Source organism: Cryptomeria japonica, chromosome 6 (assembly GCF_030272615.1).
Source record: "Cryptomeria japonica chromosome 6, Sugi_1.0, whole genome shotgun sequence".
Classification (NCBI taxonomy): Eukaryota; Viridiplantae; Streptophyta; class Pinopsida; order Cupressales; family Cupressaceae; genus Cryptomeria; species Cryptomeria japonica.
In genome coordinates, this window is record NC_081410.1 from 625,292,539 (window position 1) to 625,555,252 (window position 262,714).

Here is a 262,714-nt window from a genome sequence, read left to right on the forward strand (position 1 = left end):
GCTTACTGAGATGCTACTCAATAAGGAGGATTCGTTTGTTGCCGAAGATCCGGACTTTATGGAAGTGATGTTATAGAGGAAAGATCAGTCTAGCAAGCATGAACATGGAATAGATAACTTTGTTTATAACTTAGATACCTTGTCTTTGGTAAGGGGTGATGAAGGATCTACAATGCAAAGACTGGGTAGTATGGAGTGGGAATCGAAGGAGATTGATAGTATTCAGGAAATAGTGGATTCGCAGGGATGTTTTAGGATTCCAATGGTGGAGGAATTGAAAAGCCCCTCTAAGGGTATAACTATGGAGGGTGAGACAAACCAGAAAGGCGGTATGCTAAATTCCAAAGATAGTTAAGGAAATGAGTAAAATGGATCTTCCTCGAGGGATAAATCACTGGAATCGGCTTCGAGGGGGGAGAAACTTGGAGAAACTGATATGGACAATCACGTATACATAGGGAATCCGGGTTTAGAACCAACCCCTACATTTGAAACTGTTGATGACTCAGAACTTCTTTTTAAAGACATACAAATTTCCCCAATAAGAAATCTTGAGAGTTCTCTTGAAGAAGCGAAGGAAGATGACAATTCTTTTGAGGAGTTAAATTCAGATTCTCATTCTGAGGATGAAGCAGAAGATGGGGATGATCTAGGACTTTCAGCAGTTATGGGCATTATGGAAAAGAGATCCTTGGTTCAAACAATAACAAAAAAATTGAAACCATCAGTAGGGGCAAAGAAGAAGAGGGGTCCAAAATCTGCCAGAGTAAAGTTTGAAACGACAGGGAGTGCAACAGGCCAAAAAAAATTGAGTAGCCTTTTCCCGGGAGCCATGAGGGTCCTATCGTGGAATGTCAGGGGCTACAATGCCCCTAACAAGATTCGTTTGATCAAGCATTGTTTTGATCAAACGAGAACTGAAATAGTTATTTTACAAGAGTTGAAGTTAGATGGTGAAGATGTAGAGAGATTTACTATAAGTTTTAAAGGTTGGAAGTGCATGATTTTTGAATCGGTTGGAGCTTCAGGTGGTTTGGGTATTCTGTCGAAGGATATAGTGGTAGAAATTTGAAGGATTAGAGCTGAGAGATCTTGGCAATGGGTAGAAGTGTGGTCGAAACAAATGCATTTTAGTTTCTACTTGATAAATGTGTATGGGCCCAATAATATTCGGGAGTTGAGATGTGTCTGGGAGGCTCTCTCTGAGGTTTTGGTTAGTCAAGGTGACAAACTCTTTCCTTTTAGGGGGCAATTTCAATGCTATTTTGCGGCCTTCAGATAAAAGTGGCGGTATAGGTTGGAACAATCAGAAGCAGAGAGACTTTAGTGACTTTGTATGTAACAATGGATTAATGGATATTCCCTTCAAAAGTTGAGAATTCACCTGGAACAATAGGCGGAGTGGATTCTCTTATATTGCGGAAAAGTTGGACATATTTTTGTTAGGGGGGGATTGGGAGAAATACCAATGGATCTTGCAAGCGGAAATTCTCCCTATAACAGGATCAAATCATTACCCAATCCGTGTAAGGATCCGAGAGGATCATGCTCCGGAAAGATGTCCCTTTCAATTTGAAAAGATGTGGTTGAGAGAAGAGGGTTTCCTGGATCGGGTGGTTGAGTGATGGTCTAAAGCCCCGCAAAGGTATGGTAAAAAAGCCTTTAAATAATACTCGGAGGTGTTAGCGAGAGAGGAAGTCTTTTGGAGGCAGAAATCTAGAGAAACATGGTTGAAGGAAGGGGATCACAATACAAAGTTCTTTCATAGTTTAGTCAAGGTAAGGAGAGCAAGCAACAAAAAAATTCCATTCAAAATGCTAATGGTTTTGTCCTCACGGAGAAGGAGGATATATGTTCTTAAGCTATTTGCTTCTTTTCTAACCCCTTTGCCAATTCCTTTCAAGACCCTCAGAGTGTTGATATCTTAAATGTGATCCCATCTACAATTACAGAGGCTCAGAATGCTTCTCTTATGAGAAAAGTTTCGCTGGAAAAAGTGAAAGTAGCTTTGTTTAGCATGGGAGCTGAGAAGGCTCTAGGGCCAAATGGCTTTCCGACTCTCTTTTATCAGCGAATGTGGGAGGTTCTTGCAAATGACCTCCTAGAGGTAGTGGAAGAATCTAGGATGGGAGGTTTTGTGTTGAAAGACTTCAACAATACCTTCATTGCCCTCATACCTAAGAAGGAAGATGTGCAGTTTTTTAATGATTTTAGACCTATTTCACTTTGTAATACGATATATAAGATTATTTCTAAAGTTATGGAGAATAAGCTGAAAGTGGCCTTGGATTTGGTTATTTCTGTGGAGCAGAGCGGCTTCTCACCCAATCGCTCTATTTATAAGGAGTGATAGTAGCTCATGAGGCAATTCATTCGATCAGAACCTTAAGAACAGATAGAATGCTGGTAAAATTAGATATTAGAAAGGCTTATGATGAAGTGAAGAGAGATTTCCTTCTTGATTTACTTAGAAATTTTGGCTTTTGTTCAAAGTGGGTGAATTGGGTGGAGAGCTGCATAAAGACCCCTCGATTCTCGGTCCTAGTTAATGGCAGCCCACAAGGTTTCTTTGAGACTGAGAAAGGTTTAAGATAGGGTGATCCCATATCTCCATTCCTCTTTATTATAATGGTCAAGGTCCTTGGAAGATTGATCACAAGAAATAGGAGAGATGGAAGTTGGAGGGGTGTTAAGGTGGCGGAAGGTTTAGAAAGTATTTCACATCTGCAGTTTGTGGATGACACTTTACTGTTAGGAGAAGCTTCTTTTAGGGAGGCAAGATTAATGAAGGATGTGTTGGACAGATATAGTCAAGCTTCGGGTCAATGCATAAATTGGAGAAAATCTGAGATTTTCTTTTTTAATACTAGTAGCCAAAAACAAAGGGAAATTTGCTCTATTCTGGGTATGAAATATGACACTTTACCTGGAAAGTATTTAGGTATCCCGCTTTTTGGGGGTGCTTAGTAAATTTGTTGTGTGGAAGGATTTAGTCGAGAGTTGTCTCCATAGAATGGATGGCTAGAAGAGCAAATGGCTAACCTCAACAGGAAGGATTCTGATGCTAAAATCAGCGGTATCAACAATTCCGGTTTTTTCAATGATGTGCCTTAGAATTCCTATGAAGATTGTTAAGACTATAGCGCAAAGGATGCGAAAGTTTTTCTGGAATGGGGCGAATGATCAAGATAAAATTCCTCTGCTGGCATGGGACAAAATTTGTTTGGCGAAGAATAAAGGGGGTACGGGTCTTAAGGATTAGAACCTAATTAATGAAGCATTAGGGGCAAAACTTGTCTGGAGCATTTATTCTCAGCCATCTTAGTTGTGGGTAAAGATCCTAAAAGCAAAATATTTGGACTCTATGGATAGTAGCAAGACTTTTACTATAATTAATCCTCCAAAAGGCTCTACAATTTGGAACTTTATCATTTCATGTTGAAGTCATTGTTGAACATATTACTTGGCAAGATAGTTCTGGTAGGAAAGCCAAGTTTTGGGAAAATTCTTGGAACGGTTACCCAATCTTAAAGGATAATCCTGAATATGAGGAATTAAGGGAGTGGTTTCTACAACATTGGGGGGAGAAGGTCAGTGATTACCTTTTTTTTGAGGATGGACCCTTGGGTGGTCCTTGGCAGTGGAATTTGTTCAGGATCTAGAGATTCTAAATCATTTGAAAGATCTTATGTAGGGGATTTTTAGATCCATAAATATTCAGAGGGTGAATTACGATGACAAAGTAGTGTGGTGTGGGGATGCCAATGGAAAATACTTAGTGACGTTGGGTTATCAATTTTTGGAAATAGGTGTTGTTGGGGATAATCGGCCAGTAGATTTATTATGGGGGAAGGAAGTTCTACCTAAAGTAGGAGCGTTTGCATGGTTGGCATATAGAGGGCATATTCTTACTGGTGACGTCAGAAAGGATTTGGGTTTATGTGGACCATCAAAGTGTGTTATGTGTGGTGAAGCTGAAGAAACATTAGACCACCTACTAGTAAATTGCAAAATGGCCATCTCTTGTTGGGAAGTTAAGGGGCCTATTGGGATGGCAGAGCCCTATGCAAGCAACACTGAAACAGGTTTTTGAGAGCTGGCTGAGGAGGTGGCAGAAATCGACCTTTTCTTGTATCTGGAAGGTTAGTCCTTCTTTAGTCATTTGAGAGGTGTGGAAAGAGAGGAACAACTGTATTTTCATGGATAAAACTAAATCTTTGGAAAGGTTAAAAACTAGAATCAACAATGCTATTGAGGAAATGGTAGGTGCAACAACATCCCAATTTTTTAATCTGAGGGTCTTGTTCACTGTAGAAGATCGATGGGTTCAATCCCAGTGGTCAAGTATTCGCTTCAGGCCCGTTTAAAGGGGCTAGGTTCAAACTAGCAATGTTTGTTTGACTAGTGAGGAGTGGGAGAGACCCTTGGAGGGATGGTGGAAATTTAATTTTGATGGTGCGTCTAAGGACCATCTGGGGTAAGGGTTATTGTCCAGGATTGGAAGGGTGAGGTGATAGCTTTAGGTGCTCAAAAGCTTGAAGAAGGCACAAATAATATAGAAAAAGCGTCAATAACATTGTTAGCAGTTAGAATTGGTAAGCTATTGGGTGCTAGGAAACTACATCTAGAGGGGGATTCCTTGATTGTCATTGAAGCTATTGTGAAGGGTAGTATAGAGGCATGGCACTTGCAGAATCGAATTAATCGTATAATTAAAGAACTTAGATGTTTTGATGATTACCAAGTTAGTCATGTAAGGCGAATAGGGAATGTGGAAGTGGACATCCTTTCTAAATGGACGTTGTCCTTTAATGCGAGTGGAGATTTAAAAATTGAAGACTTTCGATAGGCTTTGTTTGACGAGGAGTAAGGACTCTGTATTTAATGATGGTGCACGTAGGATATGTACGGAGTGCAGAGTTGAGGTGGTTAAAGCGGCGAGCATTAAAATCATGGAGTTGCATTTATTTCAGCTACTGAGAGGATAAAATATGTTATTAAGTGAATGTCCCATCATTCATCGAAGCTTGAGGGTGAAGAATGCCAAGCTTTGACAAGGGGTTTTAGCAAGGTAGTTTCAAGCAAAATTGAGTGCAGTGGTGTTGTGATGTAGGGTGCAAAATGGAAGCTAATTTCACTTTGAAGAGCAAGAAACAACTCTATCCTTTTTATGGAGACTTAACAATCAGAAGGCTCTACGATATGTTCAAGTTTTCAAACGAATTGTTGCCACAATGTGCGACTATCAATATTGGAAATGCATTCAACCTGGTTAAGCATAAGTATAAAACTCAAATGGATATTTACTCGTTGATAATGGTGTGGGGATTGGAAGTGGGGGAGAACACAGGAACGGTGAGGCGGGTCATCTAGATGATAATTCACGGGGATTTCTTAGTTGGGATGGAAATGTTTCTAGAGTGAGTTGTGCCAGATGTGGGGTTTGATGTGTGAGAAGGTTTGATGGAGGATGAGCGTGGTTGATAGATAGGCTTGATTCCTTTTCTAAGGTGGTTGAGAGGTCTGTGCAAGGTGTGCCGCAAGTTAGAGGCGAAGCATGGATGGGATGCATTAAAACTGATGGTGGAAATCAAAGAACTGGACACTGTAATTGAGATTAACAAAGATGAAGCGAAGGGTTCTACAAGGCAAGTGCTACGTCTGAGAAAGTGCAAGCAAGCAAAAGAGAAAAAAATCTAAGGATTCTGGCCTGAAGCGAAGACGAAGATAGTGAGTTGATGACATTGTAGTTAATTGGGGTTTTTTTTGTCTATAGTGAGTTGTCTTTTTCTGTTAAATTTCTAGATTGGTAGGTTAGAGAGGGATTCAGGTAGTTTCTTTTGATAGCATAGTTGTCATTTCTATATGGAAGCTTTTTGTAGTGATTCTTTTTGAGCTGGGTGTTGTCGTTTTTGGATTATTTGTGAACTTTGAAGGAAGACTTTATAATGTTGTTGTAAGACCTTTAATGATTATTAATAAAATATAAATTATTACCGAGCAAAAAAAAAAAATACTAAGTCATTGCTAGATAAATCTTTCTTTGGCAGCAATAAGTTGTCTAATTCACAATCACAAAACAAGCAAACATTGGAAAAAGTTTAACCATAATATGAAATATAATTAGAAGACGATGTAGCACAAGTGCAGTCATTCAAATGTGAATTTAGATTTGAATGCTTAGCACACATAAAAAGATCTCCAACTTTCCCTATGACTAAGAATTTAGAATCATTGAGAAGTTTAACCAGGCACTTAAATCTTTTAAAAAAGAAATTAGAATAATCATCCGCATAAGGAGCTTCCCCAATTTGTAAATATTTTCTGTGTTTAATAAATTTGCTAATATCATTTCATGTTTGATTATGAACATAAATTGATTTGTGACAACGAATTCTTTAGCCAGATGTATTCACAATCTTTTGGAATTGTGCATCCCTAACCCACACACAATCACTCAAACTCATCCAGGGATACATGTTGATGTTCCGATTGATTTATCAGTTCAGAAAGCAACTAAGTGAAGATTCATATCATATATTGATTGTCGAATGTGAAGTATATGTGAATATTCAAAAAAAATTAAATGATAAAATTGGTATGTTTGGAATGGTTTTAAGATTTTGAGCACGACAGTTTTCACCACATGATGCATCTTAAATCTGTTTGATTCTCAACAATTAGGAACAATCATGCTTCTTGCATGACCTCTAAAGGGTCTCACACATCCTCTTCTATGGTGCCATTTTGACATCTGTACAAAAGGTGGAGTTGGCGTTGTAAGTGCAACACCTGTATGAAATATAAACTTCTTTAGTACACACAAGCACACAGTAATTTTGGCCATAAAAGGAATGGAAACAATGTTAGAAATTAAAACCCTCATGCAAAACATGTTTTAAAACTTTGTCTCCTCATTTTTTAGAACCGTCTTGAAGAGATAAGATAAATCTTTCGAAAGTCAAAGCTGCTAGCAACACTCCTTATAGACGACAAAACAAAAATTAATTTAGGTTCCTTATAAAGACAGCATGTTTACCTCCTCCTTCAAGCCATTGGAAAGGTTGTTTGTGGAAATAAGGTGATAAATTTCTTCCCTTAGTTCCTTTTTCTGAATCTCTTGCCATGTATCTCGAGGTAATGCTAGAAGTAGTATAGTAAGTAAATCTTTGCTAGCTGGGTATGTCTGAAGCCAATTTGTAGGTGAGTTCTCTCCATTCATACAATGTGGTGGCTGTTTCAGTGAGTTCTCTCCATTCATACAACATGGTGGGTGTTTCAGTTGTGCAGTACTGGGGATAAGGACATCGACACCCTGTTCAGTTCCATTTGCAACTACAGTTCCAGAGACAATTGCTGCAGACATGTCATCAGTGCTTATATTTCTTATGCAATACTGTCTACACAAACACTCATTTGCTGTGCCAACATTGCCATTAATGGTTGATGCTCCTTGGCAACAAACATGGTTAGCTATCTCAGATAAATTATCTTCAAAAGACCATGATAAACGGCAGCATGAAGTGGTAGATGATGACCAATCATCAACAACCTTGTAGATGTCTGTTGTTCGTAGTTGTTGCAATATTTCTGCCTGAAATAGAAAGAATTAGCAGTGCAATCCTTTTATTTTCAGCATCAATAAATTGCATCAAGGATTTATAAACATGATATTAAAAAATTTGTCAAAAAGAGACAACAGCCAACCTTGATGGCAAGTCGATCAGCTTCTTCCTTGTCTAACATTTTCTCTTTGTTTTCCCATCTTCTGACTTCTGCAATCCATTTGATGAAGTCTGTAAGCTTTGCAGGTAATGAGACAAAAATGGCCGACATAACCTTTTGCACATTGATTATATCTTCTGATTTAAGCAGTTGTGGAACCTCCTCCATAAAATACTTTGAAATGCCTTTCCAGCTTTCATGTTTGCATGACTAATCAAGGCAGAAGATCTCAAAGTCAACAGCTGTGCTCAATAAATTAGACATAGAAATCACAAATAAATTGTCCTTATTTTTTAATGGATGAAACCATAATTAAACATGCAATGGAATTATTTAGTTAGTACAATGATTTTTTTTACCATAAGATGCATTATCCACACATTCACTCCTAGACCAACATAACAAATAAATGCATTGCTATTTTTCGCAAATAATGAGGAAATTATGCAGTCGCTAGAATAAATTTTTTTACTTAGATTCATCTCTTCACCCTTGTGCTTCTACATGAACATGACAAATAAATAAATCGCTACTTTTCACAAGTATTGAGCTTATTTGTATGGTATTCTGATATCCTTGTGTGTGAGAGAGATGTCACTTAACATCTTTTAGGCCAAACTGATTTAAAAGCTATGTCCACCAAGTTTCCAGGATGTGAGGATGCGGGGAAGTGTTTTGGATTTTTTGAAGCCATTTTTGGAGACTAGGGATGGCAAAGGGGACGTGTGTGTGTATATGATGACATTGATAAAGCATTCATCATATTGACATATACATTATAAAATCCGTAAAACACAATAATAGAGTTTATATGAGAGTCGAATTAATTAATATTTAATTGCTTCCATAATTCATGTCAATGTGCATATGATATAAAATTGAAGAATAGTAACACTCCATACACCAAAATGCTCAAAGACTACAAGTTTGCATGTAATATCCCCACTCTAGTCAGTATTAGTGACCGATGGGTTAGCCTATTATTTGGACTCTCGTAAGCTAACATGTTTGGATAGAGAGTCTCAGTGGCAATTCCACTTCTTTAGTTCAATCTTGGGTTTAGTTCCAGGCCTTTGCAGTTAGTCAATCTGGCAGTGGTGCTATTTTTAGTTAGGGCATCTAGACACATGGGGGTTATACAGTGTTGACCTCAGCTTCAGACGACACGTCAAAAGACTGAATATTGAGGGAGATATTAATATTTTAGTGGTTAAGTTATTTAATTAACTTATATGAATACTAAAGTCATAAAGTAACTTTATAAAAATTAAAAAACCACTTAAATGTTGTAAAGTGATTTTAAATCACTTAAATCATAAAGTGCATCCAAGTTGATTTATAACTATGGCCTACTTTCTTGGAATTTGTGCCTTTTGGGGGATATTAGGCAAAGCAAGTCAAAATCATGAATTTTATTGATTATTTGACATTGCTTGGTTTTTGCTCTGTGGATTCTCTGAAACAACGGTTTCAAAGGGTTTGCTATTGAAGAACGATAATTCTTCATGGATCTATGATTTTGAGGCTGTGAAAGATCAGCTGAATTATTGCAACTGAGAGGGCTTTATTCAGGAGTCTTACTGTGCTTCATCAAAGGTTTATTCATTCAGTTATTTGTAGATTTTTCAATAAGGAAAGGGATTTCTGGTTTAGATGCCCTTATTAGCAGCAATTTTCATTCAATAAAGCAGCCGAACTATTTCTCCTTGCTGGTCGTACAACCTTTGCCTGACATGTGTGGACCTGAAGAAGGCCGTTTGACCTGGAGGGCTGAAACGCCTTCCCATTTTGCATTCTGGTTCCCCATCTTCAACGCCTAGTATATTCAGGCTATTTCATCTCTTTTCTGGCTTGGAGAATTAGCATTCTGGACTTGTACGCCTTGTTTGGTTAGTTTCCCAGTTTTGGCTAGAGAATTCATTATTTAAAATAAGTTGAGGACCTCCGAGTATGTTATTTGTATTAGATTTATTTACAACAGTTACCAGACTCTTAATATAGTTGCACTTGATCCATACTTCTTATCAATTCAGTTTAATGTGCATTTCTTGCCTGGCATACTTGTTATTTTTTATTTAAAATTATTCAAAACCTTTGGAAAACACAAAAAACAAATCAGTAATAGCATCACAGGAGAGTAAGAACCAGTAGGGTTCTTACATTGCACTACAAATGCCAAAAACTGTAAAACATAATGATGGAAAGTATGATGGCTGCCTCTAATCTCTGCTGGTTTTTCCAACAGCACCTTCAAACATGGTTGGCTGAAATTTTTTTTTAATGTAAAAATGAAGTCAAATGATACTCGTGGAGTGTTATGTTTAGTCAGCAAGGCGTCTCCCGTCCTTGGAGTGGGTATAGGGGCTAAAACCCCTAGGGACGCATCCTCGTCTACCCTTGTTTAAAAAAACTATTGAAATGTATATACATGTTTACAAATTTGTGTCTACATGTGTCCAATTTTCTTCTTTTTCATTTAAACCAAGATTAATAAATAAAAATTCAGAATTTTCAAGAAATTCATAAACATTTGAAAATACAGGCAAATGCATACCAATACCAAAGTACACAACATGTAAGGGCAGGAGATGTCAAAAAACAAACTTATTGTAGAGCTCTCAACAAGATCCAAACATGAACCATTAGCTTCCATATGGTTCCTAGAGAAATAAGTCTACTACGCAATGTTAGATAGCATTTACTTGGAAATGACCCACATAATTACTGCTCATGCACTTCATTATATGCGAGTCTATTTGCAGAATAATCTTTAAGGTATTTGTAATTTACTAAAACCGATATTTTTGGATTTTTACAAATATTTGATCACCCAATTCTTGATATGGGTAAGGTGAGAGATATAGTGATTGGAACACTAACTAATTGGTGGCAAGCCACATATGATTACAATTTGATTGATTAAACAATAAAATACTCATCTAATTCGATTCCAGGAATTTGGTCAAACTGTTGGCCAACAATTTGAAGATACACATTTTGTCAAATAGTGGACAAGCAATATGCACAAAATGTTAAATAACTAGAATAAGAGCTAATAAGATAGAGAGTTGTTGGCATTGAGTTGTCATTGATGTCAACCGGTATTGCAGGCTACCGGCAGAGGTATGTCAACCCGGTATGAAGAAGATTGAACAAACATAAGGAAGATTAACATGAAGGCTTGTCAACCAGTATGATGGATGACAAGCAGGTATTGAGACTATCAGTGACTTCATCGGTATGAGGTGAGATGCATGTGTGTGTTAGCATGTTGAGTGATAACCGGTAGAGCATAAACCGGTTTGAAGGTTGACTGCCTATTTATGATGAAGAGGCAGAATGTTAAAATGATCACAAACCACTGGAGGTGAAGATGTGCTACCGGTGTAGTGTGCACTACCAGTTAGCAGAAGGAGAAGGTCTCACCGGTAAGGGCTTGTGCCAGTATGAGTTTGTTAAATGTTCAAGTGTAAACCAATCTTGTGTCGGTGAGCTGAGTGTATGCCGATGTGATGTCATGTGGAGCTGAGGTGGCAAGCATGCAGAGGTCGGTGAAGTTTCCATCAACATGGTTGTTGGAACAGATAGTCGACATCAATGAAACAACCACAAATCATGGGTCAATAACAGATTGATGCGGCTCGAGGAAGAATGAATGACAAAGAAAGATCAGGGAGTCGTTGGCACTTGGATCGAAGCAAAGAAATCAGATTGCAAGAGGACCTCGAGAAGGAAACAGCTGAGTCATAAATGGGTCGGCAGATTTCAAGGCCGAAAATCATGGTCGGGATTGCTATCTTTAGCAAATATACATTGGATGATGGAAAATGCATACAGATGCATTCCTCCAATGCAGGTGATTGATCCAAGGCAGATTGGATCGGATCTGATGAAGATTTGATTGATGGAAGAAACCCTAACCGCCCTTAGTTTGAATTGATTTTTGGTGGGAAAGCTCAAGATTAAATATGATGACTTGAGACTGCGATAGGTGCTGCTGAAGAGTGAAGGTAAGTGTGAAATTGTTGTCTGAAAACCGAAGAGAAAAACACTTGAAGTGTTTATGAGAGAAGACTATACCGGTAAGGAGAAGCAGGGTAAACCGGTGTAAGGAACAAACCGACAGAGTTAGCATAGGATGCACAGATGAAAATTTGAAGGAAGCAACATCTAATAAAGAGTGATCCTTGTGAGTTGAATTGTGAAGATATTGTGAGAGAAGACTATACCGGTAAGGAGAAGCAGGGTAAACCGGTGTAAGGAACAAACCAACAGAGTTAGCATAGGATGCAGAGGTGAAAATTTGAAGGAAGCAACATCTGATAAAGAGTGATCCGTGAGTTGCATTGTGAAGATATTGTGAGAGAAGACTTAGAAAAGTTAGAATCAGCAGCAAAGCAAAGTTGCAGAGTGTGTGGAGGAAACACAGACCAGTAAGGTTGAAACCGGCAGAGCAGAATATTGTAAGGTTGCAAAACTTCTTTTGCAATAGGGATCTCATTTGTATAACTGAATTTTATATTGTTTTCACTGAGTTGGTGCTTAGTGCAAGGGTTGTAGCTCCTTTAAGTTGTAGCCTATAAATTGTACAGGGGTTGGTGCTCCTTGGGTTGGTGCCCTAAAATTGTAATCAGATCTTTTACATTGTGAGGCTGGATTGGAGCAGAAGATCTCCAACAGCTATTCTCACCGAAGTTTTTCCAACATTGGGTTTTCCTCGTATATCTGGTGTTGTGTGCTGCATTCTTGTGTATGAGTTATGTTGATGTTATAGCAAATCATTTCACACACTTAGTTTGCACTATTTGAGCTACCAGTTAGCACTCAGTTTGTTTTATATATTACCGGTATATCCCTGTTGAAGAAAAAGTGTTTAAACCACTGATTCACCCCCCTCTCAGTGATCCATTGTGTCCAACAAGAGTATGATGAAAGATGAACAAGTGATGCAATCTGATACAATATTAGTTGTATATTCACTACAAGAAACTCTAGAAAAGCATACACAAAAAGATGTGAATAAACAAGATAACTTAGAACTTTGATAGCAACATTTGGGTCTGATATTCTACTGCTGATTCCAGAAATGGCTGTTCAAAATTGAAGTGTAGCTTATAATTAAAGAGGTATACCCAAAGTAAATTGCTATACATGTTATAGTATTGGAATAACTAAGATACTCGTGTTTTATTCACAAAATGCAATGACTGCCAAATTGAAGTAATAAAAAAAAAACATTGTTAACTATTGAAGTTCAATCCTCAACCCTACAACTCCCAAAGATCATCTGCAATCAACCAACTCTCACTGAAGAAGAGAAGAAGAAATATAATTGTTATGAAGGCCAAAGGAACTATTGATGCAAAAAAGCATGAAGCATAATGAATGTGCATTAATTGTCTCTTTGGCCTCCATATCAATTCTAATGCTTTTTCTATTTTTCAGTGATAGGTGTTTGATTGCAAATGATCTTTGGAGCTATAGGGTTGAGGATCCAAATCTAACATGGTATTAGATCTTTAGAATTGCAATTCCCTATCCATATTTTGAGATATTTGGAGTTCCAAAAAAATTGTATAATTGGTTTTGTATGATTGCATACAACTACTGCCATTAATTCAAAGCAGTTGTCGATATGAAAATCTGCATGGCAATGGGGAAGTTTTGTAGTTCTAGTAATTTAACTTTTCTAGCAATTTTGATAGTTTTAAGGCAATTTTCACAATTTACAACATCGAATTTAAGTTTTCTAGGCAATGCCCAGTTCACTAATGACCTCCTTTGGCATTGATTTCCTATCGATAGAATTTGCAACTGTAATGGTGAAAAATTAGGATTTCCACCTATTGTGACCATTTCACAACATTGCCCCATCAAAATGGGGACCCCCTCTTTTTTTTTGGGTCCTGTTTTCTCTTTGCTTGGCTTTTCTCTGCTTGTCAGGTGTTTCGAGTGAGTCAGTGATGGCCTAGGTTAGGTAAATTGGGGTTTCCTTTGAGGAGCCTGTCTCATAATTGTCCCTAGGGTTCGTTTTAGGGCCAGGTCTGGCCTAAGAATAGGGAAGTCATAGTTCTATAGTTTTGATGTGAGTTTTAGCTAGACTTTGCCTTTGAGGGTTGAGGAATGTATATTTTGTAAAGGAAGTCTTGAGGTTTTAGAGTCAATCAAAATGCGTATCAGGTTGTAAGTTGCTAGACCAGAGTGTTGTCAAGGGTCTCTTGTGGAGTTTGAGTTGATAAGACGAAGCAAAGATTGAATACATTCACAAAGGATGAAGAAAAATGAAGGCAATTCGATTGAAAACACCAAATTCGCTCCTGACCCTTCCAAAGGTACATGAGCGAATTCCTCAAGAAAGAGATCATTGCCTTAATTTGAATAAATTCTTGCGCTTTAAGACCGTGTTTGATGTAAACTTTACTCATTTTCCCTTTGGATGAGTGTAATTATGAGTTTTAGACTTGAAAACTTGTCAAAGAGTGGAGAATTTGAGCTATATTGTCAAATTCGCTCCTGACCCTTCCAAGGGTATAGGAGCGAGTTCTTCTAAAGCTCCCTCTTGGCTCCTATTTGGTATGAAATTCTCACCCTAAGGTTTGGTTTGGAGAGAAATTCACTTGAACTTGCCCTTAAAGGTGAATTTGAACACTCTTGAACTTGAAGATTTGATGAGGAAGAGGGGAATTTGAGCTAAAAGATCAAATTCGCTCATATCCCTCTCAAGGGTACAAGAGCGAATTTCCCTAAGACCCCTTTCTTGCCTCTTATTTGGATCCAAACTCACGCTTCTAGGCCTTGATTGCATGAAAAATGATCTATCCATGCCTTTGAAAGTGAGTTGTCATAAAGTTGAGCGAGGAAATGTGAGGAATTTGAGCCCTAAAGCCAAATTCGCTCCTGACCCTTCCAAAGGTATAGGAGCGAATTCTCTTGAGGCCTCCTTTTTGCTCCTAAATTGCATCAAGCCTAGGCTCCAAAGCATTGATTGAGGTTGATTGAACATAGAGGCACCCTTAGACATGCATTTGAGTGGATTGTGATCACAAAATGTTTAGAATTTGAGCAATTAAGCCAAATTCGGTCCTGACCCTTCCAAAGGTACAGGAGCGAATTTTCTTAAAACACCTATTTGCTCCTTGTTTGGGTCAAAATCTTTGTTCCTATGGCGTGATTGAGAGAGAATCAATTTTTACATGCCCTTGAAGTAAGTGAATTCAAAATTGAGTGATGAAATATGAAGAATTTGTGCGAACTTGACAAATTCGCTCCTGACCCTTCCAAACGTACATGAGTGAATTTTCTTAGAGGGTCGTGTACCTTCCAAAAGTACCAAAGCGAAATTCTTGAGAAGACCTAATTCTTCACCTAGAACATTGAATGGGTCCCACCTGGAGCAGATTTGAGGGCAAATTAGCATGATCTTGATGAGAGAAGGATTGGAAAGACAAGCATAAGGTGGAATGAAGGAAATGAGAGCTGAATTGAGTAAAGGAAGAAATTCGCTCTTAACCCTTCCAAAGGTACATGAGTGAAATTCCTAGGAGGTCTTGAATCTTGCCTTAGCTAGTGACCGAAACCTATTCCTAAATAATTTTGGAGGCAAATGACTTAAATGTTGATAAAGGTAAGGTTGAGAGATGAAGTTTTAAGTAAGTTGAAGGAAGAATTGAGAAAAGCCAAAGTCGCTCCTGACCCTTCCAAAGGTACAAGAGCGAATTTCTCTAAACCACATGAATAGCTCCTAAGTTAGATGGATTCTTCCTCTCAAGCTCCTTTCTAGGGTTAAAATGACTTATCTATGCCTTAAGGGAACACAATTATGAAGTCTAAAGCCTTGGAGAATGAGTGATGATGAGAGAATTAAGTGAAATTGCCTAGTTCGCTCCTGACCCTTCCAAAGGTACAGGAGCGACTTTGTGCTAAGGGTCCCGTACCTTCCAAGGATACACAAGCAATTTTGATGTTAAAGGCATGTACCTCTCGAAGGTACAAGGGCGAAAGTGTATTGCATTGTGGTAAAAACTGAATGGAGAGGAGGCTAGATGCAAGTCGGCCTAGAAGCAAACAAGGCGGTTTGAGTCATTACTAAACCAATCTCATCTTTGGCGCCAAGAGCAAATTTGAATTTCCAATGAAGAAGTCGGCCAGCTTGGGGAAGATACAATTAATTTATTCAAACAAAGTCAGCTTTTCAAGAGAGAGGTGAAGGCGCCTATATAAGAAAGAACATATCTTAGTCATTCATCATTCATTCAAACACATTCTTCTCTAGAGCGAATTTAAGAAGCAGATTTAGGAAGCGAATTTCATCAGCAGATTTCATCAAGTATTAAAGAAGCCAATTTCAGATTTTAAGAAGGAAGGTTAATAATTTTCATGAGCCGAATTCTACAAAGAACAAACTGGAAAGAGCAAACTGCAGCAGCTGATTTGGAGGTGAATTTCAAAACTTAGGCAGGTCAAGACAAATTCAACAATCTTCAAACCTAGACCTGATTTTACAAAGTGCGAATTTAAGGAGCCATGAATGTAATTGATGATTGAGGCAAAATTTAGTTACAAGCTCCGTGTTTGTGATTCATATTGGGGGATAACTCAGTTTGAGAAAATTGCCAATTGCTTGAGGACAAGCAATTTTGAGAAGGGCGGACTATCATGTCCCCTCCCGGGTCGTTATACATATGGAGAGAAAGAGAGAGAGACCCTAAATGAAGAAGTTATTATTATTAATTATAATGACCAACGAATAAATATTAATTAAATAAGGTTAATAAATAATTAAAATATTAAAGGAAAAGTATTATCAAACAAATGATTAAATTGGTAATACATTTGATATATTAAATAATAATCTAAGTATTCTATGAAAAGTAAAGGAAATGATATTTTATATATGTTTAAATGGAAAGATATTTAAATATATCTTAATATGTGATATTTAATATATTTAAATGAAATGATATTTAAAAATTAATATATTTAAAAGAAATGTTATATTTAATATATATTTAAAATGAAATGATATTTAATAATTAATATATTAAATGAAATGTTATATTTAAAATGGAATTAAAGGTAATATAAACCATGCATTAAGACGTAGACTACTAGATAAAGGGTTACTCCCGCACGAAGTGGTGCGTGGGTAACCGTATTACTTGTTAATTCTTATATTCTATATTACTTACCTCTTTGTTCACAGCCGTACTGGTTCCTCCAACCGCAGTCCCTCTTTTCCTTCCCTCCTTTTTCCCCAGCCTTTGTCGCATGCGGAAGGGGACCGTGGAGGGGCACAACCCCTCACGGTTTACATAAGGAGCAGCGACAAAGGCTGGGGAAAAAGGAGGGAAGGAAAAGAGGGACTGCTGTTGGAGGAACCAGTACGGCTGTGAACAAAGAGGTAAGTAATATAGAATATAAGAATTAACAAGTAATAAATTAATTTGTTATATATATGTTACGGGTCACTTGTTGTAGGTAATATAGAATATAAGAATTAACATTCTAATCCATACAGTAAGGACTTAATGTCTTAATATATATGTAATGAATGAAATTATACATATTTAATATATATGTTAACAAATGTAATTAATGTATATGTAATGTTTATGATAATGAATACTTTAATGAACATATTAATGAATGGTTTTCAGATATTATGGAATAAGTATAAACCGTATGTTAATGAATTTGTACTAACATACGTTAACGAATATACGTATCAATGAATAGTAGGGATATAAATTAATAAATGTAATGTTCATTAATATTAATTAATGTGTAATGTTCATACATATTGGTAATGTGTAATGTTCATTAATATGTTGATATTAATCGTAGTCTAGTGAATGCATATATATTAATTAATGTGTAGTATTCACTAGTCACTAAACATAGGTAAAAGATATAATTTGTTAATTGTTGTATACATAAGTTTGCATATTAAGAAAGATTAGGAATACAAAGGTATGTTAAGAGATGTAATGCATATGTAAAAGATGGAAGATTATATATATCTATGTTAATTAAGAATACATTAAGAATTCATGTTAACACAAGGGATAGTTTATGAACTGAAACTATTATGCAAATGTATGGCTTCGTTGACTAAAACTCAATCAAGAAGAGAAGGATCTGGTCAATTCCCCTTGAGGACTTGGATGATGGAGGCATCACCCAAGACAAAGTAAGGCAAGGGTCTTCCTTGGCTGGCTTGGGTATAAGAGGTTATACCCAAGACAGGACTCAAGGTCGGGCTGATTCCCTTTGAGGACTTGGATGATGAAGGCATCACCCAAGGCAAGGAATAGACAAGGGTCTTCCTTGGAGGGCTTGGGTGTAAGAGGTTACACCCAAGACAGGATTCGAACTCATCTTCAATTTCCTGGAGGGCTTGGAACCAAGGGGTTCCAAGAAGGCTAGCTTCATGGCCGCCTAAGGACATACTTTGTATGGCATTCGTATCCTTTTTATTAGATAAAAATTATGATTATGTTATTTAAGCATTGAAGTTAGATTATAATTTAGATTACTTATATATACATATATGTTTGTCATGTTCTAACAATCTGTTTTGCAGGTTAATGATCTCTAAATAGTAGGGACATTACACCTCCAAAGGTGAATTTGGTATATTTAAGGTGCGGACCTGAATCTTTTAGGGGAGCGAACTTCTTAGAACATCATTTAAAGAAGTAAATTCAATAGCAAGACATTATTTACCCCTCTTTTCAGGTTCATTTCTTTCAAAGTTCAAGATCAAGTTTGAGGTATGTGCAATGTCTAAATTCTGATGAAGATCTGATTTAGTTAAATAAAGATTATTTTTGTAAAGTTAGGTCTTCTTATTTAGATTGATTCATTTGTAATTTCAATTTGAAAATTTGCAATTTCAAAGCTTATTCATTTATTTTCAAATTGGAGTTCAATTGTTCTTTTTAAGGTCTTGAATCACCTATATTTGTGACTATACCTAAAACCCTAACTTAAACCTTCCCATAGGTGACAAATGGCGGCCCCCAAGGCGAGTGGATCCACTATTCGACAAGCCCTAATCAAAGAAGGTCAAAGGAGTGAAGACTTGGAGACGAAGATCACCTCCAAGTGGAGCAACGTCGAAGACACCAACCAAGGAAACTTCAATGTGAAGAAGTTTCGTGAAGCACCCTACATTGGCAAGCCATCACCCATAGCCCAGAGGATAATTGAGAGTGGAATCATCAAAGCAGCAGGTTTCCCTTCCGCAGTCAAATGACATGAGCTAATGATCGAATGTGCCAAGCACTATGATTCACATTCAAGGACAATTGTGGCCAAGGATGGGACTGTCTCGCCTATCTCTCAGAGGGAGCTATAAGTGAAGCTTTTCATCTTCCTAAGCAGAGGGATATGATCTACAAGAGCCTAGAAGGAGCAAAGTCTATCTATGAAGATGATCCTGATACTTGTCTGAATTTCATCAATAAGAATCGGTTGCTCAAGAGTAGGCCTCGCTTGAATAAGATACCCGATGTACCTCACAGAATTGATTTCCAAGAAGAATTCAGAGACTTGATAACCATGCTTGATCGAGTTGTAGGTGCCTCTCAAGCCTTCTTTTTCGACAAGTGGATGTTTTTCTTTATACAAGTGATCATACAAGGGAAAGGTATGTTCAACTGGGCCAGAATTATTAGTGACAACCTAGATGTGCAGTTGAGGAGGTTAGTCCCTACTAAGTCATTCCACATGAGCTCATATGTTATATATTCTTTAGCCAAATGCTATGAGTATGTGGGACTACCACACATAGGCATTGTTGGGAGAGGGCCTAGAGAGATAAGAGTATGTGATTCCTATGCCCAATTACATCATCCACCTAAGAAGTACTACAAGATAGTCAACGATACTTTCACAATGTATATCACCAAGACACTACAAGGAGGAATTCATCAATGACTGTCTCTAGAAGCACAAGAGCTTGTGAAGAAACATGGTGTGTGGTTCATTCAAATTCCTAAATTCACCTACATCAGAATTCATGGATGTCCTTCACCTCCCTATATGTTGCCAAGGTATCCTACGGATAGGATAGTACTAGTTGAGTTGACTCGACAGTTGGCAACGTGTGCTAAGGCATCGAGGCATAAGCATGGGAATGGTATCCCTATACCTATTTCACTTGGAAATTCAATTGAAGTTTGTCCTAACTTTCAAGCGCTGAAGATGTAGAAAAGGAGCTATCTCTCTATTCATTCACATCTTTTGCTTCGAGAGATAATTTTGATCCTTATGGTTATGTGGAGGAAACTGTCAGGAAAAAGTACAAGCATGTATTTCAAGTAGAAGACTTTTTGATGAATGTTCAAGATGATGTAGAGGTAAAGAAAAAGATGCACTCTCGATTATCCCTTGATCTCATCAAGAAATGTAAGATCTACAGAGTGGCAGATCAGGCACAAGACAGCAGCAAATATCTTCAATCTTCCTATGAAAAAGAAGACAAAGAAGTGAAGATCGATTGGGATGAACGAGAGTTCGCGGACTTGAGAGCATTGATGGATCCAGTTTTGAGTTGTACTCGCAGATGGGTGGATGTCTAGCATCAAAAGTTGAAGGAACAAAACATAGCTATGACATTCAGCTTGGAAACAAGAATGGAAGAAGGAGAGGCGACTGCAAGTGAGAACACTTCTCATTCCAAGGGGTCGAAGAGAAAGGAGGGACCTGAAAAGAGAGAGTTATCCAAGAAGAAGCAAAGAGTAAATCCGGATCATCCTCCTAGTGCTTCTTCCAAACATGAAAAAGAGATAGGTCAAGGAGAGGATCAAAGGGAGAAGGTATATGAGATAGATGAATCCATGGAGTCCACAGTTGAGAATGATAGACAGGACAAAAGGAAGACACCTCAACAATCATCAAGTCAATCTCTTCCTTTCCAAGTTTGTGATAATGAACAACAACAAGAAAGAAATGATGATGAAACAACATCTCCTTTTAGAGGTGAGCAGCCATTGCCCAAGGAAATGCTAGTAAAAGAAGGAAAATCTTCCATTCCAGATTGGCTCAGAGAGAGACTTACAAGAGAAGTTGTAGTTGAAGAAGAGGAGCAGTATTTGATTTGGAAAGTCTTCTAAGCCAGTCTCAAGAGGGGATTGAAAAGAGGAAAGCTACAAAGATATCTAAGGTGATAAGGGATGATACAGGCTCCAGCAAGATACAGATAGCTACACCAACGGTGGACAAATATGATGATGAGATCATGGCAGAAGAATATAATTTGGAGACTTTTGATCTTGGTCCACTTACCTCCAAGCAAGCCATGGAAGCTGCGATTGATTCAGTGAGGGCAGTCAATGATAAGCTAAAGGAAGAAATAGAAAAGAATACAAGGTTGGAAAAGGAGATTAAAGCTTGGAGAAATTATTTTAGCCAACTTAATGAGCCATTGAGGCGACAAGATCCAGTAGTCTCACCTCTGCAGGCACTCCCTCTTGAGTCAATAAATCAGGTGGAAAAGATGAAGAACTCGGCCCAACTCATGCATACCTGGATTGATAAATCCTACACGATAGCCAAGGAATTTGTAGGAGATATGATGAAGATACTACACAAAGCCATCCGAGTTCTTGAGATAGTTCATGATCTTGGTGTAACAGTCGATGCATTCACTCATACTAGGGACGTCACTATCCCAATACTACAAGTAGTAAGAAGGACATCAAGACAAGTTTTGGCATGAGAAAGAATAGCTGATGGTGGAACTCATAATTTCCTACAATGGTCAACTTTGCTCCAAATGAAGGAGGTTCTATTCAAGGACATCAATAGTAGGTGCAGCCAAGTCGAGGACACTATCCATCCTATTTAGAACAAGGTGTTTGATTGAGACAGATGTGGATATCCAAGAGTTGGAGGACGGAATCAAGGTCATCTTTTGTAGAGAGGACAACATGATCACAAAAGAGCAGCGAGATCAAATGTATGCTACTATGTTCCCAATTGATAGAACAAAAGAGTTGGAGCATGGATGGGAGATGACTCTTCTTGCCGCCTTTGATGAGGTCCTTCACTTGGAGGAACGAATGAAGAATCTGCCTGAGATTCCCATTGCAGAGATTGAAGGGATTACATCCAGATTCATTGAATATGCCAAAAAGGAACAAGGAAAAGGGAACAAAATTCTAGATGAAAAGTTCTTATGAAATGATGTGGCAATTCAATCCCTATCGGAGGATGTTTCCTCGTTATTCGTGCCAATTTCTATTGGCTATGTTATGATAATGTTTATCCAAATAGGGTTATTTTTGTAACAAACCCTAATTAGGGTTTAGGTGTCAAAATCTGAGCCCTTGATCTTCTTTAAATTTGGGCCATTCATTGTAATTGAGAATGCTATATAAGCTCCCACTCATTTCATTTGGCAAGTTAATTTTTTTTAGCAGAGAAGAAGAATAGTTATTCATAGAAAGTACAAATTTGGTGAAGAGAGAAAGTTGAGCAATTGTTGTTATATTTTGTTATGAGATTAATAAAACATTGAAGTTATGGTGTTTTATTGCAATCTTTGTGGCTTCTTGCATGGTTGTTCATCTTCTTGAATCAGTTTATTGAAGATAGTATTTAGATGTTAAAGTTAGATTGAATGATGAAATGTTGTGTATGAACTATTGTGAAGCTCATAGTCCAAACCACTAGCCTCTTACTGATTGTAAGTGTGCCCTATGTGGTCAACTGGAGATATTGAAATTGTTTAAAGTTCATTCACTACATGAGTGTTGATATGCACCCTATTCATGGTATCTATGTTCATGAATGATTTGAAAATCTTTGAATTCCCTTAGAAGATCGCACCGATTCCAGTAGAGTTGTTCTATGACAATACTGAAATTGGTAGAGTTTCACTAAGATTGCCCTCCATTTAGTTATTCATAGGCCTAGTTTAGCATAGTCCTCGCTAATCCCTTATCTTTTGTCCTCTTTTTGAAACATCGATTAGTATTGGGAAAATCTTGTTCCTTATTGGTCAAGTAGTTGCAAGAACCAGCTTTCATGGAAAGTACATTAGGCCCCTTGATGAAACAATAATCACATCACACCAACAGAGCTTATCCACACGTAGAGACCCTACATATAAGAACCTTGGAGTTATTTCGATTGATCCTTAGGCAAATCTTCAGCATTCGAATAACTTTGTTCAAGAGAGGATAAGATACTTATGGTATTTTATTCTGTGTTCGCATGTGCATGAAAAACACATCAACACCACCCCAAAAAGGATGAAAACTGCTAATTTTGTTACTTTGGGACCATTCCATTCAAAAGAGGGATGAGATCCAATAGATTTAGTCTCAAACCAGCAAGGATAAGGACTGAATACTGATTGGATGAAAGGGGTGGATTTGTTTACCCTCTTTCATGAGTTGAATTGCTGAAATTAGGGTAAAGTACTGAAAATGAAGGTAAAAACATGAAAACAGTAAGCTATAGTCGTCGGATTGAGGCACACACCTCGATCTAAGAAATATAAGTAGATTTGGACCTGATCCTTGAAAAAGCTCCAAAAATGTTAGGATTGGAGCGAAATTCGCCTTGGTCCTCTAAACTTTTCACACACCAAAAGGGATTGATTCGTCTCTGCAAATAATGTCGATTTTGAAGATCGCAACTCCGTACCTGTTTCCTGCACACAAAAAGAAAGGGAAATAGGTTGGAAATAGGGGCTTGCCTAAGTCAAACCCCGGTTTAGAAATTAACTTTGATTGAAATATTGCAAATACTGAAATAAATAATGGAAGGATATACCTCAGATCTACAATGACTGATAATGATGCTTTTCTTCTTGAATGTAATCACATATGTTGTATAAAATGGCATGCACATGACAAAACCCTAATCACACACATTCTTGCATATGATTGATGTAATATTGCTCCACAATTGATGAATGAAGAATGCAACCTTGAAGACCTCTAGAGATGCCTGATGATGTATACTTCAATGCTTGAACACTTGAATGCTTGATGATTATAATTTTGCCCTTCTATCCTTGTTGTTGTATATCCAAATGAAAGGGGAAAGCCTCTTTATATACTTGCTCGTCGAAAAACATGCTAATTTTCCAACATAGACCAATGCAGAGAGGGATTTTCTGCTCAAATTTAAAAATGCAAGAGGGGTTCAAAATGGGGCCCAAATAAGGAGGACCAAGGTGTGGCGCTCTGGTCCCAATGAGGACCAAAGCGCATTGCGACGAGAGCGCCACGCCCTGGTCCTACCCTATTTTAGGGCTAGGCTAAGCAGCCATGTGGTGTGTGAAGTGAAAATAAGGCCATTTTTGCATGATGCAAGCATAATCAAGTATTAATTAATCATTGAGGGACAAACACTAATGTGAGAGCCCAAAATGTGGACTAAATTGTAAGGGAGTACAATTTAGGATGCTACATTTAGCCCCCACTTTAATGGGAGTATGAGCTTACGCAAATACTCAAAGTAAAGTAGACGAAAGAGAGATGAAGAAGAGGAGCAATGAGGAACAAAATCACAAGGAGTATAAGACGTCACTAATTTCGAGGAACCAAGCCCCCAATCTTAGGATCTTAACTCACTCAATCATATGCAAGGGCACACAAAACAAGACAAAGAGACAAACAAAGACAAAAGACATACAACACACAAAAGCTAAAAACCAAAAACAAAACCTCAAGTCAACTAGCCGAAGAGACCTCAATATCAAAATGTCTCAACCACTAATATCATTCTTGAAAAATGCCATCTCAAGAACGCAAGCGATCACATAAAAGAGCAAAGCACACATCATCCATGAACTATCAATAGCAAAGCTACGAGTTCATGAGAAGAAGGAAAGAGAGAGCACAAATACACGATAGATGTGTTTTTCTAGATGATCCATGAGAAGAATGATGAAAAAGGACATGGATACCTTGCCCCTAGATTTGTTTTTCTAGGTGATCCATGTTGGGGAGTAAAGTAGGAATAGTCTAGCTATTTTTAGCTAGTTACAATTGTTAGACACAATGCACCACTGAGAGGGGGGTGAATCAATGGTTCTCAAACTTTTCCCTTTAATTATCCTTATGAAAGTATACCAATTAACAGATCTAGCTGAATGCAGACTTACCAGTTAGTGAGGAGACTAAACACAAATGCATTCACACAAAAGGACAACACATAACACCAATATGTACGAGGAAAACCCAAGATGGGAAAAGCCTCGGTGAGCAATGCTGCTAGAGTCTATTGCTCCAATCCAGCCTCACAATGAATCTTTGTTACAATGTTTAGGGCACCAACCCAAGGAGCACCGACCCCTAACTGATTTATGGGCTACAACCCAAAGGAGCTACAACCCCTGCTAGTTTATGGGCACCAACCCAAAGGAGCTACAACCCCTGCACCGAGCTACAACTCAGTGATCACAATGAACATTCAAATACAAAAGTAATACCCTAGTTACAAACGAGTTTTGCAACCTCTGACATGACTTCCTTCTACCAGTGAGACACCTTCTTTGCTACACCGGTTCACTCATTTTGCTACTCTCATCTGTTGCTGCATTGCCGGTAAACTCTACCGACTCACCTCTACTCTTCTTCTGCTCTGTTGGATCTCCTCACTGCTCTGCTCTTCAGTCCTCTCAACTGTCTTCCTGCCGATACAAGCACCTACAAGTTATCTCCTCAGATGCACTCTAGCTGCTATATCGATTGCTCAAACCATACCGGTTAACCCTCTATTAAACCCTATCAGCGGTTTAAACTTCACTCCCTCGGTCACTATCCTCTTCTGCTATTTTCACTGACTGATCTAACTCTCTCATGCAGCACTCAATCACTTAGCAGCAGCTCACTCTTCTCCTTTTCAGCAACACTTGACAATATCTTTGGCTTCCTTATTTATAACCTGGTTTTCCCGCCAAAAGCCAATTCAAATCTTAGGCGGTTAGGGTTTCCTCATCAGCCTTGAGGCAAACCAAATCCAATCAGATCTTATCCGATCTGATCCTCCAGATAGTTGTTTGCACATCACCGCCATTAATGCACCTTCCAGTACACGTTTTTTAAACTTAGCAACCACGACCCTGTATCTCGACCTGCATCTGTCAAAACGCCATTAATATTTCTACTGTTTCCATCTTGAGGTCTTCTCACAATCTGATTTCCTTGCTTCGATTCAAGTGCCAACTAGTCCCTGATTTTTCTCTGTCATTCATTCTTCCTCGAGCTGCACTCCTCTGATCCGATCCACAAATCACGGGATCCATATTAAATGCACACTTGTAGAAACACCTATCCCTACACGACACTTCACCAACCTTTGCGAGCTTGCAACTTCATCTCTACGTGGCATCCATGTCAGCATCCACCTCTGCTCGAACAACTGTGTCGGTATGGATTGGATCACCGACCAACTCCATTATCGGGTTCATTACCGGCTTACTAACCAACCTTATGCACATCTTCATCAGATGGGAGTCTTCTACATCTACACCTTGTCTGTATTACCGGTAAACGCTCTTGATGATACTATGTCATCAACCTTCACCAGACTCCATCTTCATTCCGACCATTTTCCTCTACCTGCATCTGCTCACCCTTGCCTTCTCCCTGATCAACTCGGACCATATCTCAACCAGTTTGTTAGAGTGACAAACCCATCACTCTTCAACTGCACCAACATCCCAACATGCCTTCTCTTTCGGTCCAGTGCATAACCCTGATTTCATGCACTTGAGGCATTCCTTTGATTCACCGGTAGATCCGGTGTGAGCCTTCAAACACCTGCCTTTGCCTCATCTACCTTATCTCATGGAACTATGATGCACACTTTGCATGATAGGAGATAAGCTCCACTTACTGGTGGAGTGACACCTTGTCATCTGCATCTTGCAATGTACTCATGTGGCTTCCCTGTTTGTGCAACATATCTTCAAACAGGGACATGTGATCCGGAGTGGGCACATTCACTATCAGTCATTACTTCACATGGTGACTGCATCTTCATTTGGTGGGAATCCTGTTGTTTTGCATCCACACAGCATATCGATGACTTGTTCATCCTTCTCCTTCTATGTTGGTGTGATTTAGGTAACATTTTGCCTCTTCATCACAAACAACAGTTCAAGCATCCTGCTCATTGTCAACACTTCACTTACCAGTTGATATACTCTCCTTATTGGCGATACACTGTACCAGTACCGGTAACCTTACCATTTCATCCACACAAGTTAGGCACTAACTTGTGTACTGGTGACACCAATGGTCATTCATCTGATGACATTCTCTTCCTTACCTTACCGGTGTTCTGCAACACAAGGTGATATCAAAGATATCTCATCCTGTACTCCTCCATGACAGTGTTGCACATACATCTCTCATACCGGGAGTTATCCTATACCGGTTGACATCAATGACAACACAATGCCAACACCAATCATCCTCATGCGTGTGTGCAAGTGATGTCTGGTTTCAAGTATATAGAACCCCATATTGAGTGTGCATCAACCTGTTTAAGACATATAAAGTAAATGCAAATGCTCCTCATATTGGGTGTGTATCAACCTATTTAAGACATGTAATGTAAATGCAAATGCCAAGTGGTGACATTGATAGACGTGGGAGTGGGCTTGGATACTACATTGCTACATGCTACTTACCAAGTGCTCTTATACCTTCAATCACCTTATTAAATTATCTAGATCAATTTGATGTCTTTCATTTGCATTTGTTTATGCATTTGACCAAGATGCTTACAATCCTCTCCCCTTCGTTTATTCAATTTTTGTAAGTTTACTTTAATGCTACTGCTTTCCAACAAATAAAACTTGATGTTGAAACTGTTTTGATAATTAATTAATCATCTTTCATCAATTTACATTAATTTAAATATTCAATGAATTAAAATTGTTGTGCAAAAAAATGACTTATCCATGGTTCTTATTTTGTCTCCATCCTTCCTATGGATAATGGTTCTTATTCTATTTCCATCCTTCATATGCATAGAGATAGTTTATTTTTGAGAATTTTTATCTCATATGATTTGAATCGTGATACACCTATTATTTTTGAGAATTTTTATCTCATATGATTTGAATCGTGATACACCTATTGTGTTTAATATTCATGATATATAGATTTACTTTCTATTGTTATACCTATGGATTAAACATCATCATGTGATGACAGTATATTCAAACAATTTGATTTGACAACTCAAAAATAAGTCAATTTTTTATAATAAGATATAACTATTTTTATTTTTATTTTTTGTAAAGTGGGGTAAAAATTTATTAATAAACTAAGAAAATTACAAAGCAACAAAACCAACAGTGCCAAAAACAGTCTAGCCAACCAAAGAAAAGTACCCAAACAGGGCACACCCCAGACTCCCAAATATCCTCTCATATTCCACTCAACAAGCTCCTCTAGAACTTGTTGATAGCGAGGTTTGCACTTCCATCAACGCTGAATAAAATACACAAAGTATATCCTAATCTCTCTTGAATAAGGAAATCTTGTACGCCCTCCGACTATCCAAACAAGATAACCTCAAGGTTTCTAGTGAGTGATAATGTGATTTGTTGGTAATCACAGGGGGACCTATGCATTTGACAAGCTGATTTGCATCTCATATGGCAACCTAATTGATGCTTCACTTCTAAAACTGATTAAAATAAAGGGGCAAAAGGATAGGGTTTGGAGAATCTAAGGACAATGATAGTAATGGTTGGTGCTGCAGGTAGACATACTTCGCATAAAACTGATTCCTACTTAGCTAGAGATAAACTCACAACACCACAGAGAGTGTAATCTCCAAAGGAAAATAAAAAAATTTTAGATCATGAACATACATTGAAAACCCAATTCTGACACAACTCAAACATACATTCGCAACTGAAATACCAGTAGTAATTGGCTTAGACTAACCATGCACAAGAATTAACAATCAGATAATCCCTAATGGTATGAACAAGAAATCGATCATATACCCTCACACTTCACCATTAAAATCACTGAGCTTCAACTAAGGTGATGAAAGAAACCATGCAAACAGGTGAAGGCAAGTGGCAAAACACCATACTTCAATGCTTTATTCATTTGCTTCAACTACTATTACAACAATTCCTACTCTACTCCTAATTCCAAATTCTACTTGCTAGCTGCTGCTACTTGTAATTTCTAACTCTATTATCTAACGTCTAAACCCAACCAAATGAGAGAGGCACTGGCATTTTATAGATTTTACATTTTGAATCAATGGCCCAGATTTACCCTCTAAAAACCTTAACAACTTTTAGTTAATGATCTCAACTACTTTTCAACTTCTTTCTGACCACTCCCACTACAAGACAAAATGACAGCCTGACAAAATAAAAACTTTTGTCACAAAAGACAAAATTGGCGGCTAGATGAATAACTAACTTTTGGCTTCTTGAATTGTATTAAATTGGGCCCAAAAGTTGTCATTTTACAACAAATTAATTGCCATTACAATAAATCATACTCTAGCCATCTCTAGTTGTTCCCTCTCTATCCTTGGATGTTTCTGTAGCGCCTTTGTAGTTTGTTGCTCTCTTCCAAAATTTTGGAAATGCCATCATTTGGCTTTCTGCACTATGGTAGTGATGTTTCATCTTCATACCCTGTCATTGGCTCTGCAGCACGTTCTTCACTGAAATCTTTAGGATTTTGACCTCAATTTTCTCCTCATTTCATCTTGGTAACATTCTGGCGCAGTTGGGAAACGCTATTTGAATTGCTTGGATCCTTGGCTCCTCCAGGTGGTATCTATCTCTTCAATCTCTCTGATTCCCTCTGGTGTCAATAATCCTGCATAGACAAGTTCGTTCAAAGATCAATCACATTTTCATGATACTTGATCATCCACCTCCCTTACTTGACTACCACTGCATTCACTTCCACTTGAACATGCATCATCACTCATTCCTTCACTCATTCTTAGATGGAAATCAAATTGCTAGGCCCACTCAAGAACCTTGTATTCTATACAAGTCTAGTGCAGCATTTTACCTTATTGAATATCATTTTGAAACCATGCCACACAAGCTAGGGTCTAGGTAAGTCGTTTAGCAAAGGAAACCAGACCTTGGATGATGCAATGAAGGACTGTGATTTGGAACCTGCCTTCCCAAGTTCAGGGCTTGGAAGGATTTTGGGATGAAAGAATAAAGCTCGGACGTAGGAATGTTTTTGCGATTAATACTCAATCCTGATTTGGCTGCCACCACCAATTTTGGGAATGAAAACTTGAGTTTGGGGTAAAAATCGGTAATTGGAATCCTTTTAGGAATAAGGATAAAATTTGGTACTAGGATAACTTTTGGGAATAAGACCTATTCCTACTTTGGCTGCAATCACTGAATTTTGGGAGTTTGGTCAGAAATTTGGTGCTAGGAAGGTTTTAGGGATTAAGGGCCTGATTCTATAGTGAGTTTAAAACACTGAATTTCTAGGTTGCAATACTTGTTTGTACTAATGGATTTCTTCCAAACACCACTTCAAATCAAGTTTATCATTGTTCTGCTCTGCTTATTTGTGCATTAGGTCTGAATTAAAAGTCTAAATTTATATCTCCCAGAGTTTGATTTCATCTTTTGCAAGTCTGACCTGATGCCCTAGGTCTGATTTTAGGCTTGCTTAGGTCTGAACTCTAAGCTTTAGCTCCTCCAAGGTCTGATTTTGGTGCTAATACAGATTTTGAAATAAAACTTTAGTTTTGGGAGCAAACCTGGCTGGGAGAAGAGTTTTGGGAATAAAAGCAATTCCCACTTTTAATGTAAACACCGAATTTGCAGAGAGAAAAACTTTAATTCCAGGCAGAAACTCGGGTTGAGGAAAGGTTTTAGGATTAAAGGCATAATCCTATTTTGTGTGCTATCACCAAGTTTGGAGAGAATTTAAAGCTGTGGGAGCAAACTCAGCCTTGGGAAGGGTTTTGGGATTAAGGCTTAATCCTATTTTAAGTGCAAAATCCAAGCTTTGGAAGGGAAACTTCAGAACCTATGAGCTGGTCCACACTTTTGGGCTTTTACCTTGCATTCTATGCTGAAGTCTGATTTATTTTTCTAGCTTGGACTTCCTAACTCTATTCCCAATGCCCCTATGGCTCAATATGCCCAACTCTGATAATGACTCCCTCAGAGTCATTCTAACTGAAGCCCTATTCCTACATTCTGATTCTCTATATTTGAGGATGCATTTTGGCCTGGGCTTTATACTTCTCTTCATCCCTAGGAGATTGATTTGATGCAAGACCTCTCTATCTCACGTCAAAAGGGCAAAATTGCTACAATAACCAACGAAGCCAACAAAAACAGAGGGAGTACCTATCAAAGACGGGGTGTGTGTGCAACAAAATAGAACCCAAGAAAACTCAATGGAAAAATGTCCCCAGTCATTGACATTCCACATCCCCATCTGCTTAGAAGCCCATTTTGCTAAACAATCGGATACCTTATTCCATTCCCGAGGAATGTGGCAAAAGGTAATAGAATCCAAATACCTACAGAGTCTCACAATCTGATTAACTACTAAGGCCAAATGCCAATTTGATCCCTCAACCTGGTGCTTATTCAACATATCAATCACTATTTAGGAATCAGATTCACAGATGATCTTCCCCCACCCAAGGGCACAGCTTCTCTCTAAAGCATAGAGAATAGCCAAAACTTCTGTAAGGTTATTTGAATGTTTCCCTTTTATACACAGAGAAAAGGAACTAAACCACCCCAAAATTGTCTCTACCAACTCCACCAACCCCAACATGCCCAAGATTACCTTTGGATGACCCATCAGTATTTATTTTCAAAATACCATGAGGAGGAGGGCCCCTTACTGCCACCATCCAAGCCCAACCTTTGAAGGACAATCAAATTACCTGGATCTATCTGAGCAAACAAATCACATTTAGCTAATAAGGTTTCCTATAATCCATTTATAATCTGCATCCAAAGCTCGTGGCTCATTATTTTCTTATCCTGAAAAATACTTTGGTTCCTTTCCAACCATATTGCCAGAGAATAAAAGACAGGCCTATGCTCCAAGCAATGTGCAAGAAAAGAGTCTTAGCTAGGGAGTGTTGGAATACCCCAAACCACTAAGAGGGAGGGGTGAATCAGTGGTCTACGAAACTTCAATGCATTTAAAACTTAACGATCAATGAACCACATGCATTTCCATCTTCATAGTAGAAAGATAGACATCATAAAAGCATAAACCAAACCATAAGAAAGTAGAACAATATATGCACATCATAGAACACATATATGAGTGGAAAACCCTTGGTAAAAAACCACTCTGAAGATAAACTCCATTAAACCTCACTGGTTACATTCAAAGCACCAACTCTAGGAGCACCAACCCATTTACTAGAACTCAAAACGGATACAGAGGGTTACTACAATTCATACATCACTGGTTACAGATGAATTATATAACTCACAATTACATCTCTCACTTCTCCCTCCAAATACGAAAGATACAATGACATAAAAAAAACATAAATAACCATTGCAATTCACAATCATATTCTCACCGTTCTGTCAAAATAATATGTTACATTCTCTTGGCAGAATTACCTTTTCTTTCTGTGATACCATCAATCAAATGCATTCACCAAATCTGCAAACATATTGACACATCTTTGCGATTCAAACTTACTCTTACTCTATGCATCTTCGCAATTCATAACAGGTTACAAACCCTTTGCATATTAACAACATCTTTGTTCTCTCTTGCACTACACGCACATGACCATTTCTTACAGTCACTTCACCCTCACCACAGACCAATTCAGAATTTATTGTTTTCTCTATACAAATTGGCCAACAACAGTGAAAAACTTATATGTCCACCACTCTTCTTTATCCACGCATTGATTTCTCTTGAATCTGCTCTGTTATTCATATTATCATGTCTTCCACATTTTGGTGTCTCTTCCCAATTTCTGCAATGTTCTCTCTTTTAGCACACATTCCATAACATTATACATTGCTATCTCGATATACATCTGTCATTCCAACTTTTTAATCTGCACACTTTAGCATAACAAGTATTATCTTTTACTTCACACAATTGTCTTGTTTTAAACTCTTGTCAATACATCTGTGCAGATACACATACCAACATCAAACTCACACAAAGACATGAAAAGGTATAAATACGTTACTTTATCAGAAATTGTTATCCAAGAAACAATTTCCAACGGTCTCTCTATAACTATCACATGAATACCTCTAAATGCACCGGTGATAATCTTTTTGTTATTTGCTGTTGTATCGAACATATTACTTTTGATTAATCAACACAACCCTTCGACTTTCAGCTCCTCATAGTCATGACACTAAAAAAATCACGTGAATGATCAAAAAGATTAACAACTGATGTAATGATGGTCGCAAATTTGATAGAAATCAAGACTTTCACTGCAGATCCAGGTTCCTGTTGCTGTGGATTATGTTCCTGTCACTTTGGTGACAGGATTAAACATTTACATAGTAAAATTTCAAGCATCAAACCCTGACCATCTTTTCTGCATTAAGTCTTTGTTGTGACCATTTCACACATCGCCCCATTAGAATGGGGACCCCCTCTTCTTTTTGCCTTAGGTTTTGCTTTCTCTTTGCTCGTTTTTCTCTCTGCTTTTAGGGTTTTGAGTGAGTGAGTGGTCTGCCTGGGTTGGCTAGATTAGGGCTAAACTTTGGAAGCTTGTTTTAGGCTAAGTCTAGTCTGGTTTAGGAGGTTGTTAGTCGTCTGCCTGAAGCCTCAAGTTTGCCAGAATGAAGCATGCCTTTCAGGAGATTCAAGTTGGTTAGATCAGGGGGTAGGGTGAATAGGTCTTATCTCAGGTCAGGGTCATGTTTGTTTCCCGGGCTGAGTAAGTTGAGCAGAGTCGGTAATTAAAGGCAAGATCTCGATGGAAATGCGTGAAGGAGAATCTGTGTTTGCCTTTCAAGGAAAATTGGAGTTTAAAACGTACAGAATCAAGCTGAGAGAGGATTTTTGCTCCTGACCCTTCCAGAGGGTCCAAGGCGAATTTCATCCTAAACACTATTTCTTGCCTTGGATAGCCTTGCAATTTTGTTCCTGGCTTAGAAAAAGACCTAACTTTGCCTTATGAGGTGGTTTAAAACTTGAAAACTGAGCAATTTGGCCTGAAAAGAGGGAAATTCGCTCCTGACCCTTCCAGAGGGTCTAGGGCGAAAATTCCTCAATCACCTATTTTCTTGCAAAGTCAAGTCAAGTTTTGGTTTTTATGGCATGGATGAGAGAGGAATAGTGTTTTCTTCCTTTGAGAGGTGAATTCAACTTGAAAGGATGATGGAATGAGCCTAGAACATAATTTTCACTCCTGACCCTTCCAGAGGGTCCAGGGCGAAAAACTTTATAGGAGGCATTTCTTGCTTGGTTTGGTTGAATTGAAGTGTCAAAAGCATGTTGAAAAAAGGAATGGACATGATCTTGCTTTGAGAAGTGCTTAGTAGCATTAAGGGATGGAGATTTTAGCCAAAAAAGGCAATTTCGCTCCTGACCCTTCCAAAGGGTTCAGAGCGAAATTCCTTGTAAACCCATTTTTAACCTTTCTTGGACATGAAAGCCCTGTTCCTAGGGCAATAAAAGATGAAATCCCACTAAGCAAAGAAGTTTTAAGGTGAAAAAATGAAGATTTTTGGTCAAGATTGCAAAAATCGCTCCTGACCCTTCCAGAGGGTCCAGAGCGAATTTCCTCAAAATCACCTTTTGCTATCAAATTTTGTTAAGCCAAGTATGGGATAAGGTCAAAAACTGAAAGAATTGCCCCTAGGAGTGAATTGAGATTGCAAGAAATCATCAAAAAGTGAAGGAATTGAGCCAAATGGTGAATTTCGCTCTTGACCCTTCTAGAGGGTCCAGAGCGAATTTCCTAAAAGCACCTATTTCCTTGCAAGGTCAAAACAACTTTTTGGTTTTTATGGCTTGAATGGGTATGAGGAAGTATGCTTTTGCCTTTTGAAGATGATTGAGGTTGAAAAGATGAAGCAATTGAGCCTAGAAGAGATTTTTGCTCCTGACCCTTCCAAAGGGTCCAGAGCGAAAATCCTAAAACCTATCTTTTCTTCCAAAGATTGGACTAGACCAAGCTTAGACATGGGTTTAAGAGGACTTTTGAATTGCCTTGAAGTGGAATTGGATTGCTAAGAATGCCAGTTTTGAAGCCAGGAGAGAAATTTGCTCCTGACCCTTCCAAAGGATCCAGAGCGAAATTTCCAAATCCTCCTATTTTCCTTGCAGTTCAAGATTAGATTTTGGTTTTCAGGACTCAAAGAAGAGTAAGACATGATGTTCTATCACTTGGAAATGATTTGAAGATGAAAGGACGAAGGAATTGCCCTGAAACCTAAAAATCGCTCCTGACCCTCCCAAAGGGTCTAGAGCAAAAAATCCAAAACCAGTGCATTCCTTTCAAGTTTGTGCTAAGACAAGGCTAAACCAAGCTAGAAAAGGCCTTTGAGACCACTTGTGAGTAGATGTTTGTTTCAAAATTTGATGATTCTAGGTCAGAGAAGGAAAATTGCTCCTGACCCTTCCAAAGGGTCCAGGGCGAAAATCCTTCAAACACCTATTTTGCCTTGCAATAACAAACCAAGCATGCATGAAGTGAATGAAGAGGATCATTGCCTAACCTTGTGAGGTGGATTGGAGTTAAAATGATGGAGGAGTAAGCCTAAGCAAGAAAAATCGCTCCTGACCCTTCCAGAGGGTCCAAGGTGAAAAGCCCTGAATTCACCTTTTTCTCCAAGATTTGAGTGAGACTAAGCCTGGACCTCAGTGAAAGAACCCTTTTGAAATGCATTGGAGAGGTTTTGGACCTTAAAAAATTAGAATTTTGAGCTCAGGAGAGAATTTCGCTCCTGACCCTTCCAGAGGGTCCAGGGCGAAATTCCCAAAAATGCAATATTTCCTTCAAAGTTTTGATGAGCTAACCCAGTGATGGAGAGAAATAAACCCTGGAGATTGCCTTGGAGGAGGTCAATGATCAAATTAAGGTGAATTTTGACCTAATAAGCAAAAATCGCTCCTGACCCTTCCAGAGGGTCCAGGGCGAAATTTACATTTTCACCTAATTACTCATGAGAAATGATAAAAAATTGAAATGCAAGACCTTGATTAGGCCAAAACAAACATAAGCTTGCCTTCCGGAAGATTTTGGAGTGAAGGGAATGAGGTATTCAAGTCTTAAATTGAAAAATCGCTCCTGACCCTTCCAAAGGGTCCAAGGCGAAATCATCAAAAAAACCTATCATTCAACCTTGGTTGATTAAGTCTAAGGCAAATTGCAAAATTGTGAAGACAAAGTCATGGAAATTTGCAAAAATGTAGGTTGAGAAAATTTCAATTTGATCAAGTGAACAAGCCTGGATGGGTTCAAACAGGTCTTGAAGTGAACCTAGACCTTCATCACTATTGAATATTTCAAAGCCTAAGGAGAAAGGAAGCTCCATTAAGCCTCAACCAAACCTCCGTATTCCCAAATTTTCACCAAATTTGCTAAAATTAAGACATTTGGGGAGGTTAAATTAAGTTCTCATAATTTGAGGCCTTTGTAATTGAATTGATTAATTTTCAAGCCTTAAAATAAATATAAAAATCCACCCTTAAAGCTTTGAAATTAATTCAAAAATTAAAAAAATAAAGGTGAGCGCTCAAACACATTTATTGGCTTTTACAAGCAAGTCGGCCTCCTTTTAGGTGGATTTTATCTTATTTTAAAGCTTATTTCCTAGGTCGGCCTTATGCTTGATTAGGGTGAGCGCCCTATATAAAGGAGAAGTATTGTTTCAAAATTCAAATCATTCATTCATTACTTCTTATGCGAATTTTGAGGAGCGAATCCCAGCAGATTGGAGGCGAATTTTTGCTAAGTGTTGGAGGCTAGAGAGGGTGAAGCTCTTTTGAAGGTTAATCAAGACATAATTCATCATAGGAGGACCAGCAATTCAATCCTTATCCAGCAAAGTCTGATCTTCGTTCTTCATTTTTCAAGGTTCATAGTTAGGCTTTCAAAGGAGAAGGTATGAGGAATCAAATTATTTGAAGCTCTTATTCAAGACTTGTTTTGATTTTCATAGCATTTTTTTTTAAAGTTTAAGTCTTGAAAATCCAATTTTCATGCATAATTAATTTGAGGAATCATGTCCTTTTCAAATTAATGTTTTGAATTATTCCCTTGGAAGTTCTTAAATGCTATGCTTTAAGGTATGATGCTTAAAGACTAATCTTAAATTTTTTGTGTAGGCATTAAATGACGACCCACAAAGCCGGAGGATCTACTAGTCGGCAGGCTCTCATCAAGGAAGATCAGAGGAGCAACGAATTGGAGACCAGGATCGTGTCCAAGTGGAATAATGTCGGAGACACCAACTTAGGAAACTTCAATGTGAAGAAGTTTCGAGAGGTCCCTTATATTGGCAAGCCATCACCTGTTGCAAGGAGGATAATTGAGAGTGGCATCATCAAGGCGGCAGGTTTCCCTCCCGCAGTCAAGTGTCATGAGTTGATGATCGAGTGTGCCCGCCACTATGACTCACAATCAAGGACGATCGTAACCAAAGATGGGAACATCTCAGCCTACCTTTCAGAGGAAGCTATAAGCGAAGCTCTTCATCTTCCAGACCATAAAGATATGATTTACAAAAGCTTAGAAGGAGCCAGGTCGATCTATGAAGATGATCCTGAGTCTTGTTTGAACTTCATCAATAAGAATTGGTTGCTCAAAAGTCGGCCTCGCCTAAACAAGATTCCCAATACACCACATAGGATCGACTTCCAGGAGGAACACAAAGACTTGATAACTTTGCTCAATCGAGTTACAGGTGCTTCTCAAGCCTTCTTCTTCGAAAAGTGGATGTTCTTCTTCATACAAGTGATAGTCCAAGGAAAAGGAATGCTTCATTGGGCCAGAATCATTAGCAATTGTCTGGACGTGCAGTTGAGAAGACTAAGACCCACCAAATCATTCCACATGAGCTCATATGTTATATATGCCTTGATCAGGAGTTTCGAGTATGCAGGGCTACCTCACAGAGGAGTGATTGGAAGAGGACCCGGAGAAATAAGGGTTTGTGATTCTTATGTTCATCTGCATCATCCGCCTAGAAGTGACTACAAGTTAGTCAATGACACCTTCACAATGAACATTACTAGTATATTGCAAGGGGGAATTCACAATCGACTATCTCTGGATGCACAAGACCCTGTGAAGAAGTATGGCGCATGGTTCATCCAGTTTCAAAAGTTCACATACATCAAAGTTCATGGGTGTCCTTCACCTCCTTACATGTTGCCAAGATATCCAACAGACAGGATAGTGCTACTTGAGGTGACTAGACAGTTGGCAGCTTATGCGAAGCCATCCAGACACAAGCATGGAAATGGGATTCCCGTGCCCGTCATACTAGGGAACTCAGTTGAGGTGTGTCCTAATACTCAAGCCACGGAAGATGCAGAGAAGGAATTATCTTTATACTCATTCACATCCTTTGCCTCGCAAGAGAACTTTGACCCTCATGGTTATATGGAGGAGACAGTCGGTAGAAAGTACAAGCATGAGTTTTAGGTGGAGGACTTTTGGATGAATCTCCCAAGTGATTTAGAGGTTAAAAGAAAGATGCATTCCAAGCTACCCTTAGATCTCATTAGGAAATGCAAAGTTTATAGAGTAGCCGATCAAGCCCAAGATAATGGTAGATACCTCTAGTCATCCTATGAGAAAGAGGACAAAGAAGTGAAGATAGATTGGAATGAACCCGAGGTTTTAGACTTGAGGGCTTTGATGGCTCCCGTTTTATCCTGCACTCGCAGATGGGTGGATGTACAGCATCAAAAGTTGAAGGAGCAGAATGTATCAATGACATTTACTTTGGAGGCAAGGCCAGAAGAAGGAGAAGCAAGTGTGAGTGAGAATACTTCTCATTCCAAAGGCTCAAAGAGGAAAGAAGGACCTGAGAAGAAAGAACCTTCCAAGAAGAAGCAAAAAACAAACCCTGATCACCCACCAAGCACATCTTCAAGGCATGAAAAGGAGGCGAGTCAAGGGGAAGATCAGAGGCAGATACTATATGAAGTTGATGAGTCTATGGAGTCCATGGTACAGAATGATAAACAAGAGAAAGGACAGACACCTCAGCATTCATCAAGTCAATCTCCCCAAGTTGATGCTAATGAGCAACACGAAGAAAAGAATGATGATGAAGCAACATCTCCTTTCCGGGAAGATAGGCCACTACCTAAAGAAATACAAGTGAGGGAAAGAAGATCTGCCATTCCCGATTGGCTGAAAGAAAGACTGACAAAGGTAGTTGTGGTTGAAGAGGAAGAAGATGTGTTTGACTTGGAAAGCCTTACAGGAAATTCTCATGAGGTAATGGAGAAGAAAAAGGCCACAAAGATGTCCAAGGTAATTAGAGATGAGACAGGATCCAGGAAAGTGCAGGTAGCTACACCAGTGGTGGACAAATATGAGGATGAGATTCTTGCAGAAGAGTATGACTTAGAAACATTTGAGCTTGGTCCACTTACCTCTGAGCAAGCGATGGAAGAAGCAACTGATTCATTTGAAGCACTTAAGGACAAACTTAAAGAAGAAATGGAAAAGAATAAGAAGCTTGAAAGGGAGGTCAGTGCTTGGAGGAACTATTTTAGTCACCTTAATCAGCCCTTGAGACGTCAGGATCCAGCAATATCTCCTTTACAAGCACTCCCTCTTGAATCAGTAGGTGAGGCAGAAAGGGTGAAGAGCTTGGTTCAACTTATAAGTTCTTGGATTGATAAATCCCACACGGTAGCCGTTGAATTTACAACAAGAATGATGAAGACAGTTCATCGAGCTATCCAGGTCCTTGAGATTATCCATAATCTAATGATAATTGTAGCTGCATTCGCTCACACTAGAGATGTTATCATTCCTGTCTTACAAGTGATAAGACAAACACCAAGACGGATTCTGGCTCAAGAAAAGATAATGGATGGAGGAACCCATAACCTCCTACAGTGGTCAACTCTGCTCCAGATGAAAGAGGTCCTTTTTGAAGACATCAACACCAGATGCAGTCGAGTTGAAGGGATCATTCATCCAATTCAAGATAAGGTGTTTGAGGTGTTGTGTACCATTCTTGACAGGCGGATCGAGATCGAGACAGATGTGGACATCCAAGAATTGGACGATAGAATCAAGGTCATTTTTTGCAAAGAGGAGAACATCATCACAGATAAGCAACGAGATCAGATGTACACTACTATGTTCCTGATTGAGAAGACCAAAGAACTTGAACCTGGATGGGAGACAACTCTTCTCACTGCTTTTGATCAAGTCCTTCACTTGGAAGAACGAATGAAGAATCTTCCTGAGATTCCCATTGCTGAGATTGAAGGAATTGTGTCCAGATTCATTGAATATGCTAAGAAAGAGCATAGGAAAGGGAACAACATTCTAGATGAAAAGTTGTTATAGGATGATGTGGCAGCTTAATTCCTATTGGTCTATGTCTCCTCGGTTTTTGTGCCAATTCTTTATTGGCTATGGATTGGTGATGTTTATCTAAATGGGGACTTTTTTGTAACAAACCCTAATTAGGGTTTAAGTGTCAAAATCTCAGCCGTTGATCTTCTTTTGATCTGGGCCATTCATTGTATTTGAGGATGCTATATATACCCTCACTCATTTCATTTCAAGGGTTACAGAGAGAAAAAGTTAGAGAAGAGAGAGAGCTTAGAGAGAAGAAAGTTAGAAAGTTATTGTTGTAGCAAGATTGAGTAGTGAAGAAAGAATTTTGAACAATTGTTGTCCATTTGGCTATGAGATCAATAAAATATTGAAGTTATGGTGTTTTATTGCAATACTTGTGGCTATCTTCATGATTGTTTATTTTCTTGAATCACTCTCAGTTAAAGTAGCATTTAAGTTTTAAGTTTGAAAGACGAAGTGTTGTGCTTGATCTTTGATAAGATTCATATTCCAAACCACTAGCTTCTTACTAATTGTAAGGACGCCTTGTGTGGTCAACTGGAAACCTTGAGATTGATTAAGAATTCAATCATTCTTGGAAGTATTGATATGTATCTCTATGATAGTATCTATATCCTTGATGATTTGAAAAACTATTGAATCCCCTTAGAAGATCGCATCAATTCCAGTAGAGTTGTAATTTCTTGGCCAAATTGAAATTGGTAGAATCTTATCAAGTCTAGTCTTCATTGAGTCATTCTTAGGATCAATTCAAGTTTTCCTTCTTTAAAACCCTTATCTTTTGACATTTTTTGAAAATCTGTTAGTATTAGGAAAATCCTGTTCCTGCATTTGGAAAGAAAGTAACGTGGACAAGCTTTCTCTGAAAGTACGTAAGGCCCCTTGAAGAAACAGCATATACAACGACCACTGGTGCTTATCTACACGTAGAGATCCTACAACAAAGAACCTTGAAGTCATCCCGATTGATCCTTTTCACGACATCTTCAGCATTCAGAGACTTTAATCAAGAGAGGATAAGGTACCTTTTAGGTATTTTATTCTGTTTTTGGTCGTGTATAAAATACACATCAACAGTCTTCAAGAAAACAAACCATTAACATAAGGAATGCACTTTGAGATCCATCAACTAATTCTTTCAGACCAACTTTCAATTCAACTTGTCATTCCGTTAAGAACACACCATGTCACTATTTCATGTCACTACACAATCAATCTCTGCCAGACAACACCTCTGTTGTTATATAAACATATCAACTTCTGCTAACATACATGAATAACATCAAAGCTAAAATGTCTTGAATCATAACTCTCCATGACTCTCTTTGATGATGAACACACACTAACATGGTCCATATGTTGAATACATCAACTCACATACTAACATTGTCCATTCCATGAATGTGCATGAACATCTAACTCCTCCATTGGCAATGCACTTGACCTAGTTCACATCAATGCCAACACCAACCCTTCTTCTATTGCCGATTATGCTAACAGGGAGTTCCCCAAAAGACCCAAGAACCCAGTCAAGGAAGTGACATGGAAGCAAACCTTGTTCCAACCCCCCCACCAACAATGCCAAATTTCCTTAGAAAAGGGATAAAGGCAAAAAAATAAGTTACCGGTTCGGGTTTGGGAGCGGGTTCGAGGACGTGACACTAGTTCATGAAACTTCATCATTGATTAATGCGAAATGCCAAAATTCAATTGATAGTTCAGAATTTCAATATATCATATTATGTCATATACTCATATGCCATATAATATATATCAATGTATCATAGATTCATATAACAAGGGGCAGATTAGGGTTTTTTGCTTCAAAAAGGCAAAAAAAAATCAATTTTTTAATGTTTAAAAGTCACTTAAAATGACTTAACCCAACCGACAAACCTGGGTTCACCCAGGTTTGCACCTGGGTTTGCCCAAGTCCGGACAGGATTCACCACAGGGGCGTTCACGAACCCACACAAACCCACAGGGAACCCAGGGCCCTGTTGTGACGTTTTCACACATCGCCCCATTGCAAATGGGGACCCTTGCTTTTTTGCTTTTTAAGGTTTGTTTTTTGGTCTTTTAGGGTTTTGTTAGTTAGCCTTTGCATTTTGAGTGCTGTCGGGGAGATCAATAGGATAGTGGGTCCTGCTGGAGTGAAGTCCTGATCCTGAAATTTGGCTAAGTCTGGAAATCGAAAAACCTCCAAAAACTAGATTTTGCAATATAACTCCTAGAGGTCTGAAACCACTCTCAAACATCTTGAAAGTATATATGGAATATAACTTAAAGTATAAGTTCTTATACTTAAATGTTATATTCCATAAAAATTATCCTGATAGAGAGTTCAAAAAGTCAAATTTCGCTCCTGTCCTTCATTGAGGATCCAGAGCGAAATTCGCTCCTGTCCCTCTCCCAGGGACCAAGGCCAAGCGCTCTTGTCCCTTACCAAGGGTCCAGGGCGAAAAGATTTATTTGAGTCATTCCTGGCCTTGTTTGGTCAAATTGGAACATCAAAGACACAATGAAGGACGAAATGAGCATGATAGAGCATCCAGACTTGACAATGAAATGATGAAGTTTTTTTTGCCTAGAAGGTCAAATCCGCTCCTGTCCCTCACTGAAGGACCAGAGCGCTTTTCTTTATATGCACAATTTTAGACCTTTTTTGGACATTAACTTTTATTCATAGCATGAAGTAAGGTGAAATCTTCCCTAGCAAAGGAAATTTGAGATGAAAATTGTAGTGATTTGGCCTTGAGGACAAAAATCGCTCCTGTCCCTCACTGAAGGACCGGAGCTTGAATTCCGAATTTGCATTATCCTCGCAAGATTTAAGTGATTTCGCGATTTGAAGAGGTCAAAAGAAGTATGTTTTGCCCGTTGAATATAACTTGAATAGGCCACAAAGGAGAGAATCAACCCAAGTTGCACTAGGCGCTCCTGTCCCTCTCCAAGGGACCAGAGCGATTTTCTCACAAGACAAACTTCGGGCAAAGGCAAAGCAAGTTTTATGTTTGAAATGAATGAAAAGGGGCGTGATTGGTACAATGAAGATAATTTCGAAGGCTAGCAAAACACAAGTAAGCTCATAGTTGCAAAATCGCTCATGTCCCTCACCCAGGGACTAGGGCGAAAAATACATTATCATGTCTTCCTTCCCAAATTGGGATGAATCTAGGTCAAGGCACAAGATGGCGATGATATTTAAAGTGCTTCAAGGAAGAACAAAGTTGCAAAGACCACAAAACTGGATGAAAAATGGCTAAGGCGCTCCTGTCCCTCTCCAAGGGACCAGAGCGAAGTTATCAAAATTCATTATTTTTTTGCCTTATTTTAGCAAATCGCACTAGATGCCAAGTTCGCCAAAAAACTTCAAAATATTTTTAAAAATTCTAATTAAATTGGCATTTAATGAAAATCGCATAGCATTTAATAATTAATTTTGAGCCTTGGAAAATCATTTTTTTTAATTAATTGAGGCATTTCGAAATTAATTATTATTAAATTAAAATTCAAAGCGCTTAAGGTGTCTTTTTAATGTTTTTGCCAAAGTCGGCCTCTCCTTTTATTTAAATTTTATTTATTCTTTGGCCTATTTTCCAAGTCGGCCTATGGGGAGGTGAAATGGTGAGCGCTCTATATATTTGGGGTGTGTTTTTCATTATTCAAATCATTCACTCATTGTTTCAAGTGCGATTTGGAGAAGCAAGGAAGGAGGTGCGAAATCTAGCTTGTGTGGAGCGAATTTCTACCAAGTGTGGAGACTAAGGAAGGCGAAATTCATCTTGAAGGCTATTGGAGAGGCATATTTCTTGCTAGATTGGAGGATAAATTCCGGATGTTTTGAAGGTGTTGAAGGCTAGAGGTGGTGGAGTTGATGCTTGTGAAGACTAAAGGGGGCGCATTTTGCTAAAGGGAGTCTTGATCTACATTTTGCCTAGCGAATTCTCCTATTTTTGCATCATTTTTTTTAAGAATTAATTCCCAAGTGGAGGTATGGCATAATCACCTTGGCACCATTTTTTTTTTTTTTTGAAGATTTAAATTTTGCTTTGAAAATCCTAAATTAGGAAATGATAACTCAAGATTTATCATGAAGTTTCCTAATTAAAATCTTGAATCTTCCTTTTAAAGTTTAATTTTTAGATTTCAAGATATATTATTAATTGTGAAATGTTGTGTAGGTATCAAGATGGCGACTCCAAGCTCGAAAGATCTAAAAGTCGGAAGACTCTCCTCAAGGAAAATCAAGCCAGATCAAGGACGATCAAGCAAGGACAAGGACGACCTTCTTCGATCCAGCCTAGCATCGACAAGGAATGCATTCTTTGGACTTACGTCATCAAGGGCGACTTCTCCAATCCAGTATTCCAAGGCGAGGTACAACAATCATCCTGCACATCAAGGACACAAGAAGTTAGAACAAGGGTTCGTTGAAGAAGCAGATAGTTCCAGATGAATTAATTAAAGCTAGCTTCTCAACAACATCAAGTCGAATATCTACCAAGTTACAAGTGTCAGACGAGGTGGCATCCTAGTCATCACTTCTCCAATCAGTGTGGTCCACCTCAGCATTTCCAGATTCAATGTACCTAACTCATGGAAGGTGGCACAAACTCCGATGTACCTACCCCAGCTATCCATTGGTGGAATTTTCTAGAGAGGACATGTGTCCAAGCAATACAATTTTATCATTGGTCAAGCATTAAATGTTATGTAATGGTTGTAACAAACCCTAATTAGGGTTTTCATTGTTGAATCTTAGCCATTGATCTCGAATTGATCTAAGCCATCGAATTGTATTGAGGGCACTATATAAGCCCTGGCATTTCATTTTGTAAATAGTTAGAATATAGTTGGAAGCAGTTAGAAAATAGTTAGAATAGTTAGGAATAGTTGGAAGCAATTAGAGTAGAGTAGAGAGAGAAGGCAAAGATTGTTGCCAAGATGTTGTTGTAAAAGACTTGTAACTTCATTGAAGAAATGGTGAAATTTATGGGTCGATTCGACAATTTGCATGGTCTTTATACTTCTCATATTTGATTTCACGTTATTAGATGAGTGGAAGAAATGTGCTTGATTGATGGTGGAATTCGTATATCCATACTACTAGCAGTTTGTTGATTGCAGACTTGCCTTGTGTAGTCAATTGGAATCATTCAGCTTAAGCTTAACTTCAATTGTCGCTTCTTCATTGACATGCATCAACCTGATGGTGTCTATGCCTGCACTGATGATTTGAACATCATAAAGCTTTCCTTCGAAGATCGCACTAACCTTGTGGAGATGGTCCTGGGATGTCAAAACAAAACTTAGTTAGAATTTCATCAAAGATCATTCATTGCTCCTACATTCTTAGTATTAGAATTAGATCCTTTCCTCGCCCTCATCTTTTTTTCCTTTTTTTTCAAATCAAAGCTAGTAAGAGCCTGTGTTCCAGCAATATTCAAAGCAAATCAGACGTTCAATCATCAAATGTAAGTCCCCTTGTGATTCCAGCAAATCACATCATACCACAGAGGGCTTATCCACACGTAGAGATCCTACAACGAAGAACCTTGGAGTCATCCTGATTGATCCTTTTTCGCGATATCTTCAGCAATCAGAGGCTTTACTCAAGAGAGGATAAGGTACCTTTAGGTATTTTATTCTGTGTTTGATAGTGTACAAAATACACGTCAACAGGCCCCTAGGGTGAACCCTCTCCAAACCAATCACGAACCCAACGCAACCTAGGACCCATGTGGACCCGATCTATGTTAGGGGTTCTAGACAGGCGAACCCGGTAACTTGGGAAAAAAATTTCAAAGAGCACTCCTCCCCATTATTGCACAAAACACATATTGAAGGACCCCGAAATCCTCTCTTTCTTATATTTTCCCAAGTGAAACACCTATTTTGAACAACTAGCCACAAGAAAAAAATGCACTTGGGCCATTAGAATTTGCTCCATATATGTTTCTACCATGGAACCCAGCTTTCCCATGAATCTGTCTATCCAACTCTTGATAGCCTGAAGCAACTGAGAATTTTCCTTTCGAATTAGGGCCCCAAGCAAGAATATCTTTCTCCTCCAAAGAATTACACGCTCTGCTAGCCAAAATCCTACTAAGGTCCTAACAATCCTCCTCAAAGCCTCCTTGGGGCCACTCATGCTGTTCTTTCCATCTAAAAACCTCAACTTGACCCAAAGTCACAGATTTTTTATAATTTTCCACCTTTCTCCATCCCGCCTCAAGAAAAGCAATACACAAAACTTGTAGATGTGGATGCACGAGCATGATGGGAGGAGACCCATCCCAGGAGTCGTGCCAGGTAAAAGCCTCTGACCCTTTATTACAAATCCAAAAAAGCCCTTGCTTAATTAATTTAGCGCCCCTTTTAAGGGTACTCCAAATCATAAAACCTTTGCCCTCAAGGTTGCAACGAGGAACATCTTGACCCTCCACTTCCCCCAGGTACTTAGAAGTAAGGATCCTTGCCCAATCTTGATCCTCGGGATAGCACCATTTCCAATAGAGTTTAGCAACCAAGGCTTGACCATTGAGGCTAGTCTAACGAAGGCCAAGACCACCTTCTTGCTTCAATCTACCCACAGAATCCCACTTAACCAAACTCCATTTCTTTGTATACAAATTACCAACACATAAGAATTGGCAAGATAGGGCATCAAACCAGTGTTCCAGGGGGACGCGTCCCCCCCCCTTTTTGGGCGCGTCCCCCCGTCAGAAGCGTCTCAGGGACAGGGACGTGACGCCCCCCACCGTCCCGCCACCGCCACCCAAGCGCCGCCAGGATGAGGAGACGTCTCCGTGTCTCCCAGGGAGACGTGGAGACGTCTCCCGGGAGACGTCTAGGCGTCTCCCTGTCTCTCAAGGGACGGGGAGATGCCCAGGCGTCTCCCACGTTCCCACGTCAAAGCTAACCAAAAAAAGCAGTTTTTAAAAAACATGTGACTTTTGGGGGGGTTAAGGGGTAACCCTAATTGGACGTGGGCCAATAGAAAAATAACACCTGATGCCTTTAGAAAATAATAGAAGTATTTTTGGCCTCGGGAACGCGCAAGGGGCGCTGCCCCTTAACCCCAACTTGGGGGTGCTGCCCCCAAACCCCCGTTGAAAAATATAGGGGGAAACTGCGCCGATAGAAGTAGGGAAAATTTAACCTCTGAGTCTAATTAGGCTCCATATAACAACACAATTAGCATTGAAGAAATCTTGGTATTTAGATTTAGTATTTCAAATTTCCTATAGTCTCATTTGAAATGTAATTCTTATACTATAATACTGTCATGCATCTTTTCAAAACTAGTTTTTCAAGTACTATATGTATATGTATAACTATATCAGCACCACCACCCCGCCACCCCCCCGCCGTCCCCAAACTTAGGCCCTTGGTCCCCCCCGTCCCGGAAACACGTCCCCCCGTCCCCAACGCCTGTGGAACACTGCATCAAACTCTTGAATGAAGCTAGAAGGAGCCACCTACACAAAACACTTGTATAAAGGAAGAGCCTAAATCACTGACTTAAGAAGAATCCTCCTTCCAGCAAAGGAAAGCCACCTACAAGTCCAATGAGTGACCTTTCTACAAAATTTATCTAAAACTTCTTACAAAAACCTTCTCGACAAAGTGCCTATAGAAATGGCGATACCAAGATACACCAAAGGAAGAGTACCAATTTGGAATCTAAGAATATGAGCAATCCTAGTTTGGATAGCCTTAGGAGTGTTAAAGAAGAAAATGGATGATTTGTTCTCATTAATTTTTTGCCCAAAGGCTACCAAATAAACATCCAACAACTTTCTAAGATTCATTGCTGCATTCACCCAAGCAAGTCCCATCAAAGTTGTATCATCCATAAAATGTAAATGAAAGTGGGGAGGCAATGTGTCACCCCAATTCCACCCTTGAGTCAACCCATTCCTCACACGGGACTTTAAAAACCTTCCCAAGCCCTTCTCCACTAATATGAATAAGTAAGGTGAAAGTGGGTCACCTTGGCGAAGACCACGAGAAGCACCAAAAAGTTCAGAGGGTTCATTGTTAAAGAGAGCAGAGAAGGAGGAAGAGGTCAGGAAGCTCATGATCCATTTGACCCACTCACTACCAAACCCAAACGCCACCAAAACCTTATTCAAAAAATTTCAGTTGACCCGATCATAAGCTTTGGCCATGTCAAGCTTAATAAATATAGTCTTGTCTTTGGATGTTGCCATAGAGTGAATAGCCTCAGTTGCAACCACAACCCCATCCAAGATTTGCCTACCAGCAACAAAACCCCCTTGCTCCTCTAAGATAAGAGTACTAAGCCACGGCTTGAGTCTCTCAACCAACTTCATGAAAATTTTATAAACAACATTACACAAGGCTATAGGTCTAAAAAGATCCAAAGAATCAGCTCCCTCTCTTTTAAGGATAAGACCAAGGAATGTAGCATTCATGGCTTTCAACATTTGTTTATTCCTCTAAGATTCCAAAACAACCTCTAGAAGGTCTAGTTTGACAACATCCCAAAACTCCTAGTACAACTCATTAGGAAAACAGTCTAGACCAGGGGCTTTCCCTTTCTTCATTTGAAACACAATCATTTCTAATTCATCCAGAGTAATGGGTTTGTTTAAAAACTTATTCATCTCATGAGACACCAAAGAAGGAATACATTCCAAAATAAGATCTTCTTCCTCCTGAGCCTTGGTTCCCTTTAAAAGACCTAAGAGAGGAAGTGAGGTTTCCTTGCCTCCCATCCTTAACAGAGTAATGGAAGAAAGCAATGTTCTATCCCCTTCTTCTAACCAATCAATACGAGACTTTTGCTTCCAGAAGATTTCTTCGTGCACTTCCCATTCCTCCAAACCTTTTACAGTTGTAGCATCTAATTTGAAGGATTCTTCTGTTAAGCCATGATCCTGAATCTAACGACTAATAACATCCAAACGAGCTTGGGCCTCAACTTAGCCTTAAAAACATTGCCAAAGCATTGTCTGATCCATCTTTTTTAGCCTGTACTTAACATATTAAAGTCTCTTAGTGAAGGAAAACATGGCTGTCCCAAAAGCAGGCTTCCCCTCAGACCGCCAATTTGCAATGGCTTCCTGTAAAGAGGAATCACAAAGCAACATATTTGAAATTTGAAAGAAGAATTTTTTGAAATTCTGAAGAGTAGCAGAAAGTTTGATCGACCAATGATCCGAACCTTTCCAACCAGGAATCTCAAAGCTAGTAATCCAATTGTCCCTGACCCAAAAATTAGACACCAGGAATGTGTCTAGCCTCTCAGAGATAGCATCAACACCCCTCCTCCTATTATTCCAGGTGAATATACTATTAGATGGCTTTATGTCAATCAAATTCAAAAGTTCTATATCATCCTTCAAGATCTTAGAAGAATGCTCCAGCTTGATAATACTTCCTTGCTTTTTATTCAAACTTAAAATAGCATTAAAGTCTCCTGCAAAAATACAATGCAAATGAGGGACAAGGGATTTAATCATCCTAATATGAAATCAAAGCAAAGACTTCTCTCTTAAAGTCTCCTATAAGAATCCAAGGCAAATGAAGGACAAGGGATCTAATCATCCTAATATGAAACCAAAGCAAAGACTTCCTTGAGAGATTAGTTGGAGCATAAACATTGGTGAAAAGATTAACTTCGCCCGATTCCAAACTTGAGGCAACCATAGTCAATGAAGATTTGCTAGAAACCCACCACAAAGGAATAACCTTTCTTGGGTCTCAAAAGCAAGCCACTCCACCTAAATTACCCTGCGCCCAAATGCACTAGCATTGGCCTCTAGTCCAAATTTTGGAAGGCAAGCTCGACATACTCTCAACAGACAACTTAGTCTCCTGAATGAATACAATATATGGAGGATGAGAACGTATCAAATCTCGAACAACCTTTTGTCTAGGGATGCTATTGAGACCCCTTACATTCCATGAGAACTATCATTTAAATGGATGGGGAGAAATGGGAATCAATGGATTTCACCGAGCCAAACTCAACCAATGTCTCACCAATAAGTTTCACTTTTTCTTGATCTTTCTTCCTACCCACCTTAGAAGACTTCTTAGGAGCCCCCTTTTTGAGAGTTTTTTGTTGTAATCCCAAAGCAGTTGAGGTTCCCTTACTTTTACCGACCTCATTAGGAATTTTTTCTATATTGTCTACCAAGGTAGTACCACCTAGACAATCATTCACCTCTTTATTCCCATTTGTTTCCAACTCTCCTAGAATCAACAAGGGAATCTTTGTATCCATATGAGCATCTATCTCTCCAACCTGTAAAACAACAAGAAGAGTATTACCCTTCTCAAAAACTGTTTGATCTATACCCATCGATTCTTGATCAATACACATCCTCGCAATAACCTCATCCACCTGGTCTAATTCTTCTAGAGCATCAAATCTATTAAACACCTCATCAGGCTGTCTATCCTTCAGAGTTCTCTTCTGCCCTCTAACCTTGTTTCAGGTTTTGACTGGGATAAAACCTTATTTGTCTTTTACCATATGGACAAGAAGCCCCATTACTTGTAGGCCTTGCAGAGTTAGATTTAGGACACATCCACTGCAAATGGCCATATTCACGGCAAACTCGATAGTAAAAAAGGAGGGTTTCATAATCAATCTGTTAGATCCAAGAGGTAGATCCCATACAAATCTCTGTTGGATCCCAGAGGTGGATTACCTTTTTATCTGTGGATCCCAGAGGTGGATTTCCTTTAGACAATGGAAAACAAGGCAACTCATTCATAACCTTCAAAATGTTTTTTATGACATTGTAATTCATTTCTAGAAATTCAATTCACTGTCTGCAAGTAAAGCAATAAATGCCTATTAGGACTTGTTAACAAAGTCAATAGACCCTCATAAATGTTCAGTCATTTTTTTCTGATTTTGTCAACAAACAAATATTCTAGTTGATGCAGCATACTTTAACAATAAAACAATCACCACAACTAGTACAGCAGGCATAATAGCCAGTGCAGCAGTCTCTGTCGTCTGGTGCAGTTAAATAGCACACATCTTAAGCAATTCGATCAAACAACAATTCTCTTGATTCGATGCAACAGACATGACAGTCAATGAGGATCAACACAGGGTTTATGATCCATCCAACAGCTTTGAGTAGTTAATATCAGCAACATCAGCTACATACTACCTATAATATCCTTTTTCTAGATTCAGCACATGACAAATGACACCATCTATGAGGGTAATTCATGGTATTCATTAGTCAGATTAAATGCTACCATTATTGCCAGATCAGCCAAAGAAGTACAAGCATATATTCAAAAATTTAGAAATTTCATCATAGGGATGATGCAATAATGATGTGACAATTGGCAACTGATAATATCATCCTCTTTTCTTGGGGTGACCCATGACTTGTCTCTGACTATTCTACAATAGTTCAAATATACAGTTAGCTACTTCTTTATGGATTGAACTCCAAGTTGGGGCCATAACAGCTATAGACTGGGCCTTTCTCCAGAGGACATTCTCAAAGACTCCTTTTCCAACATAATCTCTCTGATTTTTTCATTTCTTCCATATTTTAAGCATTTAAAGGTTATATCAGTCTTTTCTATATGATCCTTTGAGGAAAGAATTTCTTTTCAACTACTGTTTTTAATAAAAGGCCTTGTATTTTGAGTCTCACTGAACCATTTTGGTCATTCCTGAGTATTAATAAGATTCATCATCTTTCTCATTCCAGTCTCCAATATAGATTTTTCTTGACTGAATCTAGAATGAATTCAAGAAAACAACAAGGAATGGTACCTTTTAGCTTTATTTATCAATTAGTCTTGACAAATTGTGACTCTTATGTGTTAGTTACCCAAACATTTTAACCTCTACACATTATTGAAGCTTATAGAAAAAAAAAGTTATCTTAGTAAAGTATTTATAGTTCACAAAATGCAAAAGAAAGGAAAGTAACAAACCAAGTATCTAATGTTAAAACCATTGTAAAATCTTTATGATTATATTTGGTCTCCTCTTATTACCAGGGTATAAAGTAATGATGGAGCTTGTTCGCGCTTTGAAATTAGCATGAACCTGATACACAATATGGTAAACCCGTGTTAGTAGTCTCCAAGTAGAACCATCAAAAGAAGAATCGTAAGGCTAGATAATATAACAGGCAGAGCAATCTCTTGTACAAAAAATAACTGAGAAATCCAGATGTCAAACATGATTACATCCAAAACTATTTTTCATTCATAAATTAGACATAGAAGCAGATATACTTCAAAGTAAAGCAAAAGAAAACTTGCTTGCACGGTGCAATACTACAAAGGATAAACTGCATGCTTGGAAATCAAGGACAATGACAACCTTTTAATTATCAATAGATACCATGCTAGATCATATATTTCAACCACAACTAAAATGCTTGAATGGTAATTATTAATAAATAATGATATATAGGCTTTTTTTTTATAATATAGTTGTGAGCTATATAGGGAACCACACCCTAAGTAAAATTTGATTACAAAAGGGCTAAAAAGCCAACATATCTATATAAAACTTCTTACTATATAGTGACATAAATATTTATAAAATGGACAAAACAAAAGCTTTCCCAACAGATGAACTGCAAACTAGAGAGGTGAAAGGACTACTGCAGCCCCATCAGCTCTATCTACTATCATCACCCCAAGTACAATATAATTCTCTTAAACCACTCTTACAATCCCCTTCTTGGAAATTGACTAGATTTCCATTTCTCAGAATACCTGTTATCAACATAAAGATCCAAATCGATGCAGAATACTTATAAATCCAACATTTCCTTAACTTTCTCCATGTAACCCCCAAGAACTGAGCACTTCAAAACATGACCAGAAACTGCATCTATTTGTTCCACTTCCAACTATCTCTACAAAATATACTAGGAGAAAAAGAAAGGTGTCCACAAAACCCTGGAGTTCTCCAGTCTGTCAGGTCCCAAAAGTTCTTCACAAAGACTATCACAACATAATCCTTGACAGTGGAGGTGCACTTCAGCCACTTGTTTGATACAACACCCATCTCTACAACATTGTGCCTTAGCTTACCTATTTTCATCCCACAGCACTCTGCAGCCCAAAGAAAAACTACTGACCAACACCACAAACCAAAATGAAATTCAAGCCTTGAAAGATCCCTGATGGATCCCTTCGCTGATCTGCTGTAAGTCTTTTAATTATTTTTAATTGAATTTCCTGTTTATTACTATAATCTTCCAGAGATAGACAGAAGTTACAGAAAGTTGAATTCTTTTTATGTTTTGATAGTTTTTCAGCAAGTAATAATTGAAGAACAAGTACATGAAAAGAGTACTGGAAATAACTGTTCATACACAGCCAAATCAGAATCGTACCAAGCAGATTTCTAATTATTTAAATCAAATAATTATCCAGATAGTGATTCCAAACAATTCCAGGAAGATTACAATAAGCAATGAGTCCAACCTGGATGAAGGGTGAATACTGTAATAAATAAGGAGGCTGCCGCAAACGTCCAAAGCTCTTACATAGCTCCAGGTGGGAAGAGAAATGGCTGCAAAGTACAGCTGTACGGCTGTTAGGTGATGCCAAGCTGGAAACCCCAATCTCCACGCTGAACCCTAACTCTGTCCACTGAATCCTCCAAAAAAGATGTCGTACCAACTCTAAGGCACTGAAAACTGAATAACCACTGTGCTGGGGGCTACGTCCCAGACAGGCAAGACCCTGGGGTTTTCGTCTCAGATGTTGAATCGCTCTCCAGAGCAAATTCTCCAAATCAAAGATGAAAATGTGTAAAAGATACTTGATAATTAGGTTACCATCTCCTTATAACTCCTTCCCTCTAGCTCGAACCCTAAAAGTGTATGAAAAGTGCGCTTAGGCTTATAAAGTCTTATTTCTCATTTTTAGTCGCCAAGTATAGAGAAAACACCACTTTTTTAATATAAAAGAATTCCGTTCATCAAAAGGGTCCCTGACAAATGGAAAACATTTAGAAAAGTTCAAGACCTTTCCAACGAGCTATAACACATGGGCATATGCATCCAGATGAAGCCAAAAACCCCTTATTACTCCAAAATGGCTATAAACATAGCCTTATTTAATTAATTAAAAATTAAACGCTAACTTAGGAAATATTTAAATATATTAAAAATATAACCCAAATAGCTGCAGAAGGCTCAAATGACTCCAAAAGTCTGAAACGGAATGTGTCACCTGTCTGTGACTGATGTCGGAAATCATGGATCAACTAGCAGTCTCATCCCTAAAATCTAGGGACGCTCCTAGAAACTAGGAAACACACCCAAATCTCCTGAAACTGAAACCAAGGAATGGTCTCATGGAACCCCAACCCTGGACGCTGTCATAACCTCCTAAAAAGTAGGAACTGCCTCCTAAAATCAAGGAACTACTCCAAACTGGTCTACTATTGCCAGAAACACCAAATCCAAACACTGAATATCCTGACTGAGTCTCTATCCACCATTGCCAACCTACAAGACTCCATAATAGGCTAACACACATGTCTCTGCCAGACTGAGCTAAAGAGGGGACATGACAAGCCTTGCCAAAAAACAGTCTCATCCAAGATATAAAGAACCATGCACATCTCTCACACAAGGAAAGATGGAAGCTACCTCTGCAAACAATAACATCACATGCAATGATACAAGATTTGTACAAAATGGTGGCCATTATAATAATGCATAACAAAGCTGCAACACCCCCATTATTGAGTTGCAAAACGGAAATTGGGGAGGGTGGCAGATTACAAATTACCTTTTCACATTTTATTGCATGATCAATTTGCCACCCTTTAAAATCAAGGCTTACTTAGCAGAAAATGGAAATCGAGCAACATCCACATTCACAATTTATCCACTATCCTATTGGTTTCTCATCCTTGAAAATTGGTAACTTGAAAACTTTGCCCTATCTTCTCTATCTTCATCCCAAATAGTTGCACAGCCCAACAAAACCCAGTGAACAACACCACAAACCAAAATCGAACTCAAGCCCTACCACCAATTCACCCACGATATATAAAAATCTGTTCATCTTTCACATAGCCAAAAAGATAAAAACTCTCCCTGTAATAAACAACATCCCATGTGATGAGTCAAGATTTTATACAAGATGGCAACCATTATAATAATGCATAAGCAAGACACAAGACCCCTATTAATGAGTTAAGGATTGGAAACTAGGGGAGGTGGAAAATTACAAATTACCATTTTCACATTCTATTGCATCATCACTTTGTCACTCTTTGTGATCAAGATGATTAATACAAGAAAAGATTACTTGGGCATAGAAAAAGCATGCCTCTTTAGTATTTGACTGTTGGAAGGAGATTTGGATGGAATTAGTCATTGGCTTAACCATCTAAAATGTGTCCCAGCAAAGATCACTTATGGTTTTGGGAGGAGATTTGGATGGAATTAGTCATTGGCTTAACCATCTAAAATGTGTCCCAGCAAAGATCACTTATGGTTTTGCCATCTTAAGCATGTGCCATTAGTGGCTTTGCAAAGGAAAAAGTGAGCTAAGGCTCCTTCAACTTCTCTCAAGTTTTCACACCTTTGTCATTTCATCACAACCACTATCAATTAGGATCCTCATCAATAGTTATCTTGGAATAGTGCAAACTCAAACATCTTGCAAGAGAAGTTAGTTGAAACACAAGACAGTGACATGATGACTTTGCAACCTGCTAGGAAAATCCTCTGACTTTGATTAATACAAAAAAAGATGATTGATTGACGACAAAACAAGCAAGGTATGAAAGTCAAATTTTATATGTATACTAACATGGTATTAATTGGGTTTTAACAAAAATTCAAAAAAATAACTGAGTATGCAATCTACCTCTTTTTTAAAATATCTCCTATTGGTGATGAGATCATAAGTGAACAAGCAATGATCTACCTATGTGAGAACTTAATAAGCCATACCCTCTATGATGTTGAGTTGATTCATCTATGGTGTTCATTGCCTCCCAAAGAAGTGGAATTGGAACCCAATGAGGAGGATACTTAAAGCGCGCAACATCCAAAATAAGGGCCATGTCTTTTTCACAATGATATCCACCAATAGGAGAAAAATGACCAGATCCTGTCTGTCAACAATATAAATTTAAAATGTTTATAAATAACTATATATTCTAATCCATGCAACATCGATAGTAATAAAGTGGAGGCCAACAATAAGAAAAATAAGTAACAAAGACACTTTGCAATGAAAACTACAAAATACATTTGCCTTTAAAGTAAAAATTTAAAAACATATCAACATGAAGGCTAAATCAAGTTTTTTCCCAAACTACTATAGCATTTCATTTCTTACTCTTGATTTGGAGAGCAACTTCCTAGTTCCTACATACCACATAAATCATTAGTATTACAACTTAGTTTGATATTAACAACCTATTTCAATTGTTTGCCCCAATGTAATGCCTTATTTTGAAATTTTTATCAATTTGAGGCATGTTGATAGTTTGTAGTTTTTCCTTGTCACATCAATTGTCGTTAAGTTTGTTGTACCAATACAAGAATTTTCATATAGTCATTTTCTAGGTCAAACATAAGCTATTTCTCATCTAGTTAGTCATTATGAAATTCTTGTCTCCCATGTTTATAAACGTTGTACTTTTGACCTCTAATCAATATCACTATGTAGCCAATAGAAGATGCTTTCCAATGAATCAAATGGGATACAAATTGGTGTTGAGCATGCTCAATTCCTATAATGTTGGCTTTTGACTAAGCATCTTGCAAAGTATATGCAAGGATAAGTATCTGAATGAAAATGCATATCTACTAGGGACTTTTAAGAAGAATTGAATAAATGACCAAGGATAATGTTTACTATTATATCTAATAAATTAAGTACAAGAAATAATAATACAATTGATAATGCATACCAAACATAGCAGTAAAACGTATCTTTATTCGCACATGATATTATTTTAGAGAAGAAGACCAAAGATGGTCGTCCAAGGATTAAGATTAATCCGACTATACCATACTACCTTCGTTGGCGGTACACAACATATTGAAAGGACCCAACGGTTGTCGAGAGGAACACAACCGTCAACCAACTAACACATTAACTACCCAAGAGTGACAACCCACTTAATACAAACAATTAATACATTGTCAGATAATAGATATATTCAAACATAACAATAAGCATTTTATGCCGACTACATCATCCCCTCCCCAAAAAAAATGTCATCTTCTAGACGACAAGTAAACATCAAGTAATATTCGGGAAGACTAATGACAGACAATGACTTGGACTGGACAACCCCAACTTGTAGTGTACCTGCCAAAACAAATGGGAGTCTAGGGGCAATGCCCCTCGCGGGGTCCTGTTGTGACCTATTTCACACATCGCCCCATTGCAAATGGGGACCCCCCTTTTTTTTTGCTTTTTAGGGTTCTGTTTTGGCATCGCATCTGCTAATCACCAGTCTTTTTACAATGAGTTAGAGTTTTTGAGAATTCATCCCAAGCCAGATTGAGAATTTATGCTCAAAATTGAATTTGAATGCTGCCAAAGAGTTCAGAAGGTCTGAAGGACGAAAATCGCAATTGCTTTGAGCCATTTCTGACAACCTACTATTTTTAGAAATTTTTGCTTTTTTTTGCTTTTTTAAAATAGACATCTGGGTTTTGTTCTTTGAGCTATTTTATTACTACCCATTTTGTCGGAATTTGAAAATCTCGCCTCAAGTGTAAAAAGCAAGGCTTTGAAAATTTTGCTTTTTTCTGAGATTAGGGTTTTGTTCTTTAGGTTCTTCTAATCCTACCCATGTCTTCAGATTCGAAAAATTTTGCTTCTAAGTGTAAAAAGCAAGGGTTCGAAAATTTTGCTTTTTTTCTAAGATTAGTGTTTTGATCCTCATGCCGAATTATTCCTACCCATGTTCTCAGATTTCAAAATGAGGTCTCCAAGAGCAAAAAGCAAAATGGAAATCCACATTAGGGTTTTTGTCCAGATGAACCAGCAAGGTATGAACATGGCATGAACACTATTGACCAAGTCAAAAGAAGGCAAGTGGAATGGCATATCGAAAATTTCGTCCAGGTTGAAGAAATAAAAATGGCAAACAAGTTCAACAAGGTTCAAGGGTAGAATGGCAGACGATTAGTTAAAATGTGGAAGAAATTTGAGCAGGATCAATTTAAAAATTGTCCAAGAAAAAGTGTCCGACAAATATTAAACTCCTACCGAGGGTTAACTAACTCATGGCAAGGATTACTTAACTCTTGCCTAAGGTTAAGCTTATTCATGTACCAAAGACAATTTTTAAAGTGCACCTCATGTCCAAGCTAGAAATTCTTTCCAAGTCCACTTTAAAAACATGGCACAAGCAAGAAATTCTTTCCATGCCCACTTTAAAAACATGGCATAAGGAAGATGTGCAAAATTCGCCAAAGCTTGAGAAAGAATGTAGGGCCCACTTGAAGATGGCATAGAATAAAAAAAATATAAATTTCCTAGTTGGCAATAAAAGATGACTTCGCAATAAAAGATGATATGGCATTCCAAGAGAATTAAAAATGGAAAGTAAGATGACTTGGCAATTAAAGTCACATAATAATATAATAAAATAAATTTAAAAAAAAATAGCAGAAAAAAAAATTAAAAAAATAAAAATTCTGGCATGCCTTCTTCAAATTCGAATTTCTAGAAGAAGATTTAAAACAAATAAAACTTTCTAAAACATGATGGAAGCTTCTAAGGATAAATTCCAACTTCTTAGAGAGGATAAAACAATAAAACTTTCTAATTTTTGAGAATCTTCCAAGCTTCCTTCTAGAAGAAGGCAAAGGGTTTCAATTTTCTAAAGATAGAATAAAACACAAAGCTTCTAGAAATTGCTAAGAAGCTATAAAGACATGATGCCAATTCATTAATACTTTGTTTGCCAAGAAGAAGTTTGTATAGCAAAGAAGGAAGCATCAAAACTTTGCTGAGTAGCTTCAATGCATGATCAAATTATCCAACTTCAAAATCTGCCATGTCTACAGGTTTGGAAATCAAAGTGAACTGCTCTCAAGCATAAAGATTATTAGATTCATGCCAAAATCTGATCATATTATCAGATTACCTTTGCAGAAGTAAAATAAATTCAAGGGTTTGAAGAAAAAAAATTCAAATTCTTCAAAGGAAGCAGCTCCAAAATCCAACTAGATTATCAAATTTTCAGAAGAATTTGGATGAGAAATAAAGCAAAATCAAGGGTTTGGATAAAATAAGTTCGATATTCTCCTTAAATTCGCCATTGATAACAGTTTGAAAGAGAAAATTCTACCTTGAACATCTCCAAAAGGAAGAATAAAGCAGGTCCAAGGGTTTGAAAGGGACATTCAAAGGTTCAAGTTCGCCATCACCAAGGTTTGCTGATAAAATTCTAAGTTCACCATTGATCATCCTTGAATCTACCTTGGGAAAAGAATTCAAATCTGCACATAGATTTCTCAAAAATCTTTCAAATCTGCCAAAAAATAAAATTCATCCAAGATCGTCCAAGACAGCAAATTGAAAGTGGCCTTGCCCGAGGAAGAATAAATTCTGCCCTGTCAAAAAAAAGTAATCTAAATTCACATTGTCAAACTGATGCTATCATGGTCAGCAAGGAAGTTTTAATCATTTCCAAACCCTCCTTGGAAGAGGAAGATTGTTTATATCCGATATACATGTGATAACCTTCCAAGTTTGAAGTGAAGCATCAACCAAAATCTGTCCAAAGATGTGGAAAGTTTGCCCTTTCATATCCAAGGAAGAAAGTCATCCAAAATTTGTTGAGGAATAAGACATGTCCAAAGATTTTGTCCAAAGAAAAAACTAAGCACAAAATTTGAGCAAATAAAAAATTGTCCAAGGATATGTGAACTTCGCCCTGCCAAGAGGAAAGCCTTCGAGCATGCCAAACAATCCAAAGCATGAAATTTTTCTTTCCAAGAACAAGATGGCCTGACAGATTGGAAGACAATTTGTCCGATCATACTTCCGAAGCCTACCAAGATGACATGACAAAGAGCAAGACAAATTGTCTGATTATAATTCCGAAATGTGCCAAAGACAAGAGGACATGTGACTGTCCGAACTTTTCTGATCCATAAAAAAATGAAGGATGATTGTCCAAGAATATTCCAAGTCCGAGGACAAGCCAATTGACATGAAGCATGCCAAGACATAAAGACTGACACAAATTTGTTCCAAGACACAAACCTTAATATGTCAGACACATTCAAGTTCCTGGTTTAAGACAACCTAAGAGGAGAAAAATAAATTGGCACATTCACAGTCAGGACATAAGACAGGACTGAAAATTGTCCAAGCAGGTTGATCAAACTCAGAAACGAATTTTTGTCCAAGGCATAAATGAAATATGTGAAGATGTTGAATCAGGTACCTCAAATTTGATCCATTAGACAAGAAGACCATCAAGCTGGCATGCCATGAGGAAAGACAAATTTTGACAAATTCACATGAAATCAGACCAGCAATCGAACAGGAAAATAAATTTGACAAGCACATGAAATCAAGGGTCAATCAAACGAACGGGTGGATAAAGGTTTGATACATGAAAAATGGCTAAGTGTGGAATTTCGCACAACCAAAAGAATCAAATTTTGACTAAATGTTGGACAGGAAACAGGAAGAAAGAAGAAGAACAAAGAAGAAAATAAAGAGGAGATGAATCGAGTTCTTCTCCAAATTCAAGGCACCTGAAAGAGTCTCCGGGCATCAAGAAAGAAAAGTCTTTAGACTCGGCGAAAGTATGGAAAGAAATTCCAAATTTCTTGAAGGATTTCACTTTTGAAGAATCAAAGACAAGCTCCCACGTGCAACATAAATTGGCAGCAAGAAGAGTATTCTAGACAAATTTCCATACAGGCAAATTTTTCGACACAAATTGGGGAATTCAAGTCAACATGTCCAGGTTCATTGAACACACTACCTCTCAGCAGAAGAAGGTGGTGCAATCCTAAAAGATAGCATCTTGTGCCACTTGTCTCTCATCCGACGGATATTTGATCTATTTTGAGAAACTCTAATTAGGGTTAGGTTGTTTTAATCTCGGTCGTTGATTAGAAATCAATCCTGGCTATTTAATTGTAATTGAGGAGCCTATAAATTGAACTCACCCCTCATTTGTAAATCATGGGAGCATGTTGCAAAACATGTTGAGATAAGCAATTGTTGCATACAATTGCCAAAGTAATAAGTAATGCATTGTTCGAATTGATGGTGATTACCTCTTTTATTTTGGAGTTGGCATGGTTCTTATCCCTCATCATAGTTTAGATTTTATTTCATGTATGTTAGAAGAATGAAGGATTTGATAGTTTAGATTGGTGAAACTTTTTGCTCATACTTTTGTTGGATGGATGATTTTCATTCGATATGTAAAGTTAGCCTGAGCTTTTGATGTGGATGCTTAACTTCTACTTTGAGTAACATTGTTCAATTGTTGGTGTTATTCGTAAGTGTGAAAATCTTGAGCACAACCTTAGAAGATTGAACATGCTTTGCGTAGTTGTCCTAAGTGTGGTGAAACAAAGTGTTGCTATTAGTTTCACCTAGTCTTTACCGTCTCCTGAATTCTTAGGAATAGATTAGAATTTCTAAACCATATCTCCTTTTCAGTTTTCTTGAAGTCCACAATCCAAAACCCACAAACGATAAACCTCCATTGTGAATTGAACGAGCCAAGCGTAAGTCCCTTTGTGTATTACCAGCATATCACAACACCCATTGAGCTTATCCACATGTCAAGACCTGACCAAAGAAACCTTGGAATCGCCATATAGTCTTCTTGCAACCTTAGCATAAGTGGTGGTTTTTCAAGAGAGGATAGAGTATCCTTGGGTATTTTATTCTAATGTTCGGTATATGATAAAACGTACACCAACAGGTCCCCAGGCCCAAAAAAGACCTTTAGAACCACACAAAACTCCATGGCGCACATCATTTTTCTGATTTCCTAAGACGCCAAAAGCAATATTGATGAAGCTAGAGAAGAGCTTTAACCAACGTATGCAACATGTTGTGAAGAAACCACTTTGTCGTACGACTAAGAAAAAATGTTGTCGAGTGGTGAAGGAGTTCAGCATTAGCCAATGATTGCGTACGGTAACCCAAGGAAGTCGCACGAGCTCCTGAAAGTTCCTATCAAGCCATGTGATGGGAAAGACTGACAATCCGTACAATGTGAAAGATTGAATACTTTCATACCATGTCACAATTAGACCTCCATACGATGCCATAATGGCAATGTCATACGCTATTGATGTGGCGGACTCCAAAAGCCGAGTGTAAAACCCACTTTACGATGTGAATATTGAAATGTCGTACGTTGTGTCGGGGTGAGTATCATACAGTAGCAGCAAAAGTTGTACAAGGGAAGAGATTTTGCCAAACCGTATGGTATGCCAAAGGAAATACTGTTATACGATGTAACAAGGAATATTTCATACGTTGAAAATGCAACATGTACGGTGTGAATTGTTGGAGACCGTACAAGGTGAATGTGAAAAGGCTGTACGAATAATTGAAGCCGTACTCCCATCGTATAGGCCAACAAGGTGAATGTGAAAAGGCTGTACGAATAATTGAAGCCGTACTCCCATCGTATAGGAATTCTATACGGGAGAATGAAACAGTCTTGATGACACTGTTGTACAAAAAATGTCGTACAATAGAATTGGGGATGTGTTGTGACGTTTTCACACATACCCGATTGCGAATGGGGGCCCCCACTTTTTACTTTCTAGGTTAGTTGTAGTAACCTTTAAGTGAAAGGAAGTAGGTTGGATGAGCAAAAATTGGCTAAGTGTTGGGTCTTTTTCTTTGACCCCCAAGATCCACGATCTGCCTTGAGACATTTTCTTTGGGGTCTCAAATCAGCGAACTTCCTTTGCTGGGTCAAAACCACAACCAACCTAGAGTGTATTTCCATTGGTTTCTTGATACCCGATCTAGATGGACAATCATTGAGTTGCCGATTGTGGGTGATTGATTGATGTTTTTACAGAATGTTAGAATTGAGCCAGCAAGCTGGATAGGTTTGGAATCATTTCCTTTGGGGAGTTAGAACCCCAATCTTCCTAACTTCCCTTTCTACCCTTCCACCCTCTACCCACCTACCTTTCTATCCTCCATCTACCTTTCCCTCCCCAACATCTCCTACCATTTCCTTCACTTGCCTTCATCTTTCTTCCTTTACCACCTCCTAACCGTAGCATCCATCCCCTCATACCTCCCTCTCTCAACATATCCTAAGCCACTTCCTTTAGCCCTTATACCTCCCTCTCCACTTCACCTCCCAACATTCTTCTAACCTTCCTCTTCATTACCTCCCACATCCTTCATCTTCCTTACCCCCACGGCATGTGCTTCCCTTCCCTACATCCTCCATCTTCCATCCCTTATACCTCCTAACTTCCCTTCCTTACATCCTTTTCTCCCCTTCCTCACATGGCACCTTTCCTTACCACATCAGCACCTTTCTTCATTTCCCTCCCCCACTTCCTTTGCCTTGTGAAATCCACAACCTTCCCTTCGACCATTTCGTTTGACCTATCTAATCCCCGATCGACCACTTCTTATGCCTCCCAAAAAACACGATCACTTTTGTGATCCTCATTATCCACAATAAAAGCAAAGAACATGAGTGATAGTGCCAGCAAGGATAGAGGGGCCCACTCATAAGAGGAGATATTACACTTAAAAAATGAGATTTTTGAAACACATGCTCGGAACCCCCAAAATCAGCTGGGAGTGAAAAGGTTCTAACTTCCTTTGCTCGTTGAAAACCACGAACTACTTTTGACTCATTTCCTTTGATCTGTCCAAACCCCAACCTACCCAGGAGTACTTCCTTTGCCTATTTAGATCCCCAGTCCATCACTTCCTTTGCCCCTGCAAATCCACGACCTAGCAGTTGCTCACTTCCTTTCCTTTGACCCCCAAAATCTCCAACCAGCCTATGATACATTTTCTTTGCCCTATCAGAAGCCCGATCTGCTCCTACACACTGTCAATGACCCCTAAAAAGCCTGACCCTGCATATGTTTAGAGAGGAATCAGACCAAAGCTCAGAAATCAGACCTGAGAATGATTAAATCTGACATGAAAGTTGAGTCTGAAAGTATGACAAAATCAGACATAAAATCAGATGTTGGAGATGATAATCAGAAATTGAACAAAAGAAATCCATTTCAGATTTTAAGATTGATATTGTTCTTGATCAAGGTTTGTGTGTTTTTCAGGTTATAGAAGAAGGAACTCCATCAGTCGAGGGAGATGAAGACTCGCACATCAACGTCAGCATGTTCAAATCAAAGACAAATAGGACAGGAGTTCAACATCAATATTAGCAACATGAGAGACAGAGCAAACACAACATGAGAATGATGAAAGTTCAACACTTATAGAGCTCGACTTAGAGAGAAGAAGGTCACTTTAGCATGGCAGGAAATATGATCAATGCATTCATGGCACCGAGGAAAGACACTACAAAGCAAGTGCAGGGCGTGGCATCAAAGGAAATCAACACATATGCTTCGCTCTTTCAACATTATACTTCAGGCTAAGGAAGTATATGCAAAGTGAGGATGCAAGCTTGCTTCATGAAGAGAGAGATTTCACCACATAGAAGAGATCAAGGACAAGTTCAAGACATCATAAGGGACAAATTTTACAAGTATCTTGAATTTCCTCCAGAAATCCAAGAAGTTATTAAACACTCTGTCACTGACTGACTACTTGGCTTTATCCTTAAAGTCATGTTTGTCACTCTCTACACAGGGGTCATTCACAATTTGAGATTGATGGAAACTAGCTAAGATAGTTTTTATTTTTAGTTTCTCTTCCTGCTGTCATACATCTAAGAAGGGGATTACCAGATTTGAATGAGAAATATTTGATTGCGGTAAGTCTTTCAAGACCAACTGCTCCATAAATGGCAAAGGTAGTTTATTGGATATGATAGGGTAAGACCTATGGCTGAGAGATCCATATCACTCTTCCTACATCCTTTTCGAAATGCAGAGAATATAGTATCAGCTTAAGCCATATTTGGCACTGAAGCCAAATGCATGATAACAAAGACTAGGGTAGCGATTCCTGGCCAGGTAACAAAAATATTGATAATCATACTGAAATCCAAAACTTAGGATGTCCATTAATGATTATGTCAACTCATCAATTAAGCAGACTATAAGACGGATGGAGGATCATCCCTTACAAAAGTCCAGATTCAGTGAATTAAAGAACAGGCATCACAAGAAGTCACTATTATCCATGTAATGAAACTCTCCAAGTATTGTGACAGACTTTATAATGGATGATTCCAAACCGCCTTCTTAAGAAAATCTGATCCTTACTTTTAGTCTGCATTTTACATAGTGTTGATTTTCTACTTTGCTTCAATTCTTAGATTTTGTTGAAAGTAGGATAGATAAGAAAAGCCTCAAAGATTTTATTCCATACTTTCATTTTTTTTATTAGAATTATCTTGCCTCTATTCATGTTTTGTAGCCACTCAAAAACAGTCATATTTTCTAGTCTTATGCTTCGCATCAAACTAAATGCTAAATGATGAGTAGTAAACTTGAAACTTCTTATATAACTTATAAATGTTGAATAAAAGACTTTGTTGTCAGCAGTCAACAAAAAATGGCATTTTCAATTTGATTTCCAACTCCAACATCAAATCACTAGTCATCCACGTATTCACATAATAACAGTGAAGAGAGCACAACAAAGCAACAGAACTTACTCAACAATTTTTAAATACCATAAATGACACATAAAACTAACCTGCTTGAATGTGCCTCTATGATAAGATGCAATTAGATGGCAATCGTCAGATGAAGCACACTTTGCTACAAGTTTTCGGAAGTCATTAAGAGAACTTTGATTAGTTCGAAAAGCTTCAACATTAGCTCCAGAGCAGTTAGCTAGACATGCAACTTTTCCAAATGAAATGCCATCAATTTTGACTTTGTCTAAAGGTTCACAGCAGTCAAGCATTGACTCATCAAACCAGCGCCATGGACCTGAAGACCAAAAGCATCCAAGACAATTAGCTCATAAGACTAGTAAGCAAGAATTTGACTCAATGACAATTAGAAAGAAACAAAGAAATTATATTGATGTCCACCTATGACCAAAGTAGGTCAAAGGCAATAAATGGAATGCTAAAGCAATCCTCCCTAAAGTAAAAACAAAAAGGCAACTTATGTAAGTTTCTCAAAGTTCATCAACATGTACTAATAATTGGCAAAAAATAATGCAATCCCTGTTAATCAGTCACACAGAGGTGTAAGTGACTTTAGGGTGTTCAAAATTCTTAAAATATATTAACTCCATAATGTTCGTTCACATCAAGGTATGGAGTCATTTGATGTAAACACATAATTCTTTAGTATCCTAGATTAAACCCAGAATCATTAATACATATAGTTGTAAAGATCTGCCATTAATCACCTGGAGAGTCTGCCTGTCTCACTGCTTTGCATATCTGATTGTTGCATGCCCCACAACATTTTCTTTCTTGCCTCTTCTTAGTTTGATTACGTTAATTACTTTATAGTTGAATCAGTGTTAAAAGCATTTGACAATTTGGATATCCTTTCATTGCAACAGTTGCAGCATGGACTTAGACTTGAGGATAAAAATAGCATTTATCCTTGTTGCATGCCCCACAACACCTTTCTTGCCTGTTCTTAGTCTGATTACATCAATTACTTTATAGTTGAATTGGTGATTAAAGCATTTGAGGATTTGGATATCCTTTCATTGCAACAGTTGTAGCATGGATCAATGACCTAGACAACAAAATTGGATTACTTTCCAAGGCATACATAATGGCTACAAGCATGTACCATAAAAGGAACTGTATACACCCACACACCTATGCCCATGCTGCACATCTCTGAGACAAGGGCATTATCTAAGATGGGAAAAAGACTAAAAGATGCCCAAAGACACCACAAGACATCTCCTGGTACATCTCCAAATCTCCTCCTTTTAAAAACAAACGAGTGTCACTAGCTTCCAGGACAGTCTTTATGCTACTTCTGTAATTTGTAGCAACCATAGCAGCCAAAAGGTTCTCAGGAACAGATTGGAAAATAAAAAGATTATTAAAAAAATCAACAAATCAAAAATATTTAATGGGGAAAAATTTGGGCTAAAGTTAGAGTTTGGTTTGGGGTTCTCAAGAAAACAGAAAAAAACAAAAAGGATTTGAGATTTTGGCAAAAAAATTGAAAACACACAATAAAGCACAACCAAGTCAATTTTTGACAACTTAATCAGTTTAAAAGTGCAAAAAATGAGGAAAACTACAGAAAAAAACCTCTGAGGGTGAACTTTACCAGAAATAGCAATTTTCTGAATGGAAAACCCACAAAAATGGCTAAGCAGCAAGAAACAGTGATTTTCTTGCAATTTCTGCTTCTGAAGTCTCTATTGCTGATCGTAAGTGACAATTAGAGTCAACAATATGAAATTTTAAGTTTTGTTAAAACCTTTCCATATGTACATTTGTTAGAAAATAAATCTCTCCTCAGTAAGTCCAAAATTTTCGACTTGGCAAACACTCAACAAAGTCTCAGCAAAAACCAAGGTTTATCGGAGGAGCAAATGCAGGGTTTTAAACTTTCATAGAAAAAATCCTTGTGAAATATGCATTTTAACCCGAGCTTTAACTTGCCTCAACACCTTTTAACCCATGTTGGCACATTTCAATCCCACGTCATGATTTTTTACCTCAGAATCACATGAAACCTGACGAGTTCTCATCTTAAATACGCCAATTTTTTCCTCTGCAACTCATCTGCAAAGACTCATGAGTTAAACTTGAGAATACACACCCAACTAACAAAATCTGCAAGTAGTCGGCGAGAGCTTGCAGGATTTTCTAGCCAAGGTCTCAACATTTTTAAGAAAAACACCTTCAACAAGACAACTTATATTGACATTTTTTTAAATCCATTCTCCTGGTAACCATGAGATGTACTCATCAGTGCAAACTATCAGACATTTTTGCATTGACAAATCAAATAATGTAAACGAAAGCAATTATAACTAAAACCAAAGCTACATGTCAGTCTAATTGAGTTGTGAGCTGTAATCCCTAATGTTGGGCACTAACCTACCAGATTCTCCTATTTTGCGTCTTACCATTGAACCAAATGGGAGTAAAAGCTAGAGCAAAGTGTATACAGGGGCAGCCAAGGCATGGCCTAGTTGAATCTCATGGGATTCTTTTCCAAAAGCTGCCAAAACAAAGAAAAAATACATTAATCCTCTCGGCTTGTTTAGCAGCTGGAACTATTCAAAGTACAGGCTACTTTTTTGCCACATATTTCTTAGTGTTTTATGTAATGTCCCCTTCTCAAGCATAATCAGTTGGTGAACTACTAGCCTATTTTCAAGTTTTCCCATAAACTAATTGGTGACTAAGTGACAACTCCAAAGTTCTCAAAGAGCACAAGTTCAATTTAGCAAGGTTGTTATTCATGGCAATGAGCTCAGTTGTTGGTGTGCATCCTCATGAAAATATCACAATTGATTTCCAACCTTTGTTGAGCTCTCCAAACTTCTTGGAGGAGCATACTATTTTTAGTAATTCACCCAGTTGCTTCTGATCATCATCCTAAATATTCAGTATCATGTTGGTATGGTCAAAATTCTATTTCTATGATGTTCTGGTGCTTTCTGCAACTTGGGTAAATTAATTTAACTATTCACTTAAGTTGTCTAATCTTCAATTATTAAAAAGACAACTTAGTGTAATAAATCAGTAAAAATTTGTTGAAAGTGAGCTCCAAGGTTGGACACCTAAGGGAAAGATTCTTTTACACAATATAAATCATTATCATATTTCAAAATTGGTTATTTCCCTCCAAGAAAGTTATAAAAGGAGGCTGTGAGCTCATTTGCAAGGTTAGACTAGAAAAACATATTTCCTTTTGTTGTGGAGAGAAGTTGAGTTCTTCCAAAATTTTCTGAGGATGAAAAACCCTCTTGAGATTGTTAGTTTAGGAGACAGAAACCCCCTTAGATAGTTTGATTTCATCCAAGAATCACCATTGACCTACAGATTGAATCTTTAGTTTTGGATTGCAATTATGGATGGTTTTGGTGTCTTTTGAAGTTGCAAATTTTGATATTGTTTGTGAACATTTGTTAGAGTTTTTTGAAGCGAAAACTAAAGGATTTCTTTGATGGTCATACCAATCATTCCAGAGAAGTTGTACCCCCTCTCCTAGCCGTACCATCTAGGAAACTCTTCATTGCTGGTAATGAAACTCATTTCTCTATCATTTTGAGATCATAATGATAATAAAAATGAAGGTTGTACAGTTTAAGGTTTGCAAACTTGATCATTTATTAGGTCCTACCATACACTAGAGGTGCCTAGAGATTAGCATGGGAATCCTAGGCTGAAGCGCTTAGTCTTTGAAGCATTTATCACCCTGGATGGAGGCATCTAGGGTCTGTAAACAAATATCAAGCATCATACAGGTAAACTTTTGGGTTTGTGATGGGTTTTGATGTCATTTGGAGGTGCTGTACTTGTTGTAACAACACCATACCAGACCTACGCATGTCTGAAATCAATTTATAGATTTATATATCCTTCTTCAAATGAGATTTGGTGAGTTGGAACTATTTTGAGGAGTTGTATCACCCTATGTGTGTTTGAGGTGTGTTTGGGACGAATTGGTTAAGTTGGACCTGCAAGCTATCTTGTTATCACTTATTTGAGGTACTCTACTAGTTGGTTTTATGTTTACATTGATTATCTATGTTTTGTGAAGTATTGCAGAAGTTTATTATATTTGATGAGTTATTGTAAACATTGGATGGTAGTACCGCTAGTGTGTTTGATTTACTAGAGTGTTTGATCATTTCTCATTGATGATTGTACTCACCCCACTGAATAAGTGGATGATTTGGTTGTCTCTCAACCCACTGAATAAGTGGTAGCTTTGTATTGATTCCCACTGAATAAATGGATGATTTGGTTGTTACTCACCCCATTGAACAAGTGGTTACATATGTATTTCACTTTGCTACTAAATAAGTGGACGTGCCCTTTTGCTTCCCCAATGCTTAAGTGGAAGTGCCTTTATTTGCCCACTAAATGAGTGAATTTGTAATCACACCCTGCTGAACAAGTGGTTATGAGCTTTATTTTAGTATTGCATAAGCACTCCACTGAATAAGTGGTATTGGTTAGCTTGTCGTCTCGTGCATTTCCTACAAGTTATTGCATTTAAGTTCAATTGATAATCTTGAACACCATATACTCTCATCCTGCCCACCTCGGGAACTGGGTGATCAGATAGTGCATTGCATATTATTTTCAAAATTAGGCATGTATATTACATTTTAACACATCAACTTCGTGACGACACAAAAAAACAATGCATAAGCAATCAAGGAAGCTCCCTAATTTAATTTACTCTAAAATCTAAAACAAAAACAACCCTACTAATATGAGCAATGTACAATCTATTCGTTAGGATTTTATTAAAAGGATATGAAAATTTGACCTATCTACTTTGATCTTAGAGGTTAAAGCATGAGACTTTGAAGAACTGCTACTCTCTCACCATAGAATTTTCTACATTCATGATTAGATTAAACAAAAACAAGAATACCATCCAAGGTTCAAAACAAAGATCCTTGGAGAAGTATCAAGAATTGATTTGATCTTGAAGAAAACATAACATGGGGAAATAACATGTAATATGTAACCCTGATTTTTTTATTTTTTTTTATTTGTTGAATTGTTTTTGACACATGATGCTTGTGAACACAATGTAAACGTTTTTTTGCAAATATCTGATCTGATTTGTTTCGTTCATTCATAGCAATGCATGTCTATGGAAAGTAACATTGACATCATCTTAAACTGAAGTACCATACACACTGCTGCTCACAAAATCATGTTGTGTTGACATTAAACTTGCATATTATAATCTAATATGAACTTGGCAAATTAACTAAACATGAGTACCTTAAAAAATAATGAGTCTTCTTCCTGCTATAGGTCTGAAATGGCTTCAAAATCACTATCAAATGCTCATACAAAGAATACTATAGGTCTGCCATAATATTTCAGTCATACCACAATACACATTCAACATAACCAAGCCTTTTTATACTCAGAAAATGAACTCAGAAGTCTGCTCCAGCAACTGAGTGCAGGGAAACCACAAGGACAATTCACATAAGAAATTCCAATCACTTCTTTTAACCTCCAAAGTGATCCAGATCTCTTAGGAACCGTTAGATGCCTCCAAAGGATGATATTCAGCCTTCAAACACAAGAAAACTCACAAATTCCCACATGCCAATGCCCAAGTTGGCGACTGCCTACAAGGGGCGACTTCAGCTACAAAAATAAATGTCAGACTAAAACTCACATATTATATATGCATCCTCATCACCTAGCCATAAGAAAACCTTTGAGACAATACTCTCAATAATATATGTCTTATTTTCAGATATATGAGCAAAAATGTGAATCTTGGGGTAGCTGGAATGGTACAGCCAGCACTGGAAAATGTCTCCAAAAACTCTTGAAGCTTGAACAACACTCAGAAAAAAACATAAATCACACCAAAGCATGAAACCCCAATCAAGCACTTCATAAATATTCAGTTTCATCAAACCTTGTCACCAAACTTCAAGCAAAAACACTGAAAACTCAAACTAAAAACAACAACCAGCTAGGATGGATCTTGCACCACCTAAACCAGGCTAATTGAAAAGGGTTTTCATTCTCAACAATCCAAAGGAGAACTCTCTAGGCTCATCCCAACAGCATCTTGTTATGTGTGCACAAGCAAAATGAAAAATGAGAGCCCAAACTCTAATTTGTACAGTTGGAAGGAAAAGTTAGGGCAACATAAATTTGAAATATAATATTTTACCCCAAAAGTCTCTCCAAGTAACTTCTAAATTAAAAGTCACTTTTTGGTCACTTAAGTGAAAACTATAAAATATTATTCTCATCACCTTAGAAACGTCGCCAAGGCACTGAAATTGAAAACACTTCACACAAAAGTGAAGAGGGAACTAAGACTAAAACAAAGTGCCCAAATAGCACTTACTGAAAATAGCATATGCCAAAAATAGAAGAAACTCACTAAAACTGCAAGCTCGAGATCTCCATAGAACATTGAAACCCCTAACCAACTCATAATAGCCTATGAGAACCTAGGAATAGGCTAACAAGAAGAACAACTGATTAGGAGCAAAAGGGGACATTACATAGCAACACCAAGAAGAAGAAAGGATGAAGACAATTAATAATCACAAAACATTCAAAGTTGCTTCATGGATTCAAACATTGATTTCACACAAATCTTCTTATTAGCTAGGTTTTTTGTTGAACAATTACAACACTTGGGATTAGACTTGAACAAAATATTGACAACATAAGAAAGCTTCAACTTCACATTCTTTACACAAACAATATAATTTGAGTTTGAACTTAAATGACAATTTCGTAATATTGCCTCATCCCTAATTGCATTATATTTGTGAATGACACATTTATAATTTTCTAGCTATAGGCTCTTGGAGTGTCAAAAATAATAAAAAGAATTTCTTCGAAAGAAATTATATCCTCATCCTTGAAAATAAATTGAAAATTATTTTATTTCCATTTCTTTTTCTCATCTTGAGCATACATCTAAATCAAGGGCTCGTGATCTTCTAATTTTCTCTTTAATCTGCTTTAACTTATTTTCAATCTTGACTTCAATATCAGAGTAATGTCCCTTTCTAAAGTTTTCATAAAGTATGCAAATTTTTTAATTACCAATTTATGCAAACTAGAATAAATATGAACTACAAATTAGCACCTTGGAACATCAACAATAATCAATTGTTTGTCAGGACAAAATTTGATATCACATACAAATTGATATATGGTACTGAAATCCATCAACTATTATTTTCCAGCAAAAATTATCATCAATGTTAATATATTTCAAAACCAGCTTCTAACTTATGACCAGAATTTCAACAATAAGCAAATATACAACCCCAAAGACAAGGTATAGTAGCCAACACAATTCATTTTTAAGAATGGTGCGGCACCTTCACATAATACCTATTCTAAATCGTGTGACTTGGCAATACTAATGCTCATACAGTAACCATCACATGCAGTCAATATGCATGTCCTTATTATGTTTTGTTGATAGGATTATAAATTTTTGTGTTCCACGGGGATGCAAATCTCCAAAAGAACTCGCGTCCCCCCTAAGGGCACGCATCAGCCGCCCTTATTTTGGAGACTTGGGGACTTCGGGGAAATGTCCCCACACAACACCACCACTTTCGACACCTCTATCGGGGATACCATCAAGTTGCTTGCTATATGGCACATGCTATTACATGCTAATTGCAACCTTTAACATTGTGAAACTAGTTGGCCTTTCATGGGCCACTCACAAAGATGTTATATTACAGATTTTGCCTTGAAGATTTCAATTCACCTCCTTTTTTATATCAGCACCGCTCCACCGCCGTTCCCCCCCTCATCCCCTCACCGTCCCCAAATTTAGGCCCTTGGTCCCCCAGTCCCCGAAACCCATTACCCCATCAAGAAACTCCATGAAACATCGGATTATATTCAACTATGCATTAATTGATTGTTGGCTTTTAGGTAGTTATAAGAGTTGATTGATAGGCCCTCGTTAATGGGATTCGGAAGGCTACTCTTCCCAACAATCCGACAAAGTGGGTGCAGTGGATTGCCCCAAACAATGGATGGATAAAGGTCAATTTTGATGGAGCTTCCAAAGGAAATCCAGGACCAAGTGGGATTGGATGTGTGGCTCGAGATCATACCAAAAAAATACTTGCAAAGAAGTCAATACATATTGGAGAGGCAACAAACAAAATTGCAGAATTTAGGGCAGCATTGATACGGCTGCAAATGGGGATGGAACTGGATGCTAGGCAAATACACCTTGAAGGGGATTCATTAATAACTGTTAACGCCATTAGACAAATCTACACGCCCAATAGGAAGTTGGCTCATTGGCTTCGGCCAATCAAGGAGGTGTTGATGTGTATTTTGTACACGACCAAACACAGAATAAAATACCCAGAGGTATCTTATCCTCTCTTGAATAAAGTCTCTGAATGCTGAAGATGTCGCAAAAAGGATCAATCGAGATCACTTCAAAGTTCTGCTTTGTAGGATCTTTACTTGTGGATAAGCACCAGTGGTCGTTGTATATGTTGTTTCTTCAAGGGGCCTTACGTACTTTCAGAGAAAGCTTGTTCGTGTTACTCTCTTTCCAAATGAAGGAACAGGATTTTCCTAACACTAACAGATTTTCAAAAAATGTCAAAAGATAAGGGTTTCGGGGAATAGAGACTTAAACTGATCCTAAGAATGACTCAATGAAGGCTAGACTTAATAAGATTCTACCAATTTCAGTATCGCCAAGAAATTACAACTCTACTGGAATTGATGCGATCTTCTAAGGGGATTCAATAGCTTTCAAATCATCAAGGATATAGATACTATCATAGAGATACATATCAATACTTCCAATAATGATTGAATTCTTAATCAATCTTAATGTTTCCAGTTGACCACACAAGGCGTCCTCACAATCAGTAAGAAGCTAGTGGTTTGGAATGTGAATCTTATCAAAGATCAAGCACAACAATTCGTCCTTCAAACTTAAAATTTAAATGCTATTTCAACTGAGAGTGATTCAAGAAGATAAACAATCATGAAGATAGCCACAAGTATTGCAATAAAACACCATAACTTCAATATTTTATTGATCTCATAGCCAAATGGACAACAATTGTTCAAAATTCTTTCTTCACTACTCAATCTTGCTACAAACAATGACTAATTTCTCTCCAACTTTCTAACTTTCTAAACTTCTAAACTCTTTTTCTAACTCTTAAAAAATGAAATGAGTGAGGGCATATATAGCATCCTCAAATACAATGAACGGCTTGGATCAATTCAAGATCAATGGCGGCCAAGATTTTACAATGAAACCCTAATTAGGGTTTGTTACAACAAACTTAATTCTGACCAATGAAATAATTGCATTATTTGGACACATGTCTTCTCTAGAATATTCGACCAATGGATAGCCGAGGTAGGTACATCGAAGTTTGTGCCATCTTTAATGAGTCAGGTACATTGAATCTGAACATGCTGAGGTTGACCAACCCGACTGGAGGAGTGATAACTGGGATGCCACCTTGTCTAACACTTGGTTGATGCTCAATTTGGTGATGCTTTTCTTCAAATGCTGGACTGGAAGATAGATGGAGAAGGTCGTCCTTAATGAAACTAAACTGGGAGGAGATCGTCCTTGTCCTGGCTTGATCTTGTTTGATGAAAGTCTGCCAAGTAGTTGATCCTCCAGCTTTGGGGGTCGTCATTTGATGCCTACACAAAAGATTAAAGTTAGTCTTTGAGCATAATATCTTAAAGCATAGGATCTAAGACCTTTCAAGGGAATAATTTAGACATTAATTTGAAAATGACATGATAAATCCAAGAATTATAAACTTTCAAATTAATTATGAGCTTGAAATCAGATTTTACAAGACTTGAATTTTAAAAGATTGCTATGAAATCAAAATAAGTCTTGAATAAGAACTTCAAAAAAATTGATTCTTCATACCTTTTCTTTGAATGCTTAACTATCAACCTTGGAAAAATGAAGAAAGAAGATCAGATTTAGCTGGATAAGGATTGGATTTTGGTCTCCCTTTGGATGAATTATGCCTCAATTGACCTTCAAAAGAACTTCGCCTTCCACTAGCCTCCAACCACTTAGCAAATGCTGGAAATTAGCCTCCAATCTGGTATAATTCGCTCCTCCAATCTGCTCTTGAAATTTGCATGAGAAGAATAATGAATGAATGATTTGAAAATGCTACAACACTCCTCTCTTATATAGGGCGCTCACCCTAATTAACCATGAGGCCGACCTAGGTTTTTAGCAATAAAACAAATAAAATCCCCTTTAGAAGGAGGCTGACTTGCTTATAAAAGCAAAGAAATGGATTTTGAGCACTCCCCTTCATTTTTTAAATTTTAAAATTAATTTCAAGGCTTCCAAGGTGGATTTTGTATTTATATTAAAGCTTAAAAATTAATTAATTAAAGGGTAAAGGCCTTAATTCATGCGAATTTGATCTAGCTTCCCCAAATGTCTTAATTTTGGCAAATTTAGTGAAGATTGAGGAATATTGAGGTTTGATTGAGGCTTAATGAAGTTTCCTTTCTCCCTTGGGCATTGAAATATCCAAGATGATGAAGGTCTAAACCACTTCAAGGCTTGTTCATTTCATAAATTGAAATTTTCACAACCTATATTTGCAAGTTTCCATGTCTTTGTCTTCACAATCTTGCAATTTGTCCTCGACTCACTCTTAACAAAATTGAATAATAGGCCTTTTGATAATTTCGCCCTGGACCCTTTGGAAGGGTCAGGAGCGATTTTTTCAATTAGGTCCTGAATACCTTGTTTTCTTGACTCCAGTGTCTTCCAGAAGGCGAGCTCATGTTTGACCTGACAAAGTCTTGCATTCCAAATTTTAGCATTTCTCATGAGCGAATTAGATGAAAATGTGATTTTCACCTTGGACCCTTTGGAAGGGTCAGGAGCGATTTTTAATTTTTAGGTCAAAATTCACCTTAGTTTGATCATTAACCTCCTCCAAGGCAATCTCCAGGGTCTATTCATCTCAATCACTGAGTTGGCTTATCAAATTTTGAAGGAAATATTGTTCTTTTGGGAATTTCGCTCTGGACCCTTTGGAAGGGTCAGGAGCGAAATTCTCTCCTAAGCTCAAAATTCTCATTTGTTGAAAATCCAAATCTTTCCAAGGCATTCTAAATGGATTCTATCACTGTAGTCCAAGCCTAGCTTTACTTAAATTTTGGAGGAAAAGGTGTATTTGATGTTTTTCGCCCTGGACCCTTTGGAAGGGTTAGGAGCAATTTTCCTTGCTTGGGCTTACTCCTCCATCGTTTTAACTTCAATCCACCTCACAAGGTTAGGCAATAGTCTTCTTCATTCACTCCACCCAAGCTTGGTTTGTTCTTGCAAGGCAAAATGGGGTATTTAGGAATTTTCGCCCTGGACCCTTTGGAAGGGTCAGGAGCAAAAATCCTTCTCTGACCTAGAATCATCATTTTTTGAAACAAACACCCACTCAAAGGTGGTCTCAAGGGCAATTTCTACCTTGGTCTAGTCTTGTCTTAGCACAAACTTGAAAGGAACATATTGGTTTTAGGATTTTCGCTCTGGACCCTTTGGAAGGGTCAAGAGCGAAAATTAGGTTTTAGGGCAATTTTCCAATCCTTTCATCTTCAAATCACTTCCAAGGCATAAAACATCTTGCCTCACTCCTCTCCAAGTCATGAAAACCAAAATCTTGTCTAAATTTGTAAGGAAGAAGGAGGATCTAGAAATTTCGCTCTGGACCCTTTGGAAGGGTCAGGAGCGAAATTTTCATTTGTCTTCAAAACTTGCATTTTTAGCAACCCAATTCCACTCTAAGGCAATCCAAATACCTTCTCACACCCTTGTCTAAGCTTAGTTTTGCCCAAAATTTGAAAGAAAGGATAGTTTTTAGGATTTTCGCTCTGGACCCTTTGGAAGGCTCAGGAGCGAAAATCTCTCTTAGGCTCAATTCCTTCATCTTTTCAACCTCAATTATCTTCAAAAGGCAAAAACACACCTCCTCACACCCATTCAAGCCATAAAAACCAAAAAGTTGTCCTAACCTTGCAAGGAAAATAGGTGTTTTTAGGAATTTCGCTCTGGACCCTTTGGAAGGGTCAGGAGCGAAATTCACTATTTGGCTCAATTCCTTCACTTTTCAATGATTTCTTAGCACTTCAAGTCACTCCCAGGGGCAATTCCCTCTTGATTTTACCTCATCCCATACTTGTCCTAGCAACACTTGATAGCCAAAAGGAGTTTTGATAAAATTCGCTCTGGACCCTTTGGAAGGGTCAGGAGCGAAATTCTCAATCTTGACCAAAAATCTTCATTTTTTTTTACCTTGAAACTTCTTTGCTATGTGGGATTTCATCTTTATTGTCTTAGGAACAAGGTTTCATGTCCAAGAAAGGCTGAAAAAATAGGTTTACAAGGAATTTAACTCTAGACCCTTTGGAAGGGTCAGGAGCAAAATTTACTTTTCTGGCCAGAATCCTTCATTTTCACAATTTTTAAACATGCCCAAGGGTTTCAATATGCTCATTCTTCCTTTCATCATGTCTTGGACACCTCAATTTGACCAAACAAAGCCAAAAATGCCTCCTATAGAGATTTTCGCTCTGGACCCTTTGGAAGGGTCAAGAGCGAAATTCACTATTTAGGCTTATTCCACCATCATTTCAAGTTGAATTCACCTCTCAAAGGAAGAAGACACTACTCTCTCATCCATGCCAAAAACTTGACCTTCTTCACTGCACAATAAGAGCTTTTTGAAATTTCGCTCTGGACCCTCTGGAAGGGTCAGGAGCGAAATTTCCCTTCTTGTCCAAAATTCTTCATTTTGCACGCTTCCAAATCTTCAAAGGTGACAAGAATGTTTAATCCTCCCTCCAAGATACCCTGCACATCAAAATTTAGCCAAAGTTAGGAAGAAATAAGCTTCAAGATGATTTTCGCTCTGGACCCTTTGGGAGGGTCAGGAGCGAAATCTCCATTCTAGGCCAGATTGCTCAATTTCATGTTTCATGTTTCAAACCACCTCACAAGGCAAAGTTAGGTCATTTTCCAAGCTAGGAACAAGATTGCAAATCTATCCACAGCAAGAAATAGGGTTTAGGATGAAATTCGCTCTGGACCCTTTGGAAGGGTCAGGAGCGAAATTCTCCTTCAGGTATCATCTTGCTCTTCAAAAATCAATCAAGTCCCTCTCCAGGCAAGAACATATCAATCTACCCTCAAACATGCCCTAGAAAGCATCATTCAGTCAAAAATGAGAATAAAAAAGAGGTTTACAATGATTTTCGCCCTAGACCCTTTGGAAGGGTCAGGAGCGAAAATCCTATTTTAGGCTTGATTCTAGACATTTTGAACTCCAATTTTCCTTAAAAGGCAAACATAGACTTTCCTCATGTATCTCCATCAAGATCCTGCTTTTCACTAGGCAAAAATGAGAGCTTTTCAAAATTTCGCTCTAGACCCTTTGGAAGGGTCAGGAGCAAAATTTCCCTTTCCAGGCTAGATGTTACCTTGATTCGCTTCATCTTCCATCAAACTTGATCTAACCAACTCCTTTTCTTCACTGGCTCTGCTCAACTAACTTAGACAAGGAAACAAACAGGACTCTGACAAGAAAACCCTCAAATCTAGTCCTGACTTGACCTGAGGCCTATTCACCCTGTTCCTTGATCAAACCAACTTGACTCCCCTGAAAGGCATGCTTCATTATAGCAATCTTGAGGTTTCAGGCAGACGACTAACAACTCTAAAAAGCAAGGCTAGACTCAACTTGAAAGAAACCCTAAAAACGAGCTTCAAAGATTAGCCCTAATCTAGCCAGCCCAGGCAAACCATTCACTCACTAAAAAACCTAGAAAGCAGAGAGAAAAACAAGCAAAGAGAAAGCAAAACCTAAGGCAAAAAGAGGGGGTCCCCATTCTAATGGGGCGATGTGTGAAATGGTCACAACAGGAGGCAATTGCAAAACTAGGAGAATTCAAAAGATCACATATTTACAGAGAGGGCAATGCTGAGGCAAACAAACTTGCCAAGTTGGCAGCCAATGCAAATGGTGGAATCGACACCCTAGAAGGGGATCCGCAAACCTAAGGGGAATAATCAATGATAGAAGTGGATCTACACCCTCCTTGAGGAATAATCATGTAGAGCCAATATAGGGCTCGAAGCACGAGTCAATCTAAGGAGGGACTGGAGGTGGCAGAGGGACAGATGTCCCCAAGTGGATGGTTCGCAGAAAGGGTACGGCTCACATCAACGAAACGAGGTATGGATACCATCATCAAAAAACATGAGAAAGGAATGTATTCGTGGGAGCGAAGGTGTGAGGACACTTGGCAACAGATAAAGAAGGGGGAAAGAGTTTGACGCATAATGGGCGGCTGATGCATGCCCTTATGCGTTGGCAGGATTTGATATGGAGGCAAGTGGCAATACCAAACTCCATGAGCTGTACGCAGAAGTGTGTGAACCATTAATTAGAATTAAGAAATATCTAGGAGATGGATTTAGTAATGTCTAATAGCATCATAGTTAATTAGAAGTGCCTTGATAGCAATGATGAGGACAAATGGTGGGTGAGTAGATATAGGCTTTGGTTGCATGGTGTGACTTATTCTGTTATGCCATGACGCTATTGATAACGAAGGTTGTGATGGACATGCAACTTCTACTTGAATCCACGAAAAGGCAAATGTCATTTTTTGGTGAAGTCACAGACAAGTGAATGGCGGTCGTACTTGCAGTGGGTCATCCTCTAGTCACTCATGCTAACAAGGTTGTGCTAGGACGAGAATTTCTCATGGTGTACCACCAATATAGGGTAAACACAAATATAACGGCAATGTTTCTGGCTATGTTGTTGTGTGTGGGGGTGTCGAAGGCCAGAGCTAAAGAGATTTGCCAAATGTTATTCAAGCACTCATTCTTGGGGGAGATTGATGTGGCTTTGGACAATGTCGATAAAATCTACTTGTTCCTCTGCCGCAATGCTATTACATGTCAAGGAGTCGAGAGGGAGAAGTTAGGAAATTTTCTATCATGCGAACCCTGGAAGTGGAAATGTTTAAGGGAAGGTGGAATGACATTGAGCAGAGCATTGCATTTCTACAACATTTGACTAGGATAGAGGAACCCTCGGGTGAAGGAGTATATGCAAGAGGAAGGATTGTTGGAAGAAGAGGGTGCAGAGGACAAAGTTGAGTCGGCAACTTGGGTTTGGGAACCTTTGCGCAAGAGAAGAGTGGATTAATGACAATGGATGGGACATAGAAGAATTGCAAGGAGCTCTACCCATGATGCTTGCGGCCCGAAATACCCAATAGTGGCAAAGGCCCTAGAAATTAAAAGGCTACAAAGGATGGAGAAGGATGGGATAGAGGATGAAGAAGAAGTTGGTGCCACAGGCTACAAAGAGGGACCAATTGTGGAGGATGTTGTGAAGGATGACGATGGTGCTACAAACCTGAACTGTAGTCTTGGCCACCCCGTGGGCAAAAAGGCAAAACATTTTAGTTTTTCAGTTATGTTAATATTTTGTCTATATAAGTCATGGCTCCACACTGAACCAATAGGAATGACAATGGTCAGATAAAGGATGATAGGTTAGAAGGTCGGATATAATGCTTTGATGTATGTTTTGTTAGCTATTAGGGTCTGTTTGGTGTATGAAGCCACCAATTTTGGGTTTTGGGGGCACATTTTGATGTATATGAGTAGATAGGTCTAGGTGTGCACCATCTTCTCTTTTGATTTCGGTTACAGTACAGACTGGTTAAATTTGACTATGTAAAAACACATTTTGAGATCAATACAATGGGTGATAACCCTACCAGCTATTAAATTACCAAAAAAAGAAAAGAATTGGTTGATAGGCGGTTGTCTTCTCGTGGCAATTGTCAAGTCCTTTATGTTAAATCCCTCTTTCAACAATGGTTTCATTTTTAATGATGCAATTGTGTGTATGGCCAAACATTGATATTTTATTACTTCCATATGTGGATGAGTAATCTTAAGAATAAATTTGGTAGTTAGACATGAATGATTATTTTGGCAATGTCTATTTTTCTTTATATACAAATGATTAATGAGAAGATAAGTTTAGTCTACCATTTTCATGTAACCAAGTGGATGCAAAATAAGCAACGCTCTCATGAGGGAGGGAGAGTATCATCAAGGAGAGGTTTGCAGACTTCGAAAGAGACCAAACTCGCCATCGAGCCCTGAGTCTTAGGATAAGTTGTTAGAAGTTGGTCGTCACCTTGGCCTTTTATGTGCTAGCCTCCCCTTGTCCATCAATAGACGGTCAGTTTTATCCTTTTATTGTCTTTGTGAGTTGTGTGTGTTGTTTTTCTTAAGCTTAATAATTTTAATAATATATCATTGAGTTGTTATTGATTATCTATTGGATAGCCATATTAATTATATGTTTATTTATATATATAAATGTCTATCCATATATGAGAATATGTAGCATACATACATACTTATACATATATGCATATATGTATACATACATTCAAATTATTATGAAGTGATGTATGTATAAAATATGTAAGTATGAAATATAACTCATATGTGAATGTATATCTACATATATAATTTCATTGTGTTTTAAGCATTTATGGAAATATGTTTTTCATTGTGTTTTAAGCATTTATGGAAATATGTTATCGGCTAAGTTAGCTAAAGCCCTGCTTATTAAATCAATGAGAAGTGGGGTGGAGATGTGTTGATGTGTCTTTTATGCACATGCAAACACAGAATAAAATACCAAGGTATCTTATCCTCTCTTGAACAAAGTTATTCGTATGCTGAAGATTTGCCTAAGAATCAATCGAAATAACTCCAAGGTTCTGGTATGTAGGGTCTCTATGTGTGGATAAGCTCTTGTGGTATGATGTGATTAAACTGGAATCACAAGGGGACTTACATTTGACTGCTTGAGCGTTTAATTTGTTGGAAATTGAATCCTATCTGCTAGCTGGAAGATAAAGAAATGGCAAAAGATACAGGGTTTGGAGAATTTAATCTAAGACCTAGAATGCAAGAAGATGGATGAACGACTAGGTGGAGTCCTACTGGGCTAGGTCTTACCATCAAACTAAACAATTCAACACCAGCTCAGTGCGATCTTCTAGGGTAGTTCTGAAGATGTTCAAATAGTTACTGTCAAACACTAATCATCAGTCAAGTTAATGCATGAATAATAGACGCGTAACGACTTGAGATTAAGCTCATTCTATGCCAGTTGACCACGCAGGGCGCACTTACAATCAGCAAGAGGCTATTGGTTTGGACTAGGCGGATTCCACGCAAGTGCATTCAACAATTTTTCTCCATTCAATCTAATTATCTACTATCTAAAATTGAAGCTTCAACAAGAAACCATGCATATTGCAAGAAAGAACACATTTCACCTTAACTTCAATGAAAATGGAGTTCATTTACAATTTAGGCAACAATTTCTTGCCTTCTCCTCCTAATCTACTCTAATTGCTATTCTATTTGCTATTAATCATCAGCTATTCTAACCTCTATGAACTAACTATTAACCTTTACAAATGAAGAGCCAGAGCTCTATATAGAGAGTGTAATATCCGAGTAATTTTTTTTTTGTTTTTTAGGCCAATAACAATTCATCCACAACAAATAACCCGTTAAGGTTAGAGGAATAATCCAAACAACTGAAAGGGAAACCTTCCACCTTTTGTTCACCGAGAGCCCAGACTGGGAGGGTGAGAGCACACGGTGTTTCGGGGATCGTTAGCAACAATAATCAAACTAAAAATTACAATGCATGGGCGGCAAGCCAGCCCCTTTTGCTTATCCAGCAAGGTAGAAACCAAACTCTTGGCGGTAAATCGACCAAGGGAAAAATTACAAGAAATTGAAGTTCAATCACTCTACCGCGTATTTCAGCGGGAGGACATTACATTAAGCTATCCAAAGAAACGAGACTCGCCCGAAATCGCCCAAATTTGGCGACTCCGAGTCCAAGTCAGGCCAAACGAGTCCCAGGGGCTCGGACTCGGACTCAACCGAGTTTGGAGAGTAAACTCGCCAAACTCGCCGAGTTGGCGATTTTGGCCCAAAATCGCCAAACTCGGCGAGTCCTGAGCCCTGGACTCGGCCGGCGTTGGCACAACTAAAAAGTCAAAAAAAAAATAGTTTGGAAAGTTTTTTTAAATCCATTTTTTAATGTTAATTGTCTTCTAGCCCTAAAAGTGACTTTCATTTCATTCACTTGCAAAAAAAGGAAGAGTAAAGTGAGTTGGGAAGAAAAACAAGGGTGCATAGAAGAAAAACCAGCAAGGAGGAAGCTCAAGTTTTCTTCAATTTGTCACATTGGAGCTACATTGTGTTTCGATTTGGTGCATCAAGAGTTGGATAGGAAGAGTTTGCAACTCATTTCAAGCTTGTTGTAAGAGGTAAGATTGTTTTTTTTAACATTATTTTGTTTCTTATATGCAAAAATTCCATTTTCTATTCATTTATTTTGAAAGTTTTACATTTTCTTGTATGCAAGATCTTTTGTATGTTTGTAATTTGTATGTAGCATGTAGTATGTAGTTGTACTATGTAGGGTTGTATGTAGGGTTTGTAAATTTTATTTTTTTTAAATTGTAGGGTTTGACAAACCCTACAATTTTTAAAAAAAAAAATTTACAAACCCTACTTTAGTTTTTTTGAATGTATGTATTAATTTTATTTTGTATTTGTAATGTTTTATTGCAGCAAACTTCACTTTATTATTTGCCTCAACTTCAACTTTCACAAAACTATCCTAAAATGTCTACTTCAGCTTCTAGACCCCCCATGAGAAATGACCCTGCTTGGAAATATCATGAGGATTTTCCAAGGCAAGGAAAGGGGCAAACAAAATGTATGTTTTGCAAAACAATATTCCATGGAGGTATATATAGGCTGAAATACCATATTGCTGGTGTGCGTGGACATGATGCCGAACCATGCCTAAAAGCAGTCTCTAAGGCCATACGTGATTGTTATGTAATGGTTGAGGAGATTGAAAGAAAAAAGAAACAAAAGGAGGATCAAGCGGCCATTGGGAGAGAGACAGTTTTAGGAAGAGGGACACAGTTAGGTTGTGTTGGAGGCCCTTCTTCCTTACCTTCGTATCGTCCCACTCAGTTTGCTACTGTTGGTGCTTCCGTTTCTGCTTCTACTTCTATAAGTGGCAGTGCCACCGCCACTTCTCATGCTCCTACCACTAGTAGTTGTAGTGGGAATGTTACCATTGGACCTAGGATTCGTAAATCTAGGTTGGATTCCTTCTTTGTGCCTCGCACTATTCCTGGGTCCCAACCGTCGCTTGAGGGCATGGGTTGGAACAAGGAGGTCCATGATGCTGCTAAAATGGCAATTGGCAGGTTTTGGAGCTACAGCTGTATTCCATTCTTTGTAGCCAAGTGAATGTTTTACTAACTTTTATGTTTGATAACTTTGATTGTTTTAATTTTTATACTTAACTTATCTCATTGAGTTTCTTTGCGACAAGTCTCCTTATTGGCAACAAATGGTTGATGCCATTACCATATGCGGGGCGGGGTTCAAAGCCCCTAGTGAGGGTGATTTGAGGGGACCCATTTTGTCTCAAATGGTGGATGATGTGAAAAAGGATTTAGATGAACAACGCCACATATGGAGCACTAAAGGTTGCACCATCATGACTGATGGTTGGACGGATAGGAGAAATAGAACTCTCCTTAATTTTCTTGTTTCTTCCGCAGGTGATTGATTAATTTTAGTTTCATATAGTCTTTAATTTTTTATTTTTTATCTAATGGTTTATTGAATGATCATTGACCTAGCTTTATTTTTTTATTTCAGGGGGCACCGTTTTCATCAAGTCCATTGATGCCTCCGCCCATTGCAAGAATGCCACCTACCTATGTGAGCAGATAGAGGAGGTGATTGAAGATGTGGGTGAGGAGAACGTGGTACAGGTGGTGACCAACAATGCAGCAAATTATGTTGCTGCGGGTAAACTTTTGATTACAAACTAATTTTGTTTGCAAATTAATTACTATCTTGTAGTTTGTACCTCCATTAATTACAATTTACAATGCAACAAATTATGTTGCTGCAGGTAGACTATTGATAGAGAGGCACCCATCTATAGTTTGGACTCCATGTGCTGCTCATTGCATTGACCTCATGTTGGAGGATATTGGAAAAATCCCATGGGTCAAGAGAGGTGTAGAAAGGGCAAGAAATGTCTGCAAATTTGTATATAATCATTCATGGGTGTTGGCTCTTATGAGACAATACACAGAGCAGAAGGAGTTGCATCATCCAGGAATCACAAGATTTGCCACAAACTTCCTCACATTGCAGTCCATGCTTAGGTCTAAGCCTGCCTTGAGATGTATGATTGTTGGTGAGGAGTGGTCTTCCTCATCCTATGCTACCACCCCTGCGGGGATAGAGATGGCAGACTGCATTTTTGATGAGCAAGGCTTTTGGGTCCCTTGTGATGAGATAGTGAAGGTAATTTTTTTATAAATTCTACAATTTAGCTTCATGTTTTATAACTTATTATATGTATTCTCTTATTTGCTCATTTTTCTAAATTACACAATATTTTCAATTTTGCAGTTTGTTAAGCCCTTGGTGGTTTTGTTGCGAGTTGCGGATGGAGATAAGCCCGCAATGGGCTATATATATGAGGGCATGGATAGGGCAAAGGAGGCCATCAGATTCGTCTATGGAGCAGATGAGAGCAAGTATGGTCCCATTTGGGAGATCATTGATAGGAGATGGCATCATCAGCTACATAGGCCCATCCATGCGGCAGCCTATTATCTGAATCCGGCATTCCGTTTTATCCCTTCTTTCAAGGCTGATGCGGAGGTCCTTAATGGGCTATATGCAATCATGGAGAAGATGGGACCTGCTGGTACTTCTCAGATAGACCTTTTTCGAGAGCTATAGATGTTCTCAAATGCACAAGGGGAGACCTTCTCTCGTCCTGTCGCCAAAGACGGTAGGACAACTATGATGCCAGGTAAAAATAAATTGTTAGGCTTAATTTTAGTTTTATTCAATACTATATTGTAACTTGTTAAATGAGTTGATGAGTGAGACTGATTTTATTTATTTTTCTCATTTCAAACTCAGATCATTGGTGGAACTTTTTTGGCCCAGAGACACCAAATGTTCAGAAGTTGGCCATTCGTATCTTGAGCCAACCATGCAGCACATCAGGTTGTGAGCGCAATTGGAGTATGTTTGAGCACATACACTCCAAGAGGCGCAATAGATTATCTGTGGAGAAGATGAATGATCTCGTCTTTGTTCACTACAACCTCCGCCTGAGAATGAGAAAGAATGCAACAGTTGACATGTCTCCTATCATTCTAGATGAAGTTGATCTTGAAGCAAAGTGGGCCAATGAGAATCAGACAACTCCTGGGACTCCTACAGCTGTATTTAGTGATGATGACATTGATTGGATCAACCAGGTAGATATAGAGGCTGAGGCTGTAGCCATGGCAGAGGAGGAGCAGAGAGCATGAGCAGAGACAGGAAATACTGAGACTCAGAGTGACACCTATCCCTGATGTTGGTGAGCATGGCATGGTGTCACGGGGAGCTACTATGGCTGCTGAATCATCCAGGACCTACTTTAAATGCCTTCGCAGGGGGCCAGGGCGAGAGGGTGCACGGCCCTCTCAGCCATAGGCTTGTACACTTATAGTTGTATTTAGTATTTACTATTTACCTTTGGTATTTGTATGAAACATTTGATGATGATCATATGATGACATGGATTTTTTATTCCATGAGTTTTGTAATATTGTATACATTTGACAATATTTATATATCTATGTTTCTTATTTTCTTCAGCTACAATTTGCGTTTATGCTTATGTGATTGATGTATACTTGTGTATGTAATCAAATGAGTCGAGTTTAATGATGTTTTTGTGTCTTTAAGGTGTATTCAATAAAGGGTGTCTGAAACAAGTTTTAAATCTTTAAAATCTCTAAATTTCTTGAGTTTTTCACTTTCCCGAGTCCAGCCGAGTCTGGAGCCGAGTCTGACGCCGAGTCCCGAGTCTGAGTCCGAGTCGGCCTTGCCGAGTCCGAGCCGAGTCCAAGTCTCGTTTCTTTGAAGTTATCACTCTACCGCATATTTCAGCGAGAGGACCATTATATTGAACTTGTCACTTGACCACTTATTCAGCGGGAGGACAGAGTACAAAAACTGAATTACAAAACTTAAAAGGCGGCAAGCCAGCCTCTTCCACTTATGCAGTGGGTAATTACAAAAGAAAGCAGAAAGAAGGGGATGATCAGTACTACTGAAACAACCTTACAATATAGAGATGAGATGAGATGAATAATTGCAGATTTCTACAACGTGAGTGTAATTTTCTGTTACACTGATCTACAGGCTGAAAGTACAGTTTCAGTAGCCTATGGAAACATCAAAACACACATAACTCACTCATTTTTTGCCCGAATCAACTCAAATCAATCCCAATCCCACCATACATCAAATGCAATGACAACCAATCAAAGCCACATCCCAAACAAACTTATTTTTATTTTGCACGCATCCCAATGCAAAACAGAAAACCCACGCCTAGCCTAGGAATTTCGATTTTATCTATTAAATTCATTGCTCAATCAAAACAGATAAAAACTCACACATTGTATCGCCATGGCATGGAAGGAAGGATGAGCCGGTACCCAGATGGATGGAGTCGCCTGGTTAAGAGATATGAGCAAATTTCACTTTCAGCAGTCCCGCGACCAGCAACCAGAAGCAATCAAATCCAACATCGAACACTCCATAATCTGCAACTCATTAACCAATTTGCAATGGGAACACAAGGGCACAGCTAGGTACTATATTGCAAGTACGAAACTGAGACTCAGCTAGGAAGCCAACTTCGAAGCTTAGATTTTCAGTAGCCAAACCGACAACATAACGATGCGATTTTCAAATATGTGGAAATGGGAGCCCAAGTCTCATATTTATAACTCCACACACCTCAAACCCAAATGCCATTTCCTTCAATTTCAACGCTTCCTCATTTGCATTTCGCTCCACTACATGTGGACCCCAAGAGTGGCGCCATTTCCTACAAGTCAACTTCTCACGCCTAAGGCAAGGACCCAAGTGACACTTAGGCAAATATTAGAGATAAGTTATAAAAAATATAATATCTTTCTCAATATTTCGATATCTCATAATAAACATGAAATTCGCCAGAACTTAGGAAAAATAGGCATTAATCCCACATTTTAATAAATCGGTCGTCAATAATCAGATTAATTAAATATTAAACCTTAGGATAAGGAATTAATATTCAATTATTTCGCATATGACTCTGGTACTGATTATTAAAATTGCTAGGAAGAAATTGAGTTAGGATGACCACCAAAACTGCTGCAGAATCAGAACCCTGTCTACTGCCAAAAATAGAATTGTGCCACACTGCCACTTACTAAAAATAGTAAGTCAAGAACTAATGCTCAGAAAAACACGATCATCACGTCCAGAGGCAAAACAAGGAGAACTCAGTAGTACAGTAACACCAGAATGACCATTCCCTGACTTACTAAAAATAGTAAGTTCTCGTTTCATCAATGCTAGACCCTCATTCTTCATTCCACCTAGCCTACGGGTCTAAGGAATAGGCTAATGGACCACTGAGAGAGCGTCAATGAGAAGGGGACATTACAGAGAGCTCCTTACATTTCAATGGCTCTGATTGATTTACAATCAATGGCTAGGATTACAAGATAGAAACCCTAATTAGGGTTTGATATAACAAACTCCTTTAGCCAATGAGAAAATTACATTCAATATTAGAGAACCAATAGGAAATAGGGGTAGGTGCCTCAAAGTTTGTGTCATCACTGGCGAGTCAGGTACATTGAATCTGGACATGCTGAGGTGGACCTATCTGACTAGAGGAATAGTGACTGGGATGCCACCTTGTCTGGCGTTTGTGCCTTGGTTGATCCTCCTCTGTCTTTGATGCGATGAATGATGTACCTCTCCTTGACCCTCCTGTGTTTGATGAAGCCTCCTTACTGTCAAGTTTTCTTTCTTTGGTAGCTCATATTGCTTTGAAGTGCTTGTAAGGTCCTTCTCTGTCATCCTATGGTTTCTTCATGTGGCAGAATGGAGTCTTTGAGGATAGCTTGGAACTCCTTGAACACTTGAAATCTCCCAATGCTTTTCTCGAACACTTGAAGTCCTCCTCCATGCATTTGAAGTGTCCTTGATGATGATGGTACTAGAATAGGTCATCCTTGTCCTGGCTTGATCCTCCTCTATCTGCAAAACAAACCAAAAGATGATTAAGTACACATGATATATTTATCCCAACATAGCATTTCTTACCTTAAATCATTAACAAGAAGGCATCAAAATGGAATTTGCTTAGGATCCTCCCTAGGGACATGCCCTATAAGAATTTCGCTCTGGACCCTTTGGAAGGGTCAGGAGCGAAATTTGAGTTTTAGCTCAATCAGACATCATTTTCAATATTTCACAATCTTGGACTTAACTTCAAACCTCCTCCCATAATGATCTCACAACTAGCCCTTTGCCCAACTCAAACAAGGTGAAAAATAGGGATTTCAAAGGATTTCGCTCTGGACCCTTTAGAAGGGTCAGAAGCGATTTTCATGATTAAGACTCCATCCACCACTTCCTTGCTCCAAATTGCATCCCAAGGTAAAAATATATTAGTTTTCTCTCCACCAATGCCTAGGAATCCATATCTTGAACTCATACATGAGCGAATTAGATGTTTTTTTTGAGAATTTCGCTCTAGACCCTTTGGAAGGGTCGGGAGCGAAATTCATACTTTCTTTGTTTTCCCTCACTTAGCTCTATCCTTCTTACTTCAATTCCCCTTGATTCTCACCTTTGGATCCCTCTCTCATGAAGGCAATACTTGTTTAACCCCCAGGAGGGCCTGAAAAGAGGATTTCGCTCTAGACCATGGCCAAGGACAGTGTAAGAACCCTTACTAACTTTGCCCTTAAATCATTGATTTCTACCCTTGGGAATTTTGTCAAACACTTGTCTTGCAAAGTCTGTACTTGCTGTTATGAGTTTTCTGTTTGTATTGTTTGGGTCTTGTACACTGCAATTAATGTTTTGAATGCCTCTAACCATGAAAGATTGACTAACAATGTCATAGAAATGATATGCCAATTGATTTTGATGCATATAAGTAACTAAAAATAACAACTACAGCTGCTTGACAAATCATCAAACACTTGGCATGCAAACTAGAAATTATGTGGCAGCAGCATAATGAAGTTTTTATTAGTTATTCTCACACCAAATAGTTACAAAGGTATAACATGTAATTTCCAAAACTTATGACAGCAAAATTAGAGAACCTGATATGTAAAATGCTTGCTGCAAATGATGGTCTCCACTCTTCAATGGACTGCCAATTAAACACGTTCCTGCTGTAGCTACGAATAATTTGCCAATTAAATGCCTGATTTCTTAGTACTGTAGCACATCACTATTCACGCCACTGTAGCGTTTCACTATTCACGGATTACTGTAGCGCGACTACTGTAGCGTCTACTGTAGCGCGGTTACTGTAGCGTCTACTGTAGCGCGGGTACTGTGGCAGCAATTGTATCTTGAAATGATTGCTTCAATTCTGATTTTTAATAGCTGCCAAATGAAACTGTAGGTCTGCAATTGATATATATTCGAAAATCTGCATACCCTAGATGTCTTCCCTTCTTTTTAAAGCCCAAATAGAACTCCAGAATGAAGCTCTCCTGAAATGCCAAATTCAGTGGATATTTCACCACCTCAAATGGTTGCAACATTGAAGAATTGTCGCTCTCCAATGGCTGACTGAATCAGAAACCCTTGGCTTCTTCTCCCAAGTTCATAACAAACAAATATCAATTCTCTGGATGGATGATATAAAATGAGCTCTTAAGTCCCTTTTTATTCTTTCTTATGAGAGCTCGAACACTTTCTTGGCCAATGTGGGATTAAAGACATATTCACACATTATAATATTAAAGTGACTTTATTATTATAAAGTTACTTTATAACTTTATAATAACATTAAAATATTTAAATAAATCACTTAAGTCACTTTTAATTAAATTAATTAAATATAAAGTCACCTTTTTTTATTTTATTTTATTTAACGACTTAATAAGAAATTAATTTAATCAATTTCTCCTTATTTCTCCACTTAGCCTTCGGAGAATGTAAACGCTAAGAACTCCACTGAGATGCTAAAAAAGTGGGGACATTACAGACAGGACCTACAAAGAATTTCACTCTGGACCCTTTGGAAGGGTCAGGAGCGAAATTAATGCTCTAGCTTAGAATCTTCACTTCTAGTGATCACAACTCATCCAAATGCATGCTTAGGGAGATCTTCAAGCTCAATTCACCCTGGTCAACATTTGGCTTAACACAAAATTGGAAGAAAAAGGAGATTTTGAGAATTTCACTCTGGACCCTTTGGAAGGGGTCAGGAGCGAAATTCAAGATTTAGGCTTGATTCTTCATTTCTTTAACTCCAATCTTCATTGCAAGGCAAATACACATCACTCCATGTCCATCTATGCCATAGGAACCAAGGCTTTGACCTCATCCAAGGAGAAAATAGGTGCCTTGAAGAATTTCGCTTTGGACCCTTTGGAAGGGTCAGGGGCGAAATTCATGCTTTTGGACAAAATCCTTCATCTCCTTCACTTTCAATCACTTCTTAAGGCAAGAGTATATCAATCCACCCCCACTATGTCCAAGGAACAAGGATGTTGTTCTAAACAAGGAAGAAAATAGTATCTATGGAGAATTTCGCTCTAGACCCTTTGGAAGGGCAGGAGCGAAATTCACACTTTGGGTTAATTTCACACTTCTTCCTCTCAACTCACCTTCAAACTTGATCAAACCCATCTCTCCTCACCACAATCAAGTCAATTTGCCATCCACTTAGCTCAAAACAAGGTCTTTCTAATGCATTAGGCAAAATAGAGGGTCAAGTTGAGGATTTCACTCTAGACACTTTGCAAGGGTCAAGAGCGAAATTCTTGTTTTAGGTTGATTTTCACCACTCCATTGCCTCAAACTACCTTTCAAAGGCAAGTACACATCAAAATCTTCCCAACCATGCCTTAGAAGTCAAAGTCTTGATCATAACAAGGAGCAAATAGGGTTTATGGAAAATTTCGCTCTGGAACCTTTGGAAGGGTCAGGAGCGAAATTCATCCTTGAGCTCATTTCACACCTCCTTCCTCCTTTCCTTGCCTTGGATATAACTTCTCAAGACTTCTCCTATTATCATCAAGTCAACTTGCTCTCAAAGTGGCGTTTATTTCAAGGTCTTAGTGAGGAAATAAGGTCATTCAAGAATTTCGCTCTGGACCCTTTGGAAGGGTCACGAGCAAAATTCACATTTAGGCTCAAATCTTGACTACATTTCCCACATTTCCTTATCCAAACAAGTGCTTTGCTCTCAAAAATGCATGGGACAAGTATTAGTTCATAGGTTTGGGCAAGGTAGAATGCCTTATGAAGGAATTCACTCTGGACCCTTTGGAAGGGTCAAGAGCGAACTTGCTCTTTTAGGCTCAAATTGACTTCTCTTCCACTTGGCTTTGCCTTAGACTTTCCTTGCCATGTATGTCCATTGTTTGATGTCCTTAGTGAAGAAATAGGTATTTTGGGGAATTTCACTCTGGACCCTTTTGAAGGGTCAGGAGCGAAATTTGCAATTATGCTCAAATTCCTTACTTTTCATCACTTCACTTTGTTTCACACCTCAATACTCTCTCAACTACGCCATAAGGACAAGGTTTATGAGGCAAATTAAGACCAGGAAGGGAGATATTAGGAAATTCGCTCTAGACCCTTTGGAAGTGTCAGGAGCGAAATTTGTCTTTAGTCTCTCTGTCAGGATCCATATATGGAATATAACATTTAAGTATAAGAACTTATACTTTAAGTTATATTCCATATATATTGTCAAGATGTTTGAGAGTGGTTTCGGACCTCCAGGAGTTATAATGCAAAATCTAGTTTTTGGAGGATTCTTCAATTTTCCAGACAGTCAATTTCAGGATCAGGATGACATTCCAGACAGCCAAATTTCAGGACATTTGAGGATCGGGATGACATTCTAGACTCCTTAAGGAGAATTCGCTCTGTCGTTGATGTAAGGGATGGGACCTAAGAGGACATTATGCATTCAACCAAGGTTTGATTTAGCAACTTGAAGTGCGACCAGATAGTACACAAAAAACACCCTAGGAATGATCTAAATAGCCCCTAATCACTAAATTGACCTGACCTCTTGAGGAGATCCACCTGACTCAATCCCTTTTACTTAAGCAGAGCCTGCTATCCTAATGATCTCTCTGACAACTCTCCAATGCAAAGGCTAAAAGCCAAGACCAGACAACCAAGCAAAGAAAACTAACCCTAGAAAGCAAAAAGTAGGGGTCCCCATTTGCAACGGGGCGATGTGTGAATACGTCACAACAAGATGTTACTCCCTCTCTCTCCGCCACCTCTCAGGTTTTCCTTACTAGTAATTATCGATCAAGATAGTAGACGTTTTGCATGGGCGGTTTCTTTTGTGGACTTCGTGTTGGTTGAAAATTTTGTACACTTGGGAAAATATACAAAATTGTGGTTTCAACCACAGTGTGCGAGTAAAACTCTCCTAATTAAGGGAAGGCTCCTCCTATCTAACTATAACTTTGAAAATAAAATAGGATGGGACAGCAGTCTTTCTTCTTCTTTCAAGAAAGACAATATCCTTTTCTCTTCACAGAAAAGTGATAGCGATTTGATATAAAACAACAGTAACAACTTTCAAAATGAAATGAGAGGAAGGAAATGAAGTTTCTTGAAAGCTCAAAGACTTCCGTCACTTCCTTCGGGATGGGACAACAATATCAAGCTCAAAGTCTTGACTATGTGAAGTCCTATCTACCCTTTTCTATACTAACTCTATTAAGAACAAATTATAATAGCTCAAAGACTGAAATATCTTATTTTTTCTACGCAAAACAGCAAGAACAAGTGTGAGCTCAAAGACTCACAGCTTTTTCTTATAAAAATCTAATTACTTCTAAACTCTATTTAAGAACAAGTGTAAGCACAAAGTCTTACAACTCTTTCCCAATAGAACTTATACTTTAACTAAGTTAATCTCCAATATTTGCAGCTCAAAGACTGCGCATCAAATTTGATTAAGTTCTCAAAGAAACACTTGCAAGAAAGGAAATATGGAACACAAACTCAAGAATGTAGTGAAAGATCCCTGATGGATCTCTTTTACTAATCTGCTGTAATTTTTATTATTTTAAATTGATTTTTCCTGCTTATTAATATTTTCTTTCAGAAATAGACAGAAGTTGCAGAAGGGTTGGATTCTTCTTGTATTTTGATGATTTTTCAACAAGTAAATAATGAAGTACAAGTACATGAACAAAGTACTGAAAATGAAGTTCATATACAACCAAGACAAATTCGATTCAAGGCAGATTTTTGAATATAAAATCAAATATTCGACCAGATGAAGATTTCCAATAATTTCAGGAAGATTACAATCAGGAATAATCCCAACCTGGATGCTGAAAGAGTAACATAACCAGGAATGAAGCTGCGGCAAGATTCCAGCCCTCCAAGTGCTGCACGTGGGAAGAAAAGTGGCTGCCAGGTACAACCGTACTAAATCTCCAAGATGCTAATAGCTGCAAATAAATCCAAACCACTGTATTGGGGGCTACGTCCCAAACAAGCAAGGCATTGGGGTTGGCGTCCCAGATGCTGAAAAGCTCTTCCAGAGCCAAATCTCAAATCCAAGATGTAAAATATGTAAAAGATAATCATAGAATGAAGCTCCTATCCCCTTATAACCCCTCTCAATTGCAAATCGAACCCTAATTGTCTCCAAGTGGCGTGGTCTAGTGGAAATGTTATAATTTCTTATTTTAAAGTGGTCATGTTACTAGAAAATGACCTTTTTCCCCATAGACAGAAATCCGCTCACTGAATTGCCCTGAGACCAAAGAGAAAGATTTAAAGAATTTCAAGATCTTTCCAACGAGCTATCACACAATAGGATGCGCATCCAGATGAGACCAAAAATCCCCAAAATGGCTAACAACTTAGCCTTATTTAATTATTAAACGCTAACTTAGGAAATATTAAAAATATAACCCAAATAGCCACAAAATGCCCAACTGACATTACAAACCCTAAAATCATCCTGTCACCTGTCTGTGACTGAAGTCGGAAATCAAGGATTCACTGGTAGTCTCATCCCTAAAATCTAGGGATGTTCCTAAAATTTAGGAAACAAGCCCAATCTCTTTGAAACTGAAACCATCTAAAAGGTCATGAATAACCTCACGACTGGCAACTGTCACGACCTCCTAAAATTTAGGGATACCCCCTAAAATCTAGGAACTGCTCCAAACTGGCTCCAAACTGCCTGTAAAGCCAAAATCCAATCACTATATGCACTGAATGAGTCCCAATCAACCTCTGCTAGCCTACGAGACTCCAATGATAGGCCAACTCCTCTGTCTCCGATGTCCACTCTAGAAAGGGGACATGACATGTAGCACAAAGACTCAAAGCTTGAGCAATTTTCTTCTATTCCTTTAAATTCTTTAATTTACACATAAAAGCTCAAAGACTTCTTTGCTGTAAATTTAGCAGAGTTTTTGTTTGCTTTCTAAAAGATAAAAATTACAATAGACCCCTCAAATATTTATAGGAGAGGACTCATGAGAAAATGGTGGGAGGATCCCAACTAACTTGAGAAATTCTCTCAACCACCAAGACTTATTTAATAACTAACTATGACTTATTCCAACTACAGTCCTAATTGAACACAACATGTAGTTGCTTTACATGTAATTACAGAAGTGCAAGTAAAGACTTGACTTACAAAAAGATTTTTACATGTAACTTGTCAAAAGAAAAACTACAACTAAGAGATTACAATTCTTGAAAAATACAACTCAATGTTGAAAAACACTTAAGCTGCAAAGTGTGAAAACATGAATCCTTCGAACTTCTGGATGATCATTTGCAACTCATCAAGATCTGGTTCATTGGTATTTTTGGCCACGATCAGGGTTTTCACGATAACATCGCTGCAACAAAGGATTGTGGCATTATTTCTCTCAAAGGAAGACTGAATTTCCCGTAAGTAAACTTGATAAGTCACTAAGGCTTGAATGGATGCTGCTGAAAATGGTTCACTTTTTCACTCTTGATGGATCTTCAACTGCAAATCAAAAAAAACCTTTTCTTCTACCAACAATTCCCCATCATGACCCATGATGGTGCAAGAAGCTTTCTGACAATGAGAGATCATATCCTGAAAAACTTCCATTCGCAACATCATAGCATCATCAAGGTCTTCAATAGGTGACTTAAGAACAAGGGCTTTGTTCTCCAAGAGCTCCTGATATTCCAAGTACACAACTCTTGAAGGAATTACCTGACGTTCTAGAAGAATGCTTAACTTTTGTTGAGGAATTTTAAGCCAAAAAGTCAAGCTATCTTCTACCTTTTCCAAGTTCCGTTTGAAAGTATCAGAAACTTGGTTCAATTGTTCTTCAATGGTTTTCAACTTGGCCATCATTTGGAAAACCTCCTTCAAGACTTGTGTAGATAGATTATAAAGCTGATCAACCCAAGATTCCAGTGCTTGTACCTTTTGAGCAGCCCTCTCAACTCTTTGGATTGATTCTCGTGCCTCGAAAGAACTTGTAGGATTACTCACTTCACTAGTCTGTCTTGTGATTTTACGAACAGCTGCAACAAGTTGCCGGTTGTCCTCTTCTAGCTTATCTTTCTTAGCTATAAGTTCATCATATCGTTGCACTAGTGAGGCTACAGAATACTGGGCATCATGTTTAACCATTTCATGCGTTTGCTTACCCAATTCCACCCTTGTGACCTTGTAATCAGTAGCTGACATCTCTTCAAGTGGCTTATCTGCTAAAGGTTCAACAATTTCAGCTACCTTCATCTTGTTGCTATCAAGAGTTACTCTTGAGATAGTCTTGGCCTTTTTTGCAACCTTGGGCCTAGACTGTTTTAGTTGCTGATAATCAAAGGCATCCGGTGAGATTTCTTGCTTCTTCCTTTTTGGGGTAAAAGAACTAAGCCACGGAGGTAAAGCCATCAACTCTCCATCAGTAACAGCTGCAAGCAGAGGAGAAGCAGTTTATGTTTGCATAACTGTGGTCACCCTGGGGGAAGTATTCATCTGAATAGCAACCATGGTTTGCTCAATAACCGAAGGACATGAAGTCTACTTCATGAACTCCTCAAAGTTGGAAGTAGAAGTATCAATCTCCGATAGATGAATGTATGCAGGAGTATCCTCGAGGATTTCCAGCAAACTCTCTTGTTGATGATCAATAGAGGGCTCAACTACTGAAATAGGGACGGCATTCTGAGGAGACTCCTCCACCACTATGTCAGGAGGAGATAGAGGCAACTCCATAGAGGCTGAAGAGGGAATCTCACGAGGTGATTCCGAGGCTAGAGATCTAGGAGCATCGTCTGATTGTTGTCCTTCTTCTGGAACTACAGGATCAATCACATGAATGTGAAGCCGAAACTTCTCTTTCCCACGAACCGTTGCCTCTGTAGGAGGAAGTACTGTTGCTCGACTAACCCGCAATTTGATCCTTGTGCCTAAAGATGATGCACCTTCCTTGTTGTCGACCTGAATCTCAGACTTCCAAGAGGTCCCGTAGAGTCATCTTCTTTTCCAACCTTGATTTTAATGAGTCTAACACCATTACTTTTCAGCCAAGCGTTGGTGTTAGCCAAGATAGGCTGAAATCTCTCAAGAATGGATGTGGACTCCTTGTGTGACCATTGGATTAAAAGAAGTGGAGCTTCCTCAACCCTTCAGGAAATATATTCAGGATCAAGCACATGCCCATCATCAATCATCCCTTGTGGAATATCCACCAAGTTCAAATCAATAACTTGCTCAACAGTAAGCCTGCAGTAGTCCATCTTGAGAACCTCTACTTCTATTCGGAGATCTACCCAAATATCCTCAATACGATGAACATGCACGAAGGATTTTTTGATCTTTTCCTTCATCCCCCAGTAATCAAAATCAGCCCTGGACTTAAACCTTTTGAGTTTAATTTCCTGCATTTCAGTCTCCATGGCCTTGGCTTTGACGGATGTGACAAGAGAATACCGGCCAATTTTCAATGGGTTTGTTGTAGAAATCCCCATTCCAACCTTATGTCTGACAGACTGATGAGCATGCACAGCCATGATCTATCTTCCCAACTCGATAAGAATGATCTTATCAGACGGGTATCTAGGAAACATGTACGGCTGCCCACTATAGCAGCCGACTCTCATATAGGTAAAGGTCGGGAATTGAAGAAACAAGCACCCATACTCATTCACTCTTTCCCATGCCTCATCTGAATGCCTTCCGTTCTTTAGAGTCTTGTCAAATTGGCACATGAAGTAACCAAAGAATGCATCTTGAACTCTTCTGAAATGCAGCCTACTGGGTCTCAGAGGCAACTGATCATAATATTCCCATACCGGTATAAGCGAGTGATCACCTTTGGTAGAAAGACCAAGAAAATGTCTAAGTGACGCTGCCAAGAACACCAAGTATGAGTTCATGTAGAAAGTCATGGTGGACGGGACTGCTGAAAGTTGCTCACACAAGGTATCACTAATGACTTCTCCCCATGATATGTGATGGGACTGCCTTATGAACATGATGAACTAGTACATCCAGGGCTCAAAAACATTAGAATGTTCAAGACCCATCATTCTGCTGAAGAGAGTTATGATGTCCCCAATCTCCCATTTGAAGTCACAATGGTACAACTTGGCCCACCTTGAGAAAGCAGCTCGTGGCTCATGGATCCACCTGTTAATATGACGTTTGCAATCCTTCTCCCTTTTCACATAGTACTCAGCTACACTACCTTTGGAAATCTCCATATAAACAGGTGCTAGTGGTATTCTGAAGACTTCTCAATCATGTCTGCGTCAAGACGGATTATTGCTTCACCATTATCATTTTTAATGGTTCTCGTCTCCTTGTCAAAGCAATGGGTGCAAGCGAGAACAAATTCAGGTTTTAGGGCAGCCACTGGAAACGAAGATGCGTGATGGATATGGCTGTCCAACAGCCGCTGCATATTACTATCCTACGGATCCTCCACCCTCTTGACAAATTATGACATGTCTACATGCCCGATCTCTGTATCTTTTATGCGATCCAAAGGAGAAGAGACTTGCGAAGGTGAAACTTCATTCTGATACTTGTCATATTTGTACTTCATCTTTTTCGGATTTGGGGATGAAGGCAAATCTGACATTGAAAGACAACCTGGTATACTGCGATGAAGACTTAGAAGTGTTAAGGCAACATCATAATCAGCTGCAACAAACATTTTTCCTTTTTCAAATGGGAAGAACTTCAACCCTTGCACTTCACAATTTTGTGAGAGAAAAATGGGAAATAAATGGGAATGCTGGGAATCTTGACTTTGACCAATTTCGGATCTTGGGGGAATTTTTGCAAGTATATAAGTTGGGAAGAGCATACATGTAATCAGATTTTTAAAACCTGAATGCAAGTATACTTGCAAAACGGTAAATGGAGAAATGAGTGAAAAATGAGAATTAGACTTGCGGGAAATGACGTGAACGGAAAGTACGGATATAGGCAATATGCATGGATAAAAATGGGAAGATTTTGGGAATGTCATTTTCATAAAAATGGGAAGATCTTTGGACATGCAATCCGGTTCTAAAAACCTGATTTTGGAAGGATGGGTATTTTCATTTTTGAACTTGGAATTTCAACCAAAAATGGTTAAACTTTTTTAACCGTAAGGGAAGAACAATGATTTTCATCCAACTTGTAATCAGGATTTAAAATCTCGAATACAAGTATAGAGGCAAAATGGGGAAGAACAATGCAATTCAAAAATTGCTTTTCAAAGGGGAAAATCTCTCTCACAAAACCGATTTTTTGGGCAAAATCCACATATATACAAATCTACAACTAGAAAGGAAAATAAGAAAACAAGAAAAGAAAAGAAATCATACCTTGTTTCAATCTGAAAATGCTTCTTCAAAAGATGATCAATCTTTGAAGGGAGGGAGAATAGCTCTTAAATAGAGATAAACCGCAATCCAAAACCCTAGCCACGTTTTTACTAAAACGCCATAAGCTGAAAAATGTGGCACCAAATGCAAATAAAATGGCCCAAGAAAGGTTCGAATCTTCTTCCAACTTCAACGCCGCAAGCAAAAATGACTTAGGAGATTGAAGATCCGTGGCAACTTGGGAGAGAAAATCGCGGTTTTTGGAAAAAACGTGTTTGCTTATTCAACACCCAAAAACCAGCAATCATACACTTCAAATGGCGTGATATGTGTTTGCAAATGCATGAGAATAGGGAAGAATCCCAAACGCCTTCTATCTCCCAAAAATTCTCCACAAAAAATGCTTCAAATTTCCAATAAAATCGCCTTCCTTTGGCTGGTCGGGTTTTTGAAAAAGGAATGCAAGTATAATTTTACATGCAATAGAGAAAATCCTATCAAGAGGGGACATCCTTTATCAACTTCGCCACAACTTAGGCATGTTAAATTCCTTTTAGTCTAAGATGAATATGATAGTATCGATTCTGTTCTAGCATTTTGTTAATAATGATTTGAATTTTTGAATATGTATAATCATGAATAGTGCAATGTTTAGAGATTAATCAATCTTCTTAAAAGAAGTTCTAAGAGCAGAACAAAGATCTGTCTACATACCATGTTAATGGTATAACAAAGCAATGAATTCAAAGTCTCTATGTTAATTAAAACTTAATCAAAGAGAATATGTAGATAACTACTATGCAGATTATCTTTGTTGCATTAATATCATTACGTATTGTACAATTGAATGCTTGAGTGAATCTTTAGTAAAACATTGAACTAAGTATTTGATCAAGCTCTGAATCAAGACCTATGAGGGATCTAATCATTAAGTAGGTACAAGTCTTAAGGTATAAAGTTGAAGTTGCCTAATCTGACTATTAATGAATTGTTCTTTTGTTTAAAAGTAACCCAGTGGGAACCGATTCTCTGTTTCAATTTGAGATGTATTTACCAAAACCTTTGTTGACCATGGGTTAGTATGAGTCACATTTACAGCAGACGCTGAACTAATGTGTCACTTTTCCTTAAAGGTCATATGGACTGTTAATTAATTACAACTGTCAAGAAACTAAAGGTTTTATTGTTGGTAATACTGTGGGTCACTTGTACACTATCGTTGAGACCTATATGTGGAAATGAACTCCAGTGTAAACAAGTCGAGTAAAGGTGGTGAAATCTGACAACACTTGCATGCATGTTAAATGAAACCTTGGCCAAGGTGGTGCTGCTTAAAGGATGTGACCGTCAGTTCACAAGAACCAAATACAACTACTAGTCAAATGGTCATACTAGTTAGTGTGTGACCAACTAGATTCATGTAGGTTCTAAACACCAAGCTTAGATGGCAAGATGGAAACTAGGTCTAGTCCTTAGTCTGCTACCCTTACGAAGGGTAGGGCACTTCCAGTTGGAAGGTGTGCGAGAGACTGCCAGGTCCATGGTTGGGTGGAAAAGCCCTTGATGATGCTCTCCCTCTTCTAGACTATGTTGAGGCTTGTTACAAAGAAATTAGGAGAGATTAATGATTGTAATCTCTAAACTTTTATTTTTTCCTTCAAAAAAAGAAAAGTATTTATTGAGTTCTCTTTCTTGTTCCTTTTAATTGCTCAATTAAAGTTCAACTACTTTTCAATTGAATTAGTTAGTTTCATATTTTGATGAAAAGCAATTAGATAGTTAGTTAATTTCCTTTTTAGTTGAAGTTGTAAGTTTGTTGCAAACTCATATTTTAATTGATGAGATAGTTCGTTGTTTTCTTATATATAGAGTAGTGGTTGTTACACTTTATAAATGGTCTTAGCATAGTCAAGGAAAGGAGTTGGATCCTTGGCTGACCATCTCTAGTCTCCTTTTGTAATAACTTCTTGTGTGAATAAAGATATTATTTTACTCATCGGTCTGGTATGCATTGTTATTTCTATCATCAATTCAAGTATTGTTTTTATCAGATTAATAAGAAAACATTTGACATTATTGACTTAAAAGAAGTCAAATATAATTTAAGATATTCATGTTTGTAGACCCCAAAATAAAAGCAGGGAGAGACCACAACATAGTCAGGATCAAGAGATCAAACGAACCTTACGAATTGGAGAACAAAGAGAACAAAGAAGACAATTAAGAGAAGAAACTAAAAAAATGCTAGCCATAGAAATCCTACATCAAAATCCATCTCAAGAAAGAAGTAGAGGTCGAAGCATGGGTTGATTTGTCAAACCAAGTAGAAAAACCAAGACAACTTCCTTTGGATGAGAGAAGTTGGGAGATACAATCTAAGGATCCCTTCATAGATGGTTAAAGAGACATACAATAACAACTTCTAAGGGTGTATAGAAGAGAACTTTAAGGCAATATGAATGTGTGAAACACTAAAGCTGTAAAACAAGTTGTTGATTCTCACTTGTTTGAGAGTGTGAGAGAAGCATACAAACGTCCAAGTCAACACTCTTTGGTGAGCAGGTTCCACTTTCAAAATGATTAACTAACAACTTCCAATTTCTTTTAAGTTTATTCCGGTTTTTCATTTTTTAACACTAACACCATAAAACCATTGACTTCAATGAATTTTCCATCATTTTATTGCCTTTTGAAACCATTTTTTGATAAAGCTTGAATTTGTATAATTTAACTTTGACCATTGCTATCTACAACTATATAAAAATAGAAACTTGTAACTTTTGTTCTTATCTACTCAATCTGAGATAAGAAAAAACAAAAACCAAATTTTTAAAAATAGGAATTTTCAAAAAATTTAAAGTTTGGTCTTTAAATTTCAATATAACTGCCAATCTTGAATATTGGACCTTATTTTTTAGTACATTGGTGTGTTACATTGTTCTTTCTTTCCTAGAATTGTTCCAGCTTCATAAAATAAATAAATAAATCATATAATGGTCATCACATGGTTTTTAAGCGACCATGCTTCTCATATATTCAAACCTCAAACTTCTAACCTTCTAATGTCAATCCTAAAGATCCCCCACCTTGAATTCTAATACCAAAAAGAATAAAATAGAACATAAGAAAATAGAGAGAGAAGTGGAAGCAATTATCCATGCATTAATGCTCAAGTCTGCACTACATGATAAGAATGAATCAACAGATTTTGGAACTCTCAACTATCTCTTAACTGTCAAATAACCTATCACTATCATCTAACTCATAACTACAAACCAGCTAATACCTACCAATTTTAAACTGTTATGACCATAACATATTTTCTAATAATGCCCACCAAAATGGAAAATCATAACCAACTGTTTACATTGGAATAGTGAAGGAAGACAATCTGTATTTGAGAGAAAAGGTGCAAGTCCCATACGTAGTACAAACTATTGATAAGAAACAAATCAAATCAACACACTTGAATCCTTAACACAGTTTTATTTATGCTTTCTATAGTGAGTTTATTTCACATATAGGCGTACCCTTCCATTTTCTTCCTGGATCAATTGCAAGTGCATTGAGAACAACTGAAAGGCTGGCCAAACCACAATAAGCAGGTTCAGATTGTGTCTGGAAGTATGAAATAAGTTTAAAGAACCCCTCCATGGTTCCACTTTGAAGAGCCTCACGGAAAAGCGCCTATAAAAGAAAAATTGAACATCAACGCAAAATACAAGCAATAATAAAATGGAAACACTTATAGTTCCTTTGACAAAAAACCTAGCAAGGACAAAGAGTGGAAAAATCATTACCCATTAACATTTCATGTTTCCTAATTCCATTTTTCAACATTATATATAATATACAACAGAGATAAATACATTTTTTTCAGGACTTTACAAGCATAGTATAATCATTTTGAAGATACTCCAAGGGTCAAAACAGAAAAGAAACAAAGACGTCTTGCACAAATGACAAATATAAGAAATGCAGCATGAAAAAGAAATAGACTATTGTTGACGTGTATTTTGTACACAATCAAACACAAAATAAAATACCCAAGGGTACCTTATCCTCTCTTGAATAAAGCCTCTGATTGCTGAAGATATCGCGAAAAAGGATCAATCAGGATGACTCCAAGGTTCTCCGATGTAGGGTCTCTACGTGTGGATAAGCACCAGTGGTCGTTGTGAATGCTGTTTCATCAAGGGGGCCTTACGTTTCCGAATTGTAGGAACAGAATTTCCTAAAACTAACAAGTTCTCAAAAAGATCAAAAGGTGGAGTTTGCAAGAGATGGATTCTAATCTAATCCTAAGGATGACTCAATGTAGGCTAGACTTGGTAAGATTCTACCAATTTCAGTATTGCCAAGGAATAACAACTCTACTGAAATTGATGCGATCTTCTACGGTGACTAATGATTTCTTCAATTCATCAAGAATCATAGACACTACCATGAAGGTACATATCAATAGTTCCATAATGATTGAAGGTTTAAGCAATCCAAATATCTCCAGTTGACCACACAAGGCATCCTTACAATCAGTAAGAAGCTAGTGGTTTGGAACGTGAATCTCACCAAAGATCAAGCCCAACACTTAGTCCTTCAAACTTAAATACTACTTCGACTGAGAATGATTCAAGAAAGTAAACAACCATGAAGATAGCCACAAGAATTGCAATAAAACACCATAACTTCAATATTTTATTGATCTCAAAGCCAAAATAGACAACAATTGCTTGAAATTCTCTCTTCAATGCTCAATCTTGCTACAAAATAACTTTCGGACTATCCAAAAGCTCTAATCTTCTAACTTCTAACTATCTGACTATATCAAAATGAAAAGGAGTGAGGGTATATATAGCATCCTCAATTACAATGAATGGCCCAGATCAAAAGAAGATCAATGGCTGAGATTTTGACACCTAAACCCTAATTAGGGTTTGTTACAAAAAGTCCCCTTTTTATTGAACAATATTAAATGCATAGCCAAATATTTAATTGGCACAAAAATCTAGGAAACATAGACCAATGATAATTAAGGTGCCACATCATCTACAACAACCTCTCTTCTAGAACCTTATTCCCTTTCCAATGCTCTTTCTTAGCATATGCAATGAATCTAGACACAATTCCTTCAATCTCAGCAATAGGAATCTCGAGAAGATTCCTCATTCGTTCCTCCAAGTGAATAACCTGATCAAAGGCCTTGAGAAGAGCCGCATCCCATCCAGGTTCGAGTTCTTTGATTTTCTCAATCAGGAGCATAGTAGCGAACATTTGATCCCTTTGCTCATCTGTGATAACATTCTCATCTTTGCAAAAGATGACCTTGACCTTTTCTTCCAACTCTTGAAGATCCACATCTGTCTCAACTTCAATCCTCCTGCCAAGAATAGTACATAACACCTCAAACACCTTGTCCTGAATTGGATGGATGACTTCTTCAACTTGATTGCATTTGGTGCTGATGTCTTCGAAAAGAACTTCCTTCATCTGGAGTAGAGTTGACCACTGGAGTAAATTATGAGCTCCTCCATCCATTATCTTTTCTTGTGCTAGGATCTTCCTTCGTGTTTGCCTGATTACTTGTAGAACAGGAATGATAACATCTCTAATGTGGGCAAAGGCGGCCACTGTTATCATTAGGTTGTGGATGATCTCAAGGACCTGGATAGCTCGATGGATTGTCTGCATCATTCTTGTTGCAAATTCAACGGCAACTGTGTGGGATTTGTCAATCCAAGAGCTCATAAGCTGAACCAAGCTCTTGACTCTTTCTGCCTCGCCAACTGATTCAAGGGGAAGTGCTTGTATAGGAGACACTGCTGGATCCTGACGTCCCAAAGGCTGATTGAGATGGCTAAAGTAGCCTCTCCAAGCACCGACCTCTCTCTCAAGCTTTCTATTATTTTCCATTTCTTCCTTAAGCTTGTCTTTAAGTACTTCAAATGAATCGGTTGCCTCATCCAGTGCCTGCTCAGCGGTGAGTGGACCAAGCTCAAATGTTTCTACATCATATTCTTCTGCAAGGATCTCACCTTCATACTTGTCCGCTGCTGGTGTAGCTATCTGCAACTTCCTGGATCCTGTCTCATCTCTGATCATCTTGGTCATCTTAGTGGCCTTCTTTTTCTCCGTTCCTTCCTGAGAATTTCGTACAAGGCTTTCTAAGTCAATCACGTTATCTTCATCCTCGATCACAATCACCCTTGTTAGTCTCTCCTTCAACCAATCTGGAATGGCAGATCTTGTCTCTCTAACTTGTATCTCTTTAGGCAATGGTTCTTCTTCTCGGAGAGGAGATGTCACTTCATCATCATTCTTGTCTTCATGTAGCTCATTGACTTGGGGAGATTGACTTGATGAACGTTGAGATGCCTGCCCTTCTTCGTGTTTATCATTTTGTACCATTGATTCCATAGATTCCTCGACTTCAGGTACCCTCTTCTCTTGTCCTACAACTTGACTCGTCCTTTTTTCATGTCGAGAAGATGTACCGGATGAGCGATCTCGATTGGCCTCTTGCTTCTTCTTGGAGGGTTCCCTTTTCTCAGGTCTTTCTTTCCTCTTCGTGCCTCTAGGATGAGGATTGCCTTCACTTGCGCTTCTGGGATGAGGATTGCCTTCACTTGCGCTTCTAGGATGAGGATTGCCTTCACTTGCACTTGCTCCTCCTTCTCCTGGCCTTTCCTCCAAAGTAAAAGTCATTGGTATGTTCTGTTCTCTCAACTTTTGATGTTGTACATCTACCCATCTGTGAGTACATGACAAAACTGGAGCCATCAAAGCTTTTAAGTCCAAAACCTCAGGCTCGTTCCAATCTATCCTCACTGCTTTGTCTTCTCGGTCATAAGATGATTGGAGATGTCTGCCACTGTCCTAAGCTTGATCGGCCACTCTGTAAACTTTGCATCTCCTGATGAAATCTAAAGGCAATCTGGAATGCATCTTTCTTTTTACTTCTAGATCACTTGAGAGATTCATCCAAAAGTCCTCTACCTGAACTTCATGCCTGTACTTTCTACCATCTCTTCTATATACCCATAAGGATCAAAATTCTCCCTCAAGGCAAAGAATGAAAATGAATATAAGGCCAACTCCCTTCTGCATCATCCAAGGCTAGAGCATTAGGACATACCTCAACTGAATTCCCTAGTATGATAGGCACAAGAATTCCATTTCCATGCCTGTGTCTGAATGCCTTCGCATAAGTCGCCAACTGCCTAGTCACCTCAAGTAGCACTATCCTGTCTGTCGAATATCTTGGCAACATATAGGGAGGTGAAGGACACCCATGAACTCTAATATATGTAAACTTTTGGAATTGGATGAACCAAGCACCATACCTCTTTACAAGCTCTTGTGCATCTTGAGATAGCCGATTGTGAATCCCGCCTTGCAATATGCTGGTGATGTTCATCGTGAAGGTATCATTGACTAACTTGTAGTCACTTCCAGGTGGATGATGCAAATGAACATAAGAGTCACAAACTCTGACTTCCCCGGGTCCTCTTCCGATCACTCCTCTGTGAGGTAGTCCTGCATATTCGAAACTCCTGATCAAGGCATATATGATGTACGAGCTCATGTGGAATGACTTGGTAGGCTTTAGTCTCCTTAACTGTACGTCCAAGCAATGGCTAATAATTCTAGCCCAATGAATTGTTCCTTTTCCTTGAACTATTACCTAGATGAAGTAGAACATCCACTTCTCAAAATAGAAGGCTTGAGGAGCACCTGTAACTCGATTGAGTAAAGTTATCAAATCTCTGTATTCCTCCTGGAAGTCGATCCTATGTGGTGTGTTGGGAATCTTGCTCAGGCGAGGACAACTTTTGAGTAACCAATTCTTATTGATGATGCTCAAGCAAGTGTCTGGATCATCTTCATACATGGACTTGGCTCCTTCTAAGCTTTTGTAAATCATATCTTTATGTTCTGGAAGATGGAGAGCCTCACTTATAGCCTCTTCTGAAAGGTAAGCCAAAGTGTTCCCTTCCTTGGACACGATTGATCTTGATTGTGGGTCATAATGGCGAGCACACTCGATCATCAGCTCATGGCACTGGACCGCTGGAGGGAAACCGGCCGCCTTGATGATGCCACTTTCAATTATTCTCTTTGCGACAGGTGATGGTTTTCCAATGTAAGGGACCTCTCGAAACTTCTTCACACTGAAGTTTCCCAAGTTGGTATCTCCAATGTTGCTCCACTTTGACACGATCTTGGTCTCCAATTCTTCATTCCTCTGATCTTCCTTCATGAGAGTTGGATGACTAGTGGATGTTCCTGCCTTTGGGGTCGCCATCTTGACACCTACACAACATTTCATAATGAGCAATATATTTTACAACGTAGAAATATAGAGTAGAAAGGAAGATTTAAGCTTTTAATTAGGAAACTTCATGATAAATCTTTGAGTTATCATTTCCTAATTAACTATGCAATTTCAAAAAAACTTGAAGTTCAAAATTCAAAATTTCAACATTGGGACAAGGATGATCACGCCATACCTCCACTTGAGAATTAATTCTAAGAAATGATGCAAAAATAGGAGAATTTGCTAGACGAAAGATAGATCGAAGTCCTCCCTTTAGCAAAATGTACTTCCTCTAGTCTTCACAAGCATCAATTCCACCACCTCTAGCCTCCAACAAAATTCGCTCCAACTAGACCAGTTTTCGCACTTCTTTCTTGCTCTTCCAAATCGCACTCGAAGTAATGAATGAATGATTGATTAAAATTGCTCAAAACACCCCTACTATATAGGCTCTTACCACTTCATTTTCCATTGGCCGACTTGCTAAAATAGAACCCAAAATAAACAAAAATTAATAAAAGAAGAAGGCCGACTTGACAAAATATTAAAATGATACCTCAAGCGCTCTATCTTTTAATTTTAATTTAATAATAATTAATTTCAAATGCCTCAATTAATTAAAAAAATCAATTTTCTAAGGCTCAAATTAATTATTAAATACCCATGCACCTTTATTAAATGCCAATTTAATTAAAAATTTTAAAATATTTCGAAGTTTTTAGCGAACTTGGCATCTAATGCGATCTAGAGGATATTAACGCCCAAGCATGGTAAAAAAATAACGAATGTCAATAACCTCGCTCTAGTCCCTTGGAGAGGGACAGGAGCGCTCTTGCATTTTAAACCTTGTATTCCTTGCCTTCACGTTCAAAACCTCATCCTTGGCGTCCAAAATGGCATGTTATTTGGAACTTTGAGTTTAATTCACTTGATCTTTAGAAGGAGTGTGCCTTAGGACATTTTCGCCCTGGTCCCTTGGTGAGGGACAGGAGCGATTTTCTACTTTTGTCCTTGATCTTTATCTTTTAAATTGCCAATTCATGTTGTGGGGGTAAGCAATGATCCCCATTGTTCATTCTATACATGCTTAACTCGTTTCCTCAAGGCAAAATAGGCTCTCCCAAGATTTTCGCCCTGGTCCTCCAGTGAAGGACAGGAGCGATTTTTGCATTTGAGCCTAGGATTGTCAATTTGGAAGCAATTCCTTGTTCACCATTTTTAAAAAAGGCATTTCTCATCTTGCATCACCTTGCCTTGACGTGATTTTGGAGGGAAATTGTTGATTTTATAAAAATCGCCCTAGTCCTTTGGTGAAGGACAGGAGCGTTCTTTAATTCATTGTACAAACTCTTGATCACATCAACCTCCAATTACCTTCAAAGAATAAAACATCATTCCCCACTCCTCCTTGAGTCTTGGAAACAAAAAATAGCATTTCAAAATGTTAGGCAAATAGGCATATGTGGGGATTTCGCCCTGGTCCCTTGGTGAGGGACAAGAGCGCTTTAGCCAATTGTCATCGAAATTTGTGGTCCTTGCAACTCCATTCCACCCTGAAGCACTTTAAGTATCATTCCAAACTTGTACCTTGGCCTAGCTTCGTCCCAATTTGGAGAAAAGAGATAGTCTTTTAGGTTTTTCGCCCTGGTCCCCTGGAGAGGGATAGGAGCGATTTTGCAATTATGAGCTTACCTGTGCTTTGCTAGCCTTCGAAATTACCTTCAATGGACCAACCACGCCCTCTTTCATTCATTTCAAACACGAAACTTGCCTTACCTTTGCAAGAAATTTGCCTTTTTAGAAAATCGTTGTGGTCCCTTGGAGAGGGACAGGAGCGATTATTGTCTTTTGGGTTGATTCCCTCCTTTGTGGTCCACTCAAGTTATATTCAACGGACAAAACACGCCTCCCTTGACCTCTTCAAATCATAAAATCACTTTAATCTTGCAAGGATAATGCAAATTTTGAAATTCAAGCTCCGGTCCTTCAGTGAGGGACAGGAGCGAATTTTGCCCTCTAGGCCAAATCTTTTCACTTTTCATCTCGAAATTCCTTTGCTAGGGAAGATATCATCCTGTTACAAGTTATGAACAAGAGTTCAAGTCCGAGAAAGGTCTTAAAAGGTGTGTATAAAGAAAATCGCTCTGGTCATTCAGGGAGGGACAAGGGCGAATTTATCTTTTTTAGACAAAAGCTCCATCATTTCATTGCCTTTAATTAAGCCTGGATGCTCTAACATGTGTAATTCATCTTTCACCATGCCCTTGACGTTTCAATTTGACCAATCAAGGCCAAGAATGACTCAAATAAGCCTTTTCGCCTTGGTCCTTCAGGGAGGGACAAGAGCGAATTTATCTTAATCCTTCAAATTTCATCATTTTCAAACCTTCAAAATCCTTAAAATCATCAAGTCACGTCCAATTATCTCCCCTGGAGACCCTGCACAAAACAATTTTAAAAAAGTCAGAGACAAATATGCACTAAATAACATTTTCGCCTTGGTCCCTGGGAGAGGGACAGGAGCGATTTCACCTTTCTAAGCTAAAATATCCACAATTTAGGTCTTCAATCATTTCACAAGGCATAATTAGGTCATCTTCAAGGCCAGGAATCAGTTATCTTGAAAAAGTGGCATGGTCCTTTAGGGAGGGACAAGAGCACTTTCTCTGTTTCAGGCATCATCTTGCCTCCAAAATTTGATCAAAATTTACCTAGGCAAAAATGTACAATTTTATCTTCAAAATGCTAACACTTAGACAAAAGTTGAATCTTCCCAAAAGAACCCTGACTAGACCTAACCTGAAACATATCCGACTTCGTGACAGACTCACCTTACTTGAAAAAATCTCAATCTTTGGGAGGATGCGTAATAACTTTCAAAATTTGACTGGACTCGGCTTGAAAATATCCAAAAGAAACCCCTAAGGCTTAGCCCTAGCCCAGACAACTCACTCACTCAAAATCCTAGAAGCAGAGAGAAGAACACGCAAAACAAAAGCAAAAAAAGGGGGTCCCCATTTTAATGGGGCGATGTGTGAAATGGTCACAACAACTATACCTTTCCATAGATATTATCTTGCCTTGAAAATATAATAAAATAAATCATATGAATATAATACAAAATATTTGAATTGATTTTACCTACGTCTACAAGACCAAAACAGTCTAAGGGACCAAAAAAATGTAAATTCATTTCAACCCACCAATCATTGTGAAGAATTCATTTAACAAGCTTAAAAATAGTAACATGCATTTTACTTTTAAATTTCAATGTTTTGTTGTTGACATCAAGTAATTGTCTCCCCATTTACTTTAATCTAGTTTCTTCATATCTATGAAACATAGAGTTTAACTTCAATTTGACAGTACATCTATATCAGATGTCACCATATGCTAGGCATTCCATGATAAAGTGTCTCTCTATCTCCACTGCCCCTTCGATGCAGAATAATCATGTCCTCTCCCCCCACTCATCTCTAGGTATCATCCATCTAGAACTTTAAACCCCAAATTGGTGTGAAGTTGGCCTTTATCTAGCTATAAATAGTATTCCACAATCTCAAAATGTGGGGGCCACAAGAACAAAGACAAGTTTTGAGGATGGAATTTTTTTTTCCAAAATATGGGAATGGCAAGGGAACAACAGCTAAATAATATATAACATTTGTAAAATAAATTGTTAATAATAGAAATGGTTGATGTAAACAACTTGACCATCAAGGTATCAATTGAACCAAAATTCTAAACATATTTAATATCACCATTTATCATTTCATCAAGTTTGCAAAAGAACAAAGTTACAAGCAAATGGAGCAATGGCTTATCAAAATCATTTTCCAACACAAATTCCACAATTTACTCATCACTAAAACTACTAGATTCATCTATCACCTACAACTAGAAACCAACCAACCTTGTATGTGCAACCTAACCCTCATCGATCTACATTTCCTCCTCTAGGATTACACTTGTCACAACCCCCGTAGGGCATTAGCTCAAATCCCAATAAGAATTTTGCAATCAACTCAATTCTACTCTTTTTAATCACCCAGTTCACAAAATGGGCAAGGTGAGAGCATATGGAGTAAAAATTTATTTAATTACCAACTCACAGTATTAGCAGTTGCTAAAACCCAAAGCAGTGGAAACAACATAGGTAAGAGGCCTATACGATGATTGTATGGCATGACAAGTGTACAACAGCAAGAAGTGTGGCACAACAAAGAGGTACATCAGTCTTTGAACCATACAGAAACAACAAAGAATAGTATTTCAATACAACAATTTCACAAACACTTAAAAATTTTCTCTAGTAACCCTCCAAGGTACTTCTCTTCTAGCTTAACACCAAAACAAAATGCAACTTATTAGTAACAAAATGTTCCTTATCACCTAAAACTGAAATTAAACTGAAATATTCAGCACCTATGTGATACTTGGATGGAATCACCTCAAATGGACGAGAGTTTTCATCCTCCAACTCTAACTGAAAACCAAGAAAGTTTTCATCTTGCAAATTCCAACAATTTTTGTCTTCAAGCTCTTAAAAAAAGTATGGTTTCAATAAACAATTGATATGTCATGTCCCCACCATGTCACTAGATTGAAACAAGTAAACCTATATGACATACCCATGAGAAAGCTCCTTGTATTATATTAATAACCAATACAACGAAGACGAGAGATTCAATGTGTCCTTCTCATAATCAAGGAATGAAGATGTAAGGGCATATAATCTACTAAGTTACATAATGAATAGGTAATTATAATAAATAGCTCTTACATCAATCTATAATATCTATCATACAAGAGAAAAACGATAAGAGACATATCGATCAAAGAGACATAACCAACTAGTGAGGGTCATCGACCAATAACAGATCAATTAATCTACTAAATAAAGATTAAGTAATCAAGGATCCATATCGACATTCAAGAGAGGAGAAGACAAAACACAATATTGCTGGATATAATTGATAGCAGAATTAATTGGTGATGGTTAGTGTCAGTCATCAACATTCCAAGGTTTGCCCATCATCATGACCGGCTAAGTCAGGGAAGATAATGTTTGGATTGATATCTAAATAGCATTATTCATCTACTATCAATATCGACATGGAATAAACGATGATCAAAATGCATAACAGGATTACCGTATGGATCAAGCTTGAAAAACTCGGATTTTGCAATAACTCGGCAAGGCCAAAAAATTTAAAAAACTCGGGACTCGCCAAAACTCGGCGAAAAACTCGGCAACTTTATCGAACATTTGAAAATACATTTTTTTTATATATATAATTCAAAAACACACATTTACACCAAATTTGTATAACATATATGATTTCCATGATATATAAATCAAATTTTTTTGGTAATACATAGCAACAAATGCAAGTATCATAGCATAAACCAAAAACCAAGTGCAACATATGAATAAGAGTTCAATACATATCAACGTATCATAGTGACAGACTCATAGAGTTATAGAGTCATAGACCACAAAACAAGAACCTCTGAAATTCTGATTACATATCAAGTTCAAAGTTTGGTATCAATGAAAATAAGAAATCATAAATTGCGTCTACGACTAAAGCTCAAAACAGATTGTGGCCGCTGGGTGGGTGGTGCTGAAGTAGTGGCAACATCCTCAACACTAACAGGTGCCTCTGCTGCATGATCAACCTCCTGCTCCTCCTCACGTGCTGCCACTTCCGCATCCCATTCCTCTCCTGCCCTCTCCAACTCACTCAGCTGCTCATTAGTAAGGAATGGATCCAAATCATTATCAACATCATCAGGAGAAGCAACCCATTCTGCTGCATATGGATCAATGTCATCCAAGTCAAGTGCTTCATGTGAATCTTGCCCTAGCACCTTCTTCTCATGTAATCGAATGTTGTACCGCACATAGACAAGATCATTCAAGTGTTGTTGAGTCAACCTATTGCGCTTTTTTGTGTGGATGTTCTCAAAAACACTCTAGTTGCGCTCACAACCAGAAGCACTACAAGGCTGTGATAATATGCGGATGGCAAGCTTTTGAAGATTAGGCGTTGTGGCACCATAATCTTCCCACCACAAATCTGCAAGGATACAAAATGTGATTTATAACTTGTAAAGATTTCAATAATCTTAAAGAGAGAAATAAATGGTAAAAATTAAACATATGTTTTTTTTTACCTGGTCGTAAGGTGGCTCTCCTACGTTTGCAATCAGGTGAAGAAAACAATTCTCCTAAGGCCTTCTTATAACTCTGCAACTCATCAAGTATCAGGTCTCGAAGGATCTCATCATCAACTAATCTCCGAATGCATGTGTCAAGGCCAATTCTAACCTTTGCATCTGCTCTAAAACTCGGAGAGTAAAAAAACTTGGGATTCAAGAAGTAGGCAGCAGCATGAATATGTTGGTGGAGTTGATGGTTCCATCTCCGATCAATTATGCGCCATATGGGTTCATACTTGGTCTTGTTTGACCCATACAAGTGTCGAATCGCCTCTTTGGCCTTATCCATGGCCTCATATAGATACCCCATGGAGTTATGATCCCCATCCACTATTCGTAGCACCCTCACCAACGGTTCCGACACCTAGATATAAAAAATCTAACAAAATCAGCAGATTGAAATATTAGAAAATTAAATAATAAATCATCAATTAAAGTTTCAAAACTTACATTGATGATCTCCTCCACTATCTTGGCAAAATTAGTATCAAAAATGGCAATCACAACCTTCTCTACTTCAGGCTTTGTAGCATAAGGACTCCCCAACCATCTTTCACTCACGAACATCCGCTTCAGGTTGGGCAATGTAGCAAGTATGCTCTGCAAGGTGAGGAAATTGGTAGCAAAGCGTGTGACCCCCGACCGCACAAGATCCTTACCTTCAGTGTGCTCTCTCATAAGATTCAGGACCCATGTGTGATTGTAGATGTATTTGGTGATATTCCTTCCATCTTCAACCACTTTCTTTACCCAACTTAGTTTCCCTATGTCCTCAAGGAGCAAGTCAAGACAATGGGCAGCACAAGGGCTCCAAAATAATGTCGGATGTCTAGCCATTAGAAGTCTGCCGACTGCCACATATGCAGCTGCATTATCAGTCACAACTTGGATGACATTCTGCACTCCCACATCCATCACCACCTCATCCAACATGTTACACAAGGTCTCCGCATTCTTCACTTCATTGGAGGCATCAATTGATTTTAAAAATACTAACTGTCCTCCTGAAGCAACTAGAAAGTTGATGAGTGTCCTATTCCTACCATCTGTCCATCCATCAGAAAGAATGGTGCAGCCATTCTTTTCCCAAATAGTCCTTTGCTTTTCCACTAATGCATGAGTGTTTTGGACCTCATCCTGCAATAACGGTCCACTTACCTCGTAACGGCTTGGGGACTTGAACCCCTTACCTGCCACAGTCAACGCGGTGACCAATTGGTCCCAAGATGGACTAGAAATAGCATTGAACGGAACATCGTTGTAGATAAAAAATCTAGCACACGCCACCCTGGCTTGTTGGTGAGCCTCTTTATTCCATGCAGTGCCAAGCAATCCAGGTTGTGCACCAAGAGTGTTACGTGGAATAAAGAAGTTTTCCATGTTGCTGTCCAAAGTTCCCTTTGCTCGTATCCGTGGCCCAAGGGAAGAACCAGATGTCCCCACATCTGTATGTGACCCTATGGAACTCAAATCTGCCCTTGGGGCTGCCATTGCCTCTGTTGTTCTCTTTTTTGTTGCCTTCCTTTAATCATATGCTTCAAGCGCTGCTATTGCATCTCTCGTAGCCTCTTCAGTACATTCCGTACAGCTTGTGGTATCTCGGCATTGAATTTTTGCAAGGTGATATTTGAACCTATTAATGCCACCTTTTACAATTTTTTTGCAATGGTTGCAAAAAACATCTCCTCGTTTTGGACCTGGTCTCCCATGTTTCCAACAAGGGTCTCTCTTTTTGCCACCAACTTTAATTGTAGAAGCTGAATCCATTTTCTTTCAAAAAGATGTGGAAAAGAACCTAGCAAAAGAGAGACAACATTTAGAGATAAATAACATTGTTACCAAAAAAAATCACGAACATCCAAAAATAACAATGACTGTATAACTGTATTTTATTTATAGTCATCTATTAATAGATGACTATCTAAAATTAAAATTTTTAATTGGTTGTGTATTTTTTTAAGTTTTTAACTTCAAATTTAAATTTAAATGAAATACTTTAATACACATTGACATTACACAGTTGACAATCATTTCAAATGACTATGAGTATGTATTACACAATCATTTCACAATTGACTGTGTAATACACAGTCATTAATTACAATGTACATTAATGATTAATGTATTACACAGTCATCAGTCATTTGAAAATGACTATGTATTACACAGTCATTTCAAATGACCGTGTATTACACAGTCATCAGTCATTTGAAAATGACTGTGTATTACACAGTCATCAGTCATTTGAAATGACTGTAATGACTGTGTATTACACAGTCATTTGAAAATGACTGTGTAATACACAGTCATTTCTCATTTGAAATGACTGTAATGACTGTGTATTACACAGTCATTTGAAATGACTGTGACTGTGTAATGATGACTGTGTAATACACAGTCATTTGAAATGACTGTGACTATGTAATGATGACTGTGTAATACACAGTCATTTGAAAATTTGAAATGACTGTGTATTACACAGTCATTTGAAATGACTGTGACTGTGTATTACACAGTCATTTTCAAATGACTGTGACTGTGTATTACACAGTCATTTGAAATGACTGATGACTGTGTAATACACAGTCATTTGAAATGACTGTAATTACTAATGATTGTGTATTACACAGTCATTTGAAATGACTGTGACTGTGTAATACACAGTCATTTTCAAATGACTGTGACTATGTAATGAATCTAATGATGATTGTGTAATACACAGTCAAAATGACTGTGTATTACACAGTCATTTGAAAATGACTGTGTAATACACAGTCTTGGTCATTTCAAATGATTGTGTATTACACAGTCATTCGATTAAAATTTAAAATGACTGTGAATTCGAAATAAAACAATACAAAAAGATCACGAATAAACAAGTAAAAACCTGGTCGCGCGTGCAAATGCAAACCCTACTGGAAATCGCGTGGCGTTTTTTGCGTGCGTTTTTTGCCTTCTGGAGTCGCGCGAAATGGAATAAAGACTTAGGTTTTTTTTTTGCCTGCAACTTAAGTCGCATTTTTCTCGCGTTTTGTGCCGCGTTTTCGGGCGGGTTTTGGCGATTAACGGCGAGTATTTGTCAAAAAAATCGCGACGACTATATGGAAAAATCGCGCCAAGTATTTCCGCGATTAACTCGCGCGCCATTAGGGATCACAATTACTCGCGAGTTTTCTAATGGCTCGCCGAGTTTTGCAAGCCTAGTATGGATGACTAGATAATCTAATAGATGATTATGATTAAGTTACACAATAATCAGCAGTTACAAGTCAGGGACTAATCTCAATTAAGAGACACGATGATAACCTAGTTATCATCAGTAAGAGATTAATAATAATGAAAGGGTTCAATCCTTTATCATGTTAAGGAGGTGATTATCATAGGAAGAATCCGATTAAGGGTACAAAGTCAATTGATAACTAAATGGTGCGATTACTAAGTATTATGAAGGAAGATGACCACCAAGAGATATGAGACATGTCTCGTCATCCCAAGCGCAGGATATAAAGGGTATTCACAATCTCTCGATTCAGGGTGGAACGATGAAGACAAGAAAGAATATTAAAAAGGAACCCAGATCTGCTCTTGGCATTAAGATCAGGCACTAAGGAGTGATAGAGGAATATAATTTAAACGGCAGAAATTATCCTCAATCAAAAAAGACCCACACAGCAAATACCATACAAGTCTGTCTTCTATTCACCACAGACAGGTAAGATATTCAGTCATTGTTATTATACGTTCAAATTAAGAACAGCACCTATAATATCAAGGGTGCTGTTAAATATGTAAGAATTGATGTTTTACTGGGAAAGTCTATAATTCTTACAGTCAATAATTATGCAATCAGTACAAGTATGAAATTAGAAACTGTTCATTAAATCCACCATGTGTGAGACGGATGGGGAGAGTATCCAATGGTGACGAGGGGCTTCCATGTGGTCATAAGGTATCATGGAGTCAAGGAACCAGTTACCCTCTCCATGCCAGTCTCAGCAAGATGGAAAGTATTTTAAGGTATAAAGTTCGGAAGGGCAGCAAACAGGACCACCAAGTCTAGCAACGGGGTTAGAAGCAACCATCCCTTGGGCTTGGGAGACAGTGGACCCAAGTTGTCCCTTCAAGCCTCTTACACTATCTCTCTTACTATGTCACAAATAGAATGGATTATACTAATCGGAAATGATTATGCTTGTAGGTGTGTGTGCTTCATTGTGGTTGCAGGTTTCTCTAATCAAGTGATCTACTCTTCCAGTATAAGGTAAGATCCAAGTCCTATCTTGGGTTCATAGAATTATGAGTTGAATGTTAGAATAATTAATTGAGTAATATGATAATATTTGATTCAGACTCACTGGAGATGAGTTTAGATAGAGATCATCTCCTAAATAAGAAAATATTTTTTGGGTTACAAGTCTATTGAGTTAGATAATTATTGTTAAACAGGCTTATATCTAGTAGGGGACTACATGATACTTTCCTTTGACCAATTCTGTTATTTTTATAAGTTCCTTTTTAGCCTCTTTACTTTGAATTTCCTTTTCCTATTGAGATTTCCATACAAAGTGTTCAAAAACATTTTTTTAAATAAAAGATTACATCAAGCCTTATAATGTCACATTTAGACAGCCACTTTATTAAAAAATAATATTTAAATTGTCTTTTTACAATAATTTAAATTATTTTACTAGGACCACCTTAAAATATTATTAAATTATTCCCCTAACTTTATTTCTTAGTCTACGAGACATAAAGAAATAGGCTACCAATCTCCCAATTATTTTAATATTAAAAAGGGGACATCACAAATCAACACCTAGCTAATTAGTAGTACTAGTTTTTGTGCATTAAAAGGATTCTATTACATCTCACATATACAGCAATAGCTAGTATCTTGTGACTCTAGATTCTTTAATAATGAAATTGCTGATTTGTTATCACAATTTATTGGTGTGGGATCTTTATGTTCAGACATAAAATCTACCAATAATTTATGCATAAAAACTGCTTGACATGCTACTAATGTTGTTGCCACATACTCTGCTTCAGCTGATCAAATAGTCAGAATATGCTGTTTCATTGATGCCCATGAGACTACACCAAGCTCCCATGTTTCATTCATCTCTTATCCATAATCTTAATTCAATGTTCTTCCTTGATTGCTTTCTCAAAATATACATGATCATGAGAGTATAAAGCAAAATTTGAATGCAAATCTAAATTTTCTTCTTCTTGATCATAAATATCTTTCAAACTTTGTTTTCTTGCATCTACATAATGATCTTGGTGAGGTAAGTGTGGGACCAGATTCATCACTTGTGAGTTGGAATTAGGATGGCTTGATGATTCACCTTGTACAAAATTCCTAGGTGAGGTACTTATATTCTTGGTACTGCTACTTGTGGACTTGGTTGACAACTTTTGTTTTCTAATTCTTCTTCATTTTGAGAAATTAATATTGCAATTGTAATTGATCTATCAACACTTACATCACATGCTTCTACTTCCTTGAGTTCAACACCTATACTAATGATTACCTTCTTGGTAAACTTTTGATTGGTCATGTAATGTCCCCTTTTCTAGGTGACATGAGATGAGCAGGGGTTGACCTACCATTCGAGTTCTCGTAGGTCAATGACATGGTTAGGGGACTCATTCTGAGGGTCATGGAGCTTTGCAGGGGCTCTATGAGCCGTTTTGGACCATCAGACGACAGTTCCTACATTTTAGGGGGGTCTCCTATTTTTTAGTGAGAATTGGCAGTTGACCGAAAGACCACCTAGGGGACCAAGGAGTAGAGCAAGATCCTTTTGAGCAGTTACAGGTGTTTGGAGAGAGGCTCCTACTTTTTAAGGCGATTCCCTACTTTTTAGGAGGTTGTGGCAGTTTCCATATTTCAGGTTCCACGGGACCATACCATGGTTTCAGTTTCAGGAAGATTGGGTGTGTTTCCTAGTTTCTAGGAGTATCCCTAGATTTTAGGGATGGGACTGTCAGTTGGCCCATCTTGTCCGGCATCAGGCACAGACAAGTGACGAAGTCAGATTCATGTTTGGTTGGTTATTTTGGGCTATTATTGGATCTATGGAAATATTTTAATATATTTAAATATTTCCTAAGTTAGCGATTAAATAAATTAAAATAAGGCTATGTATATAGCCATTTCGGAGTAATAAGGGGTTTTTGGCTTCATCTGGTTTGATATGCCTATGTGTTATAGCTCGTTGGAAAGGTCTTGAACTTTGCTACATGATTCTCACCTCCCGGAGTCTTTTTGGATGCTTGAAGCTATTTATTCGCAATAAAGTGATATTTTTCTATAGTTTGACGCCATAATTGGAAAAGTGTCACTTTAATTATAAAGCGCAAGCTTTATTATTCTTTAGGGTTCGACTTGCAAAGGGAAAGGAGTTATAAGGAGATGAAAACCTAATTGATAGCATCTTTGATCATTTTGAAACTTGCGAATTTGGGAATTGCTCTGGAAGAGTGATTTTGGTCTGAAACGCAAACCCCAGGTCTGAGCTTGCTGGGACGTAGCCCTCAACAGGAGTTGACAGTGGATTTATCCAGGATTGCACAGAGATTGTTAGAGGTAGAAGACACATCTTGTCCTGAAGATTCAGCGTGCATATTGGGGGTTTCAACAGAGCGGCTGGTCTATTTCAGCTGGCATGTGATTTGCAGTAGCTTCCACGCCTCCTTTGCGACCACGCCCTTTTTGTATGTTGGCTTGAAGGGTTGTATTCAGCTTATTTGGTCTTCCTTGTTCGTTGCCAGTAATATTCCTCCATCTGGCATCAATCCAGATTGAGAACAACTCCAAATAAATTTATGGATTCTTACTTAATACAAAACTAGGTTATTTGCCTGGTATGATTTGCAGTATTTTCAGATTGCTTAAGTGTTCTTACATATGAACATTGTTTACTGTTTTATTTCATAGTTGTTGCTATTTATCAATTACTTTACTTATAACATCAAAACCCAAAAAGAAACAATCCCTTTCTGCAACTTCTATCTATTCTATAAGATCACCGGAAAATTACAAAAATATAGTATGTTTAATTAAGAATTTACAGCAGCAACAACAAAAGGATGCATTTGGGATCTTTCAGGTCACTAGTACTACAACCAATAAAAATACATCTTTTGCCTCTATCATCCAGTTTTCTTCTCTTTTATTCTTAGACATGTGCATATTCAACACATCCATAAATCCTTAAATGAAATACACTATGATTGAGACCATTCCATAATCCCTATGGAATTCTATCTTAGACACCCTTTATAGAACATTTGTTTAAAATATGCATTGTACAAGTATTGATTTTGCCCACCATACATCAAGTGCGTGCTTAGCCTTGAACATGCTCCTAGCCATATTCATTATTGTTTTATTCTTCCTCTCTACAATTGTAAGTTATGGTGTGTATCTTGTAGTAAATTGCTTAATTCCATGATATTTGCAAAATTCTAAAAAACTCATGACTTGTATTCTCCACCTCTATCCACCCTAAGTACCTTGTTCTGGTGGCCATTGTGTTCTTCAACCACTACATTGAAATACTTGAATATTCTAAAGGCTTTAGACTTCTTGAGAAAATATATCTATCTTTTCCTCCTAAAATCATCAATTAAATGTTAGGAAAGAAATGCTTCCTCCTAATGATGGAGTCTACATTCATTCATCTTTCAAATATCTGAAAATTATTTTTACCACCACAACATGTGATTCTTTTGGTTCTTGCTGAAATCTAGCCGCCAAACAAACTACATACAATCCTCCAATCATTGATTTGTACTGACTTTCATCAGCTTTAGGAGATTCATCTTCTTTAGTCAACTTGCATCAAGTGGTCATAAGTGTACACACCAGTTTGGAGTTCTCCAACCCAAACTTCTTCAACAATTCCTTAATGTATTTAGACTGTGAAATGAAAAATTCCTTTGCTATTCTAATTTACTTGCAAACCAAGGAAGAAATTTAGCTCACCGATCATGGACATCTCAAATTCCTTATGCATCTCATTAGCAAATTTTCTGCACATGCCTTCATTTCCTCCAAATATTATGTCATCAACATATACTACAACAATCAAGATTTTACATGAATCGGTTTTGAAATATAAATTACTGTCAACGGATCCCTTCTGAAAACCTTGATCCACCAAATACTTATCTAGCCTTCCATACCAATCTCTATGAGCTTGTTTCAATCCATACAGGGCCTTCTTCAATTTGCAAACAATATTCGGATCATCTTTCAACTTAAATCCTTCCGATTGTTCAATGTAGACTTCTTCTTTCAGTTCTCTATTCAAAAATGTTGACTTAACATCCATTTGATAAACCTCAAAATCCTTGAAGGCTGCAAAAGTCAAAAACATCCTGATAGCCTCCATCCGAGCAACAGGTGCATATGTCTCCTCAAAATCAATGCTTTCAACCTATGTGTAACCTTTGCAAACCAACCTTGCTTTATTTCTCACAACTTTTCCATCCTCATCCAACTTGATTCGGAATACCGACTTTGTTCCAATTACATTTTTATATGTCGGTCTGTGAACTAGTTCCCATGTCTAATTCTTCTCAATCTAATACAGCTCTTCTCTCATTGCCTTTATCCAACTTTGATGATTGCAAGCTTCTTCTACAGATTTCAGTTCAATCTCAAATAGTAAACATAACAGAACTTGTTCTTTAGCTGCTTTGCTTCTTGTGATAATTCATTTGTTCTTGTCTCCAATAATCTAATCTACTAAATGATTCTTTTGTACATGCCTTGGGGTTCTAGATATAGATATCGGAGCATCCTGAGTTTCCTTTTCTTTCTCTCTTTCTTTGATTTTCTCTTCCCTTTTTCTGTCAACATATTCATAACCTGCCAATTTGTCAGTCTTTAGAAATGCCTTCATCAACCTTCACATTTCACACTTTCAACAATCTTGTTAAGTCTTTTGTTGTAACACCAATACATCTGTTCTACAATCTTGAATAACCTAGGAATATGCCTTAATCTTGTTCTACACTTTCAACAATCTTGAATAACCTAGGAATATGCCTTCATCTGTTCTACTGTCAAATTTTCCAAGATTGCCTTCATCTCTCTGGATATAACACTTACTTCCAAATACCTTAAAATATTTCCCTGTTGGAGTTCTACCATGCCAAAGTTCATATGATGCCTTTCCATGTCTCTTCCGATATAGAATTTTGTTAAGAGTGTAGATTGTTGTGTGAATTGCTTCTCTCCAATAGACTTATGGGAGTTCTGCTCCTTTGATCATTGTTCTGGCTATCTCTTGTATAATTCAATTCATCCTTTCCACTACACCATTCTACTATGGTGTTCTCGAGGCAGATAACTATCTTCTAATACCATGTTTCTCACAGAAATTGCTAAACTCATCAGAAGTAAATTCTCCTCCTCTGTCAGACCTCAAACACTTAATCCTTTTATCAACTTCATTTTCAACTCTACCCTTAAATATCTTGAATTTTTCTATTGCTTCTGACTTCTCTCTTAAAAATGCAACCCATGACATTCTAGAATAATCATCAATCAACAACATGAAATACTTCTCACCTTAAATGCTTCTTGTTCTAGTAGGACCACATAAGTCTGTGTGCACTAGATCCAACAATCCAGTGGACGACTGCTCCTTTATATGTTCCTTTTGTCTGCTTTCGAGCTTGACATTCTTTGCAAATATTGTTATCCAGTTTAGTCAACCTTGGTAATTCTCTTATTGCACTTGATGAACTGATCTTTACCAAATTATCAAAGTTGATATGACACATCCTCCGATGCCAAAGCTAGCTATCATTGATCTGCGGTAACAAACAATGTCTTGTAGCTCCTTCTAGCAAATACATGTTTCCACCAGTCCTTTTCTTTGCTGCAATAACAATTTCAGACCCCTTCCGGATCTCACTATCATCATCCTGGAAAACAACATTGTAACCATTTTTGCACATTTGCCCAACACTCAAGAGATTATGATGCAAACCCTTCATGTAGTAAACATTGTCAGTATTATGTTTTCCATCAAAAGAAATAGAACCAATTCCCACAATTTATGTTGTTTGATCATCTCCGAACCTAACAGAGCTACCATCATACTCTTCAAGTTTTACAAATTTACTTTTATCACCAATCATATGATTTGAGCATCCACTACCAATCAGCCATTCATTTCTATCTCTCCTAGCATGTAAGGCAATAGCAACAGTCTTAGGCATATCCATCTTAGGTACATCTTTTTCTACCAAAAACAAACAATCACCATCTTCGTAATCTGATTTATCATCTGAAATAGCAACATCATCTTTAACATAGTAGGCTCTCTTATTAAACTTCCCTTTACCTTCTCTAAACTTTTGTCTTGATCCTTTTTCCGGACATCTAGTAGCTATGTAACCAATCTTTCCATATCTAAAGCATTTAAAGGAAAAAATACATTTATATTTGCCAATGCCTTTCTTTAGTTTCTTTACAAAGTTCGCTTCCAACTCATCCGAGCTTTCATCTTCTGGATCTTCCTCAAAGGCTTGAAAGGCAAACTCAAATTTAGCTGTCTTTTCTAAACTTTCTTATCTCAAATGTAGACAAGGTGCCATACAACTGCTCCCTAGTAAACTTCTTCAGATCATAAGTTTCTTCAATAGCAGAGATCTTATCATTGTAGCTTTTCGATAGAGACATCATAATCTTCTCAATTATGTCTTCATCTATCAAGGAGCCGCCAAGTTCTCTGATTTCATTTACTGCATTGTCAACCTTCTGAAAATAGCTAGTTATATCTTCTCCTTCCATTTTACAAGTTCTCATATCTGCGCTTAGCTGTTAGCTTCTTTGATAATTTAACTCTGTCATTTCCTTCATAGATATCTCTCAACTTTTCTCAAACCTCATAAACAGTATTCAATGAAATAACCTTTGTTAATTTGGTCTTTGATAGAGCACTAAAAATAGCATACCTCACCTTTTCATTCTCTTCATAAGCTTGAATCTCATCTGGAGTAGTAAGACCATTTGTCGGTTGTACATACTTGTTTTCCACAGCTTTCCAAGTGTTGTAGCCCAAGGAGATTAGGTAACCTCTCATCTTCACTTTTCAGAAGCTATAGTCAGATCCTTCAAAGATAGGAATGGTTAGTTTGTGTGCCATTGGATCAAGATCTACCTCAAGCGGTTAAGCTCTTCTCCAACGAACCAAGGGTCTGATACCAATTGTTAAATATCTGGGCAACTGAGAGGGGGGGTGAATTAGTTGACAACTTAAACTTTTTCTTCAATACATTCACACATCCGGAATAACCAATAGAATTAATCTAAGCAGATATAACATGAAAGCACATACACAAAACAGATCACACAATGAGCACCAGATATGACGTGGAAAACCCAAGAAGGGAAAAACCACGAAGAATGTTAGTTCTCAATAACACCGATTAAGGTGACACCGGTTAAGGTGATTTTTACAAAGGGTGGCTCACTGCATGAATGCTCACTGTCGAAGGAAGAAGAAAGAAAAAAGAGAATCCACCATTGTTACACAATCTACAATACTGGAACTACTTCAAGTGCTTTCTCAGCAACAACACACTTCACACATCATCGGCAATCGGATTTTTCTTTTTCAGTCTTGCACATCCTCCATATCTTCATCATTCAATTCATCCTCTTATTTATACTCTCCAAGAAACGTAATTTTCTAAGTCGGCCAAGACAGAGATTTGAAATAGGTCAACACTAAACATTCCGATGGTGGGAAGGAATGAGAAATAGACCATACCACAACACACATCATAGGTCAGATCAACACATTACATTCATCGCAAAGTCCAGACCTAAAACATGACTCGCGCTACACAAATGCCGATACTCATCCTCGAATTCCGGACCTAGTCCACACCCAAAATAGCACTACCCAACTTAACAAAAATAAGAATGAAACCAAGATACTCATGAATATAAACAATCAACACCATATCCAAATTCGGATCACCATCAACTGCACTAAATATTAACTGAAACACATCTTCCGAAGCACCAAAGATTAACTAAAACACATCTTCTGAAGCACCAAAGATTCTGGGAACGCAACTTCCAGATCACCAATATCAAAACCATATGTTGACATCAATGACAACCATTAATGACAACCATCAACATTACATTTGCAACAAAGCTATCCAACACTCATCGGATTATACTTCAATCTTGTTACATCCCTCTTTCTTAACTTTGGAAATTTGAATATTATTGTCATTATGATTGGATAAACAAGGTTAATATTTATTTTATCAAATGGATGGAAAACTCTTAATGAGTAGGAAATGATTGAAGAAATAATTTTGATAATTGATATTTCATTTCTAAAAGTTATTATTGGTTAAGATATGTCTAACCGATTTCCTTTCATGCAAACAAGTGGATGCAGGATGCGCACTACCCTCAAAATGGAGGGAGAGTATCATTAAGGAGAGGGTCGCAGATACTAGAAATGAGCATTGCCAATGAGTCCTAAGTCCAATCAATTAGATGTACATCTTGAGCATCTCGGCCTTGGTAGAGTAAGGTCCATATCACCCTTCTAATGTCAACCCTGAGTCAATTTGTTACCTTGTTTCGTCAACTAGTCGAATATCCTAAGCCTACGTTTATCCTCTTGATGAGATGGATATTTTATTATGTCTCTCTCTCTCTCTTTTACTTGGGATCTTTGAAGGCATTATTTTGATTCTATAGTTTATGAATATATTAATACCCACACACGTACGTTGAAACCGTACGTGTATTGATATTAATATATCCATTTTGTTATATGTTTTATGGAAGGGTTGCATTATGTATCTTATTAGAATAATATCTTTCTATTTGTTTAGTTAATGGTCATCTTAGGTAGTTTCTATTTTCGTCTCCTGTTTAACGTTTGTTTCTTTTGGAAACAATGTCTTTGTAATTTCCATTTAAGCTTTCGCTTCTTGTTTAATAGATTATCCGTTATTTGAACATGGTATCAGAGTCGGTCTGAGCTTGTCTCCCTCATGGGAGGGCTCAGGGTTTTGGGATCAATTTTAAAATTTCAAAAAGAAATTTTCAATAAATTTTTTGAAAGAAAATTTTACTGTTTTTTGAAAAATGATTCAAAGATTTCGATTTTTTTTTCATGATGGTTTTGGCGCTCTGAAATTCGCATGAAAACTGCATGTTCTTGACTGCGTTATTCCGCCTGTTACTTTCACGACAGAAGGTCTTTGTGACGGGATTCCTTTCTAGGCATCGTTTTATCCCTTTGCGACTGTCTTTTCGCGGATTTGTTTTCCTGTGAAGCTCACATCAAGATTTTTTTTTCGCCTCTGCACATGACCTTCTGAACGCGTGGTTTTTTTTGTTCACTAGAAACTCTGTCTTTGTTCGCGTTTTTTAGACACCTTTTTTTTTCTGCTTGCGTTAGGTCGTGCTCTTTCGTCCGCAATCTCTGTATCAAGCGCAACCTGTGATTATTCGTCTAACGGCTCCTATTTTCTACAACCCACGACCTAGTCTTCTTTGTTATCCGCAGCCAAGCGCATGAAAAACGCACGGCTTCTCTGCCCCTATGTATCTGTGTTTTCCTTGAGTACTCGCGCAACATCTGTGCCCTTGCCAGCAACGGGATTTGTTTGTTTCATTTTTCTAACGACCTGAGCCAGACCTCTCTGCGAACAAAGGACTTTGTAACCACAACAGGTTTTTGTGCCTGTGAGGACCGTGACGAGTGTTTTGTGTCTCGAGCAACAAGGTTTTTTTGTCTTGTTTGCGATGGGTTACCTACCTTCTGTTGATCGCAATGGATCTACCCGCGACCTCTGCAAGATGACGCCCATGCTTTTGTTTGTCTCTACCCCCATGGAGATTGGCTCGTGACAACAACGTCGCCTAGGGTTTTTGGTTCTTTGACCATACGGTTCCTCTCAGGTTTTCGCAGTCCAAGAGGGCTCTTTGTGTTCTGGCATGGTTTTATCGTTTTGTCCTTAAAAATGATGTTATGTATGCCGATCCATGTTTCGGATTTTGTTCCAGCTACTTGTTTGGTTTTTTCGATTTTCTCCTCAAAAATCGTTTCTGGGCTTCTGTAATTTGCAAAGTTGCGTGGGATTCTTTTGTGGTTTTTTTACCATTTTTACAGAAAAAAAATGATGCTTTGTAATCTTCAGTTTCAAGGTTTCTCGATTTTTTCCTCAAAATCATGGTTTCGGTTTGAGAAACTGAACTCGATATCTCTAGCTACAAAGAGATTTGTTATCCAACATTAGGTTGGATGTTTTGTGATCAGTTTTGGTGATTTCCAGAAGATCTGCAGTTTTTGGGAGGGTTGGTGGCAGACTCATCTGAAGTGGCAGTCAGTGGTAGGCTCTTGTCTTTTGTTGCAGCAGCGTTCAAAGAAGATGGGGGTAGACTTCTTTGGGTAGTTAGAACAATGACCATTAAGGGAGGGTATTAGAATAATATCTTTCTATTTGTTTAGTTAATGGTCATCTTAGGTAGTTTCTATTTTCATCTCCTGTTTAACGTTTGTTTCTTTTAGAAACAATGTCTTTGTAATTTCTATTTAAGCTTTCGCTTCTTGTTTAATAGATTATCCATTATTTGAACATATCTTGCTTCATGTTTAGACCACCAACGGTTGGACGTTTTATTCAAAGATGTCGATGCTAGGCTAGTGCTTGATAGCAAGTTCAATGTTATTAATATGGCATTCGATGATGTAGTGGGTGTTGCCATCCTCATCTTGGGAAGTAATGTGTTGTTACTCTGCGTAAATCTTGAGCATTCAGCTCTGTAATACTGTTCTTTGGGAGACATTCATGGTGGTCGTATTGCTCTTGCGATACTGTTATTTCTCTGATTTGTGAAGTCCTCAAGGCTGTTGGTTTCACGTAGACTTGGGATCTTTGTAAGCCACAGTTTTGTTCCTATGTGGATTGCTTGTTGTTTGTGAAGGAAAGTCAAACCGGTTACCTCAAGTTGTGGGAAGTTTCGAGGCGTCTCCCTTCTGCCATTTCACAAGCAAGAGATGATGCTCTACTTTGTTTTAAATGTCATTATGTTTCATTTGATGATTGCTTATTTTTAAAAAGAACATGTTCGAATACGCAAGTTGTTGTTATTTTGTTGATCAATACTATTGTTATGTATATTTGAATCGTATAATCAGTGATAAGGAGGCATGGATTTCAGGCTTCCTTTAGCATAGTAATTCATAGTATGTTTGGAGGGAACTCTGGAAACTCCATTATAGCCATGATTCAGACGGATGTGTTATTGTGGATAAATTGAATGTATTATGTATAGAATGAATACTCTTCTCTAGAATTGTTATTTCGGTTTAAGCAGACATATTCATGTGAGCTACTTGATTTCTTTTATCTGATTAAGGGTTGAGTCAGACCGTCTTCTTGGGATATGTAGTTTAGTTGATTATTGCATGAGTCCACTCCAAGGTGAATATGAGTTAAATATGTTTTGTATCTATTATTAAGGATTTGGAAGGAAGCCAAACTTGAACAGTGTGAAGAACCTGAAATAGCCATTTAACTTGATATGAAACCATGCTTGAATGATTAAGACAATCCTTGCCTAGGAGAGTATATGGTAGTCTTTCCTTGAACATTGCCTAAACAATAACTCTCCGATTGAGTCTATTGCAAAGAATGGATCAGATTTTCAGATTTGAGCTTGTTGATTGGTTACAGGTCAATCACTTTACATCATGGTTTGCTCTCATTCAGGGGAGTTGGCACACTATTCTTTGTCAAGGTAGTGAGGATTTTCAATTGATGATTGCTTGGAGGTGTTTCCAAGCAATTCTAAGTTGATTTGGATCAGTCCTGTTTTTTTTAGGCATGCTTATTCTCAAGGAATTCATTGGTATTGTTGTTGTCCTCTGTGTAGGGCACTTACTTCAGATTGTACTTCGTTGATCTCAGTCATGAACAGCAATAGTTATTGTTTATTTTAGGCCTTCCGAACTCATGGAGTTCATTTTATGAAGGTTTGTGTTGTAAGCTTTGATAGTTTACCCTCAAAGTTGGTTTGGGATAGCAAACTTTCAAATGCCATGGTTCATCTTTCAAAGGCCCTTGGAACTATAATAGTGAGTGTTAGCACCACTGTCCACTTTCCGATCAGCATATACATGACTTCAATCCTTGACCTTGTAGATGAGTTGGATTGCTTCTTCTGATCAGCAATTGAGTGTTTTATGGATGTGGTTGATTAGTAGAGGTGTTTTGCTCATAGAAGGTGACTCTTTAGCTACTTTCATACTCACGTCTCTTATGTTTTCAGTGAGGATTCAGATTCTCTACCGCTACCCTTGCTTTTCTTCATTGTTTATGGTGGCTTCAATCTTTGGGCAAATAGATTTTGAGCTCTTGCAGGCTCCAGTACAACCGGTTGAGGGGGACCCTTTTGGGTAGAGTTCACTTATTCTCAACTTCCACTTGGGAGATTTTGGGTCACTTCTTGGCATACTCATGTTTCTTCCTTTGACACTTGGAGATTTAAGTGTCAGTGATATTATTCCAATTGTTGACCATAGTGCACCACTTGGTTAGCTGATTTTAGGGTTGATTATGCTAACATCTTCCTTACTATTCCCTTGATAGTGATAGATTTGTATCTTGATTGGGGCTCCATGAAGAGATATATTGAGGATTAAGTTTTGGGGCTGAGTAGATATTTCTTTTACTTGTCCAAGATCATGTTAGTTTCTGGAATTCTAGTAATGGATCTTGTTGTCACAAAAGTTTGCACCCTTGTTGAGATATCAACTCAAAAACCTTATGAAACATGGAAACAACCCCAAAGTGTGGGATCTTGCGCAATGGGGATGGACCTCCAGAGAAGGCTGGCTTCCTTCTCAATCCAAGTGCAGGTGTCGAACCAGCTCGACACTCCATTCTACTTCTCAACCTATCCTAACAGCTTGCAAAGGAAAAAGGAAGAAGGAAATGCTAAAATGAAAGGAGGTTGTGCATCAAGATAAGAGATGTTTCACTCCCCACACAAAACGACACAAAGAATCAACTGAAATACCCTGGTATTGCACAAACTTCAATTGCATGTATGGAGGTTAGGAATTATTGAATATCAAAGGGGAGAAGGTTTCCCACAAGTCACACTCAGAAACAAGTTAACATAGCATATACATGAGAAAAAAGACAAATAATGAAGGTAAGAAAACATACACAACATGTATAAGTTGAAGGAAGGCAAGAATGATAATTTCAATTCATTCAGAGGCCAATGGCCAAACTTACAGTTGCAAAAATACAAGAAATATAGAAGTCTTCAAGAGAAGTGAAAGAGCATGAGAATAGCTCAAGCCAGCAAGGAGATAACCCTTTACAATGAGGCTTAAAAGCCTATATATAGCAAACTAGTCGTAGAGGAGAGACCAATGATCAAGGAGAGGACCCCTTGACCTTGGCATGCACAGAGGAATGTCAGTCAGGGAAGGCTAGAAAATGCACAAACCTGACATGGTGTACATGCAAGCAACCCAGCCATACCTTGACAAGGCAATCCTAGAAGAAAAGTACTTCTAGAAGGTGGATTGCCTAACATTCCAAAGTCAGAGCATGCAGGCCTGACATGAAGGCCATCAAGTAACCATAAATAAGCATGGCCATAGACTCCACTTGATGGCAATCCTACAAAAACATTAAATGTGCCCCTGTAGCTCCATAAATAAAAGTGTACAAGTCGCAAGAGTCAATGGAGCATTAAGAGATTTGAGTGTTAATCACACCATCTCGAAGTGTCACAAGTCGGAAGTCAAAAACCTTGGGAATCTGGGTTTCCAAATCATGAAGGGGAAGACTTGGGAAACCCAGGATTCTGGGAGACAACACTTAACACTTCATGACCATTGGCCCTATCCTTGATCAACTAGGGCAGCGCTGGTCCATGGAACATATCGCTGATCGATTCTCACTGCTAGACCAAGGATGTCATAAAAATGACAACAGATCTTACTGGGACGCCATAGCAAGAGATGTTTCATGTTGTGATCAAAGTGGCACAGGGTCAGCACGGCGGTTCCTTTCTAAGATTGATTTGGAACCCTAGGACCACTTGGGTTTGGAGTTCAACAAATGAGGCTGAGGAAGCCAATGTTGGCTTACTGGAGTTCTTTCGGAGAGCATTTTCTTAAGGAATTGACAAAGTTGGTGCAATATTTAATTGCTCTTCTTTTAGGAGGTTTTCAGGAGGCCACTTGTTTGGGTACCTTGCAAGACAGTGTTTTCAAAAGATGGTACTATGGATCTCCTGTGATGACTTGGGACCATATGATCATTCTTGGTTACACTCTAGATCAATCTGATGATTGTGGAGTTGCTTTGGCATTGCTTGAGGACAAGCAATCTTTGGCAAGGGCAGATTGTAATGTCCCTATTTTTTGGTTCTCATGTATTGCAACTGGTGTTGGCTTTTTGGGTTGGTGTCAATAAGATCAGAGGCGTATTTCAATGTCGCCAATGTGTTCAGACGGATTAATGGAGATGAACAAGACTTTCTGGTGTGATTTTAGACTTGTCTATGATTTTAGTTAAGTGTTAGTTTGGACACTAATTGGTTAATTGAAATTTTTCGCTGACTTACTATTTTTAGCAGTTACTATTTATAGTAACCACTATTTTCGACAGCTAGTCACGACTTCAATCTCCTCTCAACTACAATGTGCAACATCTTTAGTTTCAAGGTTTGGGCAGTTCTTTCTATTTTTGGAACATGTCATTGTTAGCACTTGGTATTGGCTTCCATTCTCTCTCATCTCAATGCAATCCTTTCCAGTTTTGGCCTCAATTCTAATGTTTTCAGATAATATTCGATTTTTATTACTTAAGTCTATTATAAAATTATTTTACGACTTACGAAAGGGTTATGGGTTCATGCAAAACCCCCTTGATCATCACCTAGTAGAGTGGTGAATTTAAGTTGTTTTAAAAGGCAAGAATAGACTTCATTAAGGGGACTCCAAAGTATGAAGCTATTTTAATATTATGAAAGACTATTTTATTACCTCCAAAGCGGACGCCAATATTGAAGGTAAATAAAGTAAAGCTTAATGTTATATTTTGTGAGCTCTAGGAAAAGCAGTTTTGGAGGGAAATGAATTCAATTTGAAAGAAGGTTGCCCTAATTCTTCCCTCACTCTTTATATTCTCATTCCAACTCTCATTTGGTTATGCTTGTTGATGAAAACTTAAAGTTATGCTGCTGGAATACTTATAGAATTAATCTTTGTTGGTTGGTGAATGAATTCCCTCTACTAGATAGCTGGTTTTCGAGGTGAAAGAACCACCCTACCTAGTTGGTGTTCAAGTTTCCAAATTAATCAGTGATTTTGGCTTCATGGGTGATTTGGGTTTGAGGTAGATGAAGATATTTACAATATTTTGATGTGGGTATTGTGTTTTTGGCATGTGGTTTGACTTCTTAAAGTGTTGTTCAATTTTGTTCAATTTCAGAGCTTTTTTTGAGAGCTAGTGTGCTTTTTCAAAATAGCTAGATATCATAGTTTTGATCATATTTCATAAAGGAAGACTTCTTAGCTTATGGGTAAAGCATTCTATCCTCTCTTGAACAAAGAAACCTCATATGCTAATCAATGTGATCAAATGAGATGACTCCAAGGTTTACAATGCTAACAATCAACTTGATGCTCAAAATAGACTCAATGATGTATGATGTGATGTAATGTCCCCTTCTCATTAGTCCTCAGATATTCACGGGTTGGCCTATCATCTAACCCTTGTAGGCCAAGAGGATTGATTAGGGGGTCAGTTTGCAGTGATTCACGGCTTCACATTTCATGTCTATTGGGTTTTATGGCGAAATAAGGAGATTACACGTATTGCGAGCGTGTGCACTTTGATTATAATATAATAATATTTTATAAAGTGCAATTAAATTAATGTGTAATAAAATAATAATAAAGTGTACCTACCCGATAAGAAGAGATCTTCTAGAAGGAATCATATGATTGGATAAGAAAGAAATAAATAGAGGGAGGTGATTCATTGTTTGGCATCAGTTGTTGAGTATCTCTTCTTGTATAAGACTCGTGGAGCCGAAGGGTTTTCTGCAGATAATCATTTGGGAACGAAAACTCCCGATGGTTGGCATAACTGAGGAAGTGAGAGATCTTCCGAGGGGTTGCTATTGTGAGAGGGAGACACCTCAATCTTCCTAATTGTGCTTACTGAGTTTGTTGTAGCTTTCATGGTGAATGGGGTTTTTCACGGCATCTTCAGAAATTCAGATCGACTGATTGGCAGATCTAATATCAAATTCAACTTCATCTGGTCTACCATCGACTTGCTCATAACATCTTCAATGGAGCATACAAGGATCAATTAGAGGGGTTATTCATCTTTGGAAGCATAAGGCAATCCCTTGTGGTGATTGAAGGAGAAATAATCAGAGTTCGGCATCCTTTTCAGGTCTGAATCAAATCAGTAGAAACCCACGATTTCACTCATTATTCAACATTGAAGCATCGTATTCCATTATAGAGGTCAGTCAAATATTTGGAGGTGTAAGGCGATTCTTATTAATGACATTTTGAGAGAGATTTGGTGGACAAACCAGTGATAAACCAATCTGATCAGCATTGAACCAGTCAGCTTCTAAGATTATCGATTTTGCTCATCTCTCTCTCATTCGGCATCCAAATTCAACTAGATAGACAGCACTACACTTATCAAGGAAGGGCGATCATTTTTGGTAGTTGTATGATGGTCTTGCAGCTGTCATTTACTGATGTTCCAGACCTCTATCCAGCAGCAGCAAGGGCGAATTTATGAGAGGATCAAACTGGCAATTTGGAGGCTCCTTAACATGTGATATTGCTTGCTTCTTCACTGTGCTTCACCCCAGGTTCATTTACAAGTTAGACTTCATTGTAATTTTCTGTATTGAATGCCAAGTTTAGGACTGTCATTTTGTCTTCAGACTGTCTGAAAAAGGTCCATAATAACAGTCTTATATTTGATCATTTTGTTGCCTATGTAATGATTTAGAATGGCCAAATGAAATAAGGAGAAAGTGGTTTGGATTTGCATCTACATTTCCATTTGTCTGAGGATGTATGCCAGGTGTTTGTCATAATGTCAGTCTGGTGTAGGACATGGTTTTGATGACTTAGACTCGTAAATATCATCCATAGATTGTTGCTTAAGCGTCTCTAGTCATCTATCGATTTAGAAGAGTCATATAGAATTGATTTTATAATGAAATGTTCATTTAAGATGGTCTTCATTACAATCTGAAAACTCTGTCAGCATAACACACAAACTTCAGAACTGCATAACACGCAACTTGGACAGCAAATATTCCTTGTTTTCAATCATAATTAGGACGGGATATTTCATGTGATATTGCTGGAATCACAAGAGGACTTACATTTATGAACACAATTGAAACGTGGAATCTATACTAACTCGCTAGGAAAATAAAAGGCAAAAGGAGATAAGGGTTAAGAAATCTAATCTAATCCTAAGAACAATGATGATAAAGGATGATGCTTTGATAGACAAATTCCTTGATAACAACAACTACACAAAATTGAAGCAATTTTCTAAGGAAATGGAAGATTTTCACACTATGAATACATCATCCAAATACCCAATGTTGGCGTAACATGAACAAGTATCCACAAACAAGTTTAGCACAATGATTAGGCTCAAGCTAACTTTACATCGTAGCTTACAATCAGCAAACCACAAAAAGTATGAACCAAAGGGATTCATCACATATCATTGCATTTCTCCACTAAGATCAATGAACTTTAACTTACTAAGAAGTAACAAGAAACCGTGCAAAATGTAGAGCACAACACAAAGAACCACCATAATTTCAATGAAACTCATGTCTTTATGTCGACATAGTCTTGGCAACAATTTCTTCTTTCCTCCTACTCTACTTCTACTTTCTAAGACTACCCACTATTAACTATTGTCTATTGATCAACTATTAACCTTTACAAATGAGAAGGCTTTGCCTTTTATAGCTCTTCCATTACAAATGAATGGCTTTGATTGATACTCAAATCAACAGCCAAGATTTAACAATAAAACCCTAAAATTAGGGTTAATTACAACTAACTCTTTCTTGACCAATGAGATCATTACAACATTTAGGATACATGTCCTTCTTTGAATTCAAACCATTGAGAAATGAGGTTAGGTACATTAAACTTAGTGCCTTCCACATGTGTAGTTGTAGAGAGTCGGGTACATTGAACTCGAACATATTGACTTGGAATTACTTGATTGGTTGAGTATGAATTGTCGCCACCTCGGCTACTTGCACACCTTGTAGACTGGATATCCCATTGGAAGCAATATCTCTTGATACTCAACATTATCCAATCCTTTGATGAATGCGATGGATCATATTCCCAAATCGTATCATCTTAGTGATCAAGTTTCTTTGTTTAACTCTTCTAAAACTATCATAATGTCACCCCTGATCACTCTTGCATTTCATTCTCATGTTTGGGAGTTTTCCTTCTTGTGATGCATTTCCTCTTTCAACCTTCGATTCTTAAAATATTTCCTTCCTTGACGCTCTTTGATCTTGAAATTCCTTACCTTGGACCTGAATTCCCTAGTGCAATGTCCTTTTCATCCTTAGAATTCCTCTTCTTGAATATCATCTTGCTTTGAGTATGTGGATCTTGACCTTGATCTTGCAATCATCTTCCTTCAAATACCTCAAACATACAGGACCTTGATCTTGGATTTTCGAAGGAAATTCAAGATTGTTGTAGCTTCTTCCTTTTGCAATGCAACTCTCGTTGTAATGTCTTGAACTTTCTTTCGAATCTTTCATGTTGTAGAGCAAGCTCGTATTGTTGAATCTTCCATTTTGTGATTATGAAGTCCTCCTCCATTCCCATCATTATTGAGCTTGTCCTTGCAAATGTTATTATTGATAAAAATTTAAAAAGATACAAACCTAAGTCTGCAAAAAAACTTATACACGAAGTAATAAGTTATTTTCTTCAATATCTCACATTTAGTTCAATACATATTTATAGGATTTTTTAGATCCTATTTTATACGGAACAACTCAAAATATATGAGTTGTTTTAACAACTCATATTACAATCCCAACTAATTAGTTTCGCACCTAGAATAGCTACGTGAGTTTTTATTATAACTCACTTTTATTTTATCATTAAACTATACTAATAAATTTAATGATGCAATATTCCTAACAACCCCCCATATTGCATCATTCTCCAAATGGGGATAGTGGACCAACAATACTTGATAACCACATTCAATAGTTCATCCTAAGGTATAAGTAGGGACATACACATCTACTCGTGACAAGCAATAGTGGAACTCGCCTCACTATGCTTACTATGCTTTTATCCAAGGATAGGGACAAACACATCTACCCATGGAACCAAGGATAGGGACTAACACATCTATCCAAGGTATTACATCAAGTTTGTATAGAGACAAACACATCTATCCAACATCAAGGTTATGAACAAAGACACACACATCTGCTCACAACAATTATGATTAGGGACAAACACATCCAATCATAATCACCAACCCTCGTGATTGGGGACAAACACCTCCAATCTCTTACATCATCTCATAAACGGGGACAAACACCCATTCACAAACAACCAAGAAAAGTGATTGGGGACATACACATTCAACCACAACATAAAAAACTTGAACACCAAGCACTCGTTGCCATGTATGCAGCCACCATTATAGATCATTGTCACTCTGATCACAAATGGTATGAGACGATTGTCGATGCCACTTGAAAACCGATCCTGGCTTAGTCATGTTGGCACAAATAGTTTTGTCACTAATGCAATTTCACGGCCCCATTGCTAGTGACTGACAAGAGGTCACTGAATTTCCTCCAGCCTCCTGTCCCTCTATCCTCCATTGAGTTTGCTACTTATTCAGCAAATTTGGCTTTTGAGGCTCATTTTGTCAATTGTGAGGAAAGAACATATTCCCCCCCCCCCACAAGATGGATGTCCCATACAAACGATAATGCACCCGATTTGAGACTGCCCCCCCTTGATATGAACTTCTCTCCTGCAAACCATGGGTGTGTCACGTACCACTAATCATGCACTCCAAATACAATTGAAGCAATTTTATTTTTTATTTTTTATTTTTTTACACTTATTACATTTTGATAGAGATAATTCTTAAAACTAAACTAAATGACGTGATGAATCAATGTTAGGTGACTTAACTTTAAATTCTAATATAACTAAATCAACTAAAACACAAATTTATAGCTATGTGGTGATAGAGGAGAATTTGATCCCAAACCAAAACTCAAACTACTTGGTGAACAATAATTTCCAACAATAATCAACCAGCCTAGACAAACATATGCGATGCCCTCTTTCGATCATACTCTTGGGGGTGTCTGGCAAAGCCAATGACCCCACGGTCATTATAGCAGGAACTGCCACTAGAGCCAAAGATACCCGCCAACCCCATCCGCCATGGATATTCTATGTGTCGTTATTTATCAGATTGGATGACAGTATACGGATCATGATCATCAACTAGAAGCACATGTTTAGCCCTCCTCTCAGTCTAGGAGGCACCATTTTAGACAAATACAGGGAACCAACTGTTTAGCAAAATAAATTCCAACATCCAACAAGGATCGGCCTATGATAAGCATGACCAAATTTTTTGCAGAACCATTAATGGAAGGTCCAACCAAGAAAGAAACTCCCCCAAAGAGCATAGACGGCTTCCACCCAAACAATTGACTAACAATCGAAGCAAAAAAAATTATGCCATCAAACTAGCTATATACAAGGACAAAGTGAAAGTTGTCAACAACTAACTGTTGAATTTCCAATAGTCATTCTAGTGGGCCCACTTCATCTTCATTGATTGCATCAAACATCTATTTACTGAGCTTGTTATCTAGCACATAATCACCCTCCACCTCACCATTATCGTTAAAAACGATTATGTTTAAGCTTATCCACTATTGAAATTTATCCAACACTAAGGAATCTTCAAGGTGGAATTATGCTAGAAATCAAACTTGTCCCAACTAAGATATCTCAAACCATTTGCCTCGATTCTTGATCGAAATCCACCACTAGTCAAAGGATGACCAAGCAGCATCATTTGCCTTACAATCCTGAGCATTTGTATAAATTTTATGGCATGAACATCAACATTCTTTTCCACCACTTTCTCGTGGTTGAATCCATGCTCAAAGGCATCCTCCTTAGCATCAACTTGAAACTTGGATTCTTCAGCAACTACTTGATTAATTTCCATTTCGTGCTAAGGACCCAAGGTATCAATACTCGTTTGCAAGAAGCTAAACATCTTAAATTCTATAAACTGATATGTGAACCACCTCCACAATCCTCTACTTTACCTCTATCAATTAAACAAAAAAGAAATTAGAGACAAACTTTTAACAAAAGATAGAAATCTTTGCACACCTACGCTACTCTACATCTACAACTAGAAGGATTACAATCAACTCATATTTCAGCCTCTCTCGTGAGAGAGTCAAGGGTGTCCTTATAGGGAACAACTCTAAAAATATATGAGTTGTTTTAACAATTCATATTACAATCCGAACTAATTAGTTTCACACCTAGAATAGCTAAGTGAGTTTTTATTATAACTCACTTTTATTTTATCATTAAACTATTCTAATAAACTTAATGATGCAATATTCCTAACAATTATTTCTTCGTTTTGATGAATCCTCCATCATAGAGCAAGCTTGTAAATCTCGACCTCTTCCTTGCCTTGTGAAGCCTTGATGTTTATCTAGCATATTTCCTTGAATATTCACCCTTAGCAATGATTCCTTGAAAGGAGCAGATTTGCAAGATATAGGTGGATTAGCACCCTTACTTGGTGAGATGGGCGGGATTGCAAGATGTAGAAGGAATAGCACCCATGCTTAGTTAATTTACTACACCTTGTTGAAGCACACTTTCTACCTTGTCAAGAATTTTATTTTTGGCGGGATTGCAACATCCTTGTGCAATAGCGCTCGTCTTAAAAGTCTTCCCTTGTCATATTTTGAATGTTTTCACTTTGTTCTTTTGCACTTTCATCCTTCGCTATCCTCTTCATGATGTGAATTTAATGTATATGTAAGGCAATGCCTCATTTCATTTGCTTTCATTGTTGTTCTGCTTCTCGAACAGATTACACCAAATGCTATAAACCATTACTTTTCTGGGTGCTTTGTAATGTCCGTTCAGTTCAGTTAAGGAATAATTGGATGGAAAAGGTCAAAGAAGGAAGAAAGAGTCAATGTCTTCTGCATATATGAGATACTAAAAATTTCTAATTATTTTGAAATGTAAAGCTTGAAATGACATCCGCATTAAGGACAAGCAATTTAGCAGCAGTTTTTTTTCATCTCAAAATCTATTCAGACAGAAGATGGTTAAAAAATGAGTTTTTCAAACTAAATAGTAGAAGATCTAGCACTTCAGAAAATAAAAATGACAGATCTACTGTACCATAAATTCATTTTCAACCTGACAGACGTTAAAAATCTTATATCATATTCTATTACTTGCATTGAACTCGAAGGTCTCAAAGCAATCAGTAGTAATTTCAGCCATGGATCTGGGAATTGAGGGGTTAAAGAATGGGTGTACCTTGCCTTCGGAGGAGGAGAAATCTACAGCGGGAGGGCAAGGAAGCCGCCGCTTGTATAGCCCTGCAACTGCCATTCGCTTTCGTCTTACGCCGCCTGTTTGAATTTCAAAACTAATCGCGCAAATTGAAACAAAAACATTTGAGAAGAAGAGTCTATTTATAGATCGACCAAACTAACGGGAATATTTTCTGCAGTCGAGAGCGATGGCTATTTTAAACCATTATCATGCTTTGTCCCGACAGACCCTTCCGCGTCTCGGATTTTGTCGTTCTCTACATTATTATTAAAGTATTTCAATTAGAAACACAACTTAAGCGTGTTATTAATTGTTGACCGGTACAAATTATTATAATGAGATTTTATTTTTTTATTGAAATAAAGTAAGATTATAAAGAATAACAGTTAAAAAGAAAGTAGTTGAAAGAGATAAAGAGAAACTAATAATAGTTATAATAATTATAATAGGTCAGAAATTGGCATAATGTTAAAGAAATATGACAATTATGTTCATAAACTAGTAATAATTACAAAGGGGCATTACATTGAAGAAACATGACGAAACGCTTTGTCTAGGTCTATATGACAATTAATCTGAAGTTGATTCACTTGATCATGAATTTGCTAAAGCTGAGCTAGAGCTTTTCTCTTGGATAAGTTTGAAATTGTGATATGTCTCTTTTAAGAATTATTTATATGGTGTTTACATAATTCTAATAATATATTTTTAATTTTTGTTTAGTTCTGATTAATTAGAAAAACAAGGTTTAAGGACCCGAAACCTTTTACAAAAAGATCAAAAGAAAGATCAGCAAAGATGAACTAAACTAGCATAAAGACAACATACAAAAGGCTGGCAAGAAAGCCAGCATCCATGTACTTCGTTAGCCCGCCCTTCTACAAGATACTCCAGATTTCTTCATTTTGTTTCCATTCTTTACAATTACTGGGCTCGTAGCGACGCCTGTTACCTCCCATGATTTCACAGCTCAAACCAGAAACTCAAGAGTTGCAGATAGCTAATGAAAAGAAATCTTTAGATGCGGCCCCAAAAACCCAGAAAGCATGGGAGAAGGTGGCATTCGTCTTATCATTATTGGTACTGACACAATAATAATTAATATTAGTCCTCAAGTCATGTCATTAATCATTATATAATCCATTTAAAATCTTTGAGGTGCAGTTATATCGATCCATGAAAATGATCGATCTGGCATCATTAAGAAGATCCTCTTCACCTTTCCAGGTAATCATGTTGTCATGAGTGACCACCACGTTAGCTGCCCAATCAGCAGGGCCATTTGCTTCCCGATAAATGTGACAGATAAAACATTTATCAAAGGTTTCAATAAGATCCCTAATAGCCTTAATAATATTGTTAATAGTCCACGAGGGCTTGGTAATTCCTTTAAGGCAGTTAATGATATTATTAGAGTCCCCCTCGATCCAGAGATAAGGGCAGTTCCACCTTTTAGCCAGAAGGATGCCTTGGAAAGCAGTCGTAGCTTCCGCCATATGGTTAGTTTGGCACCCTATAGGAACAGCAACAATTTCCTTACAAATTCATTTTCATCTCTGAGAATTGCACCACACCCCGCTGGTCCAGGATTGCCTTTAGTAGCACCGTCAAAGTTGATTTTGAACCATCCAGGAGGGGGAGAGTACCACTTAGCTTCTAGTCTCTTACTTTGTTTAGTATCAATCCTAACGGCACTCTTAAGGTTCCAGGAGTTGAGGATGTGAGCTTCCAGGCAATTGACAGGAGTGCAAGGTTCTCCAATGGTCCTAAGGTTCTCCACTATAGCCCTTTGAATTTTCTGAAAAACAACAGCCTGGGGGAGAGAAGTGTCCCTGAAGATGCGGTTGTTCCTTTCTTTCCAAATCCCCCACAAGATGTGATGAAGAGAGAGCTGCCACAAAGCTCTCAAAGAGGGATTAGACCAATGGTAGCTCCAAGAATGGGACAAGTGAAATAGGGAACACCCATACCATACAAAAATTCTTAAGAAAGTTTTCCCAGATAAAGACAGTGAAAGAACAGTGAATAGCCAAGTGGTCCACAGACTCTTCCTCCTCATGACACAAAACACAACTATTGGGGAGATTAAAACCTCTTATCTTCAGGTTATCTAGAGTCAAAATTTTGTTTTGGAGGATTGTCCAGTAGAAGATATTGATCTTCGGAATAAGACCCTTGATCCAAGCTTTAGACCAGAAGGGGTTCTCTGAGGGGGCTAGAGTCAGCACTCCATACATGGAAGAAACAGTAAGGTTGCCTTTGGGCTCAAGTTAATTTTTGTTTAGTTATGTTAACTTAATTACACTTTTTAATTGTTGTAATTTTTTATAAATAATTTTAGATTTATTTTTTATAATATTTTAAAATGAAATAAGATTTGTTTGTTTGTTTGTTTATTTGTTTGTTTTGTTTTTTTCATTTATTATAACATTTTATAGGTTGTCACATATGCGGGCATTTCCTACCCTTTATAAATGGTTTTGAGCTTCTATAATTTTGTAATTGATACTTGAGTTGAAAGTTTGGTGATGCACAACATTGGCTCCTCCACTCAAGCATCAGAAGAAGTTTGTACCTAGGGTGTTTGATGGGTTATGTCATCTAAAACACCTTTGAATGTGATTCTTCTTATTTTAAGTTTAATGGCACATGTCGATTACTTGAAAGTTTTACTTTGATAAGGTATTTTGTGGGAAGGGTGCCTCTTAAAAGCACTTAAAGAATGGGTGGCCAAGACTTGGATATTGTGTGGGATTCACCTTGATATCATTCATGTAAAACCTTATCAATAAATTTTTTTAGCTAAAACTAACCATACTGAAGCTATCCTCAAGCATAATGCCTAATGTGTTTGTGCACCTTTGTTAGTCTCCACAACCTCAACTAAAGATTTACTTGTTTCCAATGAGAGATCTTTGTGTCCCTATGTTGGTAGAGTTTCCTAGGTTGCATTTACCATGTTGAAATTTCCTATCCAAGATAGCCTCCATTAGGCAATGTCATATATGTTGAACCTAACAAGTTCTTTTCAACTCAAACCCAAAATAGGCTTTGAGTTGAAGTTGACCTCTTCAAAAATAGAAAGAAGATACAAACTGACCAAATTAGACACATTAATATGTCCTCTATCTAAAACTACCCAATACTTACTATCATCAAGCCAATCCTCTAATCATGATATTTGGGAGTGCCCTCTAATTACCCCCCATAACAAACACACCACTCAACCAGTTGTTGATAACCCACCTCCTAGAAAAGAGAAAGGGTGGTCAATTGTAGTTAGTTGCAAAGCCAAGAATAATAGTATTGATGGGGTTCCACCTAAGTCCTCTACTAGCAATAGTGTTGACCATTGAAAACTTTAGGAGGTACAATTTCAAGACCTTGGATCCTAAGAAAAAAATTTGTTCATTCTCAAGTGGATATGTTTGGGGAGGAAAAAAGGCCAAAATTTCACTTGAGCATTATTATATCGGAGTATTAATTTTATCTTTCCAAATGGATAGAAAATTATCATCTCCCCTTAACCACTAAAGGTGGTCAAGCAAAGATTTCATGGCCCACATGGGCATTTGGAAGAAGGTGAATATGTGCCAAAGGAATTTTGCAACAACTAATCTTTTATTTGTAAAGGTAACTTCAATGTAGAAGGAGATTTTGTGCATATTAGTTGTTTAGCTCTTTATGAGATGGATAATGAGGATTGGCCCTTGATACTTGTGCAAAAAATTTATCTTTGAATGTTTGAGATCTAATAGACCTCCTAAGAAATTATAATAGACCTCCTAAGAAATTATTTTGTGTCTGTCAATAAAGATTTTCAATTTGAACACTTTGTGTTCACAAAGAAGTTAAAATTATGGTTTCTCGCTTTTTAATCCATGTCATGCCATGTTGTCTATCCTCTCAATCATTTTTTGTTTAGAAATCATGAAATGATTTGTGATCAAGTTGTCATCTTTTCTCCATCCTGCATGGCTTCAATATTTAGCTGACCAAGAATTTGACCCTACCAACTAAGCATCGTGGGCTCTCTTCAATAGTAATGTTCATTCCTTTAGAGTTAACAACTCAAGCGATAAATCCATGTTTTGATCCTAATATTTTTTTCATTAGCTAAGAACCTTTGTCAGATATTTCCATTTAATAACACTGTTTAATCAAAAATTGCATTAAATGGCAACTTGACAAATCCAAGCCTATGAAGATAGATTCTATAAACATGTCAATGTCATCCCACAATGCCATGTTAAACATATTTGGAATCTAGGGTCATATCCCTTGTATTAGATATGTTGGATTACTTGGTGGAATTATGTTATCTTTATCCTCAACTTCTATGGATGCCAACTAGCCCATTTCTACTATCAATTATATGGCACCCCCATCTTGGAGCTCTACCAAGCTACAACCACTCTAGGTATGCAATTATTTAATCTAACTGCATTGATGTGTGTTGCCAAACTTTTTCATCAAAAGTAGATTGTAAATATTCATTCAACCCATCGTGTCCAAATTAAAGCTTGACTTCACTTTCGTAAAATTGGAGACAAAGTCTCTAAAGAATTATTTTACACCTTATGGTTTTGTCACAAATCTTGAACCATTAAAAAATTAATGATAAGCAATAACTTTTAATATATTTATTGCATCCTCAAAAAAATTTAGCACTATGAGCAAGTTTTTATTATCTAAGAAGATACCTTAAATCAAAATATTGCTCTATGATGATGCCTAAAAGTGGTGCCTTGTTAATTTTTTAACTATCAATGCATTCTTTATGACCAGTTGATCACAAAGGAGGATATGCATGAGATTGTATTCATTATGTCAAACAAAATATCTCTTAGCTTCAATGTATTCTTTATGAATTTTATATGACTCTTTAGGATATTATGGATGAGGATCTTCAAAAACTATATTTAGAAGCATTTTATTATGATTCCCTAGAAAGCTTGATTAATAAGGGTAATATTGAGTTCATACCTAAATCTATTACTAGAAATTATATCTATAACTACCAATCCATCACATTAATGAATATCTCCTATGAAACCACTACCAAATTATGTGCCTTAAATTTGCAACCTTTTCTTCTTTAATTAGTGCACACAAAGAAAATTGCTTTCATTAAGTCACAATACATCGTTGATAATATTATTCTTGTCTAGGAAGGGATGGAAAGGCTCAACAGTCCTAGCAACTTGAAATATTTATAAAATATTTAATTGTATGAAGTCTTATAACCATTGTAGACACCTAAAATTGTCCTGTCTAATTAAATAAATAATTTATTTATTTAATTACTTTAGCCTAATTCTTCTATGAATTAAATAAATCTTTATTTATTTAATTAATTCATTTATCCTTTTCTAGCCTTATTTCTCATTTAAATAAATACCTTTATTTATTTAAATTATCTTTTTTCCTAAATTAAATAAATATCTTATTTATTTAATTGATCCCACTTCCTCCATTAATTAAATAAATATTTATTTATTTAATTAATTCACTAGCCTTTTCCACCTATGACACATGTCATTCATCTCTTAATTCATCCACTACCTACCCTCTCATTATTTTTTTATTTCCTCTACCTACCCTCTAATCATAGCCGACCATTTATCTTTTACACCTCTCAATCTTATCCCTCCATTTCTTATAGTGTCTTCTATATAAGGAGACGCTTCCTTCATTATCAAACCCCTTGCTAACTACCCGACTACTCTAGCATTCAAACATTCATATGCGATCAAGCCTACTTGCAACCATATTTTCGTTCTTTGTTGAACTATTGTGCACACATAAAATCTGAGAGCAAATATATCAAGCAAGATCAATGGAGATAGGAAGAATGAAGATCCAAACCCTATTGGACATGTGATGGTATAATCTTTGTAATTTCATTTGATTTGCATTGTCCTAGGTAATCTTCATATGTTATGGTGGATCTTTGTTGTTGTTAGGCTAGGGTTTTGTGGTTGAATTAATTTAGTCTTTCAACATTGTTGTTATCCATTTTCACCAGAAACATTTTGGCATGCTCGGTGGGACTCTTGTCCCTTTTGCATTTAACATCTTTTGTTGCAGATTTTGTGTTTTTAAAGTTGCAGATCTGACATTTCTAACAACATTTCGATATTTTCGCGTTTGTGCATTTTGAGATCGTGTTTTTGATTTTCTACCGCATCTGTGACATTTGGGATCGCGTTTGCATCTTCAATAGTTATTTTACTTTATTTTTATGATTACAGTGCCACATCTGTGTTCCCTAATCACGTTTGTGAAGCATTTAGTCGCGTATGTGTTCCCCAGGCGCGCCTATGTCCAGAAGACACGTCTGTGTCGAATCTAGGCGCGTTTGCGTATTTTTGTAGTGTTTGTGTTAGTGATAACCACGTTTGTGATTCAACTTTTTCATTTTTGTGATTCAGTTTTTGGTCATTCGAATTTTAGATCTGGTCTATATTGAGCTAACATCTTCTGATCTAACTAACGAAATTGGTGCAGCTTGTCTTGAAAGCAAAATCATTTTGTCGAAGGCCCCTATTTCACAAAGTCTTTTGGATCTAAAATTTACCTAACTTGTGTGCTTGCAGGAAGGGGTGATCATTTGAAACAATCCAAACTACTAACAGATCTTTGTTGCAGGACCTTGGCAAGGGTTTTTTATCTTTATTGTGTGCCTTGTTTTCATAGACTAGCAAACACTTCAATTGGTGCACTAAAATTGAACTAGTGTTTTTTGTGTCTTGGGCAATAGACTCTTTTTGTTTCATATTTAGAGGGCTTGTCTCCCCATGTGGTCATTAAGACCACTAGTGAGGAGAGAATGACCCAAGTGGTAGCGAGGAAAACTCACCTCTTCCAAACCACTATAAACAATTGTATTCATGGTGAAAACCATGGATAACGTGCGTTGATTAGTTCATACCGACACTATGTCTCCCCATATACCCGTTTGATCAAATTTATTTGATCAGTTGTAGGGTGTAAACTCTACCAGTTGGGAGTCTTCTGTATTTATAGAGTTGAAAGTATCGCATGTATGGCCACACGAGGGGATGCCCTTACTAGCACCTTTTTGTTTTAGAAACCAAAATCCTTCTAGTTGTTAGGGCAGGAGGTTAGACCTCTAGAGCGGCCCACACACATACGGTTCTTAGTAGAGATACAAAGTTCACCACGGGGAGTTTTCATGGGGACTGATGATTGGCTATCCCGAGAAGTGAGTGCCGAGAGTGGAGCCAATGGGGTCAAGCATCTAAGCATCTACTTTGAATAGCGTAGCCTTATGTGGGATCAACAACTATTGTCCTGGCCAACCATAAGAATTGTGCTTGTCTTATTTTGAACAATCAAACATTCAAGATCAAACATCAAAACATTGTGTCTTTTGTGTCTTTAAGTGTATGCAAAACAATTTTACATCAAACAACACACTTTTCCTTAAAGTCATTTTTGAGTCTAAACACTTGCAAACATTGAGTCCTCATCAACATTGTGTCCTCTTGTTACGAAAAACAGTCAAAAATTCAGATTGGGTCACTACAAAACAACTTCACAAATTGGAAAATTGCACTAAGTCTTCAAAAAAGTGTCTGTGTCTGCCAGAATAGTGTTTGTGTCATTTAATTGCGTTTGTGAAGGGCAGAAACGCGTCTATGTTCTTTTGAGCAACTTTCATTTGCAAAACCTCAGAAACGCGTTTGTGTCTGACACAACCGCGTCTGTGTCATCTAAACGCGTTTGTGAAGGGCAGAAATGTGTCTGTGTTCTCTTGAGCAACATTGCATTTACAAAATCTCAGAAACGCGTATGTGTCTCACAGAACCACGTCTGTCATTAAATCTCATCTATGAAGTATACAGGCACGTCTGTGTTCAGAATTGAAAAACTTTTACAATCCAACAAACAAGAGCAGTCAGTTTCAGACTTATTGAGCTTTCTAGGTTATCTCTCTAGGTTTTCATCTAGCATTCAGCCTATTTCTGGGTCTCACAAAGTCCATCGTTGCTTTACATCTTGCATTACATTCACATTTGTCTAAACTTGAGTCAAAAGGTCACTTGCTTGTCCTCATCTTGCTTTGTCAACACATTACACACAACAACATTTTGCTAAGTGGTCCCTCATCAAGGTCTATCACCTTTGGGTCTCATTTGGTCTTACTTAGAGTCAAGGGTCAAGGTCAACTTACCTCATCAAGAGAAACTATCATCTCTTTGGAAGCCACACCTACTCTACTACATACATACTTGGACTTACACTTTGGACATTGTAAGTACACCTCGGATTCATTTACATTCCATCCAACTCTTGGTCTTCCATACTCTTTCCATTTTCATCTAGTCTCACACAACTTGGTCAATACCCAGTTCATGGTTGAAACCCGTTCCCAAAAATATAGGGGAGAAGCTAAAGAGGCTCAAGAGTCCGCAAACACGAGTTCCTATGAGTATGACAATGATATCTTTTTCAATTCTGATCATACTACATTACTTGACATGGATGATTATAGAAACATTCCAAATGTTGAGAACATGGACACTACAAACAACAATGATACACACAATGACAATATGGACAACATTTCAGTTCATTCAGCAGAAGTGGAAGACTCCATTATGGATCCCCGTTTTAACCGATTGGTGGAAGAAATAATGATGAGAGATAGACCATACTTCTTACAAGTGATGGCACAAAGTGGAGCCAAGATACCTCATGATTTTGACATGTCTCAAATAATGGAACATCAACTTTTGCAACAACCTCACCTCAACATGGATCAAAGGAGGCCTAATAGTGGAGGCAATACAGGACCACATATGGTGCCTGAATCACCATCATCTTTGTTTCAAAAACCTGAGGTCCCATACACACATGGTCAAGCATATGATACTCACCTTCGCAGACCATTATGGAAGTCTTATGCAGAAAAATATACTCAATCACATACCAATGCTAAGGACCAACCACCAAAGCAATTGGATATCCAAAGGCATGATCAAAATTTGGACACAAGGAAACCCCGTGTCAAATTTGGAGGCAACACATTAGAACAAACTCATGACATGCCTGTAGAGTATGGTATACATGGACAAAGCAGATATTCCATTCCTCACCATGACTCTATACCAAGTGGTCCATGTACGCAACATCGTTATAGACCTCCTCCATATGAACATGTGTATGATCAATATCATCCATATATGCAACATGCTCCTCCTCCACCCGACACCTCAGGCATGGGGTATGGTCCAAGAAGTCAGTCTCCACCTAAGAACAATTTGGAACAACAAATCAAAGACTTACAAAAGAAAATTGAGGACATAAATACACCGAAGCCAACTTACACAATGAGAGACATATGTCCCTATCCATTTGACAAAAGCATTTCAATGCCTCCATTTCCTACACACTTTGTGACACCTAAGCTCAATAAGTACAAAGGAAAAGGGGATCCTAAGGCACATATAAGACAATTTTTCACAGCTTGCATTGAGGTAGCAGCAGAAGAGACATATTTGATAAGATTATTCCCACAAAGCTTAGGTGATCAAGCTATGGAATGGTTCTCCCAACTCCCACCTGGAATTAAGTCATGGGGTGACTTAGAAGAGACATTTATCCAACATAGAGACAGACATATCAATCACTACCTTGTGCAATACCAAGAAAAAGGATGGAGCATCTTTTTCATCATTTTTACAAAGATGGAGAAATCTAGCCAGCAGATGCTCTTGTAAAATTCCACAAAAACAAATGGTAGAGATGTTCACCCAGAATGTCAACAAAGATATTAGTTATGACTTAAGAAAAGCTTGTTTGTCCACCTTCAAGGACTTCATTGAAAAAGGCTTAGCAACAGAGAAGATCCTAATTGAACAAGGAGTCATTAAAATATAAAAGGAAAACAAAGAGGACTATAAAGGAAAAGACAAGCCAATATTTTGGAATAAAAACAAGAACATAGTCAATGATGGTGTTGTGGATGCCAATACAGTGTGACCCAAAATCGTTTTTTTCTGGATCAAGCTCTACAAACAATCAAGTGAATACTTAAACAACTTCCAAGTCATGAAGGAAGTACACCCCATTGGGAGAACCACTTGAGTTAGCTTTCAAGAAACTAGTGGCAAACAAAATAATAACAATTCTAGATCTGCCTCCATATAAGCCAAACGTTAAACCAAATTGGTGCAATGATGATGAATATTGTGAATTTCATAAAAGCAAGGGACATAAAATAGGAAACTGTCAACGGCTGAAGAATATCATACAAGATCTTATTGATAGAGGAGACATTGAGATCGAGGGACACTCATCCAATCAAGAACATGAAATGTTTAAACAACCATTCCCAAAACACGACAAGGGAAAAGCTAAAGCCACAGATGAGTAGACCAACTATACCAGAGCATCCTATAACTATGATTCAATTGTTAATCACATTTCAATGGACAATTATATCTCTACCATTATCATCAAGGACAAAACCCCTAAAAATTCTACCCAAAGACCTAAAATTGTCCTAAAAGAAATTGGATCTTCTTCCGAACCTACCTCTGAATGTAATGTTAGAACTCGTCAAGGTAAATTCACTTTGCAAGGTGCTCTAGCTAAAAACATCACTTCCTCATCAACCAAACCTGAGTATGACCTAGTATAACAGTTAGGGAAGACACCTGCACTTATCTCAATCCTAGAATTGTTGTGTATCTCTCCTTCGCATAAAGCCATACTTGACAAAGTCCTGAGAGAAACCTTCGTCCCCACTAATCTGAATGTGGACCGGTTTCAAGCCATGGTGGGATACCTTTCCATTCCACACTCCCTTACATTCACAAAAGCTGACGATGCCTCTGTGAGCCAACCACATAATGAACCATTGCACATTGAAGCCTTCCTACACAAACATCGAATAAAATGAGTCCTAATAGATGGAGGAGCGGGTATAAACATTTGTACATTGAGCACTATTAAACAATTGGGATATTCTAAAAAAGTTGTGAATGCTATAAACAAAATTACCATCAAGGCATATGATGACGAAGAGCGCTCATCCAAGGGCACAGTCACCTTACCTCTCAGAGTTCGGCCAGTTACAAAAGATGTGGTTTGTCAAGTCCTTGATCTAGAGCTCACATACAACTTATTGCTAGGACGTCCATGGATTCAAGAAATGAGCGCAGTCCCATCTACATATCATCGATGTATCAAGTTTCCACATAATGGAATTGAAGTGACTGTCAAAGATGACCCAAATCCATTCATATATTGCAATAATCTGTGACCTAGATCTGAAATAACAATTCCAGCCAATCGAGAAGTTGTTCCTTCATCAACATATGTTAATCTAGAATCCTTGAAACCTTCTACATCAAAGCAAGCAGAGCTCAAAGAAAAGTTCAAGTTTAAAGACATGGGATGTGGTGAGTATATCTTTCATGTTGACCAACTCCCTCTATCTCCTAACACATTTAGTCAACAAGAACAACCTACAAACAATTTTCAATGCCAAGGAATTGGGTACGAAGCACCTAGTATTGTGGCTACTAAATCTGAATGCAAATCTCCTCTAGTGGTGCAAGCAACTCTTGATATCAATAGTCCTAAGAGTGGTTCCAGTGAAGAATTTGATGCTCTGCAAAAAGGGAAGGTTAGTCAATGATATCAAGACACAAACAAGAAGAAAAGGGAAATCGTTAGTGTCAGAAATCACAAACAAAATACTTTCCTACACAAGCATATCAAAAGAGATATCAAAAGCATGATAAAATATCTAACTAAGAAGGTAAATATGATGAGGTATCTCCAAATGCCTCCTAACATGCTCTTGGTTTCTTCTCCCTTGTTCCTCTCCTCTCCAAGTTCCAAAATAGTGTAGCTCTCAGCAGCTTTTTGCACTATGGATGCTTATGGAGGTTTGAGATTGAAATATTGCTCTAAATGTAAATAAAGAAGCTAATACTAATCTATTGATACTAAAATGATTTATTTTAACCAAAATGAAAATATATGAGTTGATTATGCTAAAATGCTCTCTCAAAATGCCTATAGCTTAAATGCATACAAGTTTTTCAGGATCTGGATTATGAAGAAATGGGCTCTATTTATAGGAAAAATGGAGCAATGGATGGTTGAGATTGAGCAATCTCAACAAGGGTCAGGATTGAATGATTTGAGATCCATGTGAGGGCTTTCAACCCAATCCCAAGATGACAAGTGTCAATGTGAGATAGGTTGAGAGGAGAGGGAATAAGCATTAAATGCTTGACATGACTTTGGGTGTTAAGATTTAAGGTTAGTTGAATGAATAAACTCCTTATTCAAAGAATAAAGCTTTTATCCAATGGATAAACTCTTGTGCAAAGGCAAGAGGGATAAATATGGTCAAACCAATAAATGCTTGAGGAGACACATGAGTGCAAGCTGAAATAACCATAAATGGTTATGTAAGAGCCATTAATGGTCATGTAAGAGCCATTAGTGGTTTTGGAAGACTTTGGAGGTTAAATTGTTGAACACACAAAGCATTTAATGCTTTTCAAAGACTTTGGAGTCTTTGAGAAGTGACTTAAAGTTGCTTAGGAATGTGACAATAATTAGGGAATGGATTAGGCTAATTAGGAAGGGGTTAGAAGAATCTAGAAGGGGGTTTAGGATTGCAAGTGGATTCGGTGGTTGAGGGAAAATAGGATTTTAATTAAAATAAAATTAATTTATTTCAATAAATGTGTGCAAGTTGCATTTGTAGGAAAATGCAAGTGGGGGGAGATAAATGATTTAAATAAATGTTTTATTTAATTTATTTAAAAGAGGAAAAGGGGGATTTAATTAAATAAATAGATTTTATTTATTTAATTGATTTGAATTTGGTTTAATGAATTAATTAAAATAAATTGAATAATTTATTTAATTAATAGGAGAATGTTTGAAGATGAATTAATTAAATGTTAATTTAATTAACTGATGGCTAGTGGATTTTTAATCAAATAAATAGGAAATATTTATTTAATTAAATTGGACAAATTTATGTGACTACAGAATCTATTGAGCGTATCGCCAGCCCTCTCGATAACTTTTATAGCCTTACCATTTCATCCACTCATTCCATTTCCACTCCTCTCCTCGACTTGGATCAACAAGAATCAGAAAAGCCCTTACTAATTGGGGATCACAAATTAAGCTTTGAAAAGAAAAATCTAAAAATAAAAAATAAAGAGAAGTCCTTCAGTCCAAACCAAAATCAAAAGCTATTGGACTCTGCAAAAATCAAAGTCAAGGATAAAAATCTTATGAAAGAAAAAGAACAAGAGTTGATCTCCCCTAATATCAAAATAACAGGGGGCAAAAGTTCTACAATTGCAAGTAAAAAAGAATACTTGTTGATTCTAAGTCTCCATCATGCTATCCCACTTTCACTTCTTTTCACAATCATAAGCCTTCATAACTCATCCACTTGTTCCACACATCATTTCCCTTCTAGTGATACATCATGGACCTTTAATGGAGCTTCCTCAAAGGACTTTGTTATCAAGGATGCCCAAACTTCTTTAGGTGACACGCATATGGGCCTACGTAGTTCACACACTAGTAATTCTATCTCAATTCCTTTATCAAGGAAGATAGTCACTCAAGCTACACACCATTTAGTCAAGGAATGTTGCAGTTACAATCACAGGGTTAAGCCTCCTACATTTGAGGTGGGTGACTTAGTTCTCAGAGAAAATCCTAAAAACTAGCAAGACAAAGAGAAGGGAAAGTTCGAACCAAATTGGCTTGGTCCTTACATCATTATAGCAACCTATGGATCTGGTGCATATCAACTTTCAACTCTAGATGGCGAACCTTTGGAGGATCCTATCAATAGCATGCACTTTCGTAGTTTTTACACATAGCTCTTCGGAGTATCCTAATTCAAAAATACAAAAAAATAAAAAATACAAAAAAATACAAAAATACAAAAAAAAAAAAAATCGTTACTTGGTGAAAACTTGGCAAACAAGTGCCTTGTGACACAAATTTTTTTTGAAAAATCAAAAAGTAAACAGAAAATCATTTCGTCCAATGATGAAAATCACTTTGGTGGCACCTTGGGCAAGTACCATGGTGAAAACCGGGTCACCGACGCTATGTGTAGAGACACTACTCCTCCCTCCTTTAGGATTCAACCTCATCCTTTCACTTTGCACACACTCACAACCTCTTCATCCATAATAAACTTACCCATTCCCATCATGGCTTGTTATTGATCTACCAAAGATTGGTTTTCCATTCATAATAAACATTCCTTTTCACCCCTTTCCATCCATAATAAATCAGCTCCTATCTGTGGCTAAGGCAAATCCTAAGTCTAGTGATGGGTGTGGAACTATGAGCATCACATGTTTTGAGGAGTACAGTTTCTTCCAGTTTTCTTCAGTCTATCCGCGCACAATCCACAATAAAGCAACATTTGCATCACAGATCCGCAATAAAATTCCGTCTTCTCCGCAATAAAGTATCAGTTTCATGGATACAGTCAATTTCAGATAGGACACAGCAACAACAATGGGCTTCAACAAATCAAATCTTTCAACAGACTCAGACAACATATGGTTCAGTGCTATCTATCCTTTTGTGAATGAAAAAATTGTGACCACAATCAAATAAGACTTATATAAGTGACAAGAGACACTAAACTTGAGGACTATAGTGGATGTTGGTGTCGAGTCTTGGTTTTCTTTTGATTTTATCTTTTGATGACATGTTTTTTAGCTTTTCTGGGATGTCTCTGACTAGAGATTCTATCTCCAGGATGTCGTTGACTAGAAAGGCGAGGATGGGGTATCGTCGCCTATTTTTCTTTTGTTGTCTGTGGATTGTCTCTTAGTAATGCTATGACTTGTCCAAGGATATGAGGACACTGTGATTCTAGTGTGAACTGGGGCATTCTTTGTTTGCAATTGTCTGATCTCCATGCAAATGGGTACAATGACTTTCTAGGTCGAACATATGCCTCGATTGTCATAACCTATTTGCCATAATAAAGCTCAATGATGATAACGCACAAGAAGCTCTTTCACTTTCACACCTTCTATCTTCCATCCCCCTTTCTTGATTGACCTCCATCATCTTTCTTGAGTCCGTGTAGACTGCTATCACACGACTGAGTATAATGACATGCCAAAAATATTTGCATTTCATGTAGTTGCTCTTGCATTACCACATATAAGCATTTCATACATACATATAGATATCACAATTGCATCACATCCTACACACAACACATGTTAGCACATCTTACATTTTTATCATGTAAATAGTTATTTGTATTATCATATTCATCTGCATCTCATACATTCACATTTGCATTGGCATAACATATAAAAACATAAAAAATCAAAAATATTGCATTTCATTATGTACATATTTGCCTCCATATCATAACCATCACATAGAAACATACATCTTGAAACATATCATCACATAGAAACATACATCATGAAACATCTCATCACATAGGTACACATGCATATAGCTGCCACAAGGATGAATCATCTCATATATATATCAAAATCACAAGTGTCATGATACAATGATGTCAAAATCATATGGCTACAATCACCAGAAGGTGTCATCATACAAAATGGTGCAAAACTGATACATAAGGAGCCCTCTAAGGCTATGATGAACTCCCTCCCTCGGAGCCGCTTGGCCTCGATGAAGTTTGAACCCTGGAAGGACCCGCCCCAGGATTGTCTCTCATGTCCCCTCTATCTTCTGGTGGTGGAGGACCCATGACCCCACCGCTAGATGCCTATCTCATGTCTCTCCCTCCAGTGGTCGTCGTAGTCCGCGATGGTTTTCGAAAGTTCCTAGCCCGCTGCTCTGGTGGCACTGATCCATAGTATAGGTCTCTCCAGTAGCCTATCTCCTCCCCGGCCCGCAAAACATAGGCGTATCCAGCTCCTGTGTCCTCTGCTCCCTATCTCCCTACCCTCAGTGTTTTCCCAACCTCTGTATAACGCTGGATAGCCTGATCTCTCTCCCGCTCTATATCCCTTAGCTGTCTCCTAAGCCTATCCCTCTCCCGTTCAAGGTACTGGATCTCATATGCCTGTCCCTGGCAGATCTCCCTCAACTCCAGCAACTCATCCTCCTCCTCTCCCCCCTCACCCTGTGGCTGCTCCTATGGCTACCCCTATCCATGTACCTGTGGTTGCTCCTGTGGCTAACCTTGTCCCTATCCCTGTCCCTGTCTGGGAACCTGTGCTGCTGGCACCTGTAAAGGCAATCCGCCTCTACCCCTCACCATGTGAATCTACTGAGCCTGCCTCTCCTCTCCACCCTCTCTCCTCTCTCCTACCATACCCCACCTCCTTCATCGGCCTCTACCTCCCCCATCTCCATCATCATCCCCATTACCTCCGCCATCTCCATCTATCAGCTCCCCTGGATCCATTAACCGTGGAAACAGATGCTCAGCCCAATATGCAGTATACTCTGCATCCATCCCTGCATCCTCTATCTCTGGCCACATATCCCAAGGCAAGGGAATCATCTCTACTAGTTGCATCATTGTTTGATCATATGATAACAATGGCCCGAAGTGCGCCTGATCTCTCACTATCTGAGCATACATCTCAGAACCCCACGACATCCGCTGTATCCTGCCAAACTATCTACCCACCCTGTCCACCAGCTGCCTCTCCAGCACATATGGCATCCGCCCAATCAGATACCTGCTCTGAAATGTATATGGCAGTTCCACTGTGTCATCCTCCCACTTCTCACACTCTCAATACGACCTCCATACTACAGTGTCAATCTCATCAATGACCCTGCACCAGTACTCTTGTCTCCCAATCTATGGCTGAGACATAATCATATCATACAGATGTATAAAACTGCGCCCATGGCCCCTACCTCTGAAATGAATCGGTCGTGTCATCAGTAGATGCTCATATGCCCATACCTGCAACAGTGTAACTCCGCAGCCCAATCTTGTCGATCCATGGTATATAAACTAATGTAGCTCATAATACAAATGTGCCAACATACATGGTCCCCATACAAATTTGGTGTGTTGTGTCACCAATGTCTCCAGTGTACCACCCCAGCCCACAGCCAATACTTATGTCACCCTATCCGGATAGAGGAACCCACTGATCACACCTGCTAGCACTGTCGGTAGCACTAATCCTGTCCATGTCATGGTATCCCAAGCCACGTATCTAGCCCTCATCTCCAGTCTTGGATCCTGGAACACTCATCTTAGTGCATCCTTGTCTCTGTTTGGATCGTAGGGAATCAACTCCCCATCGATCGGTATCCTCAGAATCCTGTAAACATCTTCTAAGGTGACTTTCATCTCACCCATTGGCAAATGAAACGTACAAGTCTCTGAGTGCCATCTCTCAGCTAGCGCAATCAGCAACCCCATGTTCGCTTGAAACTCAGGCACATACAAAATATGTCGCAAGCCCATAACCTCAATCGCTGCCCTATCCTCAAATGTTAGCTCAAGTCGTAAACTCTGAGTCGATGGGAATCTCTCCCGTGACTCCAACATAGGTAGGTACTCCTGCAGTCAAACAAATCAACTATGTCAGTTAAAGTGGTATTCCCCGTTCATCACAAAATGTTGCTTTTTATCTAAGTGCTTATGGTATTCTATCCTAGTGACACTCATTGTTCATCACAAAGTGTTACTTTTATCTTAGTAACACTCCCTATTCATCACAAAGTGTTGTTGTTTATCCTAGTGGTACTCACTGTTCATCACAAAGTACTACGTGTTTTTGCACTCCCTGTTCATCACAAAGTGCTGCTCTTTTTAGTACTCCCCGTTCATCACAAAGTACTATGTCTTGGTACTCCCTGTTCATCACAAAGTACTATGTCTTGGTACTCCCTGTTCATCACAAAGTGCCTTGATCTATCTTATCTTAGGGCCTCTGCTTGAGTGTATCCTCTTGAGTAGTTTCCTAATTGGCAACATATGTTCTATCACATAATTGTCAATCCTGGCCCTATTTACTATTCTAGTCTTCCCTAGAGGACCTTCTTGAGTGTATCCTCTTAGCAGCTTATCCAATCGACAACATATGTTCATCACAAAACTGCCGATTCGACCTAGAAGACATAAACGCACCTTTATGACATAAACACGCTTACATACTGCACATACACGTCTTCTCTACACAGACGCACTTGACATACATAGACGTGCCTCTGCTCTGCACAGACACACCCATACAACATAAACGCTCCTGCACAACGTAGACGCGCTCGCATTTGACATAGACGTGCCTCTGCTCTAATTAAATAAATATTTTATTTATTTAATTACTTTAGCCTAATTCTTCTATTAATTAAATAAATCTTTATTTATTTAATTAATTCATTTATCCTCTTCTAGCCTTATTTCTCATTTAAATAAATACCTTTATTTATTTAAATTATCCTTTTTCCTAAATTAAATAAATATCTTATTTATTTAATTGATCCCACTTCCTCCATTAATTAAATAAATCTTTATTTATTTAATTAATTCATTAGCCTTTTTCACCTATGACATATGTCATTCATCTCTTAATTCATACACTACCTACCCTCTCATTATTTTCTTATTTCCTCTACCTACCCTCTAATCATAGCCGACCATTTATCTTTTACACCTCTCAATCTTATCTCTCCATTTCTTATAGTGTCTTCTATATAAGAGACACTTCCTTCATTATCAAACCCCCTGTTGACTACTCGACTGCTATAGCATTCGAACATTCATATGTGATCAAGCATACTTGCAACCACATTTCCGTTCTTTGTTGAGCTCTTGTGCACACATAAAATCTGAGAGCAAATATATCAAGCAAGATCAATGGAGATAGGATGAATGGAGATCCAAACCCTATTGGACATGTGATGGTATAATCTTTGTGATTTCATTTGATTTGCATTGTCTTAGGCAATCTTCATATGTTATGGTGGATCTTTGTTGTTGTTAGGCTAGGGTTTTGTGGTTGAATTAATTTAGTCTTTCAACATTGTTGTTATCCATTTTCACCATAAACAACTATATTTAATAACTTTTCAATCTTATCATGCTTTGGATATTAGGTTTTCGACACAATTTTGTGCATTCACTTAATATGCTTATACAAATGCATGTGCTTACATTGCCATTAATGGATACTAATCCAAAAAAAAAGACTTTTCTAGTATATTTTACATGCTTATTTTTTAATAATTTATCTATATTTTGACCCATGAATCTCCCAAAAGTTATCCAAGGTCATTGTCTTACCTAGTTTATCAAACTAACTCATCAATAGCTACTTTACAAATTATGAAATATGTGGTCAACAATAAAAAGAGTTTTATATTCTTATTATTAATTTTGATTGTTAGTTAAAGTCATTAATGTTGACCACTAGGACCTAGATGGACATCTATTTGCATATGCGAAAATATCAATGTAAACGTCATATATGCATTTCCCTAATATTGGTCATCTCTCTAACATTGCCTATCAGATACCTATTTATCGTTAATTGAATAAATTATTGTGATTTACCTAATTATTTATCCCATTGTCCTAATTTCTAATTTAATTTTCCAAAGTCTTAATTCTAATTCCCCAAGTCCTAATAACATATTCCTCTTCCCCCTTCCACATGATTTAATAAATCTTTATTTTTCCACTTAATCGCCCAAAATCAATAAAGAGAATTTTAGAATAATTTTATTGAAGATGATAATATAAAATAAGCCTTTCATTCCCTTTTATTCATGGCTTCAAGGTCAAGAACTCAATGCTACAAGTAGTCTTTTTTTCTTAAGGCTAGTTAATTAAATTGATTTGGGTGGAAATGAATTGATCATCTTCATATTTCTTGAAATCCCCTTTTCCTTTCATTTGTCTCTTTTTACCTCATGACAAGTTGTTATATCCTAAATTGATAAATGTTAGAGCATTTTAACAACTAATTATGCTTTTTTTACTTAAGTTCACCTAATTGTTTTTTTATGCTTCTAGTTGTTTTAGTTGTGTATCTAGTTTAGCTTTTGTGCATCTATTTTAGTTGGAGTTGAGCTTTTTTTAGCTACTCATGCTTGCACTTTAGTTCTCCTAAATTTAGCTTAGAGTATCGTTGTGCTCTATATATGAGCACATCATTATGCATTGTAATTTAATCTTATAATCTTCTCTTTTGAGGCATGTAGCATATTTTTCTTTTTACTCTCATTTGTTGAAGGTGTTGTAGTTTGTTGTTTGATCTTGTAGGCTTGTGTTGCAAACTTTTGTGCTACAAAATTCAACATGATATCAGAGCTCAATCTTTATTACAATATGGTATTAGAGCTCAATCTTTATATTTAACATGGTATCAGAGCATAGATTCAACAGACCCCTTCTCAAGCTTTGAGGGTTTCTTTTCTCAGAAGCGTTGCAGGGTCCCAAATTTTTCTTCTTGTATGGATCTAGAGGTGGGCAATTTTTTTATCAATTTTACTAGCATCTAATTTTCTTGGTAATTTTCTATTTTCAATTTTTTTCTATTTTTGGGAAGTTTCTTTTTTGGAAAGTTGTTATTTTTGGAAAGCCTTTCAAGCCTCCAACCCATTTTGACATATAGTTGGTTTTTTTACCATAACTTGCTCATACGACATCTATTTTCAACTTTCGCATATCATGGAAAAGTTGGTTCAGAGAGATATTTGAATCTATAGGTGGTTTGATTTGATTTTTCTCATGGTGACTACAGTAGGCCGTTGAAGTCAACTCTTTTTTTTTCTCTTTAAGGGACATAACTTGTAAATACCAACTTTGTTTTTCAAAAACTAGATATCGTTGGAAAGGTGGTTCAATCCCCTATCTGGATCTCCTATTAGTTTTTCCAATTTCCCTAGGTACTTTTTATTCAATCCTTTGTTCTTTTCACTCTATGGTTGATTACTTGGTCATTTTGGCTCATGGAAACTTATTGTTTTCACTAGATGACTCCACTTGGGCTACTCTACATGTATTTCAATCACTTTGCCCTATTTGGGCATTTTGAGAATCATTTTCATGCACTTATTTGTTTGTAGATACACTGAGATAAAGTGCCACTTTTGTGTATGATTTTTCAAGATTTTGCACATTTTGTTGTGTCTTATTTTGTACATGTATTTTATTATAAAGTGTCATGGGGTTTTGTGTAATTCCTTTTGTTTTGCCTTCACACCTTTGTCCAATGAGTGTCCCTCCACAACAACCTCGAATCCTAGAGATTCTTGTCCCATGCATGTGTGCATTGGTTGCATACCCTTTTTTACTTGGAAGTACTTTCTTGTACACATTCAAATTCAACATGCACTACTTGGTGGCACTAAGTTTCAGTGAACCTATCATCTCTCTCCCATGTCAACATTATGAGGGGGTTCTACTATTGGTGCTAATTCTTCCTTGGTTTCACTTTGGAGTTAGATACTCTTGCATTCTAGTTTTGTGAAGGCAACATTCAATCTTTTGTTGATTAGTGTTTTTCAAACTATTGGTACTTGTATTTTCGACTAACAATTTATTCTTTCATGGTTGAGTAGTGCCATTGGGGTCGCTCATGCAGATTCATGTGCCATCTATATCTTCCATTAATAGATGTTTGTCTTTGTTTGCCATATGTTTGTTTGAGTAGTGTCATTGGGGGTGCTCATATAGATTGTTGTCTTCTTGATCTTGATCATCATCTTGGTTTTAGAGGAGGTTCTTTATTCAACACTATAGCAATTATCATTTGACAATTATCTACAACTTCTTTGTGCTTCAAAGGATGTTATTCATATTCCTATGTTTTTGGAACATTTCCTTGGAGGATTCTTAGTCATTCATTTCTTTTTAACAACTAGTTAAGCTTTTTTTATTAAGTTCACTTAGTTGTGCATCCATTTTAGCTAGAGTTGAACATTTTTTAGCTCCTCATGCTTACACTTTATTTCTCCTAAATTTAGTTTAGGGAATCCTTATTCTCTCTATATAAACACATCATTATGGATTGTAATTTAATCAAGTAATCTTTTCTTTTGAGGAATATGTCATATTTTTCTTGCTACTCTTGTTTGTGGAAGGTGTTCTAGCTGGTTGTTTGATCTTGCAAGATTGTGTTGCAAACTTTTGTGCTGCAAAATTCAATATGGTATCAAAGTTCAATCTTTAATTCAACATGGTTTCAAAACTCAATCTTTACTTCAACATGGTACCAAAGATAAATCTTTAAATTCAATAATAAAAACCTAGCTTATTGTATTATTAATCCTCTCTCTCTCTCTATGGCAAGTAATTTAAAAAGTTTAGTAAACTTTTGGTTAATGCTCATGTTTATTGTTCCTCTTATTGAATTCCTTCTAAGGATTCTCATTTGAAAATTTAAAAGAAACTTAGTTTGTTCCTTAGGCCTCTTCTACTTGTAACAAAGGCTTCCATTGTGTGACTTCATTATTTTGTTTTCTCCCTCAATATTTTGGGGGTTTGGGCTTGCTTTCAAATATTTTTCAAGGATTAACACTTTATGGTAAATGGATTATCGGAGCCCTTGAAGGAGAGTGTACCTAAAAAGTACTCATTCAACATTTTATTCCCTTTGAATTTTCCTATAGGTATCTCTCCTAGAAAGGCCTTAAGAATTATACACCCCTCACTTTGAAGGAACCCATTTAGATAAGAGGCACATTTGTCACTAAATCTATATAGGGACTAGGATTCCAACAACCTCTAGCTTTTTAAAGTTAGAAATAATTATTTTATGTTATTTCTATTAATTAACAATTTATTTTTTCTGACTTTGGTCCTTTCTTGTTGATTCCAAATTTGATTAAAACCCTTTGGGTTCAATCTTTGAAATTTTATAACAAAGGGGTGCACCATTACAATATATGTTTTAAGTTAGCTCATGAATTTTTTGCCCTATTGGAGAAACAATGATATATTTTAAACTCATGTCTCATCACCCTAGCACCTAAATGATTCATTAAAATTATTTTCTTTCAGTATTGATTAGGCAGTTCTTCAAGATTTAAGTGCAAGAGGTAAACCAACCGTAACTTGGGTAAATTTATCCAATTCACTAAACTCCATTTTCAATAATATTTATGTTGTTAAAGGCATGTGGCCTTGTTTTCCAAACCAAGACAAAGGAATATTATGACACCAATATTTGGATGCACTATGTAAAGGGTATTATATACATAAGGGAAAGTATTTTATTATTGTGTTACCAATCAGTCTAGCACCTTAGGGAAACCCCCTTAGTCTTATAGAGTTGAAGGAGAAGGAGATCTTGCCCACCTCAACAAATGGTCCCAAGTTTCCCAACCTAACAGAGAGGTTTTATGATTTTCTTCCTAGGTTCAACACTCATGGAACTTGAACATTAAGGAATTTGGGTCCACAACTCAAATCACCAATAGACCTTTTTTATTTCTACACCAAAGCTCAAGAATCCTCAACTTGGATTCATGACTTCTTCAAGTCATTTAGGCTCGATACATTTTTATGCAATATGATTTTTCTAAGATATTGGGTCTACCTCCCTTTCAAATTTACACAAGTTTGAAAACCTTTCAAGGTGGAGATTCTTATTATCATCTTGAGAGAAAAATCTTTTGTAGGTTGTATAATTGACATTTGCTCCTTTCTTTACACTAAAGTTATACTTCATTCTAATATACACATGTAGATTCAAGCACAAGTAAGCAAATTTGCACTTAAATTTACTTATATTTAGATTTTTTTAGATCATCAGGGTAATGCCCCTTGTGTGATCAATCAAAGTGTCATCTCCTTCTAAATCCCACTAATGTCGTCTTCCTCTACATGGGTGTAGGTATGTATGTTGCCCACCTACTAAAAGATATCATAGCTCAAATTCACATGGCTTTCAAACACCTTCCAAACAAGCTAATAATCGTGCTATCCATGACTAGTGTCAACCTTTTTCACACAAGCATGGTGCTCCTATTTGGTTAGATTTTTGTAATTTTACTCACCTAGATTTGTTAATTTCTCCAGTTCATGTTTAGCGGTCTATAGGTGAATTTCAAGAAGATAATGGTTCCCTTATTGGTTGAAAACTAATAGTTGATGACTTCATCTCCATTGATGTACAAGGTAAACCAAATGACTATGATCCCTCTAATAGTACAACTCACGGTGCTTAACAACTTTGTTGCTTCTTATTATTTGGGATTGGACTTTCTAGTTTTTGTTTTATTTTTTCATCTTAAATTATTTTTTCTTGGCACCACCTAGGCTCTGAAGGTGTTTCTTCTACCACCCAACCCTTTTCTTATGAAAAGTGTATGATATTTTTTAAATATAAAAAGTAATCAAACCATTATTCATCAAAAAATGCAACTCCAACCATTGGTATTGGCACAATGTGGTGGTTAAATTGTGGTGTTGTATTTTTTTACATCAAATTTAAACTTTGTTATGACGTTATTACTAAGAATTTATGTTAGGTATGAGCTCCCCTATTTGTGACCTCACTAATCCATAGCTTTGGATCAAAAGTGATCACCCCTCTCTTGGAAAATGTAATTATAGATTTATTACAATATTGTAAAGAAGAAAATTGCTTTACATCATGATGATATCATCCTATCCTTTTGCTTACACGATCCTCAAAATTTTTGATCTGAACCGAACACCAAAATATTCTGAAGTTGGTTGATTCAATTAGATTTCCCTATGGATTCAATTTATATGGTTTTCTCTATGGGTTCACTTTAAATGGATTAGTATACAACTCCAATTAAAATTAGAATTCCCAATTAATACCATCTCATTTGGGTCTCCTTCTTGCCAATCAGGATTGATTGGATTGGTAGGAATCTCAAGTATTGTAGCACTCATTATAGTTGGGAACCTATTGGAAATAATATTTCTTGACTTCCCATGTTCATGATTGCTCATTTCCTTAGCTAAAAAGAGTAGTAATAGTGATATATATGCTTAGGAGGTAGGTCTCTCAATTGGTGCATCATCATGCTTTCTCTCCTCTGATCTCCATTATCTATCCTCTAGGATCGGTGGATCCTAATCTTGAGCATTCCCTTGATCATGTCTTTGATATCCCCATGTCATCATTTATCACCAATAAAATGATCCATAGGGAATATGGAGTAGGATGAATAGTATCCCATCATCTAGTGTATCCTTGTGATATACCTGCATCATCATCATTAGAGACTAAGTGTGCATTTCACTTCTCATCCTCTAGATCACTTAGGTGACATCTAGTGTAGTTGGTTGAGGCTTGTATTTGGGTCTCACTATACTGTGAATTGACTGCACATACATTGGTGTTGGGCATAGAACTCCCTATATTTGACCAAATTGTTCTATTACTCTATCATCGTATAAGGGCATGGCAATGTATTCATGGCAACATATATGAAATCAATCCCATTATATCCTCACCATTTTCTTCAGGTGTCCTACCCATAGTGTCAAAGTCCTATACAACTCTATTACAACAAGTCTCCTCACTGACATGATCTCTAAAGTGGATAAGTGTGTGCTCATGGATACACCTATTGAAAATGTTGTCATTGATGTCACAAAGGGAATTAGCTTAGAAGGTGATTGCTAGATAGTTTTTTTCAGGTGTGTTGTAGACATGTTACCTATTCTCGATTTATCTAAAGTGGTAGAAAATTATGTTACTGTCATTTATCATGTCAGTACATTTTGAGTTATGATAATATTATGCAATCCTCATTTTGTAATTTGACTAGAAGCTACATTGGCACTACTAGCCAATGTTTCTAGGGTAGTGGCAAGGGATGCATGATGCTCATGCTCGGATGTTTTCAGTCTAGTTATTTTGGCAGTGTTTTGGGCTAATTGGTTTATCAAATCCTCATGTGTAGCTTGTGAATGGTCTACAGGAGGAGCTGGAGGTGTAGCTTGAGGGTTTGGCTGTGGGTTTTGCCCTAATTTTTCATGTGTCTTGCTGGGGGGCAAGATTTTCAGAATCTGATATTCATAACAAAAAATAAAAATAAAAATAAAAACAAATGAATTTAAATTCAAATTGCAAATAAAATTCATCAAATGTGTAAAATAAACAAATAAAATACGTTACTTACCTCTTTCCACGACGTTTTTGTGTGAATTTGGTGATCCTGTGTGTTCTTTTGCGTATTACAAGCCCTACTTCACTCTTGCGGCCACGGGTTAAAATGATCCAGTAGGTCGTAGTGAAAAAAAAAATTGACAGAGAAGCACGTACGCAGTTTAGAAACTAAAACCGCGTACGGGGTTTTAAAAACTAAACCACGTACGTGGTTAGTATAGTATAAACCCCGTATGCGGTTTAGCTTTGTTTAGGCTTAGCAAAATGGGCTTAAATGCGTACGGGTTTTTTTAAATTTGAAACCCCGTACATGTTTGTTGTTTTTTCAAGTTTTTTGGGGGGTGTGTCCACTTTTTTGCACACCATCTTGGTGCACACGGCCTATACCAAAAAAAAAGGGAAACAATCATGTTAGTTAGAAAGTGATTTTGAGAAGGTCTGAAAAAATAAATCGAAGGAGGAGAAGTTTAAAAAATATTAGTAGCACAAACAACACTTCATGCTCAAAAAGAGAAATTTTTGTGAATAATTGGTAGCAAATCTTCAAGATTCATGATTGAAGACAACAGAAAGTTAGTGAACCTCAAAAATTATGATGGAGGAGATGTTTTGCTTGGCAAAAACTCAATTTCTGAGATTTCCAAAAAGGGTACATTGAGTCTTGATGGTAGCAACACAAAGATCTACAATGTCTTATATGTAGAATGTTTGAAACATAATCTTCTTAGTGTTAGTTAGATGTGTGACAATGGATATAGTTTGTCTTTCAATGAGAAAGGATGTAAATTTATAAAGAAGGACACTAGATAATTGATTGTGGAAGGAAGCATAAATGATAGTGATTTATATCATTTGAGTGAGGTAAATGGATAAAACTATTTTTCCATTCAAAGAGAAGAATGTTGGCTATGGCATAAAAGAATGAGACATATCACTTTTGATGATCTAGTAAGGATTGGCTCAAAAGAAATGGTAAGAGACATGTCTAAGATCGAGAAGCCCCTATCTATGCACTGCAAACCATGTCACGAAGGAAAATGAACAAAAACCAAATTCCCAACTAAAGAATACTCTACTGTTAAGCCATTGGATATTTTTTTAATGTTGATTCGTGCAGTCCTATGAGAACAAGAAGTCTACAAGGTGATAAATATTTCATTATGTTTACAGATGATTATTTTAGAATACCATGGATTGGTTTTCTAAAAGAATAGTCACATGCCTTTGTTAATTTTAAGGCTATTAAGGCCTTAGTTGAAAATGAGATTGTTAAAACAATCAAGTGTTCAAGATCAGACATAGACAAATAATTCAATTTTGAATTATATGAGTGTTGTGCAAAGCATGAAATTTGAACTCCATAGTAAAATGGAGTGGTATAAAGGAAGAACCAAATAGTTTAGGAGATGGTAAGAACTATGTTGAAACATACATAGTTATCGCATATATACTAGAAAGAAGCATGTCAAACAACAAACTAAATATTAAACAAAGCTCAAATCAGACCAAAGACAACAAAGACACCATATGAACTATGGAATGAGAGACCAACATTAGTAAGGCATTCTAAAATATTTGGAAATAAATTTTATATCAAAAGGGATGAAGAGAAATTGGGTAAGTTTGATTCTAGATCTGATCAAGGTATTTTTATTGGTTACTCAATGACTAGCAAAGCAAATAGATGTTACAAAAAGAGAGTGAAGAAATTAATGGAAAGTGTAAATGTAAGAATTGATAAGTTGGTTTTTCAAAGCGAGGCTCCAAAAGAAGATGCAAGGTTGAATCAAGTCACAAAAGTGATGAAGACTTATGAAATGAATCAGAAATAACAATTGAGAAGACTTTGACAAGGTATGTACAAAAGAATCTTTTTGAAGAACAAATTATAGGAGATAAAGACAATGGTCTTTAAACTAGAAGAAAATCTCATTAATCAAGTGAGAATGTATATTTTTCATTGTTATCAAAGATTGAACCTAAAATTTATGTGGAAGAAAGCAAAGAAAAAGGATCTGGAGAGATGTGATGGAAGAAGAATTATATCAGATAGAGAAGAATGAGACATGGGAGTTAGTTCCAAGACCTAAAGACAAGAATGTCATTGAAACTAAGTGGATTTTCATAAACAAGTTGAATGAAGAAGGAAAAGTGATTTGAAAAAATCTAGTTTAGTATGCAAGGGATATGCTTAGGTTGAAGGTGTGGACTTTGAAGAGACATTTGCTCTATTAGAAAATTTGGAAGTTATCTAAATATCTTTGGCTCTATCAATACTCAAAAAAATTCAAAGTTTATCAATTGAATGTGAAGTATGCTTTTTTAAATGGGGAACCAGAAGAGGAAGTTTATATTTAACAACCAAAGAGATTTTATAGCACAAACAAACCAAATTTTCTATGCACATCGAAGAAGGATTTATATGGACTCAAGCAAGCTCCAAGGGTTTAGTATTCCAAGATAGACAAATACTTGCAAAAAGAAGGGTTCCAAAGATGTTGTGCTGACACCAACTTGTATATAAAGGCTGATGGTGATCATATATTGATAGTTGTGATTTATGTTTATGATATTATGTTTGGAGGAAGCAATGATACTATGCGTAATTTTTTTTGAAATGCTGAAAAAGAATTTGAGATGTCAATTCTTGGTGAATTATCTTTCTTCCTTGGTTTACAAATTTCTCAATGAAATGAGGGTATATTAATTTCTCAAACCAAGTATATAAAGGAGATGTTGAACAAGTTCAAGATAGAAGAGTACAAACTAGCAGGAACGCCTACGATTACCGAATGTAAGTTGACCAAGGATGATGAATTAACTCTAACAAATTAGGCATTAAATATAGATCAATGACTAGAAGTTTATTGTATGTGACTTCATGTAAGATGTTGGAATGGTGGCAAGGTTTCAAGTAGCACCCAAGGAGACTCTTTTCAAAGCTATAAAAAGGATTTTTTGGTACCTAAAAGCTACACTAGATTTTGGTTTATGGTACCCTAGGAGTGATAATTCTAGTTTGATTGCATATATTGATGCATATTGGGCTAGATGTATTGATGATTGGAAGAGTACAAGTGGAGGAACATTATTTCTTAGTGATAGCCTAGTCTCATGGTTGAGTAAGAAGCAGGCCATATTATCCACGTTTGCCACATAAGCATAATACATTACAACAATTTCTGATCACACTCAAATCTTATGGATGAAGAAGAATTTGAAGGAGATGAAGGTGAATTTTGATGAAACTATTTCAAATGTGTTGGATAATACAAGTTCTATTAATATCTCAAAGAATCTGGTAATGCATTCAAGGACAAATCACATTGCAATTAAGTATCATTTCTTGAGAGAAAAAGTTGTAGACAAGGAGGTGAAGTTGGAGTATTTTGAAGCTAAGAAGAAAATTTGATATATCTTCACAAAATCTCTTACCAAGGGTAATTTTGAGTATCTCGAGAGGAAGTTGGGGGTTTTTTCCCCTCCTCTTGAATCAAGAGGAAGTACAAGGTAAAGGAGAGTGTTGACTCCCTACTACAAGAAGGCTGGTGGACTTGTGGATTAATGCAAATAAATAATTTATTAGAATTTAATTAGTGTATGGACTCAGGGGGAGTCTTTCCAAAAGTTGAGTAATGAAGAATTAAACCAATATTTATCAAGGGAAGAAGTGGACTTAGAAGATAAATATCAAAGGGGGTTAAATTGTTGACCTTTTCCATTGTTGTCAAAAAGGGAAGAAATGGACTTAAAATGCTAAAAATAATGGAGATAAGTTACAACATATAGGGGATTCACTCGGTCCTAACATATTAGTGTAATGGGTGGAAATAGGGTTCACAAGTTTATGCATGCAAACTAGGAACTAAACCTATTTCACAATGACTACATTAGAAGGTGAATGAACTCAATAGGCTCAACCTCAAACCTATTAGGAAAGGGATGAACACAAGGTGAATTCAATACTCCTTGATTGAGTTGAAAATGAGCCATGTAAGTGATGTGAATTGAATGTGATAATTAGGGATGGAAGGTCCAAAGTTGACAATGAACAACATAAACAAGTAAATGTAGAATTGATAATCACATAACCAAGCTATATCTAGAAAGGGGATGTAGAGAGTAACTAGTCACAAAAGTCTGAGTTGAAATGTAGTTGACAATTATGGTTGGATGTCCCTATCCAACTAGTGAATTTCTAAGCATTGAACTAGATCTGAAACCCTGAGATCATGTGCCCGCTTCCTGCCAAATTTTAGCCCAAATTAGGATGACAATGTCACTCCAAGTGCCCTTTTCTGGGACAATGTCGCCTCAAGTGCCCTTATCCAAGACAATATCACCCCAAGTGCCCTTGTCTGGCTAACTTTTGATGAGCTTTGGAGGGGTCCTCTGTCTTGAGGTCCTAATAACTTTTATATCTTTGGTCTTTGTCGAAAACCTGTAGCTAAACCTAAATCTACACACAAGAGGATAAAATGGTGTTTGGAGTTGTATAGAGATTTGCCTATGCCAAACCCTGGGTTGGGATTCAACCCTACAACAATGATGAATTGAAAGTAGAAATCTAAATTGAAATATTTGAATGAAAATGCTTAATTGAAATGATTATACCTTTAGTTGATGATGCAATTCTCTTAGGGTAAGTTCTTCATGTGTTGATGCAATAACATGATAAATCATCATAAAATGCATCATGAAATCATAACTGGAAACATAATTGAAGATGTCTTGATCTAGCTTGTTGTTCCTTAGGCTCAGATCCACTCTTGAAGTGGAATAATTGATCTTGGAATAAAAACATATTGATGGTAGAAGATGTGATGAAATGAATTAGGAAGTGATGTCTTATATAGGGATCTCAAAGTAAAATCACCTTTAGCCAACTTATTAAAGAGGGGAAAAAGACGGAGAAGGGACAAAGGAGGTTAGAATGCAAAGAAATCAAACAAGACAAATGCAAATGCAAATAACCAAATTTATACCTTGTCTTTCACCTCTCCCTCAAATTGAGCGTGATGAAGTGAAGGCGCCCCTTTTGATGTTCCACTTGATTTTCTCCTTGCTTGATATGGATGTGGATTGCTCTCCTTTTCTCAACAAGATTATGATTTGATAGGATTTGGATTGATGGATTATTGATGTATTTGGATAGATTTAGATTGGAATTGGAGGATTATGAGGACATTATGATGGTATGATAGGAAGAAGATAGAAGAGAAATGGGCAACATAAGATTAGAAGAATGATGTTGTTCTTTGGTGAGGAAATGATCCTCCAATTTATGGATTGGAGGAGGCCAATGGAGGTCCAAGATTTATTTGCTTATGAAAGGCTAGGATTGATTAAAGATAGTGAACATGGATCAAGGATGCATTGGAGAAATAAAAAGAAATATGAAATTCCTTGAGAAGAGGGAGGAAAGGAAATTTGAAATTCAAAATGAGGATGCATAAGGGGATTCAAAGAAATTTGAATTTCTTTGAGAGGTTCAAGATTGATGTGACATGAGTGGGGGAATTTAAAATTGGAGAATAATGATAAGTGAGATTATGAGAGATTCTAGAAGAATTAATTAGGGTAAGTGGGAAATAGGAAAAGTGATTTGTAGGAATCACATGACTAGGTTAATTAATTAAAATTAAGTAACCGAGTGGGTTTAGAGGAAATAATTATTGGAGGGACTTTAGAAGAATAGGGGAATAATTAATTTATTTGATAAATTAATTATTGGACAATAGTGATAGGATTAATTAAATTAGATTTGAATAACATCGAGAAGAATAAGGATAACACAATTAAATCTATTAATTATGTTGAATAGCTTAAATTGATTAAATATTAATTTAATTAATTTTAGGTGTCTACACTTATAATTATCATATTTTTGTATCAAGGATAGTTTTGGAAATGGCAAGACTAACATATTATCTCCTAAAATTCTAGCCAAAAATCATTAGACAATGTCAACCTGATAAAAATCATCTTGACACTTTAGGATCGAATTTTAGGGACATGAGATAGTAGGGCCTTGATACTAGAAATGTAATTTATATGAAAAGTTATAATATTTAGATGGGGGAAAAGGTGCATTGAATTTTGAAATGACACATGACCCATATAAGTATAAAAATGAAATAATATAAAGGGCACACTTAAAAAAGTGTTGGTGTATTAAGGTGGAATAGCGTCGATAATATTGAATTAAATATTAATTTAATAGGATAAAGGTCCTATAATACATAGAGGAATGGGAAATACTAAATTGAGTGTTGGGAGAGTGTGAAATTGGATACCCTAATTAAATGTGTACAATTTATGATGCTACATTTAACCCCTACGTTAGTGGAGTATGATTTACAATCGTACTCATAGTAAAGTAGAAATAAAGAGATAGAGCATCTAAGAGTAAGACAAGCTAGGGATAGGATAATACTGAGGGATGATCAAGTCCCCAAGCATAGGATCCTATTAACCATGCAAGTAAGCTTCAGGTATACACAAAGAAAACAATATTAGTACTAAAACAAAAGATTCCAAGTCAACTAGTTAAAGAGACCACGATGTCAAAATGTCTCAACCACTACTATCAAATTCTCGACATGTTATTGCAAGAGCACAAGTGGACTTATATAATTAACAAGGACGCACACCAATTAAGAGGAGAATAAGAAACACCCCTCAAACCTAGGCCTTAAAGCATATACACTAAGCCCTCTACCCTCAACCCTATCTCTCAACCCTAGGTTGTAAGGTGTATATGATAAAACCTCAACCTTAAACCCTACAACTTCAACCCTAAACCTTATACCCTATATTATATACTGAACTCGAATTTTTTTAATTTAATTCCTAAACTCTCAATGATCAACACTCCACCATGAATTGTAAGCCCTAACACCTAGGTCCTAAATCCTAAACCCTAAACCTTATGTCCTCAACCCTAAATCATAAATCATGTACCCTATACTCTCAAGCCTAAACCATATACCCTCAAAGATAGGCCCTAAGCCCTAAAACCTCAAGTTGAAACCCTACACTCTTAACCCCAAGTCCTAAATCCTATACTCTTAATCCTAATCCCTATACCCTCAACTCTATAGGATAAACTTGAAATTCTGATATTAATAATATAAAAATTTAACCTATTTTTTTTTAATTTAATCCCTAAACCCTAAACCCTACACCCCAACCCTATACCCTATACCCTATGTATCATCAATCCTAAACCCTATACCTTTCTCTATATAACCTTAATCGTTAACCCTTAACATAAACCATATACCCTATAACCTTAACCCTAAGCACTAAACTATATACTCTCAATCTTAAACACTATACTCTAACATTTAACCCTAAACCCTTAAATATCAACCCTATACTTTACACCCTTAACCCTCTATACACTCAACCCTAAATGGAAAAGGAAAGAGGGAGGGAGAAGTGTGTAGAGAGAGAGGTTGATGGGGAAATAGAGATAAGTGGAGAGGGAAGGAGATATAGATATGGAGAGGAAGGGAGGGAGAGGTGACTAGAGAGGTAAGGATGAAGAGAGATGTAAGTAGAGAGGGGGAGGAAGGGAGGGAGAGGTGACTAGAGAGGTAAGGATGAAGAGAGATGTAAGTAGAGATGTAAGTAGAGAGGGGGAGAGAGGGGAGATAAAAGTGGAGAGAGAGAGAGAGAGAGAGAGAGAGAGAGAGAGAGAGAGAGAGAGAGAGAGAGAGAGAGAGAGAGAGAGAGAGAGAGAGAGAGAGAGAGAGAGAGAGAGAGAGAGAGAGAGAGGATAGTTCAGTGGAGATAAACACAATGAGATAGAGAAATCAATAGAATGTTGATAGAAGCTTGTTTATTAATAAAATTTTGAATATCTAAAAATTTATAAGATCTTTTAAAACCTATAATCTATATTATAACTCCTAGAGATCTAAAACCACTCTCAAACATCTTGCCAATATATACATGAAATATAACTTAAAGTATAAGTGAAATAATTGAAATGTGACTTAAACTTAAATGTTATATTTCATGTATATATTGTGATTGGGAGATTGAGTCTGATTGAAGACAAAGATGGTGAGTTAGAAAGATTTTTACTCTTCAAAATGTGAGCACACTTTCTACTTCTTTCAAAATGCACTCACGTTTTGGGTTTGTAGTGACCAAGTCCCAATCACTACCTTTGCATTGGGTCCTTTGACATCCAACCCAAAGTCTTGGACAACCATTTCATGCCCAAAGACGCGTTTTTTAAAAAAATAAAAAAATATCACAATGATGTTAAGATATCTCTTAGCTATCTAACCATGCAATTTTTTTTCATGTTTTGAGTATGTTAAGGTTTTCATCTTTAATTTATTTTGCTAGTGTGTCTGTTTTTTGTCAAAAACCAATGTGTAGTATTTTGGCTATAGTTTTTTATGTTGGGATCCAAGAACACTGAGAGGGGGGCTAATCAATGTTCTACCAGAATGGAGAAATTTAACCTTATTAACACAACAACTCAACAACCGGTAAACGTTAAAGCATATAACAATAAGAAACAATGCAACCACAAAGATAAACACCATAACACCACCAAGTTATAGTTGGAAAACCTCAAAGAGGAAAAACCACTGTGGGATTGGAGATCCACAATATCTATCCACTAATCAGGTGAATAAATATTACAATAAGGAGCCTACACATGTAGGAAGGCCAATAGCCTAGAGCACACTGATCATCACAAAAGGAGCCTCACTGACTACATAAAACATCTGACTGCAATCCAGAAAGATGATTGAACTGCAAGAATAACATCTCCTATGCTTGAGTACAGTTCCAATTAAGCTCAATACCAGAGGCCTTAAACCTCTTACACAAACCCAACTCGATCACCTATGATCAACCCAAACCTCTCCATATGATTACAACTTTATTCACACACGGATGATCCCATAACCTTAAACCCATGATCTATAAGAGATCTTACATCATATTTATACCAACCCGGGACCTAAACAATTAGGTCGGCCACCTAAAAGATGATACAATAAATCTGTTACATAATCATGTAAACCAAAGATAAACCAAGTCGGTCGAAGACTGAAACAACATAAGCCAAACAATAGATCCAACCGGCAACGCATCAAGAGCACCAACCAAAATGTTACATAAATCGGTCCATAACCTAACAAAATAACCACCGGACCTAAAATAGGTCTCCATAAGCCAAATGAAACACCACCGATCAACTAGAACATGAACATGATAACCATCAACATCCTGACAACCTTCTAGAATCCGGACCAACACCACTTATCGGATTTATCAAAAGATCTTCAACAAAGCTCTGCTTGTAAAACCCTTACCGGTAACCAAAAGGCTTACTAGAACAAATGATAGCTTCCGGATCATCAAATCCTGAACCAACTGAATGTGATACGCATCAAGAACACATGAATAACCAATCCAAACCAGAACATATCCAAGAAGATCTCCAGATCAACATCATAATCCAACTACTCTACCGGAACCCGATAGACAACAAAACAACTAGTGTTGACATCAATGCAACACATAATCAATTCCTCCAAATTGCCAACAATCTCCCCCTTTGGCATTGATGGCAACACTATATGTGAAAAACATCCAAGTGCCAAGAAATGCCAAACAAGTCTCCCCCAAAGGAAGATATCCAACAATCTCCCCAAAATGATATGACAATGAAGTTCTGAAACAAATAGCCAAACATAAACCAAACTCCCCCAATGGAATACAACCAATCTGAAATTTTATTCCTCCTTGTGCCAACAATCTCCCCCTTAGACTGATATCTCTGTTAAGCTTTGATCTCTGTTTTTCACATAAATATCTCTCCCCTGAGTAGTAGAACCACACATAAATCCGAAATGAATGATAGTTTTGATAATGCATGCAGGACTGATGCCAATCAACATCACTCAAGTCTCTATTGGAGAGAGAAAAACTCCCAATCTATCTCTGAAGTATTCAAATGATTCCTTAAACCAATCTGACTTTATTTTCTTCCACCTTCTCCTTCAGAAAATTATACTTTATAGAAATGTTCTTTGTCTTAGAATGAAATACCGGATTCTTTGAAATGTCAATAGCAGCAGAGTTATCACAGTGAACAACTACCCATTCATGACAATCTACCCTTATATCCTTCAATATTTGCTTCATCCATAGAACTTGTGTACAATTAGTAGCAGCAACAACATACTAAACTTCAATAGTAGATAAAGAAGTACATAACTGTTTCTTGTTGATCAATGAAACAAGTTTCTTTCCAAGAAAGAAAGCTTCACCGGATGAGCCTATCCGATTACCTATATCTCTAGCCCAATCTGCATCTGAATGTGCACATAGTGTAAAGTCATCATAAACAAAAAACTATACATTAAAATCCTTGAAAATATCTGAAAATCCTAGCTACCGGAGCAAGGATTCAACATAATCAATTCCTTCCTTCTAAGAATATCCTTTGTAAACCAATTGAGCCAAGTTTCAATAACATCCAAGTCAATGTGTTGTTCTTTTCTATCTGATCTAATTTCTCTTCCATAGCTCTCATCCAACATTTTTCTTTACAAGCTTCAATAGCTGATGCTAGTTCAATTAGAAAAATTAAGCATACCTCATCAGCTGCCAACTTTCTTCTTCTCTAATTATCTGATCTTTTGAATGATTTAACCTTACATACCTAGGAGTCTTCTGACTTTCTATTTCTCTGCTCTGATCTTCTATTACCATTGAATTTTTTGATACTGCAAAGGTAACTGGTTCAACACTTTATTCCGGTACAGGTGCTACCGGTTCAGTTATAACCATTTCCACTTCCAATTTTCTCTCATACGTTCTAATTTGACCTTTGTTTTGCTCATCCACCTTGACATTTGCACTCTCCATAATTCTATGCAATCTCTTGTTATAACATCTATATGTTTTGCTTTCATTTGAATAACCAATAAATATCCCTTCATCATATCTAGGATCAAACTTTCAATTCACTACCAAAGATTATGAAGTACTTAATTGTAGATGTATGACCAAACCATAACTCATAAAGTGACTTACTGGTAAACCTAACCAGATCCAAGACCCAACAAATCTTCGTCGATTAACCTTCAAATTGACTAAATTCTAAAACAGGCTTTCAGATCACTACCAGGGGCAATGCAAGATCTGTCATTAATTTTCCTCCCCCTACGACGAATGCCTTAGTTACCAGATGAGTTTCTTGCTGGTGCAGGAACATTCTGCTTCGTCGGTTGAGTAACTGGGGTATGTGCTTCTGCCTATTGATCCTCAGAATTCATAAACCACTTCTTCTCATGCTCCTTCTGAATATCATCAACCTTCTGCTTTCCCTTCTCATCAGATTTATCAGTTCCTGCCTGTAGGTTCTTGCTTCTGCAAAATTTAGCAATATGTCCTACTTTGTTGCATGCATAGCAAGTAACATTGTTCTTCTGAATTGCCTTGCTGCAACCTTGACCATTTCTTGACTTACATTGATTAGCCATATGTCCAAACTTTCCACATACATGAAATCTCACATTCATTCTACAATCTTCTGTCCTATGACCATACTTTTTACAATTTGAACATTGACCGAGAACTGCATTATTATTCTGATTTGCTCTGTTCCTGCATTGACTTGCTCTATGACCAAAATTATTACAAATAAAGCATCTACCATTAAATTTATGTGCATTGGGTTGTCTTACCGGTGATCTCTGATTCTGGTTGTCTGGTGGATTCTCCTGATTTGCAGTATCAGAGCTTTCTCCATGCTCAAATCCAAGACCTCTAGTGTCTCCAGTGTCTCTTTGATCCTTCAATAATTCATCAAGATTGGCAGAACTAACCTTGAACTTATCTCTGTATTCATTTACAACATCTAGATCACTTCTTAGGATTGTCACAATTCTTTCCAAGTCTTGCTCATTGTTATGTGATTGTACCAATTCAATTCTCAACACATCATTCTCATGTGCCAACCTAATGCATTCCTCAGATCTATCTTTTAGAGATATAGCAAGATTTTCTTCATTCTTCTTCTGGTCTTCAATCTCCTTGGACATCCTCATAGTTAGGGCTTGCATTTCACCATTCTCTTGACTCAACTTCTGACATAATTCCTTTAAAGCATTCTTCTCTCCATCATCTTGATTTTGCAATTGATCACAGAGTTCCTTCCTTTAAGCTTGGGCAAATGACAACCTCTCCTGCAGAGTAAAAATGAATTCCTTTGCAGATCTCAACTCATCTTGTAGCTTCATGTTCCTCAACCTTTCAACATCATAGTCTTCAAGAGATACTTGAAGTTCCTTCCTCAAACTTATCTCCATAGATTCCGGATACAAGATCTTCCTCAAGCTGTTAGACTTACTCCGAGGCACCAAGATCTGATACCAATTGTTGGGATCCAAGAACACTGAGAGGGTGGGGGGGGGGAGGTGAATCAGTTTTCTACTGGAATGAAGAAATTTAACTTTATTAACACAACAACCCAACGACCGGTCAACATTAAATCATATAACAATAAGCAACAATGCAACCACAAAGATGAACACCATAACACCATAGATTTATAGGTGGAAAACCTCAAAGAGGAAAAACCACGGTGGGATTGGAGACCCACAATATCTATCCACTAATCAGGTGAATAAATATTACAATAAGGGGCCTGCACATGCAGGAAGGCCAATAGCCTAGAGCACACTGATCATCACAAAAGGAGCCTCACTGACTACAGAAAACATCGGACTGCAATCCAGAAAGAAGATTGAACTGCAAGAATAACATCTCCTATGCCTGAGTACAGTTCCAATTAAGCTCAATACCAGAGGCCTTAAACCTCTTACACAAACCCAACTCGATCACCTATGATCGACCAAAACCTCTGCATATGATTACAACTTTATTCGCACGCAGATGATCCCATAACCTTAATCTCATGATCTACAAGAGATCTTACATCATATTTATACCAACCCGGGACCTAAACAATTAGGTCAGCCACCTAAAAGATGATACAATAAATTCGTTACATAATCCCGCAAACCAATGATAAACCAAGTCGGCCTAAGACCGAAACAACATAAACCAAACAATAGATCCAATCGGTAATGCATCGAGAGAATCAACCAACACATTACATAAACTGGTCCATAACCTAATAGAATAACCACCAGACCTAAAATAGGTCACCATAAGCCAAATGAAACACCACTGATCAACTGGAACACGGACATGCTAACCATCAACATCCTGATAATCTTCTAGAAGCAACACCAACACCACTTATCAGATTCATCAAAAGATCTTCAACAAAGCTCTGCTGGTAAAACCCTTACTAGTAACCAAAAGGCTTACTAGAGCAAATGATAGCTTCCGGATCATCAAATCCCGAACCAACTGAATGCGATAAGCATCAGGAACACATGAATAACCAATCCAAACCAATTCCACAAACTGGAACATATCCAAGAAGATCTCCAAATCAACATCATAATCCAACCACTCTACCAAAACCTGGTAGACAGCTAAACAACTAGTGTTGACATCAATGACAAACATCAATGCAACACATAATCAATTCCTCCACATTGCCAACATTTTACTCATTATATTGAATTTTGAAACAAATTATATTTTAAAAGCTAGACTACATTCTACACCATTTATTTATTATTTTTTCAAAAACAATAGAGGGAGCACACTCAACTTTCTATTTATTAGGATGTGTCCACTTCAAAAATTAGTAAAATCATTTATTCATTAAAAAATAGACAAAAAACCCGACATAAACTACATTATGTTAGTTAATTTCTCATTATAGAGATTTTTCAAATACTAAAAAAAAGTTAACATTTTAGGAGGGACACACTAGACGCTATGTTTTTTTATAATAAAAATAGGACCACTCTGTGTGGCCCCCCTTTAAAACCCTTAATCTACACCATTTTTTCTTTAATAGTTCGTTTAGAAAGTAGATTTGGAGCACTACAACTCTTGTTCATGTTACATCTTCAAATTTTGAGCGTAACTATATTCAATTTCTCGTCGAAGATTAGACTTTGTTGATTTTTTTTAAAGAAGTGGCATTTTAAGACCCCCTTTTGGTCCCCCATCTTGGTGCACTTACTCATCACTTGTGTTTTTTTGTTTTTGTTTTTCATGTTAAAAATTTGGCAACTATACCAAAAAAAAATGTTCACTATCAAAAAAGTAGAGAAAATATAATCTATATTTTTTATTTTTTTGATTAAAAATGGACGATGTAAGGGCATGCTCAAGGAGCCATATGACCTATCTAGGCAGATTTTATTTGCCTCAACAACAACTTTTCTTAAAATGGATAAATTTATAGTTAAAATTCATCTCTCAATCCTCTTGAATGTAATGAGAGGGTCTATTTGGTCCAAAAATGTCTTAAAAATAGTTATTCACCATTTTTGAGCTTTAAACCCTTGTTTGCCAAAATTAAAAATGGTGGCCAAATTTAGTGAAACTAAAGCCAAATATGGCTTTTTTGAGCCTCTTGGATGCAATGGAACAACAAAAAAAACCACCACTAGAGATAAACGAGCTGCAATCATTAGATCTCCCAAAAAACAAGCATGCAAAATAGGAACTAAAGATCTATATAAACCCTTTTTTATTCTAAAAATTGTATAAAAACGTAAGAGGAGCAACAAGAATTCAAAAGATCAAATTAGAAACTCAAAGCAAAATAAAAAAAACTTGATGATGGAAACTCTCTAAAAAGGAAGGGGCTTGCCAAATACAAAGCTCTGATAGCATGTTGGAAACACAAGATTCACTCATGCACTAATACCATGTTGAAGTGAGCACCCAAGATCATTAATCTACAACACCAAACAAGAAAGAAGTAACAACATAAGATTAGATAAGAACATGCAACACGTTTTAATTCTATGATATGAGAGAACTAACATAACACATATTAAATGCCTAGGACACAAGAAATATAAGATCTCATCAAGACAAGTAAGAGTTCTAAAAAAGATTCTTAGAACCTAAGTAAACTTAACATGTGAATATGACCCATTAGGTGAACTAGTTAAAGAAAAAAAGCTTATTACACCAACACTCAAATATAATACATGTGTACAACTAATAATCTCATTCCAATTTAACTCTAATGCAATACCACAATCATCAATTCGAAAGTGTATATAGAAAGATGAGGGACTAAAATATATCCACAACCACTTTTTTGGGTCATCTAGGACATGAAGTGACCATAATAATGCATGTGTTATAATGTGCTCATGTTTTGTTTGATGTAAAATCTTGACTATGTAGAGGTTGAGCTCATCTGAACTCAACCTTTCAGCACCCTATAATAGACCATACGCCAAGGAAACCATGCACATGTTTTACATTTGATCAAATCATCACCAAAATTTTACCACAATGCAAGGTTGAGGAGGTAGGTACTTCATTAGTTTTTTATTGAAAAATTCAAATAAATAGCAATAGGGGAATTGTTTTGATTGAAATTTGTTTATTTTTTAGGAATTGAAAATCCCCACCAATTCGTGAAAGCCCTAATTCACCAATTCACAAAAACCTTGGTGAAGAACAACTGCATCAAACCCCTCTAACAATTCCTTGACATCCTCTTGGGATGCAAGCAAAAATTCTAGGGAAAATAGAAAACAATAAGAAATAACTTGAAACATTAATTGAAAGTTGAGAAATCTAATTGTGACAACCTCCCATTAGTCTGTTGTTGCCACTTCATTGGAATCTAGGTAATTGTAGGAAAATACAACTATACATGGCATGGACGATTACTATACATAGATTCCAAAGCCCGACACTACAAAAAGCAACAATTAAAATTGGTAAAATAGAAAGACAAGGACTAGCATTTATAGCTATATTGAGAGTGACATCATCAAGTGACCTTTGTATTCAACCAACATTCTCTTTTTAGTGACACTTTAAATAAAAAGCAATCCATACACAATTATAACAAAAAAGGAGGCTCGATTACAATTACTCTCATGATGAAATATGAGGTATGCAATTGTTAAGTCCAATCTCTTTGACATTAACTTTAAATGTAATTGTTGACTACCCACTTTATAATATATGTCTTCAAAAAATATTTTCTCAACTAACTCATTCAAACCGATTACTTTACTCAATGTCTCTTATAAGATTCTAGCCAAAATTCTTGCCCTTAGGCTGGAAGGCATCCTTCCCAACGGAATAAGTAATACTCAGACAGGCTTTGTCAAAGGCAGATATATCTTAGAGAACCTTTTTACCTGCTGGGAAGTGATGCACTGGGCTCAGGAGTCTAATCAAAATGCATCTATGCTTCTTATAGATTTTGAGAAGGCATATGATAGAGTTGAGTGGAACTTAATTATTATGATGTTGAAGAGCTTTGGATTCCCCCCTTCCTTCTACAAGATGGTGGAAACCTTGTTGAGAGATGCAACTACTTGTGTTGAAGTCAATGGTGTTAAATCCCAAAACTTCTCTCTGTCAAGATCCACCAGACAGGGATGCCCGCTTGCTCCTTCCTTATTTGTCATTGCAGATGATGCTATGTTTTACCTTCTCAGAGATTCCTCATTCTCCCCTCTGATGAAAGGGATTCAACGTCCTAATATCAGAGATCTTCTGAACATTCAGTTTGCAGATGACACAACCATCCTGTTGTGCTTGGATGAAGGCAACATTGAAGCACTCATGTATAAGATGGATATATTCTGCTTGGCCTCGGGTAGCAAGATCTTCTTACCCAAATGCATTATGCTCAGTTGGAATCAACACCTACTTGATTGGTTCAATAGATTTCCCTTGGTGTGGGAGAGACCTCATTGTCAGCTCTGATACATAGGGATTCCTTTTGCCCTCTCACCAAACCTTAAAGAGATGTGGGAGTGGGCCAGGACCAAGATTGACAAGAACTTAACAAATTGGAATAGACAATACCTATCCCTGGCTGGTAGGTTTCAGGTTTGCCAAAAAATCCTCTCCTTGTATAACATTTATTATTATTTAGCTTGGTTGTTTAATATTCAACACTTTTCTCAGATTTAGAAGATGGTTAGGGATTTCCTGTGGTCTGATGGCAAAGGGAGGCTCAAGGGACATGCAGTAAGATGGAAGTGGTGCATTATGGTTAAATGAAAAGGAGGACTGGGTCTGAAAGACCTGAGGAGGTAGGGGATTGCACTAGCTGCCAAGTGGATTTTGAATGCCTTACATGGGGATGAGCCATGGAAAATTTTGATTAGACACAATATTTCCCAATCTATACCCAAACAATGTCGCTCTTAGAAGGGGCTCCCTTTGTGTGATCTACTATCTAGGAAATTTGCAGTGTCTCCCGCAGGTTCTGTAGTGTTTAAATATTTATGGAAAGCTTGGGACAATATTAGACACCTCATTTGTTTTAAGAAAAACAATAATGGCAATTATAATATCTTTGGTAACATGTCCATTTGGTGGAATCTGAAATACGAGGATAAATACCTCGCCCTACTACAAGGGTGCTCTGCAAAATTGTGGGCTGACAAGGGTATCAGGACCTTTGATGACATTGTTGAAAATGGGAAGTTGCTAGAGTGGCAATGTGTGATGAAAAGATTTGGAGTGCCCATCACTCACTTCAGGACTTATTTTATGCTAAAATCTGCCTATAGCTCCCACTCTTGCCCATCCCTTGTTGTCGTTTCTCCCCTTTGCTATTCCTCGCTTGTCTGGTCTGATGGTTCCTCCCTCCAAGCTGTTAAAGCCAAAACCATTTATGCTTCCCTTTTAGATAGCAATGCCATCCTTGAGCATGTTAACCAGACTTGGCTCCTTGATATTAACCAATCCAAATGACAACGTACTTGTGATCTCCTTTGACGCAAACCCATTGAACCCAAGATTAAGTTCTTCATTTGGCGTATCCTCCTTGACAGACTGCCTCTCAAGATTCCTAGGGGGATTATAACCTGTGTTCCTTCTGTAGATTCTCGAAGATTGTTAAGCATCTTTTCTTTGAGTGCATTATTGCGAAGGAAATCTGGTTGCTATTTGGCCTTGTCATTAGTGGTAATGTGGATGTTATGAATGTTATCTGTGGGCATATTCCTTTGTTGGGTAAAGATTGCAATACCTTTTGGTCTGTCCTTTCATCTATTGTTCTCTAGAATATATGGAAGCTTAGGAAGGATAGTGTTTTTAATAGTAAGAATAGGGCACTTACTGAGTCTCTGAGGAGACTCATTTTACATAATGTTTATATGCAGGTCACAATTGTGTTAAGAATAGCCAAATGGAAGTTCGAGAACCTGATGAGAGATAGGCAAGTCAATATATACTGTAGGGAAGTCTCCCATGGCTTCTCCTGAACTAAGCAAGAGGGTAACAAGAGCTCTTTTGAAGAAGCTCTTCATAACTTTGTGAGAGACCTTAATGCCATAAGGAACAACAATACCCAACAACAAGTTGATAATGTACATGTAGCAGAAACCTTTGTGCACCCATACCTGGACCAGTTGATGGAAAACAAAGAGCTTGTTTGGCAGGAAGGACAGTTACGATGGATGGCCTGGACAAACATCATCCCTAACAACAGGGTTGATGGGGACACTTATCTTTTCTAGTTTAGTGATGTTTTTGATATATTTTAACACTTGATGTTTTTTGCTCAGACTTGAATCAGGATTGTATTTTGTATATATGTCTAGTACTTCTTTGATTACTGATCATATGATGGAACTCTGATCTTTTGATGTATTTTGGATACTTAATCTTTAATAGAAAAAAAAAAGACAAGGACTAACATTTATAGCTATATTGAGAGTGACATCATCAAGTGACCTTTGTATTCAACCAACATTCTCTTTTTAGTGGCACTCTAAATAAAAAGCAATCCATACACAATTATAACAAAAAAGGAGGCTTGATTACAATTACTCTCATGATGAAAAATGAGGTATGCAATTGTCAAGTCCAATCTCTCTTACATTAACTTTAAATTTAATTGTTGACTACCCACTTTATAATACATGTCTTCAAAAATTATTTTCTCAACTAACTCATTTAAACCTTTTTGGTGTGCAAGTGGACACTTACAATGGCAACCTAACCAAAAAAGAGAATTATCCTTCTTATCCAAATGATGTTTTCTTTGGTTGATTTACATTACATAACTTCTTGTTGTTCACACTATATAGTTTTCTACTAAAATGATGAAAAAATCACTTCTAAAAAATATATGCAAAAGCTTACTCCAATTGGCAAACTTGTCTACAAAAGGTCAACATCAACTATAAGTAAGAAATATTAATGGTCAACATCAACAATAAATTTAATTATTTTGTTTCAAAACTATATTTATGATCAACAACAATTTTAAATGTTGTTTTATGCATAACAAAAAGGCATTTGCACTACATATTAAAACTTTTGTCAATTACATGAATTCCAAAGACACAAAAATACAGAGTACACTTTGTTCTCTACTTCAACTCTATATTACTTGTAGAACCAATTATATACTCAACAAAACCAGTATTGAAAATGTCAATGGACATGATAACCAATATTGTTACATTGACGTCACTTATCTCGACATTGTTATATGAAGACAAGTAAATTATTAATAAAGATTAATACACTTTTATAAATATTTATAAATTCAACTATAGACCTCCTCTCAAACACATATCATATAAAATATATAATTGACATAATCATTGTACATCCTTTATGTGAAGTGTTAGTAATTAAAACAGATTGATGGAGGACGCGTGAAAGAAAAAAAACATACATTACATTAAAAAAAATTAATTAAATTTTGGATACAAACATTTATAAATATTTATAAATTCAACTATAGACCTCCTCTCAAACACATATCATATAAAATATATAATTGACATAATCATTGTACATCCTTTATGTGAAGTGTTAGTAATTAAAACAGATTGATGGAGGACGCGTGAAAGAAAAAAAACATACATTACATTAAAAAAAATTAATTAAATTTTGGACACATTATTAGATGAAATCTATGTATAGTTTTGCTTGTTGAGGTATAAAAAACAATAAATTATAATCTATAATCTCTCATGCAAATCCTCGTAACAATACAAAACAAGAAACAAACATATTCAGGCCTCTAAATTTGGTTTCTGTTTCTCTAACTGATTGGCTTGAAAACCCAAAGAATACTGATCTCCTTGCAAGCTATTACTTTGTCTTTGAAGAATCTGCCTTATCAAAATGTTTCCCTTCTCATCTCTATGTATCTTCTCTTATATATACATATTAATTTATGTTTTTTTTCACTTGTGTTAATTTTCCCCCCAATGTGTGCATCATTATTACATCTAATGAAGAAAGTATGCAAGAAGAATTTTAATGCATTATGCCACAATTGCAAAGTAGAGTTTGCAGATTCATTATTTTAATCAGAAACATGGTATAGTGGAGTATACAGAACATCATTTCCAACATAGCAAGTCTGGTGATCCCTGTGGTATGGATAGCCAGCTTGTGACGCGAAGGCCATAGTCTTTGATGTACCAATTGCCCAATTCAGTTGGCAGTCGCTACAATTTGGAATTATTGCATCTCTAGCTTGGTGTTTCAGATTTGTATCATAATATGAGAGATAAAACAATGGCTCAGATTAGTTTTATGGTGAGAATGCTTATGATTTAGTCCAATATTTTGTTTATCTTGATTGCCAGTTGATGAGGGGACAATGACTGTAAGTATCCGCAGTAGGATTATTGTTTTGTTTTGATTTCTACTCTTTTATGTATGTGAATTGTGCCGATTAATCTTCAGATTTCTAACACACGAGCCTCAGAAAGAATTCTAGCAATTTTAGCGTGCGCAAGATAGAAATTTACGATCAAGATTCACTTATGGCTGGCTCAGAAATACAAGAATTCAGAAATTCTATTGTGTGCGATTTCCCTTTTCCTCTTTTGTTGAGTGTTGCAGTCAACAAATGGATCATATATATCATAATGCTGAAGCTGTCTTTCAGCTCTCAAATCTAATGGCATTCTAAGCTTGTCCAATCTTTCACCTATAAATCCAACAGTATATATTTCCTCTCCCATACAGCATAATTCTAAGCCTGTTAAGTGGATCAAGGTATCCCGTACATGAACTATATGTATATCAATGGCCGTGCCATAGGTTCTGCTGGCTATAAAACAATATTAGATAGTTACAATTTGTTTGAGCTGGTCAATTTCAATACTTGCATTGAGTACTCATCTCTTGAGTTGCTCCAAGTTAGCTATTGAAGATGACGAGGAAATGTTTTGGCCTATGGCTTTTTCCACACTGACGCGACAGCTACAATAACAGACGCTATAAGAGCCCCAACAACATACCAAAAAGCTGCAGCCTGTAAAATGTGCATTTCAAAGCTGTTGATCATCTTAAGTGCAAGAGGCCCAGCCAGATGTCTCTCCAGTCCCCCTGCTTCACCACCATCACTGCCAAAGCCAACTACTAATCCTGCTGCAACAGAAGTTGCTAACGGAATCCATAACAATATCATGTTTCTCCAATCTCCTTCCATTCTGCTCTCCCCGAGTTCCATAACCATCTTCTCTTCCTCAGCCACAGATGATGCAGTGTATGTTTCCCTGGGAGGCACTGTAAATATTCTCTTGGAATCCAAATTTTTAGTGGGGACACTGCTTTTTTCAGGGGTAACAGGTACCCAATAGTCCTCATCAGTGGCTACCTGTGAATGTTTCGAACGAGACGGTGACTTCCCCATCCGACGTCGTGCAGCAGCTTCACTCAGCTCTTGGCTAATGTGTATTCTTTGGTACTTATATGGACCACTGGAATTGTTAATCTTGTCTGAATCAATAGGGACCGAGAACTGTTGCTTCTGTTCCCAGTTCAGGGGAACAATGGCCCCTTTTGATGCCCGCTGATGGTTGGTATATTCTCTGGCTCGGTCTCCCACAAGGTGGTGCCACCACCATCCTGCACTAGTCCTTATCTGCTCCGCTGCTGCCATTCTTGCCTCCCTTTGTGCTGCGGATTCCTACACATGCAAAAATCTAGTGAGATTACAGGCATACTTTACAAAAGATGTAATTATAAAGATTCCCTGGCTTCTTTAAATTTTCGCCCTTGGGGAGCAATCTAGAAATTCCAAGGACAGATGATTTAACTCTTTCAGGTTGATAAGATACAGTTTTCATCACTACTATATAGGTTAACTTGTTAATCAGTCCTTGATAGCACCCCAACAACAAAAAAATAAATTGTTTAAACTTCAATCCAGTATTATATTTTCCTCGTCTCAAAATTTTACCTCCAAAGACATTTAATATTTATGCTAATACTGCATTCTAAGATTATCATTCTGAACAAGGCCAAAGCTAGATATTCATACTAGGCTGTTGCTTTTATTGTACTTTCTTGAGAAAGCCTTTGATATTGTTTTGTTGCAATGAAAATATAATTTTTCTTTTCAAGACAGTCTTTGCAACCACCAAACAGGTTGCCATGTTAGCTAGCTTGGTTCCACCAAACTAGCATCCCAGCAAGAACAAAAATTGTTGTCCAAGAAATTGTAAAAATAAGATCCAAAATGATTTTTTATTTTCATTTTTTCAATTCTTTTGTTTCATAATAAGTCATTTTAGTAAGGAAATGTCTTATACTACAAATACTGCGCATAAGTTCTGAGCAGATGCGCCATGGGGTAGGGCAAATCCTCCTCCTGAGTATGTAGAGGTAAGATTATTGAGCTTATTCCGTCAGCAGGGTTGGTGTTAAATCCTCTTGCATACTCTCAATAAATATAGATTTAAACATGACAACAAATTAGTTTATTGGACATATTTTAGAGTTCTATACTAACGAACTTCCAGAGCTAAAATTAACAAAATTCAGTTATGCTTCAAATTAATGACAGTAACACATGGTGAATGTTAGATATGCAGTTATCTCCAACATTAAATTTTAAATCTCACAAGCTCAAAAAAAAGAAAAGAGATCTTTAAACTTTCTCATGAAAGCATTTTGATAATATATAAATTGAATTCAATCTTCTCAGATATATTTTAATGAGGAAACCTGCAGACCAACCTGGAATTTGGAGACTTTCTCCTTTCTGAGTTTCTCCAAAAACCTTTCAGCTTCCGCAAACACATTAGTGACTCTTGCCCCAACACTGTTGTTGGCATTCATTCTGACTGCAACGCGAGGCTGCTTGGACATCAGGAATTCCAAAGCCGGCAATTGGGCCCTTTCCACAAATCTGCCACAAAAATTCCATTACTAGAACAAACCCTTTCAATAAGGTAAGTAAATATTAATGTGGAACAAAATCCTCCATAAGGGATATGGAAAAAGTCTTTTTTAGTAAGCGTACGAAATGCAATCGACGGGACATGCTTGTATGGCATCGTTGACAGTCTCCTCTGAATCAGCCCACTGTCCAATGACCCGGGCCCGGCCGTAGCAGGTCTCGATTGCAAATGTCTTGGGTGCCACCAGAGCGCATTTCAGACAACCCACACACTTTACCTCGTCAACAAATATGGCTCGATCCTCCTCCGCCGGGCCCAACCATTTTGAATACAGAGGCTGCCCTGTATACCCTTCCACCTCCATCCTCTCTGCCCGAACCTGCAATTCACAACACAATATTCAAATTAAAATTACTTAGTTTTTTCACAATCATCAATGTAAAAACCAAATTCAAATATTAAAATACCCGATCATAAGAAGAAAAACACTAATCCTAAATTAAGACCAATTCACACTAACTACATAGTGAAACTGCTAAATGGGCGCATTCAAAAATATCTTGAGGACGGAAAATCTGTAAGGATGTAATGCCGCAACCAAATTACACCGCTACATTAAAAAAATCTGTCCAAAAAAATTGAAGAAGAATATTCCTGCAAAGAACTTGCAGGTGTTGGAAAAGGAGCTGGAATTTCTGGGCCCTGCTGAACACCTCTATTCTCAAGTGACAGTTTATTGTAATAATTTTTTTTGTAGTATGTAGTTTTCTGCGAAAAACTCAATTATCTGTGATGAAATCAGAAACATTAGGTTATCAACAAAGATATTGACTCAATGCCATCTGCGAGGAAATGCATATATATTAACTATGTTTACTTCTTAAAAAAAAAAACTCCATGTAAACCTGTGGTAAGATAAATGTAGCTATTTTCTATTTGTGAAGTAATAAGAGATTTTTTTCGTCAAAAATCCACTAGACTATCCAGAAAGGAACTTGCTCAAATTTTATTTGAAGTGAGAATTATAAATGCTTTACCATCCCTCTTCACTCCTTGAGAAAGCTACAGTCACAAAGAACCCAGTAACGTTTGATCTCGAATAGCTTAAGAAACACACTCTCTCTCTCTCTCAACTATATAACTATTACAGTAAGATGAATGTGCCATGAAGATAATCCAAGTCTATTTGGAAGTCTTCTGAATCAGACTGCACAGGTGATTTTAGATGGGTTTAATAATGAGACCCGAAATGTTAGACCTTAAATCACCAACACGTTTGATACAGAAGACTTTTACAAATCGGTAAACCCAGCTCGTATGAATTTGAAGATAAGATTGTAGAAAACTTTCCAAAATATATAAAGTAAGCTGCATGTTTTTGATGGAGATTTCTAGCCTCCAGAGGAAGGAAGTTTATGTTATTTTGCATGACAGAGCATATGCCAGTTTGAGTTCATAGGCCTAGCTTAAATTTATACTTCAAGATTTTGTCACACATTAATCTTTATTTATAACAGTTACCGTCCAAAATATCTAGTGGTGATTTTTGAAACAAACTCTGAAATGTCCCATGAACAGGGGCTTTTCCCTAAATTTTTGAATTGTAGTAAAATGGTTCCATAAAAGTTTCAATTACACTGTCTAAATATATCTGGAACTGTAAATTAACTTTTTATGGCAATACATTATGTAGCACATAACATACAAGGATATTTGGATCATATATTCAGATATTTTTAAAGCTGAATTTTTAACAGTTTTGTTTGATATGAAGTAGATATCAAAAATAACAGATTACTTGATTAAGATTCATAAAAAAAACAAATTCCATAATCAGCAGAGAAATAGGAAACGGCCAGAAGTAGGAGTTGAAGGTTGTCAAATTGAACTTTTGTATAGTTCAACTCACCCATCTAATTTTGACTGTTGAGTTTAATGTTTAAGGATAGACGAGTCATCAAACGAAGGATAACATTTTATATTAAAAATAGTTTTTTAAGAAATTTTATAAGGAATAACTATAACACTATCTTTTAACCAAATGCCTTCTAGAAGCAATCATTAAATTTGGATAAGTTTTTTCATTTTCAAATTGTTCTTTGCAGTAGACCCCTACAAAATTTAAAATAGATAATAGAAACTGATATTGAGCATCAAATTTTGACAGTTTATGAGTTCAATTGTACGACCTTTTGAAAAACACTCTGTTAAACTTTTGCATAACTAAACAGTCAGATGTATAGAATAGACATTGTCGCTATTTGAACCGACGACCTCTTTAATACCAACCAATGGCTATATTTACTGACGGCAATTTCTGTTTTTAATTATATTGCGATTGAAATCAAAATCACAGCATACCAATTGTTAAATCTTCCGTCATAAAACATGATCTGAAAAATTGAACATATTTTCTTCTAAAAACTGTTAGAATTGAATACAATTATGTACCCGGTCGTATGCATAGCGAGCGTTGGGGTCAGAAAGCACAGAATACGCTTCATTGAGCAGGATGGCCATATGATGACCGTCATCACCGGCTACATCGGGGTGACATTTCTTCTGTAGCCACCGATACGCATTTCGAATCTGCTGATGCCCAGCTGTGTTTTCAATCCCCAGCAGTTCATACAAATCATAACCTAATTCCTCCACTCCCTTAGAGCATCTGCAACAACTATAATTTCTCTTCCTTTTGCTCTTTATCTGCACTGTTTTCACTGGAAATTTTCCAGAAGGAGGGCGAGGAAGAAAATTCGACGGATTTTTCAGTGGCAGACCACTTAAACCATACGAGATGATCGCCATGGTAGCCGAATTTAAAAAAAAAAAATGGTTTTTTTTCCCAAAAAGACTAGGAATCTTCAGATAGTATAGCAATTTTGTGGAGGAGGAAGTAATGTTTTGTAGGGAAGTTTGGAATTGAAATGAAAGACGTGGATGTGCGTGCTATGGGCGGGCATTGCACGTTAAGAGGGAAGGAGATTGCGTGCTTCTAGGCGCAATCGTGGGCAGAAAAAAACATTATTTTTCTTCTGTCCCAAAATTATTGGAAAAGCGGTCAAAATATCTTTCCAAGGACAAATATCTTCTCCTCTAGTGCTGCCTTGTCACGCAAAGCATCATAAAATAGTCTCCACGTTGTAGGTAAGATGGGCACAAGGTGGCTCACCTACCTATAATTTAGCACGTATGTATATTTGGGAGGTTAAATATGTTTTGATTATAAATGCTAATATTAGGGAATGTGTAGCTTACTAGCAAATTGTATTTTGGTGTGTAATAGGTATGTCGAAGAGGTGTGGCAGGTCAATTAGGGAAAATATTGGTCTATTTTGGCATACATTTGTGTAGTACATGAGGTCAATTGCTAGGCCATTTAGCAAATAACATTGTTTGCGAGACAAAGGTATCAATGGAGAAATGATAGCTTAATTTGAATTGACTATTAATCTACTTATAGGGATCCAAACATGATTGAAATAAAACCTCTGAATCATGAAGAGGGGGGAGATAGAGAGAGATAAAGAGGAGCCTCTAGTCTATTTATTGATAAAGCTTTAAAAAAATTGTCATATAAACTCAAAAAAACCCCAAGTCTATGTATCAATGGAGAAATGATAGCTAAATTTGAATCAACTATTAATCTACTTATAGGGACCCAAACACGACTGAAATAAAACCTTTGAATGAGGAATATAATCAAACTCCATTACCAATAGGTTCATGTTATGTTTGCAATAGGGAGAGAGGAAGAGAGGGAGAGGTAGAGAGAAATAGGGGGAGATAGAGAGAGAGAGATAAAGAGGAAGATAGAGGTAGAGATAGAGACATAGATGGGGGGATAGGGAGGGATGGGAGAGGGGCAGAGGGAGAGATATGGATATAAAGATGGAGAGGGATAGGGAAAGTGTTGTTGATCAATATATTTGAGAGTCTCAAGTCTATGTATGAAGAAGGGATCCTTATATACCTATAGGGAAGCCTCTAGTCTATTTATTGATGAAGCTTTAAAAAAATGTCATATAAACTCAAAAAACCCCATTTATCTATCAATGGAGAAATGATAGCTTAATTTGTATTGACTATTAATCTACTTATAGGGATACAAACATGATTGAAATAAAACCTCTGAATTAGGAAGATAATAAAACAACATTACCAACAGGTTCATTTTATGTTTACAATAGGGAAAGAGGAAGAGATGGAGAGATAGAGGGAGAGATGAAGAGGAAGATAGAGGTAGAGATAGATAGATGGGGGGATTGGGAGGGATCGAGGGAGGGAGAGATACAGAGATAGATGGAGGGATCAACATGGAGTGACAGAGGGAGAGATGTGGATAGATGGAGTGAGGGGAGATAGCACGCACGCAGTGCAAGAGAGAGAGAGAGAGAGAGAGAGAGAGAGAGAGAGAGAGAGAGAGAGAGAGAGAGAAGTGACGTTGATCAATATATTTGAGAGTCTCAAGTCTATGTGTGAAGGGATCCTTATATACCTATAGCAAAGCCTCTAGTCTATTTATTGATGAATCTTTAAAAATTGTCATATAAACTCAAAAAACCCTAAATCTATGAATAATTGACTTTGATTTTATTGATTTGTATGTTTCCTGAATAGTTTATATATTAAATATATATATTTTAAAAACACTATATATTATTAATAAAATGTATACTATATTATATATTAAACACTTTTATTTTTAATTTACTAAATAATTTATAATATATTATAGTATTATGTATAATAATTAATATAATTATTAAAGAAGTTAAACTAATTTTATAATATTAAATATAACAATAATACAATTGAATAATAATAATAATAACAATATACTTTTTATATAAAATAAATATATAATAAAATAATTGATATGAAAAATAATAAAATACACCCCCAAAATATTATATGAATTTTTTTTCTAAAATAATATTTTATAATATTAAAAAATTTACTTAAAAAATAAGGTATAAAAATACATGGACAAGAGAGATTTTAATTTTTTTCTGTTAAAGCTACTTAAATTATGGCATCGGTACTACGAAAACCACTATGACAACATAAATTCTGATAAAAATAATTGATACAATACGTTTTCCTTATGACAAAAGTACATAGGAATTACTGAATTCGTGTAAATGCTTTTTACAAACTTTCACCAATTTTCGCCTATCGGAAATGCCTTTCACTCCATGATGCGGGTAAATAAATGAGCGGACAAGAAAGTAACGCCACTGAGAAACGAGCAAATAAATGATAGAAAATGAAAAACAATGACTACTATATCCAACGATGAGTGAGCTTTCAATAATCTTGGAGGCCTCTTATATGTTTTTGAATCATTCTATTTCATATAAGGGAACAACTTCAGTGTAACAAGGATATTCAGATCAATTATATTGAGATGCTAAAGGTAAACACATTGAGTAATCTCTTCAAAGAAGAAAGGATAACAAGAGTTGCAAATTTCATGATCAAGATACACAATAGAAGATCCAAGATGGAGAGAGAAAGAGAGGTTTAGTAGGCATATTGTTTTGGAATCTGCATGCTATGTTTTGCTTTGCTGGCTACCCGTGGGTCCCATAGGCTGTTTGGCCTCATTGACGTTATTAAAAATATTCATTTATTCAATAAGATTAAACAAAGGATATGATGACATCCATAACCAATCTTTATATAAGTAGGGTACATAATTTTATAGTTAGTTTCAACAGAATCAAAGACTTCACAAAAATCAGGAACAAATACCATGATAGCCAACTCATAGTATGAAAATCTCAAAGATTCTTAAGACTATTTCTAATAAAGAATGTGCTTGTTCAATCAAATAGAAGAAGTGGAGAAACTGAAACCATGTTGGTGTGGGTTATCCCTCCATTTTAAAAGATAACGGTTATGTTGCTAAGCCCTCCAAATATATTGGAGGGGAGAAGAAGCCTTAATTGAGGGAAAAAAGAAGAAGCATGAAGAACTTATCTAACCATCCCACATGTTGCCATTTGCCCTTGATAGTGGCAGGATTATAGCGGTCCCATATAAGAATCTTCCATGGTTCATCCCCATGGATAGCTCTAATAATCCATTTTGATTGCTTCCAAATTTTCCCTTAAGGTCTCAACTGAATTCCAAATGGAATTGTAGGTTCAATGAAAAATTTTGGTCAAAACTTTCTACTTGAATTTGGAAATCAATAGCTCATTCAGATGCTCAATTTATTGCTTAGAAGATTTTACCTTGCAAACTACTGAAATATATGATGGTCCAACCAATTAATTGTCCTTTCTATCAAATACAAGAACATATAAGGCATATCTTCTGGGGATGTTATTTAGTTATAAAATAGTGGAACTTGGTTTTTAATGATTTGCTAGTTATTTTTAAACACAAATTAAATTGGAAAGAGGCCCTTCTTGCTATTATTGATGCAATTAGGCATGTTATCTTGTTTTATATATGGAGATATAGGTGTAAAGCTATTTTTAATAACCTAAGTGCTCACTAGGAAGTTGCATTCCTAGGGCTTGACTCAGACATTTTTTATTGTCCGACTTCACTTTTCTCTCAACTAGAGGTTGAGGTTGAGAAGAATCTAAAGATTGATCTCTGAATTCAACAAATCAAACTTCAAGTCAAGATACTACTCAGTATAAGAAAGGTTGTCATTGCACAAAGCCTAAGGTCTTCTTTACATGATTGCTAATGTCATTGTTGGTGGATCTAAAAGATAGGTTTGTGTTGCCAATGTTCCTTTAGCTATCATGTTGTTACTTAGTCTTTCTACAATAGTTTTTTTGTTGTCTTGTGTGGCCAATGTTCTTTAAGATTTAATGTTGGTACTCAGTCTTTCTACATCAACTTTTTTGTTGTCTTATGGCTTAGTGTATTGCCTCAACTGCTAATTTATATTATGACGTTATTATTTTAGCTATTATGCTATGTTTGTAATATCTATCTTCAACTTTATCTCATGGTTTCTATTGTCTTGTGGCTTTGGTATCTTAATTGACTATCTCCTTATTGTAACTTTATGCATTTTTTCAATAGAAAAAAAAGCTTAAACAATGCAACAATTAGAAGGTTGAATAAAATAATTATTTCATCAATTGAAATATTATTTGATTTTGGTTAAAATTAATTACAATTTTGAAATTGCATGATTTGATCTTTGATTTGGAGGAGTCGAATTGTGGCTTTGAAAATTCTTCTTCCATAAGACTTGAAGTTATGAAAAAAAGCAACTTGAAGAAAGATGTCATAGTAAAGCCTTTGAATTATATTTGTTTGATCAAAATTGATAGAGAACACACCAACACATCTAGTTATTCAAATATGAATTAAAATGATTTGTCTAATAGAATTCAACAATCACATTATTATAAAAAACAATCACATTATTATATAGACCAAAAACAAAAATAGCTTGTTTATGATGATGGTTGACTTCCAAATAACTCACCTTAGACAATGACATTACCAAACTGATGGTGCGCTATCTCTTTCCAATGTGGCTGAAAGTTTGAAAGATGACAATAACCTAGAATTATGGCAGGAATTCAATTTTAAACAAATATTCATTTAGACAATGGCCAATTATCTTAGCCAACAATGATCAGAAACTTGAACAATGACATTACTTACTAATAGAAATAGGAACTTTAAATGGCATAGAATATTTTCAATCATGTGACAAGAATCAAACAAGGAAACCAATTGTGCGAGCATTAACATAAGTTCATCAAAGACATTCATTAAATCATAAATAAAACTCAAAGTAATTGTTCACAATTCTTTATTTAGATTAGAAAAGCCATGAATCACTTGGCTAATTCCTTTACAAAATTTGATCAACTTTCCAACTCTTATTCAACCCAATTCCTCATTGAATTGATCCTCTCTGTAGATACTAACGTCTCTTCTTCAAAATTTGTCCATATTTCTAAAGAATTGACATCTTTCCTTGTACTAACAACATAAAACTAAAACTAAAACTTATACATGTGTTCCTGTGTTTGTTTTGCACTCCTTTTAATGATCATGATCTTCTTCTTCACTCCTTATTCTCATGCCTGATCCACCAACCTTTCATTCTCTTTCCTTTATCTGATCTCTTCAAGAATTGATGTCTTTCTATGTTTTCTTATCCTCTCAACCCGTCACCACTCTCTCCCTCTCCTCTTACCAACTTCAACATTGTCCCTCCATCCACCAATGATTCGTTCTATTTCCTTTATCAGATGTCCTTTTGCATTTTATTATTCTCCCAAACCCGTCGCCACTCTCTTCCTCTCCTCTTGTCGAATTCAATGTTGCCCCTCCTCAACATCCACCTCTTCTATCTTTTCCCCAATCAATCCAACCAATCGTGCCCACTTCTTCTCTTTATTTTTGTTTTGTTCTTTCTTAATGTTGCCCAACCATTTTTTCACATGTAATTTTCAAACGTCCCCAATTGCCTCAAAACCAAATCTTCCAAACAAGCTAAAAATTGAATCTAGACCCAAAACTAAACCACGAAAACAAGAAAATTAAAGGGTGGGCCTGATGCCTCTGCATCAGGCCCACCGGGTAAAAAGATTGTAAGCATATCTCACAAAGGGAGTTGGGTAGTAGAACTATCCTTTCAAGATGTAACAACTTGAAACATGGCCCTTATGCTTGGAATCAACAACCTTTATCAATTTACTTATTTTGTTTCTTCCATCATGTGAGCAGATTAGTGCCTCCTTAACATAGTGAGATGAATTCAGGTTCTTCATATTCACTTGTGGATCCATGTCCACCCTATATCAAACTACTCCTCCCAAGTACTCTTTCCTTGTTGTCCACTTGTTAGTTTCATCTTAGTACAAACTATCAGAAAAATTAACTTCTCCTGATCTATCTTCTTCCACCCAAAATTTTGATCTTCACACCCCATCTCATCGTCGTTAACATTTGGCCACATGTCTACATGGAACCTCTCGTTGTTGTATGTTTCCCATTCTTTTACCATGTTATAATAATCAATTCCATCATCAATATGAATAATAATTGAGAAAGTACCAATGGTGTTTGATACGTTCCTTGTCTCTACTGTTGCACTACAATGTTCGACTTCCTCATACCTCTCCATTGCAATCATTTCACATTCATGTAAAGCAACTTCAGTTGTATCAAAGGATTGTGAAAACTGAAATATCACCTTTTCATCCTTTGTTGCAATGTTTGTACTTCTTGTCAGTACAAGCCTCTCTTCCTCAGTAAAAAATCATTTTTCATATTATGTTTTGTTGTCTCCACACTTTTTCCATGAAGACTCTAGACCATGTACTCATCCCGACACTACTGGTGTGAACTTTCTTAGATTTTTATATTTCTTCTCTAGGACCAATTTTTACTGCTACCCCAACATGTGATTCTTACGTATCTATTTTAATTTGGTTCTACTCTTCTCCTTTTGGCTATCTTACATGCAAATCAACATCATTCACATCCTTACAACATTTAGGAAAATGAAGAAACACCTCCTTGGTTGTTGCTGGAACTTCTTCTTTCTCCCTACCATCTACAAACTCTTTCCCACTTGCCAACATCACCTTACAATTATCACTATGGTTGTCCTATTTTGGCTTTTGCAAAGGCAATAAGGTATTGGTTCCATCCTTTTCATGAAGTATAAGTATTATTTCTATCATCATGCAAGACATTCCAGTCAAACTGCCAAGGTCTACCAAGCAACATGTGACACACATCCATAGGCATGATATCACACACAACACTATCCTTATAACTTCCTATTTGAAATTCTACCAAAGCGTGCTCATCTACCAATAACTAATGCCCCTTTTGTAACCAAGAAAATTTATAAGGTGTAGGATGTTTAATTCTCTTAAGACCTAGTTTATCCACCATTTCAATAGCCACTAGATTATTAGTACTACCATTGTCTATAATAATTTTGTAGCAATTACCTTAAGCCTTGCACTTTGTCTTGAATAAAGATTTTCTTTGTATCGATTTGAACTCTCCTTTGGTGGCTTCAACAAAACTCTTTTGAATAGCAAAGACTCTCATGTCTTACTTTCTTTGTTATGATGAGAAGGTGATCCCACACGTTCTTGATCTTCTTGCACAATCTAATTTCTTCTTTCAGGCCTTATACGTCCTTCTTGTAGAAACTTAAGACACTCCCAACTTTTATGACCAACATAAGTTGATTGCACTTAAAACATTTACTAGAGAGACCTCTTCCTCTTCCTTCATAACGACCTCTACCAAATGATCTTCCTTTGTGGTTTTGATAATCTCCTCTTTCTTGATTGACTGGTCCACTGAAAATACTTGCCCCTTCATCTAGATGGTGTTGTCATCCCTTACCAACCTATTGTTCTCTTCCTCTATTTCTTTCTTTTTAATTTTTCTTCCACATAAGCTTCCCCCCCACCTTAATGGCAAAGAGATAGGCTTCTTCCAATGATCTAGGGGACAATAAGCTCAACTCATCTTGCAAAATTCATCTCAACCCATTAAGGTATCTAACTACCTTCTCCATATCCTCTTCACTATGGCCTAATCTAATCACCAATGTGTAGAACTCTTTCGTATATTTCTTTATTGACATGTCCTTTTGTTTAAGAATTTACAATCTTTTAAAAAGATTTGTTTGGTAATCTCCGAGAAGGAACTTAGTCTTTAGTTTGGCAACTATAATATCCCAAGAATTTATCTTCTCCTTATTCTTCTTTTGTCTTTTGGACTGAACATATTTCCACCACACAGCTGTGTGGCCTTTAAGCCTTGTACAAGAGAACTTGACTCTTCTTTCTTCTACAACTCTTTTGTACTCAAAATACTTGTCAAGGTCATTGATCCAATCACTGAGTTCATCTCCATTGAGGCTTCCAAAATAGGTGGGAACCTCTATCCTCGGCTTGGCTTCAACACCCATGACTGGTTTTATTAATCTCTTTTCAACTACTTCCAACTCTGCTAGAGCATCTTCAACCATCTGAGGCTCCTCTTCTTCCTCAACATTGAACTAACATCATTTTCTACCACACATCTCCTCAAGTCCTACTCCATGGCATCCAATCTTTCCATAATGTTCAACAACATCTTGAGAATCCCTTCATCATGCCCCCTTCAACCACCTCCTCTAGCACCTCCTCTATGCATCCTTCTTGGCAGCATTCTGCCCACTCCACACTCCAAATATCTTAAGGATTTGATACCAAAATGATGATGACCATCCTCTAAATAACCCACCTTGGACAATGACAAAACCAAACTGATGGTGCACTATCTCTTTCCACAATGACGGTTGAAAGATGATAGTAACCCAAAATTGTGACAAGAATTTGATTCCAAACAAATAACCATTCAGACAATGGCCAACTATGTCCGCCAATAGTGACCAGAACCTTGAAAATGACAGAAATTACTAACATCAATAAGAACTTCAAATGACATAGAATCTTTTCAACGTGATAAGAATCAAACAAAGAAACCAATTATGTGAACATTAACATAAATTAATTAGAGACAATCATTAAATTAGAAAACAAAACTCAAAGTAATCATTTACGACAAGCCATGAATCACTTGGTTCAATCTATTACAAAAATCGATCAACTTCCCAAGTCTTATTCAACATGATTCTTCACTAAATCAATCCTCTCTGTAGATTCTAATGTCTCTTCTTCAAAACCAAAACTTATACCAACGTTCTTGTGTTATATTAGGACCTTTAATTTTACCAAGCTCTCTCCTTATACCTACAAAATAAAACTAAAACAAAAACTTATACCTATGTACTCGTGTTTGTTAAGTGCTCCTTTTAATGATCGTGGTCTTCTTCTTCATTCCTTATTCTCATGCTCAATCCACCAACGATTTGTTTTCTTTCCTTTATTCAATTTCTTCAAGAATTTATGTCTTTATATGTTTCCTTATCCTCCCAAAATCCCCACCACTCTCTTCCTCTCCTCCTGTGGACTTCAATGTGTCCCTCCTCAACATTTGCCTCTTCAATCTTCTTCCCAATTGATCCAACCAACCCTGCCCATCTTTTTTTTTGTTATGTTCTTTCTCACCATTGCCCAACCATTTTCTCATGTGTAACTTCATAATGTTTTCAACTGCCTCAAAACTAAATCTTTCAAACAAGCCAAAAATTGAATCCTGACCTAAAAAATGAACCATAGAAATAAGAAAATTAAAAGGTAGCCCCGAGGCCCTTGCACCAGTTTCCAATTCAGTAAATGGCAAAAGATAGCATTGAAGTTTTTAAAAAACACGAATCCATTGCTTTTTGAAAAATAAGCAGTTCTAAAATATATGTTTATAATTTTTTCCAAAACATGAGAAAAATGGGCATCTCATTGGTTAAACCATAGTACATTTCAATATATCCCTAATGAGTAGCTTGGAATGTATAATTTTCCAAGCCAAAACTTGTGTATCAAAATTTCATTTTTTTTTAAATCCAAAATTGACTACTCATTTTAGTCTAGATTTGGAACTAAATATACACTTTTATTTATGATTTAGATGAGGAGTAAGAGGCCAACAAAGAAGTCCAAGGGGTTGAGCTTAACTAGTTAAAACACTAGGTTCTCACTGTGGAGACCCAAGTTCAATTCCCAATAGGGACATCTAAAATGAATTCTAAGCTGTGACTCTTGGCCTTCCATAAAAATGGGGAAGGTCTAGGGTCAATCTAATCAAACATAATAATAATAATTCAAAATACCGTGGCTTCGACCTATTACCTACCCCCCCCCCCCAAAAAAAAAAAAAGAGGCCAACAAAGAAGGACCTAAATTTAAATTTGGAAGATAATTAAAATGAGTAGGTCTAAAGGATATTCATTTTCAATTCCTTAAAAAAAATGTGTTCTTTAAGAGTACACAATTTTGTGGCAAGCTCTATCAACACTAAGGACCGCACAAATATTATAAAGTGTTTATATGTATTGCTCAATCCATGATTCTCTTTGATAGTTTTTCATGAAGCCTAAAATCCCAAATATTTTAAAATTGTCAAATCCAATTCTTAACAAATAGTAAGCATGTCTAAAAAAGCTAACGACGGATAGTTGATTATGATAAGTAATAAGCTTATTCCACCAAATTAATATTAAAGAAAAATAGAAACCATGATGTAGGGAAGAATTATTCCACTTCAGAAAGTGAGATACTTGTTGTCAAGCTTTCTAAATCGATTGTAAAAGAAATTAATCTTTGATTTTATAGAATGGGGACATGAAGGTTTTATTTGATTAATTTATTGTGTGCCATGCCTTTTTTATCAAAGCTTCCATAATTTGACGATGAATTAGAATTTTCCATGGTTCATTTCCATCTTATTAGAATTTTTGATCACGTTTTGGGGTCTATGAGCCCCCAAACCACCTTTTTATAGATTGGTTCAATGTAGTGAGACCAAGAGGAGGCAATAAATTTTACATTACCATCCCACTTAGAGTAAATAAATTTTAATTATTTTCTTCAATTATCCATAACTTTTTGGATGACATCCAACAAGGTGAATAATACACATAAGGAACAATGAAAATTACATTAGGACCTTGAATTTTACCTGCTACAAATAAATGTTTGTTTTTGATTAAGATAAAAGCAGGTTTTGAAGGGGCCCCGAAACCCTTTACAAAAGATCCTTAAGATATAAAAGCATTAAGCGACAAGATGGAACAAATAGCTAAAAAGCCAGTAGAGAAACGATCGAAATCCAGCAAAGAACCCCATAGAACTAGCAACAACTAGTAAAAACAGACAAAATCCAGAAAAGGAGCAACTAGATGTTTTTCAGGGCATTAGCCAAATTTCCGCTAATCCCATACAATTCTTTAATATTATCCCTAAGATTAGGGATTTCCTTCGGAGAAGCCACTACAACTTTCTTCATGCTCGCCCTCGTTCTCTTAGCAGCTCCACCGGGAGCACTTTCCGCAGTCCCAATCGCAATGGCATCTTCATCCATATCAAGGTCCACAACTAGCTTAGGAATGCTAGATCCCTCAAGGACCTTAGAGATTTCCTCTAAGTTCTTTGTAACAACAGTCAAGATATCCGAGATCATAACCAACAGGTTTTTCATTGCATTTTTTCCTTCCTCCAGCTTCTCAATCTGAGCTTCCATCTTCTTAGCTTTTTCCTCCAAATCCTTCATCCTCTTCTTCTGATCCCTTTCATCTTTCTTCCTCTCCTCTTCCCAGTGCTTCCCACTTTTTTCAAGGTTCTTGATACCTTCATAAGTCCACCTGTCAAAGCACATTCTAGCATCAGAGAGATTTTTGAGATTATCCAGAATTAACCCTTCTCCAGCAAACTCCTTATCCTTGCTCGGGTTCTCCTTGTCCTTCTCTTGCTCGAGCTCATTCTTCTCCTGTTCAAGATCCATATCTTTTTCTTCATTAATTTTATCATCCTCCTTCTCCCTTGGCTGGCTATTGACATTGTCTAAACTAACACTGCAGGTAGGACTATCTTGGTCAGAAACATATGCAACCTCTCCTTCCTCTTCCCCCACATCCTCTTCTTTCCAACTTTCCTCCCCTCCAGACTCCTCTGTTTCCATCTCACTGCCGTCTTTTCCAATATCCTCTGAAACATTCTCCATATCCATTTGAGTATCCTTGTCCTCTTGACTTTTCAACCCAATAGAACTTTTGCTCTTTTTGTTCTGAATCGACTCTTCCTCTTAACTTTTCAACCCAGTAACAAACAAATAAATGTTTGTTACTCTAATTAGAAAAAGTTATTTTTAAGCTTGTTTAAGAATCATTCTCACATGTGATCAACAGATAGCCCCACACCAAACAAAATGCCAAGATAACTACTTATCTCACCATTTTTAATTTTTATCCATTCTTTGGGAATCCATTAAGGGATAGAGCCATCTCAAGACATCAAGAATTTCATATTGTTACATGAGCAATTTTAAAACCAAAGATAGAACAATACAGATTAAGTATGTCTAATATATTACATAGTTCCTCTTCAAAATTATGTAAAAATAACATACTATCATTAGTAAAGTGAGAGTTGATAACCACCTCATTTTGATGAAGAGAAATGCCTTTCATAAGATTAAACTTATTAGATTATTGAAGAAGATATCCCAATGAATTAGTTGTGAGTACATATAAAAATGGATGTAAAGGATATCCCTACCTTATGGAACATTGTAACTCAAATGAAGGGTAAGTGAAATAAGTCGATTCCACATCAAGAAGAAGTTTTAAACTTAGAAAAATGCTCATAGAAATGAGTGCCTATTTTCTTACAAAATGGGTAGACATTTAGGTTCGAGATCTCAATCTAAAATTCATATCCATGCAAAACAAGTACCCATTCTGATTTTTAAGATGTGTATTCATTTCTTTTTTCAAAACAGATACTTGTTTCTAGTTATATCATATTTTTAAATGGGTACCTATTTCTAACTATATCATATTTGAAAACTTATTCATGTTTCTAATTATATCATATTTTAAAATGGAAAACTATTTTTAATTACATCATATTCTTGCTTCTTTTTAGAATGTGTATGCATTTAGGAGTGACATTTCATAAAATTTAAAACCAATGTCTTTGCCTTTATTTTAGGCTTGAAAACCCAAAGCTTAGTCTTGGACCTACAAGTATAATGTCATAAAAACGATAAGAAAAAAACTAACTTTTGTAATATGGCTAATGATTTTTTTAGAATTTTCTTATAAAATTAAAACTTATTATAGATGGTGATGTCTAGTTTTCAAAAATATAATTTTTTATAATTGATTTTTTTCTTATTTTTTAATTAATTTATAATGAAACTAGTCCAAAAACTTGAAATGTCATCTACTCGTATTTTTTAATAATTTTTTTAAAAGTTTCTCATAAAATAAATTATGACATCAACTTACACACAATTCTTTAAATAATGAAAAAAATCAAAATAAGATTGGTTTAACTCAAATTATGGTGGTAGTACATATGGGATTTCCAAAAATAGTAATCAGAGACATTAAAAATTATAAAAAATCCTCATCAATCTTAAGTATAATACACGTCTTTTCTCAAAAGAAATTAGGAAAATATTTTTCTTTAGGCCAGGTTGTGGTGGTCGTATACATGCATGTTACGTTCATGAAAAAGTGACTTTTAAAAGTTGTTTTTAGACATATATATTAAAAGTTAATTTATATCATCTCTCAAATAAAACAAATTACATATTTGAAAAGTAGAAGCAAAGTACTACATTTTATATACATGGTTATTTTAGGATTGTGTATGTGATTCCAAATTTTAGTCCAATTATGATAAAATTAGAAAATCAGGAAATACACTTCCACTTTTTAGACTTTTTGTGGACCCAACTTCTTGCACGTACCTTGAATCAAATATAGATAGTTTATTAGTAATAATATGAGCATTGGAATCTTTGAACAACGAACATGATTTTGGATTTTAGGTCCAAAACCCAACCATTATAACATTTTAAGAATGGATTTTTATTGAATTTTTATTGTAGGCTTTATAAAAGTTTAATTTAACCAGCAATGCATTTTGACCAAAATATTGAGCCCATTCAATAGTCTCACAAGCCAACATAAGATTGCCAAGAATATATTTACCTCTTATGAAATTAATTTTCTTAGCTCTCACAATGGTCTTCACAACCAATTTAATTCTAATAGCCAATGTCTTGGAAATAATTTTTAAATGAGGTATTAAATAAAGTAATTGGATGCCAACTAGTAATTTCGTATTTTCCTTTTTCCCTTAGAAATAAGTTTGATTAGGCATTTGTTGATAATTGGTCCTAGTGATTCATTTTTAAGAGCTTTTGAGTATAGCATATAAATTTTATTTTTATATGGTTGCCCATCGTTCAATAACATTTAGCTAGAAGACCATCAAATCCTAATCTTTTATTCGATTTCATGAAAAAATAAAGCACACAAAATTCTTTTGAGGAGAGAACATGATCTATAAATTGGCTATAACCTTGGCCAATCCTATTACAAATGAAATATTTGACACTTCCAAGGTCTATTGAACATTCATCCCATTGTTATCTTAAACAATATTTCATGAAAATTCTAGAATGACATGATATTTTCAAAGGAATCTGTTCGTGTGAATAAGGTAATTTTACCTAACTAGTTTATTAGTAGGTCCTATTCACATGTTAACTTATGTCTTATAAATCATTTTAAAAGTCTTAAGTGTCAATTTAGATGTTATCTTATCTTTTGCCATTTAATTCTTCAGTCCTAATTAATTTAATATTTATCATGTTAGTTATCTCATTGTATAGGATTAAGACACATGTCATGATCTTGTTTAATCCTTCTTATCTATCTTGCCTATATAAGTAAGGCTTCATATGTTCATTTTATGATGTAGCATCCAATTCAATTTAATCCATTGTGCTCATAATCATGTAATATTTTACTCTCGTTGCTGTGTAGGAGGCATCTTTTGGTTTCATAGGTGATCCTTGAGGATTGTGCACATTTATGACTCTAACATGGTATTAGAGCTTCATATCTACAAACTCCTATTCATATCTAGGTGATAATCAAGCTTGAGCTTTTGTTGGGTGCACTTTGGTGTAAATTATATCTCACCATTGAGATTTTTTTCATGACTTTTATTGAAAGTTTATTTGGAGCATGTTGGTGCAAATCTAAGCTCACCATTGAGTGTAGACTATCTAAATAATTTAGATTTGGCTTTTATTTCACTTAATTTGACCACTTTATCATACAATTGCAAAGTGGGTTTGAAGATCAAACTCGGTGAACAATTTCTTATTGGAGCTCTTTAAGCCAAAACAAATGCCATTACATTTAGAAGGCCCCGAAATATCCATTTTCATATTAAATTTGTCCATTTTATTTCATTTTTTGCAAAATTTTATTTTCTAGGAGAGTTGTCACTACAGGTAAAGTTCAGTCATTTTGAAAGAAAAAAAAATATTTTGATTCAAAAGTTAGATTTTTGCAAACAAGATATCATTGAGAATATGGTGTTATGTAATTTCTAATGGTGTATTTTTTATTATTAGAACTAGCTACTAGTGAATTTTTTTGTTGTTTAAAGTTAGATCTTACTTTTTGGCTTTCAAGTTCACAATGTTTTGTCATGTTGGTATTTGGTGACTGATCATGTTGTCAAACTTAAATTTTGGTCTTTATCAATCACATTTTCCCCCAAATCAATTACGAAGGAGTACAAGGACAGAGCCCCTCTTGTAAGGTCCTAAGAATCTTTCTAGAAGTCTTAGTTGTCAATTAGATCCTATCTTATCTTTTGAAATTTAATTCTTGATTCTTAGGTCATTTAGTATTTATCAAGTTGGTTATCTCTTTATATAGGATTAAGACACATGTCTTGATATTTTTAAATCATATATATCAATCTTTCTTATATAAACAAGACCTCATATATACATTTTGTGATGTAGTATCCAGTTGAATTTAATCTATTTACATATTAAGTTGAATTAGGGCCTAGGAAGCTTTCTAAAAAAAATAGTTGTCATTTAGATCTTATATTATATTTTGGCATTTAATTCTCGAGTCTTACAATATTTAATATTTATGAGGTTAGTTGTCTCATTGTATAGGATTAAGACACTCCATTATCTTGTTTAATACTACCATTCAACCTTTTTTATATGATTAATATTGATATGTACATTTTGTGGTATAAGTATCCACTTCAATCTAATCCATTATGCCCATATTTAAGTAATATTTTACTCTTGTTTATTACTTGTGAAAGCCATTTTTTGATTTTGCAAGTGATTGCGAAGGATTGAGTCCATTCATGAATCTAATAAAATAAATGCACACAATCTATATCCATCCAATATAAAAAAATATCTTTTTTATATTTATAATTGAGATAATTAAAGAAAAATTTGGATCATATATTCTCTTTCTCGATCCAATGTAGTTTAGCTCTATTTTTGGAATCTTGCCCTTTGTAACGATCCAATCTTCTTAGCTATGTTTTAGTAACAACAATATATTATTAAATCTTTTCATTAGTATGATAAACATTTAGTTGTTTCCTTGCATGATCCTATTTCTCTTGAAGGGATATTTTTGTAGTATACATTCCCAATCATTCTCCTACCAAAGGACTAAAGGAACTCTAAACATTGTGTCAAAGCTTTACACCACCATCCCACCCATGACTCACTCTTTTGAGATTTAGGAATAGAATTCCAAATTCCACCTAAAGAAATAATAAACTTATAATTCTTGAGATGTGAAGTATTAATTTTAAAAAGGAGCTAGGAAGGAGGGGCTGACTTCGACAAAAAGATATATATAAAATGATTAGATAAGGTAACTGAGTAATCAAATTGAACACAAGGAATGAAAGGATGATTCTCTAATCAGATATCATGAGATAAAATCTATTAAATCCGCTCAACTTCCTATAACTTCCAAGTCTACATTTGACCATGTCAACTAGTTATCAACATGAACGATAAATTTACTTTGAATAGGGTCAACCATTCCAATGGAGTTTCAATAATAAATCTATTTTTCAAACTCATCATGGTTGAATTTAAAATAACTAAACTAGCTACAATCTTCATGATGTTCAACTATGTTGAATTACCATGTCCTAGCACCCAATTAGCATTAGGAAGATATTAAAAAATTTGTTCCCAAAGAGAAGATCTTTCATTTGGTCTATTAGGAGAATATATAGAGAAAAAACCTACAGGGTATCCATTGATAAAATTAAGGGCCCACACATAACTATGTGAAGGGTCCTCACCATTCTCAATGCCATATTTAGAACTCTAAGGAGACATTCCAATGACATATTTGTTACTACCATATCAATGAAATGTATGGAAGAAAATACTTATCGTTCCAAATGTTGTTAAGAGAAGCATCCAAGTAGTCATTGATTAATTTCTCTTCTTGTAGGAATAACACATTTGGTTTCCATTTTATTATTGTATTTTTGACTTTAAACTTTCGTTGAGGTGGGAAAGCCTTCTAACACTCTAGAAAAATATCTTACAATTCACAATGAACTAGATAGAAAATTATCATCCTCTTGTGGCAAAAATGCAAAATAGTTAGAAATGGAAATAAATTGTTCATTGCTAAAGTGATCATTTGAAGCAATTGATGGAGATCTTAGTCTTTTCCTAGAGTTAGGTGGATGAAAAATAAACTTGTTAGGAGATTTCAACCTACCTTGAGAATGAGAGCATAGAGAATCCTATCACGGGCTAAATGATGAGGGAGAATCCTAAGAGAAAATACTATGATCTCCACTACACGTTTCTAAACACCCCTGATCCTTATGTAGCAACATACAAAAAAAATCAAACAAATTTAAAAGCAAATATTACAAACCATATAATTAGATAAATGTACATCTCAAAATAGATTTATACCTATTGAAATGATAAAAATGTTGGCTTGATGATGATGATATGATGTAATAGGTTGATGGATGACTTGTTTTATGTTTTCATTGATGACAACTATGTTTTGATAGTCATTTAAGTCTTTTAGGTCAATCGGTATAGGAGACAATTTATTAATGAAACGACAAATAGGACTTCAACCGGTAAACAAGGATCAATATTACATTCAGGCAACCAGTACGGGTGATCGATGAAAAGTTAGCTGATGTGGTTCTATTGCAAAGTTGGAGGCAGGTACTTGTACATATATTGCACACCACATTGGCAGATTCAACAGTATGAGTGAGTTATGGTATACAGGGCAGTCAATCTTGAAAAACTGTTAACCGGTAGAGCAAAATGACATAAATCGGTTGGTTATGTTTATGTTTTATTTTTGGGTTGTTATGTTGGTGGCCGACATAAGTAAAGCGTGTTGAGCAAGATTGACTAGATTCATTGAACCTAGGAACTTGTTCCAAGGTTGTTAGCCGACTAAGTTGAGATGTTTATAAAAAGTGTGATGAGTTATGAGATAAATGATGAGATCCTAAGCATAGATTGAGAATTTGATTGTGCGGTGAATTGTGAAGCATTGTGTTGATGTATTGTTGAAGTATATTGCATAACTGAAGCGGATCTTATCAAGCACAAAGGTGCTATATGCAAATCATCTAGCTGTTGTTTCCTAATAGTTGCAGCAGTCAAAATCCCTTAACCAGGTAGGTCCTAAGAGGCCTGATTGTATAAATCCCTTAACCGGGTAGCTCAACAAATTGAGTTTAAATCCTCTAGTGAGGTTACTCCTAACAGAGTAAAGCTTCTAACGAAGCTAAGTTGTAAATCCCCTCACAGGGTGACTCCTAACAAGGTTTGCTCTTAACCGGGCAAGTTTGTAAGACCTTAATCGATCAAAGATTTCTATTCTGCAGATAGTGAATCTTGTGGGTTCTAATTCCCACTGTAGTTTTTCCCATTTGGGTTTCCACATGAAAATCATTGTGTTATGGTGTGCATGTCTTATTTGGTATTGGCTTATGTGGTTATCTTTTTTGCATGCCTATTGATTTTAAAGTTGATTAAAGTGGTGATCAAATTTATATTGTTTTTGCTTGCATTGATTCACCCCCCCTCTCAGTGCCTTATAAGTTTATCAATTGGTATCAAAGCCTAATTCCCTTAAGGCTTAATCGCTTGGGAAGAATCCCTAAGGCTAACATGGGGGAAGGAATGAGTTATAGAGAACTGTCTAATCAACTTGCAGAATTTGAAGAAGCCCTAGATGAATTGAGGGTTAAGTACAAAGATTCATTGGAAAAGAGGAGAGAGCTAGCTGAACAATTATATGAACTTAGTGAAAGTAGTTCATCTGAGGAAGCAAACATGGATGCTTTTGTGAATGAGGTGGAAAAGTTAAATGATGATAAGTCAAATCCGAGGAGAGAACTTGAAGCCCTAACTATTAGGATGAGTCAAGAGTTGGAAGCCAGAAGGACTACTGAAGACAAAGTCAGATTAAAGGAACATGAGATATTTAAATTGAACCAAGAGGTTGGAACCCTGATTGCATACCTTCAAGTGGAAAAAGAAGAAAATGAAGAAGTAAAGGTTGAACTTGACAGGACAATGTCGCTTAGAGAAAGTCTGATGAAGAAGAATGAAGATCTTACAAAAGAGTTGGCTGATGCTAATGAGTTACTATCCAAATTTAATAAGAGCTCTACTATGCTTGATGAGAAGATACCATCTCAGAGGATGAAAGGAGAGACACAAGGCTTGGGTTATACTACATATGAGAAAGGTGAGTCTTTCGGTACTAAGGACAACATTGAAGAAGGTAAATATGCACCTAAGATCCAGGAAACCACCAGTAAGAAAGTCTACAAACCTGTATGTTTTAATTGTCATAAGCTAGGACATATTGCTAATGTTTGTAGAAATAGATCTAGTTCTTTTGATGATTATAAACCTAATACCTATCAAGGATATAAGCCTATAAATTTTAATGGATATTGCTACACTTGCAACATGTATGGGCATAGAACAGTTGAATGCAGGTATGGAGCAAATAATCTGACACCTCACATGAATAAGAGGTCTGGTGGTGATTGCCAAAGAAATTTTAATAACCAAGAAATCCTAACTGGTAGAGATCTTATGCTAACCGATCTAGTCCTTATGAGATGGAAAATATAATGAATATGATTTGTACAATGTGTCATAATTTTGGACATGTTGCTATGAATTGCAGAAGAACTGGTAGAGGCAATGTTGGACCCTGGAGAGCATCTGGTATGGCATGTTATCATTGTCATCAACCGGGACACATTGCTAGGTTTTGTAGAGCAATAATGAATGAATTGGTAAATCAATCTGCTAACCGAAAATGTAAGAAGAAAGTTGATGTTGAGGAAACTAGGAATGAGATGAACAAGATCTAGAGAAAGAAGAGCGATGAGAAGCCATTGGAAGAATCTCATTCTTCACCTAGTGTGGAGAACCCTTCACCGGTTAACTAAGCTATCTATAAAGCTTAGGGCGAGCTTATTGTTAGATCTATCTCTGAACCCCATATATGATGTACGGTAAGTTAAATCTACATACTTTGATGCATTATGATATTGTGAAGTGTTTTTGTGATCAAACCGGTAGGTTTGATGTGATATGAGAACCAACAGTATGCTTTTAGGTTGAATGGTGTTTTAGGGTTTATGTGTTTATACAACCGGGAAAAGAATTGAATGTGGTAGGTGATAAAGCAAATAAAAGGAAGTTTTGAATGTCATTTGTCACTTTGCATTCTTGAGAGCGCTTGAAGAGCGAAGAAAGCAGAAAGAGCTTGTGATTGCTAGATTGGCAAAAGATTAACAAGAGATTTGAGGAGATTTGCAGTCAGTAATTGGTGAAAGAGCATTTGCGGTGTTGAAGCCCTAGTTGCGGAGGCAGTAAAAGGTATTTATCTAAAAATCTGTTTACCTGTTTTAGAGTCTGTGTCTTTGAAGATGGATACACCACATTTGGTAGATGTTACTGTTAGACCTCAACCAAATTTTAAGAGGCACCCTTTTAAATCGATCGAAACCGATCCCGTCGGAGCCCTATCTGGAGTTCCGTATGGAGTTTTGCATGTAGAAGATGTTAGATCATTTATTCATTGTAAGTTAGAAGATCTTGGAATCTTTGTTATATTCGACCGATATAGATTGTTGTGTGATAAGAATGGATTGCTGAAGGAACAATTTAAGAGTGTTACCAACAAAGGTTTTCACCATGCACTGAACTCCATTGATGATCTTGAGGATGATCACGTGAGATATGTTTTGAGCCATGTGCATGACCAGTTTATGTGGCTTGATCGACCACATAAGATCACTAAGGAAGCAATTCATGCAGTAACCAGATTGTGTGCCACCGGTAAAGTTCTTGTATTAAGATCAGTCCCTAAGGATGATGTAGCCAAGCTAACCAAGTCACGATGGGATGGAAGAGTGATGACTATCAATGAGATTGATGATCTCGCAGGGAAATTTGCTTCTATGGTCATTGGATACCGAGTATATCAATCTAGTAGGATGAACAACATCCCTACTATAGTCATTCACACAACTTACCGGATGATTAAGGAAAATGTGGATTATGATTTGTCTTAGGCATTAAGAAGTTAGTTGGTACTAAATCTTGAATCCATAAAGAAAGATAAAAGACAAAAATTCAAGTTTGGGCAACTGATTGTTGGTTTGTTCTTTTACTTTCAAAACTTCTTTCTAGGTATCGGTGATGTTCAATGGTCCGAGGACACACCGACAATGTTACAAATGAAGAACAGTATAAGGATGCTGGGAAATGATTTCATCAAGATTGCTTGGGGTTATTTCAAAGATTTTTAGAAAAAGATGCATGAGAGAGAGAGGATACCGACACAGGTTGTTAAGAATTATGAGGATACCATATGCTTTATAGTTGACACTGACACTTGTTAGATGGAGGTAGTTTATCCCATAACATCTTGGGTGATGCCTATGGGCTATGAAGTTGAAGTTGATCTTTTGATTGCTTATGCTGAACACTTGCTTGCACAACTAGTAGATTATACTGCATAAAGGTTTGGTACTTTAAAGAGAAATATTTACTAGTACATTCTAAACTTAACAAATTGGTAATTGCAAAGAAGGTTAGAAAGGAAGTTGAAGAGTTTGTTGTTCAACAAGGATTTACCGAGGCAATAGCTGAGGGTAGAGCAAAGTTTGAAGCTAGGAAGGCTGAGTCATCTAGTGCCCCAATCAGTACCAACATCGGTATGCAGATAAGAAGTGTCGAGGTTAAGAAGGAGAAACCTGCAGAGGCAAAGAAGGAGAAACCTTCTAAAATCTAGTTCAAGAGAAAGGGGAAAGAAATTAAGCCCCCTCCACCTAAGGCACCAATAGTAACCGGTAAAAGGAAAAAGGAGCAAGCAAAGAAACTGATAGCTATTGATGAAGAAGAAACTGAATCAGAAGGTGAGAAGAAAGCTCTGAGAGCTAGTGGTAAAAAGTCAAAGGTTGTAGGAGCATCTATTGTTAAATCAACAAAAAGAAACCGGTAACTAAACCTATACCTTTTGAAAAGATGTTAATAAGTATTAAAGAGTATGGTATTCTTGTTGAATTGAATAAACTATATGACAAGTTTAGTGAGGATGAGCAAAGGGAGTTAGAGGATTCAGTTGTTTTGGTGATGAATAAGTTATAAGAAAATCCCTAATTGAGTTACAAGGGGAAATTCCCACTTCTTTGTATAATAAACTTGATGCAAGATGGCAGACATCAATTAAACAAGACAAAGAATTTATTGAGTTCACTCTCAAGAATCTTCAACCGGAAGCTATAAAAGAAGAATTAGATGATATTCTTTTGAAAATAAAATCTTCTTTTAGATCAAAGAAAAGACTTACTAGATTGCTTATTGGTGAGACCCAATCAGTCCAGATTGAGATTGAGGAAATAGTGAAGAAATTTTTGGGGTTGATACCTGATGAGGAAGAAGAGCAATTGATGAAGCTTAAGGCAGAAGATCTCCTAGATGATGTAGATATTGATGATTTTTCACCGGATGAGATTGTTTTTGCTAATCAACCGGTTAATGTACAGAATGAGACAGTTGTAATTCCTGATGATGATACAAAAATTGATATAACTGGTACCGAGGGAGAAAAGAAGGAACAAATTGAAAATGTATAGGATTAAGATGTTCAAATGTCTGAACAACAAAGAAAGATGGAGAGCAACAAAGAGCTGAAGAGCCATTGATGATCACTGAAAAAATTATTACACAGACACCACTGGTAAAGGACAAAGAGATGAAAGACGAGGAAGAATTGATATCAGTGAAACCGGAACCTAAAGTGACACCTTTATCACTTACCTCTAAGAAGAAAATTAATGATGATGAAGATGATGATGCACTAAGTATACAAGGACCTATCAATATGGATGCGCTAAGTTCTATAGAACTAATGGAGATTGCATCTGCCACACAATCTAGACTTAAGAAGAAAAGAATGAAGGAATAACAAAAGGAAGCTCAATCAATACAATGTGTAGTTGAGATTTTGTCTAGTTTGTTACCAGAGACGAACACTAATAGATTGTCTACACCAATTGATAAGTTAGGTCAATTGGTTGCTAATGCTGGTGAACAGATGATTTTTTTTAAAGATGCAACTTATTTGAATGTGGAAAAGAAATATAAGAATAAGAGAATAGAGCAGTTGATGAATGCTATTGATAAGGATAAGGTAGCTCTAGTAGTCAACAAAGACCTTATTAAAGATGCATTGCTAAATGGAGGTAAAGTCCTATCTACTATTGCAAAATTTTCATTATTTTGTGATGATTTGGTGAAGAAGAAGAAGAAGGAACCAGAACATGAATTAAAATTTTTGAGTGAATCATTTAGCCTCCTAAATGATTCAACTATACATTTTGGTAGATCGGTAGTTGAGCTACAACATAAGTTAAAAGCTTACGAAGGAGAACATGTTAAAAGAATGTAGTCTCTATAGGATTTACAAACACTTTTAATTCCTAAGGTTGAAATCTTGCACAGAGGCTATAAAGAGACTGAAGCGATATTAGCTACACCTGAGATGAGTACTATTGATGCCATGGAGGAGCTGGCTTATCATATCAAAACACATGTTGAGATAACCGACACTCTTTTGGAGACTTGGCACAATGACTTGGAGCAGTTAAAGTTACATTTTGCAGACGCTTTTTCTAAGATGTCATTGTAAAAACATTTTGAAATTTTATATTTATATATGATAATGCAAATTTTGATGTATATTGCATTTATCTTTTATGTATTTGCTTACCTTTGTCATTGCTGTCAAAGGGGTAGTAGTATGAGTTAAAATTTTGAATTGTAATGGGGAGTAGTAGTATGAAAATTTTGTAAAATGTAGTTGTATATATGTTTGTAAATTTTGTAATAGCATGCAATTGTTAGGGGGGAGTATGTGTCATGAGTTGAGTAAATTTTTGTATTGCACACTTAGACACAAATGTTCCTAAGTGTTACTATCAATGCCAAAGGGGGAGATTGTTGGCTTGATGATGATGATATGATGTAATAGGTTGATTGATGACTCATTTTATGTTGTCATTGATGACAACTATGTTTTGATAGTCATCTAAGTCTTTTAGGCCAACCGGTACATGAGACAATTTATCAGTGAAACAACAAATAGGACTTCAACCGGTAAACGAGGATCAATATTGCATTCAGGCAATCGATACGGGTGATCGATGAAGAGTTAGGTGATGCGGTTCTACTGGAATGTTGGAGATATGTACTTGTAGATATATCCCACACCGTATTGACAGATTCAACAGTATGAGTGAGTTATGGTATACAGGATAGTCAATCTTGAAAAACTGTTAACCAGTAGAGCAAAATGACATAAATTGGTTAACTGGTTATGTTTATGTTTTATTTTTGGGTTGTTATGTTAGTGGCCGACATTAGTAAAGCATGTTGAGCAAGATTGACTAAATTCATTGAACCTAGGAACTTGTTCCAAGGTTGTTAGCCGACTAAGTTGAGATGTTTATAAAAAGTGTGATGAGTTATGAGATAAATGATGAGATCATAAGCGTAGATTGAGAATTTGATTGTGCGGTGAATTGTGAAGAATTGTGTTGATGTATTGTTGAAGTATATTGCATAACTAAAGTAGATCTTATCAGGCACATAGGTGCTATATGCAGATCATCTAGCTGTTGTTTCCTAATAGTTGCAACAGTCAAAATCCCTTAATAGGGTAGGTCCTAACAAGTCTGATTATATAAATCCCTTAACTGAGTAGCTCAACAAATTGAGTTTAAATCCTCCAGTGAGGTTACTCCTAATAGATTAAAGCTTCTAACAGAGCTAAATTGTAAATCCCCTCACCAGGTGACTCCTAATAGGGTTTTCTCTTAACCGAACAAGTTTGTAAGACCTTAACCGATCAAAGATTTAGATTCTGCAGATAGTGAATCTTGTGGGTTTTAATTCCCATATTGGTTTTTCCCATTTGGGTTTCCATGTGAAAACCATTGTGTTATGGTGTGCATGTCTTTTTTGGTGTTGGCTTATGCGGTTATCTTTCTTGCATGCCTATTGAGTTTAAAGTTGATTAAAGTGAGATTTATATTATTTTTGCTTGCACCGATTCACCCCCCCCCTCAGTGCCTTATAAGTTTATTAAAAAAATTGTGCATATCTGACTTGAAAAAGTATATAATACTATACAAATTTGAGATGAAAATAAAATTCCAAATTACTTAATCTTTTAATGCCAAAACTAAAAATTTTAAATCTGCATAAAAAAATGTTTTTATCATAAATTTTAAAACTTAATGGCATGCAAATATACCTCAGAGTTGCAAAACTCAAATTTTTAAAATACTTCTTTGCTAAGTTATTAGCCCTCTTTGGCCCACATTGAGCATGTTTGGAACATAGAAGCCCAACTTACTAAGCCAATTGACTAGATTGATTGGTGGAATACAACCATTCAATGCACTTATAATTTTCTCCACATCCATGGATGCTAGTTGGCCATATTTTGATGCCATGCATATGGGGTCACAACATTAGAGATTCATGATACTACTATAGCTCTTGAAGTCAACCCCTGTTCTATTGCTTTATATGTTAGGGTGGACAAGCTTCACCATCACAAGAAAAACATTGATAAACATTTGGTTATTGTTGGGGATAGAGCCTCTAAGGAGTTTTTCCAAGCTCTCAAAGCTTTCTATACTTCACATGGCATCAAGCAGATCAAAGATGGGAAGAATGTTCTTAAATAACTTCTTGGTATTCTTCAGACTTTTATCAAACATTATGAGCACATTTTTGTAGCTCAAGAAAATTCTCCTAAAATGTTCTCACCTTATATGAGTTCCTTAAGGTTTCTCTTTGTTGGATTTCCTCCACTTGTAGATCCTTTTGTGATTAATATTTCCATCGTTAACATCAAAGAAGTTGTCCATACCATGGGGAATGACAAGGCTCCTGGTTATGATGGCTTCCCTTGTAATTTTATAATGTCCTTTGGGATTGTGTCAATGATGACTTGCATAATAAATATTTCAATTCCAAATCATTAGGAAATTTTCTCAATAAAGAGAATACCAACTCATACCTAAATCTAGAAACTCGAAGAATATTTATAACTGGAGATTCATCTGCTTGCTCAATGTCCCTTATAAGATCATTACCAAAGCCTTGGCTCCAACGTTGCACCATGTCCTTCCTCAAATTGTGAGGCATGAGATTTTTTTTTAATTAATTCTAGATAAATTTTAGATAATATAATATAGTTTGGGAAGGTATGAAATGTTGGCATATGGACACTCCAATGAGACATTGTGTGTGATTGAAGGTTTTGTCATTGATGGCAACCTTGCAATCCTATGGCACCGGCAAGACATTTTACCGGCAAAGCATTACTCAGGCAACCTTGCAATCCTATGGCACCGACAAGACATTTTACCAGCAAAGCATTACTCAGGCAACCTTGCAATCCTATGGCATCGGCAAGACATTATACCGGCAAAGCATTACTCAAACAAAACAATGCACCGACATCAACAAAATCAATCTACACCGGCACCGGCACAGAAGATGTACACTGGCACAGAAGGAAATATGTATACCGGCACAGAGGCCGACAAGATTTCTGATATGTAATATTTTGTTTATCATTGTAAGCCGACTTGGCAAATTATAAAATGACTCTTGTATATAAAAGAGATCATTGTAGGCATTTGTAGGATATGGATAGGATGCAATAAATAAATTATAAGGCAAACCTAATGTGTGAATTGTAGGTCAAGGGTATATGTAAAGAACAGAGCAAGAACCGGTACTGAATCTGGCATTGAAGATGCTATTGTAAAGTAGTACAGAATATTGGATTTGTGTAAATCCTCATTGTAAGTCAGTGTGACTTCTTATTGAGCAGTGAGCTCTAGGCAGTTGGCCTTCCTGCATGTGCAGGCCCCTATTGTAAGTAATATTCTCTTATTGGCTAGTAAGTGAATATTGTGGGTCACAAATCCCACCGAGGTTTTTCCCACACCGGGTTTCCTCGTTAAACATCTTGTGTTATGGTGTTCTTTTCATGTGGATGCTTTTGATTCTGTTATTTGCATTAATTCTTGCTTACCGGTATACTGTTACTTTATATTCTGCATATTCAGTTTTAAGAAAATTTCATTACCGGTCAGATACTGATTCACCCCCCCCTCTCAGTATCTATGGGAACCCTAACAATTATCTCCCCCTTTGGCATTGATGGCAACACTCATGAGAAATTTCAAAAAGATATCCAAAAATGTGTAGACCAAAAAATGTTACCAAAAATGTGAGAGCTCCCCCTGAGCATGTGATCCCTGTGTTTTGAATTTTCTCATCTACTACTCCCCCTTTGGCATCAATGACAAAGGTTAGTAGATTTTGTAGTTGTACCAATTCATAACCTCAACCTTGTAGTTGGGTAGTTATTATCTAAAGAATATCTCCCAAAATTAAGTTTATGCCATCCATAAACTTCTTGCTCTCCTTTATTGCTATCTCAGTTTTGTATATTGTACCGGTGAGATGCTGCAAGTGTTCTGCCGGTGTTTTGCTACCTTGTGTTAGTGCCTCTGAGATTTCCTTGCGCAGAGATGCTAAATAGTCCAATCTTGGACTTAGTTTAGATCTCAAAAATTTTGCCTTTATTATTTTCTCTTTTTCTCTTTCTAATTTAAGCAATTCTTCCTCGAAATTTGTTATCTTTTCCTCAAAAACTGATAATGTATTGGGTGAGTTAACAAAATTATCAACAAGTTTATTGATCTCTTCCTGTACCTTGCTCATCTTTTTGTCTACATCCGTGGTCAAAAAGTTTATCTTACAGGTGTCTTTGTACAGAGTTTTATACTCTTTCAATAAATTGCACAGTTCCGGTAGAAGTGTGTCAAATTCCCTGTTACACTTCTTTATTCCTTCCTCAAAGAATTTCTGTTTCTCTTTTTCTACACTTTCCTTTACAGTTTCTACCTTTGTTTGCTCAAAATTTCCATAAATATATTTACAAAGTGTATCCAACTGGCCTAAAGAATCTTTGTTGGCTATATTACAATTTGGAGCTATTGATTTCAAAACTGGAATTGAATCATCTATCACTTTATAGGCTTGTGAGCTATAATCAGTTATTTTCTTGATAGATTCGAGCAATACCTCTGTTACATTTGATGGTGACCCAATAAACTAAGTGCTGGTGGAAGTGACCATGCTCGTATTGACCTCTGGTAGGTTTGTTTGTGTCTCCATCTCTTTAAGCACAGTTTTTCCTGCATCATTTCTTACCGGTGGCATCTGTTCTGGAGCCTTTAGCTCTGTTGGTTGCTCTGTTTGTGTTCCAGATTCCATCTTTTTCTCTGAATCTGCTACTGGTTTCTCTTTTTTATCAGATTTATCTGTGGTATCCTTATCTACCACTATGTTGATTTTTTGAGTATCAACATTCACAGTATATAGGACTTCAGGATTAGGATTATTATCCTCTGTGTCCATGCTTTCAGCTGCCAGTTGATCTTCTGCAGTTGTTGTTTTTACCGGTGGAGTATTTAAAGGAGGTGGGGATAAGTTGTCTCTAATCTTGATACTTGGTGGTCCACCAACTTTACCTTTCCCTTTGTCCTTTTGATATACCAGAATGGGCTTGGGATTCCTATATTCTTCTTGTTTTTCTTTTTCAACCAAGAATATATCCCAACCATTTTCCATTTCCTCTGAAACCTCTGTAACTCTACCTGCCATCAGTGAAATTTGCTGGTGTGCAGTGGAAAAAACTGTCCGGTTGGCCTGAGCTGTAATGACCCTTACTATAAAGGTCACTAATAAACCCCAAATCTGAACTGAGACAATTTGTCAAACACTTGGCATGCACTGAATTGTTTTGTTTGTGATGTAGTGTTTCAATATGATAGTTGTTTTGAGCATCAAGTATAATTGAGATAACAATACCAATATTGAAATGTAACACAATAAACAATAATGAAACTCTAAATATTCATGCAAGGACTTCAATGCTAATATATCATGAATTTCCCAAATTCTGATTGCATTGTTCAGTAGACTAATTTTCTAAAAATGTATGACTGTTACAAACTCTTACACATGAGCACTGAATTTATGACAAGAGAATGTATAAACTATCACACATGAACAATGACCTTGCAATGCACCTTCTCTACTACATCAATCCAACTACAAGATAGCAATGTCTGATTACAATGGACTGTTTTCTGAATACATATATGATTGTTACAACTGTGCACTTCTATCATAAAAATTGACAACAAAAACCATGCAATGGAACCTGGAAATCGCTCCTTGAACTCCGATTATGAAATGCTGATGAAAGGAGGACTGGACTGTCCCAAGAATGCCCTGCTGTCACTACCGTACTATCCTTGCTGCAGGCCGTACCTGGGTCGTACTGTGCGGCTGGAGTACCAAATTTTGAGCTGGGATGAATTCAAAACCCTTATTCACCAAATACAAGCTCTCAAATCAACCTTCAATTGAAATCCAACATGAAATGGCTGAGTACCATCTCCAATAACGCAACCCTTCAGAAGATATTTCACTTCCTCAGTTATGCTAATCTAAGGGAGTTATCGTTCCCAAAGATCAATGATATTTGCAGACCTTCAAGCTCCACAAATGCTCAAGTAGATGCACTAGAGAAAATAGACTTCGATGCCAAATGAGAGACCCATGGGGTCTATTTATACACTTTTTAGAATCTTCCTCTAGAAGTATCCATAACTTTCTAGAAGTATCCATAATAGAATCTTCTAGAAGCCTCTTAGTCTTTCTAGAAGTATCCATAATAGTCTTTTAAAACCTCATTGCACTTTTTAGATAAAAAGTAACTTCATAAAATAAAAAGTGCACCTCAATAACATTTTGGCCCCAAATAAAAAGTAATAATAAAATATAATAAATATAATGTCTCCAAGAGCATAATGAGCCATCCAATCACCAAATAAACGCCAAAATGACTCTCTCATTACAACCATCTGCCTACGAGAGTCCGGAATAGGCAAATCCACGTAAAGTGTCATGTCATACTAAAGAGGGGACATGACAGTCCACCCTTCCTGAAATTGCTTGGCCTCAAGCAATCTCAATGCAGGATGCTGCAGAATGGCTTCAGTCTCCCAAGTGGCATCCTCAACAGGAAGATCTCTCCACTTCACCAAATACTCCCTGATAACTCTCTCGTGGAGCTGTTTCTCCCTACTATCCAAAATAGACTCTGGCACCAATATCAACTTCCCCTCATCATCCAAGGGTGGTAGCACTGTGGAAGGCACAACATGCTGTCCTAATGCCTTCTTGAGGCGCGACACATGGAACACATTGTGCACCCTGCTATCTGTTGGAAGCTCAAGCTCATAAGCCAACTCTCCTACCTGCCTGATAATCTTGAAAGGCCCATAATAGCGCGGCTTAAGCTTTTCTGACCCACTCTTCTTAAGAGTAGACTGTCTGTAGGGCTGAAGCATGAGGTAAACCATATCACCAACCTCAAAACTCCTCTCAATCCGCTTCTGATCTGCGTACTGCTTGTACTGATTCTGTGCCCTGGCCATATTATCCTTGAGAGCATCAACAATGTCCTTGCTTTCCTGAAGCAAATCCCCGACATGTGGAACTCTAACATCAGACATCAGCAAATCAATGAAGTTAGGCGCATCATACCCATATAGAGCTCTGAAAGGTGTCATCTGAATCGACATGTGGAATGTGGTATTGTAACAATACTCACACAAATGAATCCATCTCACCCATGCCCTCTGCTGACCAACCACGTAATTCCTCAAATAACCTTCCACCCACTTGTTCACTATCTCTGTCTGTCCATCCGTCTGTGGGTGATAACTAGTGCTAGGTGTAAGCTCAGTGCCACAAAGTCTGAATACCTCCTACCAAAAGTGACTCAAAAATCTACTGTCCCTGTCACTCACTATGCTGCGGGGTATCCCATGCAATCTGAAGACCTCTCTGAAGAAGACCTTAGCTACCTGTACTGCTGTGTAAGTAGTAGTGATGGGAAAGAAGTGTGCATACTTCGTTAGTCTATCCACTACTACGTAGATGCAATCATGCCCTTGAGCCTTGGGCAAGCCCGTAATGAAGTCCATAGATATGCATTCCCACTTCTGATCTGGAATGGGAAGTGGCTGTAGGAGCCCAGCTGGAAAGGTGTGCTCTTGTTTGTTCTGCTGACAAACAGGGCACTCATGAACATACTGCAAAACATCTGACTTAAGCCCTTTCCAAGTGAACCTCTCCCGAACCTGTCTATATGTCTTGAAGTACCCGGGGTGACCAACTGTAGGTGAATCATGAAGAGCCCTCAATATAGATTGCTTCACCTTCGATCCTGGGACTAGAAATATCCTGCTCTTGTAGATAATCAAATCATCTACAAGTGTATACCGGGTATCAATAACTGACCCATCAACTGTCCCCGACACCCATGGGTCTCTAGCATACTCTGCCACTATCATATGTCTCCAATCCTTTGATATTTCAATCAATGCACTGAGATGTGGTCTACGTGACAATGCATCCGCTACCACATTCTGAGTCCCTCTCACATATGATATGTCAAAATCGTAAGCTTGTAGCTTACTCACCCACTTCTGCTGTCTATCGTTGAGATCTCTCTGACTAAGGAAATGCCTCAAACTGTTGTGGTCAGTTTTAATACAAAACTTACCACCCACTAGATACTGTCTAAACTTAGCCAATGCGTGCATGATGGCTAACATCTCCTTGTCATAGATGCTGAAAGATCTCTCTGGACCACGGAGTTTCTTGCTCTCATATGCAATAGGGTGCTTGTCCTACATCAACACAACACCTATACCATTGCCGGATGCATCACATTGAAGCTCAAATGGCTTCGAGAAATCAGGCAAGGCTAACACCGGGCATGAGGTCATGATCTCCTTGAACCTGTCAAAGCAAGCCCGTGCCTCCGGTGTCCAAACAAAGGCCCCCTTCTTCAACAAATCTGTCATAGGGGCTACATGTCGTGAGTATCCACTAACGAATCTGTGGTAGAAGCCACATAGGCCCAGGAACCCTCTCAACTGTGTCAAGTTCTCAGGAATAGGCCACTCTACTATAGCACGGATCTTATCAGGATCCATCCTTACTCCCTCTGCACTGATAATATGTCCTAAATACAAGAGCTCAGTCATACCCAAATCACACTTGGACTCCTTCTACAATATGCTTAATACTGTCTCTAGATGCTCAAGATGTTCCTGCCATGATCTGCTGTATACCAAAATGTCATCGAAGAAAACCAATACAAATCTCCTCAACTGATGATGGAAGACCTTATTCATCGTAGACTGAAAAGTAGCTGGTGCATTGGTCAACCCAAATGGCATGACCACAAACTCAAAGTGTCCACAATGACATCTAAATGCCGTCTTCTCCACATCCTGCTCTCTAACTTTGATCTGATGATATCCTGATCTCAAATCTATCTTGCTAAAGTAGCATGCCCCATGAAGCTCATCTATCAGCTCATCAATCCATGGGATAGGGTATCTATTCTTAATAGTCCTCTTGTTCAACACCCGATAGTCAACGCACATACGTAACGAGCCATCCTTCTTCTTCACCAACACTACTGAAGAAGCAAAAGGAGACTTGCTCGGTCTAATATGCCCCATGTCAAGCAGCTCCTTGATGGTTTTCTCAATCTCATCCTTGAGTCTCTTAGGATGCCTGTATGGTGTGATCATCACGGGTTTAGCACCCTCCTCTAACTCAATGATGTGCTCTATTCCCCTGTCAGGTGGTGCACCAGGTGGAATGTCACTGAACACCCTATCATACCGTTCTCTCAATCTTTGAATGTCAGGGTGATACTCTGCCTTCTGATGCTCCTCCTGTGTAGGCATGAGAGTACACATGGCTGCCCATCCAATCCCATCGTGTCTAACCAACCTCTCCATGCGCCTGAAAGAAATAGTTGTAACATCACTATTTCTGATAGCCCGCAATACATGCTGTCTCCCATCAACCTCAAACTTAATCTCCATGTCTCTGAGTCTGAGAGTGACCTCACCCAATGAATGTAACCAAGTCATCCCCAATACAATGTCTAGGTCACCCATGTTAACTACATGGTAATCCGCTTTGAACTCATAATTGTTCAAGCGTAGAGGCATGTTTCTAATCATCCTGTTACACTTAAGAGTGTAACCATCAGCAACCTATACTCGGAGACCCTCAAACTCCTCTGTCTCAATGCCACGATGCTCAACCAATCGTGCATCAATGAAATTGTGCGTAGCACCTGTGTCAACTAGGGTAATCACCTTCTGTCCTGCTAGAACTCCACGCAATCTAAAGGACCCCTCCTGCTGAATACTGGACAAGCGTGCCTGCTGCAAATGTAACTCCAGCTCATCCTTAGGCTTTGTAGCCTCTGCCTCTACCTCTGGCTCTGTGTCACTGTGCTCATCCTCATGTACTGCGCTATCTGAATCTGAGTCCTCATAGTATGCCCACATAACTCTATTGGCCTTCCCCTTAGGCTTCAACAGACAGTCATGATCCCTGTCATAAGGACCTTTGCAATAGAAGCATAGCTTCTTCCTGCGTAGGTCATTAAGTGCCTCAGTATCCAAGGGTGTGGTGGATTTCCCCTTGGTATCAACCTTCCTCCCCTTCTCCTTATCAAACTTCTTATTATCTCTGAAAGAAGTAGAACTCCTAGGGGTGAATTTGCTAGAAGGTGCTGTAAGCTCCATACTGCGAGCTTTCCTCATGGCCTCCTGTAATGTCGATGGTTCAAATGCCTTGATCCAACCCTTGAGGGGTTCAGACAATCCCTCAGTGAATAGTATGACCAACCGTCTTTCTGATACATCCTGTACCATAACTGACAACCGTTGAAACTCACTGATATACATCTCCAAGCTGCCTATCTGTCTCAACTGTGCAAGATCACGAAAGAATATCTCAGGATCCTTCCTATCAAAACGCTCCACCAATCTGTCTACAAAATCCTGGTATGAAGTCACCTGGTTGTGCTGTAAAGTAACCATACCATGTGACCACCAGTCATGAGCTGCGCCCTCCAAATGCAAGGTGGCGTATCTGATGGCATCTATCTCCGACATGGGCCTCAATGCTAAGAAGGTATCCAACTTATGTATCCATGCATGTGCTGTCATCTGTCCACTACCATCAAAGGAAGGTAAAGTGAGCTTGCTAGCAGCTCGTTGCAACTCACTGTCATGGCCTCTAGGTCTCCTGTTCTGCTAAGTACTCCTCATGTGCTCTCTCCTCTGATTCAGGTAATGATCAAAATTAAGTAACTCACGTACATGTGGTGGTAATGCCTGCCACTCTGCAGTAGCAGCTCTAAGATCATCCTGAAACTCATCTTGTACATCGCCCTCTCCTGCCTCCTGAGCCTCCTCTCTAAGGAAAGTAGGACGAGTAGGTCTATCCACTGTCCAAGACCTGTGCCTAGGAGCACCCTGTGAACCTGCTACACTCCTATTGTCATGATCAGGTGTAACTCTACCCTGCTCCTGAAATCTGGGCTGAACCACTCTCTCCATCATAGTGGTCAAAGCACGCAATGACTGGACTATCTCCTACTGTCCAGTAGCCATGGTTATGAAAAAGTCCCTAGCCTCATCATCCTCATTCCTGGGAACTCTAGGTGGACTCTGTGATTGTCTCTCACCCATGGTAAGAATGTTTCTGTACTCCTGTTCACCCTCTAGTGCTGCTCTTCTGCGTGTGTAGTACCTATGATGCCCCAATGCTGATGGATGCATAAATGTTTCTTACCCAACAGGATGGCAAGAACACCGCTCTGATACCACTGTAATGACCCTTACTATAAAGGCCACTAATAAACCCCAAATCTGAATTGAGACAATTTGTCAAACACTTGGCATGCACTGAATTGTTTTGTTTGTGATGTAGTGTTTCAATATGATAGTTGTTTTGAGCATCAAGTATAATTGAGATAACAATACCAATATTGAAATGTAACACAATAAACAATAATGAAACTCTAAATATTCATGCAAGGACTTCAATGCTAATATATCATGAATTTCCCAAATTCTGATTGCATTGTTCAGTAGACTAATTTTCTAAAAATGTATGACTATTACAAACTCTTACACATGAGCACTGAATTTATGACAAGAGAATGTATAAACTATCACACATGAACAATGACCTTGCAATGCACCTTCTCTACTATATCAATCCAACTACAAGATAGCAATGTCTGATTACAATGGACTGTTTTCTGAATACATATATGACTGTTACAACTGTGCACTTCTATCATAAAAATTGACAACAAAAACCATGCAATGGAACCTGGAAATCGCTCCTTGAACTCCGATTATGAAATGCTGATGAAAGGAGGACTGGACTGTCCCAAGAATGCCCTGCTGTCACTACCGTACTGTCCCTACTGCAGGCCGTACCTAGGTCGTACTGTGCGGCTGGAGTACCAAATTTTGAGCTGGGATGAATTCAAAACCCTTATTCACCAAATACAAGCCCTCAAATCAACCTTCAATTGAAATCCAACATGAAATGGCTGAGTACCATCTCCAATAACGCAACCCTTCAGAAGATATTTCACTTCCTCAGTTATGCTAATCTAAGGGAGTTATCGTTCCCAAAGATCAATGATATTTGCAGACCTTCAAGCTCCACAAATGCTCAAGTAGATGCACTAGAGAAAATAGACTTCAATGCCAAATAAGAGACCCATGGGGTCTATTTATACACTTTTTAGAATCTTCCTCTAGAAGTATCCATAACTTTCTAGAAGTATCCATAATAGAATCTTCTAGAAGCCTCTTAGTCTTTCTAGAAGTATCCATAATAGTCTTTTAAAACCTCATTGCACTTTTTAGATAAAAAGTAACTTCATAAAATAAAAAGTGCACCTCAATAACATTTTGGCCCCAAATAAAAAGTAATAATAAAATATAATAAATATAATGTCTCCAAGAGCATAATGAGCCATCCAATCACCAAATAAATGCCAAAATGACTCTCTCATCACAACCATCTGCCTACGAGAGTCTGGAATAGGCAAATCCACGTAAAGTGTCATGTCATACTAAAGAGGGGACATGACATGAGCTATCAAATCATCAGTTTCCTTACGTGAGTTGACTGGGTATACTGCAAGTAATTTTTCTATTTTAATTTTCTTATCCAACTCAACTATTCCTTGCCTTCTGGCCTCAAGTCTTTTATATAATTCATCAGGAATTTCATTTAGGACTTGCATCAAAAACTTTTTATATATGTCCATGTGTAATATAACACTTTCCTCAACTTGTCCTTTCTCATCATCTGAATGGGTGTCATAGATTTTCCCTATGTTTTTCAATTTACCTTCCTCTGTGATCTCATTTAGTAATATGTCAAAAGGGGCCAAGTCAGTGTTTGTCTTCTTATTCTTTTTGGGGGTTAGCTTTTTCTTAGGTGTGGCTTTCTTGACTGGAGACCTTACAGCTTGTTGCTTCTGTCTTGTCCTTCTAGGTGAAGGAGTAGATACCGGTGAGGGGTCTCTTTTCCTAACAACTCTTTTGAAAGTTGTTGGCATATCTCCTTTTGAGGAGGTATCTACTGGTGATAGATGAGTTTCAGGCTGTTGGGCTGCCAACTCTTCTTCTGTTATGCCGGTTTTCTTTAGTACATCTTCCTTTATTGCTTTTGCTTGTCTGGTTCCTTTCCTCACAAATGCCTCAACTTTCTTTACTCTCTTTTTAGATTGAATTTGGCTTTTGATGGTCTCAGCACTACCAAATACTTCTTCCTTTGGTTCATTGGGGGCTTCCAGAAGTGCTTTGGCATAAGTTTCCACTGTGGTCATTTGTTTCATACCCCATCTCTGTAACCCAGATTGTTCTTGAGATGACTGCTTCCATCCAGATCTCATCCTTTTTTATTACAAAACATATGTCATCCTTGTATTTGTTGACAATTTCCTATGATAGTCTGATCCTTTTATTCCTTCTAACCTTTAGTGCTTGAAAATACTCATTGATATTCTTTTCTCTGTTTTCACCCATGTTGTTGAACAAGTTAGACAATTGTTTTCCTACCGGTATGTCAAATCCAAAATCCTTGTTGCCTATACCGGGAGCCTATTTGGTTATATGTAGCATTAAGCATACAAGCAAATTTCCAAATCTAAAGGTTCCTTTCTTATCCTTCTTGATTTTTGCCAAATTGTCAATTAACTCATCTTTTAACCATTCACAGATATCAATTTTTACATTGTCCTTAACCATGTCATAAGCACTTTTTATGCATAAACTGGAAACAGAGTTAAGCCTATTTGCATGAATTGCTTTGTAACCTAGAATCATGCTAATGAATCTCACATTTGTATCAGTCACATCATTAACCCTCAATGATCTTTTGTCGGATGTTGCACCAGTTAATTTCATTACTAGGTCATTGGAGACCTTCTTGGTTTTGTCGGGTCTGGTACCGGTGGAAGGTAACCCTGTTATTGCTTTCACAACTACCTTTGTAATTTTATGCACCGAGTCAAGCCAAAAGAATGAGCCATGTACCCTGCTAAGAACTATCCTAACGACTTCTTTGGGAAATTCAGGAATGCAGAGGATTTCAGTGAATCCTAGGGTTTCAACAATTTTATGTTCAGGTTTCACATTTCCGACATTGTCACATATAACAGATTTATACATGTTTTTGATTTCTTCATCACCTAATTCCTCTATGTTGCAATGAATATACATTCTAGGGTCTTCTGCATAAACAACACCCTTTGGAATTTGGGAAAAAGCACTTGTATTGTCATCTTTCTTAGCTACCTCGGGAACTAGCTCAAACACGGGCCTAGGTCGTTTTATAACCTCGACTACTGTAGGGTTTGCTATGAATTTAGGTGCAGAGGAGGATGCCATGATGATAAATACCTTTTTCTGCCTTTGGATGGATTGATTGTTGAAGTGCTTTGCCTCTTTTCTCGGAATGCCTTAGCTCAGAAATCTTCGCGCTCTCTGAAAGTTTGAATTCACGGTGAAATGAAATGGAGCCAAAAACCTTATTTTATAAAGTCTTTTCTACTACCTACCACATTAATTGTTTGCCAGCAATGTATTAACTCAACTTTATTTGCCGGTAATGAAGGATTTTCAACTTCTTTTCTCTAACCGAGGGAATAATAGCACACGTGTCATTAAATTTCCAAACCCTCAAGATAATTTTCTTCAATTTGATGAAGAACATCCTGCCGGTAAAGCATTGCTCTGTCCTGCCAGTGGAGCATCATATTGTCTTGCCGGTGAAGCATTTGTTGGTTCTACCGGTGGAGGAGTAACCCCAATATTTAGATCACCTTTTCTAATCCATTGCTTTGAAAATTCTTGCTTAACCTCTTCAACCTTTTCTTTACCTTTCAAGCTAGTACTTTTGTTATCTACCGGTGTACCTTTACTTCTACAGAATTTAGCAATATGACCAATCTTGTTACATGCATAACAAGTTACATTATTTTTCTAAATAGCTTTCCCATAACCTATGCCAGTTTGTGTTCTGCATTTATTTGATAAATGACCAAATCTTCCACAAACATAACATCTTACATTCATTCTGCAATTTTCAGAGTTATGACCAATTTTGTTGCATTTGGTGCATTGACCGGTGGGAGGATTGATGTTCTGATAATTCCTAGATCTACATTCATTTGCCCTATGACCATATTTATTACAGTTAAAGCATTTTCCATTGAATTTGTAAGTATTAGAGGGTCTTACCGGTTTGCTTTGATCCTGGGTATTTGCAGTACCGAAGCTTTCTCCAACTTCAAATCCAACTCCAGAAGTGTCACCTTTGGGTTTTTGATTCTTCAATAAGGTACCAAGTTCTTTTGAGCTTTTCTTGAATTTTTCTTTGTGTTGATTTGCAGTTTCCAATTCCCTTTCCAAGATCTCTTTTTGTCTCATTAGTTCATTCGAGTCATTTTGAGTGTGCATCAGATCTGCCTTCAACATGTCATTTTCATAGCTAAGTCTTGTGTTCTCATTTGCTGCATCACTTAGTCTTCTGGTCAATTCTTCTTCATTCTTCTTTCTGTCCTCAATCTCTTTGCAGAATCTCATAGTCATATCCTGCATTTCATTTTTTGTTGTCATGATCTCTTGTTTCAATTTGCTTATCATATCATTTAGTGATTCCTTTTCATCATTTTCATTTTGCAATTTTTCACAAAGTTCTCTTCTCTTGTTTCTTGTAACAGTAAGATTTTCTTGAAGTGCTTGAATAATGTCCTGAGTTGCTTTTAAATCATCTTCTAATTTGATATTTTTCAACTTCTCTGCATCATAGTCAGTAAGAGCTCCTTCAAGTTGCACCATGTCCTTCCTCAAATTGTGAGGCATGAGATTTTTTTTTAATTAATTCTAGATAAATTTCAGATAATATAATATAGTTTGGGAAGGTATGAAATGGGTTGTGCGATCTCATCAAAATACGTTGTTTATTAAAATTGATTTTTCTAAGACCTACTGTAGCGTCCTAAAATTGCGACACTTGCAATTTCGACTGCATTTCGGTCTTCACGATGGCGACGCAACACACAACTTGAATGGAGACCCTGAAACTTGCTTACGACACTGAAAACTGCATTTTTCAAGCACCCTGGCCTGAACCTCCTTGCACCCTGCTGTCCCGGGAGGTGGGACCAGAGTGCCCAACGCCCTGGTCCCTGGGTCCTATTTTGGGCCCGGTCTCCTAAGGGGTCTCGGGTCTTTTTGTTTGCAATTTGGAAATTAACTTTCCTGGTCGGCCTAAGGTCGGGAAAATCAGTCTATCAGCCCTAAATGACAAGTATATAAACTACATTTTCCTCTCTCATTTGGATAAGAGACACACATGATGGAAAAGCGTGGAAACTATACTCAAGCATTCAAGCATTCAAGCATTCCTTCAAGCAATTGATCATTTCAAGTCTCCATTCAAGGCTAAGTGTTGCATTCAAGTCAAGGATTCAACCATTGAAGAGGAGATCACATACTACATGCTACATACAACATACAACATACAACATACAACAAACAACAACATCTATACCTTCGCACATAAGGATACAAACATCCTTACAACAAGGTATTAGTACTTGTTTTACATACATTTACATTTACAACACTTGCTCATTTCTTGGTTAATTCCAAAACCGGGGTTTGACCTAAAGGCAAACCCCTAATCCCTAACCCCCCAATCGTCTTCGCTTTTCTGTGTGTAGGTTGCAGGTACGCAGCTGAAATTGAAGATCTGGAATCCTTGTGCAGAGACGAACAAATCCCCCTTCGTTTCGCGGATTTTTCGGAGGACCGTGGCGCTCGGGCGCCATCGTCCCGACAACTTTTGCTCAAATTTGCAGGACAGCGCCGTATCGACATTTTACTGCTAATTCCAGGTCCACAGCTTCATACTGTATTCCTATCTCAGTTTATAAGCGAATCTTTGTCACTTTCTATGCATTCCTAGCTTAATTCTTCTATGCACATTCTTTACAAAAGAGGGTAGCCTTGATTTCTTAACCCTTGAAACACATTTAGCATCCAATCTTGCATTGCGTGGGATTGGATCTTGTGGGTTTCAACCCCTCTTTTGAATGTAAAGTCTCTCCCCTAAGTGAAAACCATCAACCCTAGTGAATCTCCCTTCTCTCTCCTCGGAGTTGGAAGAGGGGAGAGCAACTAGGGTTCGATCGCGATTTTCCGCTTTACACCTACAATAACATTTAATGGCTTTTTACTTTCGACATGTTATAGGATCTGGGATTTGGGCCTCATTTCATTCAATTATTTTTGTAGATACCTTTGCTAGGATTACTTTAGATGGTTAAGAATCCAACACCTTTAGACTTTTTAGACCCATTTAACAAGGTTGTCCCTTAGCTCTGGCTATTTATGTGCTTGCCACTGAAGGGTTTAGTTACCTTCTAGCTCAATTTGTCTTAAGGATTGGTTAAAGTTATCTCTCAACCCAATCCCTTAGCTCAAATTGTTAATGGCTATTTCATGGATAATTCTTTCCTCTCTCTCCTATAAGAGGAGCAAAATATCAAATAGGCCTTGCAATTCTCAGATTTTTTGTAATTCCCTTGGTTTTAGTATTTAGTAGTGTAAGCCTCAATGTTACACACAATCCTTTTCCCATGTGCCTTCTTGGATTAACTATTATGGTTGGGAATCGATTGGTCATGGAAGTTTTTGTAGATTTATGGGTATTCCTTTGTTTTCTAGGCTTCCTAATCATCTTTGTAGCAAGATATTCTTGCTAGAATTGAAAAGAAGTATACTTATTAGGTCACAAAACACTCCTCTCTAGTAGAGTAATTTCAAATTTGTTATAAGATTCTCATGGCAACTCATGAATATTATTCTTTGTGTTGGGTTCCTTCTAAAGATTCTTCATGATTTTTTTGAACATATTTAGAGAACAATAGGGGATTTCATTAGGCGTTTTGAAAATTGTGTTGCCTCCCTTAGGAATATGGAGGATTGGAGTTATTATCTATCTAGTGTCAAGGTTTGACTCTCTAGGAAATAACTGGATAACTTGTGCCCTTCAAGGAAATGCATATTGGATAATCTTAGTGTGAGATTGTATCTCTCCTAGTTATCCTATTGGGTAGCCCACTTGGAAGAGGATTGGACTTCATACCCTTCTTCTCATAAAAAATGTCTATGCACATCCAAGAGAATTTTGTGATTAAGAAAATTTGGAGAGCTTAGTAATCATAGAACCTTAGCTTCTCTAGAATGGTTTTGGATTTTGCAATGGTCTATGTACTAATAAAAAATATGTTTAGTGGTCCATTATCAATCAAAATGATGAACACCCTCTGGCAAGGACACCTTGCATTTTTTCCTTAAGATTTCATAAGAAAGAATTAAAAAAATTTAGGATCTTTTTTAGCACTTCCATGAGTATCCTTTCATGGAATCAAGATAAGACCAAGTTTCACCTTTCTAATCAAGATTGCAATTTTTTTGAAATAGTTAAGAGGGTCATTTTAGTTGATATAATTTACAAAATTGGTATCAATTCTTGTAAATGCTAATGGAAAGATTGGAAGTAGTCTCCAAACACTACAATTGAGAATAAAAAATCATGACAAGGATATCATTGGATCTCCTTCTCATTTCCCCATGGTTCCTACTTTAAATAAATGGTTGCATTTATAGTCACCAATTTATGTTTAGCAATATAGACTTTTACATCGTCTAGTTGCCAATTATGGAGCCGAAATTGACTCACTTTGCTTGGTGCATCCTTTTTCAAGAACTTCCCATTGGTTCCAAGTTATTCCATTTGGGAATCCTTGACCGTTTTTGTCCCTTTTACAAATAGTAGGAGTCTCTTGAGCATCATTTGTTATTTCTCCAAGAGCTTAGAATTTTTGGACTTGGTTTCACGACTTTATCAACCTTTCATATCAAAATATTTTTCATGGAATCTAACTCTTTTAGGGGGCTGACCTTACATCATTCACCAATTCAACTATATTTGGCATGTTTTATGATGGAGATTCTATTCAACATATGGAAAGATAGAAATTTGATTACTTTTGCCAATTGGTTTGTGGATTGTCGTGTTTCATTTTATAATAAAGCAATTATTTATTTCAATGTTTTATTGCAAATTTAGGTTGCAACTAACAAAGTTGCACTTGATTCAACCCATTTTCAAGTGCTCAATAACAATTGGGGCAATATTCCTTATGTAGTTGTTAGAGTTCCTTCATCTCCCTCTTCCTCTAGGGGTGAATCACCTTCTCGTGGGTGTTGTCATAGATAAAGGCTCTCTACTTGAGGTAATAGAGGAAATCACTCTAGTCTTCTCCCCAAGTTGCAAGAAGGTAATATGGTGAGTGGAGCTAGTTGTGAATTTCTTTTAGTGTGCTACCTCTTCATTGCCTATAGAGGAACTTCTGGGTAGCTCGTTAGAGGTTCTTACAACTAGTTCTATTCTAACAAGTTACCTTAGCTAGCCCTTACCATTTTTCTTTCTTGTGATACCAAAGAAAGAGATTAAGGTAAATCTAATGTTAGGTTATCCTCTCTCATGGACACTTTGGACCTCACTGATGTATTGGTTAAACTAGATTACTGGTATCCTCTTCCTCACCCCATTGCTATTGCTCTCGACACCTAAGAACTTTGTTATTTTTTTACATTTTAAATCGTTGCCCTATATGAACTTTACAAGTGTGACTCTTTCCACCACTTTTTTTTGTGAATAAGTGTAACACTATTTTTTAAATGATAAAATAAGCACCCATTCAATAAAAAAACCTAAATATCGTTATGTAATAAGTATAATTTTCTTAGTTCACCTATATAAATAAATTTTTTGTTTGTCCTCATTTTCAAAACTAAATATCATTATACAATAGATATAATTTCCTTAACACCTACATTTCAATTTGATATTTAGATCTAATTTCAAAATGAAAGATCTACTCTTTGGAATTGAATGTTAAGAAGTACTCTTAATGTTGATTGGGTGTTGAGAGGAAATTTTAATATGGTGGAACATTATGAAGATTGTTGTTGGTTTAGCTATTTTAAACTTAGCTAAAATTAATTTAAAAAATGGATTTATTGTTATAATTTGATTGGAGTAATTGATCTAGTTCATGATTAATTCTCCAATCATGTCATGATTTTTGGATGTCTAGAAGTCTTCCTAATGCTAATTGGGTCATGGGAGAAGATTTTCATATGGTGGAACATCATCAAGATCATAACTTGTTTAGCTGTTTTAAACTTAGCCAAGATGAATTTTAAAAATGAATTTGTTATCAAAATTTATTGGAGTAACTAATCCAATTCATAATAAGTTCACTAGTCATGATAATAATTGGTTTACATGATCTAACTCTAGACCATGAAATGATAAGAAATTGAGTAGATTGGATCAATTCTAGTTACCACATAACATCCATTTGGAAAATTCTTCACCTAGTTTTTGTGTGCAAGTGGATTATTCAACAATCTTATTGGATCATTTTCCAAATATTTGCTATTTCTATTTTCTAAAAATATGGATCCTTTTTTCTAAAATGCCTTTCAAACTTAATACCTCTCATCTAAAAAAAGTTGAATGTGTTTTTTCTTTAGTGGGAATTTGAAACTCTATTCCTAAACGTCAAAAGGGGGGTTCATGTATTGTTTGATGGAATGTTGTCCTTACTCAATGTATTGAACTTATTCAGTGCTTTGGTAGGAGAATGGCTTGGAAATGTAAATATAGAGAAAAATATCTCCAAGTGAAACCAAAACCTACTAGAAGAAAGCTGAATATTGATCCTCATAATGAAAGATTCAAAACCATTTGTCTATTATGGAAGCTCAACTGCATAAATTATACCATTACAAAAGGCCGGGTGATAAAGTCATAGTCAAACTTCAATGGATAAAGGAAGGGAATAAGGGATTTAAATATTTCTTTAACTACCTATATTATAAACATAAAAAAAGATAGAATAGAATTAGTGCTATAGTGGATGAAAGTAGACATCATACAAATGATACACATATTATTAGTTTGTTCTTCAATTTTTATGATTTTTTTAAAAAGGAAAGCAGTTGTACAAACTTTAACAATTTCTAGAATAAAGTATCTTATATTGAATCCTAAATAAGATTGATTTATGTTATAGTAGATTCTTAGACAACATTATCTCTTTGAAAGGAATTGAACATGCTCTTTTCTCTATGAAACCTAACAAAAGTCCCAGTTCTTATAGTTTCCTAGCTGACTTTTATAAACTTATGAGGAATCATATTGAATATAATTTTATATATTTTATTTAGAAACTCTTCAAAATGGTTCTTTAGGTCCTAATATGAATAAATTCCTAATCAAACTTGTTACTCAAAAGAAAAAAAAATAGTATTAATGGTTCACAACCAATTACCTTATTGAATGTCTCCTTATAAAATCACTACAAAGGTTTTCGTTATCAAAATTAAACCTATTGTTCTAGATATTGTGAGAGCTAAGAAAACAAGATATATAAGAGGAATGCATATACTTGACTTGTAATCTAATGTTGGCTTGGGAGACTATTGAATAGGCTATAAAAGGTCAAAATTATTTGGTAGTGAAGATAGATTTGGATAAAGCATATAAAATAATTTGTTGGATTCATTCTTAAAATGCTACAATGGCTAAGTTTTGGACCAAAATTTAAGAACCATGTTCACATGTTGTTCAAAGATGTTAATTTCCACCTTATTATCAATAATACAATGCCATATTGTTTTGAGCTACAATATTTTATTAGATAGGGATGTCCTTTATCTCCCCTTTTATATGTTCTTATAGTAGATTTCTTGGATATATTCTCCAAAAAGATAATCATATGAAGCTTATTAAATGAATTGTTATTCCTCAAAATGAGGTGGTTATTAACTCTCACTTTATTGATGATAATATTTCATTCTTGCAAAAATTATGAAAAAGAATTAAATAATAACCTAGACATTTTGAATTTGTATTATTCTATTGTTGGTTCTCAACTAGCTCATAACAAGACTAAATCTTTGATGTCTTATCTTGGCTCTCCCTTAAGTGGATTCCCAAAGAGCGGAGTCAAATCAAACATGATGTGTTAACCTTATATCTTAGCATTCCTTTTGGTTTGGAGGTCTCACTTTCGTAAATGTGGTGTTGGGTTTTAAATAGATTAAAGAATTGATTAACTTGGGCAATAAATTCTTATCCTTAGCCTCATTGCTAACCATGTGTATTACTCATCTTATTGGGTGTCTTCCAAGCAAGGACATGGAGAGGTAAACAAGATTATTAAAAGAAAATTGTAGTCCAAGTACGATGGTAAGTTGGATTTATTGCTTCTTCTTGGTCTCATTGCATTCAACCAAGATATAAAGGTGGCCTTGAGGTTATTAGAAATAAGATATTTTGGGTTTTGGTATGTAGAATGATGTAATGTCTAATTCTATTAGGCAAACTTTACTTTAAAGCATGTGTGGAGATATAGATGTGTGACTATGTTTTCTAACAACTATTATCAAGAAACTAGTACTCTAAGTCTTTACTATGACATATTTCTCCAAGAGGTTTTCCTTTTTTTTTTCTTCAGAAATCTAGGTAGATTATGCAAGAAGAATGTTAAATTCATAGACTACCTATAGCAGATTAAGGAACAAGTTTTGAAGTATTAGCTTGATAACAAGCTTAGTCAGTGTAATACTGCTATTAAATTTATGCAATTTCTTGTTTCTATCTTGCAACCCTAGTGGCTAAGTTGTTTAGTCCTTTCATCTACCTATTGGTATCTCTTATTATTGTAATTGTTTTTCTCGATTAAAAAAAAACCTACATAAAATACTTTAATAATCATTTTTATAACTAAATATCAATTGGGGATGCTCTATAAAAAAATCAAATCTCTACTATGGTTTCTTGGGTTCTTGGCTTTGTTGTGTATGTCATACCATGAACTTCTATGTGAACCTTCTAGTGTTTATCTGCATTTATAGCCTATTGTGATGGCTAGCCTTGAAGGCCTTTCAATTTTACTATTTAAATGGCCTCAACTTTTCATTCCTTCATGATAGTTGCTACTAGAGTTGAAATCTTGACATCATAATCCCATAGCTCCCCCTTCCAAAACAACCAAGGAAATTTGGCCCAATGATGTTTCATGAGGTAAGTCTCTTGACCCACCTCTTGAATGCGCTTCCAATTCTAAAGTTTGATGACACATATAAATGGCTTGAAAATTTCACTCTTGTGGGTTACTTTGTGAGAAGCATAGCTAAAAGTACAAACTTGTGTCACATTTTTATAAAGAAAGCGACCAACACAAAGAGAAATTTTCGACCGTGACTGCATAAAGTGGCCTTTATATTTTAAATTTCAAGATGATATAAATGAATGAAATGTAGATCTCTTGATGAAGTTTATGCTTGTAATATTTATTTTTAGCCTAGTACAAGTCTAGGTGAAGTCACAAGGGGGAACTCCTCCCCACCAACATATTCAACTAAGAATCCACTTATTCAACTCAAATCAACTTAGAAGCCACAATGGAATTTCAAGATTAGATGTCACTTTTAGGGGTTCAAACAAGGTTCTCCATCTCGAGAACCTTATGGCCTTTTCCATTAGAGCACAACCCCATTGACAACTTGATGTATATTTTAATTTATTAGAAACATTTGAATTGCTAATTTTTTTAGAAAAACATGATGTAACAAACAAATAAACTATGCAAATTAAAATTACAACTTTTACACCATTAAAACAAAAAAGAAAGGAAAAACTTGCAACTCTTTTTTTATCATTAAATAATTGAGAGGAAACTTGAACTTAAAACTAAAATCTTGAATTGAACATAGATCTATGCTATGTGCAAAAATAGTAGATACAAGTGAAAACTTTAACATTTCAAATTAAATGAAAAGAGAAGTTTAGAAGATACATTTTTCCAGATGCCAATACTTTGAACTTTCGTAACTTTACCAATAGACCAATGCGAAGGGAAAGTATCATTAGGGTGCTTTTTTGCCCAACCATGGACTTACTAGTCCCTCATGGCATATCCAATTGGATTAGCCTGACCCTTCGCAGGGAGGTAACGAAAAGTTGAACTCGTGCCATCTGACACTGGTGTATAATCCTACATAGCTCCCTAGTCAATCATACACTATAGGATACCCCTAACGAGTCTGACCTCTGACTGGGGTGTATGTCTAGACTGTTGAATTGGTTGACGCTTTTGGTATGAGCACCACCTCGGCCAAAGGTTTTCAAATAGATGCATTCATACTAAAGTGTGAAGTCAATGTTCCACCCTTCTCAGCTGCAACTTAGGGTTCTAGGGCATAGGTCTTGTAAAAGTAAGTTTTAAACTTAAATTTGACCATATCCGTACCCACATAGAGACTCATTGCCACATACTAGTCTTACATGGATTTTATTGACAAACACTAAATCTCATATGAGGTTTTCTGTTTTATCCCTCTCATAAATCATTGTATAAAGTATTAGAAATATAATGAACCCCTTAATTAGGAATGATAAAATGGCTTAAGAGCTGCCAACTTCTCATGCACTCTTTAAGTTTTGTATGAATATCATGCATGACATGTCTCTGTTGTCATTGCTATATCTAAGTGCATTTTTTTATAACTAATATGCTAACTGCATTATGGAGTGTTGTTGTTCTGTCCTTGCCCGTTTATCTTTCCCAAGCTAAGGTTTAGTTTCAATCTCATGCAGTAAGTAGTTAATGCCAGTTTGTATAATCAACCTCATAGCTGTAGTGTTTCTCTATTTTGGTTAATTTAGAAATATATTAAATAAGAAGATAAAAATTCTCCATAATACAAGTTTTTCTGGATATGCATACCCTCAATTCTGAGTGGTATTATTTTTCATTTCCATACCAACTATGCTCACCACAATTTTAAGGCTATAATCCACACTTACACACACACACAAATATGTATATATGTTTACATACAAGCATATTGATTCTGATTGGTATTTACCCTTCAGAAAGGCTACGCGGACTCTTATTAGTTTCTTTTTTTTTTTGCTAATAACAAAATGCAGCTTAGCCCTGTTGTAGTTCTAAAAGAACACTTAACTTTTTGCAAGGAGAGTCATTCTAACTAGCAATGGTATGTCAAAAAAATTACAGTATTCCCATTGCATAGAATTTCTTCTTTTCTCAATTGGATGTCAGGGTTTGAAAAGTGTAAGGACTACGAAGTATATGAACACAACATATATAAAACATGAACTACATACTGTAATTACTTCTATTTAACATTTCTTCCTTTCTCAACTCAGTAAGAAGGAATATGTTCAAACTTTTTTTTGTACTTATAAAATACTTATTTCTCAATCAAACAAAAATAACATATATCCTATTGTTTTTCTTCCCTATTTCAAAACCTAAGAAAGAAAGAATGACTGCATAATGCCTTACTAGGCTTGGAATAAAGGACACGACTTGGAAAATAGAAGAAGAATAACTTGACAAAGATTCTCTACACAACTCTTAAACCTTCATGAGCCTCCTGCGTTTTTGCTTGGAGAATTGTTGTTCCATAATTGTTGCCCCTATAAGAAGAATGTGATATATGCAACACTCCTCCCTTTTTGCAAACCAAACCCCAAAGGTAATGTCCATTGCTTCTCCAATATTAAAACTAAATAACTCCTAATAAGAGATGACTTTCCTTCATTTCATTCCAATTTCACTTGCATTTCTACAAATTTCATTCCCCCAATACTCACGCCAATGCCATGCCCTTTTCTTGAGGGTGAAGTTATTAGTCACGCCAAAATGGCTTCCCTTTCCTAATCTTCTAGAAGAATCCCCTCTTAATATTTCAACTTTGATTCCTGTTAATTTGAATGAATTTCAAATCGAATAAAGTATGTCGTGTTTTGTCTTGCCACTACGGATGCTTTCACTTAGTATTTTTTAATATATTTAATAACAATAAGCCTTTAATAAAATTTAAGTTCATATAAATGAATTTATTTATATATTGGGTGCTAATGAAATTTACATTAGACTTGCCTAGGAATCCTGGCACCCAATAAGAATTTATGAAAGACCCATATCGAAAGATTGGTCAAAATATATAATAACAATATTATCTGATAAAAGGAGTGTGAATTAATATTTATATTTATATACATATATATTATATGCATATCTCTCTATACAAGCACTTATATGTAAGTATTCATTAATGTCTTGGATATGTACATATACATACTTATATATGAGAGTATACGCATATAATATGTATATATATTAATATAAACTTGCATAAATTATATTAATGTATGAATGATAAAAAGACTAAATTTCATAATTAAACAAACTAATAATAAATTAACTTGGAATACCAATCCACATCTAGAGTAGTGAAACCCTAAACTCCTATTAAGACCAAATTAGGGTTACTTGACACGACATGTTGACTAAAGACATGGTCAACATGGAACGACTTGACTTTCCTTATAGTTAGGGTTTCCAGATGGCATGAGTTATCTTTCATTACCTCCCAACTTGATGATACTTCTCATCCCTTCTTGGAGGACGACGCACTTCTACACACACTTGGCCAGTTCAAACAATTAGCTTGAAATCTTATCATAGCTTAGACATTTCAAAAATATTATCAACAAAAGTAAAACATTTCAAATGTCATCATGTTGAATATCATAACATCAATTTAACAGTTGTGAGTCATCATTTCATTATACTGAGCACAAATAACATCATTCAATTATACACGAAACATATAGGGCATCATTATTCAATTATGGCATGAAAAATCTAGGGCACGATTAACATCTTGTAAATATAGCATAAAATAACTAGGGCACAAACAACATGACGTAAATATAGCATATAAACAATTAGGGCACAAGTGGGATGTAACATATCCTTCCCCTTGTGAGTCATCATCCTCAATGATTTAAAGTATCATTTTAAACAAACATGAAATTAACATTGGTTATCTAGTATTATAAGAAATAAGTTCAACTATTGAAAAAATTAAACAAATGAGAGAATTGTTGATGGGTCTCATTATAATCTTCCCAAGTGGCACTATCCTCAGAGTATTGATCCCATTGGACCTTGCACTGAGTGACTTCTCTGTTACATAAGCAATGCTTACGTACCTCGAGCACCTTGACTAGCTTGATCATAACCACCCCTGGGTCCTGTACCTGCAAGGAGTTCCAATCAATCATGTGTGCAAAATTAGAAACATACTTTTTCAGATGGGAAACATGAAATACATCATGCAACTGAACAAGAGCTGGTGGTAATGATCTCCAAAACTTCAAAGGGTCCTACATATCGCGACGCTAGTTTGGAAGACTTCCCAAGTTTTATGGCACTCTTGTAAGGTTTTACTTGTAGAAACACTTTATCTCCCACCACAAATTGTCTGGGAGTACGCTTTGCTTTTGCATAGCTTTTCTCCCGATTATTAGCTTCTACTAACCTTTTATTGATCAACCTTACTTGCTCTTCCATTTCTGAGAGCATTTCTAGATTGAGGGTTATCCTATCTTCCAGTTTATCCCATCTGATAGGAGTTCTACACCTCCTTCCATATAGTGCTTTAAAGGGTGTCATCTCAATGGATGACTGGCAGGAATTGTTGTATGCAAATTCAACTAGGGGAAGATAATCTTCCCATTCTTACTGTTGATCCACGCCATACATTTTTAAAAGCTCTTCTAAAACCTGATTGACTCTTTTTGTTTGGCCACCTGTTTCAGGGTGATATGTAGAGCTAATGTTCAACTGAGTTCCTAAGGCTGCAAATCAAGTTTGCCAAAATCTGGATGTCATTCTAGCATCCCTATTTGAGATTATTTCCTCTAGTACTCCATGTAACCATAATATTTCTTGCAAAAAATTTATAGGCAATGATAGGCGCTCCATCTGTTAGGTTGCCTTGAATAAAGTGAGCTACTTTGGTTAATATGTCAACTACTACTAGAATGGAATTATGCGTGTTCCTAGACATAGGCAATCCTTGGACAAAGTCCATGTTGATTATCTGTCATTTCCAGTCAGGTATTGCGTTGGGTTGTAACAACCCTACTGGGTGTTGATGTTTGTCTTTAACTCATTAACAATAAAAACAACTGGCCACAAACCTCGTGACATCCTTTATCATCCCTTTCTAGAAATACAAAGGTTTGATGTTAGCTTGAAGTTTAGTAACTCCCGGATGTCTGGAGTAGGGTGCAAAGTGTACTTATTTCCACACTAAATTTCTTAATTTGGAAGAGTTGGGTATATACATTCCACCTTGGTATCTTAGAAGTCCATCAATTTCAATTCGGTAACCTTCATACCTTGGATCCTGGGGATTAGGTCATAGGGCTTCTTTTACCCGTTGGTAATATCTATTCCCTCCTAACAGTTGTAGGACACGGTTTCTGAAATCAGTATGCATTGCAGTAATGACATTGATATGGCATCGATGACTCAATGCGTCTACCAATCGGTTCTCTTTACCCTTTATGTAGTTAATCTCAAAATCATAATCGAAGATTAGTTCTAACCACTGTCTTTGTCATGCATTAAGATTAGCTTGAGTGAAGATATATTTCAACCCTTGGTGATCTGATCGAAGCTCAAATGGTTTACCTAGAAAATAGTGATGCCACATTTACAGGGCATGAACTATTTCCGCGAGCTCCAAATCATGCAGTGCATAATTATGCTCATAGTTTTTAAGCTTCTGAGACTCATATGCTATTACCTGTCCATTTTGCATGAGAACTTTGTCTAGTCCTTCCCCTGAAGCATCAATCACCACCACAAAATGATCTTTGGGGTCTGAAACCTTTAGGATTGGTGTCATGGTAAACTTCTCTTTAAGGAGCTCAAAAGTCGCTTGACATTTTTCGGACCACTCAAATCTTTTTCCCTTCCTCTACAATGATGTGATGGGATGTGCTATATGTGAAAAATTCATTACAAACTTTCTGTAATACCCAGCTAAACCCATGAAACTTCTTACTTCATGCACATTCCTTGGAGTTGACCACTCAGAAATTGCTTTAATCTTTGACGGAACTACTGCTATCCCCTTGGTTGAAATTATATGCCCTAGATATTGCACTTCTTTGTAGAAGAAAGTACACTTAGATAGTTTCCCATACAACTTGTTTTCCCACAAGCGTTGTAAAACAATCTGCAAGTGATGCAGGTGTTCTTTCTCATTTTTGGAATATATTAAGATGTCATCCTAGAACACCAAGACGAACTTGTAGAGGTAGTTGTGAAATATGTTATTCATTAAATTCATGAAAGCAGTCAGGGCATTGGTGAACGCAAATGGTAAAACAATGAACTTGTAATGCCCATAACGAGTTCTAAAGGTGGTTTTATGGATATCCTCATCCCTCAATCTCAAGTGATGGTATCCAGATTGCAAATCAATCTTAGAGAAGACTGTTGCTCCATGCATTTGATCAAATAAATCGTCTATGTGAGGCAGAGGATATTTGTTTCAGATTGTCAGTTTATTCAACATCCTATAATAAATGCAAAGTCTGAGGGTTCCGACTGTCTTCTTGACAAAGATCACTGGTGCCCCCCATGGTGACACACTAGTAGGTCTTATCAATCTTTTACTTGGTAGTTCCTGAAGTTGTGCCTTTAACTACAGCAATTCAACTGTTGTCATATGATAGGGAACCTTGGATACTAGAGTTGCCCCTGGTACCAATTCGATAGAGAAATTGAATATCCTTTTTGGTGGCAAACTGAACAGTTCTTCTGGGAACACATCCTGATAGTCTCGAAGATAAGGATATTTTTCTTCAAAAGACTCTTTTGGTTTCCTACTTTCACTAAATTATTCTTCATGATGACCATAGTTCTCATACATCATCATGTCATCTTGATACTTAACATCCTTCATGTCATTGATTTCTTCCATTTTTACTACAAACACTTGGCAGGCTTTCCTTTCACTTCATTTTAATTGCATGGCAAAAAGTTGCCGCAATCTGACTTCTCATTGGATACCTTGCAAGAATACCCTGTTATCAAAATCATCTAGACATTCAACTGTCTTATCAAAGAAATTTAACCTAGCCTTGTGTTGCCCTAACCATTTCATTCCTAGAATTTGACATCATAAGTGCCTAGAGGTGCTACAAATAGATCAACTTCAATGGTGAAGTTTGAAAAATCTACCTACCCCAAACAAGCATTTCTCTACCCGAGCTCTTGATTGGTTTGCACACTCTACAAACCAGGAGTTAGCCATAAGGTTGGCTCTCTTAGGAAACTTACTAAGTAGCTTAGGTGAAATAAAGTTTTCAGTGGCGCTTGTATCTATGAGTATTGTAATAGGAATATCATATAATGTACCTGGGGTTTCCACCAAAGTAAATTGATACTTTGCTTGATGATTATCAACTGCCGCATGAATTCTCTATTGGAAAACAATATGTTGGGGTGGCAACGGATTTCTTTGTTGTTGCCCTCCTTGTTTAGTTGGACACTAGTTTCTTCTAGGTTTATCAAATCCCTTCCAATCTCCTTGGTTATCTTGTCGACCTCCTTTGTAACCTTTACTATTCTTATTATTTGATTCATATTCATCTCCTTTCTTCTTACAGGTTTGAGAAGATTGTGTCTAGTTGCTCTTTTTTATGTTCTCCTCTCTTATTGAGTCATCCTTGTGGAGTTTTTGTTCCTGCTGGACAACGTTTTCATAAGCTTCATCCATAGTTGTAGGAGCCAAGACATCCATTGAACCTCCTATTTGGTTATTCAAGCCCATGATAAATTTCCTGATCTTGTATTTCTCGTCCACTTGAAAATGAGGTACGTATCTCAATAAGCGGGTGAACTTCTCCCAATAAGCATGGATAGGGAGTTCCCCTTGTCTCAAGTCCTGGAAATTTGTTAATTTCTTCTCAAAGAATAACTATGGCAACCATCTTTGCCTAAAAACTTCCACAAACTTATTCTAGGTTATGTTGTCTGATCTTAGACCAAGTTCAGCCTTCTTGTTTTCCCACCAACCCATAGCCTCTTCGGTCAGTTGGTAGGCTCCCCAAACAACCTTCATGTTTTTTGTAGTCCCTAATTTCAAAGTATTTTTCCATGCTCCGAGGAGGCTTTACTTTTTTCATGTCATTAGATATGGCTCCCATTATCTGTTTATTTTTTCGGTTCAAGGTGTGGGATTGAGTTCCTTGGAACCCACTCCGACGAGTGTATTCTTGTTTGGTATGTTTGTCTCTAGATTGAGACTCATAATTTTCATTGTGGGTTTCGGTATGACCACCTCCTCTCTACTTCAAAACTTGGAGCCTATTTTGAGTGTTTTCAACCATACAGATAAGTTTGTCTAACTTATCATTTGGAGTCTTTGGAGCTCTGGATTCTCCTCCACCTTGTTGGTTTTGAGACAAACTATTGTTTCTTGATTAACCCGTTGTTCTAGAAATATTCAATTTTAGTTTCTATCTAATTTCATCAATTATAAGCATGAAATTTAAACATAGATTTTTACACAACCCAAAATTGATATTTTAATTCATATTAAGCACTTCTGAAATTGTTTTTACCATATATACCATGTAAAGTTCTATCTAAGAGTTACTTTCAAAAGCAGTCAAGGGTATTTTTTATATATAATGTAAAGCTCTATCTATGAGGTACTGTCAGAAGCTATCATGGGCTCTTCCTACCCTTCAAAATAAGAAAAAGACACTAATAAAAAACCCAGAGTGGGCATCCACGTTTCCTTTGGTTCTTCAGGCTCGGGGTTAATTACAACATTGTTAGATGTCGTATCATCGGTTGTTGTATTAGTAGGTTTGGGTGTCTTATTAGCCAGAATTTTAGTTCTCATTGTTGCCCTCCTAGCAACAGTCCATGGTTGTCTTTCTTTTATTAGCTTCTTAAGGGCATCTGCTAGGGTTTCATCATCAGATGGCATCGAGTAACATGAGTAATCATGCTTGAGATTTTTTATACTCCATAGCTAAGAGTAGACTAGATCTCGAACTTGTTTTTGCTTTGTTGTGTGGATGCACATCCTAGTGCAATCCCAAAATGTTTTGTTTTAGTTATCTATCCTAAGCTATTGTTGTAGTGATCCCTAGGTTCAATGTCGAACCCAGTGCTCTGATACCATATGTAACAAGCAAATAAACTATGCAAATTAAAATTACAACTTTTACATCATTGAAGTAGAAAAGAAAGGAAAAACTTGCAACTCTTTTTGTTATCATTAAAAATTTGAGAGGAAACTTGAACTTAAAATTGAAATCTTGAATTGAACAAAGATCTATGCTATGTGCGAAAATAGTAGATACAAGTGAAAACTTCAACATTTTAAATTAAATGAAAACAAAGGTTTAGAAGATACATTTTTCCAGATGCCAATACTTTGAACTTTCATGACTTTACCAATAGACCAATGTGGAGGGAAAGTATCATCAGGGTGCTTTTCCTCCCAACCACGAACTTACTAGTCCCCAGTGCCATATCCAACTGGATTGGCTCGACCCTTCACAGGAAGGTAACGGAAAATTAAACTTGTGCCATCTAAGATTGGTGTATAATCCTGCACATCTCCCTAGTCGGTCATACACTATAGGATACACCTAACTAGTGCGACTTCTGACTAGGGTGTATATTTGGACTATTGAACATACTGATTCTCTTGGTATGAGCACCACCTTGGCCAAAGGTTTTCAAATAGATGCATTCACACTTAAGTGTGAAGTTAATGTTCCACCCTTCTTGGCTGCAACTTAGGGTTCTAGGGCATAGGTCTTGTAAAAGTAAGTATTAAACTTCAAGTTGACCATATCCATACCCACATAAAGACTCATTGCCACACACTAGTGTTACATGAATTTAGTTGACAAACACTAAATCTCATATGAGGTTTTCAGTTTTATCCCTCTCATAAATCATTGTATAAAGTATTAGAAATATAACTAACCCCTTAATTAGAAAAGATAAAATGGCTTAAGAGCCACCAACTTCTCATGTACTCTTTAAGTTTTGTATGAATATCATGCATGACATGTCTTTGTTGTCATTTCTATATCTAAGTGCATTTTTTTTATAACTAATATGCTAACTGCATCATGGAGTGTTGTTGTTCTACCCTTGCTTATTTATCTTTCCCAAGCTAAGGTTTAGTTTCAATCTCATGCAATAAGTAGTTAATTTTAGTTTGCATAATCAGCCTCACAACTGTAGTAATTTTATGTTTTGGTTAATGCTGAAATAAATTAAATAAGAAGATAAATTCTCTGTAATGCATTTTTTTTGAGTATGCATACCCTCAATTCTGAGTGGTATTATTCTCCATTTCCTTACCAGCTATGCTCACCCCTTCAGAAATGCTACACAGGCTCTTATTACTTTCTTATTTTTTTTGCTAATAACAAAATGTAGCTTAACTCTATTGTAGTTCTAAAAGAACATTTAATTGTTTGCAAGGAGAGTCATTCTAACCAACAATGGTATGTCAAAACAGTTACAGTATTCCCATAAAAACATATTAAATAAGAAGATAAATTCTCCATAACACATGTTTTTTCTGGATATGCATGCCCTCAATTCTGAGTGGTATTATTCTCCATTTCCTTACCAACTATGCTCGCCATAATTTTTAGACTATAATCCACACACACACACACACACACACACACACACACACACACATGTTTACATACAACATATTGTTTTAGACTGGTATTTACCCTTCAGAAAGGCTACACAGGCTCTTATTACTTTCTTTTTTTTTTTTTTTTTGCTAATAACAAAATGTAGCTTAACTATGTTGCAGTTCTAAAAGAACATTTAACTGTTTGCAAGGAGAGTCATTCTAACCAACAATGTTATGTCAAAACAATTACAGTATTCCCATAAAAACAGATTAAATAAGAAGATAAATTCTTCGTAATACATGTTTTTTCTAGATATGCATACCCTCAATTCTAAGTGGTACTATTCTCCATTTCCTTACCAGCTATGCTCACCATAATTTTAGACTATAATCCACACACACACACACATGTTTACATACAAGCATATTGTTTTAGACTGGTATTTACCCTTCAGAAAGGCTACATGGGCTCTTATTACTTTCTTATTTTTTTTGCTACTAACAAAATGTAGCTTAACTCTGTTGTAGTTCTAAAAGAACATTTAACTGTTTGCAAGGAGAGTCATTCTAACCAACCAATTACAATATTCCCATAACATAGAATTTCTTCTTTTCTCAATTGGATGCTAGGGTTTGGAAAGTGTAAAGACTAAGATGTATATAAACACATCATATATAAAGCATGAATTGCATACTGCAATTACTTATAATTAACATTTTCTTCCTTTTTGAACTCGGAAAGAAGGAATGCGTTCAAATTTTTTTTGTACTTATAAAACACTTATTTCTCAGCCAAAGAGAAATAACATATATCTTATCGTTTTTCTTCCATATTTAAAAACCTCAGAAAGAAAGAATGACTGCATAATGCTTTACTAGGCTTGGAAGAAAAGACACGACCTAGCAAATAGAAGAAGAATAGCTTGACAAAGACTCCCTGCACAACTCTTAAACCTTCATGAGCCTCTTGTGTTTCTGCCTAGAGTATTGTTCTTCTAGAATTGCCACTCCTGTAAGAAGAATGCGATATATGCAACACTCCTCCCTTTTTGCAACCAAACCCCCAAAGGTAATGTCCATCGCTTCTCCAAAATTAAAACTAAATAACTCCCAATAAGAGATGATTTTCCTTCATTTCACTCCAATTTCACTTGCATTTCTACAAATTTCATTTCCCCAATACTCACACCAATACCATGCCCTTTTCTTGAGGGTGAAGTTATTAGTCATGCCAAAATGCTTCCCTTTCCTAATATTCTAAAAGAATCCCCTCTTAATATTTCAACTTCGATTCCTATTAATTTGAATGAATTTCAAATTGAATAAAAGCATGTCGTGTTTTGTCTTGCCATTACGGATGCTTTCACTTAGTAAGTTTTAATATATTTAATAACAATAAGCCTTTAATAAAATTTAAGTTCATATAAATGAATTTGTTTATATATTTGGTGCTAATGAAATTTACATTAGACTTGCCCAAAAAATCTGGCACCCAATAAGAATTTATAAAAGACCATATCGAAAGATTGGTCAAAATATTTAAAAACAATATTATACGATAAAAAGAGTGTGAATTAATATTTATATTTATATACATATCTCTCAATACAAGCACTTATATGTAAGTTTTCATTAATGTCTTGGATACGTACATATACATACTTATATATGAGAGTGTATGTATATAATATGTATATATATATTAATATTAACATATATAAATTATATTAATGCATGATCGATAAAAAGGTTAAATTTCATAATCAAACAAAATAATAATAAATTAACTTGGAATACCAATCCACGACTAGAGTCATGAAACCCTAAACTCCTATTAATACGAAATTAGGGTTTCCTAACACGACAGGTTGACAAAAGACATGGTCAACATGGAACGACTTGACTCTCAACTTATGGTTGGGGTTTCCAGATGGCATGAGTTCTCTTTCATTGCCTCCTAACCTGATGATACTTCATCTCCCTTCTCAGAGGATGACGAACTCCTGCACACACTTGGCCAGTTCAAACAGTTAGCCTGAAATCTTGTCATAACTCTGACATTTCAAAAATATTAGCAACAAAGTCAAAACATCTCAAATGTTATCATGTTGAATATCAGAACATCAATTTAACAGTTGTGAGTCATTGTTTTATTATACTGAGCACAAATAACATCATTCAATTATAAATGAAACATCTAGGGCATCATCATTCAATTATAACATGAAACATCTAGGGCACAATTAACATCTCTTAAATATAGCATAAAACAACTACAACACAAGTGGGATGTAACACATGAGGTTGAGTTAATGTCACAAAAATAGACAAAATAATTCAATTTTTTCTTGATTCATTTTCAAAATATATTACTTCAAGATCTAGTGCATGGACAAAAGAAATTGATGAATATTTTTCTCGTAATAATGTGTTAAAGTCAAACTTACCAAAATTTCATTGTTTTCATATAAGGTCAACTTTTGTCTAATTTTTTATAATTTTTAAAAAACTACACCTTTTTGGAGAGGATTCCCTCCACTAGGGGAAAGGAGACCATAATGGAGTTAGGTCCAATTGTGGGGATGGTAGTTGGGCACAATTAGCCCATTAGTGGGTTGTGTCAATACTTATCCCTATAAAGATTTTTGTAAATCTAGCAAAACAACCAAGCATGTGATGCCACATCAACGTACCAATAAACATGAGTTAGTGCATAATTGTAGGCCTTACTTTTTGGGACTATTTTGGACACCTTAGCTAAAAAACATGCTGATGTGGCAACATATTTGACCATGAGGACTCAAAACCAAACCTTCTGAGTAGAGAACTTGACAAGTAAGTAGTTATGTAAAATTGGGAGAGATTTGAAATATCCACATAAGATTTTGGGAGGTGTGAAGTTAGGGTGCTTCACTATAGGGCTCTCTCCCCTAATGCACCATATATTTTCAATATTTTTGAATGTGTTTATAATTTTAATTTATAGTCAGCTTCATGTTCAATTTTAAAAATCTATTTTAAATATTTAAAAAAATCATATTAAGATTAATATTTTTTTTTTTTCTTTCTATTTTAGACTCTTAGCTCTACAAAAGGGTATTTTTATATTTTCATGAAAGATGCCCTATTTGAAAAAAATTAGAGTTAAAGTTGAAGTTTTTCCTAATTTTCCCCAAAAGAGAGGTTAAGTTGCCACATGAGCAACCATATAGACAACTCTGGTTGAAAGGGTTTCATCCTAAATAATTTTGACCAATTTTTTTTCCTAAATTCTTTACATGAAAATTTGATCAAGATTCAAAATTTTAAAAGAAAATTATAAATTTTAAGATTTTGGGCAAATCGGTTTCACCTAGAACTCAAGTTTCGTGTATACAATACATGGTTTTGGTCAAAAACCTTTCTAATTGATGCAATTTCACTAGAAATTATTTAGTTGGCTGAAAGTGTGACATAGTTGTGCTTTACCTAAGTTCCTTGTAAAAGTGTGTTTTTTGACTAGGTTACACAATCTTGGACCCCACATGGAATTTAACTTGTTGTACAAAACTTTTCTAAAGGTTTTGTTCTTCTTCATTTTATTGATTCTAGTCATTCCCAAATTGTTCTTACCCAAGGCCCATGACTTGTATGTTATTCTTTGTTCATGTTTAAACCTTAGATTTGTGACTTTTAGTCATATGAAATGTCTCTTCGTGTCCTAGTTTGGTTTGGATTCCTTGGTTTATCATCGCCTTTCTTGAACTTTCTTTCCTAGATTACATCCTCTTTGGGTTTTGATGTTTTTGTAGAATCTGAGAAATCTATTTGGCTAGTCCTAATCATTGAGTCTTTGGTGTTGAGGTCAACCTTTCAAAGGACCTCAAAGAAAATATGGATACTTAGATTGGTGAGTCTTGTTACTCCAAAAGAATCCAATATATAAATCTCTCAAACACTTGTTATTGATGCCAAACATCCAACCATAAGAATAGGGATTTCCATCTAGCTTCACAACACCCCAAACCTGCTTCCTAGCCTTCTATGGGGTTGCCATATCCTTAAAACAAGAGGTTGGTAGGTTTGTTGTGGTCAGTCACAAAGCCAAGAATGTGAATGTGACCCCAAATCTTTTGGGCAAGGAGTTTTGGTTTCTCAAGTTTCAAAGCCTATTGACACCCCTATGTTGATGACGAAAATTTCGAATTTGTAGCTTGGTCTGATTGTTTCACAACCCTAGTTTGGTATAGTGCATTATATCTCACCACTAGTTGTGGGCCAAAGGAAATCACATAGCTTGTTAGGGCGTTTGGAAGAAGGTGAGTTTGTTGCTTAACATAGATAGCTAGGCCAACTCAATGTCAAATTTGTATCTATGTTGATCATGATACTATGGTTTAGATAAATTATTTCACCCTCAATACGTTGGATAATAAGTAAATGCATATTTCTTTTCAATGAATTGTATTTCTTGGAATGTGATGGGTCTCATAGACCTCCCTTAGAAATACTTTGTGATATGCATGTTCAATTTCCAAAATTAATTTTCCTTCAACAAGTTATACTTTTTGGTTTTTTCTTTCAGTTGCTTGCTATGTCATTTGGTTTTCCAATTTTTCTCTTTTTCTTAAACACAAAGCTTTTGTAGTGGAATTGCCGCCTTTCTCTTGCCTACATGGCATCAACTTTGGGTTGATCATGGATGTGAGCCCACTAACTAAGTGGCATAGGCTCTTTTCCATTTAAACAATTATTCCTTTAGAGTAATTGATTTTATGTGTCTAATGATGTTATTGAAACATCTTCTTTCGTATTGGATTGTCAATTCAATACTACTCACCACTTGGGGTTATATGGGGTGATTTGAATATAATTGAAATGCTCCATGACAAACATAAAACTTGCCTATACTTTGAACTATTGGTAAAAGGAAGGCTTGGTTTTACACGTGTAATAAATTGGGTCTTTTCGACCCCAACTCCACCCTTCAGCCAAATCAATTGTCTTGGTACATGTGGTCCAACTTACAATCCAAACTTGATAGAGTTTAAATCTAGATCATGCCATAATTTTGATGCAATCCTTGTTTACATTTGCTAGTTATTCCTTACCTGTTGAATTGTTGATGGATGTTGTCATGTTTGACCACTTTCCCATATGGTTTTGCATTGAATAGAAAGTTGTGGCCACCAAAGTTATGAAGAGTTAATTCTTCTTCAACATGACTTTGCTTAGTCATAAGTCCACATTCGCATCCAACATGTTTGAAATCTTGAGTCATGTCTGTTACATGACATTGGGTGGATCAAGGGGTGGAAGGACACCATAACCTACAGTGCATGGCTTTTCCATATATATATGGGTGGTAGTTGGCTTGCTTTTGTTGCTACTCATATGATACCACCACCCAAGAGCTTTATTGGCCTACCCCACCTTGAAATCTCAATCGTTTGATATTATTGTCCGACTTTGCATTATTTTCTAGGCCTTGTGGGACCACCACACTTCTCATACCATCAATATAATTCATGAATGTTTTATCTGCCTAGGCGAACACACCTACAAGATAGATTGCTTTGCAACAATGTCTTGAAATCGTCGCATGCCAACTTTCTAATGCTTAATACATTTTTTGTGACCAATTCCTATCCAAGGGTGACCCCAAAGAGGCAATTTTCTTTATTGTCAATGACTAAGAGCTCCTAACCTCAATAAATTCCTTTGTAGACATTGTTAATAATGACCCCCATAAGGTGTACTTGGAAGCCATGCACACTGGGTCATTAAGAAACTTGATCAATAATTGCAACTTTAAATTCATACCTAAAATTAGAGACCCAAAATGATATCAACAATTATTGCCCCATTAGTCTACTAAATTTCTCATACAAGATCATTGACAAAGCATTGGCTCTTAAGCTGCATTGGATGTTGTCGCTTATTGTAAGACTTGAATAGGCATGATTCATCAAATTTAATTATATATCCTATATAACATTATTATGGCCTAGGAAGGAATGAAGTGGGTGCAACCTTCTCAACAGTTGTTGATTTTCATCAAAATTGATTTGGGTAAAATATGCAACTGTATAGAATGGCCTTTCATTCTTACCATGCTACAAGCCCTTAATTTTCACCTACAATTTCTTAAATCAATTCAAATGCTATTTACAAATTCTTCTTCTTGCTTTATCATCTTCGATCATTGGTCTACCTTTCTTGGTCTATTTTGGTTCATTAGACCAGGGTGTCCTCTTGCCTTAAATCTCTATGTTTTAACCATGGAAGGTTTTGGCTACCTCCTGGCTCAAGTTGCTTCATAGTTTCATGTTAAGGGGATTTCTCTTCCTAATTCAAACCAACAACTTGTTAATGACAATTTCATAGATGACTCATTCCTCAACCTTCACAAAGAAGATAATATCAATCAAGCCTTCAAGTGCATTGACATTTTTCAAGCCTTTGGCTCCAACACCAAATTTCATAAAACCTTGTGCTATAGACATTTCTTCTTGCCCAAAACCACTTGGCTAGCCTCTTTCCAATGGAAATGGATTGATCATGGATAAATATTTCAATTTATGGGCATACTTTTGCCTTTCATTCCAACACTTCCAAGCTTTGCCTTGCAATGTAGGCAAGAATTGAGAAGAAGCTTCAATATTGGATTACCAAGCCTCTCTTATTAGTTGGTAAGTTTTAAAACTGCTCCAAAATTCTAGTGGTCACTGTAAAGCGGAAAAATCGAACCCTAGTTGTTCTCCCCTCCCCAACTCCAAGGAGAGAGAAGGGAGAGTCACTAGGGTTGATGGTTTTCACTTAGGAGAGACTTTACATTCAAAAGAGGGGTTGAAACCCACAAGATCCAATCCCACGCAATGCAAGATTGGATTCTAAATGAGTTTCAAGGGTTAAGACATCAAGGATACCCTCTTTTGTAAAGAATATAGATAGAATGATTGAACTAGGAATGTATGTAAAGTAAGAAATATTCGCTTGTAAACAGAGATAGGGATATGGGATGAAGCTAGGAACCTGGAATTAGCAGTAAAATGTCGAGACGGTGCTGTTCTGCAAATTTGAGCGAAAGTTGACGGGACGATGGCGCTCAGCGTGCACACGGTCCTCCGAAAAATCCACGAAACGAAGGGGGACCTGTTCGTCTCTACACAAGGATCCCAGATCTTCAATTACAGCCGCGTACCTGCAACCTACACACAGAAAAGAGAGGACGATTGGGGGGTTAGGGATTAGGGGTTTGCCTTTAGGTCAAACCCCGGTTTTGGAATTAACCAAGAAATGAGAATGCTGTAAATGTAAATGTTTGTAATGTAAACAAGTACTGATACCTTGTTGTAAGAATGTTTGTATTCTTACATGTGAAGGTGTAATGTATGTTGTATGTTGTATGTGATCTCCTCTTCAATGGTTGAATCCTTGTCTTGAATGCAACACCTAGCCTTGAATGGAGACTTAGAATGCTCAATTGCTTGAAGGAATACTTGAATGCTTGAATGTTTGTATGTTTGAATATTGCTTCCGCGTCTTTGTCTTGCTTATTTTCTTCCTCCCTTTCTAGGAGAGGAAAAGTAGTTTATATACTTGTCAATTAGGGTTGATAGACTGATTTTTCCGACCTTAGGCCAACCAGGAAACATTATTTCCCGAATTGCAAACTTAAAGATCCGATGCCCAAAAGAGACCGGGCCCAAAATAGGGCCAGGGACTAGGGCGCTGGGCGCCATGGTCCCACCTCCCGGGGTAGCAGGGTGCAAGGAGGGATCAGGCCAAGGTGTAGAAAAATGCAGTTTTTGGTGTCACAAGCAGGTTTCGGGGTCTCCATTCAGGTTCAACGTTGCGTCGCCATCGTGAAGACCCAAATGCAGTCGAAATTGCAAGTGTCGCAATTTTAGGACGTTACATTTAGCCCCCACTTTAGCGGGAGTATAAGCGTACGCTCATACTTCCGGTAAAGTACAAGGAAACAACATTGAAAAACTTTCACCACGTCAAGGAGGCAAGATACACCAAGCCCCCAGTGGACTAAGGATCTCACGACTTCGATTGACAAAGTAAAAGGGAAGATCACGAGGGAGAACCATGACTGTCAGTAGTAAGGCTCCCTCACTATGAGTCATGCAAGAAAGATATCAAAAAATTTCAAGGCAAAGCTAAATTTGTCAAGAAATTTTCAAGTATCTTGAAAAGATATGAACGGGATGTATGCCCCCCTACGTTAAATCGATCGCACACGCCTCACCGGGGGTGATTGCTTTAAGGTAGTGATACATATAAGAAATGAGAAAGGAGCACGTTATCACAAGGATTTAGCCCCCAAGTGTGGGATAAGCCCAAGGATAATAGACACAAAACACAAAGCACAAGGTGACTTAGCTTTCCTCGGGGTCAGTATGCTGTATGATAATTCATGTATATCATATGTATGTATGCATAATTGTTCTTCATTCCCCAATCAAGGAAGGTCACCTAGAAGAAGGGAACACATGTGTCTTTTGAGTCAACATGAGAGAGACCAAAAGAGATCTCAATGCTTTGCATCGTCCTCAAGTAGACAACACTAAGGACAACAAATAGAAGAATGAGAATAACACATAGAAGAAGTAACAAAAGAGATCAAGAGAGGAGGAGAAAGTCTGCTATGCTAATGAAACTAGTCTAGCACGTCATCTACCCCCCGATGTTGCTGATCAATATTTCGGGAAGGCAGGAAACACGCTAGAGGAGGAACATCCAACACAACAGATGGAGCTATCACAAGATCCAAACAAGGGCTATGTTCATGTTCCGAGCCATGTTGTTCTTGTCTAGGAGCTAAGATAAGTGCTTTAGAAAATTCGTTAGATAAATGGTTATCAACATTAACATATTCATATTCACTATTAGAATGAACAGGAGTAACATTTTCATCATGAATAACATTTTCATCTATATCATCATCAAGAATTATAAAAATAGGATCTTTAACTCGCACAGGATCAAGACCATCATGCATCTTATGTTTTGGAGATTTCGGCTCAACTTTCGGCTGAGGAGAAAATGGAATAATGCTAGCTGAAGGTGTTTTTGGGGATTGCAAAGTTTGAGAAGCAGCTGCTTGAGCTCTAAGACGACGCTTTCGTCGGCATTCACGTGCAGAACGATTTCGTCTAGTCTTAGTAGGAAGTTGAGAAGATTGAGGAGGAGGAATGTTCTCATCCTTATCACTTGGGTGTTTAGGTTGTGGTCTCTTAGGTTGAATAATAGGAGAAGAGGAAGGTCTCTTCTCTCCATAAGAGGAAGGAGGAGGAACTGCTCCATATAAGGGAGGAATATTTGGTTTAGGAAGGAGACCAAGCCCATCATGACGAGGAGGTATAGGTCTACTTTTAGGAAGTTTATTAGATATATGCATAGTCACATTCATAGGGATGGGTTGGGAATCTTCTTGAGGAAAGACATTAGTTTTATCTTTCAAAGGAAGAACTTCCTTCTCAAGAACGATAGGAATATCAAGTTTGGGTGTTCTAGGTTCACTTAGAGATAGGATCATATCTTTTTTCCACTTTTGATAAGATTTGAAAAGATGATCACTCCGCGGTGGAAGAGATTGGAATTGTTTAGGCCAGAAATAATCAATAGGAACGCTAGAAGTTCTTTCAGCTGGTTTAAAGAGGCTATGATTGACAGTAAAAACTTCACCATTATGGGGAAATTTCAAACACTTGTGAATAGGAGAAGCAATAGCTTTCATGGAAGATAGCCAAGGATAGCCTAGCTTCACACGAAATTGTTCGGACGATGGAATAATAGCAAAGTCCACATCAAGGGATTTGTTATGGACCTCAATAGGTAATGTAATAGAACCAATTGCAGGAGAAGAAAATGCATCAAATAATTTCACAACCACATTTGTTTTGTCATAGATCACTTGATTCAATTGCAAAGTAAAAAGAAATTCTTCAGTAATGATATTAACCATACAAGAAGGATCAATAAGCACTCCACGGCAAGGTGTATTCTTGACTTTTGCAACTATATATAAAGGACCATCAGGTGCCCTGATAGTTTCACTGGAATCAAAGGTGATGGAAGGTTCTTTAGGGATTTTCTGCTACTGTACAAAGTTAATCACATTCGGAGTCATAGACACAAGATCATCAGGTGAGACAGAGGAATCAGTAGTATCAATCGCATTAGAGGTATGAGAAGGCAATGGATCAGTAAAAATCTTAAGATTTTGGTTAGGAGGAGCTACAGATGTGTTGCCTTTATCATTCACACCAGAAACAGAGATAGTATTATTATCAATCAAATCTTGAATTTTACCCTTTAAAGCAAAACATTTTTCGTTATCATGCCCAGGATGACGATGAAATTGACAAAAAGATTTGTTATCAAAATAGGGTGAATTAATCTTTGTAGGATCTATTTGCCTTATAGGAGGAAGAGTAAGCACATTTTGTTCCAATAACTTATTCAGAATACCATGCAATGATTCATTCAAAGGAGTAAACTTTATTTCTTTCTTGAAAAACTTAGAAATAGGAGGCACACCTGATGCTGCATTCACATTGTTGTTGATGATGTTTTCATTGAATTTA

General features: G+C 36.9%; 3 protein-coding genes across 4 annotated transcripts; 1 reads left to right on the forward strand and 2 right to left on the reverse strand.

Moving 5' to 3' along the window:
• Nucleotides 1-6,379: 6,379 nt before the first annotated feature.
• On the reverse strand, nucleotides 6,380-142,698 carry LOC131068698 (glutathione gamma-glutamylcysteinyltransferase 1). Of its 2 annotated transcripts, XM_058003948.2 has the most exons (8): nucleotides 142,428-142,698; nucleotides 104,699-104,855; nucleotides 66,094-66,332; nucleotides 56,208-56,371; nucleotides 52,267-52,318; nucleotides 7,708-7,935; nucleotides 7,040-7,594; nucleotides 6,380-6,792 (listed from the first exon to the last, which is right to left on the reverse strand). In XM_058003948.2, the coding sequence occupies exons 1-8, from the start codon at nucleotides 142,500-142,502 to the stop codon at nucleotides 6,721-6,723; spliced, it is 1,542 nt and encodes a 513-aa protein (XP_057859931.1). In that variant the 5' UTR covers nucleotides 142,503-142,698; the 3' UTR covers nucleotides 6,380-6,720. The 2 variants fall into 2 exon arrangements, with proteins under 2 accessions (XP_057859931.1, XP_057859933.1); XM_058003950.2 differs by lacking the exon at nucleotides 104,699-104,855.
• Nucleotides 85,521-86,150, forward strand: LOC131856134 (uncharacterized). Its single transcript, XM_059207533.1, has 2 exons — nucleotides 85,521-85,792; nucleotides 85,893-86,150. Exons 1-2 carry the CDS (start codon nucleotides 85,579-85,581, stop codon nucleotides 86,066-86,068), a joined length of 390 nt encoding a protein of 129 aa, XP_059063516.1. The 5' UTR covers nucleotides 85,521-85,578; the 3' UTR covers nucleotides 86,069-86,150.
• A 46,720-nt stretch (nucleotides 142,699-189,418) lies between the features above and the next one.
• On the reverse strand, nucleotides 189,419-194,931 carry LOC131068697 (chaperone protein dnaJ C76, chloroplastic). The gene is made up of 4 exons (XM_058003947.2): nucleotides 194,299-194,931; nucleotides 191,970-192,226; nucleotides 191,684-191,855; nucleotides 189,419-190,631 (listed from the first exon to the last, which is right to left on the reverse strand). Exons 1-4 carry the CDS (start codon nucleotides 194,653-194,655, stop codon nucleotides 189,894-189,896), a joined length of 1,524 nt encoding a protein of 507 aa, XP_057859930.2. The 5' UTR covers nucleotides 194,656-194,931; the 3' UTR covers nucleotides 189,419-189,893.
• Nucleotides 194,932-262,714: the final 67,783 nt, after the last annotated feature.

Bases quoted from the DNA above. Each gene is read 5' to 3' on its own strand.
- LOC131068698 (XM_058003948.2), bottom strand. From the start codon at position 142,502: ATGGCAGTTGCAGGGCTATACAAGCGGCGGCTTCCTTGCCCTCCCGCT. The intron at 7,936-52,266 runs GTAATAAGAGGA...TGCCTTGATTAG, and splicing joins CATCATTACTTTATACCCTG to TCATGCAAACATGAAAGCTG. The intron at 7,595-7,707 runs GTTGGCTGTTGT...TTTCTATTTCAG, and splicing joins CTGATCGACTTGCCATCAAG to GCAGAAATATTGCAACAACT.
- LOC131856134 (XM_059207533.1), top strand. From the start codon at position 85,579: ATGGTTGATGCCATTACCATATGCGGGGCGGGGTTCAAAGCCCCTAGT. The intron at 85,793-85,892 runs GTGATTGATTAA...TTTTTATTTCAG, and splicing joins TTTTCTTGTTTCTTCCGCAG to GGGGCACCGTTTTCATCAAG.
- LOC131068697 (XM_058003947.2), bottom strand. From the start codon at position 194,655: ATGGCGATCATCTCGTATGGTTTAAGTGGTCTGCCACTGAAAAATCCG. The intron at 191,856-191,969 runs GTACGCTTACTA...TTTTTGTGGCAG, and splicing joins TGTCCCGTCGATTGCATTTC to ATTTGTGGAAAGGGCCCAAT. The intron at 190,632-191,683 runs GTTGGTCTGCAG...TTGCATGTGTAG, and splicing joins AGAAAGTCTCCAAATTCCAG to GAATCCGCAGCACAAAGGGA.